Source organism: Gopherus evgoodei, chromosome 3 (assembly GCF_007399415.2).
Source record: "Gopherus evgoodei ecotype Sinaloan lineage chromosome 3, rGopEvg1_v1.p, whole genome shotgun sequence".
Classification (NCBI taxonomy): Eukaryota; Metazoa; Chordata; order Testudines; family Testudinidae; genus Gopherus; species Gopherus evgoodei.
The window spans coordinates 135,323,566-135,611,923 of NC_044324.1; positions in this window are offsets into that span (position 1 = coordinate 135,323,566).

Below are 288,358 nucleotides of genomic sequence, written 5' to 3' on the forward strand. Positions count from 1 at the left end.
AGCCCTAACTAGGGCGTTGTGACTACTTCAGAAAATAAGGTGAATAAAATGATTAAACCTGTTACTAAAGGAGAAAAGTAGCTAGTTTTTAGTGATTTTTTGCTGAAGCCTAGACATTTAAAATAGCATTTTAAAGCAAAGGCTTGCTTAAATTAATATAAGTATGGAGCAAAACAACATAGCGCCAGATATTTTTAACTTTTCCTCTCTAACAGGGATAAGTGTGTTATCCCACTGTAACTCATCATATTTTCTACCTCCCTTTGTCCTTTTGTATTTTGATAATCATTAGTTCTGTGGCATACTGTTAGGCACTGAAACATACCTGCAAAAGGGTTTGTTAATTGCCCAGTTGAAGCTCTGGCTATCCTATAAGGAAATGTAGCAAATTGCAAGCATGGAACCTGCAATGGAAATATAATTGGAAGAATTATAAAACAAAAACAACCCCTCCCACCAAAAAAACAACAAAAACCGCACAGACAATCCCTTGATCCCACCCTCACCAAAAAAACACCACAAACACAACAAAACCCCAAAACAAAGCACAACCTTAGACTTGGAGTTATTGGGTGGGGAAAATGACAGAGAGAGGCAGGTGGTCAGCTGGGAGTAGTGGAGGAGGACGCACTTTTCAAAAAGCAAAACATATTACAGTCCTCATGTCACTGAGTAGGGCTAGTTGCATAAACATTATGATCACCCATTCTCTCTTTCTGTCTTCATAGAATTTGCCAAAGGGTAAATCCAGACTAGGAAGGATTTCATTTGTTATCAGTTGCAGGAATACTTGAAATATTTTGTTTTGCTATTGTGACATGATGTACAGCAGTACCTTTGTGCTAGGCTGTTTCACAAGCTATTGAAGTAGCTCAGTTGTCCAAGATAACAGTATCTGCTTTAGTCCTTCCCTTTACATTTGTCTGAATCAGCCCTTCCTCAAAGTGTTGACACAGAACAGCAAGTTTTGCTGAGGCTACTTTCTCACTTCTGATAAATTCCGAAGCCTACCATAGAAATGCTTGGTCATCAGGCCAGCTTTCTTCTGCTATTTGAAAAACAGACATTTCTAGAATGGGAGCTGTCTTATTTCATATTATATTAATATGCTTCATAGTGTAATTTTCTAACTAAGGGCTATATCCTGCAAAGTGTGCAGTGCCTTGAGAACACTGAACTTAATGTCCACAAAGGGCAGTCAACACCTCACATGGATGGATCTAGAACAAAATTTTAGCTGGGCGTGGCCATTTGCCTATACTGTGTGTGCACTCACTTAGGGCCTGTGTCTCTAAGCTTGATGCAGTTTGTGCAGCATTCATTCAGGCAAATAGTCCTACTGAATTACTCATGTGAGTAAGTTCTACTCTGGGTTGCAAAATCTTCCCCTGTGCCTTCCCCATCCCGCATCAAGGTAGGGGCACTTTTGAGAGTGCAGCCCACGGGGGGTTGTAGTGAATAGGTTGTTCAATGAAGTCCTGCTAGTGCTGCTAATTATGAGCCCACTGGGGGAATATTCACACATGGCTCCCCATCTAGAAGACCTTTCCTAGAGCAGTAGTTCTCAGCCTTTCCAGACTACTGGACCCCTTTTAGGAGTCTGATTTGTCTTGAATGCCCCAAGTTTCACTTCACTTTAAAAAAGTCAGGCTTTGGCTTCAGCCCCAGCCCCAGCGGCTTGGGCTTTTTGCCCTGGACTCCAGTGAGTCTAATGTTGATGCTGGTGACCTCATTAAAATGAACTTGTGACCCACTTTTGGGTCATGACCAGTGTTCCCTCTAATTTTCCCACCCATGTGCAGAATGATGTGTGCCACATCACCTTCATATTGGTGCACATAATAAAATGCATGTGGTGGGGGTAGGGCCGAGGGGTTTGGAGTGTGGGAAAGGGTTCATGGGTGGGGCAGAGGGTTGGAGTGCAGGGGTGAGAGGGGTCTGTCTGGGGGGTGAGGGGCAGAGGGTTGGGGGTGCAGGCTCTGGCTGGGGGTGTGGGCTCTGGGCTGGGGCCAGGGATGAGGGGCTCAGGGCTAGGGCAGAGCATTGGGTGCAGGGGATGAGAGCTCCAGCTAGGGGTGCAGGCTTTGGGGTGGGGCTGGGGATGAGGGGTTTGGGGTGCAGTAGGGTGCTCTGGGGTTACAGTGGGGAAAGTAGACTCCCCCCCAGCACTGTCTCCCACAGCAGCATCTGGTTGGGGAGGGGAGAAGAGGTACCTCTCCCTGCTGTGGGAGTTCTGGGGCTGGGGCAGGTGACTGAGTCTTGTTTTGGGGAGGGCAAGCTGAGCTGTGCTGGGGGAGGAGTGCCTCTCCCTCAGCAGGACCTGGGAAGTTTCCCAGAGTGCCTGCATGGCTCTAAATAGGTTGCTGTGTGTTCGTGCAGCTTACAGGGAACTTATCATGACCCACCCTTTGAGAACTGCTGAAAATATAGAGCAGTATAAACAAGTTATTGTATGAAATTTTAGTTTGTACTGACTTTGCTACTGCTTTTTATGTAGCCTGTTGTAAAACTAGGCAAATATGTTGATGAGTTGATATACCACTGGAAGTATGCAGAGGTCTTCCCTAGGGTACAAATACCCCGGGTTGAGAACCACTATTCTAGAGGAAAACAAAAAACCACTCCAAAGCAAACCAACCCAGCAACCATGGCAAGCACAAGATAGTAAGAAGTTGGTAAATTTTATTTTGTGTGAGTGGCACAGTTCTCTGGGTGCCACTCCCAAATAGAGTCTGCAAGGTGCTGAGCACTGGAGAATCAAGCTCTGTAGACCAGATCATCAGCTGATGGAAGTGTAGTGTAGCACCACTGACTTCAGTACAGATGTGCTGATTTACCCCATCCTAGGATCTGGCCTTCACTGTGTATGGATACTACTGCCCTCTATTCAGTAGAATGTGACCATGGCAAGCCTACAAAGCATAAGCCCTACTAATTCTACAAACTAATGGAGGTCACATGGGAGAGGCCTGGTCTGAAGCTGCAGGGCTTAGGCCTTGTCTACACTACACAATTAGGCAGACAAATTATATTGATATACAGCCACCACAGTAATTAAACCACTTTTGCATGTTCACACTATGCGCCTTGTGTCTCTGGTATGCATTCACAGTAGCTGTGCTTGCATGGATGCAGAGAGTAGTGCACTGTGGGTAGCTATCCCACAGTGCACCTTCTAGCCACCATCTAGCACGGGGTATTTTGCAATGCCTTATAGGTGAAAACAAGTCATGGAGAGGTGGCTGGGAACATGGATTCAGCATCCAATGATGCAGTGTTCTCCATCCCATCACTCCGTGGGCGTCTTATTATGTTTTCTACTACTTTTCAAAGACCGCACTAGCCTGTGTATCCGCCATCTCTGAGAGAAGCATGGATCCAGCATTGCTCTTCAGTATTGTGCTGATCCTGCAGTAGCATGAGCTGCAAGTCTGATGATGATGCCTTGGTGGCTGTCTTACCGTGAACCACGGAAAAAAAACCCCAACAATTCAAGATTGCTGTTGGCTTTCATGTAACAGCTGCACATGGTGGACCACCAGTTCTGGGCCCAAGAAACAAGCACTGACTGGTGGGAATGCATCATTAATACAGGTATGGAATGATGAGCAGTGACCGTGGAACTTTCGGATGTGCAAGGCCCCATTCCTGGAACTGTGTGTGGACCTTGCCCCAGCCCTCTGATTCAGTGACACCAAAATAAGAGGTGAACTCACGGTGGAGAAGCGAGTGAAGATCGCTTTGTGGAAACTGGCAACACAAGTTTGCTACCAGTCGGCAATCAATTTGGAGTTGGTCAATCCACTGTGGGGGCTGCTGTAATACAAGTGTGCAGGGCCATTAATTGTGTCCTGCTACGCAGGACCATGACTTTGGGCAACATGTGGCCTGACAGAGTCTCCTCCTCTCCGCAGGTGCAGGAGATCCACCACTTCCAGTGCACTCTAGGCAGAAGCTTATGTGCTGCAGCTGGACAGTGGCTAGGTGAGCTCTCCACATGGAACAAACAGGAAATGGAATTTGGCTTTAAAAGAGAAGGGGCATGCACCTGGCTGCTGGACAGTAAAATTCAAAAAGGTGACCAAAGTGGTCACAGTGCAACATTGTGGGACACCTCTGGGAGGCCATTAAAGCCAACATAAGCAATGCAGCGTCTACACTGATACGGCGATGCCCTAAACGCTATGCCTCTCGCCAAAGTAGATTGACTAGGTCGGTGTAGCAGGTGAGTTGCAGGAGGAACACAGTAATGTAGACTCCTACACAATTAGGTCGATGTGAGATGCCTTATGTTTAACTCTGTAGTGTAGACCAGGCCTAAGGGTCTGTTGCTGATGCCTGAAATGTGGCTTAGCTGGTATAGTGATCATTAGGGGTATTTGTAACCATGGATTCATTAAAAAACAGGGGGGAAAAAAGTAAAGAAAGGCTTCTGAATTTGGAGTGGAACATGGAGGGAGAGAGTTAAAGAAATAGTGGAAACAAAGCAAAGGGAAGGCATAGGGCTTGAGTACATCTGATATCCCCGCTCCACTGAAGTCAGTGGGATTATTGACATTGATGTCAGTGAGGCCAGGATTTCACCTCCTTTTTTTTTAAATGCATAGTAGATCTTGACTTGTGACTTCATTCTTCATGCTAGCTTTATGGTGAGAGCATCTGTGACTGGATCCTAAATCCACATCTTTTAGTGTATGAGCACAAAAGCTAATGAAAACATACATATTCTATATCAATCTGAAGGAGTAGAAGTCAGTATGGATCTCAGCAGGGGCACAGATGAAACAGCTGAGGATAGAATACAATTCAAGCAGCTAGTCAGTGGCATTTCAATACAATAGCTTACATTTCTATAGCACCTTACTTCCCAAAGAATCTGGTACAAGCACTATACTGATATCAAGGAAAAGCTTCACCCACTCAAATGCAGTCAATTCTGGGGGACAAGCAGTAACTGTATAATACAGCTAAGCAACACTACATAGCTGTTTCGGATAGGAAGTGAAGATGAGCATAACCATTTGAAATTGCAGGAGGAGTTAATACATCAGCAGTGTTTGGTCAGTTCTCCTTATTTGATATGCATTATGCCAGACTTTCCACAGCTAAGCAAATTTCAGGAATCTTTGTGTGGTGTCTCTTTCATGTGGGTGGAGGCAACTAGCATAGCATAAGGGTTATTATAAACATTATGGATCCATGTGAAAAAGAATTCTCACACGTTAATGCTCCAAAGCATATCAAATTAATATGACTATTAAATTCTGTCAAATACCTCTCCAGCATCCAGCAAGAGAACCAAGAAATTAATTTGCTTCATTTTGTAGCATTTGTCATACTCACGGTCTGCAGGCATTTTACTAGAAATGTCCCTGTAAATACTGGTAGGTCTGAGTGAACACGTTGTGGAAGCAGTGTTTCCATGTACAGCAGTGTGAAATCGTCTGAGTTCAGTTCACATTATTCTCTGAACTAGAACCAGTGAATACGGTTTTCAGGGGTTCACACCTATATCCTTAAACTCTAAGTAACCCTCAAGCAAACCCAGCAAAATTAATCAGTTTGGGAATAAAAACCAGTGAGTTTTGTCACCCATTCCCTCTTCAGAGCACTCTCCACTAGGCTGATTCCTACCCTTTATGTCTAGGCTTGATGGCCTTCTCCTCTCTCCCTCATCTCCTGATATCTTCAGAGAACAGCTGGGCACTTCACAGATGTATATTTTTAGGGAACAGTTGGCTGGCCTGCTTGCCACGCTGCATTGTGATCTTCTTGGAGGGTAGTTGGTAGACTTCCTCTCTCAGATCTGCAGCTAAGCCATTTTCTGTCCCCTTCCTTCTTTCTGCAGTGGAACCAAAAAATGGTCTTTTGGATCCTGCTGCAGAGCCTGCTGCATTGCCAGAGGTTCTTTATCTCCCTTTGAGGGAAGGAATTTTCTCTTAGTGTCTGTCCTCTGGCTCACCTCTGCCCTTGAGTCTGCTGAAGTGCTAGCAAGTCCACAAGCTATTTTTCAAATCTGTAATTTAAAGGGACCCCTACAGTTACCATTTAACTGACGTTATAGCAAATATAACTTTATAGAAAGGTAATAAAAAAATAACTGACCAGGTAACTCAGAGGCAAATCAATACCACCACCCCCATTTTAAAATTTAAATAAGAGGAACTAAACAAGAGAACAACAGTGTAATTAGAATTTGTTTGGAATGAAGTGTTTTGGGTAATTTTCCCTTAGTGGTTTATATTCAGGTAAAATAGTGTCTTACCTTCCAAAAGCAGGAACCTCTCATTATCATGATTAAATAAATCTATTACAGTAGTGCCCACATTCAGCATCAAGGTCCCCCTGTGCTAGATGCCAATGCAAACTCTCATGAAGAGAGTCCCTGTGCTGAATGTGGCTGCTGGAGCTCTCAAAGATGGAACAGGAGTTGAGCTGGAGGAATTTTCTTTATCCTGCAAAGGAGAAAATGCTCTTTTCAGAGTGCAAGTTTCTGGGCTAGATTCTATCTTAGGCCCCCAAGGTGCTTTCGAGTGATATGGAGGGGCCACACAGCAACTGGAGTCTCCAGGAGGAATTCTGGCTGAATGAGCCAGAGTTTCTCCTACAAGCTCACAAATGCAACATACTGGCAGGGGAGCTGTACCAGGCTTAAAGAGGTTGCTTCATCCTTTTTAACTGTCCAGTGTGGAGGTGGGGCAGAGCAGAGTCATGTTCTGGTGCCCACCCCACCACTTCTGCTGCCTTTTAGACACTCAGTGCCCCTGGGAGAGGTTGAAAAGTGGAAAGGATTTGCTCTCCAACAAGATTCTGGCCAAGCTCTGCACAGAGGCATGAGACACAAATTTGCTCTGGACAGAGCATCCTTCGATCTTTACCCACATTCCCAGTGCGCACAGCATGTGCTAGCCAGTATGTAGCCCCCGTTTTCATATTTTCTTTAATAAGCCATGCAATCTGCTCCCAGGAGTTTATTACCTACCTACCTGTCCCAAACTGTATTAGCAATTTTCTGAAGGCAAGATAATGATATAGATAGGAGACTGACAAATATTAATAGACCATAACATATTCCATTCCTCTCCCAACTCTACGTTCTGTCTAATCTTGGTTCACCTGCTGACTTGATCACCTTCTCAAATTACTTTCTCTTCCCCTCCATCTCCTTCAATCCACCACCAGCTGCTCCAAGCATCTCCCTACCAAAATCCCACTTTACAGGCAAGAAAGACTGACTGGAACTCTATGAGTCCATCAACACTACTCATTAATCAACCAGACAGTTCTCTGTTGGGAGACATAAGGGCCTCTCTCTCAGGGGCCAAACATGCAGCTTCCACAAGCTCCCTCCCTCTACCCCACAAAATCTAGGAAATAAGAGATCAAGAGGCAAATTAAGCACCATGTGAAATCCTATTGACTTCAGTGGGAGTGCATGGGGTGTGCGTCTATGCTGAACTTGCCCCAAGGAATCTGAACTACAGACCGTTTCCCCTCTTACCTCCTCTTTTCGGACAAACATCACAAGACAGATGTTAGTCACATCACTTAATACACTAGCAGAAGGCACTCAGATCCTACAGGGATGAGAGCAGTATAAGAAACTAAATAGAATAGAAAGCATCAAGGAGGTGCAAACAGTTAGGAAAAATTCTCTTTGTTAAAGACGCAATCCCTCTCTATCTGAAATTAAGAATTAAGATGGTGCCTTTCCTGCTTCTTTGGTCCAAAAGCAACAGTAAAAACAGACAAGATTTGATAGTTCTAAAATAAAATTAAAGCAGGAAGAAAAGAGGAACCTCTTTCAGGCCTTCTTTATATACTATAAGGAAACAAAGAAGGGCACAAACCCAATTGATTTCCCCTTTGCAAGTCACCTTTAAAGCCACATTCTGGCCCTTAGAGCCAGATACATTGCTGGTGAAATTCCATTGGCAGGGAGAAATTTGGCTCATGTTCTAAAGCGGTTATTAAGATAAGGGTCAGATCAACATTTGTTTACTCTCCTGCACTTGCTATCTGTGGCATGAGAGGGAGAACAGTCTCTGGGGGACTGCTGCACTGCATCTTGCGCCAGTTGGGAGTAGGCCAAGCCTTGGTTCTATTCCCTCCTCCACCAATGCTCCAGCCACTGCAGCTGAGCCAGCACAGGGAGTGAAGTAATCTGCATGGGGGCAGGACCAGATTGCTTCACTCCTGAGACAAGAAGGGACCTGGGAACCAGGTTGGGATTCTGAGTCACTGGCTGATTCTGGGACTGCATGACCATACACGGCCTGTTGTTCAAGGCTCATGGCAAAGCCATAATTTAGCCTGAAGTAGGTAGGCTTTAGCTCCACATAATTAGTCTTGTACTGAGACAAAGCTCGCACCCAATGAAAGATTAATGGACATTTTTTAGCACCTTAACAATTCTATTGTAATCTTATTCAGATCAGAGTCTTACTGGTCAGCACTTTCTTGTATGAGGAAATCTTCATACACTCTGAGACCAATGGCTGCTGTAATACTAGTGGTTATTGCCCTACTGCATAACCTAGCCCACGTCCAGACTAACCCGCGGCATCGGCAGGTTAAAATCGATTGCTCGGGGATCGATATATCGCGTCTAGTTTGGACGCGTTGTATCGATCCCCGAGCGCGCTTACATCGATTCCGGAACTCCATCAACCCGAACGGAGTTCCGGAATCGACACGGAGAGCCGCGGACATCGATGCCGCGCCGTCCAGACTGGTGAGTACCTCGATTTTAGAAATTCGACTTCAGCTACGTTATTCACGTAGCTGAAGTTGCGTATCTAAAATCGATTTTAATACCCTAGTCTGGACGTGGCCCTAGTCTGTATCCCTGTCTTCAGGAACATTTTTGACTGCCTTATGATTGATTGACAAACAAACCTGCATCTGATCTTTAAGAAAAGGGTCAAGAAGCAAAGTAAGAAATTTAATTTTCTAGGCGAATGGAATTCTGTGTGTATTTGTTTCTATCACAGCTCCAGAAACATTGGCTCTGGCATATTGCTTGAAATAATATAAGAGGCAGCAGAATAAGAGTGAATTTTCAGCCCCCAAGATTTACGCGTCAAGAATGTCTCAGCCCTCGAACATGTTTTATGAGAATTAACTAGAAGGAACAGTCCCTCTTGTCACAGATGGCGAGCAGGCTGTAGCTCTACAAGATTTAGCTTTTCAGAGACATTCCTGAAATTCCTTAAACCTGCAAAATCATGAATGATTGCCCCAGAGGGGAATAAAGTCTATTGTTGGGTCCCAAACCTAGTTCCAATCACTGCCTATAATTACAGTGGAATTTTTGGTCCCTAACAGATCAGAAAAACATGAAAAAAAAGAGCATTATTATATTTCATAGCAGAATTATTCAATAAACCTATTTCCCCCCATAAAAAAAGCTAGGAAACTCTTCAACTGGATTAAGCCAGTGTCTCCAGTTTACACATTGTGGGTTGGTGCACATATGTGAGACTTACCAGGTAAACGGTACGAGGTGAAGATCCTGCCAAGCTGCTGAGGGCCAGTTTCTGCCAGCAGTAATCATGAGTAGTACCTTACTATGTATAGCATAGAAAGGAGAAGCAGGCATCACCTCTGGTGTCAAAGGGAGAAGCAGAGAAGATCTCCACACCACCCCTTTCCTCACTCTATGGAATGACATAATTCTGACCTAGGATCACTCCTGTAGCAAACAAACAGTGCTGATTTTAATGAATGACTTGGTCATGTGATCTGCACACCAGGTTTCCAATGCTATCACCCTTTCCCCATCAATGGCCTTTTAGAGAGCACTGTTTTCTGGAACGACTTCACAATTGCTGGGGCATGCCCTGTTTGTAAGAGGGGAGCTGAAAGGAACTGCCTCAACTAATAGCTGCCCTATGCCCCAGGTTGTGGCCCCTTTCTGACTAGGATTATGACTAGGGCAGGGGAAGAATGGTTCTTGAATTCAAAAGGATAGGTTTCTCATATATTCAAGGGGCTTGTTGGTTCCCTTAATATGCTAGGAACAAACACTACTACAATCATTATGAATCACTACTCTTGATTAGTCTAATTCTTTTTACTGCCATTACAGCAGATGCTCACATTTCTATTCTCAGTGGCCAAATCAATCTTCCCCAACTCCTCATAAATATTCCAATATGAATAATAGATATTATGTATGCAGTGCTTTTGTAGCCATATCAGTCCCAGGATATGAGATATTATTTCAGTTTCTACTGGCTTTAGCAGAGATAATCAAACCACATCCTCAGGTCAACTTCTGGACCACCATGCCTGGTAAATCAAAGGAGATACAGCATAGGGTTCCATCACCGACCGTCCTGTTATGTAGGCAGATATTCAGAATGACAACACATTTCCCCATGAATGACCTTCCATTTAGTATTTTTCTCTCTATGGCAGAGATTCCTCTTTTAGTATCATCCATCTTCCAGCACTTCAGCCATTTTGCAGTCAATTAGAAAACGCTGGAGATTTTTTCCTCCATTGGAAATTTCTCAGAATGCAAAACCACAGAACCAAAATGCCCACCACATCCTATAAAACCACAAAACAAAGTCTAGCTAAAAATCAATGCATTTGGGATGCATTAAAACTAAATTAAAAATGTCAGGTTCACAACCCCTTAGCTATATGGAATCTCTCCTCTGTGATAGCTGCTGCCTTGGAAGCATGTGGATTGTGTTACCACCAATATGCAAGGTTGTATCTGCCCATCCCTTTCTGTCAGGCTTCCATTCTTTATCTCCAGGTTCTCATGCATGCACAGTCAAATTACATTACTGCAATTTATAGCTGCCCCAAAAATGTTTTCAGAAATTTGAAATATTACCAACATTCCAAGTATTCTATAAAGCTGGTTAAAACAGCCAAGAGGGTTTGTGAAAAATTTGTCATCAAAATTTGAGAATTTTCAGCCTGAGATTCTAGTTTCACTCTGCACAATGTACAAATAAAGAGTAAGAGACAGTCCCTGTCTCTCCCTGCCCGCCACCACCCGCTTGAGCTTATGGTCTAAATAGGCAAAACAGACACTGGGTGGGAGGGGAAACAAGCGTAAAGAGGGGAGTGATTCCCCCCAAGGTCTCACAGCAGACCAATGGCAGAATGAGGTGCTGCTCCAGACTCCCAGTCCCATTCTGTGGCCACTGCACTATGCTGCTTCTCAAGTGATGTGGGGTAAAATGGGAGAAAAGTGATGCTATTTTGGTCAGTTTTTACTTTGTACCTTCTATAGTCTTGTGTTTTTTAAATGTGTGCCCAAGGTGGTATTTGGAGAGAAGCTTATACAAGATTGAAATCTAAATAAATATAATTCATTTCTGAACTAGGTGGCTTATTCCTAAGATTTGCTCTTGTATGGTGGTAATTATATCTGTAGAACTCATAAGGAGTAACACTCAAGAACCCACAGATGTGCTGAAAGATCCTCTTTCCTGATTCATGTTTTATTTCTCTTTCAGAGGCCCTTGTTAATGAAAATATTGTTTTCTGGAAGCGATCTTACCAGGATAACAATGCAGCTTGGCTGTGCAGCACACATGGCATGTGGGTGTTTTAAGGGCATGATGCTACTTGCAGCAAAAGTTAGTTCATTCTTTTTTATCTTTAAATAAAATTCAAATAATGTAATAAGATGATTAAAAAGGGATTTTCTTCCCACCTGATTTAGCCCTATGAACACTAACGGTCAATGCTTTTTAAAAATAAACCCACTTAAATGCGGGGACATGGCCAGATGATCATATACTATTTAACTGATGGGTGATGTATGTATTACTATATGCTCCCAGAGCTTCCTCTTAAGCCCACTGAAATCAGTGAGAGTCTTCCCATTCCCAGACACATGTAGCTAGTGTTCCATAATCAAATGGATTTGTCTTCACCAGACAATCGTATTGCTAGAGGATTTATTTGACCTGTGTTCATCTTGCTTGTGCACACCAGAGCTAGCCATTTGGTTTATAACAGATTTAATCACATCCATCATTATTGGCTGATCTCTGTTACCTGAAACCACAGCTCTTTTGAGCATGTGTGTGTCATAAACAGATAGCTAAGGGTTAATGTCTCTTTCACCTGGAAAGGGGTAACAAAAAACACCTGACCAGAGGACCAATCAAGAAGCAAGACTTTTTCAAATCTAGGTGGAGGGAAGTTTTGGGTGTGAGTTCTTTGTCTTGTGTCTGTGCCCTCTCGGCTCTGAGTGATCTCTCTCTATTTCCAGCTTTCTAATCTTCTGTTTCCATGTTGTAAGTACAAAGATAGTAAGACAATAGGTTTATATTGTTTTTTTGTATTTACATGTGTGTAGTTGCTGGAGTGTTTTGAATTGTATTCTTTTTGGATAAGGCTGTTTATTCACTTTTTTTCTTAAGCAATTGACCCTGTATATTTTCACCTTATATAGAGACTATTTTTAATGTATTTTTCTTTCTTTTAATAAAGCTTTCTTTTTAAGACCTGTTGGAGTTTTTCTTTAGTGGGGACTCCAAGGAATTGAGTCTGCAGCTCACCAGGGAATTGGTGGGAGGAAGAAATCAAGGGGAAAATCTCTTTGTGTTAGATTTACTAAGCCTGACTTTGCATACCCTCTGGGTAAGGGGGAAGAGAGATTCGCTCTCTCGGTACTTGTGTTTCCAGGACTGGAAGCAGGGAATCTCCTAGGGTCGTCCAGGGAGGGGAGCCTGGGAAGAAGTAACCAGGAGACAAGGGGAGCAGGTTATTTCCCTTTGTTGTAAGACTCAAGGCATCTGAGGCTGGGGTCCCCCAGGGAAGGTTTTGGGGAGACCACAGTGAGCTAGGCACTGTATAAATCCCTGGCTGGTGGCAGCGTTATCAGGTCCAAGCTGGTAACTAAGCTTGGAGGTTTTCATGCTAACACCCATATTTTGAACGCTAAGGTCCAGATCTGGGAAAAAATGTTATGACAGTGTGTCACTGTGCCATGGGCATGGGGTGGAAGATCCAATTTATTTAAGAGTGTCTGAGATGTGATCTCAAGTCCCTCGCATTTTTAAACAAGTTACATTTCTCTTTCTTGCTTTATATTTGGGGACTATTTCCTTCTCTGGAATGTGATTCCTCCCCCTTGGATTTTGCATTTCTCTTAGGAGGTCTCTAGGTGAAGATGAAAGGTTAGAAGTGTTAGCTAATACATTGTAACTAAGGGTATATCTATACTTAAATCACTTCAGCAGCACAAGGCAGTGCTTCAGATATTACCTACGCCAACAGGAGGTGGTTCTCCCATTGGCATAGGTAATCTAGCTACCCCTTCTCAGGGAGTTCTGTCAATGGAAGAATTCTTCCATCAACTTAGCACTCTCTATAATAGGGGTTAGGTCATCATAACTATCACTCTCAGGGAGTGGGATTTTTCACACCCCTGAGACACAAAGCTATACTAAAGTAAGTTTCGAGGGTAGACCAAGCCAAACATGTTCTAGAATGCTAGTGTAGACGTGGCAAGTTGTACTTTAGCAAGTCCTAGCTGGTTGAGCTGAGGGAGAGTCTCAGTTCATCTTTACCAGCTAACATGTAAAATAAATTTTTGCTGACTATACTAGTTTTTCAAAACACATTGAAGGTTGGAGCAAACACATTAAAAGACCACACACACCTCATTTATCCTAGTTTGAGAAAAAAAAAGTAGGAGCTTTTCTAATCACAAAGGGCCTGGGTTTTGAGGTGTGACTTCCAGTGTTGACTGTGCTACCTACAGATCCTCCTAGTTTCTCTTCAATTTTCTTAGCCTTCATTAAAATCTGGGATTTGTAAACTGGGGGGAGGAAAGGGGGGAGAGAGAGCCAAACTGAAAACACAAGCCAACAACATTAGTCATAAATTTCAGCACATTTTCTTCATTCCAAACCTATATAAATTATAAGGTTTCTGAGTCATTAGTGCACCAGTGTGTGGCTGATCATAATATTTGTCCTTGCCTTTTTTGTGATCATTGCTGCTGATTTGTATTTCAGCGTGTGGGGACTAGAAGCAGAGACAGTATTGAAATGCTGTTTGGGAGGCCAGATTCTGTTCTCAGTTGCAATAGTATAAATTTGGAGTAACTCCACTGAAGTCAGTGGAATCATGCAGACTTAGAGGCCTGACTGAGATCAGAATCTGGCCCCAAGTCTGAAAGATTTCCTTTCCACACCATGTTGCTGATGAAGGAGATAAATACATATTCATCAAAATGTCCTAGCTAAATAAAGGATTAAATAAAAAGCTGCAATAACAATATATTTATTTTTTAAAGCCAGGATTCTCAACTGCTTCAAAATTATTTCCCTCAGTTACTCATTTCTAAAAAAAGTTCAGAGAACAGACAAAGGCAACAGGAAGCAATGGATGTCTGTGAAAGCTGTGTTAAAAACAAGTACACCTGTGAGGAGCAATTGGCAGACTGTTGGGACTTTATAGGTAATTACATTACATGGGCTTTCATAATGTCAGATGTAATGTAATAAATAGGCTGCTCATTCTGGCGTTCCCTATAGTCAGCTAGAGCTATCGCAGAGACAATGCCTCATTTTTCCCCATTTGTCTGGAAATTATGGCTTTTAGTCTGCAGCTCTTTACTTAACAGAATACAACACACCCCAACATTTCTTTTCTCTCTTCACAGTCTTAATTAGATTATACCAAACTGGCTGCATTGAAAGATTGGTGCTTGTATTGTCTCAGTTATATTCCTGGACTCCCTTCAAAATTATTTCATTTGTCACAGTGACCTCTACGGATGAAAGCAGAGATACTCAGATGCAGTGAGCTAAGGCCCAATCTTGAGAGGTTCTGAGCAATCCCTTGCAAGGTGCTGAGCCCTCTCACACCCTATAGGTGCTGTACAGAGTTGAGGGTGATCAGTACCTTGCAGGAGGTCCTCATTGTCTTGCAAGATTGGGTCCCTAATCTTGTTCTTTCCCCCATGGAGACCATGAGCTACTCTAATGCCGTGGTTCTCAACCAGGGATACATGTGTGTACCCTGAGGGGGTAGGCAGAGGTCTTCAAGAGGATACATCAAGTCATCTAGATATTTGCCTAGTTTTACAGCAGGCTACATAAAAAGCACTAGCAAAGTCACTACAAACTAAAATTTCATACAGAGAATAGCTTGTTCACTGCTTTATACACTATCCACTGAAACACAAGTACAATATTTATATTCCAATGGATTTTATAATTGTATGGTAAAAATAAGAAAGGAAGCAACTTTTCAGTAATAGTGTGCTGTGACACTTTTGTATTTTTAGGTCTGATTTTGTAAGCAGAAGTTTTTAAATGAGATGTAACGAGGGATATGTAAGACAAATCAGACTCCTGAAAGGGGTACAGTAGTCTGGAAAGATTGAGAAGCAGAGCCCTAATGGTTTTGTTTTAGCTAGAGTAAGGTTATTGCATAGAAAACAGCCTATGAAATATGTAAGCAAATAATCTCAATTTTAAAGATAGGAAAACTGCAGCAGAGTAAAGTGACTTGCCCAAGGCCAGAAGAGAATTCAATGTCAGAAAAGAAATTACAATTCAGGATGACTTACCATGACTCTTACCAGGGGCTATTCTTGCTATAGGCAAACTTGGCAACTGCCTAGGGCAGCAGAACCAAACCTGAGTGGTGCTGTGACCCCACACGCCAGGTCACAATATCACTCACTCAAATTTGGCCCCAGCCACCTCCCCACCACTGTCATGGTAGAGGGGCAGCTAGGCAAAACGTCAGTGAGTTGCATTGCAACCTGGACCTTGGCCTTCCCATTTCTAGCAAAACTACTGAACCATCAGAAGGGTTGTCATGCTTCCCCAGAAGTCTCATGTGCTCCCACTCACAGTTCAGAACCTCTGTTCTAGGGAAGGGGCAGCACAATGGAGTTTTGCCTAGGGTAGCAGGCCTCTGCCTCTTACCAGTTTCCTGGCTCCCAGTCCTGTGTACAAACTATTAGACCATGCCTCTCAAGAAAACATATGGGGAGAAGTAAAGGTCTCAAGTCCTAGGCTACTACTTGACATAAGATTAGTTGAACATGGACAGCTCAAACCCAGACCTCTCATCCTCTTTTGAGAGTTCCAAGAATGGGCTGTCAGGTTACAGAAACCTTGTTGGCCAACCATAGCTGGTTGGCTAAACAAACAGCTGGCTGTCTTCTCAGCTGAGTGCTGAAGAAGAGTTGCTAGAGTATGAATAATTAAATGTGCAATATATACATCCAGTTGGCAGTCTCTATAGTGACTGGTTTGTATTTCCACTTGAACCATGGCCCAACCCCAGAAAAAAAAAAGGGCACTGCTCTGAAAAAGAGAGCTGGAGTAGAAGATAGCATGTGCCCTTGTTTTAATATGGAAATGTTGGCAACATGCCCAACGGCAGCAGCAAATCAACCTACCTGCTCTTCTTCTCCCATTTCTTCTCTACCCTATACAAAATAGTCACATTATTTAGTCCAATGAAAATCAGCTCTTTCCAGTTAGACTTAGCTGAATTTCAAGTCTCTTTGGAATGATGCCATTGTGTTCCAGTCTAGACTCTTGTGCACTGGGAATAGCATTTACTGAGCAGGCTTGAAGACAGAGAAGTCTGTTTTTTAACTACATCTAGCAGTCAGGTGCCTTTGAATGTTGTAGACCTACAGAAACAGCAGGCCCTCATTTCACCAAGCATTCATTAGAGTTAGACACTTGCTTTAGGCATTTCAGAGAGTTGTATAAGGGAGGGAATAAAACAAACCAAACCATCTTTCAGAGTCTGTTTTAGGAACCAACTCTTTTTTATGGTGTGATGACACAGGCATTTAATAAAGATATATAGTATTCTGAGCAAAGTAAATCTACACCCTTATATTACAGAAACTTAGAAAGAGGATTTCATTTAATTGTGGCAGACTGCTGTGCACAATTTACCAAAATGGCATAAACAGCTATTGAACTGTAACATCTAAAGATGTCTAAGTGCTTAGATAATTTGTGTCTTATTTTGCAGATATTAACAAAATAGATAATAATAGGAAGAAAATCTAACAAAGGTGCCCTAAGACAAGAGGAAAATGGGGGATGGGATGGGAGAGTCACAAAATATGGGGTTATTTGTTGCACTGTCCCCAAATTTGGTAGATGTTGTCTAACTACTTCATTTTTTATTAGTTAATTGTTCTTCACAGAGCCATAGGTGTGCATTGGGAACTACCAGTCAGGAAGATGACAAGCATGTACCGCAGAGAATGACAGTCTAGATTATATACATTTACAATAGTTCCATACAGCACCTAGCACACTGGGGCCCCTAGGTTCTACCATAATATAACTCAGCATGAGATGGCAATAAAGCAAAAGGCTGGAGGAAAGAATGCTAAGTGATAATAGAAGTCCAGCAGGGTATTTCCACTTTTAACACATCATAGTTCTTGGCTTGCTCCTCATTCAACACCACATATGCAGCTTGAGCTTCTCCTGCCAGATAAGGGGCTAACTATAGGACCCATAATCCTTTATCCTAGCCCACACTTGTAGAAATTATTTCAGAAGTCATTAAGAATGCATCAGAATCTTCCCCAGGGCCCATTTTACAGGGTCCCAGCCCACCCTTCCCTACAGCAGGATGTGTCACATTTTGTATCAACTGTAGCTGTACCTGAGTCTGTTCCTTCACACTCTTCTGAAACAGTTGCTGCTGCTCCGCCTGCCAGTCCAGTTTGTCACTCTATCTGTTGGAGTGCCTGCAGCAACCTTCTGTTGGTCTACCAGCCATTGCAGTATCTGTTCCAGCTTTTCCCCAGTTCAGGTGGTCTTCCCACAGGCCCCCACTCAATCTTCTTGGCTCTGGCTGACAGGTGAATCCCACACAATCCCCCACTTGTGAATGAGCTCCCCCCGCAGCTCCTGGAACTTCTGGCTGATATCCCTCTTTGTGATTTAAGCAGCATGCCTTGTCCAGTAGGACTCCACCAAATATCTTTATTACTGTTTATACTCCAGCTCTATCCCAATATATTATCAAGCCCCCTAGTTCAGCCTTTTATACTGCCTGCTTTCTTCTTAGTGCTGTCCAGCTGGTGAATAAATTAGCTTATCAGGCTCCCTACAGGTGCAAGTGATCTCTTCTGCCCTTCTGAAGCCCCAACCCAAGTACCTCCTATTCTAACTACATCCAGTGTGCCCTGGGTGGTCTAAGTTATCAGGATGCTCTAAGTTACCAGAGCACTGACTTTCAAAGGACTCAACTTATAGCTTCTAACAGCTTGTCACAGATATGTTGATAGTTATGAAAGCATCTCATTATTCCCTGAGATTTTTGGAGTTGCTGCTGGTGTTTTTTTAATGCAGGAGGGTAAAATTCAGGATACTTTCCAGAAGGAGGGACAGGGAGTTGGGAAAGGAATGCTTATCTGCCAGTAATGTTACATATCTATACATACCAGCAAGAAAAAAAAAGGTTAGGTAAAAGACACTAATTTAAGAACTTTTCTTTGCACATATAACAGCTACCTTTTTATCTATAAGGTGGGAATTTCCATTGTAGCTATTAGACATAGGCCAGGCCAAAGATATTTAGTATATGTTTCAATGGCCTTGTCTGAATTTGTTTCTCAGTAGCTTGGGGTGACAACTAACAGAGTCTGTGCCCTTTGATTTATGCTGACTAATGCAAAATCAGTAGTCAGTAAGTTTAACACCATGACTGATTTAATTGTGGGTGACCCCCCACCAGTTTTGGATGGCTAACCGACATGTATCTGGATGACACTGCAGAGCCATTTTTGGCCCAGATGTCTCCCACTGGGCATTTGGCTGTGTATGAACCAAAAGAGCATCATGGAGATGGTGTGGCCATGTTGGTTGCATCAAGTATCAAATGTAAGGTGAGGTCCCACTCCAAACCTAGGTATAACAGCATGTGTCTGCCTAATGTGTGAGCTAGGGGATGCAGTTAAGATAGAACCAGTGTTAGTGCACAAAGGAAGGAGGAGGAGTGGGAAGGAGAAGGGTTATAAGCAAAAGGAGCAGCCTGGAAGATGGCACAAAGATGAGAGTGGGAGAAGGATACAATTGGCTGTTGAGGATGGAGGTTTAGGAAGAGTGTATGCAATGGGAATGGGAGTAGGAGGAAACAAATACAAATGTAAACAGGGCAGAGTTCTGCAGAAACTTCAAGACGTCGTACTGCTGTATGATCACCCAGTTCCTCCTTCACCTATAATTGGCCAACTTGATAGAAGTGAAAAGCAACAAAGAGTCCTGTGGCACCTTATAGACTAACAAACGTATTGGAGCATAAGCTTTCATGGATGAATACTTTGTCAGACACATGTAGTGGAAATTTCCAGAGGCAGGTATAAATATGCAGGCAAGAATCAGTCTAGAGATAACGAGGTTAGTTCAGTCAGGGAGGATGAGGCCCTCTTCTAGTAGTTGAGGTGTGAACACCAAGGGAGGAGAAATTGCTTTTGTAGTTGATTAGCCATTCACAGTCTTTGCTTAATCTTGAGCTGATGGTGTCAAATTTGCAAATGAACTGAAGTTCAGCAGTTTCTCTTTGAAGTCTAGTCCTGAAGTTTTTTTGCTGCAGGATGGCTACCTTTAAATCTGCTATTGTGTGTACAGGGAGGTTGATAAGCATAAGATAAGGATCCCTTAGAGCCCCTCATGTGTTGACTGGTAGTGCATTGCACATACTTAGGACACATGGACTGTACCATGCATGACATCTTTGAAAAGCAAGGAGAGAGTACACACTTCTGTAAGGCCAAATAGGTATCAGAATTCAGTCTGTGTTTTTCAGATCCATTGGGCATTGAAAGGCTAATTACAGCCAGAGTATATGCTGTTATGCTAAATGATGGACCCTGTTAGACCCCCAAATAGGGCCCCAGGGCGATGGGTGCTCCGGCCTCCACCCCCCAACGGATTTTTCCCCCAGCCCTCAGAACTGCCACTGGTCACGTAGCTGCTCAGAAAGCAGAACTTGTGACAGGAAAAAGCAACCTTGTGGTCGGCCAGCCTGGAGGGACAAAGTTCCCCTCACGACGGTTGCTTCCTGGGTAGGGATGTTGGGGCCCGACTGCCTCCCTTGTATGGGCATATGCCACTCGCGACCCCCCAATTGGCTTATCACAAATTATGACGACAAATTCGCTATATATTGCCGGTCCCCTCCCGGGGACGGGCGGAGAGACCCCGAATTCCCGTCGAAACCGTATCCAGGCCTGATCAACCTGAAGAGTCTCTCTCGGCTCACGCGTTTCCTGAAGCCTAACCGCTTGCCGGCCGTAATGAAACTTTTGTGGTTTGTATGTGTAAGTAGAATTAGCTGTTAAGTATATCTGGGCTGCTAGATAAGAGGCAAAGACTGATTCCAGCCGCCCCAAGGCTCCTGCTAGGGGAAACCCGTTGACCAGGAAACCTTGAAAGCAAGGGGGACCAGTCGAGCCTCACAATTTGTTTAGTGAGATTAGTTGCTGCATTTATGATTACTAATAGCACCAATATCACTTTTACTAACCCCTGGAACGACCTGAATAATTACCGGGACTTGGAAAAATACCAGGGCCAGCTTCTATTTGTAATTGCAGTATTTGTATTATTTGTTTTGGTAGTATATTGTAAGCCCAAGCTGTAACTAATCGTGTTGTCCCTTATCCTAGCCTGTGACTCAGCTAATAAATCCTCATTCTCTTTAACACTAAAAGTGATTGCTTGCGTTTTCTCCGTCGCTACCCGTGGACACTTGACACCCCCCCCAGGGCATCCAGTGATCGAACCTCCGCCCTACCCCAACGCTCATTACCCGGTAGATAACGGGCACCTGGTGGCCATATTGGTGGAGCAAGGGGCGAGAGTAATCAGGAATCAACAGACCCTTTTTTCATAAAGAGGATAAATGAGGTACTCCCAGCACCTACCAGTCCACTGGAATGAAGAACTGAGTCCAAAATCTGGTAGATAATAATGTAAGCCACCACTCTTATTAGGCCAGTTATCTACTCAGTTCACAGATATCTGAGTATTGTTTATCAAGGGTATTATATTGAAACATAGTGCTAAGACTCTGTATCTTTCCTTATTCTTATTAAAAGGATGTATAATCCACCTCTCGGAGATAACAAAAAAGTAAAGTTCATGGATATTATTAGCTTCCACTATGTGCAGTCAGAAAATTACACACTCAAAGTTATCTCACATTCATGTAAATTACATTGAATGGAAAATATCTAATTATCTCTCCAAGATAACAAATGTATATGTAAATGTTTTAATCTAATGACAATAATATGTCTAGGGAGGGATATTACAATTTGAAATCTAGAGTAATCACAAAAAGTTGAACTGTGATTGTATGAACTTCCTAGGTAATGGATCTGAACTCTTGTTTGTTGATGAAATAAAAGCTATGGGGTTTTGTTGTGTTTAGATCATTCACATGCTTCATTATTTGCTCCGTTTAGCATTCAAAGACAAATGGCAAAGTTCAGAGGCAAAAACAAACAAAACTCATTCTGTAGCAAGAGCTGAATTCCATTTTTAATTATGTCTTGGGGGCTGGAGTAGGACAGGATTACATACCCCTTTCCTTCTACAGTGAATTTGCCAGTTATGTCAATTTACCTCTCTTCCCTTCCTTTGGAAGTTCATTTGATACATTCCCCCCCCCCAGAAAATGATGGATTCATATCTCTCCCACTTTTATTACAAAAGTGAAAAACTAAAGATAGGTGAATAGCTAAAAATAAATGAGCTGAATGATTAATCTGAAAAAAATATTGTGAATATTATGAGAAAAATTTAACAATTATTTCACCAGCCCATGGAAAACTATCCTGCAACACTGAAGAGTGTGTGTGCAGGCATAAAATTACAAATACATGCTGATTTTAAAGCACTCTTCACCTGTCAAGACCTGAGATCAGGATTTGTTTTTTCCATTGTGTTGTTAAGTGGATAGCGTCCAATCAAACAGTGGGAACAAAGCAGGAAGGGAAGGAAAATGACTCCTCTGTTTCTTTGTGAACTTATTACATTTTTAGTGGAGATGAAAGGTGCTAGATTGACATCCCTGGAAACTAAAATCCTTTATGCACACAATAGATACAGTGGAAGCATTCATATAGGGTCTTGACAATGAGCCTCAGCCCTGACCTGGAGGGATCACCTCTATTAGTGGCAGAGTAGTTCCATTCTCCGTGACTCATTCAGTCCTTGGCTTCATTCAAATACCCAAAGTTTCTACTTAATGCCAGTTTTGGTGCTGGTTTCTCTGATGTAGACAGCTGCCCATTGGAACCTCCTGAACCCACCAAACTTGTGTCACACAGATCCCCAAACAGCCTTCAAATGCTTACAAACTACAGTCACTGCTAAACAGGACCAGATTTGAGACAGCTTCCTAGAGATGAAAGGCTCGGTATGCTATTGCCGCAAAGTTTTGGGTAATTGTCCAAAACCACATTCTGATTGGATGGCTGAGTCTTTTCTTGTGATATCTTGACCATTCACCCACTCCCACCAATGCACAGCACAAGCAGCAGTAGCATAGTCAAGGGTAAACTTGGATAAATGGAATTAACCACTTCTCATTTGAGGAATAGGGAGTTTAGTTCAGGATAGTTTAACCCACTTTTTTTTTTAAATCACGACACACTGTGAAGTAGCCTACTCATTAGCAAAGGAGTTCTATGTGGGGTTTTGGAGAGGAGGAGAAGGGGTTAAATAGCCCTGGGGACCCTAAAAAAGGAAACCCATTAGAAAAAATGTATATATTTAAAATTGTAGATGAAGGATGGTTTATAGATAATAGTGGAATGCAGCATGGGTCTAATACTGCAAGGAAGTGTTTACATAAATGAGCTCAGTTTCCAAATGGTTCTTCAGTTTAACCTTGTTTGTGCCCTTTTTACATTCATGTGATGTTTGGGAACTGCCTTTTTGTTTTTTTAATACAGATACCTGCATTTGCATGTGAGCAAAAGTACTGGTGAAGAATCAGACGTGAGATGCTGTCCCCACTGGAATGTATAGGAGTTATGCCGTTGATTTCAAGAGATCCCGATTTTCACCTCAAGAGTATTCTGTATTCAGTAGACATCATTAATTATTCTCCTGTTTAAAAGGTTTTCAGTCATCCATGGAACAGAATCTATACTTACATGACCAACCACACAGGTATTAACGAATAGTGAAAAGTGCACAGTTCATGAACAACTCCCTGCCAAGAATTTGCTCAGTCAAGAATAACAAAAAGAATAAATTCTGAAAAAAATAAAGTCTGTTCATGAGCACTGTGTGACTAGAAAAATTAAAAAGATGAAATTCACTGAATAATTTATTTGCCACAAATAATGGAACCAGAGGATACATTGAAAAACTCCAGCACATTTTCCAATAAAAATAAAAAACATACAGTAGTGTAATAGCAATAATCCATGCCTGGATGTGCATAGGCTATTTCTATATTTCTCAAAAGGCTATTACCATGAGGCAGACAAACCAAAACCATGTACAAATAGCCTTCTAATTCAAGATCTTTTGTGCCTCACAACTATATTACTATTCCCTTAAGCCCTCGGTCCATCCTCCCCACTCTTCATGACATCAACTGATTCTGGTGAATTAAACAAAAGAATCGTGAACCAAAGTCTTGGCAAGTAACTGAAAGAGAAATTGATTTTCAAAAAAAAAATGTTTCAAATGTATTTAAATTTTGATTTGAGGATCTACACAATTGCCATTGGCTTTGAAGATCTTTCCGATCCTCTTCCCCTTTCTTTTTTTCGCTCTCAGAATATTTTGGCTTCAGCAACTGTGCAAATGAGAGAGTTTTCTTCCTGTTGTCTTTTCTTCCTTAGCAAATGGAATCTATGTTAAATTAGTAGCTCTAAAAGGAGATCTGTCTCTAACAGTTGCTTTGGAAAGTTGGCCTCTTTATCTAATAACTGACATATTAGCTGTTATGTGCTGTGTTGTTGTAGCTGTGTTGGTCCCAGGATATTAGATGCACAAGGTGGGTGAGGTAGAATTTATTAGACTAATTCCTCTTGGTGAGAGACAAGCTTTCAATCTACAGAGAGCTGAGGAATATTGGCTGCTGACATTTTGGCTGCCATCTGCGCTGGCTGCCGATATGTTCCATGATCTGAAGCAGTGATATGTTTTGTGCATGTGTTATAATGAGTCTGTTGCCCTCAGTTATTCTCATGCAGTTCCCATGGATTGCAGTGGAAGTCACAAGCATATATCTGAAAACAGAGGGCCTGAGTCAAAGCCCATTGCTGTAAATGGGAGCATTTCCATTTAATTCAGTGGCTTTGAACCAGACCCAGAATAAGGCCTCATTGTATGCTGTATGTATGTATACTCCACTGTAATTAGTACATTGTTCTATGTCCCCTTGTCATGAACAGATAGCTAAGGGTTAATGTTCTTTTACCTGTAAAGGGTTAACAAAGGGAACCAAACACCTGACCAGAGGATCAATCAGGAAACAAGACTTTTTCAAATCTGAGTGGAGGGAAGTTTTGGGTGTGAGTTCTTTGTTCTTTGTCTTGGTTCGGTGACCCTCTCGGCTCTGAGAGTGATCTTTCTATCTCCAGGCTTTCTAATCTTCTGTTTCCAAGTTGTAAGTACAAGGATAGTAAGACAATAGGTTTATATTGTTTTTTTGTATTTACATGTGTGTAGTTGCTGGAATGTGTTAAATTGTATTCTTTTTGGATAAGGCTGTTTATTCATTTTTTCTTTTAAGCAATTGACCCTGTATATTGTCACCTCGATACAGAGACCATTTTATGTCCTTTTTCTTTCTTTTTATATAAAGCTTTCTTTTTAAGACCTGTTTGAGTGTTTTTCACTGGTTAAGACTAAGAAACAAAGGGAGGGGGAAAATCTCTTTGTGTTAGATTTACTAAGCCTGACTTTGCATACCCTCTGGGTGAGGGGGGAGAGAGATTAGATCTCTCGGTACTTGTGTTTCAAGGATTTGAAGCAGGGAATCTCCCAGAGTACCCAGGGCGGGGAAATCTGGGAGGAGGTAAAGAGGGTGGAATCCCTTTGTTTAGATTCATGGAGCTTGAATCTGTATATCTCTCCAGGAACCCAGGGAGGGAACACCTGGAGGGCAAGAGGGAGAAGGGAAGTGGGTTATTTCCCTTTGTGATGAGACTCAGGGCATCTGAGTCTTGGGGGTTCCCCAGGGAAGGTTTTGGGGAGACCAGAGTGAGCCAGACACTGGAATTTTTCTGGCTGGTGGCAGCGATATCAGATCCAAGCTAGTAATTAAGTTTGGAGGTTTCATGCTAGCTTCTCATGTTCTGAACTCTAAGGTTCAGATCGGAGTAGGACAGTTATAAGGAGTAGAACACAGGCAGAGAAAGCTAGAAAGGCCTTAGAGAAACAAGTCTGGAGAGGGAATGGTTTTCTTCTTTGCCTTACTATATTATTTGTTTGATAGTAATAATGAGCTCTGTTCAGGGTGACAAACACTGCAAGGACTTGTCAACATGCAGAGCTGCACTGGTTTAATTTAAGGTGTGAGCGTAAACTGATTTAGTTAAACCAGTGCAAAAGACTGTATTGACACCCTGATTTCCATTAAGTCTAAGGCAAAATAAACCGAGTTTAACCAAAATAAAAGGGTCCATGCAATCATTTAAACTGGTTTAAAAATCAATTTTAGGCCATCTCTTTACATACAGTGCTGCAGCAACACAGCAGTACTGTGTCTGGTGAAGACACTCTATGCTGATAGGAGAGAGCTCTCCCGTCAGCATAAAAAAAACCCACCTCCACGAGCAGCATAAGATATGTCTGTGGGACAAAGTCTCCCACAGACAGTAGCACTGTGCACACAAGCGTTTGTGTCAATGAAATTTATGTTTTGCGAGAGGTGGAATATTCACCCCCCGAGTAACAAGTTTTGCCAACATAGGCGATAGTGTAGACATAGTTGAAGTTAAACAAGTGCCAACTCGGTGTGCAGACAAGGCTTAAGTTATGGGGCCTGGGGAAGGGAGGTGGAAGAAAAGTAGTAGGGAGGAGAAAGGATCAACTGTATCCGGCTTTTCCTATTGAGAAAAGCCAATAGCTAGTCATACAGGGTTGCACTCCTCAGCATCCCGGGAGTGAATAGTACCTGCTTTTGTGTATGCAAACATATGAAGCTTATCCTTCCAAACTGGAACTAATAAATGAAACGGAGTGTGGGGAGTTTTAAATTTCATGCACAACTACAGCACGTGTAAATTCAAATCATTTTCCAATGCACATAGAATTTTTGGCACCTCAAAATGATCTTACAAACAGGAGTAAATCATCAGCCATTTGTGAGGCCTGTCCAAGTAATCTCATGAAGGAACAAAAGTTCTCTGGATTACAATAAAGCCCTTATGATGTATATAGAATATACCAATACATGTGATACATCTGGAATTGCTACTCCTAATTCTTTTGAAGCTACAACCAGCTGGTAACAGTTTTAGAAAGTGTCACAATTTATATTTCATTGCATTTGAATAAGCTTTAGTAGAACCCACTAATTTTATAATTTGTTTTTATTGCTGTTACTGAATTCATATTTAGAGAACGTAATCTTTTTTAACTATGATATTTTATGATCTTATTCTGAATTAAAAGAAAAGTATGCTGTTTGCTCCACAAATAAAAATATAGCTACAAATGAATATTTCCCAAATCTTTGTTGTTTAATAAAAATTATGCTAAATACGAAATTTATTCTTAAAAAAAGAAAAATTGACAATATACTCAAGTTAATGGTTAGTTTTCAGGCAGAATTATTAGCTAACTGCACAGAAATTCCCTGATAAGTATTGGTATAATTATGAAAGCTCATATCATATAACATGTATGGGTAATTCTAATGTAATTAACCATGAATTAATGGCCACACTTTTTTAAAATCAGGTGTTACCTACACATACTGCAAGTAGAACAATTAAATAGTAATAAAAGCAGTTCACACTGATTTATACATCTCTGGTTCCAAATAGAACAGAATCCCAGGTGAGTCACAACTTTAAATTGTACTATAGCAAAAATGAATTTACTTTGTTCCATTTCTTTGCCCTACTTTTTTCTGAGAGTACGTGATTTCACTGTCACTTGTGGTTCTAATGCACAGCAGAGGCTTTTTTATCGGTTCTCATACCTCACAACATGTGATGTGCAATAGAAAATACCAGTTAGTGTTCATCCATCAAAAACATGGTAGTATTAAAAAAATATATATATAGGAAAAAAAATCAGAAATAGTTTGAATTATTCTAAAACTCAGTGCTCGTATATACAAGAAACACCAAAGCCTTTTGTTGTGTTCTTTTTATTTTGATTGAAATAAAAACTGATGTCACCCACTTTTGCTTTGTTCTGTTGTTAATCCGAGGGTATGTCATGCTTTGTATGGGAGCATAATGTAGGAAAATCTCACTTGAGGGCAAGTTAGTGTAGAAAGATAAGGGAGATATCATTTGGGTCATAAAAAAGTCTACAAAATCATAGCTTCAGTGGCATCACCCTCTTTGGTATGGCAAAGGAGAGAGACTTGCTGGTCCCCTAGCTCCCAGCTCCAGATCCTTCAGTTGGTGGGAATTTTGATACTACAATGTTGTCGGAAATGGGTCAAGGTGAGTATCAATCACAAGTCACTTCTCCCAGGAACACAATGGTACCAAACATGACAAACCTAAAACAATTATATAGATATATATTTGAAAAAAGTGTTTAAAAATCAACTTTAAATTATACTTTAACACAGGGATGCACTGCTTTCCTTGAAAAGGACATTGATCTTTGGCAATTCTAGGAAATTACATATAGGACTGAAAACATACATTCAAAGTCATCATCAGTGTCATCTCCACCTAAGGCACCGCTGCTAGCCATGTTGTCACACTGATCCACATCTGCACAGCACTCACACATCTCTCTACAAGGCAAGCTGCTGGCCAAACATTTGCAGATTGTAAGCATGTGGTCTTTGCATTCAAGCATTTGATTTGCTGAAGGATTGATTAGGGAGTGGATGGTATTTCACACGTAATGGTGTGGTCAGTCCATCCTCCAAGAACCATCCATGCCCAATAAGGGAGGGTAACTTTGGATGAGCTTGATAATCCTGGAGCCATTCCATTGCCTGATCATTTGCCCTCTTGATAGCAGGTATAAATGTGCCCTTTGCTGGTGGCAGTTCATCTTCATTTGTCTGCTTCTTGGAAAATATCCAACAACATAGCTCTTCAAGTGTTGTAATGTTGGTCTTCAAATGGTAAACTCAGCATTAGAACACCCCCAGTGCATTTATGGCCTCCTCAGTGACAGTCTCAGCCATTCCAAGTACCTTCAGAACAAGGAAAGTGTCTCTGGAGGCTGAATCAAATGCCTTCCAGTAAGATAACTTGGTCTTTCCAGCCAACCTTCCAGAGGTGTCATATCCTGAAAGGGCATGAAAACTTGGCAGTCTGGCAGCATTTCATGGTGAAAGTGATAGGAGCACGACTTTGAAGGATGTACAGTGATTCTGTTCCCCAACAGCAGGCACAAAAACAGAATCACGTGGAAGTCTTGGGTTGCATATCCAAGAAAGTACTAGAACATCTGTTCTTTTGCAAAATTGTGGAGTTTAGTGGCACCTCTCTGTGGTCCTGATGACATGCAAGATAGTTTTAGTGTCAGCCTCCTCAGGGGAACTACCAAGAAACTCCACTGAAACCTCAGTCATCAGCTTTTACACCATGCAATGACAAAATTCTTCAAGCAATTCTTCACGTGCTAGAGCATTTTTCCTGCAATGTATGCTATTAACTCAGCCTTTGTGAAACTATGAGATAGTACCTTCTTCATTGTGAAACTATGAGATAGTACCTTCTTCATTGTGACATTAAAGATGTTTATTGAGTCAATGATTTTGTGTTGGACAAGTGAAATACCATAGGCTCGCTTCTTTTTATTAAATATTTTAAATTGATTCCTCTGCACACATCTCAAACACAAAGTGGACTTCATCATAGGTCCAGTATTTTCTTGGTAGCCTCAGAATGAAGTGTTTAGCCAAATTGCAGAAGACGTTAATTTCTGATTTGTCAAGAGCCATGCCATCTATGACTATTACAATGAAAGGCCTTTGCTGGCATACGGTACTGGCCACATTGTCAATGGGTGCTGGCTTAGGAAGACCATGCAAGATGTGTATTAGTTTGCTTGCACCTGGCACACATATATTGCTCTAACACATTCAAACATTGATCATGATACCATGGAGAATTCCTACTTTCCCAAAGTCTCATGTAGATCAACATCACGCTGAGATCTGGACATGACCAGGAGACAAGCAAACAATGACCTGTCTGTAGTTAGCTCTGTTACATTCATTCATTTTTGTTAGCTCAGTCCTTCATTGATGGAGCCTTGGATTTTGAAGGCTTCATACAAGTCATGACCCATAATATCCACTCAACTGATTTCTTTAGCTATCTTCAATCTCTCTGGACACACAATAGCAGATTTAAAGGTAGCCATCCTGCAGCAAAAAAACTTCAGGACCAGACTTCAAAGAGAAACTGCTGAGCTTCAGTTCATCTGCAAATTTGACATAATCACCTCAGGATTAAACAAAGACTGTGAATGGCTAGCCAACTACAAAAGCAGTTTCTCCTCCCTTGGTGTTCATACCTCAACTGCTAGAAGAGGGCCTCATCTTCCCTGATTGAACTAAGCTCATTATCTCTAGCCTGACTCTTGCTTGCATATATATACACCTGCCTCTGGAAATTTCCAGTACATGCATCCAACGAAGTGGGTATTCATCCATGAAAGCTCATGCTCCAATACGTCCGTTAGTCTATAAGGTGCCACAGGACTCTCTGCTGCTTTTACAGATCCAGACTAACATGGCTACCCCTCTGATATTTAGCTATCTCATCATTGAAGACTGCTTTCATCGTGATATTAATTAGCTTTGATCCATCATTCTTGAATGGGTTGCCAGTGCCCGTAAGTTCATCTTATAGCTTTAAAATTGCCCCCTCTTGACATTTAACAGCACCTAATGAGTCTAGATGGTGCTTAGTTACTTTTGGGGAAGTCATCCCCAGCCATGCTTAATGTTTCATTTGAAATTTAAGGAGTTCTGGCATGAATGTTGTGTTATGCCCACCAATCCTCCATGACTTTTAGAGCTCTGTTTTCATGTTCCAGGGTTCGTCTGAACCAAGTGAACAGAAGTCAACTGGCAATCTTTTAACAACCCAGTTTCCTTTTAGAAATTCCTCCCATGTGCCAGGGTCAGACTTTTCTACACATCTTATTTAAGCATGGTACCAGGCAATCATTTCAGAATTGTTGGTTAAATCTAAAGCAAAAACACATTTCTCAAAGTCATTCAATGCTGAGAGGTGAAAGTTCTAATTAGCAACTCTGACAGATCAAATAAAGAGCAACAAAAACTCAACCATCTTCATGTACTACTGTACCAATTATTTTGAGATTGGAATTAATTATGTTATGTTATATAACTATGTGCATACTGTTTGCAGATGGATTCCAGTAATTTCTAACTGGATACTGGCATCTTAACCAATGCCTTGTTAACACTCTTTTGGCATTATGAGCAAAGCTGATAATAAATACCACTGAACCACTTTTTTGCCGATGATTGCAAATCAAGTTGAAACACATCTTCCATTTATAGTAATCTGTAACATTAAAATAAAATCAATCAAGTTGTGACCCAAGGTACATAGGATAGCCCACATTGAAAATGCTAATGTCAGAGCATGCTGCAAAAAGGAGAACGATTCTTCCAAAACTGGTGGTTAACACTGTAGTTTGTGCTTTTGATCTCCCACCTTGGTTATCAAAAAGCTAAAAAAAGAAATATCACAGCCCCCTTTATTGCATTCCAGTTCTCTAGTTCCCAATCAGCAAATAGGTCCAGTAAGGTGAGGAATTTTAAAAACCTCTGCTCACTAGACAACGTGTTCTTCTGATCCCCAAAGAGCCAGCCACATTACCAGATCAATATTAGTTTGGATCTTACCCAAAATACCTGGCTGCCAGCCAATTCTTAATATCTAAAACTAAAGGTTTTTATAAAAAAAATAGAAAAGAACTGGAAGAGAATTGTTAAATGGTTGAGGCAATCAGATACATACATAAAAGACTTCAGAGTCCACATCTCAGGTTCTTAGCTGCATTGGTGAGCTGGCTGGCTAGTAGAGTCCCTCTGGAACACATCCAAAGTTTGGAGGGGGTCTGTCAGTCCTCTGATCAGTTTGTAGAGACGTTACTCCTGTCGTGGAAAATGACCACCACAGTGTTGAGTTGATCAGACAGCCTGAGGCTCCTTTATTGATTAATCAGAGAATACATGCATATGCACGGAGAGACGACAAAGTCCCCTAGCAAGGGGAAGTCGCTCTACCTACAGCAGTGACCCTGGGTTTATAAAGCGAAAACCGCAATTATCATATGAACTCATACATCCGATGATAGTTATTTGGTTAATACAATAACATCTTCTAACCATCGCTAAAACATTGCTATTAATATACCGGTTATGAGCTAATTTGCAAGTCTGCTCTCTTCTACTTTCCCCCTAGAAAGTTTTGTAAGTGTAGGTCATTGACCTGGTGGTTCTCCTACTTGCGGTTAAGCTATTACACATTGCTTAAGCCTTTTTGAGGAACTTGTACCCAAAAATACCTATTGGTGTACCTTTGGTCAAATGATCATGAGTTATATTTTATGCCCACACAAGCAACTTAATAAACCATAATAAACTAAAAGCTGTTATAACTTAACAGATTTTCTGGTTCCCCTTTATCCAATTCTAGTTCCTCTTTTTGGGGCCCTGACCACATCTTTTTGCCTCAGCGTGCCCTTTGTACAGAAAAACAAGTTTAGCAGGAGTTAAAACTCTTGCTTCTAGCTAAGGGCCTACTCTTACTTTATTTTCAGAAAAAAGCCTGGGGCCTTGGGTAAGGTGGGGTCGGGGGGGGGGTTCCCTATCACTCCAGAGGTAAGAAGCAGGACTGAAGACAAAATGGAGAAGATGCAGCTGCTATTTTATCTCCTTTGCCATGTGGCTTGTACACCCTCTGTCCCAAAGATAAGCTAAGAGCACATGGGCATGGAAAAGAGTACTTGAGAGTCCCCTGTCCACAGGCATGCCCCTACATGTCCTGCTGCCTCATAGGCATAGACCCTGGCTTCTTTCATTAGGTTCATAGTATAGTTGATTTCCTTGATGGGCCATCAAGCAGGAGCAGGTTTAATGTGAATGATAATCTGTCTGGGGATGTCACCCAGATACACAGCACAAGTTTGAAATACAGATATACCATACATATTTATAGCTCAATACAAAGAGGATACATATATACAAATGTGATTATATTTAGCGAATCATAACTTTTCCACTGATTCTTTACATGGCATATTTTATATAAGATTATTGCAATTTTATAATATTGGTGTGATATTGCAGTCTATATGATTTTATAAAAATATGCTAATTAGTGAATATAATGTAATGATGTTTCATGCAAAAGGTCTCTTGTAAGGTATCATTACAAAGCTTATAATCTACTGAGTGTGTTCATCCTATATCTATAAATGTATCACTCTTATATCTAAACCTAGAAATATGAAATAACACTCTGAGGGCCTATTGTAATTATGCAAAGTGTGGGCAATTAATGGTGGTTTGGAATCTTGATGGCTCCGATCAACCAGGACAATTGACTATGGATGGCCCTGTTTGCAGGCAAGCCTTCCTGTGAGTCAGGCTGGGATGAATGAAGGTTTGGCGGTCTTACAGTGGGGTGACCAGATGTCCCGATTTTATAGGGACAGTCCTGATTTTTGAGTCTTTTTCTCATATAGGATCCTATTACCCCTCACCCCCTGTCCCAATTTTTCTCACTTGCTGTCTGGTCACCCTGTCTTACAGTGACATGTGATCATGTCACCTGAACTGGAATCCATCTTTAATCTGGTGCTTTTCCAGTGAGGAGGGGTGGGAACCCAGAGAGACAAAGGATTCTTGTCTTATGCAAAAGATATATAAGTAGGAGGAATAGAACAAAAGAGAAGCCATCATGAGGAATCCCTTAGCTACCACCTGAGCTGTAACAAGAGCTGTACCAGGGGACAAGATTGTGCCCAGACTAGGAAGGTGTCCAGTCTGAGAAAAGAAATGTATTGAAACATCTCTAAGGGTGAGATTTTACCTGTATTCAGTTGTAATACTGTATTAGGTTTAGATTTGTGTGTTTTATTTTATTTTATTTGGTAATTCACTTTGTTCTGTCTGTCACTACTTGGAACCACTTAAATCCTACTTTCTGTATTTAATAAAATCACTTTTTACTTATTAATTAACCCAGAGTATGTGTTAATACCTGGGGGGCAAACAGCTGTGCATACCTCTCTATCAGTGTTATAGAGGGCGAACAATGTATGAATTTACCCTGTATAAACTTTATACAGGGTAAAACAGATTTATTTGGGTTTAGACCCCATTGGGAGTTGGGCATCTGAGTGTTAAAGACAAGAACACTTCTGTAAGCTGCTTTCAATTAAGTCTGCAGTTTTGGGGCAAGTAATTCAGACCCTGGATCTGTGTTGGAGCAGACAGGCATGTCTGGCTCAGCAAGACAGGGTGCTGGGGTCCCGAGCTTGCGGGGAAAGTGGGGGCAGAAGTAGTCTTGGCACATCAGGTGGTAGCTCCCAAAGGAGGTTCTGTGATCTAGTCCATCACAGTTGGTATCGGTAATATTATAAATGGTCACTCATATTCCATACAGTATCCACAGGTATCATGTTCTGAGCATTAACTGACAAAAGCACTGTCTGTTGAGGGCCACAATTTAATTCTGTGAGGGTTGCATGTTTGACATGCCTGTGTTAAAATAGAATTTTAAAAAAGTTGATTTTTAAAAATATTTTCTAATCTCTCTCTCTCTCCCTCCCTCTATATATATATATAAAAATAATTGTTCTAGGTTTGTCATCTTTGGCACTACTGTGTTCATGGGCAAAATGACTTTCAAATGATACCCAACACGACCCCTTCTGATGACACTATATTATCAAAATTTCCTCCACCAACTGGAGGACTGGAGCTGGGAGGGTGGGGGGCAAGTGACTCTATCCAGCCACACTAAAGAGGGTGTACATTGAAATTATGTTTCTGTAAATGTTCATGAATCAAATGATACCTCCCTTACCTCTCTATCATAACTTTCCCATGGAATTACACATGCTCACAGGCTAGCTCTCGGGGAGGATACTCTCTTTCTGGCCACCTTTCATTGTGATTGTGGTTAATCTCTTGTCTTACTGGGATTTGCTGAAAATGTCTGAGTGAAATATTACTGAAATAGCACAGCACTGCACTGACTGTCAAGTGCTGCCCGTAGCTCTCTGGGAATTGGGCAGACAGGGATATGTTTCTTTCAGAAATCATTTACAACTTGATGTTGTGATGCAAAGAATCAGGCAGGTAGCTTTTTTTTTTTTCTCCCCCTTGTGTGGAATTTTGGAATCTGCTCTACCAGACCCCCATTGAAGGATGAGAGCTTAAGTTGCTAACAAATAGAAAATACTAATGTGATGTAGAGTTGGATATGTTTGGACTCCGTTGCTTTTTTTCTTAACTTTAATTTTTTTAAATTATTGTATGGTGAAAGGTGCTGATTCAAAGCCATAGAGAATGAAATCCTTTTACCCTCAAAAAAATGCAGTAAATGAAGTTTTCTCTACAACTGCCCCATCTGTAGGCCTCAGCTCTGATCTATTGGGATCAGGGTCTGTATACTCTACAGACTCATTCATCCTTGGATTCCTATACTGACCACACCCCATAAAAAGCATGCCAATTAGCATTTATGTTTATTAAAAGGTGAAAACACCTTTGCAATATGAATTGCACATGGACCACCAACCTCATTTTATAGGTTGCCAGTTGGATCACAATTTTAAGTCATTGGACCATATTCAAAACTCAATATTCCTTGGTTATCTAACTTTTTCCTCAGAAATCCTATTATAATGCACCTTATACTGAGATAACCATTGGAGGAATGTGGGAGGGTGTGGGAGGGAGGGAACTGTTTCTAGCCAGAGGTCTTCCTGCTGTCCATGTATGAGAGGACAATCAGGCCTGATTTCTGCTGTTCAGTTACATGTCTGCCTAAACCAAATGTTCATTTTTCACTCTGACCATGTCATGTGTGAGCTGTGCTCCCTACAATGGTGTTAATTAATGTCCTCAGTCTGAGCATGCTGTACACCTTCAAGTCATGAGGGTTGTGAGTACTCCGATCATTTCAGAATCAGATCTGATTCTCGGAGGCATCCTGTATCCCTAGGTATTAGAATAATTCACCACATCCTAATTTTGATTTGCTACTGTCAAGGTTTTTTCCCTCCCCTTTGAACTTAGCGTCCAAAAGTGGGGACCTGCATGGACCCTTCTAAGCTTAATTCCTAGCTTAGATCTGGTAACGCTGCCACCAGCCAAAAATATAGTGTTTGGCACACTTCCTGTTCCACCAAAACCTTCCCTGGGGAACCCAAGACCCAAACCCCTTGGGTCTTAAAACAAGGAGAAATTAACCTTTCCCCCTCCTTTCCCTCCACCAATCCCTGGTGAGTTCAGACTCAATCCCTTGGATGCTAAAACAAGGAAAAAATCAATCAGGTTCTTAAAAAAGATAGCTTTTAATTAAAGAAAGAAAAAGTAAAAATTATCTCTGTAAAATCAGGATGGAAAATGCTTTACAGAGTATTCAGATTCATATAGACTAGAGGGACCTCCCCCCTCAGCTTTAGATTCAAGTTACAGCAAAACAGAGGTAAAAATCCTTCCAGCAAAAGGAAAAAGCATCACAAGTTGAAAGAAAACAACATAAGACTAATCCGCCTTGCCTGGCTATACTTACAATTTTGAAACATGAAAGACTGATTCAGAAAGATTTGGAGAGTCTGGTTGTACGTCTGGTCCCTCTTTGTCCCAAGAGCGAACAACGAACAAAACAAACACCACAAACAAAGACTTCCCTCCACCAAGATTTGAAAGTATCTTGTCCCCCCATTGGTCCTCTGGTCAGGTGTCAGCCAGGTTCACTGAGCTTCTTAACCCTTTACAGGTAAAAGAGACATCAACCCTTAACCATCTGTTTATGACAGCTACACTTCATTGTTGTGCATGAATTTAACTGGCCTTTGTACAATGGATTGACTCCTTGAATGTATCTCCACAAACATGGGTCTAACTGTCAGTTCAACCTCTGTTACCAATAGACTGAACAGACAGCAAGTGTGAAAAATCAGGATGGGGGTGGGGGGTAATAGGAGCTCATATAAGAAAAAGCCCCAAATATCAGGACTGTCCCTATTAAATCAGGACATCTGATCACACTAGTTGTGCCCTCTTTGGTTGGGATGAAAAAAACATTGTCAAAGCTCAGCTAGAGAGCTTCCAGCACAAGGCAGCTGCAATTGGGATATGGGTTTCTTGGGCAAAAACATAAAGCATTGCCACAAAAGTTGTGATACAAGACATCTGTGCTTCCAGACAAATCATGGAAATAGTGAATAACTTCCTCTGTCTAGGCAGTATGCTGTCCTCAGACAGGTGCAGCCAGGCAGACTTCTAAGGAGGAACTGATTTAGCAGCTCATCCATGAGGATCTGCATAGAGTCTGGAGCCAAAAGAAGGTGAAACTATATACAAAAGTACAGATTTCTCAAGCCTGCATACTTTGATCCTCTTAATTAGAAGTTTAAACAGCGTCCATGTTACACATGTTACACAAGGAGGTTGGAGACAGCAGCAACTACTGGGTATAAGATGCTTTGATTTTTATCAGTAATAGGGTTATATCATTGAGAACTGTATTGTTGAAAGGGTTTGAAGCCTGCTGGCCCTTTTTGGTCATATTGCCCACCTCGGGAGCTAAGTCCCCACATATTGAGCCCTGTAGATCAAACCTGAAGTCAGGAGAGGACGCTGCCAGTCACCAGCAGCAGTCATGGCAGCAGTCACGCAGTCACTGACAATTAACCTGGCTGCACCAAATCAATGATAGCTCTGTGGAGCCTCTTAGACTCCTGGAATAAAGCTGTGCAGTGCGGTAATGGACATTCAGTGCTATGGACCTCCACTGTTTAAGTGTACTGTTGATGGTGGTGATGGTTGAGAGATAGACCATTGTGGCTACTTTATCTGCATTTCTAAATACAGGTCACTCTTCACTTAAAGTCGTCCTGCTTAATGTTGTTTCATTGTACATTGCTGATCAATTAGGGAAACTTATTCATTTTAAAGTTGTGCAATGTTCCCCTCTTACGTTGTTTGGCTGCCTGCTGTCTCCACAGCTGGCAGCCTCCCTCTACCCCCACCCCCACAGAGCCTCCTGGCTGCTGGCAGACCCCCAGGGATCAGCGCTGTCCCCCTGTCTCCTGCCCAGGCAATCAGTTGGCTTGCAGCGCTCAGGTGGCAGGGAGAAAGGAGGAGCCTGCATGCCAAGTCCTCGCTCCTCCTCTCCGAACATGACAAGCCAAGCTTGATTGCCCCGGGCAAGGAGGGAGTGGGGAGGACTCGGCGCACCTCCTTCCTCCCTCCCCTGCCTCCTGAATGCAGCAATCAGCTGGCTTGCAGCATTTAGAAGGGAGGGGAAGGAGTGAGGGAGTGAGAGGAGCCAGGATGCAGCATGCAAAGTAAAGGGGGGAAGAGGTGAGTGGAGGAAAAGGGGTGGGTCAAGAGTGGGGGCTGGGGAAGGGGTGGAGTGGGCAGGCTGAGGGTAAAGCCCCCTGCCCCATGTGCTTGCAGAGTAGGGGAAGCTGCCCAGGAATCTAACCGCCCCCATTTACATTAATTCTTATGGGGAAGTAGGATTCATTTAACATTGGTTTCACTTAGAGTCACATTTTTGAGGAACATAACTACAATGTTAAGTGAGGAGCTACTGTAATGTGCTAATCTTTCCACCTTGGGCCACATTTCCACCAAACCACAACAAAAATCATACAAAATAATCCCAAATAATAGTATTAATGTCCTTCCTCGGGGATGTCCTGTTTCTCTATTTCAGGATTAATAAACACTGCTCATTTAATACCCTTTACACTCTCCCTATCTCCATTTCCCAAAAGCCTGGGGAAAGTCTTTGCTGCATACCCTAAAAGTCAACAGATTCGGGTTCTGTTGGATCAACGGAAGATGCAAGCTCTGGCCTCAAAGGGCATTTACTGAGGAGCCATTGTAGGCAGCTTAATTTTACTTAAACCAAGACACAGTTAACTCAAGCTCCTCAATTCTCAACTGCCAAGGTACTACATAAAGGGAGAGAAGGTCGAGCAGGTTGTCAGGATCGAAACTACTCAGGACTTTAAAGAACATGACACAATACCTTGACAGTGTGGCATACTAGCAAGCATGCTGAAACTAGGACCTCCTCAAGATCAGAGTTCTATTCCCAGATCACCCCATAGCCTGCTTGGGTGACCTTGGGCAAGTTGTTCACCACCTGTAAAATGAGGATGCCTTCTCTACTTTACAATCTACCTGATTAAATATGTGACATTTTGACTTGAAAATGAGTTTTTAGCCAGTATGGATCATGGAGCACAAGTATAAGGTGCTGTCTGCTAAATAAGAGGACCATCACTTTCTGCATTAGTTGCCCATTTCTAATCATCTTCAGATGCAGACTTACATAGAGAACATTACACAAAGTCTGTTTCAAGTGACAGATTCATGAGCCACATCCAAAGAAAAGTTCACAATCTTCTGTCCAAATACAAATGAAAACATGTGTGCCTGGCCACAGCTGTTCCTTTATCTGGTTATACAGAAGCACTAGGCAGGTGGGGGGGAATCCAGTAAGGACCACCAAACTCTGAACCTGTATCACCAAATGGTGAAACAAATTTCCAATCAAATCAACTGTAATAAGTTCTAAATTTACTTAAATGGCTTCAGCCTTGTCTCAGCCAACTAACACTTCATCCAAATGCATCTCTGCTAGGCACTGGGTAAACTTAGTTCGAATCACACAGACAAGGTGAGATGAAAGAAACAGAAAACCATGCGTCATCTGCATACTGAAGACACCAATAACCCACATCACACTAGCTCTCTGAATGTCCCCCATTGAATAAGAGGCATCACACAATGGATCCCTGTAGAACCCAAGCATGAAGAAGCCTTTGGGAAGATGAGCAAGTGCCCCATCCTACCCTCTGGAGTTCTCAGAAAGAAAGGAGTAGAGACGCTCAACAGTAACTCTTTTTATCCCTGCTAGGATCTCCATCTGAATGAAGAAGTAACTCAGCAACGGGGCGGAAAACAGATGACCAAATCATCTGGGAAACATGATCCTCAGTCCATTTCACCGAAGGTGAAAATGAATATGGCCATGATGTACCATTAATGACTTAGGCTTGCCAGAAAACCTTAATTATTAATCATACATATTACAGCAGTGCCACAGGACCCAAACAAGATTAGGGCCCAGCTGTGTTAGGTGTTGCACAAACCACAGCAAGTCACGATTCCTGTCCCAAGTTGAGTCCTTAAAGCAGTGGTTCCAAAACTTAACAACCTATGAACTCCTTTTAACTAAAAATATCAATCTCCACAAACTCCCTCCTAAAAATAAATATTTCCAGGGATTTTCTCCCTTATCTGAGCATAAATTATAGAAGCAGTGATCTTGGAAATTATTTGGTTTTTTTTAATGACATGCTTATTACACACTACTTATTATTAATTACATTATTAATTTTTATTACATTATGAAAACGCAACCCTCTTCCAAGATTTCACTTTTGTAGTTCATATCACCTTCGATTAGCCTCCTACATGTTTCATCAAGGAGTATCAGATGTGAAACAGCATGAAGGTATTTAAGAAGCCAGCTCAATTAAAGAGTTTCCTCCCACAAGGATTGGGTCCAGAGAAACAACAAAGCTTAAACTTGTTCTGCCAGGAAGTCATGGGGCTCAGGCTGCTGGCCTCTACACCCAGGGTCCCTCGGAATGGCTGTTTGCCATTACAGAATTTTTTTCTGAGAACCCCCAATACATTTCGCAAACTCCAGTTTGGGAACCACTGCCTTAAAGGTAATGCTGTTTGTTGTAAAAACAACCAAAAAATACACTAGTTGTTTGCAGTGTTTTTATGCCTCAAGATAGTTACTGTAAATTAATTAAAGCAAATCCAAATTTCATCTAACGAAGCCAGTATTTCAATGGGGACCCAGTGGCTACATTTTTCACAGGGTTGTAGGGAGGGAAAGAAATCTCTGGGCAACACTTATTTTTGATTCTTATAGGTATTAATTCCATACTCTGGTAACTATCTGCCTTGGGCTTTCTGGTTATTGGTCTGTACCAAAAAGCAGATCTCACATCTCCAGCAAGTATTTTGGCTAATATATTTTCCTCCTAATATTAAAACTCTCTTTAATTTCAACCTCAAGTAGCAGCAATAAATTGCAGAGTCCGTGGCTTTAGCTTGTAAAAGCAGTGCAGACGTCATGAATGTGAGTTGGACAGCTTGTCACAGTCTGCTGCAGAATCCAATTAATTCTCTTAGGTTAATATGCCTTTCTTCATTATATCTATTTTAATTTTGGGGAGGAAATAACTTTGGCTGTCCACTACAGAATTAAAAAATTCTTAATCCAAATTAATGGCACTTCCATGACACTTGCAAATATATGTTGAAAATGTGGTGGAAAGTCTGATTTGCTATCTAAATTTATCAGCAGGAAGCATTAAATGTTCTTCCACATATCTCACAAGTAATTGATGAAAGCTACCATAATAAACAATTGGATACTATAATAAACAATTGGATAGTGTAAGCTGGCATGGCTGTTCCTCCGCTTCCACACCTCCTTGCAAAGGAAAAAAGGGGGAGAATTAGCAGCTCTCAAGGGGCCCCTGCCTTTAAGCAGGGTGAGGCCATAAACAGCATGGGTTTTGACCTGCAATCAGGCAGAGCTACAGCAGTTTATTCACCCTGCCTTTAAGCAGGGTTCTGGCTGGGGTGAGTGCCACGCACAGTCTATGGAGCTCAGGGAGGGGTCACTGAGGGGTGCAGGCCCCCTGACCTAAGGAGGGGGGAGTACTGCCACCCCAGGGGTCAAGTGGCAGAGGGGACACAGATCATCCCAACTCCACTACGTCCCAGCCCAGGGCCCTAACAGTGGTGGAGTGGTCTGCCACTGGATCAGCATGCTGACCTTGTCGCCAGCCAGCTCTTAACCAGATAGTCGCCTGGTTTCCCTGGGCTGCTTCCTACTCTCTCCTTGGGGGTACCTGGGTCCGGTGGTTGTCCTCAGTCTCCCAGGGATATATGGCCAAGAGTAGCAGTAGCAGCTCCTCAGCGTTGGTAGTTGCAGGGCTCTCTGAAGGCTCATACATGCCCTTGGCACAACCACAGTTCTCCTCGGCATCCTTCTCCAGCAGCAGAGAAGATGCCTAACCTTTGAGGCTAGGACAAGAAGCAATAGGCTTAAATTGCAGCAAGGGCGGTTTAGGTTGGATATTAGGAAAAAATTCCTAGCTGTCAGAATGGTTAAGCACTGGAATAAATTGCCTAGGAGACTGTGGAATGTCCATCACTTGGGATTTTTAAGAGAAGGTTGGACAAACACCTGTCAGGAATGGTCTAGATAATACTTAGTCCTGCCTTGCATGCAGGGGACTGGACTAGATGACCTCTCGAGGTCCCTTCCAGTTACATGATTCTATGCATTTGTCTCCCTTGGCAGCTGCCTCCCAACTGAGCTGCTGGGCCAGCCTTTTAGAATTTCCCTTCCTGTCCCACCCCCCTGCTTCCAGTGTGCAGAGGGTCCTAGCTCTGCCCATCAGGCAGCTTGTGGCGTTCCCTCTGCTTCTGCCTCTGAGGGAGGCCATACCTCCTCGCTACAGATACCTTTAAATTTACTAGGCCAAATCTTGGGTTCCATATTAAGGGAAAGATTGTAACTCACTCTATCACAGGTAGCAGTATGACATATAGAGCAGCCTCAACAGACCCACTTCTTCTCCTCTGGCATAGCTGGTGGGGAGTTAATGGGCTGGTAGAGTGAACAATGCCTTGGCTCTTCCCCACAACTCACTTGCCAGCACAGAGTGAAGAGTAATCTGCACCAGATATAGGTGTGGTGTAATCTAACCCCCGAAGCAGACAGAGTGAAAAATGGATTTTCTGAACTGAAAAATAAAAAACACTGAATCAGAAAACTAGTTTCAATATGTTTTTTTCCCAACTGTAATGTTTTGAGATAACCCCAAACAATTTTTAAAAATTCATTCATCTACTCAGAATAATATTGAGTTTTTCATTTTTATTTTGAGTGTTTTTCACCCTTGTTTGTATATTAAAAAAAGTCTGGCCAGATTTAAAATTGAAATTCTGTTTTAAAACAAAATATTTTTAAGTGAAACAGTTGAAACAAAATATTTTGATTCCTTTCTTTCCTTTTCTAACTGAAACTATTTTCCAAATTCGTCCCAAATTCAACAAATAGCTTTGAACCCTGAAAAAATGCATTTTTCAGCAAAAGTATTATCTGCTTAAAAAAAAATGTGGCCAACATTACCAGGGACCAGACTATGAGTCAGAGTCAAAGTTTGGTTCCTGATGTTTTCCAGAGACTGTGTAACTATCTTTTATCTCTGACTCACTACTCGTGGTAAAGCCACAACTGTGCCCTCAGTTTTCCCTCAGTCAGAACTCTCCAGTGAAATAAATGGGACCTTTGCCCAAACAAGGACTGAATAAAAATTGAACAAGGACTTCAGGATTTAGCCTCTGAATGTCTGATAAGAAGCTGAGGCAAGCTGTTCTTTCATTTTTTACATACAGCTTTCATGAATTACTTCTGAGATTTATGGAAGAATATTTAATGCTTCCCAGATAAACATTTAAGTAGCAAATCACACAGTCCCAGTACATTTTAAATATATGATATGTACCGGTGTTATAGAATCCTGGTTAATTAATTTGAATTAGTTGCTTATTGCTATTTCTTGGGATTTTACAGAACACAGCTTAAATTCTAATCAAATCTCTTTGACCTGTTAATGGGTTTTTATAAGGATTGTTTAAGAACTCTCCTTGTGTTTGTCTACCTATTTGAATGTAATTTGAATAGAGTTTTTCATGCTATTGAAGTAGATACAAAGAAATGTAACTTCCAAAATCCACAAAGCGAGTATCAATCCCAACATTAAATAGGATAACAATGCTCTGTTAATGATATTCATACTTTGTAATTCTTCCCAGTATTTCTATAGTACCTTCCAATGGTACTATTGTCAGAGCTATAACGTAAAGACAGACCTGAAAAAAAGCTCTGTGTAAGCTCAAAAGCTTGTCTCTTTCACCAGCATAATTTGGTCCTCACCCACCTTGTCTCTCTTAGAGCTATTATGAAACATTCTTGGGTAATTGTAAACAAATGGGCTGGCTCTTGGATGAGGTCAGTCTTTATGGATATAATTTGGGGCCTGGAAAAGGAGTTCAAAACAATCTAATTTGTAAATTGGACATAACTCCACTGGCCTTTGCTTAGCCTGATGCTCTCTTCACTTCATTCACGACTGTGGAAAATCTTCTCCAGAGAGATGGAAAATTTAGGTGAAAGGAATCTGACAAGAAGACAATGACAGTTCAACTGAATCTCTTCCTATTCATCTGCATCTCTATGTACTATAGCTTAATTATCACTAAACAACTCATTTAGGGCCTGATCTGAAGCCTATTGAAGCAACAGAGAGAATCCCATGGAATTTAATGGATACTAGATGACATCCAGGGATTTCTATCTATCATTCTTCTGCATCTCTTTCTTTCAGTGCCACCAATTGCTACATCCCCTTTTCAGTGCATTGTCATAATCCACAGTAGCTCTCTTCCAATACCAGGTAGCTGGCGAGCCACATAGCATAATTCCTTAAAAAAATAAGCTTCTGAAGTCTATTCTCATGTCTTATAGATACAGAAGGTATAAATACAAATGTACTGCACAGATTTTATGAGCATTCTCTTTCCTGTGGCATCATACTACCTTACTCCCATCACAGCTGCTAGGGCTTATTCTGAGCCTGCCAATGTTCAAATGTGGGACAAACTTCAGAAATGAGGGGCACTAGACAAATAATGGACCAGAAAGGTGATGGTTATGTGAGATTTGATTTTCAGTAAATGTAACATTTTTTATAACCTCAGTCTTATTTTTCTGCACTGGAGAGAAGCATTTTGCATCCAAAACTGCTACCCTCCCTCAGGTTGAGTAGCATTCGCTCTATATGTAGTCCAGTGGCAGTAGTCACTGCATCATTGTGAGTAAGAATCTGGCCTCTCTCGTTAACAGACACTGCCAATTTTGTGTAGGATGCAGATAAAATTAGGTTTCATATGAAGGAGATCTTTTGGAATGAGGGACAGAAGAGAGACATGACAGAAATGAGTAGATATGACTGGAAACTTTCAGGTACCTCTAAGTAATAGGATGATGGGAAGCTGGCAGGTAATTGGAATAGTTTACCTCTAACTAATTCTCCTCAACAGCATAAACACTGACATATTTCTTCTTCATTCCTGACAGGTGGTACAAGTTAAGCTCGGAAGTTTGCTGGATAACATTCATTTTAATCATTAAAATTAAATTGATATTAAACAATTAGCACCAGTATTTGTGTTGGATTATTCCTATGCCCAGTATTTAAAGGATCTGCTAGATGGCTTAGTTTGTTTATTTTTCTGGGACTAGAAGTCATCTTAATTGTGGCATGGAGCTTTAAATACAATAAGCCCAGATCCTGGTTCATCTGATATAAATCAGCATTGCCAACTGCAGATGTTCAAAACCCTTGAGTAAGTCTCCTCCCCAATTCTGAGATTAATTTAAAAATCATGAGTTTTTTTTCCTTTAAATATTGACTTTTGGGAAGAGAAGGGTTATTTCCCTTCTGGTATTTGAGCCTTTAGGGATCATGTTTTCAAGCTTTTTTCCTCTGGCAGGAAGGCTAGAAATTTATATTTTTAAAATGAAAGCCAAGACTCTCAATCACCTGACTCCAGGAGCTGGGTTAAAAAGAAAAGACACACCAAATATTGTGAGGTTCCCAGTTAAACCAGAAGATTTTGCAACTGAGAAAGCGACTTCAGTATCCTTGAGTATCAAAGAAGACAAAATAAATAACTGAAATCTGACACTGTGACCCTACTTTGAGCATCTTCTTACTCAGACATACATTTCCCTCCTCTGCAGAGAGCTGGGAGAACATCCACTGAATCATGTGTTCAATAAATTGTGTGACTTTTTTTTCCTTCAAATAAATTACTTGCTGAATATTCATTATCCACCCAGCTCTGACAACGAAACGTGCCTCCCGAGCACACTGTGTATTTGCCAGTTGCCGTATGAGTTGTGCCTTCCTGGTTTCATGAAATATCAGTGTGTCAGGAATGAAGACTTGCAGCTGCTCCTGCCCAGTGTCCATGCAGCCTATGAGCACAGCCGAGCTCTTAAACCGAACAACAACAACTGCTCTCTGGCTTCTTAAAGCTCATGCCTGCAGCTGTGATCTCTCTTGTGTCTACCTTCCTCTAGCTCTGCTCCTGCCTTGTTTCCAGCTTTGCTCCTACCCTGCCCAGTCCACTCCAGATCTGCTCAGTTCCTGATTCTGGCTCTGACTCCTGGTTCCTGATTCTGACCCTCTGCACTGACCACTAGGCATGATGACTGCCACTGCCCTGACCACAGGCCTGATTGCCCACATCCCAGTTCAAGACACACTGTTGCTAGCATATGCGGCTTACAAAGCCCTTTAAGAGACAAGACCTACTAGTGTTTTAAGTTCACAAGTCTGAAGCAGAAAATCTTTTGCGCTTAGAGCAGACAGTGTGTACAAATTATTGTCTGAGCAAAAAAACAGAGCTCCAACCCTAGACATAAGTAAACAGGCATGGCTATGGGACATATGCCTGACCACCTGGCTCCTAGCCACTGTCAGCCCACAAGTAACGTAGGAGTAGATGAAAAACAGCTGGAAGCAACCATCAGGAGCTCTCTAGATACTGGAAATGCTTGGTAACAGTGTGTAGGCAGGCTCCAGAAAGAGTCATGCACATTTTCTTTTTAGAGAGAAAGGCATCCTTTCTGCAGAAGTCATCAGTTCTGATGGGTCACACAGTGAGGATTGCGTTGGTCACTCCAGACAAACTAGGAAGTGGGGTTTTTTTTGGAAGCTTTTAATGTTATCACCTTTCTTTTTAGCAGCCTGCTGTTGGTGGCCATCTTGCTGCAAATCAGCAGCATTTAAATGTATGAAAGTCTAGCCTCGATTTTCATCCTGCTTGTACCTTGGTTTAACAATGAGAAGAGTTTGACAGTTTAGTATAGTCCAAGGGGTGGCAGATAAAAGGTGTTTCCATTTGATGGCATACTAGTGTCAGGAAGAGGCCAGTGCAAGCTGCCTCAACCCTGACCTGGACTCACTACCTGTGTGGGGGAGAGGATAGTTCAGTGTCCATACACAGACAGTATGTGAGGTCTTGATTTCTCTGCTGAGGCTGCCAGATATGGACTGAGACCATCAACTCATTTCACTGAGGTCACCAAACTGCCATCAGGTCATAATGACTGTCAGTCATTAGTGACCTATCTGGATTCATGTCAGTGACCTAGAACTGAAAGAGTCTGTAACCCATTACCAGCCTCTTTGCCACCTTTTACTTAAGAAATATCAAGCTACAGAACAATAGAAGGGGAAAAACTCAAAGGGAAGCAGATGGAGCAGAAGTAATAATGAAATAGGTAGAAGCAATGGGAAATTGGGACAGGCAAATGGCGTGGGAAGATATAGACCCTGGGATTAGTTTCATATTTGTGTCCATCATTGTTTATCAGCTGTGCATCTATGCCTCATGGTTTCAACATTGAGAGACCATTTACACTGCTTGACTTTCAGATTTAGAGGGGTTTTATTTTGCAGCAATTTAGTTTTGTAACTTGCAAAAAGAAGGATGCTTTTGGCTGGCAATTAGTAAAATTGTGGTGAGTCAACCCTTCACAGAGGTGGTTCACTCACTGCCTCCCACAAATTCTTCTATAAATAGCTGCTGCTGAAATACCTTTCCAATAGGAAAGCAGACCAAAATAAAGAACTTTGTCCATAAAAACTTAAAAGTTCTAGTTTGGCGCTTAGGAAAGAAAGCAGACAAGAATGAAGATGCATCCCAACAATGTGGTGTGTGCTCATTTACTTATTACATAGATATCCACTAAAAAACTCACACAGGAAGAATTTACTAGGGATAATGGTACAGGCATATTTCTATAGGCTCAAAAGGTCAATAGATGAACTACAAGTAAAACAGTGCTAATGTAGCATACCATAGAGAGAGGCAGCATAGTTTTTCCTGCCTGACCTGATGGATTTTATTTTTTATTATTTTTTTTAAAAGCATGAAGCAAGTTCAAGCAGCGGGGAGGGAAGTCTTGGATATATGACTAGGATGGATATGTTTTTTACAATGTGCTGAATTTTGCTGTCAGTTATGCCATTGTAATGCTAGAATAACTATTACATTCAAAGAGTTATTTTGGATTTACAATGGTGTAATTGACAGCCAGATGTAGCCTAAAGATATCAGTGACCAATCCAGTGTTAATTTGGCTTTCTTAAATAACGGTGTATGTGTGTGTTAAACCAGCATTCCCTTAAGAGCCAGAACTGTTTCTTGGCTGAAGCATAATGCTGGGAAATACAGTGCAGAATGAATTGCTTTCACTGTTCATCATGAATCAACATGAGAGATTGGACAAGATCATGATTTGTGATAGATTAACCTCCAGAGGTCTGGAAGCAGTAGGCTTGCTTTGCCTTTTCTGGAAGTAACCTTATTGACTTACTCACCCCACCAAGGGGACATGAAGGTGGCTACTGGGCTTGCTTCCTTTATCTAAAGCAGTGGTTTTCAACCTGTGGTCCACAGAGCCCTAGGGGACTATAGACTATGTCCAAGATTTCCAAAGGGGTCTGCACTTCCATTTGAATGTTTTTAGGGGTTCACAAATGAAAAAGAAGGTTGAAAACCACTGATCTAGAGCATCAAGAACTTAACTCTTTTGCTGCTCTGGGCTTTCAATATTAAATAGCATCCCAGAGTTTTATGCCCCCTTTATGCGTTGGGACCCCAATTCTGTAAGTAGTTCCTTTGAAGTCAAAGAATGTGGAATAAGGGCTGCAGAACTGAGGCCTGGGATGCTGTGACCTACCTAATCTCAAGTGAGCTGAGGTATTTTTTAACAATATTTAAGGGTCAAAGCAGCAGGATCCCATGGAGGAATTTCTTGGACTATAAAAGATGCAGAGGTTGAATGGTCAAGTCTTCTCCTGGAAAGACACCATGAAGAGTGAGGAGGCTGACCATTCCCAGTTCCATGAGACTGAGAAGGGATTAAGTAGCCTGTTTGAGGGGGTGGGAGGAAGCATGTCAATGACAAACACAACAGCTCCTAGGCCATTTCACTGCCTTTGTCTCACCCTGGAACAGGTCCTGCTTAGGGCCACATTGAAACTGGTTGGTCACAGGAATACAAGTCGCTGGTTCCTCTCACTCCAACTCACTGATCTCAAGTTCTGTATGTTTCCTGCTGTCCACCTGACCCAAGGCCCTACCTGGAGTTCTTAAACTTCCATTTGTAAAATAGGGGTCTGTACTTGGGGCACTGCTAATGACATCATCCATCTCATCATAGTACAGGTGCATCCTGGAGGAATGACCAGACTGGAAGCTATGGTCCTTTATTGAAGAGCATCTTAATCCTTTTGATTTTCTCCTGACATTGAGGTCAAATTAATTGGATTCCACGCTCTGCCAGCTTCGTTGAAATGTCATCATACAGCTTGGCATTTTGCTTCTTGCTCCCACAGTTCTGGGCCTCATTAGCATCTCACCAGAGATCTACCAGTACCTAGGTGTTGGCCTTTGGCCAGCTGACAGCACACAGATACAATGACTCCTTGGTTACATTCTCACACAACAGAGCTCTGTATTGGAGATGGATGAGTAGAGTTGCTGCTGGTGGAACCTGAGTGCAAATGTGGGGAATGAATGCCAAGCAGGAATATGCAGTGGAAGGTGACTTCCCATCACAAAATGGGGTATAGGTAGATGGCAAGAAAAGACCACAGGGCAAGGCAGCCTAGGATATTGTAGTAAAGCACTGGAAGACTGACATAACAATTGAGGACTACTACAGAGCTATCCTATGCTCCATAATAGATAGGTTATGCCGATGACTGCCAAGGAAAATTCACTTCAAGCCTACCCTATATCCCTAATCATTCCCACAAACAAGTGACACAGCTTTGGTGTATGGACTGGAGTAGAGCTAACAGGAACATTTGAGCTGTCTCCTGTTAACTTGCTAGTGAAGACAAACCCAATCTTTGATAAAGATTCAACATACAAAAATTTAAAAAATGAAAACTATCTCCTCACTAACCTCTTGCCTTGAGCTTGGCACACTTGTCTACTTTTAATTATTGCCATGCTCAGCTTCAGGTTAGAACACAGAGGGTGGGATGTAATCCAAGAGCAGATCTATAAATCTTGGGCAAGAGCAGAGAGAAACAGATCTGTGCTGCCATTAATAATTTCAAAGCAAAATAACTGGGTAAATAGCTAAGCAGTAATTCATGTTAACACAGAAGCATTTTGTGTGCACCTCTATTGTATCTAAGAGTCAGGAAGGCAATACGCAGGTGAAAATAAAACCATTCTGTGTGCATCAGTTTATGGATACAGAAAAGGTGGAGCTGTAGGATGCACTGTATAGGAATCCTTCAGTCTTATAGGGTGAAGTTCATCCCTGTGTAGAGAGGCCCACAGAAGGCCATATACACTCTGTGTTAAGTGTTCAAGTAGTTAAATAGTGCCAAAGGCAATCTGCAGATGGGCTACAATAATTTACAAGGATAAAATTTAGTATGCTTCTGGTGACATCATAAATGCATAATATATGATTATTCTGTGATGTAGTTAATACCAATAGCAACATGACTTGGATGAAAGCTGTGATCTGAGTAATATTCAATTCCCAACTTTGTGTGTGTTTCAAAATGTTTTTTTCTTAGTGTTAAACAGTAAGAGTTACCCCAAAGAGCTTTTTGAATGAATGGGGTATGAACTACATTTTTGTTCTGTGTTCGTACAGCACTTATCACATCAGTGTCCTGGTCCACTACTAGGTCTCCTAAGCATTATGATGATAGTAGTAAATAATAATAATAATAATAGTAAAACAATGAGATGATAAAAATGGCAATAGAATTCAACTGAAAATAAAAACCAGGCATATCTGAATGTGACACCTTGTCTATTCTTGCAGCAGTGTGTAGGGTACATGTAGCTACTCACATCAGTGAAAGGTTCTGACAGTGGCAAAGGATTCTGCAGTGGGGAGATGCTGGTCCCTTTCCCTGCTGCCTCTCCTCTGCCAGAGGCTTTCCTTTCACTGAAGCTGGGAAAGGTTCCAGCAGCAGAGAGGCAGTGGGACACTATACTGCTAAAAGTAGCAGTGAAGATGTGGGATGCACTGCTTAGATGTGTAGGGTACATACCCTAGCATTCAGGCATGTAAGGCGCTCTACATGCCTAAGCAGTGCCTCACCATCTACTCCACTATTTATACCTGGGCTAGCTGGGCATGCAGTATCTGTACTCTACATACCTCTGTAAATGTAGACCTACCCTGAGAGATACATTGAGTCTCACTGATAACTGTAAAACAGAAAATGCCAGAGTTTTTTACTATATGGGAAATATTTATATAGCTATAATAAGCCATGTGCATTATGTAATCTCTGTAGTGTGGCGCATGCTCCCCAGAACTAGGTTAAACATGACCTATGAAATGATGTACAAACAAAACCAGATGTATTAGAAATGCAGACAACCTGCATCTTAAGAAAACATATGTGAGACTGCCAATTTCAAAAGATATAGCAGGATTTGAAAAATATTAGCCATATCTGCAAACACTCACACACTAAATCATACGTACTGTATGCAGCTTTGCTGGCAATTAGCCTGGAATTTAAAATAATGACTGCATTTAAAGGTTATGTTAGGCAATGCATTATATGTATATGACATGGCTGAATATTAAAATACTGTACTCAGCTGATCGCAGGTACCCAATGAGTATGTGAACTACCTGTGTAGAACAAGAGCAGAGAGTTGCAGTCTTGAGCACTATCCCACCTTGAACACCAATGCACCTAACTGATAATTCTTGGAGTGATGTAATAGAATTTTGGGAGTAATATAGAATTAGCCAGTCAGTGATGCCTGACATTGTGACTTCCTTCCTCAGCATGTCACTGATTAATATCCTGATGGCATTTTTTGTAATGGAAAGTGTGGTTAGTCATGGAGTCCTGTCCAAATTCCACTTGGGTAACTGCATTCTACTTAATTCATTCCCCAGTGCTCAGCATAAATAAATTGTCTATGGCCTGTTTAGAGGCTCTCGCACACACCCAGAGTGACAACAGAGCCGCTCCACGGAAGCTACCCTGCCACACATTTCACATGGGAAAAGCACTGAAGAATCCATATAAGGGAGGATCCTCTAACCCTGCACTCTCTCCTCATCTGACCTACCATTATTTCTTCTTGCTCCACCTACACATGGCTGTGTAAGGAACCTCTGCAAAGCTGGGCTTGATACCACTCATGGGGTTTACATTCCTTGCCCAATCTCCCTCAGTCTTGCCTGGGTTCTGTTTCTAGAAGGCTGCTGGCACTAGGGCCAGCCAGAAAACAAGAATTCCATTTCATGAAAAATTTCAAGGTTTTGGCCTTTGGTTTGCTTTCTCTCTGGGTGAAATCAAGACCCTTCCAATTTTTTCCATGAAAAATTGGGCAGGGAGACATCCCACCTGGAGGTTAGGGCACTCAGCTTGAATGAGTGAGTGCCCTGACCACTTGGCTGTTCTGGGGTCTCATTCTGACCAGAAATTCATCCTGGATTTCAGAAGCCTTCCTGATGTATCCGTTTTGCCAAAACGGATACATTTCCACTTAAAGTTTTGGTTTTGATGAATCAGCATTTTCTGACAAAATTCCCAACCAATTTGACTTAGCACCAACATTGTGGCATTACATTTTCACATTCCTGCCCTGAACTGTTGTGTAGCATTGTTGTATGCTGTTTAAAAGGCCCATTCTACCCCAGATGTGGCTTTGTTGCTTAATGGGTGACGTGGTGCCTATGGATATCAAGCTAAATCCTGAATCACTGAAGTCAAAAGAAATTTTGCCAGTGAACTGTATGGAGCAGGAGCAGACTCATAATTACTAAACAAGTATTGGGATTACTTTATGATTTTTGGATGAAAGTTGGCATATAGTTGTCACTTATTGCCTTGTAACATGTATATGACTAAAACACCCAAGGCCAACTGTATAGCTAGTGTGACCCCATTGAAATCAATGAAACTACTCACAGAGAAAGGTACAATTTGGTGTGAGAAAGGGTGGCAGAATCTGGCCCAAAGAAAATATAAATAAAAGGAGAAATGCTACATGTAAATATATCAGACAACATGAATGTCTAATGCTGGCTATCTACCCTGCCACTACAGTTTCAGGAACACCAGTGTCACATGCAACCCTAAATTCATATAAGAATATAGAATGGCCATACTGGCTGAGACCAAAGGTCCAGTCTAACCCAGCATCCTGTCTTCGGACAGTGGCCAATGCCAGGTGTTCCTGGGGAAAGAACAGAACAGGTAATTTCCTGTCACCCATTCCCAACTTCTGGCAAACAGACTAGGGACACCATCGCTGCCCATCCTGGCTAACAGCCATTGATGCACCTAAATAAATTCATGGAGGATAGTTCTTTTTTGAACCCTATTGTAGTCTTGACCTTCACAACATCCTCTGGCAAAGAGTTCCACAGACTGAAGAAATTGTACGAAGAAATACTTCCTTTTGCTTGTTTTAATCCTGCTGCCTATTAAATTCATCAGTCAGAAGCAGCACAACTATCATCTGCACTACATTTGATACAGCTCCTGTTTGATCACCATCTGCCTGCATTGCTCTGACTAACAATAGATTGCCTTCGCTCTGCTCTCAGAAAAGACTGACTGGAAATTCATCTAAACCAAATGGACACTCGTTATTCTTAGAATCCTCTCTAGCAGCAGCACAGCACAACTCCTGGACTAAATATTATTTGACTTTAATCAACATCACTGACATCAGACAGAGGTTTGTGTTGCAGCCTTTCATGTGAACCCAGTGAGGAGGTACTCCTATATAACTTACCGTACCATAGTATGTGGAACCTACTAGATAGACCCTGTCATAGTCTTCCTCCAAGATTATCCTTCATATTGCCAAAAGGACAACTTTATTGGACTAAGTATTGGCATGTATCTGTTTGGCCCACACAGCTTAAATCTCTCCTCGGGCCTTATCTGTGTGTCTGAGTCACCAAGTGTGGGTGTAACAACAGTACCAGTTATTAATCTTTTTTAAATGTTTTTTCAGTAATTAAGGGAGTACAGTATGTGGGCAATAAGCTCTGTGTGTTGTAGCCAATGAACAGCTATCGAACAGATTTTGTTGGCTCCTTCAGCCAAATTGCTCTTTTCTTGGCAACTGAAGTGTACATCAACATAAATGTAAAGTCAATTTCCATTGTTTTAAAAAGAAATACTTAATCATTACTCAGGGACTACGCAAACCACCGAAATGTGGCACTTAATGTAACCAATAACATATCCAGTGCACAAGTGTGAGAAGAGAAGATGCATTGCCTTAGCTGCAAAAAAGCTACCTAGTGTCACATTACACTTTCCTTTTTTAAAAAAATCCTCATCTGGGCTACTCATATCCCTGTGATTGCACAAATCTCTTCTGTGAACTGACTATACTGAAAATCAGAACAACGCAAATATTTGTCATGGGGTCTTGGTTCCTAAGAGAGATTTGTCTTGAGCTCAAGTGCTAAAGGCCTATGCCTTTTGGAGGTGGGAGAAATGAGTTCTAACCTTGCTATCACCATGAAGTTATATATGGCAATGGTGTACATCATCATGGAATCATAGGAACTACTGATCTGTCACACTGCATTGTGGTGGAAAAAGAAAATTTGAGATTCCAGACTTCACTAACCTACAGTAGTAGCCCTTTGCCTGGTTGAATTTGAGCTTTTCAGGTTCTTTAGAATTTATTCTGGCAGTTTTGGCCACCCCAGAGCATACTGGGCAATCTTCTTTGCCTCAGGTTCTCACCTTGTGGGAACATCCAACAAACAAAAGCTCCTTTAACATGCCCCTGCCTTCTCCCTCCACTGTACCCCTCTCACTGTTGCTGTCCTTGGTCAGTGGAGACCCAGAATTCAGAGGTGCTTTCGTACGGGTTCATCTCCCACCCTGAGGGGATGGAGGGGAAAAGGGAAGGAGAGAAAGCACCTTACTCGCTCTGCCAGCTGTTCTGCTGGCATGTCTTGAAGTCCCACCACTTAATACAACTTTCAGTGATTTCAGCTGTTAGTGGGGAAGCCTTATTGCTAGTGCAGTTGGGCAGTCCCTCATGAGAGACACTGTCCCATAGCAGGCCTAATGCTTAGACCTGATTTTCTGTTATATCAGCTCTACTGATCTGCAACAAAAGACTCAACTGAGTTTTAAACAGTTCTCCTCTTCTTCTTGGGCTGCCACTTTGATGTGGTGGAGAAGCTTGCATATACTTAAGATTGAAGGCAAGGTACCAGACAAAATGCAGCCCAACACAACCCAGTATAAGACCTCAATGGCAGAACATGCAGATGAAGCAAGACCACCTCTCAATGGCTGCGAAGGCAGATGCAATGGAGGAGAACCCCCCTGTCATCTTGCATCTCCTTTCCACTGAACACAGATGCCTCTTCTGGCAAGATTTGTGTGACTGGTGGTGCGCATCAGCTCCCCCATGTTAAACTACTCACGCACAGTTTTCTTTCATAGGAAGAACTTTTTCCCCACCCCTACCCCTAAAAGTCCTGCAGTGATGAGTGGTGACGGGGATAGGTGAAGTGATCACCAGGAGTCCCGAGTCACAGATCTACATGCAGGCGGTGACCACAAGATGGTCATCATGTGCCTCTGGACTGGGGATAGAGGAGCATTTTCAGCAGCAGTGGTCATGACTGAGCAGGCCTTTGTAGGAACTTCTTTGTTCACCCCATATGGGGAAGGGAATAGAAAAGGTTCTCCAAACATAGGCTCTCCCACCATACCTGACTGGATAACCGTGTCCAGAGGGATCACTCCCAATGCTGTCAAAAACCAAAAAAAAATTCTTGCAATTTGCAACATGTGTACCCTGCTAGATGAATCAAAAAATGAAAGACCCAAATGCAGAACAGCAATTGTTGCCCGAGAACTTTCGAGGTGCAACATCAACATCGTTGCTCTGAGCAAAACAAGCCGTGCAGATGAAGGCTACTTGAGGGAAGAGGGCGGTGGTTACACTTTCTTCTGGAAAGGAAAACCACCAAGAGACAGGCAAATACAAGGTGTTGGCTTTGCAAGCAAGAACCTTCTAGTCAATTGCCTGACTGAGCTCCACATTGGCCTCAACAAGTGCCTTATGATCCTCTGTATCCAATTGGTCTATAAGTCATTTGCCACTATCATGAGTGCATATGTGCCAACACTTGACGCTGAAGAAGAAAAGAAAGAATCCTTCTACACTGACCTTGATAAAATTTTGTCATCCTTGCCAAAAACAGATAAGATAATCCTTTTAGGGGACTTCAAAGCAAGAGTTGGCTAAGATTCTAACATATAGAATAGAACCATTGGGAAGGAAGCAGTGGGCAAGACCAATTGCAATGGCATCCTTCTACTTAGCAAATATGCATAGTATGACCTTGTGATAACAAACACAATCTTCAGACAAAGCAACCAGTACAAAACAACTTGGCAATACCCCCGTTCAAAACAATGGCATTTCCTCGACTATGTCATTTAAGAACACAGGATCTAAGATGTCCAAATTACCTGTGTCATGAGAGGAGCTGATAATTGCTGGACTGACCACCACTTGGTGAGATCTGTAATGTTCATCAGGATTGCACCAAAACATAGAAAGCAATGCAAATCACATAGACAGCAACACAACATCCAAAGACTTCAATCCTCAGCGCACCAAGAGAACTTCCAAACACTCCTCAGTGAAAAACTTACCATATGCACAATGTGGAAATGACAAACACAAGTGTCATTGAAGACTGGGAAGCCCTAAAACAGAACATCCATGAGACTTGTGAGAAATGTATTGACCTTACTACCCGCTGCCATCAGAACTGGTTTGACAACATCAACATTGAGATTACAACCCTTTTGGAGCAGAAGAGAAAAAGTTTTCTGCCACTGGCAAACCCAACCACTATCCAGTCAGAAGCAGAGTTCTTTCTATCAGCTCAAAGCTGAAGTTAAAAGGAGGATCCGAGATGTCAAAAACAAATGGTGGGAGGACAAAGCAAAATAAATCCAAACATTCGCTGACAGACATGAAATGTGAAACTTCCTTTGTGAGACAGAGATTACGTATGGATCAAGTTCATGTGGCCTCACACCTCATATCCGAAGATGGTAGCACCTTTCTCAAAGATAATGAATCCATCAAGGAGTGCTGGAAGGAGAACTACCAAAAACTTCTAAATCGAGACTCAACTGTGACTGCAACACCAATGACTCCATCCCTCAGCACGCAATCTGGGAAACTCTTGCCAACATGTGTCTGATGAAGTGGATATTCACTCACGAAAACTTATGCTTCAATACATCTGTTAGTCTATAAGGTGCCACAGGACTCTTTGGTGCTTTTTACAGATCCAGACTAACATGGCTACCCCTCTGATCCTTACAGCCTGACACCTGAGGAGGTCTGCAAAGCAATTAAACAAATGAAGAATAACAAAGCACCAGGTCCTGATGGCATACCATCTGAAGTACTGAAAGTGAGGTGAGAAACTCTAACAAGCTTCTCTTGCTGCTTCTCAAAATCTGGCACACCGAAGAAATCCTTGCCCACTTACATAATGCTAACATCATCACCATTTTCAGAATGGGAGACAGGGCTGACTGTGGCAACTATCGAGGCATTGCCTTCCACTCCATCACTGGGAAGATTCTTGCTAGAATCTTACTGAATCTCCTGCTCCCTCTTGCAGGGAAAGTACTTCTAGAGTCCCAGCACAGCTTCAGACCATCATGAGGCACCAGAGACATGATTTTTGCAGCCAGGCAAATCTGGGAAAAATGTCACGAACAACACCAGTAGCTGTATATGGCCTTTAGCCACCAGACCAAAGCCTTTGACTGTGTCAGCCATGAGGCTCTGTGGAAAATCATGTAAAAGTTTGGCTGCCCAAGCAAATTTATCACCATTGTAAGACTTCTTCACAACCAGATGACTGTGCAGTGGCTCTACCTCTGAGTCCTTTGTCATCCGAAGTGGTGTAAAATAAGGCTGTGTACTGGCACCCACCCTTTTCCTCATTTTCTTAGCAGAATGAAAACACTAACCCAAGACCATCTACCACAGGACATTGGCATCCAATATTGGACTGACGTCAACCTCTTCAACCTTCCTCATCTCCGTGCCAGGACTAAGTAATATTGGCAACAATAACCAAACTCCAATGTGCAGATGATTGTTCTGTAGTTGCACATTCCAAGGAGGGTCTACAAACAGCTTCTCTGTGGCTTACAAAAGCCTAGGGATAACTCTGAACATCGTCAAAACAAAAGTTCTCCACCAGCAGTCCACAGTCAATCATCAGACCCAGCAAGGAAGATCTACATTGACAAAGAAGAACTGGAAAATGTAGAATACTTTACCTATCTTGGCAGCCATCTCTCACAGAGGGCAGACATAGATGCCTTGATTCAGCACAGAATCTGCTCCACCAGCCTTGCCTTTGGCAGACTGTCTCACCAGGTGTTCAACAATCCCAACATCAGAACACATACTAGATATTTAGTTTATAAAGCAGTGGTAATCCCAACTCTCCTCTATGGCTGTGAGACTTGGGTGACCTACAGAAAACACCAGAAAAACCTGGAATGCTAGCAACAGCACTTTCTTCGGAAGATCCTCAACACAGTGTGGGAGGATCATCACGTTAATGTCAGTAACATCTTCAGTGTTGTGGCCCTGATTATCCAGCAGCAGCTGAGGTGGAGCAGGCACAGGCCTGACACACTTACCAAAACAACAACTGTTTTCCCAAATAAGAAAGGAAACAGGGAGCCCAAAAGAAAGGCTTTAAAGACACCCTCAAGATAAACATCAAAAGATGTGGCATTTACACCACACGCTGGGAGACAGCAGCTCAAGACAGGGATAACTGGGGAAAATTTGTCAGAGAGGGAACATCTGCTTTTGAGGAAAATTGCCTTGCCCCAGTCGCAGAAAAGAACCAGAAAAGAAAGGAAAGATAACTATCATGCAACAATTGTGGCCCAATCCTGTCTTCCAGCAACACCTGCAATGTCTGCCAATGAGCCTCTGGCTCAAGGACTGGACTATTCAGTCACCAAGTACCCATGAAAAATAAAACCTGTGAAAGAGATCATCCTTTACCTCGAGGGGTTGCCAACGATGATGAATTAGTTCTACCATTACACAGTGGAGAAGGGGAGGGTCAAATGTTGTCTAGGACCCTTAGGCAGAGCCCACACCACCAGGCACAAACACCTCCCCCAACCCTCTGATCTCTACTAGGCTTTGGCACCCCTACCTACCAAGCACAGTTCAGTTGAGGGTGAACAGTTCTGCTGCCCTTGATTGACACAACAAAGATAATAATCCCTTATTACCCCTGCACCCAATAGCAAAGTGATTTGCAATCCAACACCCACCAAAAGTGATAATTTAGGCAAAGCAGCTCCATTTGCTGCTCACGTAGGCAGAGTGGGTGTGCCCATGCAAACACAGTTGGCTCCTGAAGTCGTCCTCCCCAGCTTATCACTAGATGTCAGGGGAGAGCTCATTCAGACCCTGCTTACATCTCTATCAAGCAGAAAGTGACTGTATCCAAAACAACTTAAGGAATAGTTGTGGGTAACCAAACAAGAGAAAGACAGTGACAAGCTGAATCGTGTTCTAGACCTGTCTGTTACATAAGGGCCAGTCCTGAGAAAAACAAATTTGTGAAAAACAGAGGTTCTGAACAAACACAACTAGCAAAAGAAGAAAAACAAACTGGGAGCAGATTTTTTTTCAAATAGATATTTGGAGCTCAGTGTCTTGGTCTCCTGATTATTCTTAGCTTAAACTACCAGGAGCAATGCTTTGAATTACCAGTTTTGCCCCATTAGGTAATTAATGTTGCAGTTATATACAAGTTTCTCCTGTATCATTGCATTCACTTTATTTCCTATGGTCATCATTTCAGCTTCTACTGCATGGAAGTATGTTTTGTCTGTTTAATTGGGATATTTCTTCTCTGACTTGTTCCATCTGTGCAGTGTGTGTGTTATTATTTTCTTTATTTCTGGGGAATGGTGTTGAGATCCAGTGCCTCAGCAAGGCCTTTTAAACTCAATTCTTTGTGATGTAAAGACAGCAAGCTCACTCATATGGTGGCAAAGCCTTTGCTGTTTTGATTTTAGGCAGATTATGTGTATCATACACGTCACATAACCTCTCTCTCCCTCAGCTTGTGGTTACAACAACATTTTGGGCTAGACGATGTCATCTACACGTAGGCCTGCACTGGAGGCAACACAGAGAGGAGCTACCTGGGAAGAACTCTGGGTAGGAATGTACCTCAAAAAGCAAATTTTCTTTCAGAGAGCCCTGCCATATAGAGGAAATGTGCTTGCTGCACCAGTTCTGGGATAATGCGAAGTGCTCCTCTCCCGCCATTGCCAGCTGTGCTGGCCACTGCATGGCCTTGCCCCATCTGGAGTGATTTACACTCCCAGGAGTAACAGCAGGAAACAGTCTTTAGTGGTTGGCCTTGGCCTTTGCATGTGGGGATAAGGTCATAGTGGGAAAAGGAAGGCTCCTGAGGCCCTTTCTTCCTCCTTCACCTACACAAGGAGTGAGGACAACCTAGCCCTGTATGTGTGGCTTGTAAAGTGCATTGAGATCTTGGGATGAAACTCAAAATATTATTACAACAAATAGATTAAATGACCTTAAAATAGCACGGTGATAGTAAAGAGTTCTACACATTCTCTTGCATGCTGCTATTGCATGACCCCCTCCTCAGGTTGATATTATTTTATATAATAGTAGCATCCAGAGGCCCCACTCAGGATCACAAACCTATTGTGCTGGGCTTTGTGCAGACTTCTCCTTCAATGAGCTTTCTGTACATGAGAGGACAGACCTCTTGTATGATCGTCCTCTGCTCAGAAGCAAGAAAAAAAATGTTTCCACAAGCAAAAGTTAAGAAATAGCAGGAAATAGCAATGGCCTAGCTACTAGAAGAAGAAAAATATGCTACCCAACCAAAGCGTTCAATAAATTTAAAAGTACAGAGAAAGAAAAGAGACAATAATCAGTCTGCTAGAAATGAGATGTATTAACAATTGCAGGGAAATATTTAATAAGATCCACTAAAAAGAAAATCTAATAGAGAAATTCAAACTATCTAAACAGAGAATCTCACAGGAAGAAAATTCCTCTTGCTTGTGATTTCTGAATCTATATGTGACGTCAGTAAACCCTTGTCTGATATTAGAAATAAATATGGACAGTAGATAACATAACCAAAACCAGCAGCAATCTGTTTCTGCTCAGTCTTCCACTAATGCAGTTAGGACTTCTGTGATTAACTAGTATGACTAATGATTTTATAGCTGTTGCTGTCTGCAGAAGACCCAACTGCAATGAAATTGCCTTCTTCCTCTCGAGAGGCACAGAATTTAACTTGCATCCGTCAAAGATGATGCCTGCAGAGGCCAGAAACAGTGAGCCATATTAGCACTGGAAAAAAATGCAATGAACAATTTGTGCTTTACATAATTTAAATCCATTTGTAATTATTACATCCACCGTAGCTTGAGAGTGCCATTTGTTAATTTATTTTATGTTCTTTAAAAAAAATTGGAAACATTTTTCATAATTAAAAAAATTGTTTGATTTACTGCTGTAAGCCCCTTGGAAGCATGACATGGAAATCTGCTCCCTTATCAAACTGGAGACAGTTTCTAATCTAATTTACTCCAGCATAAAATCAAGAGTAACTCCATCAACCTCGAAGGAATTGCAAGAGATTTACATCAGTGTATCAGAATCTGTCCATCTCCTTCTACAGCATGTGTGTATACCCATTTGTGGGGTTAATCATGGGTTCTCAGTGGCTGATACTTACAGTGCATCAATACTGCAACCAGCAGTGTGATTGTGGCATGTGTAGGCATACCTGAACTAGTCTGAATTTCTATTTTTAGTGAGCTAGTTCAATGCAGCCATGGCATCATGGGTTAGCTGCCTGAGTACAATCCTGCCTGGGACCCTGCATACTGGGGTGGCTAGCCCAAGCTTCCATGACTACACAATTATTTTTAGCAAGCTGGTTCAATCAAAGCTAGCATGGGTATGTCCACACTTACTTCAGTCACACTTCCTGATTGCTGTACAGACGTACTCTTAGGGTCAGACTCTGTCACCCTTATTCATATTGAGTAGCACCATGCTCTGAACATTCCCATTTCAATCAAAAATGCTGCTTATAAGCTCTTTGGGTTGAAGACTGTTATTATATATTTGTACAACACCTAGCATGATGGGGTCGAGGCCTGGTTGAGGTTTCTAGGGACTACCACAATATAAATGTTAAATAGTAATGATTGCAGAAGAAGGTGTTATGTAATGTGAGTTAAAAGGGTAGAATCTGGCCCTGTACAGTGAAAACATTGAGGCATTTTGTGCGTATGTGGAGATGTGGAGTTTGCAAACTCTAAGAGTTTAAAGAAAAAACAAAATAGGTCATATTTTATGCCACCAGCTTTAACACTATCTCTTTAAAAATGTTTTGGTCAAGTAGCCTCATTTTCTATTTATAGCATAAATTGAAGATTTTCTCACATAAGAAAGATCTTCCAAATACAACAGTTTTTCTTGATCTGTAATGCCATGTTTCAGTCTCTCCAGCTACAGATTATTCACATTTCTGAGCAAGGCTCAGAAGAATACTGCATAATAGTACCACAATATGCCAGAAATATTGTACATCTCTTAGAAAGGTTGCATAATAATGGGCAATCAGATTTTTCAAAGCAACCTAAAACTCATTTTCAAGATACTAAATGTTTCTTCCGTTACTGTTCTGAGATTTTGTGTTTCATTATAAATGTAACTGTGAGGGAGAATTGGGATTGGAAATGGGCATCATTTGCCTGTGTTCTGATAGCTAACCTTTGTCAACCACTGGAAAAAACCACAACCCACCACACCTTAAAACTAGAACTATTGTAATTGTGTATTTATCAAAAATGAAAAAATAACTGCGTCTCTGACAGCCATCCACCTTCAACATTAGTCACCCTCAAAGAGATGTGCAATATCAGTCTGTCTTAAAATAAATGAGACTCCTAGGTGCTTTGCAACTATATCATAACTCTATCCCAAGCAACTCACACACACCATCTTTGGTGAATCTCTGTATGGTAGCAGACAGCTACAGTAAGCAGGGATGCATGCAGGGCAGTGGTTTGCCTACAGGAATATGATGAAGTTATAACACTCAGGCAGATTTTAAACGACACAGGTGCCAAATTGCAACTTCTGAGAGCTGGCACTTTTGCTAGCAGTCTTGCTAAGGAATGAATGATTGTGGACACTGACCTACCCTCTCTCTCTCTCTCTCTCTCTCATAGGGTGATACCTGTAACCTGCAGGTCAAGGTTGAAGCACATTGGAAGAACCCTGCAAAGAAGCTCTCACTGCTGCTGCCTAGCATTTTAGGGCTTGACCCTGCAATGTGCTGAAAGTCCTCACCTCTCATTGAAGTCAGGTAACTGTGGGACTGAGTGCATGTGTAGCTCCACCATGGGAGTGGCTTTGCTGGGTGCCTGGAGAATAAACGGTTCTTTGGCCTTGCCTCTCTGGTGAGTCTAGGTCAGGCAATGGTACCAGCCCTGAGCAGCCCTATGCTCAGGGAAGCACTATCATTTTGACCATCTTCTGTGGGGCTGTGCAAACAGAAGCAAATTTTTGTGTACCCTGCACAACTGCTCTCCTGTGCCCAGCTTCATCACACGCTGGTCCTACCTGGCCAGAAAGGACAATAGAATTCAAAGTGTTTACAGGAAATTGTAAAGCATAATTGCTCAGTTAAGTTGTGTATTTCAGTTCAGTCATTTGGTAAGGTTTTTTTTTTTTTTTTCTGAGGAAGGAGGAGGGAAGGGAAGGGGAAGACGCTTCATTTAAATCCTCCAGGCAGTTAATAACCAAACTGCTAACTTTTTTTTTTTAAAAGTTATAGAATTACTCAATAGGATTTAAAAATATTCTTCTGCATTTCCAGTGTTATTCCTAGGCCATCAGTATACTCCTGTGCAATGCGGTTGCTGAGGTCTCTTGCTGTTTCATACAGAGTTGTATGGAATATATAGCAATTAGTCATCCCAATACTTTCATCTGGTTTCTAGCCCACATTATTAGGTGATTCCTTTTCTGCATTTGCACTATAAAGTCTGTCAAACTCCAAATGTCTTTACACAAAAAATAACTGAACTATGAAACCAGACACCCATGTTGAAATGTTAGACACCATTTGTGTGTGCTTGTGAGGGAGAGAAGAAAAAGTTCTTTCAGATCTGCCTGAACAGTTTTGGGAGAGAACATACTTGTTGCTGCAGTTTGGCAAATCCGTGCATAGCATAGATGCCCATAGGTGAGCTGTCAGCAGCAGGGATAGAACCTGGAACCTCTGGATATTAATACATGAGATCCTACCATCTGAGCTAAAAGACCTTGTTCTCTTAGCCCAGGGTAGCTACATCTATACTAGGAGCTAGAGATGTGATTTTTCTGCTTGTGTAAAAATACTTGCACTAGCTATCATGGAACTAGTAGGAGTATAAATAGCACTGTTACTAGGGTAATATTGCTAGCAGCAGCAAAGTCATGGATGGGCTGTGCAGAGTACAAACCGGCCTGAAACCAAGGGTTTGGCCACACTTGCAGCTGTACAGCACTGGGAGTTAAAGCTGTCTTCGTACAGCTGTGTAGGGAAAGCGCTGCAGTGTGGCCACACTGACAGCTACCAGTGCTGCAGTGTGGCCACATTTGCAACGGCATTGGGAGCTGTGCATTATGGGCAGCTATCCCAGCATTCAAGTGGCTGCAACGTGCTTTTCAAAAGAGAGGGGTGAGGTGCAGTGTGACAGGGAGCATAGGGGAGAAAGAGAGAGTGGATTTTTGGAGCTGACACTGTGTCAGCTCCCTGCCTTGCAAATTTCGACCACTTCCCCCACCCCTCTCTCATTCACTCTTAAATGCAAATAGCCTTCAGACCAGATAAGCAGCTGCTCTGACGGACTCCCTTCACCCCGCCCGCCGTGCTGGTTCTTTCCTCAAGCAAACACTAGGGGGTTGGCTACACTTGAGAGTTACAGCACTGGTGGTGTCTTTACAGCGTTGTAACTTACTCCCCATCCACACTGGCAAGGCACATACAGCTCTGTATCTCCCTGGCTACCGCGCTGGTTGTACTCCACATGGACGAGAGGAATAAAGAGAACAGCGCTGGTGCTGCAGCGCTGGAGTGCCAGTGTAAACAGTGATTAATCTTACTACGCTGTAACTGACCTCCGGAATTTTCCCATAATGCTTTTAACTAAAGAACTCTCTTTGTTTTGTTGTGAACTCGGGGCTCCCGGAGCTGCTTATCTAAAAAACAAACACAGCAATTGTTTGCTCGAGCAGAGGCAGGCAGGGAATGGCAGCTGTGGACATTCCCTGCCTGCCTCTGCTCAAGCAAGCAATTGCTGTGTTTGTTTTTTAGATAAGCAGCTCCGGGAGCACCGAGTTCACAACAAAACAAAGAGAGTTCTTTAGTTAAAAGCATTATGGGAAAATTCCAGAGGTCAGTTACAGCGTAGTAAGATTAATCACTGTTTACACTGGCACTCCAGTGCTGTTCTCTTTATTCCTCTCGTCCATGTGGAGTACAACCAGCACTGTAGCCAGGGAGATACAGCGCTGCATGTGCTTTGCCAGTGTGGACAGGGAGTAAGTTACAGTGCTGTAAAGCCACCACCAGCGCTGTAGCTCTCAAATGTAGCCAAGCCCCAAGTGTATACTCAGCCCAGCACAGCTATGCCACTCCTACCTGTACTACTGCAGCTACATTGCTATTTATACTATAAGAGCTAGTAAGAGTATGTGGACATTAGCAGGGGAATCATACCTCCAGCTTTTAGTGTAGACAACGCCTAAGATAAGAAAATATCTAGTAGTAAACAAGAAAGGTATATCATGTATTTTCTGAATGTTATGTACTTATGCAAAGTTGTAATTGTATTTGTGTTAAACTTTTCCCAGAATTCTTTTTACTTATCCTAAGTTGTTCAACCAAGGGAAATGTGAAGTGATGTAATTTCAGTGCTAGGTGCAGACGCATACCAAAAAAAGCAGGATAAAATGGATGTTGTTGATGATGCTTTACTAACACACTCTCTGTACAAAGTACAACTAGCACAGATGTCTCTAAGCTTTGCTGACTTCTGAAATCTTCTTAATTGCTACTTCCTTATTTGGGATCAGTGACTTTTATAGCTTTCTTCCAAACTTATGATTGTACACCTGGCTGTTGTGCAGATGGGCCTTTTTAAGGTCTGTTGATATCTGGACAACATACCAAATCCTTGGACTCCTCCTTAGTTATCTTCTGTCCATGACCATTGCAAGGGCCATCCTACTCCTATAACTGATGAGTCTCTGATGGAGTTGTTCATACCATCCTAGCCTCCCGCAACTTGTCTTCAATTGGGGCAACTCACATTATGCCCTATCACAATCTCATTTTGTTGCCTATCATGGATTGTTCAACCATTTGACCATCTCAACATCTTCATTTCTGTAGTGCAGAGAAGGTGGATTCCTAGTCTTGTGGCTGACCAGGACTCTATTCTGTACATTAGGATGGGTTGAATTACAGTTGTATACACTCTGCCTTTTAACTTTATTGGTATCTTTTTATCACAGAACTGGGATCAGCTTCCAACACTTACACCAAGCAGTTTTGGTAAGAGGCTGGACATCACTCAGGAGGGCACCACTGTATTTAAATTCTCTCATTCTTCTAAGCTCTCTGCCTTCAGTATCCTTTAGGGTGGATTGTTCTTCTTCATTAGCTATCAAAGCCTCAATCTTACCAACATTTACTCTAAATCCTGTCTGAACAAAACTGTGTTTGCCACTGTTCAATCTTCCACACATATCACTAAGTCATCTGCTCCAGTGTGACTCCCTTCATACATCTCCACTTGTCACATCCATGACAACTGCAAACACAAAAGGGCTCAGTGCTGACTTTTGAAATGCTATGTTCAAAACAAGATAAGCAACAAGAACAAACTGGTGGATAAATCTTGGATAGTATGAGTAGAGTTGAGCTAGCACTTTGAAACAAACTGAAATATCTAAGTGCTGTGAAACTGTTCTGCAGATTGGTTGGGAACGTATTGGCCTTTCTGAATTGTGCTAATCTATCTTTGATTAATAAACTGATTGAGCCTGGGTTATGTGATATTGTATCAATAAAATAATTAAAACCTAAGACATTTGCCATATTACACAGAGCAAGGCTAGTAGGAAATTTTGCTCAGATTTATCAGGATGACAAACTATAGTAACATGACTGCAGGTGTCTTCACTTTTTTCTTTTATCCCTTATTTAAATAACCTCATTACTTTTCTCTCCCCCTCTCATCAATTTTCTCCCTCCTGCTTGACTGCCCTCTCTTCTGTCTTCCAACTGATAGGAGATCTCTTCATTTTAGAGGACGCACTCTGCCAAAGGCAAACTATTTCAATAGGGGACATGTAGCAAGAAAACTATGGACTCAGTTGTGCCCTTGTCTTAGCCAAACCAAAGTGATAGAATTCACAAAGCACCCTCCCACACACTTGGCAAAGCAAAATCCATCTGGATTTTGGATCTACTACACAGTTCAGACCTACTCTCCAGATACTCCTACCAGCAAGCAAATAGTCAAGGAGGGAGCAGAGCTTTGGATCTGCACTATCCCCCACTATTTTCCTGTAGTCTAGTGGACCTGTCCACCAGGTTGGGGACAAAACATTCAGCCACACCCAACTCTGTTTTAGCTTTCAGCACAGACTTTTTTATTCTTTTGCCAAATAAATGCAAAAAAAAAAGTTAAAATTAAGAAAGAAGAGGATAGTCCTAACCTGGACTATATTGCAGGGTCCTAGCCCTCTCTTAGTCTCAGGAGGTTTGGGGTAATGGTCTTCACTCAGGGGGTGGTCAGAAAGTTTGGCCTAATGGTCAGGGCTACAACCAGGGACCAGCAGGTGGGTTGTAGGTAGATGAGCCCAGCCCCATCTGTTCCACCAGGCTCTGAACCAGTGCCTTTTGGGTCTAACAGCAACCTGGCAACCAAGGTTGCTCTCCCTGGGCCACTTCCTAGCTTGCCCCCTGACCCCAAGCCAGCTCAGTCCAAGGCTTTCCCCTGCTGGATTAGTCCAAACCTAGAAAATAAAAAGGAATTACCAATGTTCAACCCTTTGGGAGTAGTTATCTTAGACATTTCAGCCTTCTCATTGCACTATTGGAGGTCTACTATCTTCCAGGTCTGCCACCAGGTGAGCGGTTTCCCTGTCTTTTAATCCCTCCACCAGATGAAACATTTGCTGCAGGTGTGGCAGGGTGGGGCTGGCTGTATGTCCTTAACCCCTTGTGGCCCAGTGTGAGGTTTGTACAGCGCATCCCAGGAAGCTACCTGCCACATTGCAGCATACTCTTACTGCTGCCCAGGGAAGTGTTTGTCTCTCCTGTCTCTTCCTCACAGAGGTGAGTCCTCACTTATATTTTCTAGCTGGGGATCAAAGTCAATCATTATCTGCTGCTTAGCTGGATCAGGGTGTTTCCAACACTTACCTGCTGGGCTTGTCCTTATGTCAGGGCTTGCTGCTCTGCAGGCCCTTAAAGGTGTAGACTGTTCTACTACACCCCCACTCATAGGTGAGAGTAGCTGGCCAGACACAGCAGGGAAGTATGCTTCACCTCTTCAAAACCCAAGGAGCTCAGTGTATTTAGCTAAACAAAGTTTCGGGGGTAGCCGTGTTAGTCTGTATCCACTAAAACAGCAAGGAGTCCGGTGGCACCTGAAAGACTAAGAGATTTATAGGGGCATAAACTTTCGTGGGTAACAAAACCTCACTTCTTTTTACCCACAAAAGCTTATGCCCCAATAAATCTCTTAGTCTTTCAGGTGCTGCCGGACTCCTTGTTGTTTTAGCTAAACAAAAAGGAAGTTAAGGGGTGACTTGATTACAGATTAGAAGTACCTACAAAGGGAACAAATATGTAATAATCAGCTCTTCAATTTAGCAGGGAAATGTGTCACATGATCCAATGGCTGTGCATTGAAACTAGATAAATTCAGACTGGAAATAAGGTGTAAATTTTTAACAGTGAGAGTAATTAATCATTGGAACTATATACCCATGGTCGAGGTGGATTCTCCATCACTGACAATTTTTAAATCAGGTTTGAATGTTTTTCTGAAATGTCTGCTCTAGGAATTATTTTGGAGAAGTTCTATGGCCTGTGTTATACAGGACGTCAGACTAGATGATCACAATGGTCCCTTCTGGCTTTGGAATTTATGAATAAGGGCTGTAGTAACTTTCTTCCCTCTGGAACAAGAGGAGAGTACGGGAGGAATTGCAAGGCGTCTCTGGAACACAGTGCCTTCTGTGCTACTCCTGGGATGATGCACCTTGCCCAGTGCTGTGCCTAAAGGAACAGTCTAGCCCTATGTAGTGTAGTTGTAGATGTGGTGTCCCACGATATTAGAGAGACAAGGTGGGTGTGGTAATATCTTTTATTGGCTTCTGTCTCAGCAACAGAAATTAGTCCAATAAAAAGATATTATCTCACCCACCTTATCACTCTAATCTAGCCCTGTGTAATTTAGCAGGTTCATCAGCCCTAACTTATGTTCTCTCTCCTTTTCCTCTCCTGTTCCCTTTCTTTGTCTCCATATGCTCCCTTCTTAGTCTTTCTCCTCAATACAGCTCAGCACTGGGGAGGCAGGACAGCCTGACACTGGCCTCTGAATATATTTAAACACTAGCAACTCAGTGAGCTGGAAAATTGTAACTCTGCAATTTTATTAGAAATAGGCGGTCACCCTACTGTTTGGAGATAGGTTTCAGAGACAGCAGGATAATTAATGGACCCTCATGTAACCCAGAGGCAAAAACTGCACATTTTAATACAAATCAATAAAATGGGATTTTTACCTCTGAGAAACAGACTTTCTGTGTCTGGTTTCCTCATTGGTACAAGAGAAGAAAGGCTAGATAACATGGGCTTTCTCTGCAAAACCTGAAGAAGTACATCATTATTTTCATTTGAAAAAAGTTACATAGCTCCGTTTCTTTCCTTTGAACTAAGATGGGGGAGGCAACTGGCACTAAGGAACTGGAAGCACATTATAATAGCTTACCATGAGGTCCAAGAGAGGGATGTGTAGATGGGGTGGCATTGGATTCTGTACAGGCTGTATAAGGACACCAGGGATGCTGGGTGTGTATTCGCATTGCTAGCCCATGCATCTGACACTATACTGCTATTTTTAGCCATGAGAGCTAGATTAAAGCTAGCATGGCTATATCACCTGTGATGCAGTAACACCTTTCATTGCAGCATAGACATACCCATAAGTAATCTGAGTATAGTTAGTATTTCAGTGTGGGAATCTTCAGATGAAAAGTTCTAAAAAATGTGAGGTAAAATTAGTATTACCATACATGGAAATTAAAAAAAAATTGTGCTATTTCTCTGTGTGTCATCTAGGGTGACCAAATAGCAAATGTGAAAAATCAGGATGGAGGTGGGGGGGTAATAGGTGCCTGTATAAGAAAAAGCCCCAAATATCGGAACTGTCCCTATAAAATTGGGACATCTGGTCACCCTAGTGTCATCCTTCACTTAAACAATATATCTGGGTATGTAACTTCTCTTTTCTGTGTGCAGTTAGTCAACTGCTTATCTTCCCTGAAAATGGGTTAATTTTTCTCTAACCATTAAAAAATAGCCCAGGACAAAAGCAAAAAGCATAGAAATATTGTGGAGGTCTGGTTTCTGGGTAAATGACTCACAAGATTCCTAGCTCTAGGATTTTATGTATTAATCTAACACATTTGCTGATTCAACAGCACTATTTACACATTGCTGCTATTTTGGTGAACTAATTAGTGCTGCACATTAATAGCTTCAGACAAGTACTATGATTTTTTTAAAGGAATCCCTCTGGAATTAGCCACAAGGTCCTTACATTCTTATTCTCTTTGTTCTCCGGCAATTATACACAATTACAGTAAATCAGGCCTCATGCATCACAGGTGATTTTATAATTGTTTCCATAGTCAGACACAGTTGTCTGTTACAGGAATCACTCAGGCATATGGCCTGTAATAAACAGAGTTCCAATGAGTTGGAACCTCCTGCTTCAAAAGATATTTGGCCATTTGTTCTTCTGCTGTAGCTCTTTGATTATTTCCCTGCCTTTGACAGAATGATGAAAATGGCCACTGGCTTTATGTGCCACCCCCACAAAATGCTTCCCATATTTCAGTAATCGGGCAGAAAATTAGGGAGATGAGTGATGCTAAAGATGTGCATAGAGTCTAGCACTCATGAAAACTACAGAGCACATACTCATATGGCTGAGATGCTGGTGTGTACTACAATTAAAATATGCAAATAAATTAGAGCTGGATTCATGATGAATGCCTACATGTTGCTATTGTCCATACAGTGGTTTTTCTGAAGTTCATCCTTTTCTCTGCTCTTACACCAGGACTAGTAATTGTTTTTAAAGAATATTGTCTCTACAAGAATTGAAACCTTTAATATACATACACAATCTAGGAAGTCATTTGGATGCCTAACTCATCAACCATCATCATCATATCTCTCTCACACACACACACACACACACACACACACACACACACACACACACACACACACACACACACACACACTTGGATGCCCTACCACATCATTTACAGTTAGTTGGCAACATGTCTGATGAATTGCCAGCATTGAACCAAGGCTGAAAACTCTCAACAACCATGGAATCTCACACTGTAAATATCAAAAATAAAAAACAAACGAACTAGTTTTATGCCTAGACCTGAAGACTGCCAGTGATATAATTTTGTGAGGAGAGATTTCCACAGCTTTGGGTCCTCAACAAATAAAGGCCAGCTTCCCATCCTCTCAAAACTACTGTGGGACTGGTCAGTAGGTCCACCATTGATGAACCTATATTGAGATACAAGGAAACAGTCATTCCTCCTGGTGCTGGAGAAGGGAAGTTTTTTGGACATAATACAGAAGGAGTTAGTAGAGAGGAGCACAATGAGAGACCAAATTAGTATTGATCAAATATTCTCCATCAATTTTTTTTTCTGACAATCTCTGCTTTCTGTGGAAAATTATTTTTTTAATTGAAAAACCAAAACACCAAAGCCAAACGTTTTTGATCAAAAAGAAATATTTAGTGTCTGAAATGCTGCTATAATACCTCTCATTCTCCTCTATGAGCCAGACGCCCCTGCCAAATTTTATCTCCGAAGATGCACTGTGGCCTTATGACTGCGATGATTCAACTTCACAACTCACCAAGAGGGGAAACTTTGGTAGCTCATGGGAAATATAGTTGACCAAGATGGCCTTATAGTAGAACCTGGAAGCTGTCATCAGATATTTGGCTGTGTGTGTTCTCTCTGTGTGTTGTTCCAGCTCTGCAAAAATAGCTGGCAGAGCAGATCTCAAGCGAACTGCCTAATGACTATAAAATCTGTTAAGGTACAAAGGGGCTTGGTCGGGTTTATTGTCAGCAAAGCACACTTCTAGCTCCCTGGATCACTGTCTATAGTTACACTAGCACATGTATGCCTGTGACAATGGACACAGCTCAGTGAGTGGTGGGACTTTCCACTGCCCCCTTGGCTGGACAAAGACACTCCCTCTGAGATACATCTTTATACACCAATAATTACGAGTTACATATCACCCTTGACATATCAGGGTGCCACCCTCTGATGTATTAGGGGGCTGTCATAAACAGATAGCTAAGGGTTAATGTTCTTTTACCTGTAAAAGGGTTAACACAGGGAACCTGAAACACCTGACCAGAGGACCAATCAGGAAACAAGACTTTTTCAAATCTGGGTGGAGGGAAGTTTGTGTGTGAGTTCTTTGTTCTTTGTCTTGTGTCTGTACCCTCTCGGCTCTGAGAGAGATCTTTCTATCTCCTGGCTTTCTAATCTTCTGTTTCCAAGTTGTAAGTACAATGATAGTAAGACAATAGGTTTATATTGTTTTTCTTTTGTATTTACATGTGTGTAGTTGCTGGAATGTTTAAATTGTATTCTTTTTGGATAAGGCTGGTTATTCACTTTTTTCTTAAGCAATTGACCCTGTATATTTTCACCTTATACAGAGACTATTTTTAATGTCTTTTTCTTTCTTTTTTATATAAAGCTTTCTTTTTAAGACCTGTTGGAGTTTTTCTTTAGTGGGGACTCCAGGGAATTGAGTCTGCAGCTCACCAGGGAATTGGTGGGAGGAAGAAGTCAGGGGGAAAATCTCTTTGTGTTAGATTTACTAAGCCTGACTTTGCATACCCTCTGGGTAAGGGGGAAGAGAGATTAGCTCTATTGGTACTTGTGTTTCCAGGACTGGAAGCAGGGAATCTCCTAGGGTCGTCCAGGGAGGGGAGCCTGGGAGGAAGTAACCAGGAAACAAGGGGTGGGGGTTATTTCCCTTTGTTGTAGGACTCAAGGCATCTGAGTCTGGGGGTCTCAGAGAGTATCAGGCCCTAAAAATTCCTGATTGGTGGCAGCGCTATCAGATCTAAGCTGGTAATTAAGCTTAGGGGAATTCATGCTAACACCCATATTTTGGACGCTAAGGTCCAGATCTGGGAAGAAATGTTATGACAGGGGCCACCCCTTGTCTTGTACCTGTAGGTTTGAGCAAAACATCTATATTCATCATGCTGTTATCCTGACCTTATCCTTAAGATGAGTCAGAATGTTCTTGTTATCTTTGGGGAATGTGTTTTTCAGGGTGTTCTGGTACCCTTCTGGAATGGGCTTGCATGAGTGCTTTATGCCTAGTACCTTTTAGGAATATGTGTTTTTTGCAATATCAGCCCTATGCTTGCCAAATTCTGTGAGTAGGGCCTGCCTCTTACTCACAGCTTGACTTTGTTTCATATCATCAAGGTTTTAAGTACCTTAGCCCAGGCCTCATACCTGGCCTCTGATAAATGGACTTACGTTTCAGGCCCTCTTCCTACTACATTAGCATGAGCCACCTGAACTAAAACTTCCATGAGGCACCACAGTTGCATTTCCAAATTGAAATATTTTGTTTTTCAGCCAAAATATTTCAGATTTTGATTTTTTTTGGCCAGAAACTCAGAATTTTGGATGCTGGTTTCTCAGTCCACTGCCCTATACTGTATGCCATCTTTCAAGAGAGAACTTCTTTGAGCTCATACAAAGCCTAAGTTGGTTATTGCCTAGCAATTGAGCATCACTAATTTATAACAAATCCTTAGGGCAGTTCATTTATATACAGTGGAGTCACATCATACACACATTTAACTTATGCGAATTCAACTATACGTGCGCAATGAACATATGCCCCGGAGTGAGCGTGAGATGGGAGACGTGAATCTGCTGTTCCCTCAGTCAGTCTCAGTTCCTGCGTGCCTCTCATAGCATGCATCTCATCGCGCTGAGTGTGATTCTAATGTTTAAAGATACGTACTTTTCTTACAACATGGCCCCTAAATGCAAGCCAACTTCTTCATCTGGTGCTCAACCAAAGAAATAGTGATTTGCTCCAACACTGGAGGAAAAACTGTCTGTGTTGAATTTATTGAAAGATGGTATGTCGGTATCCAACGTGCTGCGTAAAGGAAGATGAAGATGATGATGATGAACTGGAAGAGCCAGCAAATTGGAATCTTCATGAATTTTGCTGAAGCTTTCCAAGCAGCAAAACACTTGAATGATTTAATTTCTGAATACTATCCCTCTATGGACCGAAGCCTCAAAAATCACACGTAGTATTACGGACGATTTGAGACTGCATCAAGAAATGTTTGAGCAGCTCAAGAGACAATAGCGACAGTTGCCAATCACCATGTTTTTCAAGAAAAAACAATCAGCAGCAGATAAGCCTGGCCCACCAACTCCTGGATCGACATCAAGCCCTGATGACCCCATAATAGTGTCATTGTCATAGTAGATTAGCAAGAATATCCAGGATGAATATCCAGGTTAGGTTCACTGTTTATTCTTTCATTCTTCCATCTCTCTCTTTTATGTAATTAAAAATACAGCACAGTAAAATTATATTTTGCATATGTACTCTATTATACATTACTGTATGCATTATACATATGACTGTACAGGGTTGTATACTGTACACAAGACTATGTATACTGTACTTCATGGGCAATTTAAGGGATTTTCAAGGGTAATTTTGACTACATGCGATTTTTGCCTTACGTGCTGAATTTAGAACCTAACCCACTGTAAGATGCGATTCCACTGTACTTTTCAATTGATGCATATTTTTATAAATCCCCCTTGCCACTGACTGACTGCCTCAGACCCACTTCAGTGGTGTCTATATCTATTTTTGTTTGGGTTTGCAACCTCTCCCTATAGCTTAGTTCACTTTAAGCCTTGGTTACTGAAGGTGGTAGGGAAATAAGAGGGGCCAGTGTGAGCAACTAGGGAAACTCAGAGGAGAAATTCATTTCAATCTAGTCATCTGCAATACAGTTTTTGCCCATGAAATGATGGAGGAAACGGTGTGGCAACCAAAAATGAATACTGGGCCAACTGAGGAACAAAGAGTGACTGGCTGTGAAAAGAAAGAAGAGGTCTTTGCTCTTGATTAGTGATATCTATGATGAAGAGCTGGCCATCTGTGATAAAAAACAACAAGATGGCATGTGGGAATCTGATGCCCAGGATAAGAGATGAGACCAGAAGTGTCAAGTGTATTGTGAATCCTGGGGAATTCACTCTTACTATAGCACACATGAGAGCAAATGACATGCAGAAAGAAAGAAGTGATCATCTTCAACATCCTTGCGTTGCCAAGCACAACTGAAGAGAGGAAAAGAGGATGGAACTCAACTGCTGAATGCATCAATTGTGCAGAGAAAAGTAGTTTAGATTACTAGGACCAGACCCTCAGCTGACTTCAGTGGAGCTATGTCAGTTAATTTGACTTGAGAATCTGATCCCTAGAGTACTGGAGTGATATCTGAGATAAGAGATGACTGTTCATATAGACTCCATGTAGGCAAAAGGGGCATCAACCTCCAGGCAACAAAACTGACAAGGCTTATTCAGAGGAATTTAAACTACATAAGCAAAAACTCCCCATATCAGATAATATAACATGTACGTCTAAAATGCAATGTAAAACAGAAAATGGAATTCTTATGAAACAAGATGAAGACTAAGGTTATGAATGCACCGAAGTGTCTATACACAAACAACAAATATCAGAAATAAGGAAAAAGAACTAGACATTACTCAAAGGCAGATATTATGAATGACTGGGCACCGTTGAAACCTGTTGCAAAGACTTTCATAACTGGAATATCAGTGTAATCTATGTATGATGGGCAAAAAGAGAAGAGTTGAAGAGATCGAAATCCTAGAACAGCTTGTTTCATTGTATTTCAAGAGCTTCTATTTCTAGATGGAGCCAAAATCAGAACATCAAAGCTGTTCAAACTTTTTTGAACCTCAGAAAAGTTTTGATTTGGGCTCAGTTTGAGGGACAGGCCAAGGTTTGGCTCAATACTTATCTAATATTCACTTACTCATCTCTCTGAACAAGGCAAATTACATGTTCTTCTGGTCAGAAAGGGAAATACAAAACAAACAGAAAGCATACCTATCCAAAAGATTACACTCTTGGTTTGAACCATGTAAGGGAATAGGGAATTTGGTGTAGCAAGAAGAGGTTTATTGAGCTATATGACTGTATAAGATGGCTCATGGGACAGTATGTTCAGCAGGGCTTCCAACTTCTGCTCCAGAAAAGAACTGAAATGTGGGGGGTCCTGGACATAGGGGAGGAGGGATAGCTCAGTGGTTTGAGCATTGGCCTGCTAAACCCAGGGTTGTGAGCTCAGCCCTTCAGGGGCAAAAATCTGTCTGGGGATTGGTCCTTGCAGCAGAGTGGGTCTCTGCTCTGACCTGGAAGGGGTTAAAACAGCCCTGGATAAGGGATGGGGCTGGAGAAAGCAGCCTTTTAGGCTGGGCTGATTGGGAAAGTGGCAGCAGCTGGGGCCATGCCCCAAACTGAGCAACAGGCCCTTACATAAGGGCAGAGAAGCCAGGAACCCAGACAGTCTCTCTCTGCATTCAGAGAGAGAAAGGCTTGGCTGCAGGGAACCAGACAAGGTACCTAGAGTAAAGCAGGGCTGGGGAAAGGCAGTGGAGCTGGGGAGCTTCTGCCTGGAAAGCCCCAGGCTGTGGCCTAGAGTTAGGCCAGGAGGTACTGGGGTTGCAGGGTGCAACCCAGGGGTAGGCCAAGGCAGCAGGTCCAACCCCCTTTGCTGATGATGAGAGACTAATACTGCAGTATGCCCCAGGGCGTGGGGCTAGCCAATGACTGGGCAGTTGCCAAGACACTGAGGCAAAGTGGGGATAGAGGGTGGGGGGTCCGGGAGGGGAAACCCTTGAGGAAGGGGTTACTGCCAGGGGGCAGAACTCCACATAAAAGGGGCACTGGGGTCCAGGGAGGGACATGGGACCCGTAGCCCAAAGGAGGATCACCGGCCTGCAGAGGGTGCTCTGAGCTGGAATTTGAGCTAATTCCCAAAGCAACAAGCAGGAGGTGCTGTGGGGGTGAGTCTGGTTACAGTCCTGTTTTGAGCAGGGGGTTGGACTAGATGACCTCCAGAGGTCCCTTCTAACCCTGCTATTCTATGACATGACTGAAGCCAGCACAAGGGGTATTGTGCCTAGGAGTATTGCTAGGTACATCAGCGGAGCAGCCCTAGTTACCTTATGCCCATATACTCTGTTCCTGAGTGATGCTGTAACACACTTGCTTTGCATGTGGAGGTAACATCACTCTCAAGTGGGTGACCCCAAGAGCTGTGGAAGCCCACTCAGTTACATTAGACTTGGATGGGAAATGGTTCTTCCATCTCTCACTGGAACAAAAGCAAAACCTTTCAAAGAATTTCAAGGAGAGAGAGAAAGAACCCAGAACTGTCTATTGCCTGGTGATCAGGGCCCTTATGTGGGGATGTGAGAGACCCTGCCTAAATGAAGATGTGCTGGAACTTGAACTCTGGTCTCCCTCATCCCAGATGTGTCACCTGAATGCCAAGCTATGATGTGGGGGAGCCAAGGACAGCAGAGAGAAATCTCTCCCTCTCTCCCACCCAGAAATTCCATCCTGGACCTGAAAACCTTTCTCCATGAAAGTTCCTCAAAACTGGCACAAGTCCACAAAAAGTTTATTTTGACTAAAAAATTTTGTCAAAAAATTCCCAATCAGCAATAAATTACATGTGTGAAGCTGACATAATTGAGATCAGACGCAAGCTCTTTATCTGTTGTAGAGAGAAATAGTTCAGCAATGGAGATGCTTCAGTTATGTAGTGCAGGTTAAAAACATTCAGATATCTTGTAGATTTTAAAAGACAATCTTACAACAATAACCCTTCTGAAGTTTGGAATTGAAACCTGCTTCCTGACTGCAACATGTTTTCCTTCATTGGCCATGCACATTGGTTTGTTATTGTAGGGTTGCTCACCAATGGTTTGGAGCTGACACTGATTTTATTTCACAATTATTTTTTAAAGAAAATGAGCAGTAAACCATGTTGTGTTTATTTTTTCTAAACACATCTCTATATTTACATAATTATAAAAAGGGGGAAAAGGCAACTCAAACTTGGCACTTATTCCTGGTAACTGCCCTTTAATCAAATTTGAAGTTTAAGCACAATTTTGTGGGTATGTTTTTCCTGTTATTTATATGTATTTTACTGGATCATTACACATTTAGACAGGCACTAACTACATCCCCTGTAACAGAATGACATGGAACGGTTCAATTCTGCATCCTTGATGCTGGGTTGATAAGTGTAGACTGCACTGAAGTTAATAAAAACTGCTCTCCAGGCTGTAGATAACTAGGGCTAGATAACAAAAGTCAATCCATAAAGCTTCTCAAACATTCCTGTCCAAGTCTCCCAACCTCATCAGGCTCCCAAGCTATGAATTCAAACAAAGATTTCTGTTTGACTTATTTGCACAAAATTATAGATCTACCATGGCTGTGAATGTGTGCTCCAGTTCTGCAGTCCTTCAATAATAGCTATGCAGAAAGCAGCTGGAACAGCGGAAAAGTCCGGAATCACTGGGAAGGGAAAGAAACAGCTCTGCATGATACTGGGATCATTTACAATGCTAAGGTTGTGGGCCAGTATGCTCTGCTTGGCTGCCACCTGTTGTGTTCCATCATGATGAGAATACTCAGTGGTTCAGATGCCAGGCGGGGGCTGCTGTGGCTGTGATCTTTGATCAGCTGAACTTTATATTTAAAGTGATATGAAACCAGAGCGTTACTTAAAAAATGTGAATATTGGCAGGTATTTAAAATTACATTCTATATTGACTCTCTTTCTCTCTCACACACAGACACACACACGAGAGTGTAATATTGTTTTTGTTTTTAATTTGACAACCCCTTTGTTTTTCCTGTGAATCTCAGATTACCTGCAGTTGGGCTACGTATGAATACAAAAGATAAATACAGGGCCTTTCCTATAGTCAGAGGGTTAGGGTCACTCTGAGAATGAAGTTAGGTCCCTTACCATTCTGGCTGCCAGACATGGATGGCCCTATCGTCCATGAACTTATCCAGTGCTTTTTAAAAAAAACCAGTTATGCTTTTGGCCATTACAACATCCATGGCAATGAATTCCATAGTTTGGTTGTGCAGTGTGTGAAAAGTATTTCCTCTTGTTTGTGTTAAACTCATTGCTTATTAATTTCAGAGGTGATCCTTGGTGTTTGTATTCTCTGAAAGTGTAAACAAACACTTCTTTATGCACTTTTTCCACATCATTCATGATTGTATTGACGTCTATCTTAACCGCACCCCTTAGCTTTTTCTTTTCTGATCTTTTTAGTCGCACCACACGTGGATACCATTCCATACGCTTGATCAACTCTGTTGCCCTTCTTTGAACCTTTTTGAGATCTAGTGTCTACCTCTATTCCCCCTCTTACAGTTTGTGAAACGTTACTCTATTATGGATAATGTACATAGTACCATAAATGTACATTGTACTTTACAGTTATAGATTAGACCATTTTCCCTGCCTACACAAGCTTAGAAATCAACACTGTGCAAATTCCTGCTGCATCTCCTTTAAAACACATCTCTTTTGAAGCACTGTAGAACACATCCCAGAATCCTTTGTGCTGCTTCATAGGAAGAACGGTCACAAGTCGGTGAGTGCAGCATCATGGTACAAGAAAGTATGAGAACCCTTGAATTAGACTTACTATAAACGGAAGTCTCTACACAGATACTCTGGCTTGAAAACATTCTTTGTTTTTCATGGTCAGGTTTATTCTGCTATAAAAGGATTAATTCAAGCAGACAGCAGGGTAATGCAGAGAGACTTCCCTCAGGGCACAAAGAGCAAGGAAGTATCACTTCCGAAACTGTGGTTAGCAAATCACAGTAGTTGTCAGTAGCAATGTTAATGCAAAATCCCCTATATATATGGCTAGCACTATGGAAATCTTACAAACATGCTATAAAAACTGTATAACATTCTTGCCTTGCCCCTATATTTTCAGAGTTATTCATACAGATTGACACTGCAGCTTTTGATGATCCTCTCCCTCAAGGCATTACAGAAAATCATTCTGCAGTTTCAATACATCCATGCCATTTGCCTCAGCAGTCCCTTTGAAGGGACTCAGAATATTTAATAAAACTAGTTCAAATTAGGCAATACTGCCTCCCCTTCATTATTTGTTCTTAGGGTCATATATGATCCAGCAATCAGTACTGCTGTTCAAATTATTCAGCCCTAAAGTTTTCATTTTAATATTTTGTGAGGATATGTTTGCACTGGCTAATTTAGTTCTCGGCATGTGCTTTGAACATTTTTATAAGAACTCACATTGTTTGCAGTGATACTTATGGTGAAAAAAAACAATTCTGTCTCAAGGCTCCCAGCTTGGTTGACTTATGTGTGCCCTGATTCCAGCTCAATCTAATATTTAGGCCAAAGGGAATATTAAAGACCATTTATTTCAGGCCTTCTGGAGACAAATGCCAGCATGACTGAAATGTGCAAGTTTGCTTGCTCATCACTAGCAACAAAGAGGCAGACACCCTACAGAGCCAGGATGTCTAAGAGATGAGAACATTAGTCTGCTAAGCCAGAGAGACTTGATTGCAGAGCTGACAAGGAAAAAGTGTTTTATTCACAGAGATATTGTCAAATATGCAAAAGCTTCAAAAGTATATATAAAAAGGGTCTTAATCACATCTCCCACCCACACACAAAAATATTTCATTGCCTCCCTGCTACTGAATGCATTGCATAGTTGCCTTTTCATGGATTTATGCAGTGTTGTGGTAGCCATGTTGGTCCCAGGATATTAGAGAGATAAGGTGGGTGAGGTAATGTTTTATCGGACCAACTTATTTATTTCCCCCTCAAAGTAGCTTGTCTCTCACCCCAATAGAAGTTGGTCCAATAAAAGATCTTACGTCACCCACCTTGTCTCTCCATAGTGCTGACATCAATGCAACAATAAGCACAGCGATAATGGCTACACAATTTAGGATCATTCCACATATTGTAGGGAGAGAACAACATTAGCATAGATTGACCTCAGGACTTCCAAGCTGTTTGATTCAAAAATATTTAAAAAGTGTGCTTTTAGAAAGAAAGAAACTGTGGCTTTATTTATTTATTTATTTATTTATTTATTCCTTCATGGTGGAAGTATAAATATGAGCTTCTTGAATTTTCAAGAAACCAAATGCTACAACCTGAAAGTTTTCCCCATCTCATGGTTGTTAGGTAGTTTAGTAGTTTCAACTCAGTTCATTTAGGATTTGATCTTATGCTCAGTGGCAAAGCTCCCTGTCATAAACAGATAGTTAAGGGTTAATGCCTCTTTTACCTGTAAAGGGTTAAGAAGTTGACCTAGCCTAGCTGACACCTGACCAGAGGAACCAATGGGGGAACAAGATGTTTCAAAAGGAAGGAGGGAAGTTTTCCTTTGTTTAGAGTTTCAGTTTCAGCTGGAGTGAAAAAGATCAAGGAACCAGCCTCTTATCAGAGTAGTAAGTGTTAGAAAGGAATAAATAGGTTTATGTTTACTTCCTTTGTAACTTGTCTTGGTTCCATTAAGGGAATTATCAAAATTGGGTATTTGGGTATTTTTTGTGTAACTAAGTTTTTGCCCAGGGAAACATCCTCTGTGTTTGGAATCTGTTGTCTGTGAGAGTAGCTGGTATGCTAATCTCTCCCAGAGGGTTTTCTTTTACCTTTCATTTCTTTAATTAAAAGCCTTTTTCTTAATACTTGATTGATTTTTTCCTTGTTTTTAGATCCAAGGGGGTTGGATCTGGATCCACCAGGAGTTGGTGGGAGAAAGGAGGGGGGATGGTTAATTTCTCCTTGTTTTAAGAGCCAAGGGGTTTGGATCTGTGTTCACCAGGAAATTGGTGCAGTCTCTCAAGACTACCCAGGGAAGAAAAGTGGTGCTTGGGGGTGGTGGCAGCGATACCAGATCTAAGCTGTTAATTAAGCTTAGAAGTGTCCATGCAGGTCCCCACATCTGTACCCTAAAGTTCAGAGTGGGGAAGGAACCTTGACACTCCCATTGACTTTAGTAATGCAGAATCTGGGCTATAGAAGTCAGCTGTGCACATCCCTAAAACACTACCACTACTGGTGGTATCTACATAACTGTCTTACAAAGTGTCTACTGCTGTAGTGATTGATAGCCTCCAAAAATTATCAACTGTACACAACTATTTTTTAGCTGGTTGGCTCTTGTTATTTGTGGGAAGGCTAGGTTGAAGCAGCTAGTTTTGAATTTTGCTCTGAAGTTCATGATCTCTTCCCCAAATAAATTCCAACTTCATGGATGAGTTGCCGAGAACATTGTCTCTTCAACACACACGAGTTTCACTACCACCATGGACAGTTCTCCACTGAAATGTAGCTGTTGTTGGAAGTCATCATACAGGAAGAAGTTATCTGTCAGGTACGTTGGGTTAGTGCCATGGACAGCTTTGTAGATGAAAACTAAATACCCAAATCAGATATGCCAGAAAATTGGAGTGATGTGCTTCTGGCAGTCTGTGTTGCTGATGAGATGAGCTATGGTGTCCTAAACCAATTGTAGCTGTTTTACAGATGTCTTTCATACTGATGTACCAAGAGTTACAATAATTTGAACAGGACATCCCGGTGGATAATCCAAAGATTGAATGGGCATGGTGATTAAAGTATAGCTGTGAATCCTTTGGAGCAAGAACGGGTCATGCTGTCAGGTTTAAGGTAAATCAGTAGGACAGTGGGGAGAGGTTCCTACTGCTTCACCCTCTGCTATAGCTTTGTATGGCTAAAGACAGATCCCAGTCTTAGTGACACTGGTATAAACCCAGCATAATTCCATTGACTTCACTTTGGGGGCAAAATGCAACCAAAGGCTTCAAGAGGATACTGCACTTGTTTCCTATCAGGGATGAATTTGGTCCCAATGAATGCTAAATTAGTGTAAATTATCTTGGATTTTACACACCTCCTGAAAGAAAAATTGGGGGAAGTTCCACTACTTCACCAGATATGCCCTTTTCCTAAACTAGCTTCAATGTGTAACTGAAATTCAATATTTACACTAATTTGCACATCATTGCTGAATTTTCCCTATCATAATATAAAGTCACAGTGACCTACAATAAGTTATAAACTGGATGGAGGAAATAGGGTATTTTCTTTAGCTTCTTGAATACGGTACATGCCCTGTGAATGGAAATACAATAAAAGATAATTTGTAGGCACACAAAGTAAATGGTTTTGATTAAGGCTGTCAAGTGATTAAAAAAATTAATTGTGATTAATCACACTGTTAAACAATAATAGAATATCATTTAAATATTTTTGGATGTTTGCACATTTTCAAATTTAACACAAAATACAAAGTGTATAGTGCTCACTTATATAAATATTTGCACTGTAAAAAATAAATTTTCAATTCACTTAATAGATATACTGTAGTGCAATCTCTATTATGAAAGTTGAACTTACAAATGTTGAATTATGCACAAGAAATAGCTGCATTCAAAAATAAAAGAATGACAAAACTTTAGATCCTACAAGTCCACTCAGTCCTACTACTTGTTCAGCCAATTGCTCATGCAAACAAGTTTGTTTACATGTACAGGAGACAACTCTGCCCGCTTGTTTACAATGTCACTAGTGAGACCAGGTGTTTGCATAACACTGTTGCAGCCAGTGTTGCAATATATTTACATGCCAGATGAGCTAAAGATTCATATGTCCTATCTGCTACAATCACTTTTCTAGAGGACATGCATCCAAGCTGATGATGGGTTCTGCTCAATAAAGATCCAAAGCAGTGCAGACTGATGCATGTTCATTTTCATCATCTGAGCCAGATGCCACCAGCAGAAGGTTGATTTTCTTTTTTGGTGGTTCAGATTCTCTAGTTTCTGCATTGGAGTGTTCCACTTTTGAGACTTCTGAAGTCATGCTCCACAGCCCGTCCCGCTCAGATTTTGGAAGGCACTTCAGATTCTTAAACCTTGGGTTGAGTGCTGTTGCTATCTTTAGAAATCTCACATTGGTTCCTTCTTTGCATTTTGTCAAATCTGCAGTGAAAGTGTTCTTAAAAAGAACAACATGCTGAGTCATCATCCAAGACTGCAATAACATGAAATATATGGCAGAATGTGGGTAAAACAGAGCAGGGAACATACAATTTCCCTCCAAAGGAGTTCAGTTACAAATTTAAATACATTTTTTTTAAAACAAGCGCCATCATCATTGAAGCATGTCCTCCAGAATGGTGGCCGAAGCATAGAAGGGGCATACAAATGTTTAGCATATCTGGCATGTAAATACCTTGCAATGCCAGCTACAAAAAAGTGCCAGGCGAACACCTGTTCTCACTTTCAGGTGACATTGTAAATAAACAGTGGACAGTATTATCTCCTGTAAATGTAAATAAACCTGTTTGTCTTAGCGATTGTCTGAAAAAGTAGTAGGACTGGGTGGACTTGTCGGATCTAAAGTTTTACATTGTTTTGGTTTTGAATGCAGTTATGTAACAAAAAAACCCTTACATTTGTAAGTTGCAGTTTCATGATAAAGAGATTGCACTACAGTACTTGTATGAGGTGAACTGAAAGATAATATTTTTATAATCTTTTGCATTACAAATATTTGCAGTAAAAATATAAAGTGAGCACTGTACACTTCATATTCTGTAGTGTAATTGAAATCAATAGATTTGAAAATGTAGAAAAACCATCCAAAATATTGAATAAATTTTAATTGGTATTCTATTGTTTAACAGGGCAATTAAAGCTGTGATTAATTGCAGTTAATTTTTTTGAATTAATTCCATGAGTTAACTGCTACTAACAGACCTAGTTTTGATGTTAATGAATGACTATTGTCAAATATGTACAAACAGAATACAGTACACTAGATGTAGTAGACCCCTTCATCTTTAAAACATTTTGGATTGCTTAACATGTGATAACCTAAGATAAAGATACTGTTGGGTCAAAGATGAAGAGAACAAGTATTGGCTCTATAAATGCTTTCATGTGAAGACTAAAGACAAATGTTCTAAATCTCTACTGGCAACATGTTCAGAAGAGCCCTTAAGATGCACAGGCTTTTTCAGCTATGTGGTTATGATACTCCTATAGATCCATTTGCAGAACACAAAATCTGACTTGGACAGTAAGGAAGTAATACTTCAGCTAGATATTCAGAGACTAGGTTATAGATTGAGCATGAAATGCTTTTAAGCCCCATAAGGGAAACCACAGAATGGATCACTAGGGGCACTGTAGCTTTATCAGTTAACCCACTCCCTGATGTTTTGGGGATTCTTACTAAATATAGTCTCAAACCCATGCTGCTCATCTGCCATGATTTCAGATAACAGATCCACATTTTATTTCCTAACCACTGAATTCGCTTATGAAAGATGCAAGATTGACAATACTCAAAGCTGATCTAACAGGTACAACCCTAATTTCCCCATCAGTGCACCTCCACTCAAATCTGAAAAGGCCACCTCTAGGGGTGAGAGGGAAGTTCAGTCTCCATGCCTATGCAGTTATTGGCCTTTAATGAGTCTGTCCGACATAGGTTATTCATTGTGCTGGTAGTCAACTAAAAATTGGAAACTTGGCTAAGAATTGGATGGACACTCCTCCTTTCAAATACATCACTGGCCAACAAAGAGATGGCTACCATCCTGGTCCAGATTGAAACTGACAAGTTGGAGCTGAAAGGCTCCATTCTATCATCAATCTCCTACATTAGATTGTCCCTGCCCCATTGTTTCATATTTGCACCGGTTTTCAAATTGATCACTTTGTGTCAGATAAGTGAAATTTCTAAACAGAAGAAAAAACATTGAGTAGATCATGGAGAATATCAATTGTGCGTGGGTTGTTGTTGTTTTTTCTTTTTCTTTTGAGGGGAGAGGGAAATCACATCTTGCTCCAAAAATTAATGAAGAAACTGCGGATGTCAAGCGCTGGTCCCTGGTTTTTCCCACTTCAGCTTTGGAACCGGTTACCGAGCATTCTAGCTAAATGCGGGTGTGATGGGGTAGGTCCATCTAGGTCAGTGATACTCAGATCTCAGTGGTTCAGGAGCCAAATTTAGTAATCATTACCCAAGAAAGCCACAATAGTGTGAATTCATTGTTTCATTTACTATAGTATTATTCCTATTTAAACAGTATGACAGTGAAATATTTAGTTTTTCTATATATTATTGTCACAGCAAATAAGTTAATAATTTAGTGTAAATTTATAGTTTAATTGGTTAATAACATAGTAGAAGCATCCTGATTGGTTAATAACTTAGGCTGGTTAATAATTATATCAGAATGTTTTAATATCAAAGAGCCAGAAGAGACTCATTAAAGAGCTACTTGAGACTCAAGGACCATAACCTGAGTATCACTGCTCTAGATTATGATTGTTGCATATTGCAATCCAGCAGTATGGGGAAGTTTGCATTTTTGCCTCCCACTTCCCTAGCCTTCTGCCTCCTTGCTGTTCCTGTTCTGTGAACTTCAGAGCCTACAACCTGTTACCCTCCATCAGAACTACATTTTAAAAAAAGGGAACAAGCAAGAAGGCTGTCCTATCATCCAAGCCTCAGATGAATTAGTGCCAGTTTCCCTCAGTTCCCTAAATTGGAGGTCTTTATATAACTAGGAGTAATTATTTTGTGTCTAAAATTATACTCTAGTACAATATAAAATATTAATGTTTATTATGGTGTTCTGAAAGATGGCATCTAAGGAGAAATGATTAATAGTTAAAAATAAAATCTACAAACACAGTGCCAGCAATACCAGATTGTTGTGAGTTTCTTACATGGAGCAGCATCTGTGGACACGAGACAGATTCCAAACCCATTTCTCTTTGTGATCACGTTTTCATAGATTAGGCCAGAAGGGACCATTGTGATCATCTAGTTTGACCTCCTGCATAACTGAGACAGCACTTCCTTGAATTAATTCCCATTTATACTACAGCATGTTTCGAAAAACAAACAAAAAACCCCCCCCTCCAATCTGGATTTACAAATTTCCAGCAATGAAGAATCCACCATGACACTTGATAAGTTCTTCCAATGGTTAGTGACCCTCACTATCACAATTGTTTGCCCTATATATTTAAACCCAGAAATCAAAATATGGAATTTTAGTTTACTAAATTACTATGTCCTTTGCTCTTATATTTGTAGATTACTTTTGGAGCGCTTACCTGAACAGCAGGTGTCTTCCAAGTGCCTGGTATATGCTGATTGCAATATCTTGTTAGCTTTAGTCCTAGAAGGCGTTCCAGCTGCACCCTTAAGTTCTGAGGAGTTAACTCTCAACAATTCAAGAGCATGCCTTCTACAATAGTCATATTGCTTAAACTCTATATAGGTAAAACTGTTCAAAAGGCCATGCTTGATATGCACCAGAGGTTAATTTCAGAAGTCTGAAAAGCTAATGCTTTGACTGAAAAAAAAACAATATACATTTGTAGTTGTAGTTGTAAACAAGAAGGCATGCTGGGTAGGTAGCCTGAAGCTAGCAGAATTTTTTTAAAATCCTGAGACTTGCCTTTACATTATTTATAGGCTGGAGAAGATTCATTGTTTGTGAAACAACAGGCAGCGCTTGTGCTACCTCTATTGACATAGCAAAACCTTTTTAGAGTGAATTTGCTTTGATATCCTGTAGAGATTTTCTCCTGAAGTCTGGATTTCTTAAATACACTGTATTCAAATGGCGCACACACTCTACTTTAGAGTGAGCTAAACCCCATGTCGTAAGAGAATTATCAGTGGTGTTGTATGGGCTTTTAATGAGCAAATTAGTAAAACATTAGTTCTCATTAATATGAATAAAAGCACATTTCATAAAGACATCAGCAAAGAGTGAAATAAAGGTTATTTACATGAAGTTTGCATGTTCTCTGTAGAATGCAGCATTATATCAGGATGCTGCAGTCATTCTTAGCATAAATCAGGGAACAATCAGAGAAAGAATACTGAAAGATTATTTCCTTCTCCAAGAGGGCATAGTGTCCCAAGAGAATACTTTATAAGCACTTCAGTTCTCTCATTTTGTGTGCCAGTCTGAGACAGGTACAAAGGCTTAAGAAACGAAATTCATGCCTTGTATAAATCCACTGAAGTCAGAGGAATTACAGCAGGAATTAATTTAGCCCTTTGTTCCAAAACAGTTTTGCATTCTTTTATATCATTATTTATCATATTGCAATAGTGTCACGGAGTTCCTGGGCAATGCTGTGGAACTGCTCCCTACAGAGCCAGTCAGGACTCCAGTGAAGTCTCATTTCTGTGAGCAGACTGTCTTCAGGGCAAGAAGCTCACATGGCTTCCACAGTGGCGTAGCCAGGCTTTCAGTGTAGGGGGAGCAAACATAAAAAAGGCGCCTTTCCTTGGCTCCTCCTCTGGCCTCGCCCCCTTGGCTCCTCCCGTTTCCCCCCCAGAGTAACCCTGGGACCGGCTCAGGACTCCTGCAGGCTTCCCGGGGGTGTGGATACTCCCCCATCCCCCCGCGGTTCCGGGACAGTCTCTCCCACGCTCCGCAGGTATCCCCCGCCAGGCTGTGCCACCCGGCCCCACCCACAGGGGCCGAGCCCCACCCACAGGGGCCCATCCTCCCCTCTCCAGACAGTTGGACCCCCCAGTGCAAGGCACTGGACCCCCGCCCCCCTGCTCACCTTCTGTCCTGCTCCACCGCCTGTCCCCAGCCTGCTCCCAGCGTTCAGCACGCTCCATGTGGGGCTTGCCAGCCCAGTGGCCTTAAAGGCACAGGGGCCTTTTCACCTCCCCCTGCCCGCTGCATTAGCAAGGGGCGGGGAGTGCTTGGCTGTCGAGCCCTGAACCGAAGAGCCGGCCCTCTCATTCCTCTGGCCATGTCTGCCGCCCCCCCACGGCTCCTCCGGCCATCCTGCTGGCAGTGCCGGCTGGCAGGTGCCGCTTCCACGCTGGCCTGCCACCCCACGGCTCCTCTGGCCGCACTACTGGCAACACCGGCCCGGCAGGCACCACTTCCGGGCCTGCTGCCCTGAGGGGAAGCAGCAGCTTCTGCTGAGCCCCACTAGCTACGCTACTGGGCTTCCACATTCCTAGGTCTGACCTTTGGAGCATTCAGCATCCTCTGCCCCTCCATGCGCTTCCCACAGCGAGTCCACCCTGGTGGGATCCTGGGGAAACCACAGAATCCTGCATCCCTATTTCGCAGTCAAACGTGGATCTTAGCCAGCCAGTAAAACAGAGGTTTATTAGATGACAGGAACATGGTCTAAAACAAAGCTTGTAGGTACTGAGAAGAGGACCCCTCAGCTGGGTCCATCCTGGGGGCAGCGAGCCAGACACCCACATCTGCACTCACTCCTCATCCCCAGCTAGCTCCAAACTGACTCACCCTCCAGCCCTTTCTCCTCTGGGCTTTGTTCCTTTCCTGGGTCAGGAGATCACCCCATCTCTTTGTTCTCCAGCACCTTTAGCTATCTCCTTGCAGGTGGGAAAGGGGCCCGGCCATTAGTTGCCAGGAGACAGAGTGTCAGCCATTTATGTGCACTGGCCCTTTGCTCTGCAACAATCTCACCCCCTAGAGACTTAAGAAATGCATAGGGGAAACTGAGGCACACAATATTCAGAGGAAACATTAAGAACAGTCACAAATAGTATCTAGAAGTTCCAATCAGGATAAGTGCCCCATTGTGCAAGGCACTGTACAAACAGATAATGAGACAGTCCCTGACTTTAGGGTTTTACAATCTAAGGCAATGATGCTGTGACTAATTGAGTCCACACTGATTTCAGTGGGGATCTACCCAGGTACTGTGATTTGCTCTCACAAATCCTTTCTTGCTGGCATGACTGAAGAAGTGATAAATGGCACTTAACCTCCCTGGAAAGGGCTATAGAAGATTACAAATGAATAAATGATTGGAAGATTACTACTAAACATAGCTTGTCATTGGCAAAATTTTTAGTTAAACTATGTTCAGCACCATCTCAGTTGCACCTGTTGTCAGCAATGGACACGTTTCCCAGTAGAGACAAGTCTTCACTGGTTTGGCTTAAATGGTTGTTAGAATGGAGCAACTCTATTATCCAGGGTCCAGACACCCAGGGAGAGAACAGGGGATCTGAAACCTCAAGAATAAGCAATTTTTTCAACTGTTTATACATAATATTGTATTATAAAAGTATCTGACATGCATCTGACGAAGTGGGTATTCACCCACGGAAGCCCAAGCTCCTATATGTCTGCTAGTCTATAAGGTGCCACAGGACTCTTTGCTGCTATTATAAAAGTGTATCAAGTAAGATCTTTTATGAAAGCCAGTGATACACTGGTGATTGATATATTTGTGAAATGTATGTATTAACACTATATTAGGAATTATGGATACCTACTGCTATTATACTTTAAAGTCTGTGACCAAACAAACTAAGAAACAGGTTATCTCCCTGTCTCTAATGTAAGAGAAGCATTGTGGAGCCAAGCGATGGAAAACTGACTTACATACCAGTCGAAGGTGAGATGGGAAGTCTACAGGAAAAGAAGAACAGTACTGGGTCATCCTACTTTGAGGACAAAACAATGAGTTTTGGGAAATATGAGGAGAAGCATAAAGCCATTTTGGCATTCATCACTGAGGAAACACTTCTTTTCACCTATGAATTGTGGATCCCCAACAATGTGGGTTAGTGACACTGAATGTTACAGTAGGTGAGAACACTGCTTGAGACAAAGCTTGGAACATGTTAAAGCTTTGGTCTCTAGAAAGCATGTTTAGACTTCTTTTTTTATAAGCATTTTTTGTTTCTATTATCTCTGCTTAGCATGATTTAAATGTTATTTAATACACATTGTTTTACTATAAATTCAGCACTGCACTGTAATATTAAAGTGAGGTGTGCATCCTCAGTTGAGCCAGAGTGTCCAGTGATAAGGGCTGGATACTTCAGAGAAACACTCTTCCAGGGGCTCTGGGAACTGGGGTTCACTGAATGTTTCTGTCAAGTCAAAGTTAAGACTGGCAGAACCTTGAGGAGTTTGCTAATGAGGCAGACAAATTGGTGTGGCAGTGAGCTGACACAGTTTAAGGTCTAGCAAAATCACTCTCTTGCTGAGGCAGAAGGGTAACAGTGGCTTATGGTTCTAGGTGCCCTGAGAAAGTGTCACACCATGCCCAAGAGCTGCAAAAAAAATATGTATATACATATATATGAAAATTAGCAGTGCATGACGTTTAGCTGTCCAGAAAAATCATTGATGCTGTTTGGAGGGAGCCAAACTTGTCCCTCCTTGGCTGAACAGAGTGTTTCTTAGAATATAGCTGTTGAGAAAAGAGTAAGTAAAAACTAGGGCAAAAGAGGGACACTGGTGCTTCCTGCTTTAAAAGTCTTAAACTGATGAAGCTGCTTTTTATTTGAGTGGCTAAAAAGTCCTTAGGAAAAAGTACTTACAAAAATAAAAGAACATAAGAATGGCCATACTGGGTCAGACCAAAGGTGCATCCAGCCCAGTATTCTGTCTGCTGACAGTGGCCAATGCCAGGTGCCCCAGAGGGAGTGAACCTAACAGGTAATGATCAAGTAATCTCTCTCCTGCCATCCATCTCCACCCTCTTATAAACAGAGGCTAGGGACACCATTCCTTACCCATCCTGGCTAATAGCCATTAATGGACTTAGCCTCCATGCATTTATCTAGTTCTCTTTTAAATGCTGTTATAGTCCTAGCCTTCACACCCTCCTCAGGCAAGAAGTTCCACGGGTTGACTGTGCGCTGTGTGAAGAAGAACTTCCTTTTATGTGTTTTAAACCTGCTGCCCATTAATTTCATTTGGTGGCCCCTAGTTCTTATATTATGGGAACAAGTAAATAACTTTTCCTTAATCACTTTCTTCACACCACTCAAGATTTTATATACCTCTATCATATTCCCTCTTAGTCTCCTCTTTTCGAAGCTGAAAAGTCCTAGCCTCTTTAATCTCTCCTCATATGGGACCCATTCGAAACTCCTAATCATTTTAGTTGCCTTTCTCTCAACCTTTTTCCTATGGCTTCAAGTGATACCTAATAGAGAAAATGTAGCTCTTCCACTTCATCATGTCTATACAATGTACAGGGCCCCAGAAGATGTCACTACACATACTAGGGACTTTATATACTATATCCCTATACATCCCTTTGTCTCAATCCCAAAGTTCTTTGGAGAATAAATAACAGTAATGTATAATACGCAGTAACCTTGCACTTCTATATCGCTTTTCTTTTAAGGCTCTTAAAGTATTTTACAAACTAGAATTCATTACGCCACATAAAACTTCCATAAGGGAGGGAAGTATATTGCAAATTAATTGTAATGCAAGTTACATATATAGGAATCATTTCATTCGTCACTGAGACTCATCATAGAGGTATGTGTGACACAGCAACTGTTTAACGTCACACAAAAACACTACCTAATAGGTTGGGTCAGGAAGTGCAGATTACCTTATCCAACTGAAAACAAAAGAGGACTTCTTTTCAGTAGATAGAATACAATCTTCAAAGTAGTTATTGGGCCATAATCCCAGTGTTTAAACAATCCTACTTTGGTGGCCTCACGTCTCTGGTTTAGCCTTGCCTACCAATAGTTCATGAGATCTCATGGATTTCACAGTTTGAGATGCTATGGCCTGGTAATTTAGCATACGTCCTCTGCTTGCTTTAAAACCAGAACCTCAGAGTGGAAGTGGAAGTTCCATCTCTTTGCCATATTTTTCTCTCAACAGCAATCCAAGAATAGCTTGGTTTCTCCTCCCCATAGAAGGAGAAAGAAAAGGATTAAGAGAAAAGGTAGGAAGAAGAAAAACAAAAACAAAAAAGCATGCAAGCATACCCACCTGAAAGACAGATAAGCAGGGGCTGGAGGGTACAGTGTGCTTATGTAATCTTTGTTACTGTGGTAATGGGCCTTCTTATAAAAGAGTTGAGGCCTATCTTATAGCACCTTCCTCCTTTCAGACCAGTCTTTGCTTATGCTGAGTCAGCTCACTCCATGGGAATCCAGGGAAGCAGCTTGCAGCAGGGGTAGTTGTTTTATTTTAAGTCTTATGAATAAACTAATCAAAACCTTGTAGCCTCTTCCCTCCGAAGTTTGTGCAGGCCAAGCAGTCTCTTCCCCCCAGCCTGTCTCTCATGCCAGTGACTTCAGTAACCCCAAGTTTCCTGGCTCTTACCTCAGAGACTCACCAGTAAAGGTCTCCACATAGTGGTCCTTTGGTTTCTGAAGCAACTCCTTTCTGTAGTAGCTCCACTAGTCCATCGGAAGCACAGCCCCAATCCCTGTTTTCTGGGTGGTATTATGGTCCCCTCCTCCATTTCCTGTTGTCCTTTTATATGAGGGTCAGCCAATTAAGTTCCAGCTCTTTCTCAGATGCAACAGGTAGGGCTAATCAGTAGGAGCGCCACCAGCTTTTTTGCCGCTCTAGGTGGTGGAAAGTCCCATCCCTGAAATTCCACCCCCGACAGAGGCGGCGGAAGGTCCTGCCCCCGAAGTACTGATGACTACCAGGGCAGCCGAAGATATGGCCGCCGCGGTCACCGCCCCACAAATGTTAGTACCCCAGGCGACCGCCTAGGTCACCTAATGGGTTGCGCCTTCCCTGCTAATCAGCCAGTTAGCTAGTTGTAGGCTTCTGGCCCCAGAGGAATGGTATTCCTTCACACTGCTATAAATAGGTAGAGAGAGTAAACAGACAGACCACAAAGAAATTTTTCCCTAGCTTTACTTTTCTTTCAGATCATTTAAACCTATAAATGTGTGCTTCTCCCACACTGAAATACAAAGCAGATTGACACACAAGTGCTCCCATCCAGGTGCCAGGCAAGCCCCAGTCTTTGAATTCCACCTGAGTGCAAGAAATGCCCAAGCTAGCCAGCCTTAAAGGTAGTGGGGAGGGGCCATAGCCTCATGTCCTCCGTCTGCTCCAGCCACCCACCCTGGCCAGCTGTAGAAGGGAGCATGCCCTGCCCTGCCCCACACCTACCTCTGTGCCTGTGGACTTCCTGGGTGATATGGAGTCACGCAGCCCACAACACAGATCACTGACTGTATAACATTTACTGTATCAGGGGCTCAGTTGTGATGCTGTCAGGCTTTGATTCTTAGTGCATAGCATGTTTATTTCTCTTTCTCTGCGTTAAACTATGTCGATATAATCAGATTGCCTACACATAGGAAATATTAATAGGCCTGACTAAAATATGAACTGAAATTGAAGTAAAAAATAAAAGCGGTAAAGCTGTGTTATTAATAATTCCACATGTCAATATCCATAACGTGTGATATAAAAAGTCAGCCATAATATTTTTGTTAACTCAGGAAATGGTACTTTGGAATGCTATTATTAATGACTGCACTATACAATATTATACAGGGCATTTCATGCTGACTGTATGAATGCTATGGTTTATGTTACACTTTAAGGATTAAGGACTAGTCTAACATTTTCCCTATGGCTATACTGTAGGACTAGTATCTTTTCACCCTTTAGATCCAGCATGCTTTGAGCTATACCACTGCCTGCCATTGACAATGTAAACGTAGCAGCAGCAGCAACAACAATGTATTTAGTCAGAGCTGCAGTAATACACTAACATCCAGGGTTAGAAGGGTAGTGGGAGCAAGAGTTAGCTGCATTGTCTTGGCAACCTGCATCATAGAATTAATGCATCCCAGGCATGCAGAATCTCCTCCATTGAACTGAGTCTTAGGGGCTGCACTTATGAAATGTAAATACAGTAAAGAGTCCTGTGGCACCTTATAGACTAACAGATGTATTGGAGCATGAGCTTTTGTGGGTGAATACCCATGAAAGCTCATGATCCAATATGTCTGTTAGTCTATAAGGTGCCACAGGACTCTTTGCTACTTTTACAGATCCAGACTAACATGGCTACCCCTCTGATACTTGATGAGGTGTAGTAAGTCACAGAGGGTCCCAGAATTGTGCAGATTCAAGGCATCTTTGTAGATGGCCTTCTGACTTTAGGAGATTGGGGGAATCTACAAAGATTGGGGGGCAGTATCTGTTTCTTTTGGGGTGGCAGCATATTTACATTCCAATTTGAGAGTGATAGCCATGTTAGACTGTATCAGCAAAAAAATGAGGAGTACTTGTGGTACCTTAGAGACTAACCAATTTATTTGAGCATAAGCTTTTGTGGGCTAAAGCCCACTTCTGAAGGTGCCACAAGTACTTCTCATTCTTTTTGCATTCCAATGGAAGAATAGGAGGAAACTCTACATGGGAAATCTTGTGGAGTTTCCATCCTTCCTGACCTCCCACACATGTTTCCCAATGGAGCATGGTCTGGCCCTAAATCATTATTGAACAATAATATTTATCAAGCAAAATTTGGGAGGTTATAGTTGTTTGGTTTTTTTCCACTGGACCTCCACAAGTCTGGATCTCTAGCAGGAAAGATTTGACAAGAGCAACAGAAAACATTCTCTTTGGTGCACAATGAAAACTACAGTCTGTCAAGTAATACACACAAATACCTCAAATAGTTTCTAAATACTTGGGATTTGTCTGCATCTGAGCTCTCTAGCTAGAGACATAAAGGATAAGAAGAAAACAATCTACAAATACATTAGAAGCCACAGGAAGACCGAGAACAGGGTAGGCCCATTACTCAATGAGGGAGGAAAGACAGTAACAGAAAAAGTGGAAATGGCAGAAGTGATAAATTTCCTTTTTGTTTCAGTTTTCAACAAAAAACAATTGGATGTCTAACATAGTGAACATTGGTGAAAACTAGGTTGGATCTGAGACTAAAATAGGGAAAGAACAAGTTAAAAATTACTTAGACAATTTAGATGAAATATATCCTAGAATACTAAAGAAGCTATCTGGAGAGATATCTGAGCCATTAGCAATGATCTTTAAAAAGTCATGGAAGACGGGAGAGATTCCAGAGGACTTGAAGACAGCAAATATAGTGCCAATCTATGAAAAGGGGAATAAGGACAGCCTGGGGAATGACAGGCCAGTCAACTTAGCTTCAGTACCCGGAAAGTTCATGGAGCAAATAATCAAGTAATCAATTTGCAGATACCAATAAGATAATAAGGTGGTAAGTAACAGTCAACATAGATTTGTCAAGAACAAATCATGTCAAACCAACCTAATAGCTTTCTTTGACAGGGTAACAAGCTTTGCTGACGATGGGGGCGGGAGTGGTAGATGTGATATGTCTTGACTTCAGTAAGGTTTTTGAAACATTTTATTTAGATAGTATCCGAAGGTTTTGTTTTGATTATTTTAATTTCAACTTGCATATAACATTAAAATATTATATATAGTTGTACATATTATATACACAAATTCCATATCATATTTAAATACAGTATAAAAGTCAAAATGCAACATTTCCACACTATCAAAATTTAAAGTCTCAGCACTATTGAAACAAAACAGTTTGATTTTTTTCTCACCAAAAATTTCCTCAAAATTGACTTGTTACCACAAAATATTTTTATTCTGACAACAGTGCACTATTGAATGGAACATTGTTCTGTAGAAATTTTTTTGACCAGCACTACTAGTGAATGCACTAAATATTAGCATATTTGATGTGTTATAATTCACATTGGCAGCATTTTCGTAATGTTTAATGCTTTTGTACACACTATTAGGTTACCTATATGAGAGCATGGAGTACTTATTTTCTGGCTTTGTGGCTCTTGCCACTTTGAACTTAGGTATTGTTGTCTTTAGTAGTGATTAATCTCAGCTCCTGAAAACTTTTTTCTGAATAGTGGTAGGTAATGGGGGCAGGAGGAGTGGAAACACTTAAGTGATCATCAGGACAGATTTGCCAGGGCAAATTCTATTGCTTCCACTATAGTTGTTGGGGCCCTGCCTACAGTGCAATCAGGACTTTAGAAGTGGGGCTGAGAATGAGGAGCCTTCACAAGGGGGTCCATAGTTTGTCTGATACAGAAACTCTCTTCACTTTCTCACATAGCAAGATTTTCAGAGCAAGCCAGGGGATGTGGATACTGGTCATTGGCTCCTTCTCCAATGTCGGTGGAGCAGCAGGATAGGCTGTTACCACTCTGTGCATGAAAGGGTGCTTGCTTCATAGCAGCACCAAACTTAATTACTCAGGCTAGGGCTAGGGAGGATTTGGCCTGGAGTAAGTTCCCTCTGGGAAAAAAAAAAACATTTCCCAATACATTTACAGAATGCTTCTCAATCTCTGGAGTGTGAAAAGAGGATTTCTGTGAAATCCCAAACTTCTCTGAGTTCTATCCATGCCCAGTGCCAAATGTCATTCACTTACTGTATTCACAAAAGTAAATTGGTACATCTGGTAAAAGTCCTGTTATGCTTCATAGAATATATACAGTACCAAAGAGCAGGAGAGTCACAATTTGCCATGACGGAAACAGACTCTCTCAAGAACTCAACATAATGGCCCACACAGCCTGAGAAAGTGGTGATCCTTTGCATTATGTCAAGGGAGATCAAGAGATTTATCTTTCACCAGCCCAACTGCAACCTCCAGCAGGTTCAGTTTCCAGGAATCAATAATTCAAAGTCTCAGAGTGGAGTGATTTGGCTGTTTTTTCCTGCATGTCAGAGGCCATGATACTTATATACACCCCAGGCTGTGAAGTACTTCATCTTGAAAACTGTGGCAGCAATTTCATCAGTGGAAGCTTTTATATGAAATGGATTGAGATGCATCAGGCAAGCCTAACTGCCTTGCTTCCAGGTTGCGAGCTACAATGTAAATTAGCAAGAATTACAATTTACTAGTCATCAGGCAGGGGCATTGCCTCTAGATATCAAGGCACTATCAAATGTTCCTTTTCTGATGTCTTCACCCACAGAAAAAGTCCTTTGCTTTAGGGGCTAACACAGAAACCAGACCTTCCTGGAATGTAGACAAAACCACAGCCAGACCTTTTCACTTAGCTGCTTCCTCTGTTTTAGATGCACTTCCTCATCATCTTGTCTCTGAAACAGTTCAGTGCTTTCTTTATAAAGGATGACAGCACTAATAAGTCAAGAAGCTCTTTGCTTTGGCTTTCACCATAGGATGGTTGTCACATAAAGTCTGTTATTTTATGTTGATTTGGCTGAGGAACCTTTGATGTTGTCAAAAGGGCAGGAGCAAGGGGAAGCCTTCCTTGTAAAGAGGCAAGACTAGGGATTCATCTCAGAAGGAATGTAATTTTTGTCTACACTACGAAAGAGAATTATGCTGACAATGGTCGCTAATAAGGATTACAGCTGAAATAGCTATTGACACAATTCATCTTACAGTCAGACAAGAGCATGCAGTTATATTAGGTTAACATGAGTTAGTTTAAATTGTATAATACACACATTATCCTCATCATAAGAATGGCCATACTGGGCCAGACCAATGGCCCATCTAGCCCAGTAGCCTGTCTTCCAATAGTGATCAATACCAGTTGCTTCAGAGGGAATGAACAGAACAGGCAATCATAGAATCATAGATCATTGACCTGCTAAACCCAGGGTTGTAAGTTCAATCCTTGAGGGGGCCATTTGGGGATTGGTCCTGCTTTAAGCAGGGGGTTGGACTTAGATGATCTCCTGAGGTCCCTTCCAACCCTAATAATCTATGATTCTATGATTGCCTGTTCTGTTCTGGTTACAAGGGGGTTAATCATTGAGTGACCAATCCCCTATCATCCACCCCAGATCCTGTCAGAGGCTAGGAACACTCAGAACATGGTATTGCATCCCTGACCATCTAGCTCAGTATCCTGTCTTCTGACAGTGGCCAATGCCAGGTGCCCCAGAGGGAATGAACAAAACAGGTAATCATCAAGTGATCCATTCCCTGTTGCCCATTCCCAGCTTCTGGAAAAAAGAGGCTAGGAATGAACACTAGAACTTTATCTACTTTATGAATAAATTTAAATAGCTAATAGTCTCTCTCTAGTTAAAATTTCAGATTAATGTTCAAATTGCCAAAAATAGGTAAGGAACCATTCAAGATCTCTTTCTATTTGTAAATTAACCACATTCTCAAATGAAACCATTATGAAGCTCACTTACCTGAATAAACATAGTAATAACATATTGCCAGCCTAAATAGACACATAATGATGGAAACTTTTTAATTTTACTTAAAAGCTTCCTTCTGACTGAATCACAAAATCCGTCTTCAGATATTGACTTTTGGGTTGTTGTTACTCCCTGCCGACAGTTTAGTACTATTATTTGTGAAATTACCTGGTCAGTAAGCCACACCTATTAAACTCATTATGAAACAGGTTATTTGAGTCAGCATCACATTTCCTAGCCTACTTTTGCGCTGACTACTTTCAAAGATGCAAAGCACCACATCTATCCAGGCTGGCTATGTTAAAATGAAAGAGTAAATAATATTTCCTTATTCACTTTCTTCACAAGATTTTATAGACCTTTATCATATTCCCTCCTAGTTGTCCCTTTTTCGGCCTGAAAAATCCTGGCCTTTTTAATCTCTCCTCGAATGGAAGCTGTTCCATACCTCTAATCATTTTTGTTGCCCTTTGCTGTACCTTTTCCAATTCTATTATATCTTTTTTTCAGATGCAGCAACCAGATCTGCACTCAGTATTCAAGATGTGGGCATACCATGGATTTATATAGAGGCATTATGATATTTTCAGTCTTACTATCTGTACCTTTCTTAATGGTTCCTAACATTTCTGTTAGCTTTTTGACTTCCACTGCACATTAAGCAGATGTTTTCAGAGAACTATCCACAATGACTCCAAGATCTTTCCTGAGTGATAACAGCTAATTTAGACCATGTTATTTTATATGCATAGTTGGGTTTATGTTTTCCACTGACCATTACTTTGCATTTATCAATACTGAATTTCATCTGCCGTTTTGTTGCCCAGTAGCCTAGTTTAGTGAGATCCCTTTGTAACTCTTTGCACTCTGCTTTGGACTTGACTATTTTGAGTAATTTTGTATAATCTGCAAATTTTTCCACCTCACTGTTTACTCCCATTTCCAGATCATTTATGAATATGTTGAACAGCACAGGTTCCAATACAGACCCGTGGGCGACACGTCACTCCATTCTTAAAACTGACCAGTTATTCCTACCCTTTGTTCGCAATTTTTTAACCAGTGATTCATGAGAGGACCTTCTCTCTTATCCCATGACTGCTTCCTTTGCCTAAGAGTCTTTGGTAAGGTACCTCATCAAAGGCTTACTGAAAGTCTAAGTACACTATATCCCCATACAATATACAAAAACCTGTAGGAGAGCACTTCAACCTCCCTGGCCACACTATAGCAGACCTTAAGGTGGCCATCCTGCAGCAAAAAAACTTCAGGACCAGACTTCAAAGAGAAACTGCTGAGCTTCAGTTCATCTGCAAATTTGACACCATCAGCTCAGGATTGAACAAAGACTGTGAATGGCTTGCCAACTACAGAACCAGTTTCTCCTCTCTTGGTTTTCACACCTCAACTGCTAGAACAGGGCCTCATCCTCCCTGATTGAACTGACCTCGTTATCTCTAGCTTGCTTGCTAGCATATATATACCTGCCCCTGGAAATTTCCACTACATGCATCTGAGGAAGTGGGTATTCACCCACGAAAGCTCATGCTCCAAAACTTCTGTTAGTCTATAAGGTGCCACAGGATTCTTTGCTGCTTTTATATATCCCCATGTTTGTTGACCCCCTCAGAGAATTCTAATAGATTAGTGAGGCATGCTTTCCCTTTACAAAAAACGTGTTGACTCTTCCCCAACAAATTGCGTTCACCTATGTGTCTGATAATTCTGTTCATTACTATAGTTTCACCCCGTTACCTGGTACTGAAGTTAGGCTCACAGGCCTGTAATTGCTGGGATTGTCTCTGGAGCTTTTTAAAAAAATTGTTGTCACATTAGCTATTCTCCATTCATATGGTTCAGAAGCTGGTTTAAATGATAAGTTAAATACCACAGTTAGTAGTTCAGCAATTTCATATTTGAGTTCCTTCAGAACTCTTGAGTGAATACTATCTGGTCCTGAGAGACTAACAAATGTATTTGGGCATAAGCTTTCATGGGCTAAAACCCATTTCATCAGATTCATGGAGTGGAAAATACAGTAGTAAGATATATATACACAGTACATAAAAAGATAGGAGTTGCCTTACCAAGTAGGCGGTCAGCTCTAACAAAACAATTCAATTAAAGTGGGTTAGTATCAACAGGAGGAAAAAATCACTTTTGTAGTAGTAATCAGGGTGGCCCATTTCAAACAGTTGACAAGAAGGTGTGAGTAACGTAGGGGGAAATTACAAAACTAAAAGTAATTTCCCTATGCTAGTGACTCATCCGTTCACAGTCCTTATTCAGGCCTAATTTGATGGTGTCCAGTTTGCAAATTGATTCCAGTTCTGCTGTTTCTCAATGGAGTCTGTTTTTGAAGTTTTTTTGTTGAAGAATTGCCACTTTTAAGTCTGTTATTGAGTGTCCAAGGAGGTTGAAGTCTTCTCCGATTGATTTTTTAATGTTACAGCTCTTGACATCTGATTTGTGTCCATTTATTATTTTGCCTAGAGACTGTCTGGTTTGGCCAATGTACATGGCAGAAGGGCATTGCTGGCACATGATGGCATATATCACATTGGTAGATGTGCAGGTGAACAAGCCCCTGACAGAGTGGTTGATGTGGTTAGATCCTATGATGGTGTCCCTTGAATAGATATGTGGACAGAGTTGGCAATGGGGTTTGTTGCAGGGATAGGTTCCTGGGTTAGTGTTTTTGTTGTGTGGTGTGTAGTTGCTGGTGAGTATTTGCTTCAGGTTGGGAAGCTGTCTGTAAGTGAGGACTTTCCTGTAGTAGGTGACTTCTGGGTACTCTTCTGGATCAATTGGTTTCTTCACTTCAGCAGGTGGGTATTGTAGATTGTTCCCCAGCAGTACTCCCATACTCAGTTCTATTGCTGCTCTCACCTGCTGGATTCCCTTTCTTCCTTCCCAGCTCAAGTATAGCAAGGATAAGGGAAGTTGCTCCTTCTGTCCAGAATATGACCTCACTGTGGCACACAGGCCCTGAAATGTCTGCTCTGGGTAAATCAGATGGTTGTTAACTTGGGAAATACTTGCTCCTGTATCCCTCCACTCTGAAAGCTCTTTCCCATAGTGGTTACTGAGCATATGGATCTATGAGAAATTCTCTGGAATAGAAGTGCAACATGGGTTGCAGTTGCTGGTGTTAATGCCTCTCGTTTCCTTCATCTTTTGGCTAAGGCAGTCATAACAAAGATGTTCTACCTCCTGACATTTCCAGCACTATTTTTCCCTATATACCTCTTTCATCTTCCTCATGAGAGGAGACTGGCTAAAGTTATCCTTCTTCTCAGACCCAACTGACTGTACCCTCAACTGGTGTTGTGTCTGATTAACCCCTTGTAACCAGTGAACCCTCCAAGCATTATTTTATGCTTTGAACCCTGCCTGTTACTCATGTACTGATCAGTCACTCAGCTGCCCTTCTACTAGTAATTAGAGTGCAACCCTCCAACCACACCTTTAGGTCCTCTGGGCAAACTCTTAGTAATAGGTCTAGAAGGACCACCTCCCTTATTTCCTCTACTGTGTGTGGTTCATAATTATCCTGTGGGTTTGTTTGTTCGTTTGTTTTACAGAACTTCAAGCAGTATGCTTCCATCATCAGCTCATACCTTCTTAACAATACCAACTTCAATTGATTGTAACCATTTCAGTCCCAATGTCTGTCCATGCAAATACTTGTAAGCATTATCTGATAGAATGGAGTTAACTGAAGAGCTCACCTGTCCTCTTACAATTAATAGTTTCTTCTGCAATTTTTTTTCAAATGCAATTAGAAAGGCATCAATAATTTCCTCTTTCTTATACTGGGAAGCAATTTGGATCCACTTTCACCCCACTCATATCCTCTTGCCCTGGTACTGTAACTGGGCCATTGCTAGTTCATGTTGATGCTCTTCTTCTCTCCTCTGCTGCATGCTGACATCCTTCTCACCATGCCTCGATCTACAGTCACTCTAGCTCCCAAGCCCTTGCTGTCCTCACGTCCTGCCACCATTGTCTGGCCCTCATTTCCTATCACTTCAGTAATCTGGCTTTCCTGGACTTCTTGGTTGTAACTCTTCAGAGCCTTGATGAGTGGTTTCCTATTATGATCCCCATAAGCTGTACCTCTATGAGAACATAAGTCCTTGAGTTGTTCCATATTAAAGTTGGTGTAGTTCGCTGGCATTTTGCAATCCCTCACTGCCCTGCAAATAAACTTCAAAATAAAATAAAAAACTTTTCTCCAAGTTCTTTTAGATTTTATTTCAGTTCTTTTGATAGTCAGTTAAAGGCTGTTATGAGTCAGTATTGCTCTGTTCCCTGTGCCTAGCACTGCAGCTTGGTCAGTTTCTCCTCCAGACAGGCTGGTAAATTGGTACATTTAAGCTCCCCCTCTGACTCTGGGCCAAGTGGTCTCTTCCACCCTTTTTCTGCCCAACAAACTGGAAAGTTGCACTTACCTGCCTAGACTCACATGGATCAAACTGCCCCTCTTGGTTGCCTAGCAACCTGATCTCACTCACTGTCCATTCTTTTTTGTATTTTCAAACTTCCCAACGGTCACTCTCTCTGGTAGGTCAAGTCAACCGTCCCTTTCACTGTTGTATTCAATTTCCCAGCTGCTACTGGCCAAGTCAACAGACCTTCCCCCCCAACCCCTCTGAAAGTCCTTGCTCTCTTCAGGCAGACAGCTCTTCTAGGGAATTTGTCTGACCCGCTCACCAAGTTCCTCTGTTAACATCACCTCAGACTAGGCATCCTCTTGATAGAAAACGTGCTCTCTCTTTTTCTTTTCTATCAGACCTTTCCCACCTGATGTAATCCCTCACCCTCATCCTGACAGTGCTATGTTCCACCAAGCATCTGTGGTGAAATTATTGTTTCTGGAGAGGATATCTCCTCCTGACCATGCTATCCCACCAAGAGTAGAAAGAAAGAAACCAACACAACTCAACCAGCAAATCCTAAAAAAGTCTAATACAGGACAACCATAGAATTCAGGGTTGGAAGTGACCTCAGGATGTCATCTAGTCCAACCCTGTGCTCATGACCTGCTTTGTCTAGTGTCACCTCCCAGCATCAGCCCTTGCTGCTTGGTTACTGGGGTGGCTTTGGGAGTCTTTTCACTTTTCTCTGAGAAATCTCTCCCATCCAAGCCCACCACAAACCACCTAGATGGGGAGCTGCTGGAGCCAGGGACACCAAGCTGATCTCCCTTGAGTCCCACAGGTTCCTTCCTCAGGGTTCTACTAACCTTTCTTCAGTTAGCCCAGCTCTCCAGCAAGCGTAACCAGACCTTCTATCTGACTCTCCAATTCCCTATTCCCTGAGACAGCTCTGCCTCCTCCAGATCCACACCTCACCTGTCACCTTGACCATTCCCCTAAGGCTTCACACTCTCTGGTGCTGGATCTTCTGGTGCTGTCATCAGCCTCAGCAGTACCTTCACATAGGTATTGAGAAATCCTGAAGTTTTGTTACTCACAAACCACTGAACTACATTTTATTAAGGAATATTCTGAAGGACATTTTCTTCCTGTTCTTGCATTAGTTTTTGGAGTTAGAGAAATGAGGCTACAATCTTGTGAGGACGAAACATTACAATTCTAATGAAGTATAGCATTTATATTGAATGTAATAATTGGGACCCAGGTATTCTATATTCATTTACTTCAAACACCTCAGGTGATCCTTGGATGCTGTTAATTGGCACAGCTCCACTGAATGAAACTACACTGATTTACATCAGTTGAGGCTCTGGACTATCAACCATTAACTTTCACTTGATTGTTAAATAAATTCACCCATGTTTTTATCTGCTGGGAACTTTTGAAAGTGTTGTACTGAACTGCCCAGGACAGTGAATGAGAGAAGAAAGGAGGTGTGATAAAAGAAACAGGCAGGGAAGAATATAAGAGGCTGGCAATTAGAGAAAAGAGAGTGGTCAGATTCACTAAAGCTGGAACAGGAAGGTATAAATTACAAGTGTGGCCCTTGCAGCTCCATGAGGGCAGATGGTTTCCACTGGTTAGTGTAGGAGATCTGCTGGTGGGGGGAATGTCTTTGACTTGAAGTACCCCATGACCATGTTCCCATTCCAGACAACACTGCTCATTTTGGGGCACCCCTATGTCCTTCCACTTCAGTTACAAAAGACAAATTGCAAAGTATGTACCATGGAGGGGCAAAATTCATCATCACACCAATAAAGCCTTTAAGCCTGACCCGCATGGAGCACCACTATGAGTACAAGGATAATTTAGTTTCCAAACAGTCACTGGTTTCTAGAGCTGGCTGGGGAAAAAAATTCCTGTGACAATTTTCAACAAAAAAAAAAATATTCATTTTTGTTAAACTGATATTTTTCTGTTTTTCAACAAAACCCAATTTTTTTTTGACAAAACCGGTATTTTGGGGACAAAATATTCTGCTTAATCAAAAAGCCATTCCTCATTGGCCCAAGTTTTCATGAAAAAATATGCGAACAGCTCTATTGGTTTCTGTGTTCATCAGCAAGTGTGATTTAGGTACATGTCTAATAATGTCATTTCAAAAGGCTCCCAAAGAACTTTTAGATAGTAGCAACATTTTGTCACTATTTATCTGTATTGAGTTTGAACTGGTGACCTAGAGATGAAAAGACTTAGTCTAGATCCAATTACCAGTCCCCTGAGTCACTCAGTCCCTGAAGAATGTGAGTAATTAATTGAACTGCTCTTTTGCTGACTGTATCTTTCTAGGAGCTTCATAACCTATATACAATTACAATATTTCCCTATTCTCACTGTATGTATGTCAGATACTTACATATCTATAGTTATTTTGCTAGCTAGCCTCACAGGAGCTGAGTAAATGGATTATCAAAATTGCATCTCCCTGATTCATTATTTCCAATTTTATAAAATAGCTGAGTTTGTGAAGAGACTATCAGAAAGGTTTTAAATAAACATACTTAATCTTCAGGAGATTAAAAGAAATAGTATTGGAGACATAATGATTACTTTGCCCAAAAGCCATCAGAAATATAAGGTACAAGGAAAACAAATAGGCACAATAGAGAGCATTTCAATGAGGAAATAAGCACACTGAAGGATTTTCTTCAAAAGAGTGGCCTAAATAATGCCCCATATGTAAAGTGAAAGGATATAATAAAAAAAAGATTAACATCCCACAGTGTGCTTCAAAAAAATTACTGCAGCTAATATCCAGTCTCATTTATTTTAAATTACTACCTGAGATTTAATCTTGTCCAGCTGACACAAAAATTAAAATAATTGAAGAAAAACAGGAAGAATGAAGCAAAGATGATGCATTTCTTGCATGACAATTTTTTTTATTGATAGGAATGAAATGATTAGGCAATTTGTTTTCAACTAGATAGCAAGAAACACCACTGAATGTGTGATTAGCTCAGATTTTTCCATGGGAAATTTATGGCAGGCAGAATGATTGCAGGGCTGGTCAGGACATAAATTCCTGGGAAGTAATATGGATTCAATTTGATAGAAAGAGGAATTTATTCAAGGGATCGGGAATTCTTCTGCTAGTCGGTCTGGATGAGAAGGGGCAATTGATGCAGAATAACACCCAGTTTTCACCCAAGAAAGCAGATGTGCATGCACTTGTAGGTGTCTGTCCACCTCTGGAGCTGGTATAAATTGGCACAGAACCAGTGAAGTCAATTGAGTATGTTGATTTACACCAGTTAAGGATTTGGTTCCTTATTTAGAGGCAACTGGTAGAAATGCAGTTATTCATTTATAACATGCCTGAGAAGCAATAATAAATACACAATAGTAATAATTGTACTTAATAATTACTTAGTTCTTATATAGCCCTTTTCATCTTTAGATTTCAAAGTGCTTTACCAAAGAGGTCAGAGGTCCATTTTACAGACAGGAAGTGGCTTGCCAAAGGTCTCCCAGAGGGATACTTTGAGGCATACCATGTTATTTGAAGTAGGAATTTGATTAATTCTCTTAAAGTTGCTTCCCCAGCTTCTTTTTTGCTAGTGACTTTTCCAATGGCTAATATTTGGAGTAAAACTGCAAAAGGCCCAATCTTGCTGCCATTCACTTACCTTAGTGATGTGCACTATAGTATTCTCTGCTCCAAAACATTTACACGCAAGTTCACAAAAAGACAGAAACACCACCTGACTATATGATCTAACTAACCATTTTTGGTTCAGACCTATTTCTAATTAAAACCACCAATTTCTAACACATAAGCAACGAACAGCACTGAAAGGCAAATAGGCTGCATTCAAACCAGACAAAACAGTGGTTAAGCAGATTGAAACAGGAGGGAGAGCTCACTTCATCAGTCAAGGAAATGGAAGACAGAATTATGGGAGGAATGCTGCTCATTCAAACCAGTCAAAAGAAGGGAGGTACTCTTCCTCTCTTTTTAGCAGAGGAGCAGGAACTGCACTGCCCATGTGCTCCCTTTTATTTTAATACAAGGACAAAAGGATCCATATGTCCTTTCCTTATGATAACTTATTTTAATGTAAGACATGTGGATAACATTCTTTGCACAAGTAAGGCAGTTCAGTTCAGATAAGGTGCTCAGTTATGGGTTATAAATCTCATAGGCCAGAGAGAGACAACCTAAAATTTCAGCCATCTCTCTGATACCTCCTTGTGAATGTCTAGCTATCAGCCCAAAGTCAACATGGCTAAAACTGGGCTCTTAATCCACTCTCCTCCCCCCACCTCCCCCTGCACCAGTCTTCCCTGCCACCTCCTTTTTTGATCACTGTGGACAACACCGCCATCTTTCCTGTCATAACAACCTATAATCTGGGTGTCATCTTTGACTCAGACCTCTCGCTAGGTTCTCACATCCAGGCTATGTCAAAGCATTGTAGATTCTTTCGCATAACATCTCTAAGATACAGCCTTTCCTCTCTATCCACACAACTAGAACTTTTGCCTAGCTTTCATCCTTGGGTCTTGATTACTGCAACACCCTCTTCTCTTGCCTTGAGAAATGCCATCTTGTCCTGTTCATATCCATTCAGAATGCTGCTACAAAGATCGTTCTCTGAACCCGTCACTTTGACCATATCACCCCATTCTTTACATCTCTTCACTGGCTTCCTCTTTTCTATTTTATCAATCATAAGCTACTTGTCTTCACTTTCAAGGCTCTTCAGAACTGATTCCCATCCTGCCTATCATCTCTCATGCAGTAGTGAGAGGTCAACACTCACTTCCAATTGTTCCATGTCACAAGCCTCTCTCCCTCACCCATTTGTTAAATTTTCCAATACGCTTGGGAGACACACCCTGCAAACATCACAAAGCTATTTCATTATCCACCCTCAAAATCCCTCCTTAAAACTCTTGTTTAACATGATGCCTACAAAACAAAACAAAACTTGATAATGGGTGGCTGGAGTGCAGAGAACACTGGCTATCATGCTGACCAAAATTATCTCATTGTTTCTTTGTATTCCCCATCTGTCTGTTTGTGTTTTATACTTACATTATAAGATCTTTGGGGTTAGGATTCTCTTTTTGGTCAGTGTTTGTACAACACCTAGCATAATGGGGCCCTAAAGTCCATGATCAGCACTCGTAGGAGCTACAGCAATACAAATAAATAATGACATAAATAATAAAATAAATAATAATAATAGTAATAATAATAATACAGTGCCCATATAAATCAATGGAAGGACAATCATTGACCACAATGGGCATTGGATCTGGCCTGAAAATGTCCCAAACTTCCAGCTTCTGATTAGGCTAGAAATTCCAAGAGGACACTATCTCATGGTATCTGATGAATATTTGTTCCAGTCCTGTCAAGGTGTCACCCCCACTCTGAACTTCAGGGTACAGATGTGTGGACCTGCATGAGATAACCCCTAAACTTATTTACCAGCTTAGATCTAGTAGCTGCCACCACCAAATAGTTTAAACAACATTTATGGAAGAGTCATTGGAAACTCTGTCTTCCCCTAAAGTCTTTATCCCCCTTTTCCTGGCAGGATTGAGACTGATTCACCTCCGATTAATTCCTGGTGAGCCTAGATCCAAAAAAAACCTTGGATCTTAAAACAAGAAAAAAAATTAATCGGGTTCTTTAAAGAAGACTTTTAATTAAAGGAAAAGGGTGAAAGGAATACCTCTATGAGATTAGCATTCAAGCTACTCTCACGGACAACAGATTCAAAACACCGAGGATGTCCCTCTGGGCAAAAACTTAAAGTTACACAAAGAAACTCAATTTGATTCTCCTTCTGATGCAAAAGAAGTCGCAAAAGAAATAAAAAATCTAATACATTCCTTCTCTAAACACTTACTACTTTAAGAAATGTTAGATGGCTGATTCCTGGATCCTTCACTCTGGCACAAACTTTTCTGAACAGACAAAGGACATTTTTCCCTCCTCCCTCTTGAAAACATCTTGTCCCCACATTGGTTCCTCTGATCAGGTGTTAGCTAGGCTATGTGAACTTCTTAACCCTTTACAGGTAAAAGAGGAATTAAACCTTAATTGTCTGTTTATGACAATCCCAACTAGAACTAGAAACCTGAGTCACACAAAGCTGAGAAGTGACCATCACAACACCCCTTCAGGTTCAATTATGGCAAATGTTTGTGTCTTATTTTATCTGAATTGATTTGTCTGGTCTCTACAGTGCACCAATTTGAAAATATCAAGCCAGATTCTGCCAGTCTGATTCGTGCTGGGTAGAACCTTCTTTCATAAATAGTCCTTCTGCAGTCAATGGGACTATTCACAGGACCATATAATTTAAGGGCGGCTAGATCTGGCCCTTAGTAGTTAATATCTACATCAAATTTTCCTGCTCTTATGGTGTTGCAGTAGCAGTATTTCTCACAAGCACTAAAATATGCCCAATTCTTGTTGGTACCAAGAATATATAATAACTGGTTTTGTTCAATATTCAAATACAACAATCACATATTTGCATTGATATGACTGAGGATGGTTTCTCCGTCATTCCATTGGGAGCTTGAATGAAAGAAAGATCTAAAAGTTTATTTTCTCTCTCTCTCTCTCTCTCTCTTTTTAAACACTCTCTGCCAGGCATTTTTGTGCTTTTTAAACTTATCATATGTATTCCAAGCTTTACTTTTATGTTTAACATTTTTTTTTAAACAGGGAGTGTGATAGGGTTTTAAGGATGCTACTTACAGGTAGAGTCGTACAAAGAAACCATGCACACATGGAGAGAAAAGCTTTCAAAAGCTCACATGAAGGAACGAGGATGGAAAACTTGATCTCCTTTTGATCCTTGGCACCTTCCATGCTGCAACTAAGTGCATCAGATAACAGCTAGCTACTTATTTAGTATCAGAGGGGTAGCCGTGTTAGTCTGGATCTGTAAAAGCAGCAAAGAATCCTGTGGCACCTTATAGACTAACAGATGTTTTGGAGCATGAGTTTTCATGGGTGAATACCCACTTCCTCAGATGCAGGAAGCGGGTATTCACCCACGAAAGCTCATGCTCCAAAATGTCTGTTAGTCTATAAGGTGCCACAGGATTCTTTGCTACCTAATTATTACACCCTTTTCAGGTGCCAGGTAGTCCTCTGGATCAAACCAGATTTCCATTACCAGGGTTGTATGTCACTCCAAGCCTGTTCAGTGAATAACCAGACATCAAAAGATACAGGCTTGGATTCTGATTTTCCCTTTAGAAAATATTTAAGTTAACATATCCCAGCTTTTAATCAGGCACCACTTCACTTTTTATTAAAGCTTAACCCGTAGGAGAGAATGAGCACCTGCAGAACAGAGTACTTCTATGTGACTTCAGTCAACGAAAAGCAGTTTATTCTTGATTTTAGGCAAAATGTTGTTTCATCTTAATAATATGGTACTATAAACTCCTCTCAAATTAAACTGCTCAGAATTATTCTGCTTTTATCTCTTCAGGTCTTTGGTAGACAGTTGCAGGCTTGGAATATGATTAGCAATTTGTACAAAAACTTTAAACTAAGAATGAAAGAAGCAATTAGGATTACATTCAGGTACGTGTAACCACTTGCTACATGTTAAGAGTTTAGAACAAATTATATAACAAGAATACTACATACTAGTGCTTTCCTTGGGAACCACCATTTCATCTCCTGGTCCTTATTTCTAATTAATCCGTGAATCCTTTTTAGATTAATAAAATTAACAACAGGGATGAGCTTCCCACACTGTTAAATCAATTGGCTTTGCATAACTTGGCATTCTTCACTTTTGCCAGCAGGGGTCCCAGAAAACCCTGCTCCCTTTTAATTGGCCAATTCTAATATTAATATCTTTATTTAATAAAATTAATACTCAAACACTTAATCTGCTCTTAACCATACTCAGGTTGTCATAGATGAAAATCTGTCTAATTTCGTACTTAGAGAAGCAAATGCAAACTTTTTCCTCTTGATAGTAATAAAATGATATATTCCACCAGTGTGTTTGGAAACCTTCTCTCCATATTGACTTTCCATTACAATGTGTCAAGTATCAGAGGGGTAGCCGTGTTATATGAATATCCACATTACAATGTGGATATTCATAATTAACATTCACGATCTGTACAATAGAAGGGTATGGAATATCCTTGCAATGCTTAACATTAGGTTTATAACAGACAACATGTGAACACACCAATGTTTTTCCACAGACAAATAAAGTATAATACTTATTTATAGAAATCAGTGGATTTACTGGGATGCTTCAAGTAACAACTCCAGCACACACAGGCAAAACTCAAACTTCTTAAGTACCACTTCTGCCCCTGCCTACCCCATCAGATACAAGCACATTATAACAGACAACACATTAAGACTAAAGTAATAATATACCATCTATTGGCGGAGGTGCTATCTACACTGATATGTACAATAGATAAAAGGGTTCTGTGGAGTAAGAGAGAATTCAGCATAAAACACGTATTTCTCATTTCTTCTCTCCTCAAATTACCATCTACCTAGGGAACAGTGCATGGTTCTAACTTCTCAGCATCTATCCTCCTGGATTTTTGATGTCTTTTACCATTAATTTTGTTATTTTAGGGTTCCTGGAATCCTTCCCACCCCATCTAATCTCCAACAGCATAGCTGCTCTCCAGCACTTCCAGTGTTCCTCCTCCCTTCACAGTCACAGCGAGGTATGCACACCTGTCTTGGGTCCTCTTCACTTTATTTGTCCCTTACTTTCCCTAGGATCTGTGCTTTGCTCTTGTTGGATTTGTCATCTGCTTTTCAGTGACTTTAATGCGATTCTGAAGGTTCCTCATATATTAATCACAAGGGGCAAGAGTGACTGACAATAACCCCCCTATTCTCCAGTGTTGTACCTACTTCACCACAAAAGATATGTTTCAGCTTTTACTTAATCTTTAGTGCTCAAATCCTTCTTGGATCATTTCCTTCACACTCTGGCTACATGCTAGCTTTGCTTCCATGTGAGAATTTTTATTCTATATGGCTGAACAACAAAGTAAAAGAGGCAGTTAGAGGCAAAATGGTATTTTTTAAAAATTGTAAGTCAAATCCTACTGAGGAAAATAGAAAGAACCATAAACTCTGGCAAGTCAAGTGTGAAAGTATAATTAGGTAGGCAAAAAAAGAATATGAAGTGTAACTAGCAAAAGAGACAAAAACTAAACAGCAATTTTTTTGTTTCAAGTATATCAGAAGCAGAAAGCCTGCTAGTGGGGCCACTCAATGATCAAGGTGCTAAAGGAGCACTCAAGGACAACAAGACCATTGCAGATAAACTAATGGCACGTCTTCACTGGCAACATTAAAGTGCCACCACAGCAGCGCCTTAACGTGGCTTGTGTAGTTGCACATAGCACTGGTGGTAAAAAAAATCACCTCCACGAGTCTACACTGGTACTTTACAGCACTGAAACTTGCAGTGCTCAGAGATGTGTTTTTTCACACTGCGAGTGAGAAAGTTTCAGCGCTGTAAAGTGCCAGTATAGACAAGCCCTAAGTGAATTTTTTGCATGTGTATGCATTGCAGAGGATGTGAAGGAGATTCCCACACCTGAACCATTCTTTTTAGGTGACAAATCTAAGGAGCTGTCCCAGATGGAAGTGTCAACAGAGGTGGTTTTGGAACAAATTGATAAATTAACCAGTAATAAGTCACCAGGACCAGATGGCATTCATCCAAGAGTTCTGAAGGAACTCAAATGCCAAATTGCAGAACTACTGACTATGGTGTGTAACCTATTGCTTAAATCAGACTCTGTATCAGATGAATGGAGAACAGCTAGCATAACACTGATTATTAAAAAGTTTCCAGAGGAAATCCGGGCTATTACAGGCCGGAAAACCTAACTTCAGTAACCAGGCAATATTCATTGAAAATATAATAAAGAACAGAATTATCAGACACATAAATGAATATATGTTGGGAAAGAGTCAATATGTTTTTTGTAAAGGGAAGTCACGCGGACAAGGATGATCCTGGATGTAGTATATTTAGATTATACAAAAGCTTGTGACAAGGTCCCACGCCAAAGGCTTTTAAGCAAAGTAAGCAGTCATGGGATAAGATGGAAGGTCCTTTTGTGCATTAATAACTGGTTAAAAGATAGGAAACAAAGGGTGGGAATACATGGTCAGTTTTCAGAATGGAAAGTGGTAAATAGCAGGTCCCCTCCAGGATCTGTACTGGGACCTGTACTGTTCCACATATTCATAAATAATCTGAAAAAGGGGGTAAATGGTGAGGTGGCAAAATTTTCAGATGATGCAACATTACTCAAGATACTGAAGACCAAAACTGACTACAAAGAATTACAGAGGGATCTCACAAACCTGAGTGACTGGGCAACAAACTGGCAAATAAAATTCAGTGCCTATAAGTGCAAAGTGATGAAAATGGAAAAATGTAATCCCCACTGTACATACAAATTCATGGGGTCTAAATTAGCTGTTACCACTCAAGAAAGAGATCTTGGAATCATTGTGGATAGTTCTCTGAAAACATAAGCTCAGTGTGCAGCAGCAGTCAAAATAGCTAATAGAATGTTAGGAACTCTTAGGAAAAAGGTAGATAATGAGACAGAAAATATTATAATGCAACTGTATAAATCCATGGTATGCCCCACCTTGAATACTGCATACAGGTCTGGTTACGCCATCTCAAAAAAGATATTTGAATTGGAAAAGGGGTACAGAGAAGGGCAACAAAAATGATTAGAGACATATGGAACAGTTTCCTAATGAGGAGAGATTAAAAAGGATGGGACTGTTCAACTTGGAAAAGAGACAACTGAGACAATATGATAGAGATCTATAAAATCATGAATGGTGTGGAGAAAGTAAATAGGGAAATTTTATCTACCTGTTCATATAACTCAAGAATCAGGGGTCAGCCAGTGAAATTAATAGGCAGCAGGTTTAAAATATAAAGAAGTACTTCACACAGTCATCTTGTGTCACTTGATGCCAGGGGATGTTGTGAAGGCTAAAAGTATAACTGGGTTCAAAAAAATATTGAGATAAGTTCATGTAGGATTGGTCCATCAATGGCTATTAGTCAAGATGGTCAGGGGCGCAACCCAGGCTCTGGGTGTTCTTACACCTCTGACTGCCAGAAGCTGGGATTGGATGGTAGGGGATGGATCATTTGATAATTGCCCTGTTCTTTTCATCCCCTTTGAAGCATCTGGCATCAGCCACTGTCAGAAGACAAGATACTGGGCTAGATTGACCATTTGTCTGACCATTCTTATGTTATATATATAAATACCTCAATGACTCAGTTCTGGTTTAACATTACTGGGACATAGCATTGCTTTCCTTTCCCTTCCCCCACCCCAGCCAGCAACAAAAGGAGGAACTAGAAACTGCAGGGGATGCCTCATTTAGAGGTTAGTTTCTCAACATAAGACCGGTACTTTTCCATGAGGTCAGCATTCTAGTAATGCTTTGTACATGTTCCAGGAAACCGGAGAGAGCCTGAATTCAGCACTGAAAGATGCGGTGTTCTTATTCTAATTTACATGGAATCTCCAAAAGTTCTTCAATTGCTGTTATTTTTTTGTAGTCTGCAGCTAGGGATTCCAGTTTGATGTTTTAACCAAAACCAGCCAATAAAACAAGATGGATTGTAATTATTCAATTATTAGCTACAAAATATAAACACTGAAAAAACCTCAAAAAAGCAGCAAAGTTATTTTAAAGCATTTTCAACTGAATTACTATCCTTTTCATCAAAAAGAATGAGGAGTATTTGTGGCAACTTAGAGACTAACAAATTTATTTGAGCATAAGCTTTCGTGGGCTAAAACCCACTTCATCAGATGCAATCAGTGGAAAATACAGTAGGAAGATAGAGGACATGAAAAAATGGGTGTTGCCATACTAACGATAACAAGAGTAATCAATTAAAGTGGGCTATTATCAGCAGGAGAAAAAAGAACTTTTGTAGTGATAATCAGGATGGCCCATTTTCAACAGTTGACAAGAAGGTGCGAGTAACAGTTGGGGGAAAATTAGCATGGGGAAATAGATTTTACTTTGTGTAATGTCCCATCCACTCCCAGTCTTTATTGAAGCCTAATTTCATCGTGTCCAGTTTGCAAATTCATTCCAATTCTGCAGTTTCTCGCTGAAGTCTTTTTTTAAAGTTTTTTGTCAGAGTATAGGTCTGTAATTGAGTGACCAGGGAGGTTGAAGTGTTCTCTGACTAGTTTTTGAATGTTATAATTCTTGACGTCTGATTTGTGTCCATTTATTCTTTTGCGTAGACACTGTCTGTTTTGGCCAATGTATATGGCAGAGAGGCATTGCTGGTACATAATGGCATATATCAAATTGGTAGATATGCAAGTGAATGAGCCTCTGATAGTATGGCAGATGTGATTAGGTCCTATGATGGTGTTCCCTGAATAGATATGTGGGCAGAGTTGGCAATGGGCTTTGTTGCAAGGATAGGTTCCTGGGTTAGTGTTTTTGTTGTGTGGTGTGTAGTCGCTGGTGAGTATTTGCTTCAGATTAGGGGGCTATCTGTAAGCGAGGACTGGCCTGTCTCCCAAGGTCTGTGAGAGTGAGGGATTGTCCTTTAGGATAGGTTGTAGATCCTTGATGATGTGCTGGAGAGGTTTTAGTTGGGTGCTGAAGGTGACAGCTTGTGGCGTTCTGTTACTTTTTTTGTTGGGCCTGTCCTGTAGTAGTGTAGTAGGTGACTTCTGGGTACTCTTCGGGCACTGTCAATCTGTTTCTTCACTTCAGTAGGTGTGTATTGTAGTTGTAAGAATGCTGCCCACTGTAAATTATGGCCTGTATCACTTCTTGTTCATGCTCTCTGCACTTCACTATTTGGTCTTACATAACACCAACAGTGTAACGAGTAACTTTTATGTGTGTTTACACAAAGTGTGGGACTGTATGATGGAACCAGTAAATAAGAGTGTGTTGTTAAAATTTTGTATTAGTATTATGGCATTTGATGGCAGTGAGACAACTGGACAGAAGTCTTCATTGTTCATTATTATAATTGTTTTAATCCGTAATTGTTCAAATTGTTCTAAGTCTTTTTTTTAATAGAAAGCTTACCTCTCAATTATGAGAATTAGAAGGACTTAATTGAAATACACGTTCAACTTAAAAAACTTTTTATTGTGAATTTTTTAAAAACTTCTTACTAATGAAACCTCTGATATCTATTAAAATAAACCTATAACAACTCATTTTCTAAGGAGGCTAACAAGCCACTAGAGTAGCTAAAAACCAACAGAGAAACTTAATAAAAATAGAAACTGGAAAGGAGAATTCATGGGCAAGATTTACATGAGATCAGTGTGTTTGAGTGGCTAACTTAAGAAACATTAAAGGCTCCTGGCTTTCAGAAAGAGTTACGCACCTGATCTGTGAAAATCAGACCTCTTGATAGGCATTGTGATCTCTCACTCATTCTGTCCCATCAACACACCAACTTTTTTAGCCTATTCCAGTTGTGTCACACCTTTCAGAATTTCCTGAGTTATAGATGTCACCTTTGCACACCTGCTGATTCATATTCTCTTCATAACTAAGGCCAGAGTTCTTGTTACTCTTATTTCAGGCTTCTGAGACATCCTTTTGGAGCTATTCAAATGACATCTTAAAACATATTGTTCATTATCTCTTTACTGCACAAACCATATGATCTTTTCAAATTAGAAGGCAATAAGAACTAAATCAAACCCAACCAAAATAGTTCAGCAATGTCTCACAAGGAAATAAGAAAGCAGTAATAAATGAAGACACATAAAGTGTACCTACAATAATCCACCCTGAAGTCATAGACTGACATAAGCACTATGCAAATATGGTTCAGAAGGACATACAGGACCTTACAGCAAAGTAGTCCATTAGCCTAAAGGCTGATCAAGAATTTATTGCCTTAAAATATCTAGCATTAAATTAAATGGCTGCCAAATCACATCAAACATGTCTACAGGCCTTGGTTGATATCTGAAACATAGAGCATTTGGAGATGGGTGAAGAATACACCCAATTAATTATTCCATTTTGTATACATGGTGAATGTTCTTTGATCCAGCAATTCAAGCTAACCTCCGTGCCCAGAATCTAAATTTTCAGTCTATTTAGATACTTATTTTGCCCCTTCGCTAAATGATCATCAACATTAATTATCCTTGCAATACTATTGCTCTATTGTTTATATAAATTTGACATTAACACTAGTTTAAACAAATAAGGGTTTTTTTTAAGAAATAAGGTTTTTATTAATTTGGTATCCTAAGTGCCAATTAACACTAATCCACAGTGTAAGGAACATTTCAATTTTTTAAACAATCTCTAAATATAATTGTGCTTTAATACTGCCTGGTCTGTGGAGAACTGCTGCTATTTTCCTGACTCAGGATTGCTGGTTGGATAACAAATCGAACAACATAAAAGCTTTTTGAGTGTACTGCCTCTAAGAAAAAGAGAGATTAAAAATGGGACAATGGTAAATTGATTGGAGGCAGCAGGTTTCTATAAGAACAGGAGCAACAGTATAGTAAGCATTTGCTGTAAAGCCTCCAAAGACCATTATCCTGTTGATGGGGTATAAATGATCGTTACATATTTTGGATCAAGCAAGAGGCATATGGTGGACTCTCCATTGAAAAAATTGCTCTCTGGTTTTGAAGGAGGCATTATTCCTTTGTCTTGATGTGTCAAATTGAAGAATAAACAATTCAAAACACAGGCCTATTGCTCATGCAGCCAGTGAGTCAAATACTTTCTGTGAGTCTAAACATCTTGTTCCTCTTCACCTGAAACATAGTTCTGTACATTTCCCCGATTTGCCAGGGCTGTAATTTCTTACACTTGCTTTCCCCACTTCACAAGCCTGATTTATCAGTCTTTAAAATAAGTTGCGGGGTGTGTGTGTGTGTGGGGGGGAAATCAGTTGATTTGTGATGTGTAGTTCTGGTTCTTCTCTGCTTACGCTTTACTAAATTGCTCAGTGTGTGTACAGGAAAAAGTGGGATAACTGCCTTCTTTCAGAACCAGTCTAGATATTCTGGACTGTGCAGTTTGCACAGTAATATAGCTGGCCACCTACAGTGGGAAAATAAACACTTCAAGCCATTATTTTTATGATTTTTTGTTTTTATCTCCTTTTTAAATTTTCCTTTAGATTTTTCTTAAGTGATATTGTGACAAATAACCCACCTCCCACATGCAAGTCTGAGTGCTATTTTTTACAAAAAGCCAAGTGATAGTTGATAGATAGCTGGCAGCCACTTCAAATATTTATCACCTTCAACTGCTATTAATAGCTTATAATCTTGACACACAAAGACGAAAATTCAGCTACCAGTATAGCTGGCCTATATTAACATATGTTCTCATTGCTGTTTTCTTAACCATCCTCCTTCCTGTTTAATTATATCTTCTGTTGTATCCTGGCTCAGAACTTGATTTGAGGGCAGGGCCTGTTCTGCTGTATGAGTGAAATTTACTCTTGTGAAGAGATCTCCCACAAGGCGTAGGCACTATCAAACCCTATTTGAAGGCTTAAAGTGGGATTTAAATTCAACCCTCAGTTGTTTTACCCAGATTGCCACATATGAGAATTGGATGAAGTGCATAATTAATGTACACGTTTCTGCCATTAAAATATTCCTCAGTTTTGACAGAGACACTTACTAGAATACTATTTATAAGAGATGTCTCAGCAGTATAGATGGATTAGAGTTTGATCCTGCAAATGCTTACCAGGTCTGAAAGTAAATGCTAGAGGGACCAGACTCTTTTCTTAGGCCTGGATCCTCAGAAGGTATTTATGTGTAAAGTTTAGGTGTATAAACTTTTAGGGATCTGGACCATAATCCTTAATATCAAACTAGTTATAGTAAATTGACGAGTGCAAGATAGGTCTCTCAGTCTCTCTTGTTTCCAGGCTTTAGGTGTCATTGGAGTTCCTTGATCAGTTTGCTTTGAGGAAGCTGAGATAAATGACATTGAAATTGAAAGCAATTAATTGCTTTCCAGTCAACAGCCCCTCTGCAAGTCTTATTGTACTGCTCATTAACTGACCATAACTTCTACTAGACTTTACTTTCTAAGTTACACTCAGTTAATTGCAATTATCCTTAATTTGGACCTAGCCTTCCACTCCCCAAAATAGTATCCAGTACATGAAAAAAACATTTGTCATTAGTCTGACCTTTCGGCATTCCTTTCTAGTGACATGGTCCTGCGTATTAGAAGTGAGAATATGCAGTCATACTTGTACATGAGAAATTGGTATAAATGTATTTAGAATGAACAGGTAGGATTAGCATGATCTGCCCTCCTTTTCTCTCTCTTTCTGCTGCAATATTAACAGGTGACCTATAGGGGAAATAAAATGCCAATTCCTCTCTGATAGAGAAAGAGTAAATAGTTTAAATACCAAAAATCATTTGACAACTAATGTAGTTTGTACATCTCAGCAAAATCATTAAAAATGAAATTGTTGCTGAGTGATGCACAAATGTGGCACTCTTAAAGGACTTTACATTTATGGAGCTTATCTTATGCTCTGCTGAAGCTCATTAACTTATCTATACTGCAAGCTGTGACTTTGAAGAAGCTAAAATTAAGATTTTGCATGCATATTTACATGCAGATTATTACAAAGAAATTGAATTAAATTATCAGTTGTTCCAAGAAATTTAATTTAGCCATTTATTCATTTATAAGATAAACAACTAAATCTTTGGTGGATTCCATGCAACACCAGGAAATTTTGTATCATCCACTGGTGTAATTTCGAGGTAGGACAATCTCATGTATCATCTTGCACTGTAATGCCCAACATTAGCATCAAGTCAGGAGTGGTTTTAGATCCTGTTTCCAGGGTGATATCATCCCCATCAATTTAAGGAGTTGAACCAATTTTGTGTCATCTTTCTCTACTTTCCCAAACCCAGCAGAAAACTTTATGCTCCATGCAAAAAGAAAGAGCAACCAGGAGCAGTAGGCATGAGTGATGAAAGGATGGTTGTGAGAGACAGTCTTGAAACCCATAGTGTTTTTGTGGGTGGTACTTCTCATTAAAATGTACCCACTTTTTCTTTCTGGCAGTTTGGGACTTCCTCCCACAATGGGTTTCCCAGGACACAGTCTAGTGAATGTGGCCCCTACCAACATAGCTCTAGTTATTTATTACTTCTATTATAGTAACACCTCTATTAGAAATTGGGGTTCCATTGTACTAGGCACTGCATACATAGATAGCAAGCGACAATTTCAGCTCTGAAGAGTTTACAATTAAAGACAAGCAAAGAGTAGGAGAAAGGAAGTATTGCTGTCCTTATCTTTCAGGTGAGGGAACTGAGGTGCAGCAGATAAACTGACTTGCCCAGGGTGACACAGGAGGTGTGTTGCACAGCTAGGAACTGAAGCTACCTCTTCTTCTCTTTGTTGGAGGGACCTTTTCTAAAGAAAAAAATGTTTAGGTTTAGCATTTTTACCACTATTAGTAGATGTGGCAGTATCCTCCAGTATTTAGAGCAGGGGACTGGGATTCCATTCCCATTTTATGCACTATATGGTCCCAGGCAAGTCACTTAGCACTAGATCAGGGGTTCTCAAACTGGGGGCCATGATCCCACAGGGGGTTGCAAGGTTATTATATGGGGGAGTGTGAGCTGTCAGCCTCCATACTCAAACCCTGCTTTGCCACCAGCACTTATAATAGTGTTAAATATAAAAAAAAGTTTTTAATTTATAGGGGGGGTTGCACTCAGAATCTTGCTGTCTGAAAGGGGTTACCAGTGCAAAAGTTTGAGAACCACTACACTAGACTGTAACATTATGATGTGCACAACCCCTGCAGCAGACCAGAGAATGCACTGTAAATCAAGAGCCACAATCTTTGGTCCCTGTCATAACTCTCCTACTCAGATCTGAACCTTAGAGTTCAGAACATGAGAAGCTAGCATGAAACCTCCAAACTTAGTTACCAGCTTGGATCTGATATCGCTGCCACCAGCCAGAAGATTCCAGTGTCAGGCTCACTGTGGTCTCCCCAAAACCTTCCCTGGGGGAAGACTCAGATTCCTTGAGACTCACAACAAAGGGGAATAAACCATTTCCCTTCCCCCTCCTCCCCTCCAGGTGTTCGCTCCCTGGGTTCCTGGAGAGATATACAGATTCAAGCTCCGTGAAACTAAACAAAGGGATTCCACCCGCTTTACCTCCTCCCAGATTTCCCCGCCCTGGGTACTCTAGGAGATTCCCTGCTTCAAGTCCTTGAAACACCACACCGAGAAATCAAATATTTCTCTCCCCTCACCCAGAGGGTATGCAAATTCAGGTTTAGTAAATCTAACACAAAGAGATTCTCTCTTCCCCCCTGACTTCTTCCTTCCACCAATTCCCTTGTGAGCTGCAGACTCAATCCCCTTGAGCCCCCACTAAAAAAAAAATCCACAGGTCTTAAAAAGAAAGCTTTATATAAAAAGAAAGAAAAAGACATAAAATGGTCTCTGTATCAAGGTGACAATATACAGGGTCAATTGCTTAAAAGACAAAATGAATAAACAGCCTTATCCAAAAGAATACAATTTAAACCATTCCAGCAACTACACACATGTAAATACAAAAAAACAATATAAACCTATTGTCTTACTATCCTTGTACTTACAACTTGGAACAGAAGATTAGAAAGCCTGGAGATAGAAAGATCACTCTCATAGCCGAGAGGGTCACCGAACCAAGACAAAGAACAAAGAACTTACACCCCAACTTCCCTCCACCCAGTTTTGAAAGTATTTTGTCTCCTGATTGGTCCTCTGGTCAGGTGTTTCAGGTCACTGTTTTTTAACCCTTTTATAGGTGAAAGAGACATTAACCCTTAGCTATCTGTTTATGACAGTCCCTCCCTCTCTGTGGAGTGGAGGAGTAATCAGAGCCACCCCTTTACCTGGCACAGACTAATTCCCCCTCTGTGCTAGCTCAGCTGTACTGGCTGGTGCATTAAAGAGGGTGATGTCAAGGTTCTGCCCACATTCCATCCACACAATATCTACCTGCCTGGGAATGAAGTGGTGGCCTTATGGAAGCTGCTCTGCCCTACCTGCAATTTAGTTAGCAGTAGCCCAGGCCCTGGAGCTAGGGTTGGGCAAGTGACAATTTTGCCTTAACATCCCTGTGCTTTAGTTTTCCCATCTGTAAATTAAGCTAATAATGACTATCCACCTCTACAGAGCACTTAGAAATCCTCAGCGAGAAGGTGATACTATTTTATTTATGTTTGATCTTCCTATCTTTGTAGTTTTGCTTATTGTTTCTAATATTTGACAGTAACAAAGAAGAATCTTAGTTTTCCAGTCCTTTAGCCCATTCTTATCATCCTGATGCTTTCCTTTCCCAGCTTATCATAGATCATGTTTTATTTGTATTATAAATATTTCCAAATATGTCTTGATGAGGACTATCAAATATCACCTGATCCCATGTACTCATTCTAACTGGACAAACATTCAAGGCAGGTCTACACTTAAAACATTGCAGCAACACAGGTGTTCCGCTGCTGTAGCATTTCAGTGGAGACACTACCTATGCTGATGGGAGGGCATCTGTCAGCATAAGTAATCCATCTCCCCAAGAGGTGGTAGCTTTGTCAATGGGAGAATACTCCCATCAACCTACTGCTGTCTACACTGGGGGTAGGTCAGGTTAACTGCGTCGCTCAGGGGGTGTGGATTTGTCATATCCCTGAGTGACTGAGTTATACCTACCAAATTTCCTAATGTAGACCTGGCTTCAGCCAGCATCTGGAGCACACGTTAACTAACAACCCTTACCCACCAGAATTGTACTTATGTCCCTAGGTGATGCAGATTACAAAAAAAAGGGAAAGCAATCAAACTCAGCCATATTGACCTCTCCATAGAAAAAGGAAGGACAACTTGCCTAATGAAAGAGAGCAAGAGCAGTAGGTAATGAAACATCAGTTTCAAGCTTCTAATAGGCCATCACAAAACAACGGAGAGTACAATGTAAAGGTAAGTCTCTGTATGGTTCCTTTAAGTGTGACGGTTGTTTACAACAACATTTAAAAAATCCACAGGTAGCCTTTATCGGTGTAGAATTGGAATGTCACATAATGAAACCAGGTGCATTTTCACTTAAGGGAAGAAAGCATTTTTACAACATAAAAAAAATTGCTGTAGTGACCCAGGGGAGCTGCCAATGTTTCCTGGATGAGGACAATTAACCAAAACAATATTGTTAATTTTGCCACAGGTTTTAAGTGACCTAGAAAGCAGAATACTTAATAGTATCGACCAAGAATCTGCAACAGAAGGGAATTTATTAACAGCACTTTTTTTTTTTTAAAGCAGCCAGGGTCATAAATGAAAAACCTGTGCTGCTTACAAGAATAAATGTGTGTGAATCTTAATACAGTAATTGAACTTATATTGTTTGCATTCTGATAGGGATAGCACAAAACAACTTTGCAATAAACTTTGAATGGTGGTTGCGTTGTAAATGGAATGGTCAATAGTCCATAGTAATAATTTACATATAAGGCACCTTTTATTCATTTCAGGATTTGAAAGTGATTATGACAAATAGGTCTGCATCACAATAGGCATTGTTATGAGGCAAGTATTGTTCCCATTTTACTGATGGGGAAATGGAGGTCACAGAAAGGTTACATTATTTGTCTATAAAGGCAGCAAAGAATCCTGTGGCACCTTATAGACTAACAGACGTTTTGGAGCATGAGCTTTCGTGGGTGAATACTCACTTCGTCAGATGCATTTGTCTATGTTCACACAGCAAGTCAGTGGTAGACCTGGCAGCCAGGAAAGTAACCTACAACCTCCAACTCTAAGTCAACTGCTTTTAACACTGCTCCAGAAGTAAAAGCTTTTGAGAACTTGAACCTCACAAGTGTTGAAGTTTGTGGGGAATAGAACTCCACCTATCTGTCCCCACACTAAGAATTCCATGTTTTCTAAGAGAAGATTTTAACAGAAAAAGACATGAATCCAAAAGTAAAAAAAAAAGAACCTGCAAGAAATCTGTAGTCATCTAGGAGCGTCACAGGTGTAACGATGTTCAGATCCTCCTGTTCCTAAGGTACAGAACACTACTACTTCAGATAAAGGAGAATCTTCTTTAACTATTTGCAGTAAGGGACCTGTAACACTCAGTTTAGCACTTCTGATTCTATCCACTAGAGGGGTAGTGGTACCCACACATATTAGCTAGTTACAAATTACAGTATGTTACCCAAATAGTTTATAACACACCAACAATTGTGTATGGTCTCTGGATATGACTGCTCCCTGCTGCTACCACGTAGAATACTAGGATGTGGTGGGTGAATAATCTAAACTTAATTTCTTCCCTATCGAGGAGATTTCAGAAAATGCTGTAAACAGCACTTTGAAGTGCTACGGCAAGAAATGGCACTTTTAAGAGCCTTAATTTTTGTCAGGAGCAGTTCTTCTTTTCTCCTTTTTAACTAGATGACAGGGACCAATTAAAGTAATAAGCCTCACGAAGTATTTCCCTTGGCTAATGGCAGCCTGTATTAATGTTTGCAGAAGTGCAGCATTGAGTCTTAAGCTTTCTTGTTAGAAGTTAACACTTTGCAAGACACCTCAACATTCTGCTTATCAGACCAGTTCCTTTGTCTGGGATATTTCCTTTTCTGTTTACTGCAGTAGGCTATTCATCAATATTCCCATAGACATGACAGCCCAGTCAGTCATTCCTATTATTTGATTTGGCCCAATTCAGGATTAACAACCATGCAGGTGCTGACTTCTACTGTTTTGGAAAGCAGATCACTAGCAAAAAAAATTTCTAGACAATTTGTTTTTGTAATTACTGTAATAAATAATGATGAAAAAATTTGCTACTGCATTTGATAAGCTTGTGCTTTTTTTTTTTATTAAAATAACTATTGACTTTGGCTCAAATACTCCCAGCATTTTCTAATTACAACTCTTATTATGTTCTTCCAAAATGCCAAAGATGTTATAAATGCAAACACTGAATAAAAGATTAATTGTGGAGACAGAGCCAAAAAACCTAAAGATTTTATTAGGTTCAAGTTCCTGTTTCAGTGCTGGACCAGGAAGATGCAAATTGGAGATGGACCCAAATCCCACAGTTTGGGTCCAAATGTCCACAAAATTCAGGGATGTCCCATTTTTATTCTGGCTCATCTTGAATAAGAATTCAAAAAAAGCTATTGTTTTTCATCCTGTTCTTGTCTTACATAACTTTATGGCCAATTTTATTCAAACTTGGGTGGCCTCAGGTTAGGCACTTGGGGTGAAATCTGGAAACTTGACAGAGTGGGATATGTCAGAGTCAAATTGTGTACTCTATTCTGTATTGTAATGTCTATTTTGTATGAGGAACATCCACTGTATGTTATGTGATGAACTCATGTTTAACCTTACCCAAGGCAAAGTTAGTATGATGTATTCTAGAGACAAGGTGGATGAGGCAATATCTTTTACTGGACCAACTTCTGTTGGTGATAGAGACAAACTTTTGAGCCACACAGAGCTCTTCAGGTCCCCGAAAACTTGTCTCTCTCACCAGCAGTAGTTGGCCCAATAAAAGATATTGCCACACTCACCTTGTTTCTCTAATATTCTGAGACCAACAAGGCTTTAACTACACTGCATACTAAATACGATGTATTCTAGACAGCCTACGCTGCCCAGGAAAGATAATTGACATCTTGTTGAAAGAATCTCTGAGAAGCCAATTACCAGCCCATCCTCATGGAACAATGGACTCTTTACAGAGAAGCCAGGAGGAAGGAAGAGACAAGCATGCCAGTGGAGCATCCTGACAAAAAGGGACAGATTGTATTTAAGAAGAGGTGCTTCTCTATGAGAGTGGTCATCAACTGCTGCATGCAAGATGACCAGGCTAAGAGAGAACAGAGAGGAGAGACACTGCTCAGTCTGAAAAATTGACAAAACCTCAGACTCACACAAAAAGTGAGATGAGACATGGACGAAGGGTGCATCTCAAGACTTTTATTTTACAAAGCACTGTAACTCTCTAAGGCTTTTTAAGAGATTAAGGGTGAAGTGTCTGTGATTAAGAAATTCCTTTGCTAAGCCTATATTCCATGCCTGTCTGCCATGTTTTCCCCAAAGAGGTTAAACTAGAAGACAGATTGCCTAGCTCGGTAGAGCTCTGGGGGAGCACATATGAGCAACTAGGCACAGGGGTTATGGTTTCTGAAGCACCAGTTCCTGTACGGATGGACTGCAGAAGTCCCATGGCCCAAGGAAGGTGTTAGATAAGAGATCTGAGCTTGGGTGTGTGTCCTAGAAACTTGGAGCTAGAAACAGGGACAAGACCAAGTTGGCTTAGAACCATATAGGACCCAGCGGCTGGGTCCATGTCCAACAGACTTGTGACCAAACAGGAGCAGGCTGGTCTATGTTGTAACAGAGAATTGTTCTGTTGACTTCATTAGGACCAGGATTTCACACCTGAATTCCTGCTTATGAATAAGTTGCCTGATTTTCAAACACCCCGAGCAGTCCCATTGCTACTGGCCTTTCTATAGTTAAGTGCTCCCCTGATTGTCTCTTTACAGAATTATAAATGCTTTTGTGAACTCTTTGACTGATATAAAGTATCTCAGATTTCAGGGTTTTGGTACCATCCAAACAGCTGCCCTAAAATATTCAATATCAGGAGGTCTTAGGCAAAGTAGCCATTATGAGTTACTTATAAAAACAAAAACTCATTGGGTTTTGCAGAGTATATTTTAAAATGATGAAATCAAAAAGCTCTCCTCTCCATCTTCTGATGGTGATAATGGATCAGTCCACTAAGTGTTCCACTCCATGAGACAATCATCACTGCAAAATGAGACATATACCTGACCCTCCAGCACACCAAACTACTTACAATGCATCTTACAAAGCAGATTCAAGATGGTGAGAATAAGGGCATTGTGCTGGTTTGTTATGAAGTGTTCTGTACATCCCATGTGGACCTTGTACACCCTCTTATTTCTGCTGAGGCTGGTCAACTCTTTTCAGGAGTTGTTGTCACAGCATAAGGCTGAGTGAGTGACTAGGGGTAAGTCATTTGTGTACCTTGGACCCATCAGCCAGAATCAACTAGAAAAGTCAAGTATCAGAGGGGTAGCCGTATTAGTCTGGATCTTTAAAAGCAGCAAAGAATCCTGTGGCACCTTATAGACTAACAGACGTTTTGGAGCATGAGCTTTTGTGGGTGAATACCCACTTCGTCGGATGCATCCGACGAAGTGGGTATTCACCCACAAAAGCTCGTGCTCCAAAACGTCTGTTAGTCTATAAGGTGCCACAGGATTCTTTGCTGCTTTTAGAAAAGTCAAGTAAAAAGCAAAAAGACTTCACTGAGAAGTCAGATTCTGTATCTGAGCTGAACTGTCTTTGACATGTAAATTACAATCAAATGTGGGCCAGATCACTTCTCCTTTTGGTAAATCCTGTGTATGGGAATGAAGGGAGAGGAAACCTCTATAAGAAAAATCTTACCAAACTCACACCAACACACACACACACACACACACACACACACACACACACACACACTCTTCAGGATGGAAGCATGTCCCCCACTGTGGAATGAACTCAAACTCCAGGGATTTCAAGGGATTGATAGACTGCAAGAATTATTTGCACAGAGGAAAGTGCCTTTCCATCAGTTTGGGGCAGTCTAATCTCTAGCCTTTCATCCAAATATTTGAAAGTACTTAAATATTTATCTCTTAATCCTTGTACCATTCCTGTGAGGTAGATAAATATTGTCCATATTTTTCAGACAGATAAACATAAGCACAGGGCGTTTATAGGGACAGTGCAGCTTAAAAAAACCCATATTGTAATGATCCATGCTTCCTCTATAAAAGGCAGGTTTGGAGGCCTCACCAAAACAGAAAGTGCTTAGCACTTCACTGGACTGGCTAACAGTGAGTTGCTGGCAGAGTCAAGAATAGAGTACAAGAATCCTGACTCGCAGTTCCCACGTGATGACACCACTTTTAAGAATGAGGCTTTAATTTTACAATGACTTGCATTTATGTAGCTTTCCTGTCACAAAGCATTTTAAAAATCAGTTGATTTATCCTCACAACATCCCCAAGAGTGAAATTAGGATTATTATCTCTCTGTTACAGATGAGGAAATTGGCATGGAGCCTAATCCTATCAGCAGATGCTAAGAACTCTGAACTCCTACAGACACCAGTGAGATTTGATGTTATTCAGCATTTAGAAGGATGGGACCATAACTCATATGTCCAAGCCACAAATAGAATCAGTGGCTGAGCCAAGAATCGAGACCTCCACTGAGGATTACATTCATATTCAGGAAAGCATTTAATCATATGCTTAAAGTTAAGCATGTTCTTCCTGTTTCAAGGACAGAGCACAGGAATCCAGAGTCACAGTATCCTATATTTAGAGCATTATATTCCTGTGACTGAAAGCACCACAGTATTCACACTCTACACACTACTGTAATAATCTTTGTACAAAATAAGCCTTGTGAGGTATCATTTGAAAACTAAACTCACTGGTCAATATCACAATTAAATGTATGCAGCAACATTATATGTAAAGTTATTAAATCTCCCTGTACGATGTTCTTAGTATATGTTCAAAAGCATACAGCCCAGATAGATGTATCCCGAATGAAGAAATGTGTATTTACCTCAGTTTACATGTAAGTAGTAAACAGGATTCTCGAGACAGCAGTGAGAAGAGATTGCAGGAGATAAAGAAAATTTGCAGTTCAGCAAATACAATGATAAAAAAAGAACCAGACTCCATGTCGCCTTCTGCACTGTTTGAATAAACTTTGTTTTGAGGGATAACCCTCAGAAGAATCCACTTCAAAGGTTAACTGGACTATAAATGAAAGCTTGGAGTTTTCTGCCCTCTTTATCTCTCTCTTATCTAAAAAGACAAAAGAAACCAGACTTTGTGGGGAGATCCTGACCTGCAAATTTGGTCAGCAATGTTGCTGGGTAAGGATTTTACTTTGAACCAAGTTTTAGCTACTAGAAAGAGTATTATCTTTATTTTGATCGCAATCATTTCTAACTTTTATACCCTATATCTGTACACTTAAAATCTCTCACTTTATAGTTAAAGAAACTTGTTTTATTTTTAATCTAGACTAATCCAGTTTTGTGTTTACACTAAACTGTTTGGTAACTTCAGTTAAAATAGCAAACTGTTGAATATTGACCGTTTGCAAGGGCAATGGACCTTTAATATCTGAACTATCCGAGAGAGCTGGGCAGTGCAGAACACATTTTTGGGAAAATTCAGGCCTTGGAGCATGTTGGGGGTCACCATGCAAGTAGTCATCAAGGCTGGTGGAAGCCAGAGTGTGACTGGAGTGTTGCTGACAAGCTGCTGGGTTCAGTGCTGCTGGACCAGGGCTACAGCTACACAGAAACACTCAGAGTGTGACCTGTACACTGGTAAGTGGTTTGTGAGCAGCCCAAGTTGGAAGCCAGAACAGCAAAGCATTGTGTGGCACCCAAGGTTGCAGGCAGGCAGTGACAACCCCTCACTTGTGACATTCCAGGGTACAATCCAGATAACTCCCTATTAAGAATGATGCTTTTAAATACTTGAAGCAAGTGGTTTTCTCGGATCAATCTCAAGTGTAATGGCAACAACGGGCCTTAAATTAAAGTCAGTGCAACTTTTGCCATTAATTTCAATGGGATCAGGCACTTAATGTTCATGTTCTTTTTTAATAAGCTAGAAGTAAAAGAATTAGTCTTTTCTTTTTCACCCACCTGAGATTTTTCAGAACAATACCTTTCAATTTACTTTAGTGATTGCCAGGTCTCTTGTACTGCCTGTGCTTCTCAGTTGATAAGCTAAAAATAATAATAATAAAAAGTCTCTGAAGACTGTTGCTAAGTTTGGGAGATTCCTTTTAACAGACAGTTGGTAACAGTTGCAAGTTACTTGCAACACAAACTAGTTATAGGCAATGATTGCTTTTATTGAAGAAAATAAAATGACCACAATTATATTAAATTGCCTTCTTTCTTTTACTGAAACTTGAAATTGGAGCTGTGCTGAAAGGAACAGATAGCACACAGATGTTACTGTAATACACAGTAATATTTGAAATTAAAAGCCACAATGATAGTCATCCTTAGTTATAAAAGTAAACATTGATCATTTAATCATCTGATAATCATCATATTGATAATCACTATATAATGGCAGAATTACTACATGGTGAATACTCTCATACTAATCATTACCATAGGCCTACCCAAATCCCAATTTAGGCAAACTAATTAAATTCTACCAAGCTAAACTACCCCTGAAGTTTCAATTTGATGCAATATTTTCTTCATTTCATATGCTGTTGTGTAGCATTGCTGTGCATTGTGAAATACCTTGAGGTGGCTACACACACACACACACACACACACACACACACACACACACACACACACACGCACACATTTATACAAGGCCAGATCCTCAGCTGGTGTAAATAAACATCATTCTCCTGTTGGCAATGGAGCTACTCTGATTTACACCTAGCTGAAAATGGGAACCTCTGTGTTTAAATATATAAAAGATTTAATTAATGTACATTAGTGTTATGAATGTAAATTATCAAATGTCAGAAAATAAAAATGTTGATGTTCTCACAGTAATGTTAACTCAGCCACATTGAATATTTGTATTTTATGGCATTCCCCAAGATGACTTGTGGGAAGTGCTGCAGGAATATGAGGAGCCAGTGCCACTTGTATGTGCTATCTAGTGCCTCTATTCTCGGAGTGAGAGTTGTGTTTGTATCCTTGGCATTGTTGAGTTTGTTCAAAGTGGGCGCTGGACTCCTCCAAGGGTATGTCTTGTCCCCACTCCTGTTTGTGATTTTCATGGACAGGATATCAAGGCACAACCAAGCTGTGGAGTGCATCCAGTATGGGGACTCAGAGCATGGCATTTCTGCGATTTGCAGATGATGTTGTCCTTCTTGCTTCTTCAGACTGCGATCTCTGACATGTATGCAAACATTTCACTACTGAGTGTGAAGCAGCTGGGATGAGAATCAGCACCTCCAAATTAGAGGTCATGGTTCTTTCCCGGAAGAAAGTGGATTGTTCTCTCCAGCTGAAGGAGAGCAGCTGCCCTTAGTGGATGAGTTCAAGTATCTAGGGATCCTGTTCACAAGTAATGGCAAGCGGGAGCATGAGATCAACTGTCAGATTGGTGCAGTGGTGGCAGTGATGCGGGTGCTCTACCAATCCTGGGTGGTGAAGTGGGACTGAGTTCTTGGATGAAGCTCTCAGTTTACAGGTTGATTTACATCCCCATCCTCATCTAACATCATGAACTTTGGGTAATGAGCAAAAAGGACAAGATTGCGGGTATAAGCAGCAGAAATGAGGTTTCTCTGCAGAGTGGCTGGGCTTACTCTCCAAGACAGAGTGAGGAGCTTCACTATTCAGGAGGGCCTTCGAGTAGAGCTGCTGCTCCTCCAGATTGAGAGGAGCCAGTTGAGGTGTTGGGGCATCTGATAAGGATGCCTCCTGGAACTATGCCAAGCACATCCCACTGGACAGAGGCCCTGAGGCTGACCCAGGACACGCTGGAGGGATTATATCTTTGGACTGTCCTAGGAATGCTGGGGAATCCCCAGGAAGGAGCTGGAACCTGTTGTGGAGGAAAAGGATGTCTGGTCCTTCCAACTCTCCATCCTGCCGCCAGGACCCTCACTGGGAAAAGCAGCATAAAGGAAAAAGAAAGAAGATTATATTTATCAAGATATATATATTAAGGCTTCAATCCTCCCACTGATTCCAAGTGATCAGACCCTTTCTTCCCCCACTGGAAACCTTGTTTTTCCTGCAAGTTATTCAGGAAGTTAACACAAAAAAACTATTAGACACAAACATATCTATATAATATGATGCCGGGATTGTCACTTCGTCTGGGTGTCACTCTGAAGCCTAGAATGTCTGTTGAGTCAGTGATATACAAAACTTGTCTGAGAGCTCTTTTTGTTCAGAATATTACCAGGCTGAATCAACACAAGTTCCTGGGAGAACCAGATGGAATGCTCGAGCACAAAGGTTCTGTGGCAGTTGGAATGTGACAGTTGATCACAGAAGATGGGAGTAACAGCTATGTGGAATGACAAAGATGTGGTTTTGCCTCCAGCCAGGTGGCAGTTCTGTGCACAAACTATGGGGAACACGTACAAACGGCAACACTGCTCTCTGTAACAGTTCATGGAAACAGGAGCCTCCATTTTCTGCTTTTTACAAATTACACTCATATGCCAGCATAGACCTTCAGCTAATAGTTAAATTCCTCTATTTTTAACTGTCTTCCTTAGAACTGGTACAATATGGTCTTGCTGAAAGATGGACCTGGGTCTGAAAAAGAAAAAAAACACACAAACAAACAAACAAAAAACCACATAGAGACCTATGATCCTTCTATTTACTGAACCACCTCAACCTGACTTCAGTGGTAGCTGAGCGCACATATCACTTTCCAGAGTACGTCATAGGTTGTAGCACAGATGAGCTAGGTTCACAGGCCATCATTATTTTGATTAACAGATGCTGTGCAATTATCTACACTAAATCCTTTCACAACCACAGCTTTCCATATTTTAATGGAAAGCTAATTAAGCCATAGACCTGTAATATATCTTTAACTTGATCAATTTGCACTACAGTCATTAACCATCTACTGGACGTGACTTGCCTTTTCTGATTTTCTTTTCTACATAACTTAGTTGTCTCTATGAGTAATACAATTAAAAGTGCTCACTTATTAGCTTATTGCTAAGCAAAACTTTATTTAAAAAAAAAACCCGTTAAGGTTGACAGCATGTTTCACATAACAACCAGAAAAAAAAATGGTATTCATTACAATTATTTTTCCATCTCATAAAAGCCTGAATTTTAAAAAGTCTGAAAACTAACAGTTGGTATGGCAGTAGAGAACTGGCTGCATTTCTCCATCTCCTCTGCTCTCCTCTCCTCTCCTCTCCTCTCCTCCTTTTCTTCTCCTCCTCCTCAAGGTCCTCCCCCAATCGTCCATCACTCCCCTTTTGGTCTCTCTTCTCTAACAAGACCTTAGTTAAGTCCTTCCCTGTCTGCTTTTATGTGGGGTATACGGTCACCCCATCACAAGATTTTTATATATCTTTGTAAGTCTCCTGTAACCCTTCTGCCCCTCTGAGTTGGCAGCAAGAAGGGCCGGGTTCAGTATCCAGGGGTTCCGTTTCAGTAACACAATGCATAACCGGCTCGAGCCCCCACCCAGTGACCTGGGACACTCACATACCACACCCCCCTGGGCGCCTCTAGGAGGCAATACTTCCCCTCTCGCAAGCATGGAGTCTAAGTGTAGCAAAATCTTTTTAATAAAGGAAGGAATCAATGCGGCATCCCATTGGAGAAACACCACAAACAGGGTTATAACACAAACCATAAACAAAAACCCACCTCCAAGTACGTTTGGCACTGTCCTTTTTCCCCCTTAGGGTTTTAAGTCCAATCACCCCGAAGTCCAACAACCCAAAAGTCTCTGGTCAATGCCACCCCAGAGTTCGAGAGTTTATCTCTAGAGGTCCCTCCCCCCAGCCTGGGTAGAAAGGGGCACCTTACGTGGTCAGGGGCCAACTGCCCTGCCGCTCCGTGGGTTCTGCTTCCGCCTTCTCCACGGACTGCTCCGCTTTACCAGCCGCTCCACGCTGCTCCTCCAGCCGTCCTCAGAAACTGCTCCGCTCCACCTGCTGCTCTGCTCCATGAGCTGCTCTAGTTCTCCCCTGCAAACTGCTCAGCTCCGTTCACTCTGTGGGCCGCTCCACCCGTCCCACAGCTACTCCGCTCTGCCAGCCGCTCCGCTGCCACCAGCTGTCCCGTGATCCGCTCCAGCCGTCCCCACAACTGCTCCACTCCGCCAGCTGCTCAGTTCCACAGTATAGCTTCAGGCTCCCCTACTAGTTAGCACAGTACTCAGTACTCTCAGCTCAGTGATTTCAACTCTCAGTGATCTCAGCTCTTAGTAGGGGAGCCCCAGTGCTAGTGCACCATTAGCCCAAAGTGAGTTCAGCTCAGTAACCTGCATTTAGATTCTGGAGGGAATAAAAACATCAGCTCTGACATTCCACAGTGGAGAAAGGAGGGGGTGGAACTGGTGCTTCTGGCTCCACAAGGCAACTACACCACCAGACACAAATACCTGTCCCCAGTCTCCCTCAATTCACTGGGTTTTGGAACCCATGTCCCTTGTCTAGCAAGTACCACCCAACTGAGGGTGAGTCATTTGTCACCAAGCAGTCCCACAGCTCAGCAGTCTGGGATAGGGTAGGCCTGCCTATGCAAATACACTCTCTGAAATTCTTTCCACCAGATGTCAGGGTAGAGCTTATCCTGACTCTGCTTACACTCCTAAAAAACAAAACACTGAACTACATTTCTAAATAAAGCCAATGAAACAACAACATGGAGTTTGTAGTCCAAGCCATTTTGAAACAATGAAGTGCAAAAATCCCTAAAAACCAGCAATAGGAACATTTTTCAACCATCATAACTTTCAAGTGCCTTTTCTGGTATTTTATATGGCCTCCACTACAATAGCATCTGAATATCTCACAATCTACAATGTATTTATCTTCACAACACCCCTGAGAGGTAGGGCAGTGCTATTAGCCCCACCGTACAGATGGAAACTGAGGCACTTAAACACTAAGTGATTTGCCACAGGTCACATAAGAAGTCTGCGGTGGAGCAGGGAGTTGAACCTAGCTCTCCCACGTGCTAAGCTAATCTCTAACTACTGGACCCTCTTTCCTTTCTAGCTTTAACTCTAATTATGGAATTCTACTGCTGCTTCATAAAGAAGCCACATGCAGCTATATAAAACCTTTGTCCTTTCACACCCCACCTGCTCCCATTGTTTTTATCACCACTCCTGGAGTGATGTGTGAAGTAGATTATAAACTCTTTTGTGCAGGGACCGCATCTTATATCAGCTATGACGTGTTCTTCACACATTTGGGCATTATCAAACAACAACTAAACATAGTAAATCAAACAAACAAGCTTTCTATCTAAACCATATACATAGGGATCTATTCTCTCCTTGACATGTGGGCACACCTTTCATCGAAATGAAGAAGAGATCCCTATTCTGTAATTCTTTAAATTAGTCACTGAACTATTATATGAGGTACCCTTATCTTTTCCAAGGTGTTTTAGGAAGAGCTATAGAGGATATGTTATTATGAAGCTAAAGTAATGTTTTTTCATTATCCTATTAAACTTCCTATACCTCAGTGACTTGTCACAGGCACTAGTAGCCACTGCTTGAAAAGAATAGACTTAAATGAGATCACCCTCTGAAGGAAACAATGACTTGTGTAATACAGATCCCTCTGATTTCCTACAGAATCCCACAAATCCCACTCTTCAGAGATATCATTTGCTATTGATCTCTGCTGTAAAAGAAAATATATCCTGACACGCTCCAAGAGAGCTGAACATGACAGAGTTTTCAATAGTATTATGAGAATATGGGTTCTTGGGGGACTCCTAGTGGAAGCCAACCATTGGGGGTGATGCTCTGAACAATCTGCTTTGGCAAAGAGGTGCCATTTACATACATGTATGTAAACTGCCTTGGTGTAGGCCAAATCCCGTTTTTACATCACAAAGTAAACTGAATGAATCTCATATAATACTCTCTGTCCTGGCCCAGGAGAGTTCCCACATCTGCCAGAGAGCATGCTATTCCTGCTCCCAGGTGGAAAGGAAAAATGCCATCCCAAATCTTGATCCATTTGGCATTTTCAGAGGAATTCCTTGATTTGCATGAGAATATCCATGGTAAGTTGAAATTCAACAGCATGTCCCGGGGACCTGTAGTCTTTTCGTGAGTAGCAAGTACTTCAGAGGGTTTCTATTTGCTGTTTCTCTGGTTCAAGCTCCTTTTTGATTCTGGTGGTTGTGTTTTTATTAAAAGCTACCCCCTTTGTCATGAGGGCTGGCCTCGGGTTTAATGCATGCTTTTATATGTGGTTTGAAATCACTCAGTGTCACACGGAGTCTTCTGTTTCATTTTCTGCTTAGTGAGCACAGAGCAGAGATGGATGCTTTCACTGGATTTGTCACCTGCAAAGCCTTGGAGGGAGTGCCCAGAAATAAACATGATGATTTTTCTTTCTTCTCTCCTGATTCCAGTAGAAGTAAACTTTTTCTAATGTTTCTGGGCCATTGTGTGTTAAGAGAAATGGGATTCTCTTGGATTCTCCTCCCCCCTATTCCTCTCATCTCCTCCAGGCACTCATCCTATCAAAAAGCCCACACCATAAAAACAGTCCTTTTGGTTGATGCAGCTCTTTCCAAGCTCTGTCTCTGCCCGTTAGACTTCATGGTCTGTCTCCATTGTGCTTCCAGCTCCTACTTTCTACAGAGTTCAAGGCCAGAGTCGAGATCATCTACATAATAGCGAAGCATGCTGTAATGATATTGGATGAGTAGAGAGTCTATAGAATGACAATCAGGTGCCCTTATCACAAATAAAGCCAATCAGTCCTTGGCTCAATACCAAGTTTTCATCAGAGAAGTTTTGGGATGTATGTCAAATTATTAATAATAAATTCAAACGAAGTTATTTTGAATTACTTAAGTTAAAAATGGTTAAAGCTCTGTGGCTTTTTGATCCCCTTTGGTGTGAGGCATAAAATGAGTGATGAAGAATACAAATGGAGACAACAGATCTGACTCATCATGTTGCCCTTTCCTGGAAGCCCATGAAACCCAGATCTGTATGTGATCAGTGCTCTGCAGCTCTGAGTTGGGGAAGTCCCAGGAAAGAGTCACTCCCCGGGACATGTTCCCCACTGAATCACATGGAAATGAATGCTGTTGGAATCAGGAGTAGTTTCCACTTCATGCCATGCCCTCCCCAAAGAGCAGGAGTAAATGGCAAGTGAGAATGGTTGCTTGGTTCTTGAGGAAGAAAGCAGCCCAGAGAGGCAGGCCTTCCATGCAGTTGGAATGTTATTTTTCTGTGGATTCCAGGATTCATGAAATTTAGAGTTGCTTCCATGCCACCTCCCCTAATCCCTCCTCCACTGAAGGATGCATTCAGAGGAAGCTTCATGACATTAAATCAGTGATTTCTAAATCCTCTATACCCATGACCTTACCTTTGAATTAAACATTTTATTAGTAACAGTAGCATATTACTATTTTGTGACAGATACTGGATTATGAGGCCTGGAGACTGAATTCCAGCATCAGTACAAGTCTTCTCAAACTGCTCCCCTAATATACCTCAATTTTGTCTTGAATTAAGGGCAAAAGGATAGTTTAATATCACTGACCACTCCTCTTTATGGTCTCCCTCTCTATAGATACTACCAATATGAGTGTCAGTCACTACCGATTGCAATGGTATTGTTTGTGAAGGGCACCTTTCCATTTGGAACCAGATTGAAAGGAACTACTTTCACATAAATCATCATATAGCCATTAGGTGATAGAGACTTCCAGTCACTCCCACTCTGAGCTGGATTTAGGCTGGCAATTTAGAAATGAAAAGCTCCAAATTCTTTTGCTACTCCTCTGAGCCATTTGGTCCCCAAACCACTTTAGTTCAGATCCTCAACTAATGTTAGTCAGCAGAGCCCCATTAACTGCTGAGTTACGCCAGCTAGGGATCAGATCCTTTGTTTATAAAACTGGCAGTTCACCTTTCGCTTGACATGAAAAGTGAAGAGATCAAGTTTAAGTGTGTGGAGTCAACCACTGAGAAAAATCTTACAGAATATATTTAATCTATTAACCAGAGAAGCTCTTCCCCAGTGAGAAGCAAAGAGCATCAAGGACCATGTTTTCAGAAAGACACACACCTTTGCCAAAATTCTGTAGACCTTCAAGTTAACAAAGAAGTAGTGAATATAAAAAGGAAGTCACTAATTTGTAGACTCAATAGTGATAAAGATGCAGAAGCCCAAGATGATGTTATATACAAATATAAAGTAGAAAAAATGCACTCTAGGTAGGAAAGAATTAAAAGCTAGGCAGAGATTTTGAACATAAAAATGGCCATATTGGGTCAGACCAAAGGTCCGTCTAATCCAGTATCCTGTCTTCTAACAGTGGCCAATGTCAGGTGCCCCAGAGGGAATGAACAGAACAGATAATCATCAAGTGATCCTGTTATAAGATGCACACGGGATCTTTATAGGGGAGAAGGCAAAAACGTCGCATTTATTGAGAATACAACAGTTAGCATACGCTTTTCAATCACACACACCATGCACACAGTCTTGCCAGTTGATGTTTATAGTTACCAATCCAGAGTCTGGATCAATCTAGTGGCCAGCCAGCAGGGTCAGCTCTGGCATTTTTGCCGCCCCAAGCAAAAAAACACCTGCGGGCCCGGCTGGAGCAGCGAAGGGGGTTGGGGGGGGAGAGAACAAACAAACCTGCAGGCCGGCCGGAGCAGCGAAGGGGGGTGGGGCAAACAAACCTGCGGGCCAGCTGGAACAGTGAAGTGGGAGGGACAAACAAACCTGCAGGGCGGATGGAGCATGGGTGCAGGGGGACTCCTGGCCCTGCAGATGTGCACCGGGCAGCGGGAGAGGGAGAGAGAAGGGGGGCTCCCAAGGCTTCCTTCAGCGGGGCGCTCGCCATGCTGCCTGCCAGGAGGGCTCTGCGCCGCTCGGGTTGGCAGGCAGAGAAGGACGCGGGCTGCCCTGCTGTGCTTGCTATAGACCTGGCACCGCTCTCAGCAGGGCGCTCCCCTCCTCTGCACTGCTGCCCCCTACAGGGTGGCCGGAGCAGTGAACCAAAAAGAAAAAAGAAAAAAACCTGCAGGGGGCAGCCAAAGCAGCGAATGCCACCCCTTGGAATCTGCCGCCCCAAGCACGAGCTTTCTTGGCTAGTGCCTGGAGCCAGCCCTGCCAGCCAGATTGGTCACAGAGGGGAGCAGGGCTCTGTCAGTCATGATCCGATGCTCCTGGAGTGTGGCAAGACGAACTCAAAGCCCCATAGCAGACCACCCTGTTCTTATGTTCCTCTGTTGATGTCTCTGTATTTTGCTGTCAGTTTGTGACCGGGTTACTTCTTAATTGGTGTCAAGTATCAGAGGGGTAGCAGTGTTAGTCTGGATCTGTAAAAAGTGACAAAGAATCCTGTGGCACCTTATAGACTAACAGAAGTATTGGAGCATAAGCTTTCATGGGTGAATACCCACTTCATCAGATGCATAACCCACGAAAGCTTATGCTCCAATACTTCTATTGGTCTATAAGGTGCCACAGGATTCTTTGTCACTTATTAATTGGTGTATCTTTTGATGTAAACATTCCAATACACCTCCAAGAGGGTCATCCTGTCCTGGTTTAGATTTAATCAGTTGTCCTTAGGGGTGCCAACCTTCACCTCAGGGTCATCAATCTGCCCTCTCTTCATTATGGATGCGCATTGATGGTGTCTAAGTCTCTTAACTCTTTCTTCCTTGACCATTTGCTATAATGATGGCATTCACACCTTATCTCTTCCTGATGCATACATTCCTCATTCACACAAACAGTCTTTTACAGTTAAAGTACACAGCAATTTTTATGTTAAGCAAGAAAAAGCATTGTAAATTAAGCCTTCCTAAATCTTATAATCAAAACAATTTACATTGGGGCCCAGGCCTTTAACGTTCCTCTAATCTCCTTAACACAGACAATACAAGATCCTATCTCTTACATTTCTTTGTTTTAAGGTTTAGAAAGTATATTTAACTAGAGTGCCTAATTTGTAATACATATAGGAAACCATAGCAGACATTATAACTTATGCTAAAACAAAAGGGTGACCATAAATCAGTCATAAGGATTGTTCTGGTCTGCCATTCCTTTCTGCTATTCTGGCATTTTCATAGTACAATTATACAATCCTGCTCCTACAATCCATTCCCTGACACCCATTCCCAGCTTATGGCAAACAGAGGCTAGAGACACCAACCCTGCCCATCCTGGCTAATAGCCATTGATGGACCTATCCTCCATGAATTTATCTAGTTCTTTTTTGAACTTGTTATAGTCTTAGCCTTCACAACATCCTGGAAACTGAATAATATCATACATGTATTAAAAATGGGGTCACCATCTCTGTGACCTTTGTGCCTCCCAGTCTCATCTGCTTTACTGACAAAAAAATAGTTTCTACTTGTGTTCACACTGTAGAGCTAGTACAGCTATGGAAGAGTGACCTAAATTGTAGTCTGCTTCATGCATCATTGAGAAAGTTGTCAACTAAGTCCCCAACTACAGATTCTTTATTAGCAGTGTTAATGTAAAAGGCATAAGGGAACATAGCTTGACTTTCAGTGCCTAGTCTCAATTTTTTTTCCAAATGAAAATTCATCTCTTTACCCATAAACTCAGCAAATCTGATATTAAGTCATCAGTAGAAAATAATTGTGGAACCCCACATTGGGCCAGAAGCAGCTCCATGTGAAGTCAGTGAGTTTTGCTGTTGACATCAGTGAGAGCAGGATCGAGCCCAATGTCATTTTCAGAGAGAGTTACTTTTCTGGTAACTAGATTTCAAAGGAGGAAGAGGTTTGACACCATTAAAAATGTAGTGTCATACTGTAGCCGGACAAGTTGACAAATATAATATGGATTTAATGTCATATTTTGTATATATTTATTCTATTTTCTTTCCTCTTGGGGCTATAAGGTTCTCTATAAACTCATTAAAATAGTTTAAAAAAATTCTTCATGAGATGTGTTGGTGAACGGTACATATTTTCTATTTCTGTTTCAAATGGTGACAATTCTGTGACAAACTGCATCTGGTTTACATATCAGTGTATTCAATGCTCTATAAGACACAGAAGAAATGGACCCAACCTCAAATTTATAATCTAAAACTTTCTGTCATAATTTGTCCCTATCTGGCTTTGTTTTCTGTTCTCTACAACTCAGCAGACAATGAGAGGTTGCCTTGGACGAAAAGGAGCAAACTGAGCCCTGGTGTAGAGATGCTATAATTCAACTGATTTTCAAGAAGAATATTTCAATGATCTCACATTACTCTAGGGCTGAAATGGCATGAAAATATTAGGGCCAGACCTTTGGAAGCACTGGAACTAGGCTAGTTTAAACAGCTGAGGATCTGGTCCTTAGTTGCCATGTTTTGAATGGTTTATTTCAGATCTGAGATGTTAGAAGAGTATTTTTTTGTTCTGATTGACAAAAATGATTTTTAAAACACTGACATCGCATTATGAAGAATTTTGCAAGTTTTTTTTTTACCGTAACATGAGGTGCCAAACTCTCAGCCTATGGGCCAAATCCAGATCATTTGATGATTATAATAAAATTAACTAGACTCATAGTAATGTAGGATTGGAAGGGACCTCAATAGGTCATCTAGTCCAGTCCCCTGCATTGAGGCAGGACTAAATATTATCTAGACCATCTCTGACAGGTATGTGCCTAATCTATTCTTAGAAACCTTCAGTGGTGGAGATCCCACAGCCTCCCTATGTAATTTGTTCTAACACTTAACTATCCTTTACAAAAGGATTTTTTTCCTAACGTCTAACCAAAATCTCCTCTGCTGCAAATGAAGGCCACCACTTCTTGTCCTGGGTAAGAAGAACAATTTACCATCCTTTTCTTCAAAACCACCATTTATATACCAGAAGACTGTTATGTCTCCCCCTAGTCTTCTCTTTTCCAGGCTAAAACCATTTTTTTTCCAATCTTTCCTCATAGGTCATGTTTTATAGACCTTTAATCATTTTTGGTTTTGTCCACATCTTTCCCAAAGTGTGGTCCCCAGAAGTGGACACAATACTCCAATTGAGGCCTTATTAGCATTGGAAGAATTATGTCTCTGGTCTTGCTTACAACATTCCTGCTAATACTTCCCAGAATGATGTTTGCTTTTTTTTTGCAATGGTAGTACATTGTTGACTTATTTAGTTTGTGATCTATTATAACCCCCAGATCCTTTTCTACAATACTCCTTCCTAGGCTCCAATAGAATTTTTCAATGGATCTCAATATTCTTTACAGAATTTTTATCCCCATTTTACAGATGGTGTAACTGGCATATACAGAGTATCTCAGCTTTCATTTTTTAAAAAGCAAGTTTCTTGCCCTGATGATTGCTCCCCCAACATACTGCTTTCTTCCTGATTCTGCAGAGAGCCTGAATCAGTGACCCAGAGATGCAAACTCTTCCATTTCCCATGAATCTCAATGGCATGTTAAACCCTAATGACTAAAAATACACATAAACCCCACTGAAACCATTAACTATTTAATCACTGAACATTTTCATGGATGTGATGGGGAGAGGGGTAGGAGTGAGACCAAATGGGGACTGGGAGTTACTACAGAGAAAGAAAGAAAGAGAGGGAAGAACAGAGGAGACAAAGATAAGGAATGAACAAGAGAGAAATAAAAAGGAAGATGGGGAAAGAAGAGAAACAAAAGGCAGAAATATCAGTGGTTCTAAATGGGAGCAGATTTTCTCCACTAGCTGAGGAATGCAACAGTACGGTATTGACCTATAGATAAATAAAAGTTTAGTTACCACATAAAAGCCATATTTTCCTTTCGATCTTTGAGTAAACCTCTTAGTGAAATCAGCACTGGATCCACTGTGGACTGAGTGTAATTGGGAGTCACATACATTCCTGTCCACTGATAATTAAAAATTGAAATTGGCCTCCTTCACTCAGTCTGTTTGATAAACCTTCCACTGTACAGTGGTGACTTTACCAACCAGTTTTGCCTGAGATAGATAAGGTTACCTCAGTATTTGTGGTACTGTATTTCTCTATTCACACTGTATTCATACTGCAAATTCTGAGGGAGTGCTGTATTGCTGCTTTAAACTATATCTACCATACATTGGACACATTTCATACTTAAAGAGATACTATATATCTCTGTGTTGGACTGGGAGGGACCTCTGCAGGCAACCCACCAAATAATCCCTTTCATAAATTTATACTATAAAGACAGAAATCACTTTTAAAAAAAGTTCTTTATCTCTGGTGCCTTACTATTACCTATAGAAACTACTAGGGGATGAGAAAAATAGGGTTTTATAAAATTTACTGTAAAATGTATGAAATATAATAGAAAATGAGTTCCTTTACATGGAATTTTATAATAGGGATACATTTTCTATTCAAGATAACAGGATTTTCAAAAATCTATAAAAAGTTATCATTGCCTAGTAAATTCTATAGGGCTTTCCCATGAGGTGATACACAGAGGGACCAGAGACACCAGTCAGGCCCTGCTACCCAGTTGAAAAGGCAAATTAGTTAAAGAAGATGGACATTTCAAAATCAGGACAACATTGGAGGTGTTGGTGGCCCTGCCAGAGGCTTGCCTGGAAATGACAAGGATATTCTACTGCAAAGAGGTGCCAAAATTGGCGAGTGTAGGGTAGTTTTAAAATAAAAGGGTTAAGGTTGGTTTAGTCGGGTTACGAATATTTATTAATGTGCTTTGTAGCTTATGTGAACAACTAAAAAAGAGTAACAAAGCCTTAAAAATAATAGGTTCAAATATCTATCCTTAATTTCTAGATAAAGTTGATATATTTAGTTTATAATGGCTGCCACAGAAAGATGCAGGCCTGCAGAGGATCTCCATTACAGAGCATTGTCCTGCTCTGCAGCACCTGAAAGAATGGGCTCTGTACTTTTCATTCATAGTCACCATATAGTGAATTCATTAAAGATAACCAGCCACAGGTTAAATTCTGCCTCATCTTGAATCGGTGCAATGTAGTGCATGTAGAACCTCTCCCTCCTCAGTCCCATCATTCCCAAATGGAAGTCAAGCAGAATGCTAACCTAGGATTCCCTGAACACTAAGTAGAGGGCCTGGCTATTGAGCCTAGTGACATATCATTGCTCTAAAAGTCTGAGGTTTGCCACAAGGCATAGTCAAGTGCTACCTGCCATCCTGCATGATAGCTGCAGGCATCTGGGAGCCAGTACTGGGTGAAGCATACTCTGAAGCTGCAGTAAGGGCCACTACTGAGTGAGTTTGTGCTCCCTGGCTCCATTGAGTCATTCTGCTTGTCTCTTTTCTGTGCATTTGGGCACTACAGTCCTTCTCCATTCCTCAACTAATGTGGCAAAAAAGGGAAACACCAGAATTTGGCTCTAAGTATTTCCAACCTATCTGAACACTATACAGATGTGGCATTGCCTCAGGGACACTGGACCAACCTTAAAAAAGAAGAAAAAATGTTAGCACTGCTGTTGATCAAAATTCAAAAGGTTTGGAGATCAGGCTTGGTTCAAAAGTATCCTGGACTGGGTGTCTGAAGACCTGGGTTTTATTTCCAGATTGGCCAATGACCCTTGTGTGGTCTTGGGTAGGTCATATAAACTGTGCCTCAGTTTCTCCATCTTTAAAATGAAGAAAATTTACAGATGGACAGTACTACTTAAGTGCTAAGTATTAGTACCCAAAAGGTTATCTGATCCAGTGGTGTTCTCAAAACTGGACTTGAAATTTTACAAGAAAAAGTTAACTCATGAGATTTCGGAACCTTGCAGTCCTGGTCAGAAATGCCACAGAAGCAGACTCCCCAGCAGTATTTCAATAGTTCCAGGTTTGGTCCTAACTAGAAGTGCAAAACTGTGCCAAAGGGGAAAATATTTCAGGATCTTAAAAAGGGTCAGTTTGACTTTTTCCATGAAGGTTTACAGGAGGTGATTTTATATAATACAGGCCAATTTCCCCATCCTCAGTCAGCATACACATACACACAATATAATTTAAAATTCATACAGGACCTCTCTACCCACTGTGTTTAATTTCAATATCAAGACCATAATTTAAATAAATAAAAACCTTTGTTCTTTCATCTGTGTCCCATGCTACAAATATTTTCATTAAAAACACCAGAGATTTCCTAGGGAGACAGTCCCTTTAAGCCTGAACATTAATTACTCATAGGAAGTCCCTGCTGTCAATTATCCTGCTTTTGCCTGCTTGCACCTTGAATGAGACAAAAATCTATTCTGAAGGTTTTTTTCAAGGCATGTTTTGAACCCTTCATCAGTGCGTATTGTTGATCCTCTTCTGCTTTCACAAATTCCTTCATCGTTTTGAATATTTCTCGGAGGTCACCTTGAAGTCTTCTCTTTTGAAACGAGAATCAGCTCAGTATTTTGAGTTGTTTTTTGCACTTTCTCCCCTCAATACAAAATGTTTATACACATTTGACTGCCCTTTTCAAGGTCTAAGACCATAGACTTATGAAGAAATGGCCAGAACAGAACATTTTATATAAGCAGTGGAAAAAATAGAACAATTTGCACTTCTACAGAGATTTCCACTCCAGTATAAGAAAGTGTTTTACATACAGTATTGAGTTTATTCTCATGTGCATACCTGCAAGGGAAGGAACTATTATTAGACCTATATTACAACTGGAAAAACAAAGACTCAGTGAGATTAAATTACTTGCTCCAGGTGACATAGGAAACAGAGATGGGTATAAACTTAGATCACCTTTCACTCATGTTTGAACCCCTGAACCATACTTCATATCTTGTGGCTTATATGCTGTCCCTTTAGCACTGCTACCCAGTACCGTTTTTAATGCATCCACTGATGTGTCTCTTCAAGAAATTTCCTACATTAACGCCTCCATTATTCCCTTTGGACCACATTCTCCCACCTTTTTTGTATAGATTTCAAGGAGAGAAGAGACAAATGCTATCATAGAATCTGACATCTCTTAATGCAGGTCACAGAACTTCCCCAAAATAATTTCTTTTGAACTAGAGCATTTTTTTTTAAATCCAATCTTGATTTGAAAATTGCCAGTGATGGAGAATCCACCACAAGCCTTGGTAAACTGTTCCTAAGGTTACTTACCTACACTATTAAAATTTACTCTTTATTTCTTCTTCAATCAGAGGAGGGCAGAAAAGCCTAAGGTCCCAGTTGAGGGAGCAAGGAGAGGGGATTTCTCCCCTTTGGGAACCAATGGGAAGGGGCTGAAGATGGGAGGAGGTGGGGCTAGAGAAGACTGCCATAGCAGTCCATGAGAACATGTTTCTGCAGGATGGGACTGTAGCAGGGTGGGGAGTGGAAAGTTGTGTGGAGATACTATCCTTCTGCACAGATGGCCGTGCAAATTCAGTGGATCTTGAGAGAGCTGCAGACTCTTTTGGGGGTGGAAACTGAAGATCCTGCCAGGTTCATGAAAGATAACTCCATCCCCCTCAAGGATCCAGTCAAGTGGAAACTCTGAGTTCAAATGTGTGGAGCTTCCAGTGCCCTGTGGGGAAATAAACCATGCAGGAGACAATTTGCCTTCTCATTAGTATGCTGCATGGCTGCTCCATTTAAACTTATTTGGTTTGCTGCCCAGAAGCTGGCGCACATCCTCACTGCAATTGGACTGTCTCACATTACTAGTGGTCTATCAACTTTCAGAGTTGCTAGCAAATTAGAATCACTCCTGCTTGATATTTTCATGGACTCACAGACGTATAAAGAAGAGAAGTTTCCTATCTGGGGAACCTCGGAACACTTGACTAGTAACCTCTTTACAGCAAGACACACTTCTTGTGAAACCGCCCTTCTCCCCCCAAACACAGATTGCTTTTTCCCCAGCAAATTATTTCATTTCCTATGCTATGACACTGAACAGTATCAAAATTAGCATTTTGAGTTTGTGGGTATTTTAAATTTAAGGGCCATATTGAGCCATCATTTTTAAGTAGAAATTCTTAATGAACTCAGTAGGGAGTTCTGCTTAAAAACTGATGGCACAATACAGCTCTAAGCATTTGAAATTCATTGCACTAAATGCTTGAAACACTCCAGGTTAGTTAGTTAAGACTCTCCTTTCATATGTGGCTCTCTCTAAACAAATTATGTTTTTTGAATTGCAATGTGCTCCCTCCCTAAAGTTATGCAAATTGTTGCTAATATTAGCGCCACACTTGGCGGTTAGGAAGATGCTCTAATTATTGGCTGTATATTGTGGCTCTTTCTAAATAGTGATGGCGTGACATTGTCTGGGCCTTAAGTATCTGACTCATTATAGGAGAACTTCCAGAAATTTCAGTTCAAAACTTTGCTAGTTTCCAATCATCTCTTCTTCTAATATTAGAGACAGTTTGTATCACATCCCTGGAATAGCCACCAAAACTCAAACTGAACTGGAATCAAGAGGAGCAGATTGTGTGTGATATTGTTATGTTTGTATTTTGGATTTTTGGTTTTTGTAGTTTTGATGCGAGGAAGGGGAGGCCCTGTGATTATGTTACTATGCCACGCATGCACTCTCTGTCTACACTGCTCTTTACCTGTGGCAGGGAACAGCTTCAGCTGCAGGGAGCTGCCAGTATCTTTTCCTTCAGTGGACAAAGGCTCCAGCAGTGGGGAGCTGCTGGAGCTTTTCCCTGCTGTCAGGGTCCTTACCTAGAGCAGGGAAAAGCTGCAGCAGCAGGGAGGCAGTGGGACACTACACAGCTAAAATAGCAGCATAGACAGAATTTTGACAAGTAGAGAGCCATGTAGGGTATGTACTCAAGTACATACTCACATCCTTCAGGAGTGTCTGCACCTGCCTAAGCCAAGCCTCACTGTCTACGTTTAAACCATGCTGGGGGCTATCCGAGTATTACATGCTGCCAAAAGACACATGCAATATAGATGTAGCCACAGTTAAAATGTATACATTACCCACAGTTACTAACTATTTGAAGTACAGGAATGTGCTGCATTATTTCAGAGACCACTGATCATTACTTTGTAATGACTAATGGTATATAGGTGCATGTGCACAAAATAAACTGTGTAGAGTTAGAAACAAGCACACATTAACAGTAATACTTTGCATTTAGACAGTCTTTTCCATTTGAAAAATCATAGTATTTTATCAATGTTTTACAGATGAGAAAACACAGTGAAAAAGACCCAAATTGCTTCCTTCTGCAGAAAAATTCATTGAGCTGTCCAGAGGGAAGGAAAACTCCATGAGGGTTCTCTGTCAGATCCCCCAGATAATTTATTTTTAGAACATATTGCTAGATATTTACTTTATTTTATCTTCTACTCTCTACATTTCTGTTTACCCACTTCAGCCTATGTGGCCCTTCTCATGTTCAGACATAATGGAATTAATTCCTTTTGCAATCTCTTTTTACTAAAAGCTTAAAACAAAATGTAGTACCAGTGAAAGGGGCTGGATTGACAAGCTTGAAGAAAGAAGCTATAGAACAGGTATAGAGCAGATAGTGGTAGGATATCCCACCCTACCAGTCAACCTCAGTAATGATATGGAGACATTCTGTCAAGATGAAGGGCAGTTTGGTTTCCATACTCATGCAGTCCTTAGCACTGCTAGCAATATGATGAAAAAGTGCTTGATGAGAAAGTAGCTTTTGGTACGTAAATGCCTGTCCTCCTGGAATAGAACTGAGACCAGTGACTCGTTTCATATTGGCCATAAGGTCATACATAATCAGTTATGTGCTGGTGATAATGCTCTGTCACTATTGACCTACCATAGATATGCTTTAAATTGTCAGTTTGAAAGTTTTTACCAGTCCTTATGTAATTCTCCATTTTAAAGATGGAAAAACTCTCTGGAACTGGTAAGGGTACAGTCTTTCAGAATGGTGGATCTTCTGAAGTGCATTCAATCCGGATTTAACTGGCTCCAGCATGATTTCCATTTCTCTCGTCATAGATGTCCTATACACTATAGGAAAATCTTTCAAAATGATTATTATAGGTGAATTTTCACATTCCTTCAAAATCAAATATACTTGTGTTACTTCTTTTCACAATTACTGGCTTTCTGGGTAGTCAATCTTATTAGTTATTTACCATACTTGGATAAATGTCCACTATCGTGTTCAGAATAACCTCAGATATTGTAGGCTGCAATTAAAACATAAGAAAACATAAGAAAGCAGCCCTTCAGTAAATTCCAGAAACATGTTTCACCCTTTGGTTTATTCATAATTGTTATCCTGATCAACGTCTGAGTCATTAAACTCCCCCATGATCGAAATTCTCACCTTACAATCCTTTTTTATCTGTAAAGTTTTTTCCTGATGTATTTATCCTAATTGCCCTGGGAAGCTATAGCAGAATCCTACAGTAACCTAACTATTATGCCCTGTCCTGAATTTCCACCAAGCTGTCACCATTGAGATACATAATTTGGCTCTGTCCACATTTCACCTTGCACTCACCATCATATTCCTCCTCAGCAGAGGAGATCGGATTTGGTTTTATACTCAACTCAACAGTTTCTTAAAAGCACTTTACAATAATTAATCAGCAAGTGACAGTACAGTGTAGGTAAACGAGGTAGCTTTTAAATGGCTGACTGGAATCCTTGGAACTTCTAGCTAGAATCAATTTTATTCATAGAGGAGCTGTCAGCCAGAGCAGTGCATCTATCCCGTACCCTTCTTTCTAAAGGTACTATGTGGTTTTTAATTTCCATCTGGTCAGCTACAAGAAAGACAATCAGAAATGAGGTCAATTTAGTGTCTTGTCTAAAAGGTGTGACTTTTATACTGCAGCACCTTGATCCCTCATTCACCCAATGCATTTTCTTGTCAATACTGTGACAGAGGCCAAGTCCCTGTATGAGACAAAGCCCCAAAACTTCTGGCCAAGGGACCAGAGTACTAACTATAAAGTGGCACTTATGCCAATATTGCCATTCTTGTTCTTTCCCCTCAATTTGTCAATCCAACAGGATGCAGCATTTAATTTTGTCTGTAATTCCAGACATAACTAAATGCTGTATGCTGCATATACATATAAAAGTATACTTTTCAGATCTTTGAAAACAATTCAGTCCAGCAGTCACTTTATGTCGACACCTAGCATGATTTTGTGTAAGAAAATGGTTTTGTTTCTCCCTGTTGACTTTCCTTTGGTTTACCTTCAAATCATTTCCTACAATGCTAACCAGTGAATACATTACCATTACCTTGGTATCTCTAAATTACCTCTAAATTCTCTCTTTTCCTCTTAGATATTTACACGCTTAATTAAAATCACAGTAGGACATCTCTGACTTCGCTTCCTCTGGTCTAGATGCAAGTTGCCTCTCTCATCTCTTGATAGATGCATGTAGCATAAAGTAAGCAGGATATTAAGAAGTTAATTCTCCCCTTTTTACATATCTTGCTTTTTTTTTTTAAAAAAAAAGGATCAGCTAACCCACGTAGCTTTCTGTATTCCTTTATGAGCTTGCAGCATGCTTTGTTAAGCATTATATAGAAATACAATTTAAAATGAACAAGAGTGGCCATGATGAATGTGTTTTTAAAAAATGATTAATCCACCATTTAGTCTTATTTCCCCTCTCTTATTATGGCTTTAAGTGGGCAAAGAGCAAAATGACTTTAGGAGGTTTCTGGAATAACAACAATTAAAACAAAACTCAGCTTGTTCCTATAGTTTAAAAAAAACAAACAAAAAAAACCTCAGTAGAATGGCTAAGCTGATTTGCATGTTCAAAACAAAAAGCTATTTCAAGGCTTTTACGCCATGGACAAAATCCAGTCCTGTCCTGCATGAGTACACTAGGTGGGGGAAGACAGTGCATTAAGACTCTTAATCCACCACATGATTCATCACTCCCCTCCACCTTTTATGGTTATTTACATCTCTGCAAAGTGGCATGTAAAACACTACCCAGTCAGGATGGCAGCATTTCACACTCACTTTGCACAGGCCTACGACTATACAAGGTGCAAGGCAATGTTGAATTGGGACCCTGGGGTCTGATTCCCCTCTCACTTTCCCCTGAAAGTGTCTCCACTGAAATCAGTAGGCTCTATTGAAGTCAATGGAAATCATCTGGTGTAATTCAGAGTAGGATCTGGTCCCATGAAGTTAAACCAGAGAAAAACTGATACAAGTAAAAAGAGAAGCCTCTAGTGTTCCATTGAGCCCTGGAGTTGAAGTCTGGCTAACATGACCAAGAGTGCTCCGTAGTTTGAGAAGCATGGTCAGCCAATTTGGATGTGTAGCAAGGCCTCCAATACCCACCTCATTGCATGCATTCTGCTGTCTGACAGCTGGCCCAAGGTTGGGAGACAGCACAGTACTCCATACTGAAGCACCCATACGGAACAATGCAGAGCACACAGACCCAAGCACTCTCCTAGTGCGAATTAGAAAAAACTCATTTGAAGTCAATGGAGCTACATCCATTTACATCAAGAGATTTAACCCACAGCTTCAGGCCCATCCTGAACCACCTAGCTCTGTACATGTAGAATGGCACAGGAGCACGCTCCATTCCTCCTGCCACCAAGCTACATAGCCCCAAATTTCGTCACACTATATATTATGGGTGACATCCTAGCACTATTAAAAATCAATGCCAAAACTCTGTTGGCTTCAATAGGGCCAAGATTTAACCCTGTATATTTATATTGGATATTAGAGCTGAGCTAACAAATAACCAAAAAATGCATTCAGTGGATTCCACCTTTCCTCCCTTTTGGAGACCTCTTCTCAGATAGATTAATTTATTGAATGTAGTAATTAGAAATTATACATAAATGAAAAATTCTTGGTGTGCAGAGCATTTGCAAACAGTTTGTTACAAATATTCAAAATGCACAGTTCACACTATGGTGCTTAGTTACATAAATCTCATGGCTTTGTTTCTGGATGATTTATGTAACCTCTCTAACCCAGCATAAAATCTAAATGAATGCCATACCCCACATTTCAGCTTGATATTTGCTTTACACAGGTATAGGAAACCACAAGGGCTCAAATGTTTGCACCACGCTTGTGTTTGCACTTCACAAACAAATGGGTCAAAGCCAAATTCACTTTTGAATGTGAATGAATAGTCTCAGAAACCTTGTTCTGCTATTCACTCAGTAATATTTATTCACAACAAATGCATTAGAACATGATCATCTCTAATTAAGGTATGATTAAAACTGGGATTTGCGTAAATCAGGATGCTTCTTCAGACTAATTGGAAGGGCACTACCCTTTTGACCCCAGCTTCACTGACACAACTGACTGCTAGTTCTCACTTTCCTCATAACTGCTTCCCTACCCCCTACAATATAGGCTCCTAGTGGCTCCTGTAAATTTGCTATAACTCTCCCCCTCCAACTCTTATCTCTGCAGTGTTTGAAAAGGATCCTTCTGTGGCTTGGCTGAGAGAAGAGAAGTGGGAATCGTAGTCCCTGACAACCCTATTATCTATGTGGATGGTTACATATCACACCCCCAAGGCTCTCATCAAGGAGGCTACACTAGTCAAGCCCCAAACTTATCTATTTTCAACTTGAACACCTCTGTTGAGGTTGCCATGACTATCTCATTAGGCAAAGTGTTCCATGGTCTGATTGTCCTTTAACCTCAGAAACTTTTTTCTAATTTCTAAGCTGAATTGTCCTTTTACTTTGCCAATTGCTCCCTATCTCACTGTTTGTTGTCTAATGTGGAGTAAATAACTTAATTCCCTCCCTAGCGTTAATAACCTTTAAGTATTTATATGGAATTATCATGTCCCTTTAGTCAAACATTTCTTTAGGCTAAATACATTCACTTCTCTTTACCATTCTGTGAACTCTTATTCCCAAGTCCCTTTATACAGCTCTTCATTGCATTTAACTCTACATCACCTTTTTGGTACCTTGCATTTGGCACCCACTAGGTCTCTCCTCTGGTTTCCAGCCAAAAACTGAGTAATACTTTTTAGGGCACAGTCATATGAGTTGTTGAGCACTTCCCATGAAGTGCTAAGAGTCCTCACTTTCCAACAAGTAACTGTTCCTTATGCCAGAAAAATCCTAGTTTAAACATTTGCTTTTCTTGCTCCCAGATATAAATGTAGACACCTGACTTCCCTTCACTTTTTTAGTAAAAGGACACTAAGTTTTATGATGGTTTTTCCTCCACACATAGCCAAACATGTACTTTTCTGTGTAGATTTATTATCTTCTGTAGTCTGAAATAAGTATTAATGGAAAATAAATAAGTTTTTTTTAGTGAATACTTAAAGTTACACTGAATTAGGAAACTAGCACTGATACCCTTAGAACCCCGACTAGGGTTATTCTATCTACTACCCAAGATCCACAACCCTGGAAATTCTGGATGCCCCTTCATCTTGGGCATTGGCACTCTCACTGAATGACTGTCTGGATATATGGACTTGTCATAACATTTTTTCCCAGATCTGGACCTTAGCGTCCAAAATATGGGTGTTAGCATGAAAACCTCCAAGCTTAGTTACCAGCTTGGACCTGGTATCGCTGCCACCAGCTAAGAATTATACAGTGCCTAGCTTACTGTGGTCTCCCCAAAACCTTCCCTGGGGGACCCCCAGACTCAGATGCCTTGAGTTTTACAACAAAGGGAAATAACCCCCTCCCCTTGTTTCCTTGTTACTTCCTCCCAAGCTCCCCTCCCTGGACGACCCTAGGAGATTCCCTGCTTCCAGTCCTGGAAACACAAGTACCGAGAGATCTAATCTCTCCCCCTCACCCAGAGGGTATGCAAAGTCAGGCTTAGTAAATCTAACACAGAGATTTTCCCCTTGACTTTTTCCTTCCACCAATTCCCTGGTGATCTGCAGACTCAATTCCCTGGAGTCCCCACTAAAGAAAAACTCCAACAGGTCTTAAAAAGAAAGCTTTATATAAAAAAAAGAAAGAAAAGAACATTAAAAATAGTCTCTGTAATAAGATGACAATATACAGGGTCAATGCTTAAAGGAAAAAAATGAATAAATAACCTTATCCAAAAAGAATACAATTTAACACATTCCAGCAACTACACACATGTAAATACAAAAGAAAACAATATAAACCTATTGTCTTACTATCCTTGTACTTACAACTTGGAGACAGAAGATTAGAAAGGCAGGAGATAGAAAGATCACTCTCAGAGCCGAGAGGGTCAGACCCAAGACAAAGAACAAAGAACTCACACCCAAAACTTCCCTCCACCCAGATTTGAAAAAGTCTTGTTTCCTGATTGGTCCTCTGGTCAGGTGTTTGGTTCCCTGTGTTAACCCTTTACAGGTAAAAGAACATTAACCCTTAGCTATCTGTTTATAACAGGACTCTACTCAGATCCTATGCCACCAGCACTCCCAGCTATCTCCGTGACACCACTGATTTCCTGAGAAAACTACAGTGCATTGGTGACCTTCCAGAAAACACCATCCGAGCCACCATGGATGTAGAGGCTCTCTACATAAAATCCCACACACAGATGGAATACAAGCTGTCAGGAACAGTATCCCTGATGATGCCACAGCACAACTGGTTGCTGAGCTCTGTGCCTTTATCCTCACACACAACTATTTCAAATTTGATGACAATATATATCTCCAGATCAGTGGCACCGCTATGGGCACCTGCATAGCCTCACAATATGCCAATATTTTTATGGCTGACCTGGAACAACGCTTCCTCAGCTCTCGTCCACTCACTCCTCTTCTCTACCTATGCTACATTGATGACATCTTCATCATCTGGACCCATGGGAAAGAGATTCTGGAAAAATTCCACCATGATTTCAACAGCTTCCACCCCACCATCAACCTCAGCCTGGACCAACCTACATGGGAGGTCCACTTCCTAGACACCATGGTGCAAATAAATGATGGTCACGTTAACACTCCTATGCGGAAAACCCACCAACCGCTATGCCTACCTTCATGCCTCCAACTTCCATCCCGGACACACCACACGATCCATTGTCTACAGCCAAGCACTGAGGTACAACTGTATCTGCTCCAACCCCTCAGACAGAGACCAACACCTACAAAAAATTCACCAAGCATTCTCAAAACTATGACACCCTCACGAGGAAATAAGGTGGGGTACCCAGAAGCCTCCTACTGCAAGACAAGCCCAGGAAAGAAACAACAGAACTCCACTGGCCATCACATATAGTCCCCAGCTAAAACCCCTCCAAGGCATCATCAGGGATCTACAACCCATCCTGGACAATGATCCCTCACTTGCACAGACCTTAGGTGGCAGGCCAGTCCTCACCCACAGACAACCTGCCAACCTGAAGCATATTCTCACCAGTAACTACACACCGCACCATAGTAACTAACTCAGGAACCAATTCATGCAACAAACCTCGATGCCAACTCTGCCCACATATCTACACCAGTGACACCATCACAGGACCTAACCAGATCAGCCACACCATCACTGGTTCATTCACCTGCACGTCCACCAATGTAATATACGCTATCATATGCCAGCAATGCCCCTCTGCTATGTACATCGGCCAAACTGGACAGTTCCTATGGAAAAGGATAAATGGACACAAAATCAGACATTAGGAATGGCAATATACAAAAACCTGTAGGAGAACACTTCGATCTCCTTGGACACACAATAGCAGATTTAAAGGTAGCAATCCTGCAGCAAAAAAACTTTAGGACCAGACTTCAAAGAGAAACTGCTGAGCTTCAGTTCATCTGCAAATTTGACACCATCAGCTCAGAATTAAACAAAAACTGTGAATGGCTAGCCAACTACAAAAGCAGTTTCTCCTCCCTTGGTGTTCACAACTCAACTGCTAAAAGAGGGCCTCATCCTCCTTGATAGAACTAATCTCGTTATCTTCAGCCTGATTCTTGCTTGCATATATATACCTGCCTCTGGAAATTTCCACTACATGCATCCGACGAAGTCGGTATTCACCCACGAAAGCTCATGCTCCAATACATCTGTTAGTCTATAAGGTGCCACAGGACTCTTTTTGCTGCTTTTACAGATCCAGACTAACATGGCTATCCCTCTGATACTTCAAAAACTGACTCCAACAAGAAACTGATGAACTGGAATCAGGAGCGCCGCCAGCTTTTTTGCCCCTAGGCAGCAGAAGGTCCCATCCCCAAAATGCTGCCCCTAACAAAGGCGGCGGAAGGTCCCACCCCCAAAATGCTGCCCCCCAAATGGTACTGCCCTAGACGACCACCTAGGTCGCCTAATGGGTTGCGCCAGCTCTGACTGGAATTAATTTGCAAACTGGACACCATCAAATTAGGCCTGAATAAAGACTGCGAGTGGATGCGTCACTACCAAAAAAAAAAAATCACCCTACTGTTACTCACTTCTTGTCAACTGTTTGAAATGGGCCACTCTGATCATGTTGGCCTCATTACCACTACAAAAGTGATTTTTCTTCCCTTGGTATTCTACTGTTGAGAATAGCCTACTTCCACTTTAATTGAATTGTCTCATTAGCACTAACCCCCAACTTGGTAAGGCAACTCCCATCTTTTCATGTGCTGTGTGTATATACCTGCCTACTGTATTTTCCACTCCATGCATCTGATGAAGTGGGTTCTAGCCCACGAAAGCTTATGCCCAAATAAATGTGTTAGTCTAAGGTGCCACAAGTAATCCTCCTTCTTTTGCTGATACAGACTAACACGGCTACCACTCTGAAACTTATTTAAAAGCCTTACTTCTGGCACCTATTCTTGAAAATCTTGGCCAAAGCATCTAAGTGAGAGAGAATGCCAGAGAGCACTCAGTGACATAAGCTAACATTCTGTGCATCTGCAATGAACAAAATGGAAGCAGCTTCACAACAAGCATGAAGCCTCTAAAAGGTAAAAGGTGCACCCTGCAGAAAACCAGACATCTCCTTTCAGTTACATAGCTACATATATCACAAATTTCATGGGGCTTTTTTTTAAATCCAGAGAAATGTCTCCTACAGATGTACACAGTATTGGCAGCAAAGTTGATTGTCTTGATGTACAGTTAAAGCACCAGTACCACTGGGGCCTATTGTCTTTTCTGCCACACCACCATCCTTCTCTCCACCAAATCCAAAAAACCATAGTAGATGAAAAGAAGCTCCAGACAAGTGGTGGGTAAATGAGACCAATTCAGTGATTGGCTTCAAATGAGCAGCTAACAGTTTTGATGCTCACCTGAATTATCTAAACATTCGGATTCTGCAAAACTGAGCTAGAAATCTCAGAAGAACAAGCTCTCTTGTGAAATTTCATATACTTCCTGCCTCTGGTTTTGACATCAGATAGGATGCCTTCGCTGAGAGAATTCTGAAGTCAATGAAGACTCCTATGGATTACACTGGGTTTAGGGTCAGGCTTAGAAATTTCAATTTCTGCTTCCAAGTGGAACACACAACTATAGATCCGAGTTAGGGTGATGACTCAGGACTGGAGGGTTATTTTATCTGAGCTAGATAGTCCATTCTTATTATAGGGCAAATAACAATAAAAAAACCCAAAACTTGCAATAGCCATTACTTCTAGTACTCATGCAACTCCATCCCAATCAATCTGCCATTCAGCTGTGGAGAAGTGTAAAGGATCTCATAACAACTTGCAGCCCCATGAGTTGTGCATACATGCATCATTGCCTTGGCACAAAAACCATCCCCCTGCAAAGAGGCACTTGCCTTCCTCTGTGATAGCATTCCACCCTTCTCCCTGACCCCACAGCTCAGAATCAAATACAGAGCTAGTTATATAGGAGACTATTTATGCTGTCATGTTACATACATAGCTTCATGAACTCTGCAGTAAGCTGGACCTAAATTTAGTGACCAAGGCATACCAGTATGTGTTGCACTCTAGTTCATCTCACTGTTATTTCAGACTGTCCGCAGACTCAGGCAGACAACACTGCATCATCTTAACCTGAATGTTGAACGAAGTGTTTCTTCAAACATAAGAGAAAATCTAGGGGCTATTTTTAAATTAATGCTATCACTATAGAATTCTGCCATTAGGGGTAGATGCTGCAGCCACAGAATCATGGAGCATATGAAGCCCCATCTACATTTAATCTGCAAAGATGGATGGCTATGTCTGCACTGGCAACTGAACAACAAACTTTTATCGTTTAAAAACAAAAACAAAAAAACCTCTGAACCTCCCCCCCTACCTCCAAAGACAAAAAGTTTTGCCAACAAGCAGCACTGGTGTGAACAGTAGGGCTCTGCTACCTACAAAGCTAACACCACTCGTTGGGGCTGGAAGTTTTTTGTTGGCAGGAGAGCCGACAAACAGTGGCTACACTGTGTGCCTTTTAGTGGCACGGCTGTAGAGACACAACCCTGTCACTGAAAGCTGCGTTGTGTAGACATAGATAATAAGAGAGATGTGACTAACATGCAGCCACGTGAAGGTACAGAGAAAACTGACCACATGTTCCATTTTCCTTTTCCCATTGTACAAGAACAAAGAAATATTAAATAAAAGTGAAAGGCAGTAGAGTGAAGGCAAGCAAAAAGGAGTAATGTATGCAATTTATGGTTAATTTGTGGAATTCACTGCTGCAGGAAGTCTTTGGGGATGGATTTTAAAGTGGGACGCACTGGATGTGCTGTATTAGAAGTTTTTTTAAAACTTTCATCTAAAGTATCATACACTGACCACCATCAGAGATTATGGTGGAGTATGTGGAATAATGGTGTAACTGGAGCCATTAATACAAGTTTAGATGCTTTCTGAAAAGTGAAAGTGACACAATTGTATAAATCTTTTTTAGCTCCTGGGGATCATTTAACAGAAAAAGGAGCAGTGACCTTCTGCCTTATGAGGTTAGTGCCTGCAAATGTGCATTTGTGTCACGTGCTAAAAATCCTAAGGACATTTTCATTGAGTACAATAACAAAGCAATGTTGCTACAGTAGCTTATTTTATCCTTAAGAAAAATTAAGGCAGCCACATTCCTAAAAACATTATGCGAAGTTAAATGTTCTTAAAACTAATCACTCATCCCATTTGGTATTATAATCTACTGGATTATCATGAATCTATTTTAAGTGACTCAAACAGAATTTAAGCCTTCCACTAACATCCTATTCAGGGCCGGCTCCAGGCACCAGCTTAGCAAGTGGCCACTCCACAGAGGGGAGGCACGTCCAGGTATTTGGCGGCAATTCCGGGGAGGGTCCCTAGCTCCCGCTCGGAGTGAAAGACCTCTGGCTGAATTGCCGCAGATCGCAATCCCGACTTTTTTTTTCTGGCTGCTTGGGGCGGCAAAACCCCTGGAGCCAGCCCTGATCCTATTTGCATTTATTTATGTTAGCAATATGGTGCAGCCTTACAGTTCAACATTTCAAATCCAGCTTAGGTCACTAGTAACCAGGAATAAATAAGATAGCTCCTCAGTCCCATATCCATCTCCCTTCACATTTCTAGTAGTGTAAAGAACACAGTGCACTACCCTAACAGGACAGCTGGTGACTCCCTTTAAACAGGGAATTCCCTGAATGGAACACAGCCAGCTACACACTGTCCGCTCCTGGCCCCTCTGACATAGTGAGCATGCCAATGACAGGAAGGTCTGATTGGGACATGATAAAAACACTGGAGCCTCGTGTGTTTAGTGCCAGTTCCTGCTACTGACATGCTCTTTGTTGATTACTCATTTTAAAAAAAAAGGATATTGGTTTTAAGAGATTCTCTATTTGGTAAGATCATTCCCAGAGACAATCTGTGCCTGCTGATGGGGTGGGAGGGAGGCGGGGGTGGGGGGGAAGAGTGTGAGAAGCCGGCTTCAGCTGTGTTACTGAGTATGCTCAGTCCAAACCAAGCAGCAAAATGGGGGGTGGGGCATGTGAGCGCACATGCCCCCCAGCCATGTTCCTTCTGATCATTCCTGCTAAGTTTCAACTCTTTAGAGCAGGGTTTCCTCGAGCTTTGTCACAGCATTCTTCCTCTAAGCACCAGAAAGATACTCATGCCTCCTCTATCACTATAAAATGCATATGCTGTGTATTTGGGAAAACAGGTAGGTGACAGGTACTGGGTGAATGGTGGGAAAAAGCCTGCTTGGGAAAAATATTTGGAAAGCAAATAATGATGCATTTGGAAAGTTTTGTTTTCACCTAGAGGAAATGCCGTGTGCATTAAAAAAAAAAAAAAATTAAAAAAACTTCCTCCATTTTTTTTGCAGTCTTCTGGAAGAGGTTGGACCCTCCTTGGAGAAGCTGACCTTGCAATCTGAGGAACGCTGCCTTTAAGCTATTTATGGGCTGTTTTGGTCAGGTCACTAACTCCTGTGGAGAGAGGCGTATGCTGACAATAGTTAGAAATGAGCATGTCTGTCAGAATTTTGGGACAGTGCAGTTCAGAGCAGCAAGCACTTTGGCACACAGAAATATTTTCTCACCATGGCTATGGGCGCACACTACTTATTGCACAGGACTAGGAAGATGTGGATTTGATATGCTACCTCGTATTCTGTCAATCACCTTTGGTGACCAATACTTTTAAAGCTACAGTTAATATATGTTAGGCTAAGATTTAAACACTTCTTTTTTATTATTGCTTTTGATTCACACCAATCCTTTCAGAGGACCTTTTAGCAATTATTCTGTTATTGTACATCCCCTTTCCCCTCCTGCTATGCTGCTCCCCTGGATACTGAACCCAGCCCTTGTTGCTGCCAACTCAGAGGGGCATAATGGTTACATTGAGATAGCCCCCTTTACCTAACTAGTTTCTTGGTTAGTCTCTGTTCTTGCAGAGTACACAACTCCTTCCTTAAGCTGCTCCTTTATGTGGTCTTAAAGAAACATTGCTCTGTGTAACCCACTCCCCCATGCGATGAATGGGGAAGTGAGACAGACAGCTGCAGCTAGGGCCAGGTCTTAACAGCGAGAAAAGGAGGCTGACTGAGGCACTCCTTCCTGTTTTATGGTCGGGGGAGGGGGGCGTCTTAACATGTATCTATGTTTAAAGTACAATGCCAGTGTTTATTTTACTATTTAATTGCATCTCATACCTTACAGCAAGTTCTATGTGGCCTATCCAATCTATGTATTTCAATTACTGTGGTGCATAAGTACCTGATATTTACACTTGAGAGATGTAGCAAGAGTTCACTATACCCTGTACAGTTGACGGAGTCTGATGGCAAAGAAAGTATTTTATTGAAAACATGGCTTTGTACTTTCCCTGCAGTTTTAAAAACAGTCAGCATCACCTGTGGGAAATACAGTTATGAAGGGAAAACCTACATTTTCGTTTCCCTTCACAGGTTAATTTTCTTTAGGAGAAAGGGGTCATTGTTCTGTGATGGCCAGTCAATACAAGCAAAGGAATACAGTAATGCTATTCAAGAGATGCTTCTTCACTTGCCGATACTTACAGAGTTAATGCTACTAGACTGCGGGACACACCAGGGTACAATCCAGACTAATGAGTAGCTATGTCACCCTTGCCCTCTAACCTAGGATGCCTTTTACAATGCTTTGCTGCTGTAGCTTCCAGTCTGGACTGCTCACAAAAAGCCTCCAAGATGCAAGTCACTCCCAGCTAGGTCTGCATGTGTGCTACAGCCAGCCAGCCACACCTTGGCTCTTACCAGTCTTGGTTAGAATACAGGGTGATCCCAACACTCTCCCAGTCTTAGATTCCAACCCCATGTCCTTGTAGCGGGGTGGTTACCCACTCCGGCCCTGACATCAGAAAGGTTCCTGCATTGCTGCCTGGTCTGATCAGTCAGGGGTTTTGGGGGGTCCTTTCTCTGCTCTCTTTTTTATTTTTGAGTGTACCCCCAGTTTTTTAACCCCCCCCCCAAGAAGAACAAATTGCTACCTGAGAGATCTCCTGATTATTGAGACTGTACCGAGCCCTCCTTGCTTCTTCTGATGTTGCTGCTGCTTCTGCCTTTGCTGCTGCCTTGGGGACTGGTAAGAATCCCTCTGTGAAACTTTCCCTACTTTTATTTTATTATTTTAGCTGCTGGCTCTGTTTCCCCAGCACACAGACTCAAGCTAAACCTTGGTCTGTGTCTTAAAACCTCTCAAACTCCGCGGCGCTTTGCTGCTAAAAATAAGTTTGTGCCGCTGCTAAGCTCTGCTCCCTGCTTTCAGCTGTATCCATTGCTGCAGCCACCATCCCTTGGCTTCCTTGGGAGCTGTATCCTGGGCACATACCACTCTGCCCTCTGTGCCTTCCCCATAGCATAAGGTGCACCATAGGTTTTGGTTTTTTTAGTTTAATAAGTCATAGTTTGTTAAGATTGTAGAGCTTGTAAATTCACCTGCCTTGTTATAATTTACTGTTTTGTTGCTCTGTATAGTTGCTTGTTATAGTTTTGCTTAGAATTGTGATATTTGTTGTTTTGCCTAGTCGTTGGTTAAGATAGATAAGGTTTTTGCTGCTTAAATTCGTCTTCCCGCTGTCCCGATCTCTCCCTGAACTTTCCCGTGTCTGTTTTTTCCCCGCTCCAATCTCCCCCTCTGTGTACTTCTCCGTGTCTCCCTGTTATAACTCTTTGCTGCTTTTCCCCCCCGCATCTGCACTCTCTCCGAACTTCCCAATTCCTTGCTGCTTCCCCCCCACCCCGCGTCTGCATCACCCTCCAAACTTCCCAAATCCCTTGCTGCTTCTCCCCCTGTGAAACTGCCCAAACCCTTTGCCGCTTTTTTTCCCTTTGTTTTTGGTGTCCGCTTGTTGCTTAAACCGCTCTCTAGCCCTTCCCTATCAAAGATCACCATCACACTGCTCCATTGTCCTTACCCTGCAGGACTTCAGAGTCTCTCGCTGCTTCCAGCCGCACTCTCCTCTCATCAGTTGCCACTAATCATTCACTCCCCTCCCCCATCCTGTTCCTTGACCCAGCCTTTAGGTGCACTCTTGCAGATTATCTGCTATCCTAGCCTCACAAATTAAGTCATTACTTTTCTTTTATACCGTTACATTGCATAATTTCACTTATCACCCATATTGTATTATTGCACTGTGATTCACATTTTACTTGTAATTATAACACCACATTGGTTGTTTCCACTTTTCTGATATACTTTGTATTTGCATTGATACCATTGTACATAAGGCCACTAACCACTTAATACATTCTATCTAAGATTGTTGACCATTTTATATAGAAGCTACCATTTTATTTTGCATTTCTTCTGATACGCTTATTGACTGTACTGTATCCCATTGTGCTGAACCCCACTGTTAGAACTCCCTACACTGTTCAATAAGAACCCCCCCTTTGTATATTGTAAACAGCCTATACACCCCATCCCATCTTATTTCATTGTTAAATTCCCACCACTTCCTTTTTCCTTTAATAAAGAAATTAATTGGCACCCCACCTGTGTGGTAATTGCTCCCCAAGATCCCATATACCTGCAGGCAGGGACAAGACTCAAGCTCCGTGAATTTAAAACAAAGGGATTCCCCCTGATCCCCTCCCTCCCTGTTAAGTACAGACTCAATTCCCTTGAGCCTCAACAAGGAGAAAAAATCAGACAGGTCTTAAAAGCAAATCTTTTAATAAAAAGAAAGAAAAAAGTAAAAGGTCTATCTCTGCAATTTTAGATGGTAAAAAGTTACAGGGTCTGTCAACTTATAGACACTAGAAAGAAGCCTCCCCCCAGCAAATACAATTTAAAATACTTCCAGCAAACTACACAATTGCAAATAAAAGAAAAGAGATAAAAAGACTATACCGCCTTTCTACCTTTTTACTCACAAAACAGGATAGAAGATTAGAGAGCCTGTAGGTACCTGTGGTCACTCTCAGAGCCCAGAGAGAACAAAGCAAAACCCAAACACACAAAGGCTTCCCTCCACCGAGATTTGAAAGTATCTTGTCTCCTAATTGGTCCTCTGGTCAGGTGTTGCAGGTCACTGTTAACCCTTTACAGGTGAAAGACATTCACCCTTAGCTATTTGTTTATGACACCAGCAAATTGCAAGTTTTCAGAGGATACCTCATAAGGCACACTGTAGAAAGATTATTAACTGTGTGCACGGTGTGGACACAAGGGTACATTCTCTCATAGATGGCTCCCCTTGTTAGAGATGGTGTACTCTAATGGGATTGGTGGGTTCCAGAGTCTAAGCTTGACTCTGCAATAGACAGTGTGTGAGAGCTTGAGAAGGTTACTTAACATCCCTATTTTTTACCCTTCTGTTATCCCTAAGATTACAAACTTACCTGAACTCTTTGCACTTACACAGAACCTCTCATTCAAAGTATTATTATTAAATCCCTATCTACCTCTGGATATGCAAGCTATGGCTGTATTGTTTCTCCTCTGTCATTTCCAGCGCAGAGAAGATTCCATTGCCTTTGTGGAAAGTGCCATCAGTCTTTACCAAATTCCAAATGCAGGCAACTGCATCCTTCCTACTTATATTTGTCCTGCAGTTTCAAAGGCATCCAGTATGGTTCTTCACTTCCATACTGAAGAAATTTGTAGCGATGCTCTGCAGTGTTTAACAGCTACCATGTTGCACCCCAGGGACAAATGCATTGAGTGGTGGATGAAATGTTCCCATAGCTGAAGATTTAATCAGATGGTCTTCATTGAAGCTAAACTCCTATTTTCCTCAGTGGAAGCTCTGCCTGAGAATATAGGACCAGGCTCTCAGCATCAAATTCTTCAGTACTTATTCAATCTCCACTGAAGTCAGTGGCAGTTTCCTCAAGTAAATACTGCAGGATTTTGCCTATTGTTTGAAAAAAATCAGTTTATAAAACAATTGAAGAGCATTATGAACGAAGAACATAATGCAAGTTGGTATCATTTCTGGGGCTGTGTTCTTATTCTAAAAGAATATTCTATTTCTCAGAAGAAATTAAAGGAATAACATGCCATCTTAAGCCCTGACCCTGCACTCTTCATTCAGGCAAACCTCCCATTGTCTTCAATAGAAGTTCTAACTGAATAAGGAGCTCAGGATCAAGTCCTTAATTTTGGTCAGGCTGCACAGATAATAAAAGCAGTAACCTATCCTGGGAAGTATGAGTGGGAGCAGAACAACATTTTCAAAGTCATTTTAATTTCTGCAGCTATGCAGTAACTGGAATTTTTGTATTTAGATTTTGCAGATATCCCCAGGCTTTCCCAACAGTTGAAGGCATACAGAAAGCATTCTCCTTTTGAGTGATGTAAGGGCAGGGAGGTCAGACAGATCTCACCATAGCAGTCTTCCACTTTTCCATCCATGCAGAGTGGTATATCCAGCACTGTTGACTCAGTCTCACTTTGTCACATGTGACCAATGTAACAAATGTTTTGTCTATCAAATGCCTCCTTGAAAACATTGCGTGAGTCCTTTCTTGATTTGAGACACAAAATGTTAAATATACAGCAGAATATGCATGAATGTAAATAATGGATTGTGAATATTTTGTGACACTAGTCCTCATTATGCAAGCTCTATGCCAAAAGATGGCTTTTTCATAAATCATTTGCTTTTTTGTATCCAATTTATTTCATACATGTACTAAATTCTCTGGGTTATGCTTAATTTTTGAATTTAGTGTATTTATTCAAAATAAGAAATCATTTTGGTGGTTCAGATACAATAATGAAATTTAAATTTAAAATTTAATCAGAAACAATTCATAATTTTAATACAAATCTTTAGAACATCTAGACAACACTTGTGCAAGAGTGAGTAAAATGCACTGGGCATCTTATAAAAAGATTTTAAAAACCCATCTGAATATAGGCACCAATCCAGCAAAGTACTTAAGCATGTGAGTAGTCCAATTGACTTCAATTAGTCCCATTGAATTATTCATATGCTTTAGTACTTTGCTGGATCATAGAACATCTGTGAGGCAGATTTCCTAGAGTTATAGCAGATTTTTCTGTGCCCTTTTGGATTCTTGGCTTGCTCTCTGTTGCCAGAGATCTATTCCCCCCCTCCCCACCCCCATTCTCTCTTTTAGATCTCCTTCTCTATCTCATTCTTCTTCAGTCCACTCACTTCTTGAATAAAATGCAAGAGCACTCATGTAACTGACATCAAGCTCCTGCACAATATCACATCAGCATTGCAATGTCTTGGTATCCACGGACATTACACACAGATTCTTTGGATTTTGTGATCTACAGTATCAAAGGGAAACTCTGCCACCTTAGGAGAAGAGATCCTTTTCTGTTTCCCTGAAGCCAGCAATATCCTGTATGCTCATTATTGTGGTCCCTTTCTCACAGCAATCTCCATTACAGTGCATCAATTACAAATGCTGATAAAATCTGCCCAGACAGCTCCAAAGCCACAGGATCAAGCTAACTGCTAAAGTCTGGAAGCAAAAATAATGAATAGCCTCTTCTTGTATTGCCTATATGAACATGAACATTGGTCTACAGAAGGGAATAGCCTTCTGTGGTCTATAATGCTCTAACTTCTCAATATACACATCAAAATCCCTTTAATGCTAGGTTTTCTTCCAAGAGTACAATAAAATTGGAGGTACCTGTGTAGTAGTAGGATTTTGTTTGTATTTTGTGTAATTTATAAGAGTAATATAACATGTATTAAATGTATTGATGTATGATTTGACCATATCCTGCCAACCACCCTTTTTGAATAGCAGAAAGGAATGGCCCAATGGGCCACTGGCAGAGATGAAATCAGCCCAAACACAGATTTTGGTTGATGCAAGGCAGTAACAGACCTTCTAGGGCCACCACTTTGTGGTAGGCTTAGCATTTTAAAATAAGTAAAAGAATGCAATGATTGGGGTTTTTTTGCATTGCAACTTGATATTCCTGTTCAAATGTTCTGTATAAAATAAATCTGTTGAGAGTGAGGAATGTATGTGTTAAGAGATGAATGTGAAGGCTATCCCTGAACCAGATGTTCTAGGGAGAAACTGAAGACAGATGCAAGGGTGCCAAGAGTTTGCGAAACGCCCCTATTGAAATGTCAGGAGGGCAGATTGATAGGTGCCGGTCTCATCTTTAGAGTCATCAATGGGGATAAGATAGCTGTGATCAAAACGAGCATGGGGTAACTCCCTGAGAGACTTATTGAAAGAACAAGATAAAGAACGAGAAGGACAATTTAAGAAAACAAGCACTTGTCAAACAATTGATTACAGCATGACAGTGCAAAACTCATTGGTCCCAATAAAGGAAAATCACTATATAAACGGGGTGCTTTGCCATGAAACTTTGCGTTCGTCCTGCCACGACTTCCCTGGAGCATCATGTCACGACTGACAGAACCCGGCTCCTACCTATCCATGATTAACCTAGCTGGTTACTAGATTGATCTGGACTGGTAACTATAACATCAACTGGCAGGAATGTATGTGTGTGAGAGAGAATGCATATGCTAATTGTTGTATCTTCAAAAATGCAGCATATTGCCTTTTCCCCTGAAAGAGATCCCACGTGCTTCTTACAAGCATAACACCTGCTCCCCCCAAGTGTATTGCATCCACAAGGCACATTTTTGTGAGACGTCTCTGATTCAAGAGGTAGCCATAAAGAAGTTAAAACTATTCATCTGTTTATTCCATCTCTGACAACACCAGTTAGGTCTATAAAGGTCAAATTGGCCTCTGGGATATCAAGTCAGTGCCTCATCTATGCGGTCTCCCTAGGATGCATCTTTATGTATGCAATAGGTTTTAAGTTTACCACAGTATCCAGATAAATACACAGTACTGCAATCCCTGAGGTCCAGTTATCCTAATTGCCATTATAATAAAACACCAGGACTTAGGTCAGCAAGCTAGGTCATCCTTTCAAGCCACACTCACCACACTAGAGCTCTCTCTGCTATTGCTTCATGCACTCAAACCCTTGACATGGAAACAGCTAAACATTTTTGTATCACCTATGGGAGAGTTTAGTGGAGGGGTTTTCATATTCTTTTGGAGCATGGACCACATGGAAAAGTAATGTAGCTGTCTTTAATGCAAGTAGAAGAAACCTCTAGAAACAGAGGGAAATAAGGAGAGTCAGTATCATCTAGTCTGCTAGGTCTTTGCAAAACACCACCAAGTGGATTGTCAATTAGATCTCTCTACTTGAGACAACTGTTCTCCAAAGGAACAATGCAGCTGGAGAGAGAGACAGATTTATACTCACAGGTGCAGAAGAAGGAGTATTGCTGGTAGCAGAATTCCACCTATGAAACATCTTACTGAAGGGGATCAGATTGAGCTCAGGATAGACTCTGCCTAGATCAAAACATAAAGCCTACATATTTGATAAAGCTTTCTGCAAACACTAACTCCCTTCATATTAAAAAAGGGATTCTGCTACCATTGGGAGGGAGAGAAAAGAAACATGTCTAATTTGTTGCTGTTCCATTTAGCTTCATATGATGCAGTCATTCCAAAGTGACATACGAAGTACCATCTATGGACAGACAGGCAAACAGAAATAAATATTGCACTGCCAATAATTGTGTCCACAAAGCTACAACATCCACTAAGAGCACTTTGTCACAGTTATTCTAATCAGGTCTCCACCTTGCCTAGATGTGGTCATTGTTAATTATATTGAAAATGGGCTATCAATGAGCATCTCCCCAATCTCCCATTTACTTCCATGGGAGTTTGTCATTAAGTCAAAGTCTCCAAGAAGGGTCACTTGTACCCACAACTTAAACAGTAGAGGACAGAATACCAAACAACGTTGCCACATGTCTAAAGAAAATTGCCATTATAGCTGGGTTCTCAGATTAACTCTAAACTCCATTTATTGCCTTCCATTTACCTGTACTACAAATGGAGTTTGGGGTGTAAGACTTATTTCCTTCTTCTAGTAAAAAAGCCTCCAGACAGGACTAAGCTTCAGCCCCCAAGCTCCCTTCTGAACTGGCTGTCCTTGTGGTTTCTGCCTGCAGGATCTCCTCTCCCTCCCCTGCTTGAAAAACCACCAGCCTTTTATACTTCTGAGCTGTATTTGATTTGGCTATCAGAATGAGTCAGATGAATTGCACCTCCACAATATGTCCATACCATGCTCAAGTGGGCTCAGCAAAATTTGATGTTATCTTCTCTGCTGAACCAGCTGTGATCCCAGTGACAAATTTCAGACCTAAATTTATAATTATTTTATTTAAGCCAGCCTTACTTTGTGTACAAGATGGAAGGATTTTCCCCATGGATGAATAGGTCAGTGGAGATTGGCTGATGAGGCTCCTAGTTATAACCCTTTGCTCACTCTTGTATCAAATTAAAGTGGACACCAACATGGATAAAAATCATATTTTTTTAAATTGGCTTAAATTAAATTAAATACATTTTTCTTTAATAAACCAATTTAAAGTGTAATTTGAAATTATGACCACTTATGTTAAGGACTAAACTTACTATGATTACAATAATTTAAATTAAATAAAAAAATCAGTCAAGCAGTCTATGTTTGCTGCCAAAATTTTAAAAGAAAGTCAAATCACTGAAATGGTGGAAGTCACTGGTTAAGTATCTGGAGCTAGAGAGTTTGTTGAAGTGCTGAACCAATGTTTGACAACAATAGCCTCTTCTGAAGGCGCAGAGAAAATATTTTCTCCATTTCAATTTATTTACCTAGTTCGGTGCCTAGTTCATTCAAAGTTGAGAAGCCAATTAGAAACTGAAAAAGGAGAATCATTTGTTTTCCTCTTTTCAATCCATGAAAGAAAATGAGGTATGAGGGGATGAGATCTATTAGTTTTTAAATCTTAGAGGACATGGTGACCAGAAACAATCTGTATAATTCACTAACTAAGGACAATACTTCCTTAGTTTAATAAGCCAGTTAGTTTTAAATGCAAACTTAAAAAAAAAAAAAAAATAAAATCTATCCAACACATTTAAAGTACTGTTATTTAACTAACAATTTTAAAGTGAATTCCAATTTCCATCCAAATGCAGCTTGACCCAAATCACAGGTTAAAAATAATTCTAGTAATAAGAAATACATCATTCACCATTTTCAGATATAATACAAAAATAAAAATTAAGAATCTGAATAAATATATGCTAAGCTATATAAATGCATAAATAAATGTGTAGAGCTATAGTGTATCCTCCTGGGTAGCAAAAATAGGTCCTTAGGAAAAGAACTAAAAAAGTACAAAGGCAAAACCAGATTAAAACTGACCGTTTAAAATCAAGGTTTCCTGCTTGCTGATTTAAGTCACTTTGATTCTAAAAAAATCAATCCACTTTGACAGATGCCCATTTATTATTAGAAATACAGTAATTATTTTCTGTTGTGGAATACATCAGAAATGAAAGGAAAGGAACTCTGAAAATATTCACACCCATGGCAATTTTCTGATCACAAAGGACACTTGTGCCATGCTAGGGAAACTCCATGCATTCGGTTAGTGGGTAAATACCTCTGAGGGATGGTGTTATTCCAGCATGACATGATTCCCCTTTAGGCTTCATGCTGAATAAGACCACAGTTTTAAGGTCATTTACATGAACGTAATTATTTAATTACTATCAGCTGCACTTTGTAATACTAGTGAAATACCTAGCAATATTAATGCAGGTACTTGCACATCAAGCATTTGGAAAGCTGCCAACTTCACTTGATCAGATGAATTGCTTCCCCCATCATGCAGGGTTTTTTTTCCAGTGCTCAAAGTGGGAAAATATTAAAAAGTACAAATGGCAGTAAAGTGCCTAACTTCTACTGAGAGGCAAAGTCTTTAATTTCTCCTATTTGCTGGTCATTAATGATTTTCTTTTGGCAGGAAATCTCCCCCCGCCCCTTCTTCAAGTGAATGTAGGTTCAGTAAATAAAGATGTTGAAGCGATAGCCCCAGAGACTGTATTCTCCTACTTGCCCACAGTATAGCAATTACACAGGCAGCAACAATTCAAAACTTCTCTTCACAGTCATGCCAAGAGGCACTGCCCTCAGTGAGAAGGAACAGATTCTAAAGGATCAGAGGCCCATTGAATGCTGCATGAAGCCCTGTTCCAACCTATCCAATCCTATGGATCCAACCTTCATTTAATTCCACCCCCATGGACTGTTAGTTATGCTTCTAAGACTTCTAGCTAGAAGCATCTCCTCTGCAGCACATGAAGAACTCCCTCTCCTAAAGAGGCCTCAAATGTATTTCACTGCAGCACACAAGGCAAATCAATTTACTTGCCATTAAACTCTTTACAAATGCTTAGGGCCAAATTATCAAAATTGAAATAATCCTTCCACTAGGTTCTATCAAACTGCAATTTAAAGCTGAACAAACAAGGGTTGCCCTACAATTTATATCACAGAATGCATGGTAAGACGAAAATCTAAAGAAAGAATGATCCCTCCCTTCCCTCAGGTGAAATGTTTGATTCTGAGGGTTAAAGGAGGAGTGAATCTTGTCTATACAATCTTGTGATTCATTCACAGCCACAAATTGTGGCGGAAAGAACATTAAATGTCATTACATTTTACAAAACAGTTCAGAAGGGCTCTGTGGCATTGTTACTGGGTCTTTTTCTGACATAACTGCAGTTAATGGAGGAGAAGACAAGTTATTGAACATGAAAGGTCTTGGGATACAGTGTTCCCGCATGTTTCAGTTACAGGACTAAGAAAAGGTTCTGGGCAAGTATTTTAGCTAACCTAGTTCACCTATTTTAATTATGAGTGTTTCCAAACTCTCCTTGCTCTTGTGGCTAATGCAGAGTGCAGCAAAATTGGAATTTCCATCACACAGGAAGTTCTGATGTTTCAACATCTGGCTTTAACCTTTCTGAATTGAAATTTTCTGGGTGTTTTCATTCTTAGAAAAAAAATCAATATTTCATCTTTTCAGCCTAATTTGGAACTAAATATTCCATTTCAACATTTTAAATCAAAACAAAACATTTTAACATTCCAGAATTGAAGTGTTACAGTTACTTGAATCTAAATCACATCAGAGACCAAAAGGAGAGTGGTCATGCCTAGTGTTTGGAGCAGAAGTTGTTAGCCCGGAATAGGAGTCTAGGGTCAGAGAAATCAGAGCTGAGGACCAGAGCTGGGTTACCTCGAGTGAGGTAAAGCAGGACAAGGCATGGACTGAGACTGGAGCGGGGCTGAGTGCAAGGTAGGAACAATCCAGCACCGAAGCTACTGCAGCTATAGACAAATGCTTAGAACAGCCAACACATTACTGGTCCTGGTGGGCTTAAGAGCAAACCTATTAGCTTCCTCAGCCAATCAGGTGGGGTACTTCATCAGATAGTCTAGCTGATGCAGCTCAGCTGTGATCATTAGGATCTCAGGAGACTGAGCAGGTACAGCTGCAGGGTCTTATTCTTGGCAAATTGAAATGTTTCATGTCAAAGTCAGTTCAACATTAAACTGCATTTGCCTATGGTGCCATGATATCTCAGGAGGAATTCAAACTATAATCCCCATCCCCATCCCCATCCCCCTCCCCCTCTATGGGCCAAGACTCCCTGGCCTGATTCCAATTCCTCTGATGTACTACAACCATGTGATTCCCATGATGCACCAGACAACTTAGTATGGGGGCGGGGGAAAGACTGTGATGCATTACAGGAGATACAGGCCAAGCTCCTTTGTTGGACTATAAGGGCATAATGCTCCTAAACTACAATTTATCATGTCTGAACTGTGTGGTTGGTGATTGTATCTGAGTCAAACTGAACCTCCCAATATCATGCTGTCTAAAGTGGCTCACAACCATGAGTGCCTATATCAGGGCAGACTGTCAAAACAGAGGAAACATTCCTGGTGGTATGTTCTACAATTAGATTTCACCAAGCCAGTAACCAATGTGAACTCCTGGATCACTATAACAGTTTTACCATGGATTCCAGTCCCCTTAGATTCTCCAGTCCTTCTTGCTACTCAGACAAACTGAACTTAGTGATAAATGGTCACTTACACCAAAAATCACACCACATTTAGGTTGCTTCCAGTCCCAGGAGACCAATCACTTCCTTCTACTTCAATACCCTCGATTACATCAAAGAAAATGCCTGTAGCCAATCCCATAATAAACTGAAGGTTTATTAACTAGGAAAAATAAATGAGTGTTATTTACAAGTCAAAGCAAGAAAACATATACATACAGGTGAGTTGCAAGCTAAATCATAATAGTGACAGAGTTATAGTGATCTGTCGATTCAAAATGTCTTTCAGGAAAGATCCAGGGGTAACCTTTGGGGATCTCTGGCTTCAGTTTAGTGTTTTTGGCTCTGTAAGAGTTCAAATAACAAAGAGATAAAAAAAATTTCATGTCCATTATTTTTTATTTCCCTCTTCCAGCATGAATACAGATGGAACAAGGCTTTCTGCATGTATTTCTCTATGGGTGGTTGGGGGAAATTAAAGCTAGTCTTATAATGGCTCACTTAATTTTTTATAGTCCTCCTGGATGGGCAGGGAGGAGGGGGAAAAAGGGGCGATTTCCATGCCTGGGTTCACAAGTTCAGTGCAAACATTTTTAAAGTTATAAAGCAAAACTTGCATATTTCCATATTACATAGAACACCAACATTACAATTGAGATTAATGCATGCAGCAACTTACAATCATTCAATAGAGTCTAAATACCAAATGCATTGTTATGAGACTAATACCTATTTTGAACAAAACTAACACAGGTGCGCTGATTTGGTTTCCAGCTAAGAGTCTGTCAGTTCTTAGCTAATGCCTATAGCCTTGGCCAGAGCTGGCACTTGGTTTACCAGTGTCAGAACCAGATTTGAACACCCCTGAGCTTTAGGGAAGTTTAGACCTAAATCCAAATATTTGTTGCTTGGGCCCATCTCTAGCCCATAAACAGTCTCTGTATAGAAACAGTAGCTACAGCTTTCTTGAAACAGATCTCTAAATACTAGAGAAAGAAAATACTCAATGCATTGATCTGTTGTGACATTTATGTACATGAATGAAGACCAGTCACCATATATTACACATAATATACATTACAGATTTTTTTTCTCCTGTTTTTCTTGAGGAATTACGGTAGTTTTGAGGCCATGTGGAAAATGAGTAATGCTTGGAATGTGTGGGGATAGATGGTTCTGAATAATGTTAAATTTTTAATAACTTTGTGAGTTGTTGTGTCATCAGAGGAGCAGCAATAGATGTTTGAGAAACTAGGAATAAGAACCACATGGAAATATCTCCACAGTTCTGTTAGCTTTCAATTTTTCCCCCATAATTCTTTTTGAAGGATGCTGCTGACTCCAAGCCTTTTGCTATTGTGAGTCATGTAGTACTGATCTCCTACTTGAGCATAGGAGATCTCTGGGGAAGTGGCATGTGCAGGCTAGGAATAAGTTCTGTAGGAAGGGAAAAGTCAGCCTCGCTTATAATTATTTTTTCTTCAGCAAAGCAAGCATCAGCAGTGGTGATTTTCCTTAAGTGCTGGAGTAAATCAGAACAGAACACTCCTTTCTAGCTGTTTAAAAAAAATCTCAAATTTGTCTCCTTGTAAAAAAAGATTGTTTTGATGTTCATTGCTCAAATATAATCAGCGGATGCAATATCCTTCCATTAGAAAACCAAAATGTAAGTGTCTATTTACTAGTGATACGACAAAGCCACCGCATGTGCAATGCAGTGCATGCAAAGGGAGTTTACTTGTCCATTTTCACTCTAGACCACAGTAAATTGTCAAAATGTGGTTTTTCTGCTCAGCTGGTTAATTAGATAAAAAGTTATAAAGCAGAGTAATAGCTTCTGTTAGTGTTAGATAATTTCTCTCATTTCCATATCTACATTTACCGCTGTGTGATCTTAGGCCAGTCATTTCCCCGCTCTGAGCCTCTGTTTCCCTTCCCAAGGTTTATCTGTTCAGATTGTACACTCATCTGGGCAGGGACTGTGTCTCTTTCCATGTGTTTGTAGAGCACCTAGCACAAGGGGACCCTGCTCTTGGTTGGGTCCTGAAGGTACTATTTAATTCATTGTGCAAACTGAAAGGCCATCCTTCCTATACAGTGATGGGAACAAGGGGGGGCTCAAGATATCTGGAACCAATTTCTGGCTCTGCCATAGACTTCCTGTGGAACTTAGGCAAGCAATTTAGAGCCCAATTCAGATGCAGTGAACATCCACAACTCCAGCTGAAGTGAACGGGAACTATAGATGTTCAGCACTGCTGAAAAATCAGTCCCTTTGTCTGCCTGTGCCTCAGTTCTCATCTGAAAAATAGGCATAATAATGCTTCCCTACCTTACAAGGCTGTTGTAAGGATAAATTCATTAATGTCTGAGAAGCATTCAGTCATTATAGCAGCAGAGGCCCATAGGAGTTCAGGGATAGCTAGAAAGAGAAACAATTTTTTTTCCAAAATAAAGTTACTTAGGCAGTTTCTGTAGAGGACCTTTTCTGACAGGCTAGGTTATAAGTGTTCAAAATATAATTTATTACATTTTTCTCACCTCCAAAGGAGGCACAGTCATACTCAGAGGACTGAAATTTAACTTGTCTTCTATTTGTTTGAAAAGTTCACAAATGTTATATTTATGAGTGATAGAGCAGTGCAAGCATGAACGATGCTTTACCAAAAATAGAAAAAGAAAATTCCAGCAATCAAAAATCCTCTGAGCTTACTCAAATACAACACATAAAACATCAGTTTGGATGCAAGATGGCGAGATGTCAGTGGCAGGAGACCAATGCATGTATTTTAATTGAAAAAAAAGACAACTTATCTTTTTCTTTAAAAAAAACACACACTTAAAAGATAAAGCAATTCTGGCAGTGCAGTATGCACGAACAACCCTATACTAACAAACTAGGACGTGATCACAGTAGAGGAAAGTATAAATTCTAGCATAGTTGCTAGTGCTGTAAGTGAATCAAGTAGCAGCCAGAGGAGCTTCAGCTTCTCTTCCAAAATTGCTATAAACCTTATTTGCATGCATTTGGACCAACCAGCAGATTCCCCTGGAAAATGAGTGTTTCCACCTGTTCCTTTGGAGCAGGCAATTTTTTGAGTTAAAACTTAGAACTTTTAGAAATTACCTTTGTTGCCCTTTCCATCATATCCAAATGCCAGGAGAATGTCATTCAAAACAATAGTGGCCATTGTCAGAGAACAAGATATATGAAACAATCCTTTCATTCCCGCAGAAACAGCCCTTTTCTCCTGAATGTTCCCTAGTGGTCCATAAGTCTCCTGGATGCTTTTGCATTAGGAACTGTATTTATTATTTGCGTAGAATCTGGCCCCTATACAGTTAGAGCAGCATCAATCCAGAATAGTTCCACTGAAGTCAAAAGAGTTACTCTGTAATTACACTGGTATAATGGGAAGCAGAATCAGGCCCCATGGCTTTATCTGTTCTTTCACATTTTTATAGGCTGAAATTTATATATTGGAAAAACTAAACCAGAAAACAGAACTAAAAATTTCACAAATAGTCAGTTTTATTTCACACTTAGTAATTATTTTTGCTGTTAGACATCACACAATATGCAATTAAATGAATGCATAAGGATTTTGATCTACTCTTGCAAAACACAGCACAGCCTATGTGTAAATGAATCCACACCTGGTATGGGCTGTCTCCTCCCCATCTGATGCCACTAGTGCTAAATACTGAGGCCTACTGTTCTGAAACTGTTGCACAATGCAATCTAGAACTGAACTGGGCCAGCACAAGTATCACATTTTGTGTTTCCTTTAACAATGAAAGAAATGCTTATTTTCTTTGGAAAATTATGATGTTTGTTACTCGTGGCCAACACCAAAACAAAAACAGATTCTAATTGTTGTAACTTGACCCTAGAGCTTTTTGCAACTTGTCCCTCATTTTTAACTAAGCAATTAAAGCGTAAGTATATAGTTAACCCACTTTAACACACCTTTTTTCCCTGAGAAAAAAAATCTTGAGTGGATGTACTCTAATATTGCACAAAATAATACTGCAGCATAGTACGCATCAACAGCACTCCTTCACTGTGACGTCTGACAGAAATCAAAATAAATAGCCAATAATATGATGAGTATGGGTCTTCATTTTTGGAGGCAACAGTTGGGGTGGGCATGCCTTTGGAGCAGAGGGGGGGGGTGATGGAATTTTTGCAGTTATTTTATAATTTGCATACTGCAGTCACTTGCATAAATAAAAACATGCTACATTAAAAAGATGTTTTGTTTCAGAAAAGTAGGAACATATTAGGAATTCCCATTGGACTTAAATTATCTTGGCTTGGCCTGGACCATACAAGATCCTGAACACTCTGGTGCTGATCCAGCAAAGCATTTAAGCATGAGCTTAGATTTAAGCAGTTGAATAATTTCACTGAAGTCAATGGCACTCCTCGCATGTTTAAAGTTAAGCATGTGTGCAAGTGCTTTGCTGGATCAGAACCATTTATATTGGAAGCCAAACGTGCTCATCTGACAGACAGACACACACACCAACCTATCTACCTGTCCTGGTGATCAGAGAAGCATGACGGAGGCCCTCGGAACACATTACTTAGGGCTTTGGAAGAAAGACAATGGCCCTGATCTTCAGGTTCTGCAGAGCGATACTCAGCACTCCCCATATCCTGAAGCCAGTGCTAGTATAGAACTTTTACCATTTTAAAAATGGACCATTTATTCCTGCTTTCTGTTTCTTAGCTGCATTCTGATCTATGACACTACTTTACCTCTCACACAAAAACTGCTTAATTTTCTTAATGGTCCTGTGAAGGGCTTTCCCTTGTCTTGCTGCCATCTTTTTTTTCATCAACGTTAAGAAGATTAGATTATCTGGTCACAAATACTCATATTTCCTCCAGAATTTAAAGAACTATAACTGATATTGGGCCTGATTCTCATGTAATTTACGTTGGTAGATATCAAGTGAGGAATAACGTCAATAAAATCACTGGAGTTAAAACTGATGTAAATGAGCTAAGAATTGTACTAAAGGAGATGTTTATTAGCTACAGAAACCATATGCTGAACATCAACTTTTCTCATAAGTTGACTTTTTGACCTTGTTCCACCTACTACTACATTTCTACTTGCCGGCCATTTTAATTCTTTTTAGCAAATCTGTGAAAAACAGAAGGTAAAGGGAATTTGGAGAAAATTAGGCATGTCAAAAATATCCCAATTAAGCTAAAGAACATAGTGTGGGCTACTGGTTACAGAAAAATGTCAGGACCTGGGGAGCTCCTCTGTTCAAATATGACCCGAGCAGTTCACTCACTCAGTGACCTCCTTGAGTCTCAGCCAGTCCAGCTATAAAATTGGGTAAGAGCAGCAAGATATATTTTATAAAATTCTGCTGCCTTAATTCTCACAGAAAAGATTTTTAAAAGCATAAAAAGTTCCTCAGTAGAATGCCATTCTCAAGCCTAAAGCTGTAATGAGAAAACCAGACAGGAAAACTTTCTTATCTGAGTCATGAGATCTTTTTTTTTTTTTTTTAAGTTTCATTTCTCCTTGAATGCAGAACAATGCTTAAGAAATAGTTTTCCAAGTGTCTTCAAAAGATTTAGTTAATTCACTTCTTAATCTTTTTTATTGAGGAATGAATTTCACTTACATCTTAAAGAGCCACATGTAGGTTCAAAAATAAGATGGGAGAAGAATGTACAAATACTTTTTACATTCAATTTTTAACAACATTTCAGTCCAATCTCCTATTTCCCCTCTTAAAATATCCTCAGATGAGATGCCTAGTAACCTGATCTCATATTTACTGTTTCAACCCAGTTTATTTTAAATGACCGATTTTGCTCTTTGCTCCGTTGATGTCAATAGTATGGTCAGGGGAGGGACTTTAATAGAAGATTTAGGATAAAATTATCCTCAGAGACTTATATGGGAACAGTCCCTCTGTATTCTGCTCTTGATGTCAATGAGAACTCGGCATGTGTAGAGAGAGCAGAGTAGAGAAGCTGACTGCTACGATGCAGGTTTTGCCCTTGAATTTCAGTTGAGTTTTACTATTTCTCTTTGGGTTTTAGAACAGCTACAATTAGTAAAGAAATTAATGCCATAGATGCTATGCAGGTCTTCTGAAGATACAATTAGCTCAAGACTGGTGAGGGTATCTGGTGAATGGGTTTTACATGAACTGTAGATTTTGTTAGATGAGGTCATATGGCTACTGTACTCATGATACAGTGCAAGCAATGCAATGAATATAATTTCTATACTCTGATTATCTTCATGTTTGGGAGAGTTTAGAGGCACCTGACTAGATGGGCTACAATACTGCTTGAGTGATACTCTTGGAAGGCTTATTTCTGAAGTGATACGTCCTAGTATGACATCACATTATTACTCAAAGGTGATTAAAATACTTTCAGGACACATGTCAATCTATTTCTCTAGGTTCTTATATAGCACCTATCATTGTGGTCATTGAGAATATACATTTTGCCACCTGAAAGCTCAGCTGCTACTTTCCAATCTCCTGTGTGAGTAGGTAGGTTATTTAGTTTAAAGAGTTCGAGAATAATAGAGCAAGTCAGCTATGTTACTGCATATCCATCTCTGCTCAAGTCTGAGGGGAGGGCTAACTGGCCAAGATAAAATAAGAACTAATTCCAACTCAATACCACCCTTTTTTAATTATGAAAAAGAGGAGTGTTTTTTTTTTAATTTTAGCCCCATCCTCTGAATGTCCTGGTTTTAATTTAGACCAGAAATAGAAACAGAACAAAGAGGCCTCTCTGTGAGATATTTCCAACCCAGACTAAGTCAGGAAATACTGGAAGCTTCATCCTCTCAATTCTCATTACATTTCTATCTACATTTCCAGCCCAAATAGTTCTAGATAAGAACTGACAAGCTTAGGTGAGATATGCTAGAGGATATTAGGTAGTGGTTTAAGCTCCTGGCTTGAAATATTTACTTAGTAATACTGGCTTAAATAAATACTTAGGAACCCTAAGTCAACAAGTTGAAACACTGGCAAAGTTGTCACAGCCCTTTGCCTTCTGAAGCAGATAAATTTACTCTATTAGTATGCTGGATAAGACCTTAAAAACAGTGCTGGTCAGGAATTTTTTGATGAAATGGGAGAGGAAAAAATTTTTGAAATCTCAAATTCTTGAGACACAGGAAAACCATTCCCTACTCAGATCTATTTAAAAACCAAAGTCCTGGCTGCTTCCCATTAAAGGTTTTATAGCATTTTATGAAGGAGATGGAGTTTGCAGTGATATTGATAACCACGGTTTCCACTCCCTTCCCACAACATATTTCGTAGATTGGTTGTCAACCTAGCTGCTTCCCCTTTACTCCTAAGCATTAAGGGTTTGATCCTGCACCTTCAAGTCAATGTGAATTGAGCAGCAGTAATATCATGACCCTCATTTGACACTGCATGTCTATAGTCATAAAAGCACTTGGGCTGAAGGACTCAAAATAAATAAAATATTATTAGTTGAAATTTCAAATATTTACATCCAAACAAAACTAAACTATGGTACATGCAGAGAATGTTTGTTTATATGCCCATGTTCCTTGAAGCATTGCTAGCAAATATTTAAATTAAGGAAACCCATTCTGTAAAGCTGGGATAGCAGCTAGTGCAGACAGTTTCTATTAATAAAGTTTTTATTAAATATCTCATTTTAAGAACAAACATATTTAAACTTTTGTGCTCTAATCCTTTAGCTCTATGCCCAATGTTTTGCTCAGATACCAGTTATAATTCTTCAAAAAATTCATTTTCTAAACATAGAAATATCTTACATTTGTTTCCATCAGCTGTACTTTCACAGGAGTTTATCAGTCTTCATTCTGAATTGTCACTATCTCTTCCTCTGCACCTTTAAGAAAAAAATACTACTGTAATGATCCAGAACACTAGAGGGCCTGACTTGCTGCTGCAGTACACCAATCAAGTGTAAAATGCTACAGTTCTAATCTGGTAGAACTTTACACCCAGTTTGCACTGCAGTAAATATGACTGACAATAGGTCAATCAAGCCCTGCAGGGTGAAACCCTGGACCCATTGAAGGCAATGGCAAAACTCCTTTTGACTTCAACGGGCCAGAATTTCACTCATAGCGTTTACAGTAACAATACACTGCAGTGTTTTGGGATATTATTTTAGACTGCTGTAGTATTCTTTACAAGGTAACTTGTCTCCATTCCCAAGGAAAAATCCCTCAGTGCCTGTGTAATATGTAAGAATAGGGTTTAAATCCCTTTAAATACTTTGTGAGCCCTCCAGTGGCGCACACTGTGTCCTGTGTTTTAGAAGCCAGCAGAAACCAGTCAAAACACCAATATGTGTAGGCCTTGCATGTTTGTATGTAGTTAGTAAACACAATTATTTGGGACCCAATTCTGCTTGTGCAGTTTCTTCATATTGTTATTTTTCTGTAAGAGAAAAAGACAACACTTTGACACAATATTTCCATTTCTCCCAGATTACAATATTGTTTCTCTTTCCTTCCTTTTCCCCAGAACACACACACACAGGGCCTTGCTTTATTTTACTCTAACTCTCATTTGTATTTCTAAATAATTTGGTACGTTGTTATGGGTGTGTTGGTCCCACACTATGATACACAGAAGGTGGGTGAGGCAATATCTTTTGTTGGACCAACTTCTGTTAGAGGAAGGGATAAGCTTATCTCTTTAAATAGTTGGGAGGCCATTCCCTCCTTTTCCCCTCAGAGAAGCAGCTGATGCACTAGTGTCTGACTACTAATCTAGGCTAAATTTTCTGTCCTCTTACATGGCTAAGCCTCTTCCTACCACCACCACAGATTTTTAAAGAATATTACTTGTGTTTATTGATTATTTTCATGACTAAAACAACCTGTAGACTTGAATTGGTTTGGAATAGCCTGTCAAAATGTTGTTTCAATGGAAAATGTGGTTTCAGCTAAAGTAAGACTTCTAGTGTTGGGTTGATTCAATGCTGACCTCCACCTGCCTGAGCTGCTGCAGTGCACCAATCGGAGTTACACTTCAGGTGCCTCACACTACCATTCTCCACTACAGGCTAGACTCCCTAGCTGGATTATTTCTCTCATGATCCATCATCCTTTCCTCTCTGGTTCTACCACCACAGGAGTTCTGTGACTACAGTGCATGATGGGACATATTGCATTGTTTAATAGAATAATGTGGTATTAAGCTTTTCTTCTAATTTATTTTTTAAATTTAAAATAGTTTTCAATACAATCAATCCAACATGCTATTGGAACATGTAGGTCTCATATGTGAGGCAATGGCAATTTTAAAAAATGAGGTTGTCTGTGGAGAAGCATGTTAATGTGTTCATAGAGTTATGCAAAGTCTCTATTCTAACTACTTATTATTTATTATTATTATATTTCCCCTGGTGATAATCAGGATGGCTAAAACATTTCTTACAAAAGGTAAAAAGATCAGTTATTTTTAATATGCTTCTTCCTTCTGAAAAACAGCTCTTGAGGGTCCCCTTGGCCAATTAGTGATGTGTTATCAGTTTACAACATAAAATTCTCAAACAGATTAAAGAGTTAAGTCTGGAATAGCATTATTTAATTACAGCATTACACAAATGTCTTCCTATATCTATCCTATTTTAATAAAAGAAAACAGCTGTTTTCATACTACTGAAGTGAAACTGGAAATAAATGAGCTAGAGAATTCAAGTACCATATATACTTGATCATAAGCCAGTTCATTTATAAGCTGACCCCCCCTAAGATGCATAAGTAAAAATGGAAAATTTTTATGACCCATTCATAAGATGACCCCATAATTCAGGAGTCATCAAACTTTGGCTCCCGGGCCATTAGGTTAAGCCACTGGCAGGCCAAAATGGTTTGTTTACCTTGAGTGTCCACAGGCACAGAGGTAAAGCTAAGTAAACAAAAAGTGTCCCGATGCACCAGCTGCTTATCCTGATGGACCAGGACAGTAACTGGTGGGGAAAGTTTTTTGGGGGGAGAAGTTGGGGGTCAGGGGAGTAACCCCTGTGACCACCCCCACATGACCCCACCCCTACCCCGGGACCCCCACACTCGCCCCATCCCATCCCTTCTCACCTTATCTGGGGAAGGCCAGGGGAGGATGTCTCTGGCCTGGCTGAAGCTGCTCCAGCAAGCTGGGCAGCACGGCCTCAGCCTGCTCTGGCAGGCCAGACTGGGCAGCACAGCCGCAGCATCTTCCAGTGGGCTGGAAGCATGGCACTTGAACAGAGCATGGCCACAGCCTGCTCTGGGGGGAGGGGCCAGGTGGCACGGCTGCAGCCTGCCAGTCCCAGAGCTGCAGCTGCTTCAGAGATTGAGGGAGAGCAGCATGGTCAGAAGCGGAAACACTCTGGCCCCATCTCTTCCCTTCTGGCTCTGCTGCCTCTCCTTGCTCCTTCTGTTTGGGGGAGGGGCTATGTCCTACCTCTTCCTCTCTATTCCTGTTCATAAGCTGACTCCCTTCTCTGGTACTTCCCTTTATTACTTTTTTTTAAAAAAATCAGCTGTTGAACGAGTATATACGGTATCCATTGTTTTACAGGAAGGTCCCTTTGAATAAATGCCTTCCATGAGCTATGTAATAAAACTCTATGGCTCAGAATCTTCCTTACTAAGTTTAGCACAATGGAGGGCTAAGGAAACTTTGAGTTTGCATTTTCAGAGTTTCACTAGAATTCTTCAATGTGCAGCAGCAGTCAAAAAAGCAAACAGAATATTGGAAATCACTAAGAAAGGGGTAGATAAGACATATTGCCTCTATATAAATCCATGTTTCACCACACATCTTGAATACTGCATGCAGATGTGGTCACTCAAAAAAAAGAAGAAGATATATTGGAATTGGAAAAGGTTCAGAAAAGGACAACAAAAATGATTAGGGGTATGGGAATGGTTTCTATATGAGGAGAGATTAATAAGACTGGGACTTCTCAGCTTGGAAAAGAGATGACTAAGAAGGGATATGATTGAGGTCTATACAATCATGACTGGTGTGAAGAAAGTAAATAAGGAAGTGTTATTTACTCCTCATAACACAAGAACTAGGAGTCACTAAATGAAATTAATAAGCAGCAAGCAGGTTTAAAACAAACAAAAAAGTATTTTTTCACACAATGCATAGTCAACTTGTGGAACTCCTTGCCAGAGGATGTTGTGAAGGCCAAGGGTTTGAAAAAGAACTAGATCAATTCATAGAGGATAGGTCCATCAATGGCTATTAGCTAGGATGGGCAGGAATGGTGTCACTAGCTTCTGTTTGCCAGAAGCTGGGAATGGATGACAGGGGATGGGTCACTTGATGAATACCTGTCCTGTTCATTCCCTCTGGGGCACCTGGCATTGGCCACTGTTGGAAGACAGAATCCTGGGCAAGATGGACCTTTGGTCTGAGCTAGTATGGCCATTCTTATGTGAGGGACAAGATTTGCTCCAATATACAAACAGTAGAAGGTTCAGCCAATTGAACCCACTGATGTCAGAGGAATCCCGCTGAGGGCATACTTCACAAGTCCCTCCACTAGTCACTGCCCCCAGAAGATGCATTACAATCAACATGAAAGTAAGTGGGGGAATTTCTGCAGAGTTGACTGAAAAAAGGGGTGATACTATGGAGAACATTTGTCTTCTCTTTGTACTGCTGGTTCTTTTCCAGTTATGAATACTAATTCCCAAGGAGAGGGTTTCTAAAAGGTGGGGAGGAAGATGCCACAAATGTAACATTCCTTAGTTAAATGTCCCTCATCTGGGCTTTGTCATAACTCTGTTGCCTCATCGTACAGAAACGGAGGAAAAAAATCTTACCCTGAATCAGGGAGAATCCAATTCATCCACCTGGGGGAAGTAGAGCTGGGTGATATTTTTGACTGACACTTTTTTTGACAAAGAATGCAGATTCAGCCACACCAAAACATTACCAAATTGCTCGTTTTTCATGTCTAGTTTGAAATGACTGTTCAAAATTTTTTTAAAAAAAGTTCAAACACATTTACAAATGCTCAAAATAAAAAAAAAATGTTTTGTTTTTGGTCAAACAAAATATTTGGTTGACCCAAACCAAACTGTTTAACTTTTCAAAATTGCCCATGAACTGAAAAAGTCCATTATTCACCCAGCACTAGTGTAAGGCCTGCAGCACAGAGTACAAATATGGGCACCTGATATTTGGTGAGTGGAGGTTTGTTTCTCAACATTCCACAAAAACATTCTAATTGAGGATTTAATGGTATATTGAAAACCAGGGCTTTGGGTCTGTTATCCAGCTCTGCTCCAGCTCCAGGCAAAAACCAGCAGCTCCACTGCTCTGGAGCTACTCCGTGCTCCAGCTCCAGGCTCGGCTCCAAAGCCCCATTGAAAACACCAAAGGCAACATACTGAATAAATAGGGTTTTTTTGCAGCGCTATTACCAGTTTGAGGAGTTGCTGTCTACCCCATAGAAAGAACAGCAATTCACTCCAAACTGCTACATTTATCTGTATGTTGTTTCCTTGAACTGTATTTTCTAATCTGTTATTCAAATGATTATCCAGCTACCTCCCATATTTTGAAATCCAACAGAACTGCCATTAACTCAGCAGTAGACAGTACGTACATGGATAAATTGTTGAAAGTGGCCCAGTCCCTTTAGGGAGGCACTTCATCCATTTCTTCCAGAAAATCTGAAATATGGGGCAGAGCCCATGTGGAAGATGGCTTGGGAAACCAGATATGAAGGATGAATGGACTCTTCATTGTGACTACTAGTCAATGAGCATCTGGCAAAAGTATCAGTGACTAGAAGGTTAGTTCTCATATTTTGTATCCTGCACTGAGGTTCAGTTTCTGGGATGAGGGATATATAGTCCTCATCTGATGTTATCTTAAAGTCACAGGTAATCATGCAATAAAAAGATGTGACATTATTTCCCTCAAATAGCCTTAATATATATATAAGAAAAACAAAGTTATACTTATTTCTATTTCAAACAGTTTTACTTCAGAAAAGAATGTTACTCAGAAGGATTTTTTATTTTGATTTTTGGAGGAGAAGGAGTATCAATGATGTTCTCTTACATTTTGTATAGGATCTTGCATTCCAAGGCATCCCAAAACAATTTAGAAATTATTTACAGGAATTACTAGAATACAGCCATCTCTAGGAATGGAACATGGTTGCTATTTTAGCAGCACATGCAACAGTTTAGGATAGGAAGTAGAGATGAATAGAGTATTCTCTGCAGGGAGAAATTAGGTAGTTGGAATGTAAGTCCCCAAATGAGAATTTAGTAGGACATATATTGAGTTGGCATCTCAATCATCATGGTGCCTCCTGACCCAATGGTGAGGCATTGGTCCTATACTGATGTAGTGGCAAATGTGCCACCTATTAAATCACCCACATCATGTCCTCTTTATACCAGTGTCTGAAGATGGGTACCTTAATGCTCAGGATAACTGTAAAGTGACAGGAAATTCTGTTTGCTAACTGCCTAAATGGGGGACAGCAAAAGGAATATAGTTTATGCCAGTTAGAGGCTGTGCGGAAGCTACAGTGCTACTGAGGGAGAGCTGGAGGCCAGGTTCTTCATGGGCTCCCTGTTTGTGCCTGAGGAGTAATTTGTGACACCCATTTTCAGGGTGGATCATGATCCTCCCCAACTTCTGCAGCCAGCTCCACTGGCCAACATGGGGTGTGGAGGGGAAGGGGAGGAGGGTCTGAGCAATGGCTTTGCCTACTCCCTTCCCTTCCCTTAACATTCTTTGCCCAGTTGCTCCTGGTGGAGAATATCTGGGACACAGATACTCCACTCCGTCAAACATTGAACCTGCAACTATACTCTGACTTTACATGGGTCCCGTAAAAGGAAGCAGAAGGTTCTTACTTCTTCCTACTGCTCTGCGTGGCAACGTAAGGCGAGAGCACAATCTAGACATGAATGAGGTATGTCAACAAGAGACATGACCTTTGTGATCAATGCTAATAAGGAAAGTGCTCCAGAACATTAAACTGATCTTGGCTTTGTCTCTCCTGTAGAAGTCTAATATATATAAGAAATTCCTCAGGGCCAGATTTTTAAAGATATTTAGGTACCTAAAGATGCAGGTAGACAGCTACTGGGATTTTCAGAAGTACCTAGGTGCTTAACTCTCATTGATTTCAACAGGAGTATCTGCACTTTTGAAAATCCCACCACGTGTCAATCTACACCAATAGGAGCCTCACTATCTTTAAAAATCTGACTTTTACTTTCCAAGGAGCATTCCCGAAAGGGTGTGCCGTGTTTTTCCTTCTAAAGTTACTTAAGTCTCAAGGGAAAGCAGGATGCATAACATGATAAATTCCCAGACTGAAATCTGTAGACCTTCCCATTAATTTATCAACCAAGCAGAATTTATGAGCTATCTAAATTGGAAATGAGATGTGTATCTTAATGGCCTGTCCCCCCCAGTAAACAAATGAACACATAAATAAATCACACAACTCTTGTGGACAAAATGCAGAGTTACTTACATCTTTCAATTCAGGCTATAAACATCTGCAAAATCATTATGTGAACACAATGAGAAGGAGCAGGAGAGGAAATGTGTTTCATGCACATGGTGCAATGTGCAAAATATCCATTTTCTGATCAAACATAAGCCAATAAAGATCATTATGTGGATGAAGTGCTCTTTCACTAGCAAAATAAGCATCCTAGAAAGAGCACTGTATACTGCGATGGTTTAATATGTAGAGAGTATTACCCAGCAGGTGGGAAATTCTGCATATTTTATACAATGAAAAAACAGTGTGACTCATGATTGCCATGGGGCTGTCAAATCAAAATGATTTGGGCTCAGTTTGTGTTGTGAGAAATTATGAATACAATTTAAGCTGAAATCTTAGCACTGAACCCCAAGATGGTTTTGCAAGGAATATTCAAGATGACCTAACCAAATGAAATGAACGCAAGTACCAAAACGATGAGGATAAACTTTATTCCACACCTGACATTAAAGGAAGATAGAACAGCAGCTATTTTGATGCAGGAGTTGCAATTCCAAGAGGTTTGCTACATCATTGGCCTAATGCTAATTTTCCAGGTCCATAGTCTTTTCTATTACAGCTGATCAAATGGAAATACATTTCTATAACTAGATTGCTTGGAACTTGCTCAAGATTGACCTGTGACCTCCGCTTATGAAAACTGGACATGCTTGATTGCTCCATGCTGACACAGAGCATGTTCAATTAATGCTTACATTATAGAGATTGTGCAAACAACGCAAATGGAAATTAAACCTTTTCACTAGGCATCTACATCAGAACATCCATAAATTGAAATAAGTGTGAAAGAGCTGCACTCAATCAATTTCAGCTCAAGTCCCTGACCTGATTATGTTATGCATGTTCCCTTAATTAAATGTGGTTCAGTGAACATTAATGGTAGGAAAAAGGGAGACTCTGGGCCTCTTATTACTACCCATATTACTACCAGGGAAAACAAAAGAAAATAGATTGATCGAAAGAAGCTCCAACTGAACCATAAAAAAAATATTGTACATTATTATAATAATCTCCTATGCTGGGTGACTTCCAAACAGGGTACTACAAGTAACCTTATTTTTTCCTTGGTGATCCATTGTGGGGGCCTAACAGTTACTGAAAGAGGCACAATATACTACAACTTATTGGAAACGAAGTACTGTATAAACACCATTCATCTGCTATTGTTTATGTTAGTGCCATTGCCGGCAGTAGAAGGTGCCTCATCATGGAACACTGCAATTTAGTGGGAGGGGAGAAGACATGGGACCTTAAACCTGTTCTTTAAACTTACTTCCATTTCACATCAACAGTAAACGGCTTCTACAGAAACAGAGGGTTTCTCGTTTTGTTTTACTTTTACAGCCTCTTTTTTATTCTTTTCCTTCCTCTGCCCTTTTCCACTGTTTCCAGCCACAGTGGCACCTGCGGAAGCCATTATGCTGCATGCTTTACCACATACATTGCATAAGTGGTTTTCACAAGGGAGAGTTTTCATCAATATATCACTTGGTAATGCAGGGCCCCACACAATGGCTAGGACTGTAGTGCTGATAATGATGTTAGAAACTTAATTAACGCCCTCTAACTGAGATTGCTTTTTACTCAGTGTATTGCAAATCCTTGAAGGAAAAGAGGTGACAGACTGGAAAAGTCACAAAGCACTGTTGTAGAGATTGATTCATGAGGGGGAAAAAAATCTTTCCGATGGTTGGCTAGTGTTATTTCAATAGTATCTCTTCCCCCCCACCCCAGAGTTAGGCTGTGGATTATACTACATTTATGATTCAGAAGGAATAAAATGCCCGACAGTGTGCTAACAGGAACATCCTGGTGTACGAATGGGTTTAGAGGATCTCACATATCTATGTGTATCATAGCCAGAAGCATGTGGTTGTGAACTTGTCATTGTTGCCCACCGTAGAGAGTTGATCGCTTCTCGACCTGGGAATAATATTCAGTTAAGGACAATCAAGGTCACCTTCACACACAAAAGCAAATTAAAACATACAAGCCAAACATATTGGAACAGACTACAATGGAATAGCCTGTTTGACTCCAGTGCCCTGCGGCAACTGCAATCATGTTTCCATATACAGAATATAGAAACAGTTTTCAATCTTCCCTTCTAGAGATCCTGCTAGATTCTATTCTCTCTCTCCTCCTGCCCCCACGAGCTTCTCCAATCAATTATCCACCACTGATGTCCAAATAGGCTAGAAATGTTGCTCTTTAATCTGAGCCCAGTGTATCAAGTATAGCTGTAAACTTGACAAAAATTTAGCTTCTTTTCCAGTTCATGGATTATTTTAGAGCATCTTACAATTGCCTCATATTCAAAATTATATGACAAATAATATCCGCAAATACTACCTGATTTGCAGTTGTTCATGAGCAATTCAGTGCAAATAAGCAGCATCTGAGAACTGACTGTACTGATTATATCTAATCCAAGTCATAGATCCCATGGTATTGTTTCTGCTCTCGGAATCAGAGAGACTAACTGTTAGAATCAACTTTATGGTGTGCATACTTGCTTTTAGGAGTTTAAAATTTGCTTTTTGTGTATATTCTTCAATTGCTCACTTAAAGTTTGTAGCTTTCATGCATGTTGCTGCTAGTAAGCTCATTTGCCAGAACATGCAAAGAAAGCAAAAGGTTGTAGCAAATTCATTTGTATAGGAACAAACATTCCTGAAATATTGTGTATAGTTACCCAACTTTTTGACCCAGAGGTAAGTAAAAAACAAGGAGACTGGGAAAAGGGTCAGAACCTGGTGGGGAGCATGGGCTGTTATAGCAGGGATAAGGGAGAGACAAGAGACACCATGCGGGGAGGAAATCAAATGGCTGCACACTAAAGTGAGAAGTATGGAGAATAAGCATGAAGAACTTGAAATGCTAGTTAATAAACACAACTAGGACATAGCTGGCCTCACAGAGACGTGGTGGGATAGTACACATGACTGGAATATTGGTATAAAAGGGTATAGCTTGCTCAGGAAAGACAGGCAGGGGGGAAAGGCAGGAGGTGTTGACATATATCAGTAATGCAAGCACTTGGACTGAGGTTGAGACGGAAATAGGAGAGACTTTTTGAAAGTCTCTGGGTAATGATAAAAGGGGTAAAAAATATGGGTGATGTCATGGCAGGGGTCTGCTACAGACCACCTAGCCAGGAAGAAGAGGTGGATGAGGATTAAAAAAAAAACCAACATAAACTAAAAATCATCCAAAGCACAGGAGTTGGTGGTTATGGGGACTTCAGCTTCCCAGACATCAGTTGGAAAAACAAACAACAGGGCACAGATTATCCAACAAGTTCTTGGAATGTATTGGAGACAATTTATGTCAGAAGATGGAGAAATCTACTAGGGCAGAGGCTGTTCTAGATTTGATTTTGACAAATAGGGAGGAACTGTTTGAGAATTTGAAAGTGGAAGGTTGCTGGGTAAAAGTGATCATGAAATGATGAGTTCATGATTCTAAGGAATGGTCGGAAGGAAAACAGTAAAGACATTGGATTTCAAGAAGACAGACTTTAGCAAACCCAGGGAGTTGGTAGGTAAGATCCCATGCAAAGCAAGTCTAAAGGAAAAAAAACAGTTCAAGGGAGTTGGCAGTTTTTCAAAGACATTATTAAGGGCACAAGAGCAAACTATTCCTTGGAATAGAAAAGATAGGAAGTATGGCAAGAGACCACCCTGGCTTAACCAGTAGATCCTCAATGATCTGAAACTCAAGAAAAAAAAAAGTCCTACAAAAAGTGGAAACTAGGTCAGATTACAAAGGATGAATATAAACAAAAGTATGTAGGGACAAAATTAGGAAGGGCAAGGCACAAAACAAGATTAAACTAGTGAGAGACATAAAGAGTAACAAGAAAACATTCTACAAATATATTAGAAGCAAGAGGAAGACCAAGGACAGGGTAGGTCTGTTACTCAGTGAGGGGGGAAGACAATAACAGAAAATGTGGAAATGGCAGAATTGTGAAATTGCCTTGTTGTTTTGGTTTTCATCAAAAAGTTTAGTAGAGATTGGATGTCTAATATAGTGAATGACAGTGAAAATGAGATAGGATCAGAGGTTAAAATAGGGAAAGAATAAGTTAAAATTACTTAGACAAGTTAGATATCTTCAAGTGGCCAGGGCCTGATGAAATACACCCTAGACTACTTAAGGAGCTTACTAAGAGTTATCTAAGCCATTAGCAATTATCTTTGAAAAGTCATGGAAGAAAGGAGGGATTCCAGAGGACTGGAAAAGGGAAAATGTGGTGCCAATCTATAAAAAGGGAAATAAGGACAACCTGGGGAATTACAGACCAGTCAGCTCAACTACAGTACTCAGAAAGATAATGGAGCAAATAATTAAGCAATCAATTTGCAAACTCTTAGAAGATTATAAGGTGATAAGTAACAGTCAGCATGGGTTTGTCAAAAATAAATTGTCTACCCAACCTAATAGCTTTCTTCAACAGGGTAACAAGCCTTGTGGATCGGGGGGAAGTGGTAGACGTGAGGTGTCTTAACTTCAGTAAGGCTTTTGTTACTGTCTCACGTGACCTTTTCATAAGCAAACTAGGGAAATACAAGCTAGATGGAGCTACAATAAGGTGGGCACATAACTGGTTGGAAAACTGTTCCCAGAGAGTAGTTATCAGTGGTTCAAAGTCAAGCTGGAAGGACATATCAAGTGGGGTCCCACAGGGATAAGTTTTTGGCCTAGTTCTGTTCAGTATCTTCATCAATGATTTAGATAATGGCACAGGGAGTACATTTATAAAGTTTGTGGATGATACCAGTGAGGAAGGGGTTGCAAGAACTTTGAAGGATAGGATTAAAATTCAAAATGATCTGGACAATCTGGAGAAATGCTGTGAAGTAAATAGGATTTAATTTAAGAACAAATGCAAAGTACTCCACTGAGGAAGAAGCAGTCAGTTCCAAACATACAAAATGTGAAATAACTGCCTATGAAGGACTGCAGAAAAGAATGACTGCAGAAAGAGGATCTTAGGGTCATAGTGGATCACAAGCTAAATATGAGCCAACAATGTAACACTGTTGCAAAAAAGTAAACATCCTTCTGGGATATGTTAGCAGGAGTGTTGTGAGCAAGACACGAGAAGTAATTCTTCTGTTCTACTCTGCGCTGATTAGGCCTCAGCTGGAGTATTGTGTCCAGTTCTGGGCACGACATTTCACAAAAGGTGTGAACAAATAGGAGAGAGGTCGGAAAGGAGCAACAAAATGATTTGAAAAGTCTAGAAAACATGACCTATGAGGAAAGACTGAAAAAAATGAGTTTGATTAGTCTGGAGAAGAGAAGGCTGAGAGGAGACATGATAACAGTTTTCAAATACATAAAAGGTTGTTACAAGGAGGAGGGAGGTAAATTCTTTTAATTAACCTCTGAGGATAGGACAAGGCTTAAATTGCAGCAAGGGCAATTTAGGTTGGACATTAGGAAAAACTTCTTAACTGTCAGAGTAGTTAAGCACTGTGTAGTGCGGCTTTGCCATGGTTCATCCCCCAGTGAGGCTGTGGGGTATCCCACCGCCTCACTCTACCTCGCCGTCCATCAGCTCTGTGTTCAGGGGGAATAACACACACTTAGTTAGAGACTCGGGCCCTTGGAGTGGGGGCTGAGTCAACAGTCAAATGGCGGCCCAGGCCCTAGGTCAGGGCGGGGCAGCAGGTAAACAGTCAGGGTCTCAGGCCTTTAAGCAGTGGCTGAGTCAATAGTTCTATAGCCAAATTGTCTTAGCCTCTCCAGGCCAGGAAAAGGACAAGGGGGAGCCTGTCACCCAGGAGTGGGTGGCAGGGGGGACGCAGGCCCTCCCTCTCCACTGTGTCCCAGCCCAGTACCCTAGCAGAGGCAAAGACTCGCTGCTGTCAGTGGGGATCCTGGCCGCAACACACTGACAGGTTCAGGCAGTGCTGCAGCCAGATTGGGGTCAGCTGCCCCTAGGCTACTTCCACACTCCCCCTCGTAGGGTATCTGGGTAGTGCTAGCGTTCTCAGCTGTCTCGAACACCTTCGGTTCCTCTGGGTACGCGGCGAAGGGCAGGCTCGACTAGTCCTCCTCAGGGTAGTGGGCATGGGCCAGGCTCGGCTGGCTGGGTGTGAGCTCAGGCCAGCTGCGGCCTGCTGCTGTCTACCAAGAGGAAGCTTGGTCGCAGATGTCTAGTCTCTCCAGAGGCTGGTCCTCCACTGAGCTCTGCAGGTGAGCTTTTATACTTCCAGGTCTGCACCGTGACCTCTAAGGGGCGGACACAGGACTCAGTGGCCCTGCCCACACTGGTGTTAGGGGAGGTCCGTCCTTCAGCTGGGCTGTGGGGTGTCCCACTGCCTCACTACACACTGGAATAAATTGCCTATGGACGTTGTGGAATCTCCATCACTGGAAATTTTTAAGAGCAGGTTAGACAAACCTGTCAGGGATGGTCTAGATAATACTTAGACCTGCCATGAGTGCAGTGCACTGGACTACATGCTCTCTCTCAAGGTCCCTTCCAGCCCTACAATACTATGATTTTATGATTCTTGTTTAATCAGAATTGTTAAAGTCACAGAGTAGTTCCACATAAATAATTTTTCAATCAGCCACACAATTTATTATAGTCCATTTTTGTTTGTTTCTACTTTAAAAAATAAACACATGAATGTAATGCTTGCAAAGATTCTTGGGTAGACAAACAGATTTCAGTCTGTTTACAGAGTAGGTAGGGCATGGTCATCAACAATAGAAGCTTCCCCACATTGCCCTACCAATGTGTCCCAGCCTTGACTTTGGGACTTATAGAATACAAACCTGGAGATATGTTAACATAAATGATATTAAATTTGACTTTGTAGCTAGTATAGACAGAAAAGTCACACTTAACCCTGTGTTAACCTGTGACTAGATGACACAATGTTAAATATGACCTGAACCTGTCTACAGAGTCATATTTATCATATTAGTTACCATGACATAATGTAATCTATACAAGTTCTCACACTATGATTACCACCATAGTAACTGAGGACCTGCTTCTCAGAGCTGTGTTGTACATTAATCTAATTTTTTATTAAGACAGTCCTCTTGCAGACCAGTCACTAAAGGCAATGACAGGTTTCAGAGTGGTAGCCGTGTTAGTCTGTATCAGCAAAAACAATGAGGAGCCCTTGTGGTAGCTTATGCCCAAATATATTTGTTAGTCTCTAAGGTGCCACAAGGAGTCGTTCTTGTTTTTAAGGGCAATGAGATTGTTTGACGTCTATGACCGTTCAGTCCCTGGAAGAAACAGAGTGGCTGACAAACTTGGACGTCAGCATTTAATACTGGTTTTTAAGTTCACATACAAAAAAAGTCCTTGATGGATTTGCAGATATTGCGAACAAAGATGCTAATTAAAGCTGATTGCAGCAGTGGTTTTTGTAATGTGGACATTTTGTCCCATAAAACCCAGGTGAAATCCACTAACCACTCTGAACCCCATCAGCATAGGCATTTTGGGTACTCTCTAATATTCTAGAATCATGCGGGCCATTAATAACTCACCGCTGGAGATACCTCCTCCAGTAAGATCCCCTGCTCTCTTTCAAAGTCTCTCCCAGTACTGTGAATAAAATCAACAACTACTCTGACAATTGCAGAGAGTTATCAAAACAGGCAGTTTTCATCCTAGTATTTCCACTTGTATATCAGAGAATGTTGCTTTCCCTTTGACCTTTCCAGTCTTCACTAATCCAAATTCTCCCTTGCAAGCACATCTTGAGCAAATTAAATGGATTAACACAAACCCTCTTAGCCAGCTTTAGCTGGCACTTACACATAGCTTACTTATTTCATTATGCTCATGTACAAAGCTTGCTCCCCCACCCACCTCCCCTGCTTCAGTGACCATAAAAGACATTTAGCCAAATCTGTCAAAAGAAAATTTTATAGCTAAGCAAACAGGTAGTGTCCTGTCCAGATCTGCCTACCTTAGTACAGCTTTAAAAAAAAAAAAAAAGAAAGAAAAAAAAAGGGGGTACCAGTTATATGTAGGATTTGTAATGCAAATTTTAAAATCCCAACATGAGGCCCATGCTACGCAACCCCATCCACATCCATCAATCACCTCCACACACATTCAGGCATTTCTACCCCTTCCACCATTAGTTGTCCTTCTCCTTCAGTGCTCTCATTTGCCTGCTTGCCCTAATCCATCCATTTGTCTCCCACCAATTCTATCCACCCTCACTATTCATCAGTCGTCTTTCCATTCCATTAATCCTCTCATTCCTCCATTCCATTTGTCTCTCTCTTTTTCCCCCATCTATAAATCCTCCATTCCCAGCTGCTCAGTCCTCCCCAGGTATGTATTTTTGACTTTACATTGTTTAATTTTCAAAAAAGTGTTTTTTTTTAATTATATAGTCCAATATTAAATGCAAATTTTATAATCCAATATTCCTGCTCTCCACCTATCACCCTGTGGATATGTGCATGCTTTAATAAGGGTCCTTTTGAAATGTATGGTCTGGAAAAAAAAACTTCCTATATTATACAAATTATAATCTAATAATAGTAATTAATAATGCTAATAAAAATACATAATGTGGAATGCATTGTGAAGAATATTTATATTTTAAACATGTTTTGTCTCTTGTCATTTATAAAGCACAAAGTAACTATCCCTGAAATAACAATTTGAATGTCTTGAATTGTACATTAGAAAAGGTTTACCTGTCTCTGTCTTTCATTCCTGCAACGCCTATCACTGTTGTATCTAAGCAACTCCACCTGCAATGAACGGGAACAGTGTTGTATTATGGCAGATCAAGGACATCTCAGTATAATAATATTCTTATTTATTGGCTGATGGTGAAGCAGATGCTTGAAATTGACTGTTACATGTTTTGTCTTTAAGGATTACTATATTGATATCCAGAAGAAAAGAAAAAACAGCCTTGCAGTTGTATTTCCACAGGGAAACCATAACATTTGGAGTACAAGTAGGTTAATCCTATTGTTTGTTAGTACTCTCCTATGGACACCCACTCCAAAATAAAACAGATCAATTACAACAGTTAGTCATTTGTGCTAAAAGTCTCTAGAGGAAGTCGTGTGGCCTGGTGGCTAAGATCATGTGGAAAGGAAGGTTGATTTGGTTCTCTTTTGCTTAACATAATTTTTTAAATCTGTGGGCTTTTGCATTATTAATTATTATAGTTGGGACTGATAGCACAGCCTATTGTTAAGGTTGCCACACCTTTCCCATTATAAGAACCTGCCTTAAATTGCTTATAAATTTGCCAAATATTAACCTTTTGAGCTGAAGTTTTCCGTGCTGAGTGCCTGCTTCAAGCTGAATTGTTCTGGAAAATTGCAGCCAGCATGGCTCAGTTATTTCTGAATGAGGCTAGGGAAAAATACACATTGTTCAGCCCATGTTAAATTCTTGAGTTCTTTTATCTGAAAAGCTCTAGTGCATCATATTTTGGAGCAGAGACTCAAAATTTTGCCCCCGGGACAGTGGGGGGGATAGGTGGTGTGTGTGATGTGTCTTTTGCTGTCTCCATGAAAGTCTACCCAAATTTGGCCAAGTTCTAGACCTTTGGAAAAATGCAGTTTGCACATACTCAGACTTGCTAAACTTAACTGCTAAAATCCCCAAAGATTCTGGCTTCGCTGAGCATTTTCCAACCCCTCGAAGTACCCAGTATTGATAGGACTGTGCATATGCTGGGGTCATGTAGAAAGAATAGCATGTGATGATGTAATTACAGACTGTACCAGTATGCATACACACAAAGGGTGTGAATGAAGCTTGCACAGACAACCTTAGTAATGGTATTAGTACTAACTTCTGAGTGCTTGACTTGGCAGCCTAATATTCTTTTAACAGTTTTTTTTGGTGTAGTTAATTATATAGCACCATAGATTTACACCATACTATACATAGGAACATAGAAATTGACATGTGGGTTCAAATCCATCAGCCATCTAGTGCAATATCCTGTCACCAACAGTGGCCAGCACCACATGCTTTGAAACAAGGAGCATGAAACCTAATATTAGGCATATGTGGGATAATCTGCTCCTTATAGAAGTATCCTCCTAACTCCTAAGAGTTCAGGTTGAATTAAACCCTGAGCATGAAGTTTAAGATTGCTTCCAAAGTATTTTTTAGCATTAACTATTATAACTCTGCATATTCTTGTTATCCATATAAATGTCTAGTTCCTTTTTTAATCCTGCTAAGTTTGTGGCCTTAATGACTTCTTGTGGCAATGAGTTTCACAGTCTAATTACAGGCTGTGTGCAAAAATACTTGCTTTGATCAGCCTTCACTTTCCCTCCTTTCAATTTCATTCAATGTCCCTGTGGTGTTCAGATCTAGTATAAAGAGAGAATGAAGTGCCATGTAGGATGAATATCAGCATTAAATAGGAAGCTTTAAATTGGAAAGATTGCAGGGCTATTATAAGAAAGGCTGCAGTAAATCCTTAGGAACACAAGAACGGCCACACTGCATCAGATCAATGGTCCATCTAGCCCAATATCCGGTCTTCCAACAGTGGCCAGTGCAAGGCACTTCATTAAGTGATCCATCCCGTCATCTAGTCCCAGCTTCTGGCAGTCAGAAATTTAGGGACACCTTCAGCATGGGGTTGCATCCCTGACTATCTTGACTAATAGATATTGATGGACAATCCTCCATGAGCTTATCTAATTCTTTTTCAACCATGTCATATTTTTGTCCTTCACAACAACTTCTGGCAAGATGTTCCACAGGTTGACTGTGAGTTGTGTGAAGTAGTACTTTCTTACATGTTTTTTTTTTAAACCTGCAGCCTATTAATTTCATTTGGTGACCCCCACTTTGTGTGTTATGTGAAGGGGTATATAGCACTTCCCTATTCACTTTCTCCACACCATTCATGATTTTATAGACCTTTATTATATCCCTCCTTAGACATGTATTTTTTTAAACTGAACAATCCCAGTCTTTTTAATCTCTCCTCAGATGTAAGCTGATCCACAGCCATATTCATTTTTTGTTGAACGTCTCTGTACTTTTTCCAGTTCTAATGTACCTATTTTGAGATGGAGTGACCAGAATTGCACACAGTATTCAAAGTGTGGGTGTACCATGGATTTATAGAGTGGCGTTGTGATCATTTCTGTTTTATTACCTATCCATTTCCTAATGGTTCCTAACATTCTGTTAGCTTTTTAATTGCCACTGCACATTGAGTGTGTGTTTTCAGAGAACTATCCATAACTCCAAGATCTCTTTCTTGAGTGGTAACAGCTATCTTAGACCATCATTTTGTATGTGTAGACGGGATTATATTTTCCAACATGCAATACATTGGATTTTATCTGGCATTTTCTTGCCCAATCATCCAGATCCCTTTGCAACTCTTTGCAGTCTGTTTTGGACTTCACTATCTTGAGTTATTTTGTATAGTCTACAAATTTTGCCACCTCACTGTTTACCCCCTTTTCCAGATCATTTATGAATATGTTGAATAGCACCAGTCTTAGTACAGATCTTTGCGGGATCCCACTTTTTACTTCTCTCCATCATGAAAAAACACCATTTATTCCTACCCTTTGTTTTCTATAAACCAGTTATTAATGCATGAAAGGATTTTCTTCTTATCCCATGACTTCTCATTTTGCTTAAGAATCTTTGGTGGGGGACCTTGTCAAAAGGTTTTCTGAAAGTCCAAGCACACTATATCCACTGGATCACCGTTGTTTACACATTTGTTGGCCTCCTCAAAAAAATTCTAATAGATTGGAGAGGCATGAGTTCCCTTTGCAAAAGCCATGTTGACTCTTCCCCTGCATCTAACCAATTACGCAATGGCATAGAGGCAGGAGTAGGGGGAAGTAAGTCCTCTGTCCTTAGAAGTAATCAGCTTACATCTGAAGCATTCTTCAGCTTCAGAGCTTCCAAAAATAAACATAGCAAATAAAAACTGGCTGTTCTGCTCTTCTGTGCACTCACTGGAAAGAAACTATCAAACTTTTGCATCCCACTGCTACAAGATGCATTAAATTTTTTTTCAGTTGAGTGCAAAATGTGTCAACCACCATTGCTATTCCAGCTCCATTTAGGAGGAGAAAAAATCCATTCTATACAAGCTGTCAGTGAAAGACTTTCAGCTAAACATTAGTCCATGCTAGAGACTGGCCTTCTATTTCATGCTTAATGAGCCAAAATTTAGAAAAGAACCTTTGTGCTCATGGTTGGCACTGACACATGCAGAGCGTGGACAAAAGCACTCTGACATGTCACTATTTTTTGTTGTCATGGCAATCCAGCCTAATTTGAAGTTGGCTCCATCACCTCTCAAGTGGGTTAGATGGTCTCTGTTCAACAACTATGGGGGTATAGGTACATACTATTGGTCATCTCACTGATCCAGTAAGTCACGAATAGTCAATAGATGCACTGCAGACCAAATCCAGACAGCCAGATGCTTTTGAATGGACTACAAAATCGTATTTACTTTTTATCATTATTGTGGCATGAAAAATGTTTTTTCTAGCATCTGGATCTTGACTATACCTTGACCAAGAAATCTGGATCTTGAGAAAAAACAATTGACTATCCCTTCAATAAGCTCTGTGTTCTGTCTTTGGCAAATAGCCAGTATCTGATATTTCAGACAGAAAAACCCCTCTGGTGTGGAAAAATGCATCTAATCATTTATGCAATGTCATACAGGTGGGAATGTGGGGGAAGTAAGTCCTCTCTCCCCTCAACAGAAATCAGCTTACATCTGAAGCATGCAACATGATTACCCTTATTTTATCACATGTAATTTACAGGTGTTATCAGTCATAAAAGTCTTCCTCAGAAGCCTGGTCACTGCTGCTGATCAATATGAAATCAATCCCTATGTGTTCCAGTGAGTATATGTAAAGCATGAGACCTACTTTTGTTGCATTGATCATGGATGGGTTGAGAAGGAGCCCCTACTTTTCCTACTTCTAGGGTTTTTTTTGTTTTGTTTTGGTTTTTTTGGCCTTCATAATATGGCAGTGATGCTGAATGCTCGTCAGACAATACTTGATGCAAACACAGGTACTAATGTTGAGTAAAATTCTGAAGTTCAACACCTGATTAGAATTTTTGTAGCTATCTATAAATCTGCATATCAGCTCACCTCTTACTAACCTAACCGCATGGGAATGGATGTTACGATTCCAGCCTATCAAACTGTTACAGAAAGGACATTTCCCCAATCAATGTGGCACGAAGCAAAAAAAGTTAGCTGAGGTTAAGGAAAGGAACATTTATGGCATCAGAAGAGGCCAGCAAAATTACCATTTTTGAGATTTTAAATGAGAAAAGTTAAATGTATAACCCTTTATCCGTGCTCGTTGCAATCTAAATCAGAAGAATGGACTCATTTGTGCCATTTTCTCTTCCAATTACAGCTTTTGTCCGGAAAATGAGGTTTCAGAACTTTTATGTCTAATAGATTACATGCATTATACAGCAGGTGAAAGGTGTTCTAGCAGCTAACAGAGTGGCTGCCAATAACTTCTAATGAATAATAGCTACCCTTTTAAATATGGCTAGCTTTAGTGTTCACAAAAGCAAAAATATCTTTCATAACATTGGCAACCTGAACCATGCTTGACATTGTCATTCTCCCATGGCGCCTAAACAACCACCTGAATTGTCGCCGCTACTCTGTCACCATAATCTGTCTGCACCGATGATTCCAAATTGCATGGTAGCACTGTTCTAGGGCACAGGAGGAGCACAACACCACTTTAAATCTAAATGCAGTGTGTTGCAGCCATCATATGATGGAACCCATTACCAATGGATCATCAGATGCGTGTTCCTCTGTGCTCCCAATTCATCTTGTCCTGACAGTTGCTACATTTTTCCCCATCCATTCTTTTAACTCTTTCCTTTATTTATTCTTCCCCTTTCTTCTGTTGTTTTACTTCAAGTTTTTATTTTTTCCTTCCACATCCCTGCTAACTCATTCTCTTTGTATGCAACAGAAGGCTCCTAGGCTCAAGACACAAGCACTTTTGCAGCCTTCTGCCATGGGAATAAAGAAAAAAGCTTCAGCTAGTGGACTGTTACCCTGAGCTGGAAACACTGTCTACTGGAACCATTCCCATTACTGACTGCACAGTGAGAGCAGGAATGCAAGAGGTCAACTGTCAAGGACCCACCTGTTAATTGTATAAGAGCCCATATCTTCACTTTCAAGGCCTATTCCTACCCTACCCATCCTATCTTGTTTCAGGATCAAGATGTCAAATCCCATCTCTAATCAGCCAATGGTGCCAGCCTCCATTGCTCAGGAGTTAAATTTTCAAACAAGCATTTTCATGCTTTCTCCCATGTTGCCCCCCATGCATGGGAGAAGCTCCCAATATACATGCACAAAACTAATTCATTACCTGCCTTCAACACTGTCCTTAAAACTCTTCTTTGCTGTGATGCCTAACCAACACTGTCTTTGTTTCCTTATACTTACTATCTGTTTGTAACCATCTATTGTCCCTTGTCTTTTACCCAGATGTAATCCTCTTGGGCCAGGGACCATTTTTTTGTTCTCTGTTTGAGCAGTGCCTAATACAATCATGTCTTGGTTCCTGACTAGGGCTCCTGAGCACTATAATAATAAAAAAAATAATAGGGTGCAGGTGTGGAGGTGAGGAAGAGGGCAGATTTGGGATCATGCAGACTTGACAGCACATTAGTTTCTCTCTTCTATCCTGTACTTCCCACTCCTCATCTAATTAAGTGCCCTCTGGGTAGGGAAACACCAATTTACCTCAGTTTCTTTAGAGCTGAAAGATTAGCCAATAGTCTATTCAGTGAGCCAGCTTTCAAAATCCTGGACTTGAGAAACAATTGGAAAGTGGAGCCATCATAGCCCAGTCAGATCAGCATATTGTGTTATTAAAGTCTTTTTTTTAAATGACATAGCCATCTCACTCCTACCCTTGGAGTAGATAGAAGGGTTGTGCTGAAACTTGCAATCAGTGGAAATAGAAAATACCGATAACTGCCAATATCCAAAACATTAGAGCACATTGCTATATCACTTTGCTTATACATTGTTATACTACTTGACCTTGGCTATTACTGAGATGGGCACTCTAGATACAATTAAGATATATACATTATAGTGAAACCAGGGATGTGCAAATCAGATGGACTGAAATAAGAACAGACTTGAACCTACTATAGAGATTCTAGATGCACCCCTCTGACAAATACAGAGTTGTAGCTGTATCAGTCCCAGAATAGTCGAGACACAAAGTGGGAGAGATAATATTTATTGGACCAGCTTCTGTGATGAGACACACAAACTTTCGATCTCCGCTCAATGTAAGCTCCAAAGCTTGTCTCTCTCACCAACAGAAGTTAGTCCAATAAGATATTACCTCACCCATTTTGTCCCTCTAACACCAGAAAATGACACATTGCCCCCAAAATGAGTTGAAGATCACAGTAAGAATGAGGAAAAACTTCAATCTTTCACACATCTAATTGGAGACTTGACAATGCAGTCTACAATAATCTTTCTCCTTCAATGACTTTAATTCGTAAACCATTACTGTCAGTGACCAAACAAATATGCCATGGAGAAAGCCTAGTGAAATAATGAAAACAGGAGCTAACCTAAATATTAATAAAATAAAACAAACTAACAAGTTAGACATACAGTTCTAGAAGTGCAAAGGAAAAAAAAACTTTAAAAATCAACAACCTTGAAAAAATAATGTATTGGTGCACTTATCTCTACAGAAGGAAATGAAGAGTGGAGGAAGTAATACCAACAGTAAGCATGTATCTCATGGTTCAGCAGACCTGCAGGTCTGGTACGTCTCCATACACAGAGGAATTCTATGCCTCTTGAACATACAGTTAGTGCTTTAGTTAATTATGATGGTGGCATATGATACTTTTATCAAACAAAAGGAAAGACTGACATTCCAAAAATACTTCCATAACCTTCACGGTAGAGAAGATACAGGACACTATTATAGGGGCCAGAGTCAAAGCCCACTGAAGTCAATAATAAATATAAAGCCTTATTGAGACTGCAGGACACAATGATCCTGTAGTATTTTAGGCTCTCTAACTGCCCGATTAAACAGACCTGTTCTTATTGAAAAAAACAAACAAACAAATTACAATAGGGAAGAAACGAATAGGGTTCTATAGAAATGTTAAAAGATTCTAAAGACCTAAAGAATTATATCCTTTCTATAGGTTGATTAAAATTCTATAGGACTGTAATGATGTTGGGACTCACCACCACAGCGCCTCCCACCGATGACTCTGGGAATTAGCTCAGTCTAGTGGAGCACCCCCTCCTGGTGGTGTCCAGTCCATCATCTTGCCCTTGGTTGGCGTGTGGACCCATGTTGCTCCCAACCTGCGACATCCTCTTCAAGCCACTGCCCTCCGGCAGTGCCCCTTAGTCCATCCTCACCCCCCTTCCGGGGGGGGGGGGGAAGAGATCAATCAGCTGTCTCTCTGTGCCCCACCCAATGTGGGAAACTGCACCCTCAAAGTCACACCCCTCTTGGCATGGGGTTGGTGCAGCCCTAGACGGCCACTCCCGTCAGCCGGGTGTAAGGCAAGGGGGGGACCAGGCTCACCCACTACTCTGGGTCTCAACCCAGGGACCCTCTAGTGGCAGCTGTCCTGCCCTCCTTCTCTCCCTCTGTCTGTCCACGTCCCTGGGCTGCTTCCCCTTTGGCTCCTTGCACCGGCTAGGCCCATCCCCTCAGGGCCTACAGCCTGGCAGACACCAGGCTGGAGTTCCCTTCTGCTCTCCCAGGCCTGCCCAGCACTGCACTGTCCCAGGTGCTAGTCTCCCAGCCCTGAAGACAGACCTTTCCCTATCCAAGGCCTGGGACAGACTGCCTGCTCCCTCCCTGAGCAGCCTTTTTATAGGGCTGAGCCTGGCCCTGATTAGCTGCCTCCAATCTGGGCCCTGACTGGTTCCCAATAAGCCCTTCTCTAATTGGCTGCCCATCTGAGCAGGCGCACTGGCCTGCTGCGGCTGCCCCACTGCAGTACCCAATAAAGAATTGTAGCCTTGTTATAGAATTCAACAGATTAAAAATTCTGCATATGGGCTATTAAACTATTGTCTATTTAGTTTTATGATACTTTCCCAGAAAGTTGTGGTGACGTAAGACAGCTTGCAAAATCTTGTTAAATTCTAGCCTGGATTAAGCAGTCATTGAAGGAACTGCAGATTATACTAATACAGTGGTAAGTAACAGCCAACATGGATTTGTCAAGAACAAATCATGCCAAACCAATCTAATTTCCTTCTTGAACAAGGTAACCAACCTAGTGGATAGGAAGGGAGCAGCAGATGTGATGTAGCTGGATTTTAGGGCTTTTGATACAGTCCTACAAGACAGTCTCGTAAAAAAAAAAAAACCTAGAGAAATATGATCTAGAGATGAACATACTATAAGGTGGAAGCATAACTGGTTGAAAGACTATTCTCAAAGAGTAGTTATCAAGGTTCAGTGTCCAACTGGGAAGATGTAACAAATGGATTCCTGAAGAGGTCTGTCCTTGGTCTAGTACTATTCAAGATTTTCATTAACAATTTGGCTAATGGAGGGGAGAGTATACTTATCAAATCTGCAGATGACACCAAGCTGAGAGGGGATTGCAAATACTTCAGAGGACAGGATTAAAATTCAAATTATCTAAATGAACTGGAGAACTGGTTTGAAATCAGTAAGATGAAATTTAAGTAAAGACAAGGGCAAAGTACTTCACTTGAGGAAAATCAAATGCACAAATATAAAATGGGGAATAACTGGGTAGGCGGCAGTATTGCTGAAAAGGATCTAGAGGTTATAGTGGATCGCAAATTAAATACGAGTCAATACTGTGATGTTGTTGTGAAAAAGGCAAATGTCATTCTGGGATACATTAATATATAAAACATCAGTGGTAACTGTTTTCAGTCTACTTGGCACTGGTGAGATCTCTGATGAAGTACTGTATCCAGTTTGATGCACCATACTTCAGGAAAGAGGTGAACAAATCGGAGATAGCAAGAAGAGAGCAACAAAAAATGATGAGAGGTTTAGAAAATGTGACCTGTGAAAAAAGATTGAAAGAACTAGTCTAGAGAAGAGAAGTCTACAGGGAGACATGATAACAGTCTTCTCTTTATGAGAACCATTTACAAAGTTGGATGGGGATCAGTTGTTCTACATGTCCACCAAGGGTAAGACAAGAAGTCATTGGCTTAGTTTGCAGCAAGATATATTTGGATTAGACATTTGAATCCCCTCTCCCCGCCAACTAGAAAGATAGTTAAGCACCGAAAAAGGTTACCTAAGGCGGCTGTGGAATCCCCATCATTGGAGGCTTTTAAGAACAAGTTAGGCAAATGTGCTGGGGATGGCCTGCTCCTGCCTCAGCACAGGTGGATGGACTCGATACCCTCTTGAGGTCCTTTCCAGCCGTACATTTCTATGATTCTATTAGAGGTAGCACATGATGTTTTAAGGGGGTGAATCTGAAGCTGACACTTGGCAAGCTCATAAATGTGAGTGCTACCATCTTGGGAGCAACTTAAGAAATCCTCCCCAGATTTTACCAGGAAAAAATGCTGTATCACTTTCCTAGCACTAATGGTAAGAGCACTACAGGTTACACAGGTACAACCCATGACACAAAACATGTCACAGCATGTGAAGCTTCACACCTGGACCCCAAATTCCACTGCCCCTCCACTGTGACCCACAACTTTAATTTTAACTCATAGCAACAAAAATAAAAAAGTAGTAAGTGTTTCAGAAAAAAAATCAATAAAAAGTATGAAAGATTTGCTTGAAACTTGCTGAGCAGTATTGTTTTAAGAAGTTATACTTTTCTGAGTGCCTTTAGGAGACATAACATCCAAAAAGACTGGAACAAGAAACTAAGACCCTATCTTTGAAGTCCATATGCAGCCAAAACTTCAGTTGAAACATAGGGCATTTTGGCTGATTAAGGAACAGAAAAGTTGTCTCTATGATGTGTAATCAGATCAGTTTGAGGAATTGGAAATTGTTGAAGGGGAGAGAAAGGAGGGGATGATTGTGAATTTTCTTTCAAATTTTTTTCTTACATTTTCATTGAAATTTAGCCAAGATTTTGAAAGTTGACTTAAAAAAAAACTGCTCTAGCAAAGAATTTAGAGTATCAGAGGGGTAGTCGTGTTAGTCTGGAACTGTAAATGAGCAAAGAGTCCTGTGGCACCTTATAGTCTAACAGATGTATTGGAGCATGAGCTTTCGTGAGTGAATACCTACTTCATTGGAATTTAGAGACATTAGTTGAGGACCAAGGTTACAGAACAATTTAGGAAAGCATAAATTCAGCAGGTCTATGGCTCGCAAGTTGAGTTTTTGAAGAAGGGCCTGACCCTGAGTCCCTTATACACCCAAAGCTCTAAATGAAGTCAATAAGAGTTTAGATTGCACGATATATATAATGGAGTCACTGGACAATAAAAATAAATGAGTGATCAGAATCTTATATGGATTTCAAGAAAACATTTGATATTGTATCAGCGCTACAGCAAAGAGTAGTAGTCAGAGAAAAATACTGACAAATGTTAAAATGTGTATCTGTAAAACAAGATAGAGTTCAATGATGTATTCTGTATAATACTGCATATTTTTAATCTTACAAACAAACACTGGTATGTAAAAATATTTTCTACAGAGCCCACAGAAGAAATCTCTCTCTCTCTAGTACTTATATTGCTCCCCCTGCTTCACTGTACTATCTGAGCACCTCATCATCCTTAATGTATTTAGCCCCACAACAGTCCTATGAGGAAGGAAAGTGCTATTTCCCCCATTTTACAGATGGGAAATGGAAGCACAGAGATTAAAAGCCAGATTTTAAAAAGTATTTAAGCATGTGGCAATACAAACAGGCACCTAGAGGGATTTTGAAAAGTGCCTCGATTCTTAACTCCCATTGGTTTAGATGCGAGTTAGACACCTATCTGCACCTTTAGGCATCGAAAATACATTTAAAAATCTAGCTCTAGGTGACTTGCCCAGAGTCACACTGGAAGAACAACAAACTGAACCTGGGTTTGCCAAGTCCCAGGCTGGTGCCCTACCACTGGACCATCTTTCTTCCCTTCTTCAGATGGATTCAGGTTCTCAGATACCAAGGTAACAGAAAGATATAAGACACATTAGATAGCTGAAAAGATATAAACCAACTAGGATCAAAATGTTAAAAAATGGGTGAAAAATTGAACTGCTCTCTTCAACAAAAGTTCTAATACATTCAGATCTCACTAGAATATTCAGGTGTCAGAGGGGTAGCTGCGTTAGTCTGCATCCACAAAAACAATAAGGAGTCTGGTGGCACCTTAAAGACTAACTGATTTTTTTTGGGCATAAGCTTCGTGGGTAAAAACCCACTTCTTCAGATGCAACAAATGCATCAGATGCAACAGACACATCCAGGACACATTACACAATCTGTTGTCTACAGCCAATCCCTAAAATACAACCGAATTTTCTCCAATCCGTTAGACAGAGACAAACGCCTACAAGATCTTTATCAAGCATTCTTAAAGCTACAGTAGCCACCTGGGGAAGTGAGGAAATAGATTGACAGAGCTAGATGGGTACCCAGAAGTTACCTACTACAGGACATGCCCAACAAGGAAAACAACAGAACACCTCTGGCCATCACGTACAGCCCCCAGCTAAAACCTCTCCAGCACATCATCAATGATCTACAACCTATACTGGAAAATGATCCCTCGCTTTCACAGACCAGTCGTCACTTACTGACAGTCCCCCAACCTGAAGCAAATACTCATCAGCAACTACACACATTGCCACAGAAACACTAACTCAGGAACCAATCCCTGTAACAAACCCTGTTGCCTACTCTACCGACACCATCAGAGGACTCAACCACATGAGCCATACCATCTGGACTCATTCACTTGCACATCTACTAATGTGATATATACCATCATGTGCCAGCAATGCCCCTCTGTTATGTACATTGGCCAAACCAGACAGTCTCTATGTAAAAGGATAAATGGACACAAATTAGACATCAGGAATGGTAACAGACAAAAGCCAGTAGGAGAACACTTCACCTCCCTGGACACTCAATAACAGACTTAAAAGTAGTCATTCTTCAAACATAAAAGTCAAAAACAGACTTCAAAGAGAAACTTCAGAGCTACAATTCATTTGCACACTTAAGACCATTAATTTGGGCTTGAATAGGGACTGGGAGCAGCTGGCTCACTACAAAAGCAATTTTCCCTCTCTTGGTATTGAGCATCCTCATCAATTATTGAGAGTGGACCACATCCACCCTCACTGAATTGGCCTTGTCAAAACTGATTCTCCACTTGTGTCAAGGTTCCTTCTCCACTCTGAACTTTAGGGTACAGATGTGGGGACCTGCATGGACACTTACAAGCTTAATTACTAACTTAGATCTGGTATCACTGCCACCATCCAGAATTTTCAGTGTCTGGATCACTCCCTTTCCCCCACAAACCTTCCCCTCCCTAGGTAGCCTTGAGAGATTCCTTCACCAGTTCCCTGGTGAGTCCAGATCCAATCCCCTTGGATCTAAAACAAGGAAAATCAATCAGGTATTAAGAAAAAGGCTTTTAATTAAGAAACGAAGGTAAAAGAAACCCTCTGGGAGAGATTAGCATACCAGCTACTCTCACAGACAACAGATTCAAAAACACAGAGGGTGTTCCCGTGGGCACAAATTTAGTACACTAAAAAAATACCCAATTTGATTCTACCTCTAATTGCATAAGACAGGTTACAAGAAATAAACTAAACCTATTTATTCCTTTCTAAAACTTACTACTTTGATAAAGACTGGTTCCTTGATCTTTTTCACTCCGGCTGAAACTGAAACTGAAACTCTAAACAAGGAAAAAACTTCCCTCATTCCTTTTGAAACATCTTGTTCCCCCATTGGTTCCTCTGATCAGGTGTTAGCTAGGCTAGGTGAACTTTTTAACCCTTTACAGGTAAAAGAGGCATTAACTCTTAACCATCTGTTTATGAGAACTTGTAACTCCTCTCTCTTCATTTGTCAGGCCTGGGCTACACTGGCACTTTACAGCGCTGCAACTTTCTCGCTCGGGGGGGTGAAAAAACACCCCCGAGCGCAGCAAGTTGCAGCACTGTAAAGCGCCAGTGTAAACAGTGCCCCAGCACTGGAAGCACAGCTCCCAGCTCTGTAAGCTAATCTCCTTGGGGAGGTGGAGTACCTGCAGCACTGGGAGAGCTCTCTCCCAGCGCTGGTGCCGCGACTACACTCGCACTTCAAAGAGTATAGCCAAGCCCTCAGTATATTTATGCCTACATCTGTAATTTTCACTCCATGCTTCTGAAGACGTGGGGCTTTTTTATCCACCGAAGCTTATGCCCAAATAAATCTTAGTCTTTAAGGTGCTACCAGACTCCCCATTAGAATATTCAGATTATTTATGCAGGTCTGTTTTAGTTTTGTATGTTTAGAACAGCACTGCTCCATGACCACAGGTCTATTGAGCTGGAACGTCGTGTTCATAAAGAATTTAGTAAATTGCAATGCAGAAAGGCCTCTAGCTCGTAAAAAAAGAAAGACTTATCTTATGGCTGCTGTACCCTAACTGCAGGCTTTACTAGCACTATATGGCCCTTGACAACCCTGGTTGCTCCACATACTTGCATGTTCAGGTTGATTCATATAAACTCACATTGTGGTCTCATCCGTCCACAGAGCCCATAGCCTTAGGGATCATTGCTAAATGAATTCCTGTCATGCTTCATCATATTCATAGACAGCTTTGACAAGGATCAATAGAGAAGTTTGTTCATTTAACTTGGCTGACCCCCTTAACTTATTTCAATTTATCATATTGAACAAACACGCTTTATTTAACAGGTTAATTCCTTTAGGAAGTAGCAGGCATATTGGGGGGGGGGAATTTTGAATCGGTATATAAACTGTAGGAGCTAATTCATTAGAATAAATATAATTAGTGATATCTAGTAATTCTGTGCCATCAGTAGCTTTCCAGCTGTTCTTTAGTGTCGGGGAGAAAAGGAAAAAAGAAAATTTAAGAATCTGAACTCTGTCATTAAAACTACATAGAGTGAGTTAATTTCTAGAGTGATCTTTCATCAGGTGTCAGTGAAGCACAGAAGACAAATGACATCTAGACTGATATTTGGAGACATGATGTTCCCTGGATCCTCTACTACTACTTACCTGAACTCCCTGAAAAAATCTTAAGATATTCTCTAGGGTAGAAAAACTAGCAAACACACACGAGATGAGTACCCGGTCAAGCAAACTGCTCAAGAAAGCTTGACCATTATACACGAATGGTAAGAGCAATGCAGGATGCAAAGAAAGGGCATCAGCCTCCAGATAGACTGAAGTAATTTTCAGATTTAAGATGTTATGAATTTGAAGGCTTGGCACAAACATTTTTGAAATGATTGACATAGACACCAGACATGAGAAGCACAAACTGTAGCCAGAAAGAGTTAGTGCAGTTTCTGAAAATGTCAAGTTTCAGACTAAAAGAGGTACAATCTTTAATGTCAGTGATTTATTCACACAACCTCTATTAACATTTTAAAGGCATGATTGTATAATTTCCCATGCAGCAAGACAGAAAAAACTATATCTCAGAATCTGCTGTATTAGAAGCAGATGGGAAAATAATTTTCCTAAAAAAATATAATAGAAGTTCCAAATTACTGTATCAACTATTTCAACTGAAGAAAGATGTTTACTTCAGAAGATTTGCTCCTGGTCAGCAATAGGATGGATATGCTGCTAGTGAAACAAATAACTACATATATATCGAAACTGAAAGCTGATTGTTTGTATTCTAGGTCTTCAGTATTCTATGGCTGTTTCTGCACTTAAGTTTATGAAGCTTGTAGCCTAGTCCTAGAAATAAGCGGGACATGTTTTGCAATCCAAGGTTGTGCAAGATTGCGTGATGCCTCCTTGAACAAGGTTATGGAGGGTAGGCCTGAATGAAGCCTTAATATAAAAAATAAAAAGTGCACTTGGATACAATGTGTGGACTAGTTTAATATTAGCGACAAGTCATGTATGGCTATTGGCCTGGATCATCACCCCTTCTTATGAAAGAACAGCAGGAGAGCACATGAGAGAAGGAAGGGAGAAGATGAGATGGGAGAACAGTTTACTAGGATTATTTCATTAGAAGGAAGGGTCTGCTTCCTTCCCTCCCACTTACTAATTTCCTATGTCAAGAAGGGTATTTCCTTCAGACCCCAGAGAAGCTAGAAGCCCTTAGCCTCTACACTAACTATTGAGCCCTTACACACTCCCTGGTGTAACATAGCACTGATTGTTGCTTGTCAGAACATGCTGCAAGATCTGTGTATTTTTCCAGGCTTTCCTGGAGAGGATGGTTTGATTCAGGTATATATAGGAGCGGCGGCTTAGGAGACTTTTTGGAACACTGACATTGCCTAATATTAAGGTTGCCAGACACCTCCCATTATAGGACCCTGGTTTTGGCTGATTATAATTTTGCCAAACAGTCACCATTCAGGATGAAGAGCCAGGAAGGGGTGGGACTGGCTGGGGAAAGAGGCTGGGGACAAGGAGGCTGTGTTTGGTCGGGAACCAGGAATGGCTGGGCAAAGCGAGTGGGATGGAGAGTGCCATGGGTAAGACTGGGAATTCAGGGGACAGGTTGAAGGGGTTGGGGCAGAGGTAGTCAAGATTGTGAGGAAGAGGCATAAAAATCAGCACCCACACGATAACACTCCTCTCCATAGCCTGGAATAGAACCTGTGATATCTAGGTCTCATAATTCCTCTGCAGTCAGAAAATATTCATTAAACCCACTAGCACAGTATCCCATTCCCCATCTAGTGCTGCTTCACATATAGGGTAACAACCTAGTACTGCTATCAGTTACTCAGTTAGCACAAGCAGTCGGTGTGCTGATCTGAAGGTTCCTACCCTGCTGATGGTCCATGTGGATGTCAATATGCCACCGCATAATGGAGTTTGTTCTGTCAGTTTGGTTTTTTAAACCTAGGAAGTGCCATACAAAAAGCTATGTTAAAAGAACATTAAGGTTGCAAAGTCAAGCACTCAGAAGTTAGGAAATATCAGAATTGAAGCTGCCTCAGCTTAATTCAGCCCCCATGTGCAAAAAAACCATAGGCAGGAGTTGTAGACCAAGCTGGATGAGCAAGTATCTTAGAGAGGTGATTAAGAAAAAGCAGAAAGCCTACAAGGAGTGGAAGAAGGGTGGGATTAGCAAGGAAAGCTATCTTAGTGAGGTCAGAACATGTAGGGATAAAGTGAGAAAGGCTAAAAGCCAAGTAGAGTTGAACCTTGCAAAGGGAATTAAAACCAATAGAAAAAGATTCTATAGCCATATAAATAAGAAGAAAACAAAGAAAGAAGAAGTGGGACCGCTACACATTGAGGATGGAAGGAGTTAAGGATAACCTAGGCATGGCCCAATATCTAAATAAGTACTTTGCCTCAGTCTTTAATAAGGCTAATGGGGAGCTTAGGGGTAATGGAAGGATGACAAATGGGAATGAGGATATGGAGGTGAATATTACCACATCTGAGGTAGAAGCCATACTTGAACAGCTTAATGGGACAAAATCGGAGGGCCCGGACAATCTTCATCCGAGAATATTAAAGGAACTGGTGCATGAAATTGCAAGCCCATTAGCAAGAATTTTTAATGAATCAGTAAACTCAGGGGTTGTACCGTATGACTGGAGAATTGCTAACGTAGTTCCTATCTTTAAGAAAGGGAGAAAGAGTGATCTGAGTAACTATAGGCCTGTTAGTTTGACATCTGTAGTATGTAAGGTCTTGGAAAAAAAATTGAAGGAGAAAGTAGTTAAGGACATTGATGTAAATGGTAATTGGGACAAAGTACAACATGGTTTTACTAAAGCTAGATCATGCCAAACCAACCTGATCTCCTTCTTTGAGAAGGTGACAGACTATTTAGACAAAGGAAATGCAGTACATCTAATTTACCTCGATTTCAGTAAGGCATTTGACACGGTTCCACATGTGGAATTATTAGTCAGATTGGAAAAGATGGGGATCAATATGAGAATTGAAAGGTGGATAAGGAACTGGTTAAAGGGGAGACTCCAACGGGTTGTACTGAACGGTGAACTGTCAGGAGGTTACTAGTGGGGTTCCTCAAGGATTGGTTCTGGGACCAATCTTATTTAACCTTTTTATTACTGACCTTGGCACAAAAAGCGGGAATGTGCTAATAAAGTTCGCGGATGACACAAAGCTGGGGGGTATTGCTAACATGGAGAAGGACCGGGATATCATACAGGAAGATCTCGATGACGTTGTAAATTGGAGTAATAGTAATAGGACAAAATTTAATAGTGAAAAGTGCAAGGTCATGCACTTAGGGATTAATAATAAGAACTTTAGATATAGATTGGGGACGCATCAGTTGGAAGCAACTGAGGAGGAGAAGGACCTTGGGGTATTGGTAGATCACAGGATGACTTGAGCCACCAATGTGATATGGCCGTTAAAAAAGCTAATGCGGTTTTAGGATGCATCAGGCAAGGTATTTCCAGCAAAGATAAGGAGGTGTTAGTACTGTTATATAAGGCGCTGGTGAGACCCCACCTGGAATACTGTGTGCAGTTCTGGTCTCCCATGTTTAAGAAGGATGAATTCAAACTGGAACAGGTTCAGAGACGGGCTACTAGGATGATCCGAGGAAGGAAAACCTGTCATATGAAAGGAGACTCAAAGAGCTTGGCTTGTTTAGTCTAGCCAAAGAAGGCTGAGGGGGGATATGCTTGCTCTTTATAAATATATCAGAGGGATTAATATTAGGGAGGGAGAGGAATTATTTAAGCTTAGTACCAATGTAGATACAAGAACGAATGGGTATAAACTGGACACTAGGAAGTTTAGACTTGAAATTAGACGAAGGTTTTCTAACCATTAGAGGAGTGAAGTTCTGCAACAGCCTTCCAAGGGGAGTAGTGGGGGGCAAAAAACATATCTGGCTTTAAGATTAAGCTTGATAAGTTTATGGAAGGGATGGTATGATGGGAGAGCCTAATTTTGGCAACTGATCTTTGATTATCGCCAGATAAGTATGCCCAGTGGTTAGTAATGGGATGTTGGATGGGATGGGATCTGAGTTACTGCAGAGAATTCTTTTCTGAGTGCTTGCTGGTGAGTCTTGCCCACATGCTCAGGGTTTAGCTGATCACCATATTTGGGGTCGGGAAGGAATTTTCCTCCAGGGCAGATTGGCAGAGGCCCTGGAGGTTTTTCACCTTCCCCTGCAGCGTGGGGCATGGGTCACTTGCTGGTGGATTCTCTGCAGCTTGAGGTCTTCAAACCACAACTTGAAGACTTCAATAACTCAGGGATAGGTTAGGGGGTTGTTATAGAACTGGATGGGTAGGGTTCTGTGGCCTGCTTTGTGCAGGGGGTCAGACTAGATGATCACATTGGTCCCTTCTGACCCTAGAATCTATAATCTATGAAAATATAGTCTAATTACAAATAAAAAAATATTCTTTTTGGAAGCTTGCAATATAACACTACTTATTTCTTAGAATTCAGAACAATAACATGCACAAAAACCCAAACACAGAGACACAAAGCAGACTGTTCCCAGAAATAAAGAGGCACAACTCACCTCACCTTACTTTAAGCTGGCTGATTCATGCTTGATGCTGATAGACTGCATGCTTTCTTTATAGAACCCCATAGCTTGCAAGCAGCTCCGGGAACTCTTAACTCCCTTAAAGTGATAGCTTGGAATTCCAATACATTCCTCAATACAACACAAGGATCATATCTAAACTCCTCCCTGCCCCCAGTTTCTCTGTGAGAAAGCCCGGCACAGCCTGTGATTGAAGCACAGAAACTGAGAGCCAAGCAATCTGGGTTCTGGCATCAAACAACTTGAACCCCTACTTTAATCACATGAGAAGTTCTACTGAAGCCCAAAGGGACTAATCACATTTATAGCTAAGTGCATGCGCGCGCACACACACCACCCTCTTAACAGTAGTTAGGCAAGTGCTGTGCTCAGACCGCTGCCTATTATGTGACCAACATTGCCTCACTGTTTTCTTGGGATCCCCTCTCTGTCTGAATCTACCACTTCGTTCTTGTTCTATATTTAGGTTGTAAGACAGAATGTCTTTTCTTCTGTATTTGTGCAGTGCCTAGCACAATGGGGTCCCGACTCCTGCTCCAGGCCTGGGGCTCTTAAGTGCTGTCACAATACAAACAAGTTTTAAAAGTTTAAATAGCAAACGCTTAAGGGCTTTGCTGGCTTGTGGCATCAGGCCCCAGCTCTGTCACAAACTTCTTGTGTGATCTTAGGAAAGTTACAACTTAACCTCTGTGCCTTGATGAACTGTAAGATGGGGTTGGTAATACTTCCCTCCCCAGAAGAGGTATTGTGAGGCTAAAATCATTACAATTTGGTAAGTTCTTTGTATTGCTATAATGCCTTCCCTAGAAATATCTCAAAGTATAGTTATTAGTTCAGATCATGCTGAGTCTAAATTACAGCAAGAAAATGTGGAAAATAGATTAAATTCCATTGACTGTTGATAATATGCAGTTCCAGTGCAATGCCACTAACAGTGTTATCTACTGGTATGAAAGCTTCTGTTGTTTTGCATTTCAAAAACAGGATGGCTGTTATTACAACCATTTCAGTACCTCTCGCATCTTTGATGTGTTCATCATTTTTTTTCTTTACATGTCACATCTTGGATAATATATCATGCCTTCCACTCTTTGAAGCAGCTGGTGCAATAGTATTGAATAGAGGCAGCACATTGATTCTTGACTGCTGGGAACTACCAGCTGGCACAGTGGGTAACAGGATAAGTATTAACTGCAGAGAAATTGTTTCTACTGTACACAAAAGTACCACCTTCAGTTTAAAACAAAAATGAAATACTGAAAGTTTTTCCTTTTAAAGTTCTCACTATTTGCAAGACATTAGAAAGAAAGTCCTAGAGTTTTTCTTCTATAACCAGTATTAGGAGAGATTAACTAAGGAGGCTGTGCTGCTCTACAGTTACGTTGTTTCCGTAATATAAAATGTTGGGTTTTTTTTTTTTAAGAAACAGTGCTGGTATAATACGCATATCAAGCCAGGATTGATTGATTGATGTAATGCAGTGTTTTCCAAAATCCACCTATATATAAATCTTTGCCACACTAACTACACATTATGTTGAATTACTGTACTTTATTCAAACGGTAGTGGAAAGTGTTCACAGTATCACAATTAGCATGCCCAGCTATAGAGTGTTTGTATTTGTTGGTTTACAGAGTAGATGGCACAGCAAGCTTTATCCTTGGCAAGTGTATACGAGATTACATACTCTTTTCTTGTCTTTATTTCTGTGAGACAGCAAATTTAAGATAGGACCATAGAAAACAAAAATCCTGTACCACACTTTACAAGAAATAAGGGGCACCAGGATATATTTGAAAGTTATTCTTCCTGCAACTCAGCTGACATTTCTAATTTACTATTTTTGCAAATAGAGTGCCAGAGTTATGAATACTGTATAAATGCTAAATGGTCTGCAAATGTTCAAAAATCATTCTTAATATCATATTAAGGAAAATATGTAGTAATACACTGCAATGCGTTATCTGTGTGAGAAAGCCTCTTTATTAGATTAACCTTATTTATGACTGTAGTATTTATTGGCAAGAATAAATATTGACATGAAACAAAACAATGGAAAGTTCTTAAATTGATAAAAATTGCTTCTTCAGAGTGTCATTCAGATGCTCCTCATGATCCTTCCTCCTTTTCTGATAAGTTTCTAGGCCTTATTCTGTCCTTGATCCCCTTTTCATTCTACACTTTGTCTCTGGGTAATCTCATTTCCGAGCGCAAATTTAACTATCATCTCTATGCTAGTGACCCATATCTCTACTTCTGTAGTCCGGACCCATCTCCTTCTGCCTACACCTAGATCTTGGCCCATTATACTGATCTTTCTTCATGGATTTCCAGCAGTCAGCTTACAATTGATATGGCCAAAGCACAGCTCTTAATCTTTCATCACAAGTCCTACTCGCACCTTTCCTTGCTCAGTCAGTGTAGACAAGACCCATAAACGGGTATCATCTTTACAGGGGCAGCTCCAGGCATCAGCACACCAGCGCGTGCTTGGGGCAGCAAGCCACTGGGGGCGCTCTGCCGGTCACCATGAGGGCGGCCGGCAAGCTGCTTTCGGCGGCTTGCCTGCAGAGGGTCCACTGGTTCTGCAGCTTCGGCAGACCTCCCACAGGCACTTCTGCGAGAGGTCCGCCCAAGCTGCGGGACCAGCGGACCTTCCACATGTAAGCAGCCAAGGCAGCCTGCCTGCCGTGCTTGGGGCGGCAAAATGCCTAGATCCGACCCCGCATCTTTAATTTGGCCCTCTCTCTAGATAGTTCCATATAAGCTATTTCTAAATCTTGCAGATTCTGTCTAACACCTCTTAGATATGGCCTTTCTTCTCCATCCGTAAAATTAAAACTCTCACCCAGGATCTCACTTCACATCTTGACTACTGTGACACTTACTTGCTTGAGAAATGCAATCTTGCCCCACTTTTACCAATTCAAACCACTGCTACAAAGATCATTTTCCTAGTCTGTCAATTTGACTCTTTCCTTGCATCCCTCCACTAGCTCCCCTCCCTCCATTGCATCAAACTGCCAATTTGTTTTTACTTTCCAGGCCCTTTGTCGCCTATTGCCACTGACCCATCATCTTTCTTATGCAGTTGAGAGGTCAAGCCCCACCTCTACTCTGCTAGTGATACTAGCATTTGTTGCCTACTTGATACATTTTAAATAAGCACTTTTGTGCTTTCTCCCATTCTGCTCCTCACAGATCAAAGGAGCTCTCCACAAACATCCACAAAGCAACCTTATTGTCTTTCAGATCCCTTCTTAAAACTCTCTTTTGCCACGATGCCTCCAAAGAATTTCAAATGGTTAAGCAACTGTATGCTGTGGTCTCAGCATATCGACCAATATTGTGTCATTATTTCCTTGTGCTCCTCCATCTATCTGCTGTCTCTTGTCTTGTGCTTAGATTGGAAGCTCTTTGGGCCATCTTTTGTTCTGTGTTTGTACAGTGGCCTATCTTAATGGGACCCTAGTCCATAACCTGGGACCCTAGGCCAGTGTTTCTCAAACGTGGCCACCCTAGGCTTTTCTTGCATCCACAGGCTGTGATGAGGGTGGGCAAAGTAGTGACTTCCCTCTCTGTTGCTTCTGGATGCCCCGCATTGGTGTGGTTTGCTGGGGCCCACCAGCAAGGGGTTGGCCCTGCCCCAGTCTGGAGACACCTGAATCACAATGGTGGAGGAATTAGGCACCCAGTGAGTTCCCCACCTCCAGGGTGGCGAGGCTGAGGCTTATGGTTTCAGCCCTGGGGTGGTGGGGCAGCACAGTCTGGCTACACAGCTCTGGGCTCCATCCACAGGCTCAGTCCCCTGTTGTGGGGCTTCAGGCGCCAGCACCCTGTTGGCTCCCCCGACTCCCCATCCAGGGCTTAATTTGTCCTTAGGTTGTCAGGGCGGAGTAAGCCTGCCATGAAAAGTGATTTGTATGTTTGTTAATATCACTCTTCACAAATTTACTAGCTAGCAATAAATGAATTACAATGATTTGGGCATGCAGATGTGCAATGTATTTGTTTTTCCAAACATTAAGTATTTTAGGGAAAAGTGTGAGAGCGGCCACCAGCAAGAGTTGATGGCTGCACTGAGGCCAACAAAAAATATTGTCCCGAGACCCCAAATGCACTATCATAATACAAATACATTATGTGATTTGATCAATATTGAATGTCTTAGACCAGTTATCAGACAGAATAATAATATCTTGTGTAACAAAACATCTTAAATATATGTCACCTTGAACAAATCTTCCTCACTCAGGGCATAGAATCTGCCCTTTACCCACTCCCTGCATATGTGGTTCAGAAAAGTAGATAATCATTTGCTGGGCATATAAATATAGCAAATGCTAATCAGACTATTGGTCCATCTGGCCTCTGGGACCGACTATCTGATGATTCAAAGGAAGGCAAACAACCCATTATAAACTTAGACTAGTGGGAAATGCTGTATATAGAAGAGAAACTTCTCTCTTGCCACCCGCATTTGCCTTATGAGCTGAAGCTTGAGTCCTTGTCTAAGTTTGCATAGCTGCAAAAGTTATGAATGATCCTAACATTACCAACTGTATTTCAAGAGCATTTACCATAGTTGCCTTGGTGGCCTTCTGAGGCACTGCATTACACATTAGCAGTACATTATGTAAAAAAGTATTTTCTTTTCTTGAATCTAAAGGTACTGCCCTTTGAATTTTATTCCATGTCTGCTTCTACCCATATTTTATGATAGATTGAAAATAAGGGGCTCGTGTGTTTTCGTTATGCCCATCATAATGTAACTACTGAGGGGATATAGATACAGGTAGTGTTGGGGGCAGGGGGGTAGGAGCACACACCCCCACTAAATGCAGAGGAAGAGCTGCCCCTTCCTCTTTGTGGCTTGGATAAGCAGCATCTTGTACAGCTGCCCTTGCTCCTGTTTCAGTCTATTTTAACCACCATGAATACCTCAATGATGATTCCTGTGCCTCTTTTCCTTTTCATGCTAAATAAGCCTAGTTTTCCGTAATTTTTCAACATCTTCAAACACCCACCATACTGGTAACCTGGAGCAATTTCCTGTACTTAGAATAGCCTCCTGTGTTCGACTAAGTCAAACAACCTCTCACTCTCATCCTAAAAGTCCTGTTAGAGGAGACATCACCTATGAAAACATCAGTCTTATCTACCCATTTTCATGAACCTGCTGCTAACATATTCTCTTGTGCCACACATTTTCACTTGATGTTAGATACGGTCCCAGTATATTTCAGGATTCAGATTTCACCAAAAGGGTGATATTCTGAACAGAATCACAATTCTGTAGCTCCTACCAAACAATCTCCCTACTCAATGTTGATATCAAGTTCTGACTATTAGTTACTAGGCTACAGAAAATTAAAAAAAAACAACCCTTAATTCGTCCAAACTAGGTAGGGTGTATCCAAGACAGAAATTCCTTTAGCCGTGACAAACATACAACATGCCACAATCCTATCCATAGAGCTAATATCTATCTTTATTTTGGTTGACACAGGGAAAAAAAAACCAAAAACTATGTGATGGAATGGACCCTGAAGCTTCTGTACGTGCCACTGAAATCCTTTAAATTTGTGGATGTCTTTGGCTGCAATGTGGGCATTAACCAAACTGTCTGAATCCTACAGCATTAAATAATGGCTTCGTTTCAGCTTGGTTGGAATGAGAACATCATGTAGCTATAGGCAATGTCATCACCCTTCCTTTACACCATGGAAATGGAACGTCTCACTAGGTTGGAGCACTCTCTGCAGAGAAAGCAAGTTCTTAGCCTCTGTTCTCTCTCCCTCTCTATTCCTCTTTTTAAAAAAAATATTTCAGACTGAAGACTAAGATAACGCTTTTCACCTGGTGCTTCACCTGGTACTTGAAGTAACTGCTCAGACTAGCAGGGAAAAGGAAGACCCAGAAAAGAGCCCTCCAACACCTACCAGCAAAAATGACTAGATAAGAACACTGGAGTTTGCCATATTACCAGCCAAATGCATCCTAAGGATATCCAGTTGAGAGCAGACCCACCCCAAAGGGTGAACAGGCCACAGCTAGGTAAGATCCTAACTTAATGGGAGTATTGGAGCAGGAAGAAAAAGGATTGAGCCAAGCCCTAGAGTTCTGCTGGAGCCATATCTGTCCAGACTACTAAAACCTGTTGTAAACGTGTTCATGCTTTTAAGGTTTTTTTTTCCTACTTGCCTTTAAATAGCTTCATTCAACGTGGCTTACAGCTACGTTGTTGCTAACTATGTTCACGTAGAAGAGCAGACTCACCCCTGCTGTGCCTTCCGCTGGTGACTTCTGGGAATTAGCTCATTCCAGCTCCAGAGTGCCCTCTGCAAGTTGGTGATCTGCCTGTCTTCCCTGGACCCCGGTGCCTCTTTGACTGGGGCACTGTCCCCTGGCAGTAACCCCTCAGTCTTAGGGTCTCCCCACCCACTATCCCCACTTCACCTCAGTATATGGCTACTGACAGTCATCGTCTAGCCCCCATGCCCTAGGGCAGACCGCAGTATCAGTCTACTCATCACTAGCAAGGTTGGGTATGGACCTGCTGCCTTGGCCTACCGCTAGGCTGCCCTCTGCAACCCCCAGGACCTATTAGCCCAATACTAGGCCACAGCCTAGGGCTTTCCAGGCTGGAGCTCCCCAGCTCCTCTGCCTTTCCCCAGCCCTGCTTCACTCAGGTACCCTGTCTCTAACTCCCTGCAGCCAGGCCCACCTCCCTCTACAAACAGAGAGGGACTCTCTGGGCCTCTGGCTCACAGCTTCTTATAGAGGCCAGCTGGGCCTGATTGAGGAAAGTATGCTTAGCTGTGCTCATACCCTAATCGGCCCAGGCTTTCCTTCCCAGCCTCAGCCCTCTCCCAGGGCTGTTCCAAGCCCCAAAGGGCAGGAGCAGGGGACCACCCTGCTAGAGTTCTTAATTGTTACTTCTGCATAGAAAGATTCTTGGCTTTGTATTATTTTATGAAGAGTGAATTTAACAAGGGGGCGTCTGAATGAAAACAAAGGCAGGGCAGGTCATTGCATTATGTTCCAAGGCCTAAGGTCTGTGACATTCCTGGCACAACTGCTGCTCTGGCATTATAGGAATTCATGTACTAAGTGGAAAATCAGATGAACTTCTCATTCTCTCTGTGCAGATCATTTATTGCACAGGTCGAGAGAATACTTTTCATTCCTTCTTTAAATCAGGTTTTGAGCTATGGTAGCAATTGTTTCAAATCTGGCCCTTTAGCATTTGTTTGACTCTTGTAGAAAGTCCCTCCTTTCCTCGGTTCCATCAAGTTTATTTACCTGGAAATATTTATACCAGATCAGACCATTTGCATTTTTCAAACCTAATTTCAGTCTCTGTTAGCAATATTAGGCTCAGTTGAAATAAATGAAACTCGAAGTTCAATGGAATAAATGTTAACTGATAGCACATTTATAAAAGCCTTTCATCTAGAAAGTTACTTAAGAATTTTACAAAATGGGCCAAATTCTGTTCTTTGGATACATTACATTTGCACAACTGCCATTGGACTTTGTTGACAGTCACATATACACCAGGGCTTCAATGCTACCAACAGATATGCTAGCATGGATCTCTGGCCTGCATGAATTCCATACACTCAGATTTACGCTAGTCTATGTTTACAGGATTGAGACCTAGGATGTCAATATGGATCTCTGCCCCTGCAGTACTTTGGCAAATGCTACATACATGGCTGACCACCTCAGCTCAAGAGCAGAGCCTACTTAAAATAAGTCAATAGATTTCTGCTGCAAGAGTGAGAGAAGGAAGTATCATTGACCTTGCTGTTCTATGTACTTTGCAGAAATGAAAATAGATCACAGATATCTAAAACCCACAATACTGGAATTCCTCCAGATTGAGACTGTCACAACAACCAGAATCTGGTCCAGCTGCATCTGGTTTAAATTATTTTATGTCAGTTTAAATGCATTATTGAACAGAATAAGCAAAAGACAACACATACTAGGAGGTTGGCTAGAGGCCAGAAAGAGGAAGATTCCAGTTGACTTGTGCATGCCCCTTATGCTTTGGTGTCCTTCTCCATCAGTGAACACCTTACAGCTCTTTCACATTACAGGCACTGACTGACTGCCCATTGACAAGACATACAATGTAATTACAGAATAACTCCTCAAGATGCACTGAGGGGATTACATACCTCCTTGTCTGACAGCAGAGTTTGGCCCTAATATTATTATTGACATGAAGATAGCTAATATCTAGAGGAACCAACTGAGAATGGAATCTGAATGTGCTAGGCATTTATGGGGGGTGGGGGGGAGGGAACAAACCACACACAGATTCCATACACTAAAGAACTTAGTGACTAAATACACAAGGAAGATAAAGGCAGTATTATTAACTCCATATTAGGCAATTTAGTAACAGATTAAGGGACTTGCTCAAGATTATGTAATAGATCTGGGGCAAAGTCAATATCAACCCAGCTTTTCTAAGTTCCATTCCAGTGCCTTAATCATAAGATTACCGTCCTCTCTAAATATCTGGAGTCCTCAATGAAGATAAGTAGCTTTGTGAAAAAACACATTCAGTGCATGATCCATAAAATAATCCAGATACACAAAGAGTCCAAAGCCCCTCTTGCCCCAAATCTGTGACAGAGGTTTCATTTAGGACAGTGTAGCACAGGCAGGACTCACCCCTGCGGCACCTCCTGCTGGTTGTCCTTGGGAATTAGCTCTTTGACCCAGGAGCACCCTCTTCAGGCCAGTGATCCACCTGTCCTCTGGCCCCCATGTCCCTCCCTGGACCCCAGTGGCCTTTTAACTGGGGTGCTGCCCCTGGCAGTACCCCACCAATCTGGGTCTCCCCTCTCTGGGGAACCCCCAACCACTATCCCCACTTTGCCTCAGTTTTGACTACTGCCCAGTCTCCATCTAGCCCCCATTCACTGGGGCAGACTGCAGCATCAGCCACTCATTATAGGCAAAGGAGTCTGGACCTGCTGCCTATGCCTACCCTTGGGCTGCCCCCTGCAACCCTCAGTACCTCTTGGCCTAATTCTAGGCCACAGCCTGGGGCTTTCCAAGCAGGAGCTCCCCAGCTCCTCTGCCACTCCCCAGCCCTGTTCCACTCAGGTACCCTGTCTCTAGCTCCCTGCAGCCAGGCCCTTCTCCCTCTACAGACAGAGGGAGACTGTTTGGGCCTGGCTTCCCTAGCCTTTTTATACAGGCCAGCTGTAGCCTGATTAGGGTGTGGCCCAGCTGCAGCCACTTCCCCAATCAGCCCAGCCTTTAGAGCTGCAGCTTTCAAGCCCTCCCATGCTGCTTTTTAATCCCCTCAGGGCAGGAACTGGTAAGCAACCCGCTACAGATGGTATTAATGAAGCTCTTTTCCATTTTGGGGATATGACCTTCCAAGTACAGTCCAGACCAGTGAGGGGCTGTGTCACTCCCTGCTCTGCAACCTTGCGTGCCTCACAATGCTTTTCTGCTGTACCTCCTACCTGGGCCACTCACAAACAGCTTGCAAGCAGGCAGATCGCACCCTGAGTGTCTGTGGATAACTGCAGCCTACCAGCCACACATCAGTCACACTCTGGTTTCCACCAGCCTTAGTTACCACTTGCCAGGTAACCCTAACACATTCTCAAACCTGGATTTCCCCCCAAAACATGAGTTTCGTGCTGCTTATCCTTCTCTTGGACAGTCCAGATATATTAGGTTCATTGCCTTCTGTAATGGGATCAATATCCAAAATGTTTGCTACCCTCATTGAAGTTACCCACACAGTTCACAATATTGTATTAATTTTGATTAAGAATAAAAGAAGTTTAACTAAAACGAGACAGGTTTTAAGTGAATATAAGCATAAGGCTTTGAAGTCAGAAATGGTTGCAAGATGAAATGCTTCCTATTACTAAAACTTAAACTAGAACTGGTTCAAGGTGGAATCTCTCACCGCATAGTCTCGGTAACATTGCTGACCAATTTTTCAGGCCAAGAATTTCTCCAAAAGTCCAATAGGGTCTTTCTTTTGTCTGCTGTTTGCTAAAACACAGATCTGTTCCCTGCCAAAGAATGGCCACCAGATAGGTGATGGCCCATCAACTTTGATAACACTTGGCTAGAAGCATCAGCTTGTCCTTTGTCTTTGAGAAGCTGGTTTCCCCAAACTGGTCTGGTAAACACATTTCAGACCTTTTATGGTCACAACTTTACACATAATATTGCTACACACATTTCACCATGATATTATTGACCAGCAAGTTATTAGATTTCAAATACCTCATAAGGCACATTTTGTGCAAACATTCTTACATTGGTGTGTAGGGTGTGAATACAGGGGCTCACTTGGTCACAGGGGACTTAGAATTCTGTCTGATTTCAAGAGGTTAGAGTTCAAACTAGCAGTCATGACTAGTCCCTGTAAAAGCAAAGCTGAGCTTTATTGCCCTCTTCAAGGATCCCCCTCTGTCTATTAAAAAGTGATTTGTTTCACAGATGCAACAGCAGACCTGCCAAAACACTGTAATTGAATAGCCCTATACGTGGCTTTCTCTTTCAACCAGCCTCTTCCTTGAAACGAAAGCTAAATGCATAATACCACTGAACTAGATTCATATACTTCTCTTTTGTGAAGAAAAATATTTTTGATTTATTGGCAAAGAGACAAAGCCCTTACAACACCTGTTTGTCTTATTTAATAAGGAAAAGCCTGTCTGTGAAATATCCAGCTCATACATTTTTGCCATCTTGAAACATTTTTGCACCATTAGAGAAGTATTTATAGCTACTTCTAAATGAACCGTTACAAGAGATTCTATTTCCTGTTTTCTCCTGAAAGATTTTTATGTGCCTGCTCTCTGAAATAAAATACACTGCTCACATGCTTGCCTTAATATTATGTAATCTATCAAGGAATCTTGAAGGGTGAAAGCTCCTGCAAATCCACAACCCTATGAGATAGCAAGTTAAGTAAAATAACCAGAAGCAGACTTTTGTGTCTTATAGTCTTTGGTGGCAAAATAGAAAAAGAGGAATTATAGAGGCTATGGAAACTAATATGATACACATTTAAGAAGGGATCAAAGGAAGAAATGGAAATGTATAGATCTGGACATGTAACTCTGGTGTCAGGAAAAGTTCTTGAAAGACACTAATGAGGGACAAAATATAACATGTATTTATTGGAGATGTTTATGGCTTGGTTGGATAAGGAAGTAATAGTTTTATTTCTGCACCAGCTTTGGGTGGGTCTTTTTGGTTGTTAATTAGACAATGTTGCTTTTGTCTGTCTATGGGTGGAACTTCCTTGTAGAAGGATCCAAAACTGGCACAGAGGGTCAGCTTACCTGCAGCTCTCTAGCTAGCCAGAAAACACCAGTATAGCACTTACCTTCACTATCTGTGCTTCCAGGTGATGAGAGGGTGGTGGAACCACTTACCTCTGCTCCTCCTCCGATCACTCCAAGACATATGCTGGATCTATCCTGCCTGCAGTTACCAAGGTCTACTGGTGTCTGGTAACCCACTACTGTCCCTCACTTTCCTTTGCTGCTACTCTGGCTGCCCTTGCCAGTGCCTTTGCTGGTCATCTTGTGCCTGAAGTTGGTCCCCAGTTCCTTGTTTTAAGATCCAAGCTCCTCTTCTCTGCATTTTTTGGTTGTTTCACCCCTTAAGCTCTACTGGAGCATCCCATTTATCCCTCCGAGAGCCTATGTTGGCTCCCGCTAGTAGCTATTTCCATTTCTGTTAACCCTGAAGATCTAGAAATCTAGTGGTCATATACAGATGATGCAATGCATTAATTGGCATATTGATCAATATGCATTGCCACATTTGCAGATTTCACAAAAAGACAAAGTTCTTGTTTTCTTCTGCTACTCCTAGCTTTCTCCATAGTTTCAGGCTATGAAAGTCAGTAAAAGAAAGTATGCTATACATTTAGGAACTTTTGAATCCTCATGACACTGAAACATAAATACAAGGTGAAGTTAAACTCTTGAGCCCAAACATCATGGTGAGAAGAGAAAGCTGTCCCAGTCAAACCAAGAAAAATGCCATGTTAAGTCCCTTCCTGTTACTAATGCCATAGGAGACCTGGCACTCCAGGGATCGAAGAAGCCATCCCAGGCCCTGCTTTGTCATTACCGCCAGCCATGCTGTGCTCTGTTCCTTCTCTCCCATAGCTGCTGCTCCTGCTATGAAAGCCCCTACCCCTCTGCACAGAGAGTGTGGGAGGTGCTCCATCCCAACACACCCTATAATCCCATCCTCAGTTTTCTGACGGGAATTGAGAACAAAACATGCTATCCACACACATTCCTATTCTCTATGGTCTCTAACACTTTGCTTCTGAAGAAACCTACCAGAGACCATGGAGACTAGAAATATGAGGAGTGGAGTACGCTTAGCAGCTCACACTCCATTTCCTATTGAGTGTCCCTATTATCCTCAGGAGATTCAGGCACCCATGGGAGGGCCCCACGGGTGCCTGAATCTCCCAGGAACATGGGAAGCCAGGTCTGAGCATCCCATTGGTTTGCTTAAAATTCCAAAGTTAATAATTAACTTCCATGGATCAATCTCTCATTGGAGCTCAGGTTGGTATATTTACACTCTGCTGAAAAAACGTTTCTTTGCCAAACACAGTGGTTACAAAACACAGAGTCAGCCCCCCTTCCCAAGACAATCCAATTTTTTTCTTAAAAAAACCAAAAACCACGTGTTTTTCATCTGTCTTTGAATGTTGTAACCTTAAGTTTCACATCACCTTGGTAAGATAAGTATTAGTGTACACATATCATAGATGGAAAAACTGAGACACAAAGTCTGAGAATTAAATTGTGATATTTAGGCCTTCACTACACTGGTGCTTTACAGCGCTGGAACTTTCTCGCTCAGGGGTGTGAAAAAACACCTCCCTGAATGCAGCAAGTTACAGCGCTGTAAAGCGCCAGTGTAAACAGTGCCCCAGGGCTGGGATCGTGGCTCCCAGCACTGTAAGCTAATCCCCATAGGGAGGTGGAGTACCTGCAGTGCTGGGAGAGCTCTCTCCCAGCGCTGGCGCCGTGACCACACTCGCACTTCAAAGCGCTGCCATGGGAGCACTCCCACGGCAGTGCTGTACAGCTGCAAGTGCAGCCATAGGCTAAGTCATAGACCTGAACTGCGAATAGTGCAGAGACACATCACCCCCCTCCACACAGCATCCGTCTGATGCCTTTCACCAGCGCTACATTATTTTAAACAATTAAGATGGCCCAGGGAAGCCAGAGCAACACAGGCACAATGTCGCTGCTTAATAGGATGCAGCACTCGTTGCTTTCAGGGGGTGGACTAACTGCAAGCCACGCTAAATCTACTCAAGGAATCTCAATTATGGCTTCTCACCGCACATGTCAGGGCAAGGATGGCATTTGCTCCCTTTCCCATGTTATTAGCTATGCAGGGCTAGCCAGTGTGGCTGGTAGAATTGCTTACTCAACATTCTGGGTGAATGTTTCAAGGCACATGTGATATCACCAGGAAATCCATAGCAGAGCCAGGAATAAAATCTACAGCTGAAACCTAATTGTGTGTCTTAATCACAGAGCCATCCTTCCTTTAGGATTATAGGTCCTAAAGCCACACTTCACAGGCTACTAGAATTCTCTACCAATGTGTGTATGAATCCATGCAACTAACTAATCTAACTTCAAGCTAAAGGGAATATCCTGTAACCAGCAGGAATACTGCTTTATATATAAAAGCCAAAATGACCAAAGAGCCACAGGTGTCTCCTTTATACAATGTTTATAATCTCATAGGTGTTGATTTTTAGGGAACTTGTGTTGGTTGAAATGTATTGAATAAATTGTATTGGGAACAGAACTGTAATACAGTATGTTTAATAATAAATAGATTTGTCATGTCTCTTCTGCCATGGCTTCTGTAAATGAAGCCATTAGTTTAGGACCTCCTACATTTTAGGCTCATCATTTCAGGAGGAAACAACTTTATTATAGATATATTCCTGGCTCTACTAGTTATCACCTATGGAGTTCGACTGCAAACATCACAATGTAAATGTCATGCCTATCTAAATTTGGATGAACTAATTAGAAGCCTCACAGGTAAGCAGCTCTATGCACATTACTGGGTGTCACTGCAAGTATTCTTATTCTGTGGCTTTCAGAAATCACATGGAAGTTCAACAGATATATGATCAGTCAGTAAAAGAAGATTATGTTGTAGAAGCCACTCTGTAAAAAGAATGGCATGCAATATATGCAAAGAAGTGCTATTTAACAGAATGCTTACTTAGTGAAAATGCCCAAACCTGCTACCTCCATGGTATTCATGGGCTCTGAATCAACAGAACTGGTGCAGTTCCTCTGAAGAAAAAAAAAAAGAGGGGTAGGATTTGGGGACCCCACACTGAGACTCCATATCCCATGGAGCAGAGCTAAAATGCACAGGGAATTTTGGGGAATGATCCTAGGGATCCAAAACTACACTGACCCAACAGCCATTTTCTCCTGTATGTCTCCAGCACTGCTGAGCAGTCTTGGAGGTGGAGAATTCCTTCTCCACACAGCCCTCACAGAGATCCCCAGCCCTTAACCCAACCACTTAGGCTGTCGGCTAGTTTCAGCATTTGGCGGTGTAGATTTTAATCAGCACACACAACTTCAAACATACACGTAAGAATGAGTGCCCTGTGTCATCCTGTGCCCCCATGCAAATGCAGGCACCTTTCAGTATTCAGATGCAGCTATATTTGGGGGATAATCATAGACTCATAGAAGATTAGGGTTGGAAGAGACCTCAGAAGGTCAGCTTGTCCAACCCCCTGCTCAAAGCAAAGCCAACACCAACTAAATCATCACAGCCAGGGCTTTGTCAAGCTGGACCTTAAAAACCTCTAAGGATGGAGTTTCCACCACCTCCCTAGGTAACCCATTCCAATGCTTCACCACCCTCCTAGTGAAATAGTGTTTCCTAATATCCAACCTAGACCTCCCCCACTGTAACTTGAGACCATTGCTTCTTGTTCTGTCATCTGCCATCACTGAGAACAGCCAAGCTCCATCCTCCTTGGAATCCCCCTTCAGGTAGTTGAAGGCTGCTATCAAATCCCCCCTCACTCTTCTCTTCTGCAGACTAAATAAGCCCAGTTCTCTCAGCCTCTTCTTGTAAGTCATGTGCCCCAGCTCCCTAATCATTTTCATTGCCCTTTGCTGGACTCTCCAATTTGTTCACATCCTTTCTGTAATGAGGGTAAGGGGGCAAAACTGGACACAATACTCCATATGTGGCCTCATCAGTGCTGAATAGAGGGGAATAATCACTTCCCTCAATCGCCTGGCAATGCTCCTACTAATACAGCCCAAAATGCTGTTAGCCTTGTTAGCAACAAGGACACATTGTTGACACATATGCAACTTCTCATCCACTGTAATCTCCTGGTCCTTTTCTGCAGAACTGCCACTTAGCCAGTTGGTCCTCAGCCTGCAGCAGAGCATGGGATTCTTCTGTCCTAAGTGCAGGACTTTACACTTGTCCTTGTTGAACCTCATCAGATTTATTTTGGCCCAATCCTCCAATTTGTCTAGGTCACTCTGGACCCTATCCCTACCCTCTAGCATATCTACTTTCCCTCAGTTTAGTGTCATCCATGAACTTGCTGAAGGTGCAATCTATCCCATCATCCAGATCATTAATGAAGATGTTGAACAAAACTAGCCCCAGGACAGACAGACCCTTGGGGCACTCTGCCTGATATCTGCTGCCAACTAGATATCAAGCCATTGATCACGACCTGTTGACCCCGAGGATCATCATCGTCACCAATCTGACCCAGTAAGACAGACTTAAAGGAGTCCATTTTTCTGACAGCTTGTTGTTCATTTGGACTTTTCTATCCTGGTTTAATTTAGCTTCTGTCCTCTTACAGACATTCAACCACAAAGTATTTTAACCATGTTATTGACATATAAAAAAGAAAAAAAAAGAAAAAAAAAGATAGTTGACTCTGCATTGATGGATCATTGCAGTGTGGCTTTCCTGTCTCTTTCCCGCTCTCAAGTATTCTGAAATAGCCAAGAATTAATCACTGCATTCAGTGAAGTAATCTGTGACTAGACAGCTCCAACATGGGAATCTGGGAGCTACCCAGAAATATGGAAAATCTGGGAATTCTCTGATTATCTGTGAGTTCTAAGAAGCAGCCTGATTAAATACAATGATAACTCAAAATTATTTTCCACAACCAAGGGAAGATCTATAAGATAACCTGCCATTGCTCAAATCAGCAAGGAATTCAAGCACATCTTTAGCTGGGTGTAAATACCAAAAATACCAAGTCTTCCAATTTTAGCCATTAACAGACCAGGGAAGCCAAGAAACAGCAAATCCTCAAGTGGAGGCAGAGGGAAAATCCGTGTAATATAAATATCCTATTCCCATCTGGACTCAAACCAGCCTAGTTTTTGCCCAGATTTAGTTAGTTAGTTAGTTACCCTTAAACTTAATGAGAAACCCTTGACTGCTGCTCTCTCCACTGCTTACCTGTAGTCATTGTTTTGTTCAAACAAGTTATTATCAATCATTATCAGTGTATTTATTCATGGTATTGACTGAATGAAGTTTTTTGATCTTTAACATTAGGACAAACAAAACCTCAGCAAAATTTGCATTTATTTCATTTCAATGTTCATTTTCCTAGCCTTGCATGTCTATTAAATGGTGTTTTCTTCTTGAGGATTAGTCTAGATGCAGCTTATTCCTCAACTCCCCACCAGTAAAAGAAATCATATTTTTGGATCTATGTACAAAAGCCATCATTCCTTCCACAAGGAATTAGCGAACATCAATGCTTTCAGGGTATCTTTTGGAACATGCAATTAAATTCATCTGTTTTACGTACTGAATATGTTGCCCTTAATCATACAAGAAGCTTGTATGTTACTTTATTTCTGCTGCAGCTCATCTAAGTAGTGTCTTAAATACTATAAATCCCATTGAGATGGAGGAAAAAAAATTTCAGGAGTATTAAGCAAGAGTCTAAAAAACTTTCAATAAAAATATTTGCCATTTACATAACATTTTTTTCCAAGGATCTCAAAGCACTTTACCAAGATCAATTAATCAAGCACGACAACATGAGTAAGCTAAACAAGTTTTGTTACACTCATTTACAAACATGTTAGCTGAGGCAACAATTGTCTATAGCCAGGGCCAGCGCTTCCAGTTAGGCGACCTAGGCGGTCACCTAGTGCACCAGGATTTTGGGGGGGAGGCGGCATTTTGCTGCCCTCGGTGATAATTCGGTGGCGGGGGGTCCTTCCGCGCTCTGGGTCTTCCGCGGCATTCAGCGGTGGCAAGGGTCCTTCCGTGCTTCGGGTCTTCGGCGGCAATTCTGCGGCAGGTCCTTCACTCGCTCCAGGACCCGCCACTGAAATGCCCTGAAGACTGGGAGCGTGGAAGGCCCTCCCCCCCCGCCCTGCTGAAGAATTGCCATCGACCAGGAGCGCAGAAGGACCCCCGCCTAGGGCGCCAAAAACCCTGGCGCCGCTCCTGTCTATAGCCAAATATTCTGCTGAAGGTTAAACAAGGAGTAAATGGCAAAGTCAAGAATAGAACACAAGAATCTTGACTCCCTATTTTCTGCTCTTACCACTTATACTGTGCTCTATTCCCTCTTAAAATGAGGAATACTGAGAGCAGATTGATTGCTTAAGCTACCCTCACAGCCACACAGATAGAAGACGTACATTTATCAAAACCTTGAAGCTCATTACCTTTAGGCATACATTTGAGGTTATTATTCACCAATAATGGAGCAAGACACTCCCAACCTGTAATTTCTCTGTGATGTAGTGGAGAGTTCAACCATTGTAACCCTCATAGCTGACTGTGCATTGTTCTTGAAATACTACTGAAAAGAACAACAGTATACCAAGGAAGAGTTACCGTTTTACATTTGTAGCCATCCATTTTTTTAAACAAACAGTATTCAGAGTGACATCGTCTCAAATCACCTAATAATATGACATTTAAAAACATTGCTACATGTTCCCAGATGTACCAAGGTACAAAGGGAGAGGTTTAAAATGTTAACCTCTGCATTGAAAGACCATTTCTGACACACGATTTATGTTCATAGAATCCAAGAGCCACAGTTGGGAGGCTGTTGATGAAAGGCTCACATCACCTTGCGCTTGGAGCTGAAAAGCAGAGACAGTGAAAATCTCCAGTGGTATGAACACAAGCAATGCAGAGAAATGAAAAGCTTAGAGGCTAATAAGGTTTGCCATTGAATATTACTGAATTATTATTTATTTATAAATACCCTAGAGGCCTCCACTGAGATCAAAGCTGCATTGTGCTAGGCACTTAACATATGCCTAGTAAGAGACAGTGCCCACCCCAAAGAGTTTACAATCTCAATGCACAAGAGACAAAGGGTGGGAGAAATGGATACAATACAGAAGCAGAACATGAGGCAGAGAGATTGAAGCCTGATCTACACTACAAAGTTTTGCTTCCATGGTTATGTCAGTTAAGAATATGGAAAAAAAAAAAACTCACCCTCCCAGCCAGCATAGCTATGCCCGCAACACCCCCAGTGTAGATGCAACTGTACTGACAGAAGAGTGTTAAAGTCAGCTGAGCTAACATCTTCCAGGGAGTGGGTGATGCCATACTGGCAGAGCCCCTGTCACATAAACTGAGTCTACGCTAAGGGCTCTGCCACTGTAGATATACTGGCAAAGGCTCTGTAGTGTAGATATGGCTTAAGAGACTTGCCCAGGATCACTCAAGAAATCTGTGGCAGAGCTTGAAATTGAACCCAGGGATCTCCTGAATTTTAGGGCTTTTCTACACAGGAAAATTTTACCAGTTATAGCAGTATAATTATAGCTGAACAGTTAAACCACTACAGTTACATCAGTATAACTTCCAATGGGGACAAATAAGAGTGACTTTTTTGGTTTAGCTTAAACTCCTTGCAGAGCGATATAAGCAAAACTGAAAAGGTCATTTATAGCACAACACAATTACCCACAAGGAGAGTTATCCTAGTGTGATGGTGCTGCCCGTGGGAGCCAGCTGAGGTCACTCAATCAGGGTGAACTGCAAACAAAACGGGGCAGAAAAACTCTAAACGCTGGTGGTTATTCCAATACTTATATTTACCAAGCCAGCACAAAACAGCTTCTATCGTACCTCACTGGTCACATAGAAGTCCAAACCACGCAGTTCCCTTAAAGTACCCAGCCTTAGGCCTCCGTCCAGACACACCTGTCATATATGATGATGATTCCTGAAAATCTTATCTCATATAAAAGAAAAGGTTCTTCCAATCCCAAAGGATCAGCCACATACCCAGGTCCAATTATAACTTAGATCTTACCTAAAATATACTCTATAGCCAGTTCTTATTAACTAAGCTAAAATTTATTAGAAAAGAAAAGAGAGTGCGTTGGTTAAAAGATCAGTAAACATACAGACTTGAATTCAATTCTTGAGGTTCAGATGCATAGCAGAGGTGAGCTTGTAGTTGCCAAAAGTCCTTTCAGATATAGTTCATAGGTTATAGTCCAATGTCCATATTCAGGGTGGCTCCAGTCAATAACTGGGGATCTCAATCCTTGTGGCTTAAGGTTTCCTCCTCTTGAAACCCAAAGCAGATCTGAGATGAAGAAGGATCATGTCCCAGGGTTCTTGTACATTTCCAGCAGCCTTTTGGCCTTTAAAAACAATAGGCTTAACAACTTCTCCCAAACATCCTGGCAATTAGCACAGAATAATTTATCCATTAAACAGTTCAGATACAGGTTACACTCAAGTATCATTATAAATGTTAATATTCCTTTTTTGATCTTTGAATTAAAACTATAGCAATAGACAAGACTTGTTTGCTTACGTCACAAGACCTGAGCAAACATCTACCCTTGAGATCTCTAACAATGCAGACTTACATTTCAAAGCTCTGTTCATTTAGATATCTTCCTAACCAGTCCTTAAGGTTCACCCATGGGTTAGGTCAGTCTGCGTTAATTAACTTTTTCTGGCCCTGTCACCTTCCAATGAAATATTATATTACACTCATAACGTCACACCTAGCTTAACTACAGTGGTTTAAATTAACACCTTAGCTAGTACTGGAAATACATTTCCTGTGTAGACAAGCCCTCAATACCTTATCCCTAAGACCTCCTTTTCAGGGGAATTCCAGGAAATATGCCAAATGTTTTAAACCTGCATCTGCAGTGAAGACCCAGTGAGAAGAAAAGTATTTCCTGAGTTCTGTGTAATAGTGTGTCCTGAAAGAGGAACTTGTAAGAAAACCAGGTTCTATGAATATAAGCAAAGCAACTACATTTCCCATTAATTTTATCTTACATTTAGCTTGAAGTTATAATCAATACTGACAACTGAGAATGTGGCATCATGGCTATTACAGAAGCTTGGGAGACAGGACTCATGAGTTCATAAACTCAGACTTGTAGACTAGAAGGGACCATCATGATCATCTACTCTGATCTCCTGCACTTTGGAGGCCACAGAATCTCACCCATTCCACACCTGTAAAAGGCCCGTAAGCTCTGGCTGAGTTACTGAAGTCCTCCACTTGTAATATAAAGACTTCAAGTTACAGAGAATCCGTTTACTCTAGTTCAAACCAACAAGTGACCCATGCCCTCTCAGCAAAGGAAGTCAAAGCACACTCAGAGTCTCTGCCAATCTGACATGGGGGAAATTCCTTCCCAACTGCAAAATGTGCCAGTCAGTTAGACCCAGAGTACTTGGACAAGACCTACTAGCCAGACACCTGGGAAATGTTTCTCTGTAATAACTTAGAGCCCTCTGTATCTATTGTCCCTTCTCCATCCACTGGAGATATGTTAATAGCAGTCACAGATGGGCCATATGTCATTTTAGGTAATATCATCATACCAGCCCCATAGCAGCAGTTCAGATCTTAGCTCTGCTTGATGTTGGGCAAGTCACTTTGTCATAAACAGATAGTTAAGGGTTAATGTCTCTCTTACCTGTAAAGGGTTAACAAACAGGGACCCCAAACACCTGACCAGAGGACCAATCAGGAGACAAGATAGTTTAAAATCTTGTGGGAGGGAAGCCTTTGTTTGTGGGGTTTGGGTTTGGCTTTGTTCTCTCTCCGAGTCCTGGACGGGGCTAGAGGTGTAACCAGGTTTCTGCCAATTTCCCTGCTACAGTCTCTTATCTGTTTAGAATTGTAAGTAAAAAAGGCGGTCATAGTCTTTTAATTTGTTTTCTTTTTCATTTGCATATGTGTACTTGCTGGAAGTAGCTTAAATTGTGTTTCTGCTGGAGAAAGCTTCTTTCATTGTTTATAAGTTGAAAGACCCTGTAACGTTTTACCATCTAAAGTGCAGAGATAAACCTGTTACTTTTTTCTTTCTTTTTTTATTAAAAGCTTTGCTTGAAGACCTGTTTAAGTGTTTTCTCCTAGTTAAGGCTCAAAAAAGCTTGAGTCTGTATTGCCTGAGGGAGGGAATGGTAAAGTTCCTCTTTTTTTTAGATTCACAGAGTTGAATCAGGTGATCTCCTAATGTTCCCAGGGCGGGAAGGAGCTGGGGAGGAAGGAGGGAGGGAGAAGGAAATGGTTTATTCCCCTTTGTGTGAGACTCAGGGAATTTGGGTCTTGGGACCCCCAGGGAAGGTTTTTGGGGGAAACTAAAGTCAATCAGGCGCTCTACTCTAAGTTCTAATTGGTGGCAGCCTATCAGATCTAAGCTGGTAATTAAGCTTAGGGAAATTCATGCTAATACCCATATTTTGGACGCTAAGGTCCAGAATTGGGAATTATATTATGGCACACTTAACCACTGTATGCCACAGGGAATGCTGTACCCCATCAGAGGAAAAAGTGTAAATATTCAAGTTAATATTCAGGTTTCAGTTCAAAGCAACAAGTAATGTTAATTGTGGTAACTCAAGTTAATTTACCTCTGATAATCTTGTTTTAAAAAGAATACTTTACCGACAATGATCTTGTTGAATAATATGAAAATATGGTGTATGTTTATGATCTTTTAAGATTGCAATTTGTTTTGATTACCTCAAACAGCATCTGCTCTATTTTTTCTTTACCGAAAGCACTAAGAAAAATACATAACCACAAAATAGCACTGTGTGTATTTTGGGATTTGGAAGTCTTTCATTAGAGAGGAACTTTTCCAAGGCAAACTTGAAACATGTAACATCATTAGGAAAAAATAATATACCACATTTTGTTATGAATATTTCATATTTGTATTCCTATTAATGGAGGCATTAAGATTTGAGTAAGACCTTTCCGTCACACCTCAGATTCTACCTCAACTGTACTGCATTCATAATCTTATGTTCATGGCATCCATGGGTGTAGTCAGGCATATGCTATGATCACCATAGTGTACAATTTTTAATTTCCTCAGGGCAACATTTTTTTATTGCAACTGGCAGGTTGTTGCTGTTTGAAGTTGCTTTTTTGTTGTTCTTCGCCAAGCCTTTTATTAACTTACTACTAGCTATCACTCTGACTGCACATGCTGTGTTAGTGATAATGTTGTCTGTAATGGCAGGTCTACCTTGGCAGATTATGAGTATAAAATGGGCAGGGAGCAATTGACTTGTCAGAATATTTACAAATTTCAAATTGCTGGTTACACCCCTAATGACTTTTGCAATGAAAGTGATTGCAGTGTCACCATATCAGCACTGCATGACGTCAGCTAATAGGAGGAGAAGATGGGCTGAGACAAAGAAACCCCTGTTAAAAACAAATAGCTTTGAGTGACATGAAAAACTGAAGGTGCATGGAAGATAAATGGATTATGTATTTTATTGGAGGCGTATGACTCCAAGTAGCTTTAAGTAGGTTTTAGTGCAAGGACACTTACTAATCCAAGGACCAAGTCTATTAGCCAGCGTGAAAAAGACCTGTGCTACTTCACCATGGCCATGCCCACCAGAAAGGCACACCACCTGTAATTCAAAGGACTAATACAGTTGTGTACTATATATTTTGCACTCTAATTGTCAACCAACTATTTTTTAAAATGGCCTCACTTACTTTCATTGCACTTTCCCTCCCAGGCTTCCCTTTACTTTTTCTTTACTATAATAGATAAAGATTTAATTACTGTGGAGTAACCTTTAGTATCCCCAACCTTGGTAGAAGGCGAGAGAAGGAAAAGAACAAGCTGTTTCTGTCTTGAGCTATATTGTATTCTCTGTCTCCTACCCTATATTCCCTGTCTCCTCTTTCCTACTTTTCTCTGAAAAATTAGTCTCTTTTCTGTATGTTTATAACTTATTGCATCAGTCTCTCCCACTCTTATTCACACACACAATCCTCCCCACACCAATTCACACGCATTGCCTCACCTTCATTCAGTTACACAAGGCTTGGAAATTTTACCAGACACCTAAAACCCAAGAGATTAAACTTACTAGCTAGGGTGACCATATGTCCCATTTTGGCCAGGAAAGTCCCTTTTTTAAGCCCTGTCCTGGCCATCCTGACTTTTGCCAAAAAAGTGGGGTGCACAGCCCTAGTGGGGCACAGAGGAAAGTGCGGGGCAGGTGGGTGAATGGCAACACCAGCCCTGTGGGGGGAAACAGGGCTCCAGTGAGCAGCAATGCCAGCTGTGCAGGGGGGCAGGCAGGACTTGGGCAAGGTGCAATGCCAGCCCCATGCAGGGAGCAGCCTGGGCTTGGATACCAGCCCTGTGCAGCGTGGTGGGGGGAGGAGGAATCAGGCTCAGGCCAGCCCCATGGCAGGAGGAGGGGAGGGCAATGCTCAGGTGAGTGGCTTGGGTTAGCCTCATGCATTGTCCTGTTTTCCCTTTGTAATAGCCTTGACTATTCCATGTGGCTCCTGAAAGTGCATGGAGGGCACCATTTTGTGGAACAAAATGTCATCCTCCATGCAGCACGTCCTCAGATGTATGGCGTGTGTGAGGTCACGCTGAGTGAAGAATGTTATTTTGTTGTACAAAGTGGCATCTACCATGTGTGCTCGGGGGCTAGACGGAATCCAGAGGTCACGGCCCATGCAGGATGCCATTTTGTGGAACATCACTAAAACGGCAAGCAACTGTAGGAAGTTTTTAATGGGGGCTTCCACTATGTAAGTAAAGAAGGAAACATCTCTCTTCTCATGACTCAGTGATTCAGTAATTATTATTGAGACATCATGCCTGCCTTTGAATATTTCTGGAAGAGGATTAGATTAAGAGCACTACAGATGTTTAGCATAGTTCTTTGAGGTTGGCATTCTGATACAATGCATCTACCAAATCTTCACATGTGCAGACAAAAATCTATTACGATTACAGCTATATGGAAACACTGCTGAGTTCTTGAGGTGAATTAATCCAGTGCAGTTCTGCAAGGAGGACTGAAAAGGCATGCAAGTATAGAATTGAATCAGTCATGTTAGAACACAGCTAGTAGTGTGAACTCTCTCAGAATGGAAAGTTTAGTGCAAAATGTGTTAATTCATTCAGTGCTCTAAGCCAGTGTCTTTCAACCTATGGTTCGTGAATCCCTAGGGGTCCACAGATTAGGTCTAAGATTTCCAAAGCGGTCTGTACCTCTATTCAAAAATGTATAGGGGTCCACAAATTAAAAAAAGGTTGAAAACCACTATTGTAAGCACTAGGCCACACTAGCTCCTCCGCATAAGTGTCATACTTACAAGAAATTTTAGTACTTTAAAGTTCTTTTAGGAGAGAGGTTTTTTTTAAATTAAATTTGCAAATTACTGCTTGAAAGAGATTGTATAGAATTCTGTAATTTCATCAAATTTTAAACTGCTCTACAAACATCAATTTTACTAAATTATTCAAAATATTAAAAAGGTAACAGTTGGAGCATCTGGTTTATCATAAAATAGAACATATTTGCTATAGTGAAAGATTTACAAATGTTTTTAATGTTTCTATAGAAACCAGAAATTCACAACATTTGTATGCCAGTGCTATTAACTTGGGAAGGATGCTTAGATATTTTGCAGCATGTCTGGAACAATATATTCCCAACAGAATAGCATTTGCTCATTTTTTTTAAAGTGACAGTTTTGGCAAAAGGTGCCAGATTGGCTGTCCTGGAAATTGAAGATTGAACAAATGGCAAAGCAATCTTCCCAATGCTTCCCCACCCAGTTGCCAAAGAAAGCCCTGCTTTGAAAGGGTTATTTCTCTAGAAGAAAGTAGTTTAGGCTCCATATCCATCAGCGGATCCTACCAACTGGACTCAATTATGATAGATTTAGTGATGTAAACAACTGAGATTAAGCAGATTGACACCACTAAATTCATTGCTTTCAGGCCACCAAATAGCCATCAGATGGGAGCAATTTTGGTCACTATCAACCTGGACTAGATTAACAACAACAATTTTTCTTTCTTCAGTCATGTGAAAATCCATTTTCTCTTTGAAAAGTCTCTCAGCTTTTCACAAGAACTTTTGGATTTGTCTAAGGAGGCCAATTCACCATTTGCACTAGCCAAGACAGTTTGATAGCAATTTTCCTAAGGAGAGCAAATTCATTTAGTTAATTCATTTAAGTGAAATTTTGCCCCACTGTGAAAACTTCTTTTCCCATCATTAAAAACGGCAAAATAGCTAGGTTCTTGGAAAAGCAACCAAAAAATTTATTCAAAGCTTGGTTTTATTCCCCCCTCCCGCCCCCAGGATCAAATTCTTATACTTACTATCCAATAAATTAGCAAAGCAAAGCTCCTCCACATATAAGAACAGTTAATTAAAACCTACCTCCTCTTCATCCATTATGGAAAACATGGGACAGAATTACTTTTGCAACAGCGTTTTTTTTTCTCTTTTCTATTTCTTCCCATGTTCTCTTATGTGAACTTGACTGATACTTAACAATGACTAGCACTTATCATAGAAAAATTCTATCATCCCTAAAAAGAAGCCATGTGGCCTAAGCTTAACTTTGTACATGTAAGTAGTCCTATCAAAGTCAACAGAATTACTTACATGCATAAAGCTATGCCTGCACATAAGGCTCTGATCAGTGCTGGCTCCACGTTTTTTGCCGCCCCAATGAAGAAAAAAAAAAGAGCCGGAGTACCGCCCCTTGAAAAGTGCCACCCCCAAAGGGCCGGATTGCCGCCCTTTGAAAAGGGCCACCCCAAGTACATGTTTGGAATGCTGGTGCCTAGAGCTAACCCTGGCCCTGATCCTGTGCAGGTGGCCCTTGTGCTGGCACAGAGGTCCTTTGCAATAGCACAGGGTTGCACTTACAGAGAGTGATTTGTGGGATTGCAGCTTTTGTGTTTGCAGGATGGGACCCTGGGTTCCATAACCAGCTCTGCTTCTGACTTGCCCAAATTCATACAGCAAGTTGCTTAGGCTCAAGTTTTCAATAGTGGCCTGTAATTTTGGAGGCTTTTTAAAATAACCATCTTCAGAAAACCTAGGCCCTGATTTAAACACTAAACATCCAGAACTTCAAGGGAACTGAGTGGGAAATCTGCAAACCCAGGACTTCAAAGAATCAGGCCACTTATAGTTAGGTAGCAGACTATGCATTGCAGCCTCATTTTAGTCCAAGTTTAAACATTTTGTCCTAAAGATGTTCACCAAAACTTGAGGCATCCAAACTTAGAGGCTGCTTTTGAAAATCCCATCAATTGCTGTGCCTTAATTTAATGTAACAGAGTGAAAATGACACTTACCCACCTTTGCAAAGTGTTTTGAAAAATCAGTGGACAAAGAGCACTTTGTAAGTAGAAGTGTTGTAATTAAAAAGATTTTAAACATCTTCACAAGCAGAAGCCAATTTCAGTCCTTTTGTGAAAACACAAACGGCTGCATGTTTCTTTGAAAAATACTGGGTGCTCCTAAGGAGCCCTGCCACATATAATAAAGAGAGGGGAGGGAGAATCTACATAATATACCAAATTAAGGTTACATGAAGTATTCATATAATTAACTTATAAACAATGACTAGAAATTGCTTTTCCCTCTCTAAAAATTGTAATAAGAGGTATTCTAATACTGTAAAATCTATAGGGAGGTTTCTGGATATTAATTTCTCAACTCCCAAAAAGGAGGGAGTAAAAGGCACCAGGGTTGGATGTTGAATATTCTTCTTAGGGTCAGACTCTCGCTTAAAAATCATCAAGTATTAGCAATTTGTATTAATCCTTTGTTAATTACAGTACTAACAGAGCTATTGGAGCATGAGCTTTCGTGGGTGAATACCCACTTCGTCGGATGCATGCATCCGACGGAGTGGGTATTCACCCACGAAAGCTCATGCTCCAATATGTCTAGCAGTCTATAAGGTGTCACAGGACTCTTTACCGCTTTCACAGATCCAGACTAACACGGCTACCCCTCTGATACAGTACTAACAGAGTACAATACATAGAAATGCTGCCTTAACTTAAAGTGTTATCGACATTTATTGAATTGCTGGGATAATCCAGGCTTCTAAATCAAGGAATACTAGGCCCAAGGTCTGATGATGGCATAGTGAATTTATCACTTTACTATGGGAACCTGAATGTGTCTGCCTTGATAGGAGTAGCTGAGGTTGTCACTGAGCTGAGGAGTTCTTAGGGTCATACTACCACCCTTCTAGTTATTGTCACAATAAATTTCTAGGACAATTAGTTGCTAGAATTCACAATTGTCTCGTAATACACATCTGTGCACATCTCATACTGGGCTCGCTTGTACAGCATCTACTCATCTGAATGAGCTCTTACAGAAACAGTCCTATTGAAGCCAAAGGGTGCAGTAGGAAGAGTAAATACTCAGAGTAAATAAGAACTCCATAATCTGGCAGACTAAGATTGCCAATTACCAATCACCGCTCTTGAAAAGCACTCAGGTCCTTTAGTTTTCCTTTCATTTCCATGGCTATTTTGGAGGTCTTAAAATGACAGTTCCACAGAAATAAAACCAATGGTAGAATTCTCTTTCAGATGTGGTAAGTACCAATGTGGCAAACCAAAGAGATAGACTTGCCACCTGTCCATTCACCATTGGCATGTAATTTCCCCATACCTTCAGTTGTTGTATGTGATTTTACACACTACATAACACTGGCCTCTTTGTTACCAAAGTTAGTATTACCTTTTTTTGCATAGCACCTGGGATAACCCAGCCCTGAGACAGACTGGGGTGCCATAATAATACAAGTAATCAATATTATTACGGGAATATGGCTGCATTACCTTATCAACTCACTGGGAAGTACTAAAGAGCAGACCCGGACACTGTATGACCAAAGTTTACCTTTCCCATTACCCACCAGCTGAAAGTAAACTACTAAAGACTGATGCCTCACCAACCAGCTTTCAGATGTATCATCATTGCTTTGATATCTACAGTGTAATGTGATGCATAAACACTCCATGGGTCTATTCTCCCATAGTTGTTTGCAGCTAATTCTCATTAGTACAGCACTTTCCCCGTATTTCAATCCAGTAAACTCTGAATATTTTGACTGAAATAAGCAGTTAATTATGCAGTCATAGAGCTACCACCATGATGTCGTAGGTGACAAATATATGGTCTTACAGGTCCTGATCATGTTCCTACTGAAGTCCATGACAAAACTCCCAGGGAAGACTTTGAGGATGCAGGATTAAGCCCATAACTGCAGTAAGTGTCTGCAAAAAAGTCAACATTTGTTCAGTCAGTCTCATGGGTCTTCAGGCATTTTCTTCTGTCATTCAGAATGTTGCTCTTTCTAATTAAATCGAAAATGTCTATACTCTATGATTGAACTATCCAAGAGTACCTGTTTAAGGTGATCAAACTAAAAAGAGTAGAAGTTGTGCTGTCTCTTTTTAATATAAATAATTTGACTCAAGAAAGGTTTTGATCTAATTAAATGGAGGGTCTAATTAACCTATCATTAAATTAAGTGGAGAGCACAATATATAGGCATAAATCCCATACACATTGAGAGGAAACTAATTGTGATTCCTTTGGCTGCATCTGTAAATATGGGTAAGTAAGTAATAAATTCAAAGAAGAAAGAGAGGTCACAAAAGAAAGAAAACAAAAGATGAAGGGACTGAAAGAAAGGAGATAAATACAACTACAGATACTGATTACCATCATAACAGCTTTAGCAAAGGCTAGTAGACTGAAGCCTGGAAACAAGCTGGAACCTGAAGAAAGGCTGGCAGGTCACAAGTGATCTAAGGCCTTGATTGTGTCAGTGGTGGAACTTTCATTATGCACAACAATGCCAAAATAACCAAATTACAGTGATCGGCACTCTACACTGCAGGAATATAAGGTGGCAGGGTAAAGTCCTAAGCAAACTCCATAGGGGAATTTTCTATGGCCCTGCCCACACAATAGTCCCAGGCTGTAGCCAAGATTTTAGTTGGGCTAGTAATGATCAGACTCACTCAAGAGCAATCTGTTGACTGCTCAAGGCACAACTAAATACTCCTCTTCAGACAGGTTGGTGTCTCTCTCCTTTATGGACTTTAGGCAGGCTGTAGTTTGCCCTGGAGGAGGGAAGATTCAACCCCATCCAGCCCACAGAGGGTTTTTTGTGTGGCATCTCCCTTCTACCAGCCCAACAAAGCAATGGTGGAGATGTGGGTAGCAGTGAAGTCTCTCCCCTCATCATACACACAGTCCTATGCTGAGGTGGTGACAATGGAAGCCAGCAACTTCCCACAAATACGCCTCACTTTGAAACTGGCTGCTCTGAACAGCCTATTGCCATGAACAAGGACATTCAGATCTCACAGAGCAATTGTTTCAAACCTGCTGTATAATTGGGCAGAAGCCACTGCATCAGTTACACTGCAATCACTTTTCTAAGGGCCTGTCTACACTGCCACTTTACAGTGCTGCAACTTTCTCACTCAGGGGTGTGAAAAAACACCCCCCCTCCCAAGCACTGCAAGTTTCAGTGCTGTAAAGTGCAGTGTAGACAGTGCACCATTGCTGGGAGCTAATCCTCTCGCAGAGGTGGTTTAACATTGCTAGTGAAGACATACTCTAAGATATTCTTCACAACCTAGAGAGCTTAAGTCATGGCTGAGATTGTGACAACATAACTCCAGAAACCAGGACCATAGGCATGTACTTCTGCCTTAGTTAGGCCCAGAAAATAAATTAATCCAGCTCTGTTGGCTGGCATTGTGAAAGCCCAATGATAATCTTTACATGCCATCAAAAGACATGACTGCAACTTCTGTTTTAATTACTTTTTTAATATACTGGTTACATTTTTAAAAAAGGAATGAAATAACTGACTGTATCAATAATGATCAGATACATCCATTTACTGGCATGATCAAATGACTACAGATCTGCCAGATGCTTCAGGCAGCAGATGATTAACAAAGAGCACAATTACAGAAGCAAAGTTTCTGCTCTGTTCCAATATGTGCATATCTACTTATACAGTGCTTCCTCGTATCAGTTTCCTGTGCCCAGGCAAATCCCATCAAAGGTTTTGGGAGAGTTATATTACAACCAAGCCTTGTTTTAGAAAAAAGATACATTACTGAGGATTCCAAGATTCAGAGAAGTCCAGTCCAGTGGTTAGGGCATGTTTGTAATAACTATCAGAGGGTAGCCGTGTTAGTCTGGATCTGTAAAAGCAGCAAAGAATCCTGTGGACTAACAGACGTTTTGGAGCATGAGCTTTCGTGGGTGAATACCCACTTCCTCAGATGCATGTAATGGAAATATCCAGGGGCAGGTATATATATGTGTGCTAGCAAGCAAGCTAGAGATAACGAGGTCAGTTCAATCAGGGGGGATGAGGCCCTGTTCTAGCAGTTGAGGTGTGAAAACCAAGAGAGGAGAAACTGGTTCTGTAATTGGCAAGCCATTCACAGTCTTTGTTCAATCCTGAGCTGATGGTGTCAAATTTGCAGATGAACTGAAGCTCAGCAGTTTCTCTTTGAAGTCTGGTCCTGAAGTTTTTTTGCTGCAGGATGGCCACCTTAAGGTCTGCTATAGTGTGGCCAGGGAGGTTGAAGTGCTCTCCTACAGGTTTTTGTATATTGCCATTCCTAATGTCTGATTTGTGTCCATTTATCCTTTTCCGTAGAGACTGTCCAGTTTGGCCGATGTACATAGCAGAGGGGCATTGCTGGCATATGATGGCGTATATTACATTGGTGGATGTGCAGGTGAATGAACCAGTGATGGCGTGGCTGATCTGGTTAGGTCCTGTGATGGTGTCGCTGGTGTAGATATGTGGGCAGAGTTGGCATCGAGGTTTGTTGCATGGATTGGTTCCTGAGCTAGAGTTATTATGGTGTGGTGTGCAGTTACTGGTGAGAATATGTTTCAGGTTGGCAGGTTGTCTGTGGGCAAGGATTGGCCTGCCACCCAAGGCCTGTGAAAGTGTGGGATCATTGTCCAGGATGGGTTGTAGATCCTTGATGATGCGTTGGAGGGGTTTTAGCTGGGGGCTGTATGTGATGGCCAGTGGAGTCCTGTTGGTTTCTCTCTTGGGTTTGTCTTGCAGTAGGAGGCTTCTGGGTACACGTCTGGCTAGAGAAACCAACAGGACTCCACTGGCCATCACTTACAGCCCCCAGCTAAAACCCCTCCAACGCATCATCAAGGATCTACAACCCATCCTGGACAATGATCCCACACTTTCACAGGCCTTGGGTGGCAGGCCAATCCTTGCCCACAGACAACCTGCCAACCTGAAACATATTCTCACCAGTAACTGCACACCACACCATAATAACTCTAGCTCAGGAACCAATCCATGCAACAAACCTCGATGCCAACTCTGCCCACATATCTACACCAGCGACACCATCACAGGACCTAACCAGATCAGCCACGCCATCACTGGTTCATTCACCTGCACATCCACCAATGTAATATACGCCATCATATGCCAGCAATGCCCCTCTGCTATGTACATCGGCCAAACTGGACAGTCTCTACGGAAAAGGATAAATGGACACAAATCAGACATTAGGAATGGCAATATACAAAAACCTGTAGGAGAGCACTTCAACCTCCCTGGCCACACTATAGCAGACCTTAAGGTGGCCATCCTGCAGCAAAAAAACTTCAGGACCAGACTTCAAAGAGAAACTGCTGAGCTTCAGTTCATCTGCAAATTTGACACCATCAGCTCAGGATTGAACAAAGACTGTGAATGGCTTGCCAATTACAGAACCAGTTTCTCCTCTCTTGGTTTTCACACCTCAACTGCTAGAACAGGGCCTCATCCCCCCTGATTGAACTGACCTCGTTATCTCTAGCTTGCTTGCTAGCACACATATATATACCTGCCCCTGGATATTTCCATTACATGCATCTGAAGAAGTGGGTATTCATCCACGAAAGCTCATGCTCCAAAACGTCTGTTAGTCTATAAGGTGCCACAGGATTCTTTGCTGCTTTTGTAATAACTGAAACCTAAACATACCTATCCCTATTGTGAGCTCAACTATTGCAAAGTAGGTGAAAGTTCATAGTGTTGTAACCTGTAACAATGAATATTGATAGAAGGGACATGAAAAGGAAACAAAGACTAGACTAGTCCAAACAAGATGATCTACTGATACTACCCAAAGACCGTTTGTATATTAGGACTGATAAATAGAAGGAGAATGGAATTGGAAATTAAATGAACCTCAATTGGTGTGTTAGATCTTAGGCCTTAGAACACAACACCAGAGAGGAACTAAAAGCCTTTCCCTCACCACCCCAACCAGTCACATGTTTGCCAGGGCTCAGAGTGGCTGATCAGGCTGTTTTTGCTGTACTTGTGTTTTTCCACCAGCAAGGCTGCAAATAAGAGTCAGGAGCAGATCCAGAAGTAGCGTATTCTATCTTTGCTGTTCTCTCCCTCTTTGTGTGTTGATCTTATTTTTTCCTTCAGAGAAAAATGATCTCACTTTAACAGCAGCAACAGTAGCAGCTGCAGTCCATCTCCAGTAATGTTTTTCTCTTTTCCCCACAAGGACAGTTACCACCATCTTTAATACTATCTAAAAGACTCTCACAAAGGGAGGATTCGCTACAGAAACTCTTTACAGCTAAAGGGAATAATAGATCATTAAAATGAACTCCTTATTGAACACTATACATTTCAAATGTTTGTGTGTTTTCCCTTTTGTTTGGTATCTTTAATCAAAGGTTACAAAGCTTTTTGATGCTGGTTGCTGCCGCCAGAGGAATAAGCAGACTGAAGTCTCTGTACTCCAACCTCAAACCTCATTTAGCTGTTTAATGCTGTACAGTGACACACTCATGCTAACAACTCGGATACTTTGGCCCCATCCATTTATTCCATCAAAATTAACACAGCAGCCATCGCATTGCCAGCCAGGAGATGTGTTCCACTCTCAGCCCTGCAGCTGTTCCGTGATCTTGGGCAAGTCACTCAGGGTTAAATTTTCAGAAGCAACCATTAATTCCAAATCCCTCAATATTTGGGAGTTCATCTTTCAACAGTCTGACCACCATTTTCAGAGGTGTAAAGCATCCACAACTCTTACTGAAGTCAATGGGATTTTCAGGTGCTCATTGTAGGCACCCAAAATAAAAAGCTTCTTTTGAAAATTCTAGTCTTAATCCATTTTGTACCTAGTGCACCTGTAAACTGGGGGTGCAAGTTACCCCCATTTCTATGGTGATATCCACTGATGACACATGGTATTTAAGTGCTAAGCATCATCACTGGTTTTTAAAATTCTCTTTGTACCACTTACAGACCAGTTCATCCATGTCTATATCAAACAAAGGCATCTCTGAACTTTCATCCCAAACACGGAACAAGCTCAAACCCAAAAGGTTAGCTTCTTTGGTTTTCTGGCCCCCTGAATTTACAGATTCTGACTGGACACAGAAATGGCAGAATTCTGTGATAAATCAGTCTGTTCTTGCAACACTTCTAGCCTGACCACAAGAAAAAAAAAACCTGGAAATCTCAGAAGACAACCTGTTTACAGATGATCTCTAGATTGATTTCACAGACATTCAGAAAGCTCTGAGTAGCTCTGGATAAGCAGCCAAACTTGCGCGCACTTATACTAACAAACTGACATACATTTTGGAGATGTATCCATCATTTCCTATTTCTGCATTCTCCAGCCCCTCCTCTTCATGTAAGTTGCAATCTAACTACAGAGGAATTCTGCTGGGGTTTTCCACATTTAAATCACACTGTTCTAAAGAGAGCTCACCTTTTCAAGTGTTTTGCTTGAACAGGTTACAGAAAAATAGCCTAGATTTTCAACAGGGGCTAGTGATTTTTGGGTCCTTCAATATTTGGGTGCCCACAAATTGAAATGTCTTAAATGGGGCTGATTTCTAGAGGGGTGATGTTCACCATTTTCTGAAAATCAGGTGTTTTTAATGCACTCAAAAATTGAGATTATGAAAATTGCTAGCCATTTTTGAAAAGTTAAACCAATTTTTTTTTACATTCCATCATGGAGTTAATGTAAATTTTTGTGCACTAATCAGTTATATTATGTGCATAGCAATGATTCCTGTTCCATGGTAATTTTCAAAATAATCTCAGGCAGCATTTTCTTTTTCATTCACAGTTTTTTCCACCTACACAAAATAACCTTGTGTTTGCAATCAGTAGCTTGACTGAAATATTGGATTAGAAATCATAGTGCATGATCAAATTCAAAGTCTTAAATAGCAGAACGCTGATTGTTCTTTCCAGAGTAGTAATGCTAGGATCTCTCTACCATCTCTTTAATATCAACAGTTGTGCAGTGAAGATATTAATTTCCATTAACAGCCTGAATCACCCATATGGTAGTTGTCATCTACTTTGTGTGACTGGAACAATGAGTCAGCCCTACACCAACTTGGCAATTCTGCAAAGAATTGTATATCAAGTCAACCCACTCATTTCATTTTCCTTTGCTACGGGAACATTTCTAACTTGGGAGGCTACTGCAATAATTTGCTATCTTAAAATATGATAAAACTGCTTAATCTTATTTTATACATAAAGTAACTCATTCTTTTATATGTAGTATTGGTTAATTTCTGTACGTAAGTGAGCACCTAACACTAGCAGAAGTTTAGCACTCAAGTGCCATAGTATTTTTCCATTCTCTTTCTGTGCTGGGTGGCAGAACTTGTTGCCTTCCCAATAATGTCCTCACTCTCCACTGATTGTTCTTATGGTTTCTTTCCTTGTATTTCCCATGGGAAATCTATAGTTGTCTTGCTAACAGAATCAGGAACATTAGAAGTGCTCCAAAAAGACCTCTGGTTTTCCACTTCATTTCACATAATCATGGCTCCCATGACCTTCATGACTCCTCACTACATGCCCTTGAACAAGGAGGATTACACATTAACTGACCAAGAGAAATAGCTAAAACTAAACACATTATTTATCTGAGCTCTTGTGACAGCCCTGGAGTAATGGATAAATCATTTCAGATAATTTCTCTTCTATTACTTCAGCTTCAGTCCTCTGTTGTGCCTATGTATTCTATTTTAACTCTTTAGTCTTTAGAAAGTTACCAGTTTGCTAACTTGTTTATTAGTAGGAAAGCTGTAGAAACTCTTACAATCTTTTTACAGTAAGTTAATCCTTGCTGGCACAAATGATGTGTTTCTGACTCAAGTAGGAGAATATTCAATGCACTGCCTTTTAGAAGCTAAGAAACCCTTTGAACTTTCTTTCATATAATCATTTCCTGTCTTTTACACCATTGTACACCCACAGTGAGTAATCAGTCTCTTATTCCATTACTTAATGTTACACATCCTTAAAACTCTATTAGACTTCAATGCAAGTGATTTGATGTTTACTCTATTTGCAATTTTAACTTATCCTGCAGACTCATTTTTTCCCCAGGTGCCTCCAAACAGTTCTGCGTGCATCAGCAAGGTTATTGTACCCGTTACATTTTATTTCTACAGCTACAGTAGCAATCTCTAATACTTTTGCATTATTTTTCAAGGACCCAACTGGAGGCATAGGATATAGAGAGTCACCCCACTGACTGAATTCTAGGAAGTGGGGTCTCCCCAGCTCTGGACCCCCAATTTGGAGCTCATCGACTAAGAAAAAAATCAGAGATACAGAAAATCCACAAGTTTAATTCTCCAAGCTTCTCTTCTCTCTTACCATCTCCTCCCAGTCTTATTCAACCCCAAAATATGAATCACAACTTGTGTTTCATTCTTCACATTAATTCTGTTTGGTTTCCAGGGAATCTGTGGATGTAAAAGGAAGTTCCTTACTGTAATTGGAGGCTCTTCATGATGTGTTGTCCCTATCTGTATTCCACACTTGGGTAAGCATGTGCACCATATGCTTGAGTCTGAAAGTTTTCTCCAAGCAGTGTCCGTTGACCCACATGTGTGTAGGGTCTCTCCTTGTTCTCCTGACTGAAGGTATAAGGAAGGGGCCCCCAACGCAGTGCCAGTGGGTGCCATGGTGTCTGCCGGGGCGCCTAAGCGTGCCCACGTACTGGCCAGCGGACAAGCATCAGCCAAATGCCGTCAAGAAGCAGCAGCATCCAGGTGTCACCACCGATATGCCACTGATTTTCAGCGGCATTTCAGTGGTGATGCCTCTGGATGACTCTGCTTGTTGGAGGCATTTTGGCATGACGCCTATTGACGCTGCCACTTGTTGGCATTTCAGCATCACCGCGGTCCTCCATGGCTCATCATCTGGCATCCGCCAGACAAAAAAGGTTGGGGACCACTGGTATAATGATGGAGTGGGTCGACTCCACTTCAGTTCCTCCTCTTACTGCAAAGCAACCAAGTCCAAAGCAGAGGGGAAGGAGGACAGGTATTGGAATACAGATAGGGGTCACACATCATGAAGAACTTCCAGCTACAGTAAGCAAGCTCCTCTCCTTCGAGAGATGGTCCCTGCATGTGTTCCACACATGGGTGACTTGCAAGCAGTAATCAGTGTGGAAGAGAGTGTGAGGAGGTTGATGGCAGAGCCATTTGTAGGACAGCTAATCCTATAGTTGCACCTGTGGCTGCCGCATGAGTTGGGGTCAGGGCATAGTGCACAGTAAAAGTGTGGACAGATCGCCACATTGTGGTTTTGCAAATGTCCGACCACGTAACATCTACTAATGAAATGGAGGAAGACACACAGGGAAAGCTGTAACACTCTGGGGATGGTGGGGGAGAGGTTTGACATCTTGTAACATTCCAGTATGCAGCACGAGACCCTCCCAGAAATCCTTTGTGAGGATATGGCCTGACCCCTTGATCTCTCTGCCATAAGAACAAAGAGTCTCCAAGACTTTCAAAAGAGCCTAGTTCCGTGTAGGTAGAACACCAGGACATATGTGAGGAAGTATAGCTTCTTGTCACCAGGAGAGACATGTGGCTTTGTACAGAATACAGGTAAGTGGATTGATTAGTTGAGATGCAATTCAGACCCAACTTTGGGGAGGAATTTGGGATATAGGCTCAGTGACAACTTCTCCCTGTGAAAGACCACCTAGGGAGGGTCTGCCATCATGTCTGCCAGATCACTGACAGTTTGCTGAAAGTGATGGCAACTAGAAATGCCACTTTCATGGAAAGGTTAGTCATAGTAGAGGTTGCCATAAGTTTGAAGGGTGGTCTTGTGACAGCTGAGAAGACAAGGGTAAGATCCCACTGGGCATGGGTTTGACAAGCAGTGGGAAGGTTCTGATCAAGCCTTTCATGCAGCATATCATTGTAGGAATGTAAAAATAGAGTATCCCTCCCCTGGGGGAAGGAAGGCACTAAGTACCACCAGGTGCACACTCAGAGAGCTGAGAACTAAGCCAATGTTTTCAGGGCAAGGAGGTAATCTAGGATGGCCAAGATGGTTGTCATGTCAAGAGAATAGTGATGGCGGTGGGCCCATTCCAGGAAATGATGCCATTTCACCCTGGTAGCACATTCTGGTAGACTCTTTCCTTCTCTGATGAAGGATTTGCCAGAGATGAATGTGCATACTCTATGTTAGATGCCCATCCAAACACCAGGTCAAGAGGTTAAAGAAGCCTGGATTGGGATGCTTCAGCCTGCCTCAGTCCTGAGTGAAAAGATCTGGGAATAACTGGAGCCTGACTGCTGGTTGGGTGGACAGATTCAGGTGGTCTGTGAACCAGACCTGACAGAACCAAGAGGTTGCTATAAGAATAATAGTGGCCCTGTACCTATTGGGTTTCTGGGAACTGGGCGGGCAGAAGCTCACCATTGCTAATAGATCCCCCCCCTCAGCCTAAGGGGAGGATCTACAGGACCTCAGAACCCCACTGATTCCGGGGGACAACTAATAAAAGAACAGGGACAGGAGTGCGGTCAATGGGTCATAAGAAGGGAGCCTGACGGGGACACCGAGCAGAGAACCCCGGACAGCGCCCACTGCTCCTCGAAGGCGTCAAGGGAGCCAGTGGACGCCGCTCAGAGGAACTCCGCCCAGGTATGTGAACGGACTAAGGATCGGAAACAAGCCCCACAATCACAGGAGTCTCAATAGGCCAACCTCCTCTCTCAGGTCGCATAGATGGCCATTTTAGCCAGGGCGAGGAGGAGGTTGACCAGGAGGTCCTGCGACTTTGTGGGGCCACGGATAGGGAGTGCATAAAGAAGGAGGTGAGGGGAAAAGTGCAGCCAGAAACGTAATAGGATATTGGTGAGGAGCCGTTATAGGGGCTGCAACCTGGCGCACTCTAAGTTGATGTGCGCCAGGGTCTCCCTCACGCCGCAGAAGGGGCAGATGTCTGGGACAGGAGTAAACTGTGCCAAGTACATGCCCCTGCTCACGGCTCCATGAAAAAGCCGCCAACTAACATCCCCGGCGGGCCTCGGGACCAGGGTAGAGTAGAGGCTGGCCCACCGGGGCTCCTCGCCCTCTAGAGGTGGCAGGAGGTCCCGCCACTTTGTGTCGGGGTGGGACATGAGGGTGAGGAATTGAAGGGTGTGGAGCACGAATAGTGGCCCTGTACCACTCCGCCCGGATGCGTGATTGGACCATGGAGCGGAAGCAAGCCCCACAGTCACCAGAGTCTCCGTCGGCCAACCTCCCCTCCCTGGTCGCGTGGATGGCCTTTTTCGCCAGGGCGAGGAGGAGGTTGACCAGGAGGTCCCGGGACTTCGTGGGGCCACGGATAGGGAGTGCATACAAAAGGAGGTGAGGGGAAAAGTGTAACCAAAAACGTAAGAGGATGGCTGTGAGGAGCCGGTGTAGGGGCTGCAACCTGGCACACTCTAAATACACGTGCGCCAGGGTCTCCCTCACGCTGCAGAAGGGGCAGGTGTCCGGGACAGGGGTAAACCGCGCCAAGTACACGCCCGTGCTCACGGCCCCATGGAGGAGCCGCCAACTGATATCCCCAGTGGGCCTTGGGACCAGGGTGGAGTAGAGGCTGGCCCACCGGGGCTCCTCACCCTCCAAAGGTGGCAGGAGGTCCCGCCACTTCGTATCAGGGCGGGACACGAGGATGGGGAAGTGAAGGGTGTGGAGCACGAATAGTGGCCCTGTAGTAGGGTGGTTATCCTGCTCCTGCTTGGAAGGGCTTAAAACAGCCCTGGGAGTGGGCTGATGCAGGGGAAAAACTGGGCTGATTGAAGAAATGGCTGCAGCTGGGCAACGCCCCAATCAGGCCACAGCTGTCCTTATAAAAAGGCTGTGAGCCAGGAGCCCAAAGAGTCTCTCTCTGCCTTTAGAGGGAGAAGGGCCTGGCTGCAGGGAGCTAGAGACAGGGTACCTGAGTGGAGCAGGGCTGGGGAAAGGCAGAAGAGCTGGAGAGGTCCAGCCTGGAAAGCCCCAGGCTGCAGCCTAGCATAAAGCAAACAGTTACTGGGGGTTGCAGAGGGCAGCCCAGGAGCAGGCCAAGGCAGCAGGTCCAAACCCAACCTTGCCAGTGATGAGTAGGCTTATACTGCAGTGTGCCCCAGGGTGTTGAACTAGACGATGATTGGCAGTAGCCATATACTGAAGCAATGTGGGAATAGTGAGTGGGGGTTCCCCGGAGAGGGGAGACCCTAAGACTGAGGGGTTACTGCCAGGGGGCAGCACCCCAGGTTTAAAAACAAAATTAAGTACTTCTTCACACAAAGCACAGCCAAGCTGTGGAACTCATTGCCAGAGGATGTTGTGAAGGCCAAAAATATAAGTTCATGGAGGATAGGTCCATCAATGGGCATTAACCAAAATGGTCAGGGAGACAACCCCATATTCTGTGTGTCTAAGTCTCTGACTGCCAGAAGCTGGGAGTGGATGACAGGGGGTGGATCACTGGATAATTGCCCTGTTCTGTTCATTCCATCTTAAGCACCTGGCATTGGCCACTGTTGGAAGACAGGATGCTGGGCTAGATGGACCATAAGTCTGATCCAGTATGGCTGTTCTTATAAGGAGGCTCTTCAAGGGCTGTTCCTGTCATGGTATCTTTCCCCAATCTGAACCTTAGAGTCCAAAAATTGGGGTACCAGCATGAATTCCTCTAAGCTTAATTACCAGCTTAGATCTGATAAGCTGCCACCAATCAGGAATTTCAGTGCCTGATACACTCTGGTCCCCCCAAAACCTTCCCTGGGGACCCCCAAGACCCAGACCCCCTGGATCTTAACACAAGGGAAGTAAACCCCTTTCCTCACCGTTGCCTTTCCCAGCCTTCCCCTCCCTGGGTTACCCTGAAAGATTACTGAGATTCAAACTCCTTGAATCACAACCCAGAGAAATTAGGTCTCCTGGAGAGATAGACAGATTCACACTCCGTGAATCTAAAACAAAGGGATTCCACCCTTCCCCTCCCTTCTCCTTCCCTGTTAAGTACAGACTCAATTCCCTTGAGCCTCAACAAGGGGGGAAAATCAGATAGGTCTTAAAAGCAAAACTTTTAATAAAAAGAAAGAAAAAAAGTAAAGTTTATCTCTGCAATTTAGATGGTAAAAAGTTACAGAGTCTGTCAGCTTATAGAAACTAGAAAGAAGCCTCCCCCCCAGCAAAATACAATTTACAATACTTCCAGCAAACTACACATTTGCAAATAAAGGAAAACAAATAAAAAGACTATACCGCCTTTCTACTTTTGTACTCACAAAATTGGAATAGAAGGTTAGAGAGCCTGTAGGTACCAGTGGTCACTCTCAGAGCCCAGAAAGAACAAAGCAAAACCCAAAACACAAACAAAGGCTTGTGAGATTTGAAAGAAACACTGAGATTTGAAAGTATCTTGTCTCCTGATTGGTCCCCTGTCAGGTGTTTGGTTCCCTGTTTGTTAACCCTTTACAGGTAAAAGAGACATTAACCCTTAACTATCTGTTTATGACAGTTCCCTATGCATATTCCACACATGGGAGTGTGTGCATGAGTCCGGACCTTTACTCCAAGCAGTGTACATGACCTGCACGTGCTTAGATCTCCCATTGTGATCCTGAATCCCATTGTGATCCTGATATAAGGGGTGTTGTGGGTTGATGATACTCCAGTACCCTTTTACAGCCAGATGACCCCTAATTCTTCAAGTGCTTGTTTATGTCGATTTCAGTCAGGTGTGCATGCACCACGTGCACGGTCATTGGAAGGTTTTCCCTTTGTAGCTCCCATCAGGTCAGCTGTGGAGCCCCCTGGGGTGGCACCTTCTTGGTGCTCAATATAGGATCCTGCCAACCCAACCCCCCCTTCAGTTCCTTCTTACCATCCATGATGGCCATATAGTATAGACAGTTTAGATAGTAGGTTGGGAGCAGGTTCTCTCCTCAATCCCTAATCCTTCTCAGGCTCCAGGGCATGCCACGAGCCCAAGGCTTTAAGCCCTGCAGTGCTTATAATAAATCTATGCCCATCAGTGACCCACACGACTCTTGGCTAAAGTGTCTGGGGGAAGCACACGAAATCAAAAGGTGCAAAATCTGCAGGGCTTTTTAGCCAAGAACAAAGGAGGAGCGTGATTTCCCACTAAAGCTGTTAAGGGAATCTGCTCTCCATCCACAGGCCGCCATGTGTCCAAGGAGACTCAGGCATCCCTTTGCGGTAGTGATTGGGTACTGCCTGAGGCTTTGAATAATGTGTGTCATGACCTGGAAATGGGTCTCTGGCAGGAATGCCCTTGCCTGTACCGCGTCCAGCACTACTCCAATTCATTCTTTTCTTTGGGTTGGTGATAAGGTTCACTTGTTCACATTGAGGAGGAGTCCCAATCTCTGGAAAGTTGATCTGACGAACTGGACCTGAGATTCCACCTGCTCCCTCCCAGGCAACCCCTCTGCCAAACTTCAAGTCCATGGAGGTATTAAAACAGTTGAAATATTTTTTTCCTTAACCACTGTCAAAACAACCTATTTTTTTCCAAACTCTTTTTCTGAACCATTTTTGCTGACAATTTCCAAGAGCATTTAGCTAGAAACCTGTCCTAAAAAAATCTCAGCCCAAACAGTTACATTTTGCAAAGTTATAAGCAACTGAAAACAGAGTCTTATAATGGAAAGTGTTAGGCAACCTTAACTAAAAGCCTCACTGCCAGCTCTGCCTATAAATGTAAGTTTAGCTATTGATATATACGTAAGTCTTTCGTCATGTGAAGTCGGCAGAAACAAGGACTAGATTCAGTATACAGGGGCCCTCAACAAAATAACACAGAACTGTCTCAAGCTCCCACCCAGTAATCTTGGAAAATTAAATGCCACCCCCGGGCGCCTCTAAGAGGCAATACTTCCCCACTCACAAGCACTGAGTCAGTGAGTAGCAGAGAAAACTCAATAAGAGGAAAGGAACGCGGGAAAACACCACAACCGTGATTCAAATATATCTGACCATGAGCAAGACTTCCCCATTCCAGTGTACATTGGGCAGTGTCTTTTGTTTCCCTTTCTCACCTTGCAGCATGAAAGTCCAACAAATGTCCCTTTAACATGCCACCTCTGCCACATCTCACTCACAGTTGCTGTCCTTGGGCATCAGAGACCCAGAGTTCAGAGATGCATTTGTCTGAGTACACCTCCCACTCCAGGTGGGAAGGAGAAACATCAAGCAACTGCTGCCGCTGTTCACTCTGCGTCATTTCCTTTTGCCACTGCTGTGCCATTGTTCACTCTGCTGCTGTCATTCATTGTGCCACCATTCACTCCACCACGCTGCCATCTGCTCCATTGCTGATGGCCCTGAGTGATCATCTTCTGCTGCCTCTCTACTGTGACCTCTGAGAGTTGGACTCTTGAGGTTTCACCCAGCTCTCAATGGAAGTACTTCACTGCTAGTGCAAGCTAGGCAGTCTTTTCCACAGAAACACTGGTGAGTCTTGCTCACATGCTCAGGGTTCAGCTGATCGCCATATTTGGGGTCGGGAAGGAATTTTCCTCCGGGGCAGATTGGCAGAAGCCCTGGAAGTTTTTCGCCTTTCTCTGCAGCATGGGGCATGGGTCACTTGCTGGTGGATTCTCTGCAGCTTGAGGTCTTCAAACCACAATTTGAAGACTTCAATAACTCGGACATAGGTTAGGGGTTTCTTATAGAAGTGGATGAGTAGGGTTCTGTGGCCTGCTTTGTGCAGGAGGTCAGACTAGATGATCATATTGGTCCCTTCTGACCCTAAAGTCTATGAGTCTATGAGTCTAAGCACTTAGACCTGATTATCAGTAATTTCAGCTCCAGTGGTCACTTAACAAAACAAAAAAGACTCTCAATGGAGGACAATCAGTTCTATCTTTTAACAGAGGAGAGGGGTAGGTCAAATGGTGCCTATGGCTCTTAGGCAGATCCCATACCACCAGGCAGAAATATCTGTCCTCTCCCTCCTCCCTCAACTGGGATTTGGCATCCAAACCCCTTCCTTAGTGAGTGCAGTTCAGCTGAGGGTGACACTTTCAATCAGGACAGGCTAAGAACAGTTCTGCTGTCCTTTACTCATAGAATAAGGATAACAACATTTCATTACCCCTGCATTCAATACTAAAGTGGTTTGTAACCCAACACCAGCCAAAATTGATCACTTGGTCAACACAGCTCTGTTTGCTGGATACCCAGGCAGAGTAGGTGTGTTAATATAAATACAGTTTGGGGAGCCTTTTGCCTCATAGCTCATCACCAGCTTTGAGGGGAAAGCTCATTCAGACCTTGCTTACATATAGATATTGCTTTTACCCCAATAAGTTATTTTGATTATAAAGCACGTTGTAGAGAAATGTAAGAGGGATTTTACATACTTGTTATATTTTGTACCAGGTTTATTAACCATTCTAAAATTGTTTTCCTAATATGCTATAATCCACTTAATAATAAGGGAAGATTATACTGTTATGAGTAATAACTTAGCAGTAGAAATCTTACCAATAAAATATTATCAAAGTCTCTTCTATCTGTCAAGTTTTAATCCTAGTGTCATATTCCATGGGGGACTCACACTAGTATCAATGGAAGCTGTATATGCAGATCTAGGCCATCAGACCAGCCTCTCCAGAGTTTTGCTGCTCTAGGCACACTGGAAAATGTCCACCCTTCCTTACATGCAGTCACACACACAGTCACTAAACATTATGCTTCTTCTAACGTGTGGGGTCCTAGAAGCAACCACCTGTGGAATGCGTACAATGGAACGGGCCCTAGTGGTATCCACTGTAACAGCTATCACAAAAGAGTATGGATATCAATCATGGTTTCTTTAAAAATAAGAAAAAACTCAAAACATTAGATTGAATCTCTCAACTGTGCCTTAAGCAGGATTTTGTTAGATGCAGAATAGCATGAGAAAATCCAAGAGTTGTTGCTTTCAAGATTAAGGCCAGGTCTACATTATAAGCTTACAATCAGTATAACTATCAGAGGGGTAGCCGTGTTAGTCTGGATCTGTAAAAGCAGCAAAGAATCCTGTGGCACCTTATAGACTAACAGACGTTTTGGAGCATGAGCTTTCGTGGGTGAATACCCACTTCATCAGATGCATGTCATGCATCTGACGAAGTGGGTATTCACCCACGAAAGCTCATGCTCCAAAACGTCTGTTAGTCTATAAGGTGCCACAGGATTCTTTGCTGCTTTTACAGTATAACTATGTTGCTCAGAGGTGTGAAAAATCCACATCCCTCAGCAATGTAGTTATACCAACATAACCCTCAGTGTAGATAGCACAATGTCAAAAGGAGGGCTTCTCCCGTCAACATAGCTACCTCCTCTCGCTGAGATGGATTAACTATATCAATGGGAGGAGCTCTCCCAGCTGCACAGCAGCATCTTCACTGAAGTGCTGCAGTGGCACAGCTGAAGTGTTTTAAGTGCAGAGCTGCCCTTAGTCTTACCAAAAGAATGCAATTCTCTTGGACGCTGAAGAAGGATCAGGAAGAGGTATAAAATTAAGACTCTCATCTCATCAGATGATCTGATGGAACCAGTTGCAACCTAATTCAGCATACTGAATGCTTCGCTTAAAGATTGTTGAGGAAAACAGACACTTAAAACTACCATTTGAAAAACACTCTTCTGCCCTTTTTGTAAATGATATATCATACCTAAGCAGTTAGCTATTCTCCCCCTGGAATGACTCCAAGGGAAAAAGATTCTGCCATAGTTTTAAATTGCTCTAGTGTGACCTCATGTATTTGAGTCTGGCCTGACTCTCACTTCACCAACCCAGAGGACATATGCTAAGAGGATTCCCTTCTCCATCAGGTCATGTATTCAGAGTAGGATCCTGTTTGTGTGGCTTTTACTTAATGTTCAACTAATATAATTAGGGCTGCTCTATGAATACCTAAGAGACAGATTTTAGTCTCCCCTCCCTGCTTCCCTTACAGCAGTTATAAGACTGATCACTCTGGAGCAGCTTCCTCTAAGCCCTCGTCCAGACTAATCCGCGGCATCGGAGGGTTAAAATCGATTGCTCGGGGATCGATATATTGCGTCTAGTCTGGACGCGATGTATCGATCCCCGAGCGCGCTTACATCGATTCCGGAACTCCATCAACCCGAACGGAGTTCCGGAATCGACACGGAGACCCGCGGACATCGATGCAGCGCCGTCCAGACGGGTGAGTACCTCGATTTTAGAAATTCGACTTCAGCTACGTTATTCCCGTAGCTGAAGTTGCGTATCTAAAATCGATTTTAATATCTAGTCTGGACGTGGCCTATGACTGCAATGTCCCTCCACAACCAAATGCCACAGGGAGCACAATCTTGGAAGAAAATTGTCATTGATAGTTGGTGAGTGCCACCTCTTCTTCTTTGACATAGTCACGGTAACACTGCAACCCCATATCGCAACTCTGCACCTCCTGATCCATCATTATCATAAGTGCTTGACAATTAAAAAATTCAGCTCAGAGAAGAGAAGATTAAGCAGAAGTGAGAACTCAAAGAAATGCACCCGGAGTTTGTCAACAGTAGGAAGTTACAATGTGTTAGAATAAGTGTTAACATGATGTTAAACATACCACAGCACTAAGCATAAACCAAGACTTGTGTTTCACACCATGTCAGCTGGTTGTGATTAACTGGGGGTTGGGAGAGGAAAGGAGTTAACCACAATCAGTGGACATGATGTGAAACAGGATATGGCCCTTTTTACACCTTACGAGTTAGAATGTTTCCTAACAATGTAATTTCCTAGTGAATAAACAGTAAACAATGCCTCAAGCATATACATGCATTGGTATTTGCCTATGCATGTTCAGTAGCTGGATATGAAACATATGAAAGTCAAATGTATGTTTTCATGTACAATTTTGAAAAGATAAATGCTTGTGAATGCTTTTGAGGGGGTGATGAGGCACAAAATTGGATGGCACTGCAGATGGCACAGAGGTAGAAGTTCAGTTACAAAAAGTAAGGTTTTGTTTTTGTACAGTCACTTTACTGACCAGGACTAAATTTCACTATTTCTGCATTCTAAAACCAAAAATACCGACATCAGATTAAAGCCAAAGAGATTACAAATAGTTTCATTTAAAGATCATTAGGTGCAATTCTTGTATAACACAAAAGGTTAATATCATAGTAGCTTATTAAATGAATTTCTGTGAACCTCATCAAGAAAGTTAATAATTTAGATACCATATGAACTATGAAAAAAATCCCACTGATACACTTGTCTCTATAAGGCAGCAGTTTTCAAGGTTATTCCTTTCATATGTCTTTATGGAAGTGACTGCTGCTAACTGGAAAATGACACATACTTTGAGATTTATTATTTCAGTAATTGCATTGCAGTTGCTAATTAAAAGCAGAGCCAAGATGACTATTTCAGAGTAAGATACAAATGTGACATTTTCTGAAATTTTGTGTACAGACACACCAGCCCTTCATACTTACACCTCACACACACACACATCAGTACAAGTTGCATACATATACGTTGCAATATAAACTCTGAGTGAGGCATATCTGGAGAAGCCCCAGAGTGAGACAGATAGGAATGCAGACCGGGGACCTATCAGTTACAATGAACGACATGTTGAATCCCACAAAGGTCTTCTAAAGGTGATGGGAACAGAAGAGTCTATGGGGATGTCAAAGAAAGACAGAGTCTCGGTAAGCCTATCACAGGTATGACTATTGAGATCAAGAGGCCTGGTACAAAGTACATGGAAATCAATGGAAAGATTCCATTGACTACAAAGAACTTTGGATCAGGTCTTTGGAAAGGGATTAGGATGACCTTTAAATAAGCTGGAATTACCCCTTGGGATTTGTGAATTAAAAGAGTAGGCCAGGGACCAGCAACCTTTGGTGTGTGGACAGTCAAAGAAATCCGCGGACGGACCAGGACAGTTTGTTTACCTGCAGCATCCACAGGTGCAGCCGATTGCAGCTTCCACTGGCCACGGTTCGCCATTCCAGGCCAATGAAGGCTGCAGGAAGTGGCAGCTAGTACGTCCCTCAGCCCGAGTCGCTTCCCGCAGCCTGCATTGGCCTGCAACAGTGAACCATGGTCAGTGGGATCTGCAATCAGCCGAACCTGCAGATGCTGCAGGTAAACAAACCCTCATGGCCCGCTAGGGGCTTTCCCTGATGGGCCATGTGCCAAAGGTTGCCAATCCCTGGACTAGGCAAAGCCTTTTGGAAGGCCAGGGAGGAAAGGAGAGTTACAAAGTTCCAAGCATCAGGAAGACAAGTGAGACACAGAAGTGAGATGAGAATGGGATGGCAGTTTGGATAGGTTCTCACTTTAACAGATTCACTCTCTGACCCTCTACACAGAGGTTAATTGCACCCACAGTTAACAGGTAGCAGTAACCCTTTCCGCAGCAAGACCCTAGGTTTTGAAAGACTTTGTAGAGTAAGTCTGTGCCTCCCAGCCCAGGTAAATAGATGTGCTAGCTCTGTTCGAGCTAGCACACTTAAAAATTATGAAAAACAAACAAACAAAAAACCTCATGCAGTACGGATATCAGGGCACAGGCAGCTGTATGGGCTAGCTACCTGAGCTCAGGCCCAGGAGGATGAGCGGCCTCGTACTTGGGTGCCTGTGCCGCAATTCCACACTGTGATTTTTAGCACGGTAGATGGAACAGAGCTAGTGCATGCCTGCCTACCCAACTGGGAGGCACACTCCCGGCTGCAGCAGAGACATACCCTTAGAGGTTCTTATAATTTGGCAAAGGGAGTTTCATACTGTTTCCAGGGTTCACTGAGGGAACAAGAAGGAAGACAAAGAAAGGCAGATGAAGGGAACCCAAGCTAATGAATATTAACATAGGTTCTCACTCAAAAGAGCATTTTGAATTCAAGTTTCTTTGAAAATTGTTCTAGTGCTGTGGCAATGAACTGTGCAACTTTCCTGCCCCTTATCTTTTGCTGTCTGGCAGTAATCATCTCCAGGATAAGTGGAGATATTATGGGGAACATCTCACCTGTTACTGGAATTAGGTTTATAATTTACAGAAATGGTCTTGAACTAGGCAAAGGTGGAGGAAAGTGAGATAAGAGTCAGGAAATAGAAGAGGAAAAGGAAAAAGGCAGGGCTGAACTGTGATCATTTGTGGCAAGATCATTATCAATTATTTTTGTTCCTCCTTCGCTGCAGATTTTTAAAATTAGTGGTTTTTATTTCCCTATCTGTTCAGAATTGTACAGCCGATATCAGAGTAAGAAATATAACAGAGGGTTGAGTTAAGAGAGGAATTTAAAATGTTTGTCATTGTTCTAGAGAAAAATAACTAACATCCAGTTCCTGCAACCCTTCCTGAAGGGAAATAGTTCTTGTGAGAGAAGTACCATTGATTTTGATGAGACTAAGAACATAAGAACAATCATACTGGGTCAGACCAAAGGTCCATTTAGCCCAGTATTCTGTCTTCCAACAGTAGCCAATGCCAGGTGCCCCAGAGAGAATGAGCAGAACAGGTAATCATCAAGTGATCCATCCCTTGTCTCTCATTCCCAGTCTCTGGCAAACATTCTTGCCCATCCTGGCTAATTGCCATTGAATAGCTACACATGTAAGTAAGGATTCATCCTCACATACTGAATGCAGGAACCTAACTGAGTATGGATTGGCAAAGCATTACAAGATTGAGAATTTAGAACACTGAACTCCCTCCGCATTTTCCCCCTCTTGCTTCACTTTTTAAAAATAGAGTCAAAATAGATCCAGTACATGAAAGCCCTCTGTAAACTGTTCATGTGGAAACTTTTGTACATCCATGTGCTGCACACATCAAGCCTGATTGTTGTCACTTTGTGTTGTCATTTAGTACTATGACAAGAGTGCATGGAGTGCTGCCACATCAAAATAGTAGCATCTTACAAGTTTGCATAGGTGTGGAGGACACAAGGCACTGGAGAATTAGGTTCAGTATTATCAAGGCATTCAGGGCAGAGAATATTATGGAAAGTTAAAATTGCCTGGTGCTGCCGCACACCCTTCCAGAATGTGAAGGGAGGCCAAACAAATCTCTGAAAACAGTCAGCTAATGCAGAGTAAAAGCAGCACAACTGTAAGCCTCTGAAACCCAAATTAGAGAATTAAGGTAATGCCTCCCATCCTGCCCCCACCTAGCAACCTTACACCATTAATTCCTCACAATAATATGCAGGGTATGGATTCCCTCCATGCCAGGAGGAAAAGTCTTGGGCTACTTTAGAAGCAGTGTTTGAATGTTAAGATTGTTTAAAATACCTCTTTAATTCAATAACAAAGTCTTTCGACTAGCTGCAGAGACTCTTTCCCCTCAGCTGGGAGGTGGCATGTCCCAAGAGATGCTGCAAATTGTCAGCTATTCACAGGGAATCGCCACAGTTCTGACTTGACAGCCCTGCTTATTGATTAATGAATACATGCTCTGTTCTGTGTTATTTATTATAAAAAGATGGGGCTTGAAAGAACAAATCTGATTAACTGAGAAAGGTTCTCTGCCTTTTGGATCCTGAAAGCTATAGCTGCTTTTACATATCAGCTGCCTTCCACAATGCCTGAGATCTACAGTTGTATCACATGTACATAAGAATGTCGTACAAAACTGGAAATGCATCTATGGCTGGAATTTCAATAGACTGAAGACATATTTCTAAGACCAAGGCCATTTATGAGCCATGTTGCTTCTTGTACATAATCATCACTCATGATTTACCAGGAGATGATCTGTTTCATATGCATGCACTGAAAGCCCCACTCATCATGGTCAAAACAGAAGGCTCTTATGAAATTTTACAAGCAGAGTACTATGATTTTTGCAAGATACCTTGTTTAAACTAAAGAAGGGAAGGGCAGTAAGGTTCAAGAAAACACAGTGGATTTCTTTCCCCTCTGGGTGGCTAATTCTATAAACCGTGTGATGACGAGGAATTGGACAACGAGTCACTAAAACAACATTATTGGAATCTAGACACAGAGACCAAGGCAGTCATATCTAACTTTAAATTACGCCATCTGGGTATATCTGACTGGGCTGGAGTTGATAAATTTAGATACCTGCAGGCCCACATCTGGTTACATTCTAATTTAAATTCCAATGAGAGTATTGATTCTGTTCTCAAAAGAACTGAGGTGAAATTGTGTGGTCTTTACAAAGTAAATTGTCTCGTGAACCATGCTACAAGCTACTCTTGGTCACACAAATAATTCTGTATGCGCAGTCACTTATAGAATATGGCTTTGTCCATTACAGATATTGTTGGATCTCTCTAGATTAAATGTTCTAGAGTGCTAATTTCACAGATTTATAACTCATGACAACTTTATGACTCACATTAAATACTTGGGATGAAAACCAAGAGCAGCAAGCATGGGGGAAGGAGTTGAAAACCTTAAGATTTATTTCTGTCTTTTGGAATTTACTATAGATCCATTTCTAGGCTTTTCCCTATCAGCTGACATCGCCACAGTGGTGTGCTGTAGGGATTGTTTATACAGTTCCATTTTCCGTTAAACAGGATTTCTGAGTAGCTCTTTCACACTGCTTTGAAACCTCTAGCTTTAAAGGTATCCTGGAATTTTGAAAAAAAACACACTTCAGATCAGCTAGACCTGCATAATTCATATCTGGATACAGAGACACACACAGCTGCATGGCTAACTAGTGCAACTGTATCCAGAGGAAGTGGGATAGAGCATTGTATACAAAGAGGCTAGGAAAAAGACTCAGTGGTACTGCAATTGGTTAGCACAGTTCCTACTGGCTTAGCTCCCTTTTTCATCACCTGGCTGCACCAACTCTCTAGAGAGCACCAAAGTTCCAATACAAGTTCCAGCTACCGTAATGGGTATGATGCAAACAAATCGAGTCCAGTTGTTGGATGGGGAACTCTGCTAAATGGTTGACTCCATGTTTGCATCCAGCTACTACATGGCAGACAGAGCAATAGAAAAAGCTGACAAGGTTGAAGTTTGGCATGGAAATGCCCTCTCTGGACAGGAGTGCCTTTGAATGTGCCAGTGAAAGTGTATTTGATGTAACTGAGTAGGAGTATCTGAAACTGAGTACTGTACATACTGCACTATATTTTTAAACCAGGAAAATGCTATGCTCATAGCAGCATGCTCTCCATTCCTGGCTAACTTAAGCTGTGGCAATTAAAACATTAGTGATGGTAGACAGGGAGTTCTACAAGAGACTTTCCTCATTTACTTCATGCCTCCAAAGGTAAAGCTAGTAAACGGCACGAAGTTAATAGGAAAATGGTGCTCTCTCACCCACACACCAGGATGCAGTCCTATTTTTAAGTATAGATACTCTGGACCCTGCCAGCATGACCCTATCCCTCCCCCTCAGCATACCTAGACCGTACAGGTGAAGTTGAGGTCATGCTGTGTGGAGGATGCCATTTTGTTTCTCTATAAGTGCTGGAACAGCAACCCCTGCCCTACATCTAAGCAAGTCCTATAGACTTGGTAAGATACACAGGAGAGGAGATCCTGGCTGTGGATCTCATAAGGGACACAGGATAGTACATCCCAGTCTAGCCAAAATCCCCACAGCACACCAAAAGAGATTGGTGTAGTGGAATATTCAATTGTTCTACTGTTCAGACACTGCACGGCACTGTGAGTATCATATCTTATTTAAGCTAACATTCATACCTGGCAGATCACTGAAGAATCATATAGTGATCACAGCTGGTGTTCATCTTTCTGAGAAAGAAGCTCTGTTCCTGTCCATTTTTAGTACAGAAGCCTGGCCTGCTAGTAGCAGTCCTGCAACCTACTGTATTCAAGAAATACATGACAGTAGGGCCTAGCAACAAACAGAGTAGTGCCTCGATCATCTCTTCCATGTCAGCCCAGGTGTCAATAGGATTCCAGGTATGAGTTGCCAGAATTAGGTTCTTACAGAAATAATTTATCAAATTAAGTTAGGAAAGATTTTCTGAGCCATTAGGCCATTGAAAACTGCACAAGTAGAAAATAACTTCTAAAATATTAAGATACTGCTGCAATAGTTTTGTTCCTGTTTCCTTTAACTTTTAGGCCTTTTGAAAAAAGGTGTTGAACTGAACCACGAATGTGAGAGTAACCAAGGCAATTTCTTTGCACTTCAACAGTTTGCCAGAGGCACTGCTCTAACACTGACCCAGCCAATATATTTCGATCCAATCATCTGTACCAAGAGAAACACAGACCTCTACACTTCAAAGTAGTTAAAGGAGCTGGGATTTTAATGTCATTTGTTTGTTGAGTCATAATATGTGTAACAGTCTTACGTCCATGTTAAGTTCTACTGGCATTCAATACTCAAACAAGTGTCTGAAAAAGAGAACCAAGTTTCCAGCTAATAGGAAAGAGGTTAACATTTCAACAATGGCAGTTTTAGAGTGGCTTATTTAAAACTACTTACTTTTAAATGTTTAATCTAGATATTTTCTGTAACTAGTCTAGGATCTTAAACAACTCATGAAAAGCTTTCTATTCTGTTTTTCAGACTAGTCAGAATGTACTGATGAACATTACTATGGCCTTTCCCAAATCCTGAACTGATCTCCTGAATAACCCAGCCATAGAATCCTCCAAAATAATTTCTTTTGAACTAAAATGTGTCGCCTCAAAGAACATCCAATTTTCTTTTGAACTAAAATGTGTCGCCTCAAAGAACATCCAATTGTGATCTGAAAATTGCCAGTGATGGAGAATCTGCCATGACCCTTTGTAAACTGATCCAATGGTTAATTACCCACTGTTAAGGTGTACACGGTTTCCAGTCTGAATTTGTTTAGTTTCAACTTCCAGCCATAGGATCTCATTACAACTCTGCTAGATAGAAGAGCCCATTATGAAATATTTGTTCCCCATATAGTTACTTATAGACTGTGATCAAGTCACCTTTTCTGTGTTCAGCTAAATAGATTGAATTCCTTGAGTCCATCACTATAAAGCAGATTTTCTAATCCTTTAATCATTCTCATGACTCTGCTCTGAACCCTCTGCAATTTATCAACATCCTTCTTGAATTGCGGACACCAGAACTGGACACAGTGTTCCGGTAGCAGTTGCACTAGGCCAAATACAGAAGTAAAACAACATCTCTGCTCCTATTTGAGATTCCTGTTTGTCCATCCAAGGATCGCATTAGCCTTTGGCTACAGCATTGCACTGGGAATTCACATTCAGCAGATTATCCAGCACAACGCGGAAAACTTTTCAGAGTCACTGCTTCCCAGGACAGAGTACTCTATCTTGTAGGTATAGCCTGCGTTCTTTGTTCCTAGATGTGTACATTTGTATTTAGCAGTACTAAAAATAAAGTACCTGTAGTGGGACAATTTCCCTGATGGAGAAGTTCTGGAAAAAAACAAAGCCAGCAACTCCTAGTGAAACTTGCCAAAAAAAAAAAAAAGTAGCTTTTCTTACTGCAGTCATTAAACAATAAAACTCTACACAGTAGTCAAATTATTCCTAGTGTTCTCCCAAAATCATACAAATGTACAAATGGTAAATAAAATGCACTCTAGAGGAGCATGGCAAATCATAATCAAGGATGGCCGATGAAGGGTGAGAGAAATTCAGGCTGTTCCTTAGTTGCTCAGCCAGAGAGGAAAAACAGCAAGCTCAGAGTGAGGAAGTAGGTGAAATGCTCAAAAGAGCTTCCTTAGAGTGGCCTATTATCACCTCACCGCCCCTCAGACGCACATATTTGATGGGCAAAGGGAAGCAACAGCTTTTGATGCTGAGGGCAAAACCTTTAAAAAGATAAGCACATTGAAGCTCAAACACATCTTTGTTCACTTCACCTATTCTGCTAAGGCTAGAAAAAAAAAAATCTTGATCCAGATGTGAATAGGAACAAAAGCAACTTGGAACACTGGCTCAAGGAGGCAGAGGAAGTCTTTAGCTAGGGACCTGTAAACCACGTGGCTCGTGGGGTGTCGCAAGGTGATGGGATCCTTTAAGAAGTCTTCTCTGTCATAACAACACAGATGCACCAACATTGCATACAGAACACCACATAGCAGTCCATACCCCTTGTTTAGTATGCCCTGTCTTGGGGAAGGAAATTGTCATTGTCAGGAAAGGAGAGACTTGAGGACTCGGCAGAGTAACCTTCCAGGCTGGCAAGACCTTTGCCAGTGTATCGTTCTGCCTCCCCCGTAAGCAGCCATCTCACTCCACTCTTCAGAAATCCTCCTTTTAAGGCCAGTGGTGCTGGGTATAATGGCTGGTTTAATTACCTCCAATTCCAATACATGATTATCCACTTAATTCACACCGCTCAAATAAAACCAAACTGACTCTAGCGAAAGTAATCCCATATGCTGTGGGCATGACTCAGTCTGGAGGAAGAGATAGAATGATAGTGGCTTAAAATAATGGGGCAACTAATTACTACTCACACACTCGGTTGACCTAATTCTCTCATTGTCACTAGGGAGAGGTAAAGTCTCCTGGCATGCAGCAAGGAAGGACCAACACTTGTCTACACAGGACAGGACAGGACAGGCCATTCCCTTTTCATGCAGGATTCTTTTTATTATTACCTGAGAAACAGAGCAAATCAGAGCTCCTCGTCAGGTGAATTTGTAGGCAGAGCGAAAACAAAAGTGTTTCCGAAAAACAAGGCTCATGTTTGATACAGAAAACAAGGCTAAAATATTTGATTCAACATTAGAGCTGGTCAAGACTCCAGAATTTCTGGCCCACTGGAAATTCTGATATTTCCACCTTGGTTTCATCTTGCATGGAAACGCTTTATTCTGCCTCAGCTCAGCATCAAATTCCATCTACCCCAGCTACCTCAGTGCCTCACGGGAGTTGAAGTTCAGGGGCATCACACCTCCATTCTGCTCTATGGGCTTTGATCTCTGATTGTCCCATGATGCCTACAGTTATGGGACTCCTACGATGCACAGCATTAGCTCCCTAAAGAGGAGACCACAGTTCAATCATAGGCTATAGTCTGGACAGAGAGACCAGTGCCGATGAGGCACCTGAACAGCTCAGGTGCACACATTAATACTGTACTGAATCAAAACAATTTGGGACTTGGTTTCTTAGATGAGTCTAAAATAATTACTTTCACAGGAAGTAGGAAGCCAAAACAAGGAAGTGGCAGTCCCCTCCAGGAATGGCGGGGCCGTCTCCAGCTTTTTTGCCACCCCTTCAGTGGCAATTCGGCAGCGGGTCCTTCCCTCTGAGAGGGACTGATGGACCCGCCGCTGAATTGCCGCCGAAGACCCAGACTGACACCCTCTTCCATGGGCCACCCCAAGCACCAGCTTGTTGTGCTGGTGCCTGGAGCTGGCCCTGAGGAATGGACAACATGCACTGCCAATAATGGTCATCACTCAGCCAAGAGGAGCATGGCTTTAACACACACAGCATAGCTGAAAGCTCCCCAAGCACCTCTGTCAAGGTTCCTCCCCCACTCTGAACTTTAGAGTACAGATGTGGGGACCTGCATGGACACTTCTAAGCTTAATTACTAGCTTAGATCTGGTAACACTGCCACCATCCAGAAATTTCAGTGTCTGGAACACTTCCTGTCCCCTCAAAACTTTCCCCTCCCTGGGCAGCCTTGAGAGGCTTTTTCACCACGTTCCTGGTGAACACCAATCCAATCCTTTGGATCTTAACACAAGGAGAATTTAACCATCCCCCACTCCTTTCCCCCACCAATTCCTTGTGAGTCCAGATCCAATCCCCTTGGATCTTAAAACAAGGACAAATCAATCAGGTTCTTAAAAAGAAAGCTTTTAATTAAAGAAAGAAGGTAAAAATCATCTCTGTAAAATCAGGATGGAAAATACTTTACAGGGTAATCAGATTCATATAGCCCAGAGGAACCTCTAGCCTAAGGTTCAAAGTTACAGAAAACAGAGGTAAAATCCTCTCAGCAAAAAAAGTAACATTTACAAATTGAGAAAACAAAAATAAGACTAACACGCCTTGCCTGGCTGTTACTTACAAGTTTGAAACATGAGAGATTGATTCAGAAAGATTTGGAGAGCCTGGATTGACGTCTGGTCCCTCTTAGTCCCAAGAGCGAACAACCCCCAAAATAAAGAGCACAAACAAAAGACTTCCCCCCACCAAGATTTGAAAGTATCTTGTCCCCTTATTGGTCCTCTGGTCAGGTGTAAGCCAGGTTTACCGAGCTTCTTAACCCTTTACAGATAAAAGAGACATTAACTATCTGTTTATGACAACCTCCATAACCTCACTGAGCAGCACTGGCAAAATCTAAGCAGAGAAGACTCTGACTAGAGTAAACAGAGTACACACTGCAGAATTTGAAACAACAGGCCAGATTCTCAACTGGGTAAATTTCTACAGTCCTGCTGAAGTGGATGTAGCTATGCCAATTTATGCCAACTGAAGAACGGCCAATTAATTCTGGGAGTGATAAAGATATGAGAACTGAAAGGGCGGCACTTTTCTGAAAGCCTATTTTCAGTATTTACACTGCTTATTACTTCATTGACTTGAGGGTATCAGGCCACACAAACAATCTCAGACAGAATAATCCTATTTTGCCAACATTGCACATGAAACAAAAAACTGAAAAATAGATTCTTCTAATCCGTTGCTTGGTGTATATTTCCTTGCAACTTAAAAACCCAGTGACACATGTGGTATGGAAATACTGATGGACTGTGCTCAGGGAAAGGAGGGATTAATTGTAATTGCTGACTTCTTCTGAGCACATTTAACAAAGTAGCAGCCACATGCTGCCTTATTCCATGAATCCAGGAGACTGTGTGAGCAGGCAGTGTTATATTACTCCTGGGTGGGAATGAAATCATGTGGGAGCTGCAAGCGTGGTTCACAGAGAAAAATTACCATTTTATATTTATTACTTTGGCTGGCTTAAGTGCCACAGGAATAGATTCACTAATGCATTTGAGGGCAATTCCCCAACACTTCAACTCTGTTGCTTTGTAAACTATTTTTAGGGAATGTCTCAGAAGGCATTTAAAGGCACATGTCATCCAATTTTTAAAGGTTATTTTGGTGGTTTGTCAGAATGATGCCAATAGCACAATAGATCTCCCCAGATTACATGGCTATTCTGAATTCCGCTAAGAAATCCATATGTTGGAGAAAAAAACAAAACACAAACCCTTTTCTTTTTCCTCATACATTTCTTTTGTTCCCTAAAACAGATTATATCTTCAGTAGGATATTATCATTCTGACTGGTAGCTTTTAAACTGATAATTGTACAATTTAGATGACTTGTGCATGCTTCCTGCTATTTTTTTTAAGTATTCCTTTAATGAACATAGAGGCTTGAACATACATAACAACCGCATAATTAACCCAGAAATCCACAATTTCTTTTCTGCAAGGGCATCTAATCAAAACGATGCCCTTTTCATACAAGGACAAGATGTGGGTGTATGGGGGGAGTGGTTACTTCCCCTTCCTGAGTCTTCAAATACTCAGACTACAGTACACTATTCAGCATATAGTCCCCCCTTTGTCTTGCAGGTTGATTTGCTTTTCCAGCACAAAGATATATCTTTCAGCTGTTGAATCCATACTGTAGGTCAATCTTCAATCTGGATTCTCAGCACAGGGCAATCAGTATGCTTCCTGTTTATGCAATAACAACCCTATCCTGAACTCACTAGATGCTAAGGCTGAAAGCGGAGGGCTTTATTGGCCCAGGATGCTTAACACCCACTTGAAGGTGCTTCCTGTTTATTTTAGTAGCTTATTTTATTGTAATAACAATTCTGTGGTGGATAAATTGCAAGGTTAGAGAGCAAGGAGTTTAGCAAGTAAGCTCAAGGGTTGAAATTCAAACCTGCAACAAAGACTATATTCCAGATATGCACATTAGTAATCGACAAGTATCCTACAGCCCAACCAATTCACAGCTAAAGTAGCTTGTATTCCCCCCTTTACTGATCTCATTTAAAAAAACCACAGAATTCCATAACTCAAAATCATTTTTTGTGAAGAATTTGGTTACTCTTCCACTTAAACTTCCTTGTGCATTTCTTCCCCGCCATAATGCAGAAGGAAGCGTAAAATGTGAGTAGCTCATCATCAAGTAATTTATATTCTAATTCAAAGAGCGACACACATCCAAGAATATCTTTATTCTCGGAAATTTTAACCAGTAAAGATCATCAGCCAGACAGTTATACTAGCATGACATGACTGCAAAAAAAAAAAAAAAATTCACATTTTTTTCTCCGTCTGTCAGCTATGTGAGAAGAAGAGCCTAGCACCAGGTCCATCTGATGAAGGAAGTCTGGCAGCACTGGTAAAGGGCACTGGGCCTTGCAGCAGCAGACCTGCAGAGAGTGAGCTGGAGGCAATCTGAACACCTCTAAGAACCACAGCTGCCTTGGGGGAAGTAAGAGCAGCAGGATAATCTGTTCCCTTTCTTGCCTGTAGAGTTGCCAACTGTAAACTCACACAAAACCAAACATCCTTGTCCCACCCCAACCCCACTCCTTCCCAGCCCCTTCTCTGAGGCCTTACCCCACTCACTCCATCCCCCCTCCCTATGTTGCTCACTCTCACTGACCCTCACTCACTTTCACTGGGCTGGGGCAGGGGGTTGGAGTCTGGGAAGTGGTGCAGGCTCCAGCCAGGGCTGAGGGGGATCAGAGTGTGGGAGGGGGCTCCAGGCTGAGCCTGGAGCAGGGGGCGTGGGGTACAGGAGTGGGTGTGGGGTGCAAGCTCTGGGAGGGAGTTTAGGTGCTGAAGGGAGCTCACTTCTGGGAGAGGGGTTGGGGTGCAGGAGGGGGTGAAGGGTGTGGCCTCTGGGAGAAAGTTTGGGTGCAGGAAGGGGCTCTGGGCTGGGACAGGGGGTTGGGGTATGGGAGGGGGTGAGGGGTGTGGGCTCTGGCCAGACAGCGCTTATCTCATGTGGCTCCCAGTCAGCAGTGGAGTAAGGCTAAGGCAGGCTCCCTGTCTGCCCTGGCCCCACGCCACTCTCGGAAGCAGCTGGCACGTCCCTACAGCCCTGGCGGGGGGAGGGGAGTTAGGGGTCTCCGTGCGCTGCCCATGCTATGAGTGCTAACTCCACAGCTCCTATTGGCCAGAAACTGTGGCCAATGGGAGCTGTGGAGGCACAGCCTGCCTTAGCCCTGCCGTGCCACAGCCCAGGAGCTGCCCAAGGTAAGTAGAGCCAGGAGGCTCCATGCACTGCCCTCTCTGTGGGGTGCTCCTGGAAGCAGCCCACACATCCCTGAAGCCCCTGGGATGCGGGGGCACCACCCCCGCAGCTCCCTTAGGCTGACGTTCCCGGCAAATGGGAGCTGCGGACTCGGTGCTCATGCAGCTCGGATATGCCAGCTGCTTCCGGGAGCAGCACACGGCCAGGGCAGGCAGGGAGCCTGCCTTAGCCTCACTCCAAGCATAACTGGTTCTCGGTCTTGTGTTCTAGGTGATGGGGTTTAAGCCTCCTCACAAACCCAATTTTAAATTTCTGCCTGGATGGACAGGACTAACCTATATTATAACCATATAAAAACACAAACGAATGCCCTAGTAAATACCACTGTGAAGGTCACTGCATCCACAGTGTTAGTGATCATAAGAGGCCAAATCCTTCTCACCTTGCTCATGCACTGGTCCTATTGATTAAGATAGGGTTATTCTATAGAGAAAGGAGAGCAGGGGTTGGCTCACTGTCTGTATCGGCTAAAAGAGGCAATGAAATAGGATAGGATTATCTTTGATTTAACCACACACCCTTCTGACCCTTCCAGTCTTACACCAAAACTGGACCTGATGTCACTTGAGCACAGACTTTCTGCTTTGGAGTCAGACATGCCACCATTGCACTATGGTCACTTACTCTGGAGCTTCTCCTCTGATTTAAGTGGACAGATATTTACAGTTTACATCTCCAAACTTGCAGTAAAAAGGGCAAAAACTCCATTTACTGATCCTGTGTACAAAGGAGGATGGATTTGGCATCAAGACACGAGGATGGCATTCAGACACTGTTCTTTCATCTATCTGGACCCATCCAATAGTCCTGATGGTAACAGCTTTTCTGGCCACATTTGTAAATGACATGTTAGACATTCAATGCCAGGAGCAGGCATAGTAATTCCCAAAATACAAACACTTTACCCAAGGCCACCCCACCCCACCCCTTCTGAATTTAGCTAACAGAGGCAGGAATGAACAGGCTAACCATAGCAGATTAACACAGTAAATTCAGACCTCTTAAAGATCAGCTCTGCAAAGCTCTTTAAAACACATGCACACACACACAGCTGAGCCAGGATAGCACATTTTCCCCCTAAATGCCAACTGATCATAAGAGAAACTTTTTGCAGAAAAGGGTCAGTTTTGATGAATTTCTTGCTCTGAATTTTTTTTTTTTTTTAAAAAAAAGCCATTTCAACATTTTCTAAACACAAAGTTTCTCTTTGTTTGGTTTAAAATGACTTATATAGACATGTAATTTATGTAAAAAAATATTTTGAAAAGCTCAGAATCGAAAGAAACATTTCAAAATTCATATTATAATTGACCCAAACTTTTTTTTTTCCTAATTTAAAAAAATGTTTTATAAATTTTGACTTTTCATTCTGATCCAGGAAAGGAAAATAAATATCAGCTTCTTCCAGGAAAGGAAAAATACTGTGTATGCAGCCCTAGTGCAGCTACAGTTAAACACAAATACATTTCCTTGCAAAGGCCCAGCCAGAAAGAATACTGGAAGTGGCTGATGTAGCTCAGATAGGACAGTATTAAACAAAATCTAAGCCACCTGGTTCAATGATGGGTTTTGGCAAGATTCTCCTCTTTGCCTCAAATTCTTTTAATGAAAATAGAGCCTTTACAGTGATGGCAGCTTCTCACTTTCATCACTTACTCCCAGTTAGCTAAATAATTGGTTTTAGTGAGACCTTTCTTGTACTGAGACTGACATCTGGACTGCCTGAGCAAGTAGGCATCCTTGATGCCAGCCTATATGGGAAAATTGAAGCATTGCTTCTCACCTATGTCTTTCAGTTCCAGTCAGGAGGTTCCCTCCATTTGTGAATCTAGGGTTAGCCAATGTCAATACCTGTTTTTTCCTATGACCTTCAAAGAAAAAAGAAGACTGGTTTGAACTTTTTTTTATCCACACATAATTTAAACACAGCTTACTGAGAAAAGCTTGAACAATATTTTGAAATGGAAAAGCAAGCAATTAAAAACCAAATCAAATTGCATTGCTCCAAATGTTTTTCTTTGATAAAGTACAAGCAGAAAAAAAGAGAGTCTGCCCTGAATTGAAACAAAGGCTGAGAAACTTCATGCTTTAAAAGGTCTTCTGAGAAAGACAAGGAGTTAGAAATAAGGCTTAACACCTAACTGTCATTCAGCCTTAATTGTGGTGATCTCCTTTGCCTCCACAGGAAGTCAGTAGTGCATGGGGTAGCACACCTAAGCAGGGATCAGCGAATTGTAGGGTTATTTGTCCATGGCTTGCTGACATTTTGTTCTTACATTGACAACCTTACTTTTCAGTTTGTTTATTTAAACCAAAGCTTGTGAAGCAAAACCTAAATGGTGCTAACACTATTACTAGCTGGCTGTGCATTTAGCATATCCTGGTACAATCCTTCACTATTTTCTTATGTGCCTTCCTTCCTACACACCATGTTGTGCATCTGGCATTGTGTTCTACCAAGGATTTACAGCCAGGCATCAGACAAACATTTTTTTGAGCAAAAAAAAAATAAAAGCACCTCATCAAGCTGGCTTTAAACCAGTAACTTATGAAAATCCCTTAAAGCTCATTATAGGCCTCCATTCTAGTAACACAAGAACTTGAATGGCTCATTTTGATTCCCAGAGACAAGCTGATACATCTGTCAATGAAAGCTGCAACCAAGTTGATCAAGGACCAATAGAGTGTAGACATCCTCACATGTCTACCTTGCAAGATCATAAGTGAAGGCAACTGATCGGCCAGTTAGTTAGCAATTTATAATCACACAATCACCTTTCTTCCTGCAGTTCTGAAGTGTAAGTGACTCAAAGCTATTCTTCATTTTCCATCAAGCCAATTATGAAACTGGATTTCTTTCACTCTGAGAGTTTTAAAGGGCTTATTTGCCAAAATTTGAAACTCTAATGAAGATCTTGCTACAACTACGTCTCTTTGATTAGTGGGATTCAACTCCAACCATTAAGTGGAAAACCTAGATAAGTGTCCCTTCACCCCATTCATTGCCACCCTCTGGCAAGTTACTCATCTGTAACTCACTGGGAGAATTAATGGGCATTTCTTACAAACAACAGGAAGTTCTGTGGCTCATATAGTATCTGATTCATGACTCAGTGAGTGTGCTGGTGAAAGTTCAATTCCTTTCATTAGGCCAATTTCCTATTTTCTTACAGCACAGTCTATCTAGTACAATCAATAACAATGAAGCAACCCCTAACAGACCTGTTTTCCATATCCTGAAATGAGGTGGAGGGAAAAAGAGGAGGAGATATGCAAGTCATCAGTTGACTCAAGACTCCCATAAAACATCCCACCTATCAAACTGAGGCATTAAACCCTCCTGTACTTCAATGCCATAATACCCACTAACTAGGTGTTTCCAGTTAAAAAGATTAAAGGGGCTCTGATCTATCAGTGACAACAAGATAACTGACTTAAAAGATGGAGAGAATGAAATCTGTTGCACTGGGGGATGCTTCTAAGACCAGAACTGATAGAATAACAGTCGGGAAAACCTACCAGTGACAAGGTCTCTCTATGACATGGCACAGATGATAAAGCTTGATGGCATTATCTCAGATGGAGAAGATGAATCAGGAAGGAATACAGCTGATGATAAAAGCACCCACCAAAATGCTGCCATACATCCAAACACAGGCAGGCCAATTCCCACAGTAGCATATTTTAACAGGGCAAGAGAGGCAGGTGTGTAGCAAACATGCCAGTATGTGCAAGCAGCATAGTTAATGCTATCACACACAGTGTAGATGGTCAGAATTTTATTTCAAAGAATTATAGTGTAAATAGATTAGAAAATTTCAGTTTACAGAAGGATCTACATAACGGGAAAAACACAGCCTACCATTTTCATGGGAGTCTTTTAGAAGCAATAGAAAATACCTACAAAAAATATTAGCCATTCTGTGGTCTTTTAGGGATTTTAGTAGTCTGTCAACTACTTCTTCTTGTGATTGAAGCTTAAAGGCTGTTAGTTGTTTTACTGTCAGGAAGATGAAGTGTCTCTCTCTCTCTCTCTCCCCCCTCTCCCTCACACTTGCTTGGAGAATAAAAATCAACATTGAACAGGTTGGAAGGCAAAACTTAAATCTAGATGGAATAGAATAAAGGACCTAATACACTAAAGGCCTAATTCTGTAAACACAGACCTTAAGTAGTTCCCACAGCACTGCTCACCTGAGTAAAGTTACTAACGTCCCTGAGTGTTTGCAGGATTGAGACCTCAGCAGGTGTTTAAGAGCTCAGACAAGTAGGAGCTAAGTTTCTAACAGCAACGATAACTTGACTATGATGCACACTCATATATATTTTATTTCGAATATACATTTTACTCATTTACAGTTCAGATTAGATTGATCGGATGTAGGGCCAGGTTCTGATTCCCTTACTCATGTTAGTAGTACCTTAATGGATGAACAGATAATGGGACTATTCAGGGAGTAAGGCACCACTCAGTGTGAATAAGGATGCAAGATTCTAGCAATAAATGACCTAAAATTTTCACATGAACCTTTTTTTTTTTTTTTGGCTGAAAACTGTATATTTGGGTTGATTGACACAATTTGAAAATTCAAGTCAAATTAACAAATTGTTTAAAAAAAGAGATAAAAATCCAAAATATCAAAAGGTTTTGTTTTCTAGTGAAAGCATTTTGATTCAAGACATTGTTCCACTTTTGCATATTTTTAAAATACAATTTTTAAAAAGCCCCCCCAAAAATATGAAACATTTCATTTCAGTTCAAATGAAACACTGTGTCTTACTTGAAACTTTTTATTTAAACTTTTTCAGTTCAGCCATCAAATTAAAAAAAACCATCTGTTATGGCCACAGGTCTAAAATGAACTGCTATAAACACAATATATTTAGAAAGTCCTTAGTGCTTACATGTAAAGCTAAATAATAAAAGCAGCAAAGAATCCTAACAGACGTTTTGGAGCATGAGCTTTCATGGGTGAAGTGGGTATTCACCCACGAAAGCTCATGCTCTAAAACGTCTGTTAGTCTATAAGGTGCCACAGGATTCTTTACTGCTTTTACAGATCCAGACTAACACGGCTACCCCTCTGAAGCTAAATAGCGTATTACTTGGAAACATACAATAAAGTTCAGATTGTTAATTACCGCATTTTCTTCTAGGCTTGTACATGACTATAGGAAATATAAAAATATCACTTAAATTACTGTACCAAGACTTACTTTCTTTTTTTTATGTAAATTCATTGCCTGTGAAAGGTGCTGGATTGACAGAAAGAGAAAAATGTAGGAAGTGTGTGTAAAAATTAAAAGGAGTTTTGATCAAATATTGTTCAAGTGCCGCTGAAGTCAAAGGAGCCATGGTGATTTTCCCCAGTGTGGGTTCCAACCCCCTATTTTATGGATTTGTCCAATTGTGTCAGAAGCTGTTTCACTTAAGGATCTGTGTGACCCTTACAATATTTATTACCTGACTGAACTAATCTCTCAAATGTTTTGAGCAGTTGTGAGGGACCAGAGTGTGGGCAATCTGGCCTAGCGGTTACTGCTGGGTTGGTGTTAGCAAGTCAAGGACAACCACTAGCCTTTTTCACAACTGATTCATGTTCAATTTGTGATCCATGATAACTCCAACATCATTTTTTCAGCAGTACCGCCATCTAGCCAGTCATTCCCCATTTTGTAGTTGTGCGTGATATTTTTCCTTCCTAAGTGCAGTACTTTATGAGTGCTATACACATGAGCTCATTGGTAATGGATCGATGCTTCATGTGGTGCTTGGGGCACGGTAGCTGTGACATCTCTATATAGATAATACTTTTAGTAGTTTTTGATACTGCAATGTGCTTTCGTTTTCTCTCAGATTTAACTGGCACTACAGCTGTTCCTTACACTTCTAAAAATTAAGCATTTTATAACCACCTCTCAGTTTGACTAACGACTTCATATTACAGTATTTACCACCTGCAGGTGATCAAATTATGTTATTGTTTTATAAAAGTCCCAAAACTGCCAATACTTACTACCAGGAGCAGTGCTTGCTCCTGTGAGTAGTTCCAATGAAATCATTGGGACTGTTCACAAGAACTGAGAGAATAACTGATTTTTTTGGCCCAGGAGCCAAAACTGGGAGATGGAGTGAGGGATCATTTCATTTTGAACCAAAAGTAATTTTTTTCAGGTTTTCTTGAGAAAACAAGAAGCCCCTAAATTTTTTGTGCTGGGTTGAGAAACACAAAACTAAACAATGTTTTGCATGTTTTTATTTAGTTTCTGGGGTGTTCTTCAGTCAATTCTGTGTGTTGTTTTTGTTTCATCCTCAGGTGTTTTTCACCCTTTTTCTGTGTGTTTTTTAATAAAAATATAGCAAAATTTGAAAATAAAATATTTCAAAATGAAAAGTCAATACATTTTGTTTTCAAAATGGTCAGAATGAACTGTGTCAATGAAAAAAAATGCACTCTTTTTCTGACAGAAATTATACACTGAATTTGACCAAAATCTGTAAAACAGCTTCAATGCCCCCAAAGGCTTTTTTTGGTAAATTTATGTTTTGCCAAAAAAAGTTCACACAACTTACTACTCACCCGGGGCCTAATCCAAAGCCTATTGAAATCAACTAAAAGACCCCCTTTGACATCAATGAAGTAGGTCCTATAGTAGGCATGATAAGCGGTGGTAAGTATTGGTAGAATCAGGCCCTTAATTAGTTCATTCACACACAAACTATTTTGAGAAATATCACAATTTTTCCTTACTACATGGACGATAGAAAACTTGTTGCTGTGTATAATCAGCATCCCCTAGGATCTTCACAGTTCTGATAGGGCTGAGGAGAGAGTGTCCTGATGCCTTTCAAAGTAAAAGTGATGGCAACAATCAGATCAAATTTAGTGCTAGAACTAGAGAATAAAATGGGTTGGAATGGGAATGCCATGATAGAAGGATGTGGTAAAATTACAACATGCAGCTGAATGGCAGGAAATATAAACATTATATGATCAAGATTACTAATGCCATAGAACAAGTAAATTTTTTATGAAATTGATGAATTCTCAACTGTTGGTAGCATGTTGCAATAAAGAAATCTTATGCACAGGAGATGGAGGGTGATTTTTCTCTCTTATCTCAGTTCTCTCTGGTTTAACTATAAGCTACATAGAAAGAGACTATAAAATGTAAATAGAATATACCCAGAAATGAGAAACCATGCTTGAATATTTGTATCCCATCCATTTTCAGAGTTCATCATGTGAGTATCAGAAGGACAGAAGAACAACAGTGGCACACTGTTGACTCATATCCAGCTTCTCGTTCACTGTAACCCCTAGGCCCTTTTCTGCAGAACTGCTGCCTAGCCATTCAGTCCCTAGTCTGCAGCAGTGCATGGGATTCTTCCGCCCTAAATGCAGGACTCTGCAACTGTCCTTGTTGAATCTCATCAGATTTCTTTTGGCCTAATCCTCTAATTTGTCTTGGTCCATCTGTATCCTATCCCTACCCTCCAGCGTATCTACCATTCCTAGTGTACTGCTATCTCTGAGAGATTTCTATTGTACACAGTTTCTGCAGTAATCTTTGTCTTTGTGTGCATTGCTTAATAAGCCATTAACATTGTTTGGCCTTTTGACTGTTGTTCCTCAAACGCTGCTTGTGGGTGTTTTCAACTTTAGGACATGTTTCAGCAACACATACATAGCCAAACTTCATAACTTCACATATGACAATAGCACATACAATCCAAATATCTAGCAGATCAAGAGTTTTAGAATGACACCTCACAAGGCATACTTTGTGTAAGACATATCATAATTACATGACAGTGGTGAATATTGGGGTGGCGTGACAGGGTGTAACATAACTCTCCACACACACACTTTTAGTTCACTATAAAGTCAGAATCAAAAAAGGAAGTATCCTAAGGTCATATGTTCAGTGTTTTGCTAAAGACAGGTGCTGCATGAAACTCAACAGCCCCTAGCTGCACACAATGGATAAGTCTGTGAGTCTGTCACGGAGGTCATAGGTTCCATGACTTTCTGGAACCTCTGTGACTTCTGCTGCGGCGGGTGCAGTTGGTCTGGGGGCTGCCCAAGCAACATGGGCAGCTCCTAGGCCAGCTGCACCAACTGCTGCTAGGGCAGTCTTGAGCCACTGCACCCCACCCAACCCCCGCAGAAGCAGTGGCAGTCTGGGGCTGCCATGCTCCCTGCCCCCAGAAGCAGCAGGGACCCCAGGCTGCATGCCACTTTCCAGCACCAGTGGGGGTTTCAGCTTGCCATTGCCTGCCCCAGAGCACCCAAGATTTAGTTGGGGTATATAGTACAAGTCATTGACAGGTCACGGGCCATGAATTTTTGTTTACTGCCCATGACCAGTCCATGACTTTTATTAAAAATACCCATGACTAACACAATCTTAACAATGGATATTGAGGTTGAAGAATTCAATAAAACTAATTTTAATCTCTAAAATGCAAATCCACATATTATATCTGTCACATAGTTTCTACATTGTTCAATGTTTTTTCCCCTCTATATGGAATGCTGCTTGTTTCAAAATGTCAGGAAGTCAAAGAGAATTCAAATGACATTAGACATGATTTCTGAGCCACTCAAAAAAAATCTGTATACTCATAAGGTGGCATTTTCCTCCAGAGAAGAGTTTGAACAGACAGCAGCCAGGTGCAACAGGTGACACACATATAAGAAAAGGCATGCCCTGCTCAGAAGCCGAGTAAATTGATAAACCCAAGATTGGACAGGAAACCTTTTACCAAGAGTTTTGGCTCCTCTCTCTACTGCATACCCAATGAAATTCCATCTAAAAAAGTCAGAGCATTTCGATAATATATAACATTACATGAACCCCTCAGGCAACATTGTAGTATCTAGCCCATTCCTGAAATCCATGTTTCACGTTGTCAACAGTGCATCCTGATCACTAAATGTAACAATGCATCAGCATCTGTGAAAAATGCCAGCAAACTATTCCCAAGTCAACCTCAAGAGAAAAAGGTGAAATAAGGTTAAAGGTTTTGCTGAAAATGACATCTAGGGGGATCTGAGCTGGAAAACCAAGGCTGAGACTCTGGCCTTCACACATTCCAAAATGGAAAAATGAAAAGAGCAACTATAAAATTAATAATTAAAATTAAATTAAAAAGTGGTGTAAGTGAAGGCCAAGGGAGTATTCTTAGTTTATAATTTTTATATATATATACATACACATACATACACACATACACACAGAGGCTGAGCATGCTGTGAACACAGAAATAAGCATGTAAATGAAACAGTAGGTACTGTGGTTTACTAGTTGTGAAACAGTACATAAACCACCATAAATTATATAATTAATGCAATACTAGATTAAAACCACAAATATTTAAACATATTCCTGGTTACCTAACAACTGTATAAACAGGAGTCCAAATAAATTTAAAAAACACAGTCCGGGAGCCAAATTCTTATGTCATCATGGGCATGGCTGTAGCAGTTACATGGGACTTACACTGCCGTAACTGAAACGAGATTCTGACCCTGCAGGTTCAGCTGTAACTCTGAATTACTCAGCTTTTATAAGTCCAAGCAATGACTTTCTGAAGTACTAAGCATTATTTTAGGAAGCCTGAAAGGAGACCTTTAGTCCTATTTTCAGAAGGGTAATGAGAAAACCCTCTGAAAAATTCCCTAACTGTATAGAGATGCGCGGTAGGCCATGCTGTCGCCAAATGGCAATAGCTAATTGATAATATAAGGCTACATTGCAGCATTTAGCTACTGGCCTGAGTGAGCTGCAGTGCAACCCTGCAGCCCTTCTGGACAGGCTGCACTCCAGGAAAGAGAGTTCCTCCCTGAATGTAATCCTTCCCCAAGCAGCCTTGGGTGCGGGCTGCACCAGCCTTATGTCAGATTTTGTCATGGTGCCAGCAAGGTAGTGTAGGAAGGGGGAGCAGAGATGCTGGCCAAAGTATTCTCTTAAAAAGAAACCTACTGGTACCAGACATGAGTCTACAAGGTGCATTTGGACACTGTGCTCAGTTTGTGCTTTGCTAATTCTCTGAGCAGACACAACATACACTTCTACCTCGATATAACGCAACCCGATATAACACAAATTTGGATATAACGCAGTAAAGCAGCACTCTGGCGGGAGGGAAGGGCTGCATGCTCCTGTGGATCAAATCAAGTTTGATATAACATGGTTTCACCTATAACGAGGGTAAGATTTTTGGCTCCTGAGGACAGCATTATATTGGGGTTGTCATAAACAGATAAGTAAGAGTTAATAGAACAAAAGTGCTTCATATCTCTTTTGCCTGGAAAGGGTTAACAAGAACAGTGAGCCTGGCTGTCACCTGACCAGAGGACCGAATAGTAGGTAGAGAAAGCAAGTTAGGCTTATGTTTGTTTTCTTTATTTGCAAATGTGTATTTGGCTGGGAGGAGTTCAAATGTGTATTTGGTTGGAAGGAGTTCAAATGTGTATTTGGCTGGAAGGATTTTAATTTGTACTTGAATACTTAGGCTGGGAGGGTATTCCCAGTGTCTATAGCTGAAAGACCCTGTACCTATTCCATTTTAAATTTACAAAGATAATTTTTATTGTTTTTTCTCTCTTTAATTAAAAGTTTCTTGTTTAAGAACCTGATTTTTTTATTCTGGTGAGACCCCAGGGACTGGGTCTGGATTCACCAGGAATTGGCGGGGAGAAAGGAGGGAAGGGGGAGAGAGAGGCTAATTTCTCTCTGTGTTAGGATTACTGTCTCTCTCAAGGTGAGTCTGGGAGGGGGAGAGAGAAGGAGGGGGGAAGGTGTATTTTCCTCTCTGTTTAAGATTCAAGGAGTTTGAATCACAGTGATCTTCCAAGGTAACCCAGGGAGGGGAAGCCTGGGAGAGGCAACCGTGAGGGAAAGGGTTTACTTTCCTTGTGTTAAAATCCAGAGGGTCTGGATCTTGGGGGTCCCTGGGCAAGGTTTTGGGGGGACCAGAGTGTACCAGGCACTGGAATTCCTGGTTGGTGGCAGCGCTACAGATTCTAAGCTGATAATTGAGCTTAGAGGAATTCCTGCTGGTACCCCATCTTTTGGACGCTAAGGTTCAGAGTGGGGAATTATACCATGAAAGGGGTAGAGGCGTATGTGCTTTCCATTGCCAGGTACTACTTGCTGCCACTAGCCAAATACATACAAGCACAGTGAGGGGGCCTAGACAGACTTCTTCTCCTGAACACCCCATGCCTCTCCATAAGGCCTTTCTCCATGCATCTTGAGAGCACCATGGAGAGATTCTGCCTGGCAGCTGAGAACTTATCACTCTTTGCAGGAGATTTTGTGTCTATCGCCACCCTTCTCCTACCTGCACCAGTGTGAGCATGAGTAGGATGTAGTTCTGAGACGTCATCTGCCAAGTTTTAGCTGAAAGCAAATGCAGTTAGAAATAGAATGATTATGGTAATAACAGCAGACCATGAACAAATACACCTCAGTCACTGGAGTGCTTAGCAGCAGTCTTCATTTGCATGGCCACATGTCTTGCATTCAGGTCTTTAAAAAATCACTCTCAAAAGGTACAAGTTTATCTCCAGCCTCATCGCTCTTTATAGGTACAAATAATACATTCTACACATTTAAGTACATGTTTTTTCTGGTGGTTGGTAAGGTATTGTCAGCTTGCTGAGGTCAGAAGCCAGGTTGTGTTTTTTGAGTATTATTTTTCAGGAAAGGGATGCATGGGGGTATCTGAATGTTGAAAATGAATGAGAGTTCATTGAGGAGGTGATGAGGCTGAGTGCACTGGGTACTGTGATTCTGGAGTGGTAAGGCAGGTGAACGGAGATTAGTTGTGATGTTAATGTTGCCTTTCCTGCCACCCTCTTGGATTTTTTTTCTTTTAGTGCATTGATGAGAAATACACTTGAACAACTTCAGCTCAAAGTTACAGATTTTTCTGGAATGGAATGGCCAAGTGAAATGTTCAATAAGTTAAGAATTCTTTACAATACATGAATGTATGTGCAGATTTATCTGAAATAATAATAGTAAAAAACCCAATTTTGGCATGTACAAAAGCTGGGTTTATTACCACCTAGAGAGCAGATGAGTGGAGAAGTTAACACTGGTTGCAGAGTGACATTTTAGAATGGAAGAAAACCATGTAGTCAATTAAATCTAGCATTTGTATCCTGTAGTGCATTTCCCCTCTAGTGCTTGCTTAACATTCTTTAGACTATGCTCACAGCTGCAACTTTGATTTGTGCCATTAGTAAACTTTTCTATCCTCAGTACAAAGAAATGTCTAAACTTCCTTCATGGCTAAGTCTTTCTAAGGCTTCGTGACTATATGGTGTCACTTTACGATTTTAGATTGCCAGTGAAACATAAAAATTCCATCCCATTTGTCATTTTCAACCTAGCCTCATTATTTTACAAGTTTTTCCTACATTAATTATCTAAACTACTTATCATCCTGATCATCCATTCTTCTTGGTCTCTTTGGATTTAGATTCACTCTTCTTTGGCTTTGGCCAGCCACCTCTGTGTCTTCTACATGTTCACAACCATATAGCACATCAGTGGGCTGGAGATGGGAACAAGACAGGGTGCAACACTG